Source organism: Schistocerca serialis, chromosome 1 (genome assembly GCF_023864345.2).
Source record: "Schistocerca serialis cubense isolate TAMUIC-IGC-003099 chromosome 1, iqSchSeri2.2, whole genome shotgun sequence".
NCBI lineage: Eukaryota > Metazoa > Arthropoda > Insecta > Orthoptera > Acrididae > Schistocerca > Schistocerca serialis.
The window spans coordinates 151871562-152159919 of NC_064638.1; the positions used below are offsets into that span (position 1 = coordinate 151871562).

The 288358-nt window shown below is 43.5% G+C and overlaps 1 protein-coding gene across 1 annotated transcript; it reads left to right on the forward strand.

Annotated features, from left to right (window-relative positions):
* The first annotated feature begins 6065 nt into the window (after positions 1-6065).
* Positions 6066-170507, forward strand: LOC126457143 (troponin C, isoallergen Bla g 6.0301). The gene is made up of 6 exons (XM_050093215.1): positions 6066-6183; positions 119903-119930; positions 140065-140208; positions 151857-151976; positions 157896-158027; positions 170300-170507. The coding sequence occupies exons 1-6, from the start codon at positions 6181-6183 to the stop codon at positions 170323-170325; spliced, it is 453 nt and encodes a 150-aa protein (XP_049949172.1). The 5' UTR covers positions 6066-6180; the 3' UTR covers positions 170326-170507.
* The last annotated feature ends 117851 nt before the right edge of the window (positions 170508-288358 follow it).

Sequence of the window (288358 nt, forward strand, 5' to 3'; positions counted from 1 at the left end):
GGAACAAGCAGACCACTACTTTTTGGCGAGCCTAGCATGCTGAAAGAATGTGCTCACGAAAACAGCACGACCAGCGCCCGAATTATAGTGAAACAAGACGAAATTGTCTGCAAAATGATGGCGATACGGCCCCACTATCGGTTGCAGAATCTCGTCCTTGTACCATACAGTGGTGCGATTGCCCTCAACAACCACAACAGCTAAGTAACGCCACATCAAAACATCACTCCACCACCACCTTGTTGCACATGTGGGACACATTGTTGGAGACGTTCGATATCAGTGGGTTGTCTCCAAACAGGTTGTCAGCGATTATCAGGGTAGGAACAGATGCGAGTTTCGTTCATAAAACAACTCCCGACGCCAGTCCTGGGGCGCCCATTTCGAATGACTTCCAGACCATCTGTCACGGAATCCGTGGTGATGCGGTGTACTTTCCAGTGCCTGCCATGGTCGTCGGCCACGGATATTCCCATAATGCAATGGTCTCCTAACAGTCTGAAGCGACACGTTACGTCCTGTGGCCTATTCAAACGCCGTATCCAGTTCTGAAGCACTCAGCCCACGGTTCCTTTGACTCATACGTCGTAGATATCGTTCATCTCGTGCACCTATCGACTGTGGACAGCCTGTGTAATGTAAGTCATCAATACTGGCTGTCAATTGCAACCGATTCCTTGCCCATAAACATGTAACTTGGGCTGCAGAGCAGGCGTCGAGAAACTTCCTTGGTTAACGCGATGATGTGAACCAGATCATTGGTAGCGATTGTCCTTTGTGGCATTTTTTATGTTCACTCTACTATTCCATAGACGTCTTTAATGCGCTGCTACTGCTGCATCACTTTCAATAAAAATGCTGCAATCGCAGTCCATTCGAGAGCGTCGTTCTACCCACAGGCAGCAGTCATGGTAACTGTGTGTATACTTACAAACAACAACCGCGGTGACCTTCCGAGACGTACAGGAACAATCACAATAGCAACATACCTGTAGGACATATCGGTGTGGTGAATAATTTTTTGTCTGTATAATTACGATATTTTTTTAATGATGAAAGACAGATTAATGAATTACCTGAACAAATACAATCTTTTAAGCGAATCACAGTTTGGTTTCCGAAGTGGCAAAAATACGGAGTCAGCCATAGTAGAATTCACAAAAGTTGTACTTGATGCTCTTGATAAAGATGAGTGTGCCACAGGGATATTTTTGGATCTTTCTAAGGCGTTTGATACAGTCGACCACAAGATTCTATTAAATAAATTAGAAGCATTAGGAATAAGAGGGGTAGCTAATGACTGGTTTTGATCAAACCTAACAGATAGGGTACAAAGAGTAGAGATAACACATACTTCAAATAGATCTAAACTTTTAGTAAAACACTTATCAGAATCAAAGTACAGTAATATAGGGGTTCCACAAGGTAGAATGTTAGGTCCAATACTGTTCTTGATGTAAATCAATTAGTTTCAGAGTAGTGTTACTAATGGCGAAAAAATTCTCTTCGCTGATGACAGTAATATTATAGTCACTGAGAAAACAAGAGAACTCCTTGCCGAGAAAGCAAATGAAACTCTCAAGGAAGTTTATGATTGGTCAGTAAGCAATAACGTGGCATTGAACATAAAGAAAACTAATGCTATGAATTTCAGTTTGAAGAGGAAAAATGACAACGTTAAATTAAATGTAGATGGCACCTCTATAGACTGTGTAACAAATGCAAAATTTCTCGGAATGAATATTGATTCTCAGTTGAAGTGGCATGTTATGCCCTTAGAATACTGTCATCAGTGCGTAACAAGCAGTATCTTTTAGTTACATATTATTCATACGTACACTCAATTCTTAACTATGGCATTCTTTTTGGGGGAACAAGTGCACAAAATATGAACACAATTTTCAAACTCCAGAAAAGAGCCATAAGAATAATAACCAAAAATAATAGTTGAGGTCATTATAAAGTTCTGTTCAAAACACTGGGGATTTTAACTGCTCCATGTGAATACATTTACCAGTCAGTTGTACACATCAAAAATAACATTGGTAATTACTGCACAAACAGCTCTGTCGATGACCATGCAAGAAGAGATAGACTCAACTTACATTTACCAAGAAAAAATAAAGATAAAACTCAAACCAGCATTTTCTAGAAGGAATAAAACTGTACAGTAAATTACCAAAAGAGATTAAAGAAATTGCAAACATACACTTATTTAAAAAGGCAGCTAAAAAGTACCTGTTATGCAATGCATTTTATACATTGAAGGATTACTTAGCTAAAACAGAGTAGGGGTTCTATAAATAATGTTATACAAATAAATAATAATAATAATGATTATAAAATATACAACACTCCACATAACACCTTCACTTTATATTTTTTTCCTTTCTAGAAATACTTACCCCCAAGCTATGCATAGCACAATACTAACACCTCTTCCTCTTTCTGAGCTCGACACCTCACACATTATGGAGGGATGCTGACTCAGTTTTTCAGGATACCAAATGGGAAGATGCGGTACATAAAATGGTCCAGAGATCACCAGTGTGTGTGTGTGTGTGTGTGTGTGTGTGTGTGTGTGTGTGTGTGTGTGTGTGCGTTTGTGTGTGAGTGTGTGTGTTTGTGTGTGTAGTGAGTGAAGTGTTATCAAACAATGTGTGAATAGTGTGTGCAGTGACTGATAGTGAGATATGAGTGAACAGTGTGGCATTACATAATTTAAAAAGTTATTTGTAAAAAAAGTATTGTATACCAGGAGTAAATCTAATGATTGTCTCTAACTAGAAGTCTGTAAATATATGTGTAAACGAATTAGCTTATTCAAAATTGATCTAAACTTGTGAATACTTCGACATGTCCTTGTAAAAAGAGATCTACGGATGAATAAAGCTACTACTAATACTACTGCTAAATTCGTACTGTGTGACCACAAGTTCTTGTGGTAGGGGGTTGAGAACTGCTGGGTTGACGTGCTGCACCGCATCACCTCACTGCATCCCACATGCTCTCGATGAGGTGTGACCCTCTGCAACGGACAGACCAGTCCATTGACCAAACATCCCCTCCTTCCAAGAATTCCTCCACCAGAGCGGTACGATACGATCGTGAATTATCATCCATAAAAATAAAGTCAGGGTCGAATGGAGCCTTGAAAAGAAGCACAAGGTGAAATACTTGAGTGTTGCGAGAAAGTTAATCGGTGAGTGTACCGTATTCACAGATCTGGAGGTCAGTACGCCGAAGCAACAATATTCTCCCCACACAGTAACACCTAGACCACCAAAAGTACAATCTTCGCCAATGCTGAACGTACCCTCATATGGCGAGAGATGAGAACACCTCACGCGCAGGAACATTGCCAGATAAGGTTGTTCTGGCAGTCCAGGTGTTATGTTAGGGGGGAGGGGGGGGGGGGGAGGAGGCGTAATATCGCACACTTGTATTGAGCTCCAAATCTTTGAGCTGACCGATCAGTGTTATTGTAACATTGCACTCCTTGCCCACGTACGTCTTTCCAGGGGTGCATTGGACTCTGGCTTCAATGACAGTGCGCGACCCCACCAACAGTGCAGGCTGAGGAGCTCTTGGAAGGAGAAGGTATTCGGTGAATGGACTGACCTGCCCGTCGCCCCACCCCGCCACTTGAATCCTATCGAGCAAGTGGTGACACGTATTGCAGCACGTCTACACGCACCATCGACCATCCACTAGTTGTCAACGGCACTGGAGGAGGAACGCCAGCATGGGAGCACATTGCAGAGCGTGCACTGCCGTCCATGGTGGTCACACACCCTATTAAGGACCACGTCCCGACGTTTTTAATGTCCAGACGACCGTCATCATTTGCGGTGACTTCGGTGTAATTTCTATGGATAAGTGTTCTTTTGGACATGTCCGAAAGAACAGACACCATATCCACATAAGTAAATAGTTCTGGCAATACCGGCCATGACCTTCCTCTTCTGTGCAGATGCACACATATTACCTGAACTCTTACGGGACTTGGTAAGAATGTCTTCCACGAGTAATGAGTACGATGGGTAGGGACACTACGAATGTAGTGTGTGGACATATAAGGTGAGAATCTGGGTCCCGCGGGAGGCGTGCGCAGGACAGATCCTGCAGTCGCGCTATCCTCTGTGCCCTTGATGGTTCAGATGGATGTAGCGTCTGCCATATAAGCAGGAGATCCTGGATTCGAGTCCCGGTCGGGGCACACATTTTCACCCGTCCCCGTTGATATATATTAACGCCCGTCAGCAGCTGAAGGTATTGATATATAATTCTAATTTCGGTGTAATTATTGTCTTTGAGTAAAAGTGTTATTTCCTTTCGTGTCGTTGTATATTTCTTTCACTTGCGTTCTGTACTATACTGTAGCAGTTCTTTCTACGTGTGGCGTAATTTTCATCTAACTACGTTACTTGGGAGTTACAGGTAATGCAAATATTATTACTTTCGTCCTTTTCTACACGAGTGTAGTAGAAAATCCAATTATTTTTCCCTGTGTATGAAATTCTCGTAATCAAAACCGTCTGCGTTATTCATGTTTCAAAATATGTCCAATGATATGATGTTGTAGTTGTCATTTTGCTTATATCGTTTGTCGCATGTTCACCACATCAAGCCGCATGCTAGTATAAAAAAATTCTCTCTATCTACATCTACGTGATTACTCTTCTATTCACCTTCAAGCTCTATACCGTTCCAGCCGCGCGGGATTAGCCGAGCGGTCTCAGGCGCTACAGTCATGGACTGTGCGGCTGGTCCCGGCGGAGGTTCGAGTCCTCCCTCGGGCATAGATGTGTGTGTTTGTCCATAGGATAATTTAGGTTAAGTAGTGTGGAACCTTAGGGACTGACGACCTTAGCACTTAAGTCCCATAAGATTTGACACACATTTGAACATTTTTCTACCGTTCCACTCTCGAACGGCGCGCGGGAAAAGCGAGCACTTAAATTTTTCTGTGCGAGTCCTGATCTCTCTTATTTTAGCGAGATCATCATTTCTCCCTAAGTAGGTGGGTGCAAACAGAATTATTTCGCATTCGTAGGAGAAAACCGGTGATTGAAATTTCATGAGAAGATCCCGTCGCAACGAAAAACGCCTTTGTTTTAATGATTGCCACTCCAATTCACGTATCATGTCTGTGACACTATCTCCCATATTTCGCGATAATAAAAACGAGTTGTCCTTCTTTGTACTTTTTCTATGTCATCCGTCAGTCCCACCTGATGCGGATCCCACACCGCACAGAAATACTCCAGAATAGACCGGACAAGCGTGGTGTAAGCAGTCTCTTTAGTAGACCTGTGGCACCTTCTAAGTGTTCTGCCGATGAATCACAGCCTTTGGGTTGCTCTACCCACAATATTATCTATGTGATCGTTCCAATTTAGGTTATTTGTAATTGTGATCCCTAAGTTTTTAGTTGAATTTACAGCCTTCAGATTTGTGTGACTTAGCGCGTAATCGAAATTTAGCGGATTTCTCATGTGAATAGCTTCACACTTTTCTTTATTCAGGGTCAATTGCGACTTTTACGAGATCAAACGAAATATAATTTAGTGTATAACGAGCGCCCAGAGACATCGTGTCTCTTAACCGAAATACTCAGAGAATATCGCTGAACAACTTCCAAAATTTTGTTGGTAGAGATCGAGTTCACCTTGTACATTCTAGAGGCAGGATAAAAGGGGGTCACTGCAACATCAGAAGGATATTCGTACAAAACTGCTTTAACAGCCAACCAAAGCACTCAGATGATTACAGGAAACAAGATGTAAAGTTGTGGAATAACACGCCGTTAAATTCAGGAAACTTGCTGCAGCTTTACAGCCCGAAAACGTCCGAAAAGCACAGGCGCTGCCAACCTAGTTGCGGAACGGCAGCGGTCGTAGACCTTCGGATGCGGGAGGCCCGCTTTGATGGCTCTAGAATTGGAGAAACTGTGGGGAGCAACGAGTGTAAGGGAAGGTCTCCGAGGAGCTGTCGGTGGCGTGACGGCGGCTAAAGTTAGTCCGCGGGCGCAAGCGGCTGCACGCGCCGGCCGCGTATACCGGGGGCGGCGGGGGCGGCGGCGGCAGTGCGTCTCCAGACAGCGCCTCAGCTCACACCGCCGCCACAGGGCCCCACTCGCCAGCGCCGCCGCCACGCTCAACCCTCACCGCGGACGCCATGGTGAGTCTCAGCGCGGCGCGCTGTCCAAATCCACTTGCTGTTGTATTCGGTCCGTTACGCTGGACCTTTCATGATGAATACAGCGACTACAAACGGCTGTAGCTATTTAATGCGTAGAGGTACATTGATACGGTTCACAGAGAATACACACTTTCAGACCATCAGATCGGTAGTATCACGACGCTGCGTTCTCCTCTTGGCCTCCTAGATCTGCGGATTTGAGATCTTAAACTTTCCCGACGATTTAACTGTTCGTATTGCTCTCTGGGTGTCCGGCGGGGTGGAGTCGTCTACGAAACACGATACTTCGACAGCGCAACTTGCCATTATCTTCAGGTGATAACTTTAAAATGAGCATCTTTTATACATCGTACGATGAAGCAACGACAGCCACTCTACAGGTATCACCTGAAGAAGACGGCAAGGTACGCTGCCGAAATATCGCATTTCGTAAATGAGTGCACGCGACTGAACTCCTGAGAGTTTTACAAACCCATGGATTTCTCTTAAAGAGACTATAGCAAAGATCTTGTAAACGTGCTTCTTCTACCGAAACAGTTCTAAGACGGAGAATACACATGTCACGTTTCTAATGCATTCGTCTAGGTAACTGTACATATGCTTCAAATGTACGGCATGAGATAAAATATAGCTTAGATGTTCGTGTGACCAAGAATAGTGACATAGAAAAAGTACAAATTACGTAAAAATGTTGCAATTTCTCTAGCATTCTCTGTAACTGCTATCGATGTACTGCTATTCATTTAATAGTTATAGCCGTCTGTAACCGATAGAGAATTTCACCGACAAACTTTTGAGTGGTTTGAGGATACCGTCTGGGTATACTAGAATAAAGGACCCACAGTCTCCAGCTGCGCTGTCGATGCCCACTTGCTGTTGTATTGAATCCGTTATACAGCGCCGTCAAAAATGAATAAAGCGATTACAAACGGCTATAACTTATAATGCGTTGCGATACATCGATATGATTTACAGAGTATGTTTACTCCTTAACCGTGGGGTCAGGCGTATCACTATGCTGTGTTCTGCTCTTGGCAGCACCGGATTTGTGATCTTAAGCTTTCGCGACAAATCAATTGTTTCTGTCGTCCTTGCCCTCGCGTGACCAACAGTACGCAGTCGTTTACGAAACGTCGTCATCTTCAGGTAACTGCTGTAAAATGAGCGTCTTTGGCACGTCGCCCAATGTAGCAAAGACAATCATTGAACAGGTATCACCTGAAGATGATGGCAAGGTGCGCTGTCGAAATATCATGTTTCGTAAACGATCTCACTCGGTCGGACACCCGAGAGCATTAAAAAACCCATGGATTTCTTTTAGTGGGACTATAGCAAAGCTCTTGTGAATCTGCTTCCTTTTCTGAAAACAATTCAGGGATTCAGATCGCTCATTTCTAACTCGCTCGCGTCGATGAATCCACATATACTTCGGAATGTATGTTGGGAGTGAATTATCGCTTAGGTGTTGTCCATGTGCCCAAGAGAGGTGATATCTAAAACTTACAGTTATCTAAAATAACTTTTGGACTCTCTTTTACATGCTCTGTAATTCTTACCGACGTATTGCTATTCATTAAATAGCTACAGCCGTTTGTAGTCGATACAGAGGCTCTGACGGAACTCCACCTGCAGAGATTGTTTAGGGACACCTGTATATTTTGGTATCTCCAATGGCTCATTACAGATTTAGTGCATTTCGTTTGGTTTCTTATCCTAGTTAGCTTCGTATTTCTATTGCACTGCAAATGGTGCACAACAGTGCACTTGTTGACCATATGCGCTGCGTGTCCTGTTTCCATTCGCTCAAGGTATTAGTCCTCACCTGGATTTGACTATGCTTCGGTCGGCGTATCCTGAGTTTTCATCGTGATTTTGACGAGGAAGTGCTGAACCACTGCACAACAAGTGCGAAACTCTCATGAAAGTATTCACAGTGCGATGAGTCTTCCTTAGACACCACTGTACTTGTTTACAGTAACATTCCCGCGTGTTTCCGGTAACAGCCAGGGGAGGCAAAGTGCAGTAATATCTTGGTCGGGTAGTACCGGCTGTTGACAACAGTAGTGTCCTCCTTATCCCTATGACCTCAATTTTTCATTCAGCACTACTCAATGGTGACGACGGTTTTGTTTACCGGCAGTATTATTTGTGCGTTAACAGTGATACATAGCATTCCTGTCGATAGATTTACTGATGAAGAGGTGGTTAATATGCACCTCGTGTACAGGTTCACTGAATGCAATGGAAAAGCGACACGAAGGCGCTATGCTGAGCTGTTTCCGCAACGACGGCAACCACATTGCAGCAGTTTTGCGTCTGTACGTAGGCGCCAACGGGAAACTAGATGCTTCAGGTTAGAATGGAAGATCCTGGCTGTGTGAAGTATGCCAATAACAAACCGAATAAATCATAATTACAGTACTACTCTGTAACGTGCTTCCAGAGACCGTGAGTGCCTTGTATCAAAATATACAGAGAGTATACCTGAAAAACTCTTGAAAGGATTGTCGGTGAAGTTCTGGTCGATGCGGAATTCAATTTCAATTGCTCCATGCAGTCGTGAGCCAATGGAGAATGTGTGGTCTGTGCATATATTATTTCTCAGTCGCCTAGAAACAAATCTCCAGAAATTGGAAGATTTCGAGAGAAATAGTGTGTCCTCCCCGTTGTTCATTCAATCAGTAATACTGTACAGCTGCACCAGAATCGCCGTTGTCTGGATGGTCTTATGTTGTGCTAGGGCTTCGTCGTCGTTAGAGCAGTGGACTATAAGGATTGTGGTCTTGTTTCATTTACGATCCGGATATTAATCTCAAGCGATTGGAATAAATAACATTGATCCTAAATCACGATGACTGTGCTGGTATTTGAAAATAACTTATAATGAATACGAATCAAGTGTTTTAATGAGTTTGCCACTTCATTTGTTTCAGTTTGTACAATATTTTGTGCGAAAACGAGTTCTGACTACACGAAATGCTAAATCATTTTTTTACCTCTGCACTGTACACGAGTAAAATTTGAAGAGTAGGAATTTTGGAGTTGAAGAAATTGTAAGCACTTCAAGTGAAGGTGAACAAAAGGGTGTCTAACGTTATATAGACAAATGAAGAACGATGAGAGTGTTACAAATAATAAGCTAGGAAGGAAGTCTACGAAAAAAATTTTACCAGAAGAGAAACAGGTCTGTCGGGCCTTTGTTAAACACTAAGTTAATCTGGCACTGAACGTAGAGGGGAAAAAAAGTAGGTACAGATAGGGCCTGGAAAATTAGGAAAAGCTGCTACAGAGATGAAGATATTGACACAAGTGCGAAAGAGATGGAAGGCAGCGCCAGATAATACGAAACGTTAATGACTACGCTACAGTTCGATAAATGAGAGATTAATGTTTTCTCTCTTTGGCCACACTGTCTAGAGGAAGTGGATAGTAAGTCTTTTCACAGCCCGCAAGCCTACTGATTGACGGAGAGCGTGGTTTTTCTGCTCTTCACTCCGTTATTATGTCAGTGACAAATAAAACGTGGACGGACGTATAAGAGTAGTCACGCAATGGGCTAAGTGTCTTTCACTTGCACTGTGTATAATGAAAACTCCTGAAGATGCTGTCTCACTGCTCGTCTCTGACCTGTAGACGAGGAAGGGCGGTTAGGGGTTTTAGCGTCCCGTCGACGACGAGGACATTAGGGTCGTTGCACAAGCTCGGAATGCCGTTCTGAATTCATTGAACCAAGGATAGTCAACACAGAATTCCCACGACGACTTTTGTTACTCCGTTATAAGTTTCTTTTTATTAAACGATATAAACAAACGTCGTGCCGTAACAAGGGAACATCGACAGTCGCGGCTCGCCTTAGATCGAACCCCTGCCCCTGGCCAGCTCGGCTCCTGCGCAACCGCCCGTCTGCGCGTGCGAAGCCGCTGTTATTTTCGGGGCGAAACTCTACACTGCGCTTAAACTGTTCTCCATTAACTTTTTTTCTCTGCTGTGAGATAATCAGTAGTCGGTGAAGTTTACAGCAGTTTATTTTTGAACGGCCGTGCCTCAGAGATAGGACGCGCAGCGCCAATGCGACTTCGCCCTCTTTCACCCGCTAACCAGTTTTATTTCGACTGTAATTGCTTCGTTCTTGTTTCGCGATCACACTTCCCACGCAGAAGAGCGAACTATCGGCCAAAAAAGTATATGATTTATCACGTGTGAAACCTTGTCCGGACTGTTTTATACTGCAGGAGGCCGTTAAATTGTAATAATGCTACCTTATTTACAACGAAACGTCACAGTGTCATCCAATCATCATATTTCTGGTACGTTTGGAAATGAACACTACGTGTCGCAAGCATTGGGGATAAGTGGTCGTCACTACGCAGACTGAAGTACCTTTGTTGTAGGAACAGTTAAAGAGAGCTGGAAAGGAAATGAGCTAAATTTTCTGCCCAGAGATTTTAATTTAATTTTCCTCTGCTGCCCCCAAATAAGCAAATTTCATTCCTCGCTATTTCTTATTACAGATAACGTCTGATGCCTTACCCTGTCTTTATTCTACTGAGTTAGTAATTTGTATATAATGGTTCATGAGCCCAGGCGGATAGTAAACTGTTGTGAAAAAGGCACTTGACTCTTAGCAATAAATAATCCTGAGCTAATATCTAGCTTCAAAACGGATACAGGGTCTTGTGAACACAGGGCTGTCGTAGCGAGATTCAATATTGTGGCCCCTAAATCCTCCAAAAATAAACGAAAAACATACCTATTCAAAAAAGCAGATAAAAATTCACTTGACGCCTTCCTGAGAGACAATCTCCATTCCTTCCAAATTAACAATGTAAGTGTAGACCAGACGTCGCTTGAATTCAAAGAAATAGTATCGGCAGCAGTTGACAGATTTATACCAAATAAATTAACAAACACTGTTGCAGAAACAACGAAAAAAAAAATGCCAAATTCAGACGGACGCAAAATCTCCAAGACTCTAGTTGCAACCCTTGTTCACTCAAGTACGAGCAGCCCTTAGCGGCTCGCCATCTTATTTACAACTATTCAAGACGTCGCCTTTCCGGCTTAGATTTTTTAAAAGGTGACTTGTAAGTACTGCATCTCTTCCCAGTCAGTACAAACTTTAATTTAATTAATATATTATATACCTAATATGTTTTAGAACAGTTATTTTAATTATGAAGACGACGCTCATAGTAGCGTCGAAACCTGGTCAATTTTGACTTAATATCCGTGACCGAGGGTTCTAATATAATTCTGACATCGTCACTGAACCTTAGCAGCTATGTTCAAAGTTTTAAAACAGAAGTGATTTCTGGCGTTCACCAAGGTAGTGTTATAGGCCCTCTACTATTCCTCACTTATATAAACGATTTAGGAGACGATCTGAGGTTGTCTGCAGATGATGCTGTCGTTTATCGACCAATAAAGTCATCTGAAGATCAAAACAAATTGCAAAACGATTTAGAAAAGATGAGGTCATCCAGATGAGTGCTAAAAGGAATCCTTTAAACTTCGGTTACACGATAAATCAGCCTAACCTAAAGGCCGTGAATTCAATTAATACCTAGGAATTATAATTACGAGCCACTTAAATTGGAAGGAACACATAGAAAGTGTTTTAGCGAAGGCTAACCAAAGACTGCGTTTTGTTGGCAGGACACTTAGAAAACGTAACAGATCTACTAAAGAGGCTGCCTACACAACGCTTATCCGCCCTTTTTTAGAATACTGCTGTGCGATGTGGGATCCATACCAGATAGGATTGACGGAGTACATCTACATCTACATCTACATGATTACTCTGCAATTCACATTTAAGTGCTTGGCAGAGGGTTCATCGAACCACAATCATACTATCTCTCTATCATTCCACTCCCGAACAGCGCGCGGGAAAAACGAACACCTAAACCTTTCTGTTCGAGCTCTGATTTCTCTTATTTTATTTTGATGATCATTCCTACCTATGTAGGTTGGGCTCAACAAAATATTTTCGCATTCGGAAGAGAAAGTTGGTAACTGAAATTTCGTAAACAGATCTCGCCGCGTCGAAAAACGTCTTTGCTTTAATGACTTCCATCCCAACTCGCGTATCATATCTGCCACACTCTCTCCCCTATTACGTGATAATACAAAACGAGCTGCCCTTTTTTGCACCCTTTCGATGTCCTCCGTCAATCCCACCTGGTAAGGATCCCACAACGCCCAGCAATATTCTAACAGAGGACGAACGAGTGTAGTGTAAGCTGTCTCTTTAGTGGACTTGTTGCATCTTCTAAGTGTCTTGTCAATGAAACGCAACCTTTGGCTCGCCTTCCCCACAATATTATCTATGTGGTCTTTCCAACTGAAGTTGTTCGTAATTTTAACACCCAGGTACTTAGTTGAATTGACAGCCTTGAGAATTGTACTGTTTATCGAGTAATCGAATTCCAACGGATTTATTTTGGAACTCATGTGGATCACCTCACACTTTTCGTTATTTAGCGTCAACTGCCACCTGCCACACCATACAGCAATCTTTTCTAAGTCGCTTTGCATTTGATACTGGTCTTCGGATGACCTTACTAGACGGTAAATTACAGCATCATCTGCGAACAACCTAAGAGAACTGCTCAGATTGTCACTCAGGTCATTTATATAGATCAGGAACAGCAGAGGTCCCAAGAGGCTTCCCTGGGGAACACCTGATATCACTTCAGTTTTACTCGATGATTTTCCGTCTATTACTACGAACTGCGACCTTCCTGACAGGAAATCACGAATCCAGTCGCACAACTGGGACGATACCCTATAGACCCGCAGCTTGATTAGAAGTCGCTTGTGAGGAACAGTGTCAAAAGCTTTCCGGAAATCTAGAAATACGGAATCAACATTAGATCCCATGTCGATAGGGGCCATTACTTCGTGCGAATAAAGAGCTAGCTGCGTTGCACAAGAACGATGTTTTCTGAAACCATGCTGATTACGTATCAACAGATCGTTCCCTTCGAGGTGATTCATAATGTTTGAATACAGTATATGCTCCAAAACCCTACTGCAAACCGACGTCAATGATATAGGTCTGTAGTTCGATGGATTACTCCTACTACCCTTCTTAAACATTGGTGCGACCTGCGCAATTTTCCAATCTGTAGGTACAGATCTATCGGTGAGCGAGCGGTTGTATATGATTACTAATTAGGGAGCTATTGTATCAGCGTAATCTGAAAGGAACCTAATCGGTATACAATCTGGACCTGAAGACTTGCCCGTATCAAGCGATTTGAGTTGCTTCGCAACCCCTAAGGTATCTACTTCTAAGAAACTCATGCTAGCAGCTGTTCGTGTTTCAAATTCTGGAATATTCCATTCGTCTTCCCTAGTGAAGGAATTTCGGAAAACTGCGTTCAATAACTCCGCTTTAGCGGCACAGTCGTCGGTAACAGTACCATCGGCACTGCGCAGCGAAGGTATTGACTGCGTCTTGCCGCTTGTGTACTTTACATACGATCAGAATTTCTTCGGATTTTCTACCAAATTTCGAGACAATGTTTCGTTGTGGAACCTATTAAAGGCATCTCGCATTGAAGTCCTTGCCAAATTTCGCGCGTTTGTAAATTTTAGCCAATCTTCGGGATTTCGCGTTCTTCTGAACTTTGCATGCTTTTTCCGTTGCCTCTACAACAGCGTTCGGACCTGTTTTGTGTACCATGGGGGATCAATTCCATCTCTTACCAATTCATGAGGTATGAATCTCGCAATTGTTGTTGCTACTATATCTTTGAATTTAGCCACGTCTCGTCTACATTTGCATAGTCAGTTCGGAAGGAATGGAGATTGTCTCTTAGGAAGGCTTCTAGTGACACTTTATCCGCTTTTTTAAATAAATTATTTTGCGTTTGTTTTTGGTGGATTTGGAAGAAACAGTATTGAGCCTAGCTACAACGACATTGTGATCACTAATCCCTGTCTCAGTCATGATGCTCTCTATTAGCTCTGGATTGTTTGTGGCTAAGAGGTCAAGTGTGTTTTCGCAACTATTTACAATTCGCGTGGGTTCGTGGACTAACTGCTCGAAATAATTTTCGGAGAAAGCATTTAGGACAATCTCGGAAGATGTTTTCTGCGTACCACCGTATGAACAAGTATTTTTGCCAACATATCGAGGGAAGGTTGAAGTCCCCACCAACTATAACCGTATGAGTGGGGTATTTATTTGTTACGAGACTCAAATTTTCTCTGAACTGTTCAGCAACTATATCATCGGAGTCTGGGGGTCGGTAGAAGGAGCCAATTATTAACTTAGTTCGGCTGTTAAGTATAACCTCCACCCATACCAATTCGCACGGAGTATCTACTTCGACTTCACTACAAGATAAACCACTACTGACAGACACAAACACTCCACCACCAATTCTGCCTAAACTATCTTTCCTGAACACCGTCTGAGACTTCGTAAAAATTTCTGCAGAACTTATTTCAGGCTTTAGCCAGCTTTCTGTACCTATAACGATTTCAGCTTCTGTGCTTTCTATTAGCGCTTGAAGCTCAGGGACTTTCCCAACACAACCACAACAATTTACAACTACAATTCCGACTGTTCCTTGATCCAAGCACGTCCTGTATTTGCCATGCACCCTTTGAAATTGCAGCCCACCCCATACTTTCCCGAGGCCTTCTAACCTAAAAAAGCGCCTAGTCCACGCCACACAGCCTTCGCTACCCGTGTAGCCCCCAGCTGAGTGTAGTACATCGGGAAAGTTCAAAGAAGGGCAGCACGTTTTGTACTATCGCAAAATGGGGGAGAGAATTGTCAGCAGGAGGGCGATCTATGACATTTGAAAAATACGCTGTGTTTATTAGAGAAGTTTTATTCGCCCAGACAGCAATAAATGTATCTACAGAAAACTAGTTTCGGCAATTTAAAATGCCATCTTCAGTATCGTGTGTCGTCAGCTGTCAATACAGACACAGCATGCAATATCCTGTGAACCAGCTGTATTTTATCGGAAACTTTTGTAAATGTTTACCTCAGGTACGGTTTTGTTATAAGATGTATGAAGTTACATTGGTGCATCTTCCTGAATGAATTGCTCCCAAATATGTACATGACTAGATGACAGGGCATTACATTGAGCGGCACAGTGGTTGATGTATGTCGATAATCTGAAGATCGCAATTTAAATAGCCGAAACAAGTTGTCTGTATGCGTATTTATTCGACCTGGGCAAATAAAACGTCTCTAGTAAGAATATTACATTTTTTAAAACTAAATTATTTCGTGATCATGGGTCGTTATCGATCACTGGCACGCCTTAACTAGCCACAGACTTAATGATATATAACTACAGATGCATGTGCGAATTACACTACCAGCGTGACGTATCAAAAATGATTTTCTGCCAACAGTTTCTGCATTTAAAAAAATCGACAAATTCAGTCCGTATAAGGAAGTTTAAGTTCTGTTTATGTCAGACGAATGCCCTTGAAAAGGACACGTGCATATGCAAAGCTGCGAATCAAATCAGTCGCGATTGTCCCATTGAAATGTTTCCTCTTTTGGCTGGGATCAAATACTTCAGTTGTTGCTGTTGGTGTGGAAAAGGAATAACTTAAAGTCCTGGTATAACAAAGACTGACAGAGTGGGTAATAACGCTCACATTAATTCGTATCACATGTGATTTTAAGTTTCAAAGTCGTTTATTTCTGTGCTGAAGTCATTCCAGTGAAAGTCACGTCACTGTACAACTGTACGAAGTTGGCACAGTGTATGCCCTTAAGAATCGATTACTTAATTACAAATCAGATCGGTACAGAGGCCACATCGAAACTTTGAGCATGAATGTTATATACATTTTTTTACACCGATACGATAGTTAAAAATATAAAATTAACGAAATACAATGAATTTTGACGACTATCAGAACAGTGAATGACACTGTATGCATCACAATGAAAATAGGTGCATATGTAAATATAACAATACATATTACATTTTAGTGGATTATTCGTAATATCGAATATAATTTCTTCGCAACATTTTTCCTGTTTTTAATAAAAAAGTACATCATCTCAATAATGACAGTCTTTCGAAAATGAGCCTGGCAGACAGGATAATGCTTTGCAATTACATAATAAGACTCATATTTTAATCAGATTCTGTTCTTTACTTTCAGATAACATCAGATTTAAAATATGTATCAGAGGCAATGATCGTAACTGTATTTTAGCGATTTTATGAAAATAATACGGTTTCAAACATTCCTACCGATTACAGTGTCTACTTGAAGCCTAATGAATACCTTGTACAGGTTTATAGCATCATAATAGTTCCAAAAGTATGGTATTACTTACCTTTCCCACATTTGGCTATGCTCAGGATTGTTGTTGACGTGTTATTAGCTTTACTACTAATTAATGTGTGAGAGAATCTGTTTCTAACAAACTTTAAAGAAGCGGAAAGGTCCTAGCGTTTCATCATTAGCCTCTGAATCACTATAAACGGAACAGAAATGTGACGCGAATAGATTTCTGTTAGTGTTGGACGGGTTAATAGCTTACAAGCAGAGTTTCTTTAATATAAATTGACTTTTTCTTGTGCTATCGATACATACGAACTGATACGAAGCAAAACTGCTCTCCCTCCCGCACGCTGTGTTAACATTTCAAGGAGGCGATCGCAAAGAGGTTTTACTCTGAGTGAATCAGGTGCTCATGTCTACACAGCTATCCTGGCTATTGCTTCACCGCCTGATCACCGTATGTTGTCGCTTCAATCTCTGCTCCGCCTTTAACACACTTACCTGAACAGCTCAACAGATGTAAGCATTATCATCAGAGCATCATGCTTTTCGTTCCGTGCCATCACACACACGCCACCTGTAAATAATTCTCTGTAACAGGAACCTAACTTTAGAATTACCTGCCTCACAATAACAAGGAAATACGTCACGTCTATAGTTTCGAAAGAAAACTCATGACGGATCTCTTAAGCCGCCTTTAACCGTAACGAAGACAAGTGAACGCAGAACGAGATTTCTCTCTGATGTCAACGCAAGGCGTGCTTAAGCAAGCGGTATTTCGTTGTGTTCCGTTCGCACTCGCATGTGTTCGTTCGTGTTCCACTGGTTGTAGGTCTTATAGCGAACAATCACAGGAATTTCACATCCTCTCTAGCAGTACATAAATCTTTCGTCTGCTGTCTTGTCTACTCTGGTTGGTTGGTTGATTGTTGTCTTACTTATTTGTGGGGAGCGGACCAAACAGCGAAGCTATCGGTCCCATCGAATTAGGAAAGGATGGGGAAGGAAGTCGACCTTGCCCTTTCAAAGGAACCATCCCGGCATTTGCCTGAAGCGATTTAGGGAAATCAGGATGACCGGACGCGGGTTTGAACTGTTGTCCTCCGGAATGCGAGACCAGTGTTCTAACCACTATACCAACTCGCTCGCTGCTTTTGTTGTTGAAATTAGTTGGGTGAGAGTTGAAGCAGTACTAAGAGAATGTAATGTTGCTGATAGAAGAATATCTGAGTAGAATTCTCATGTGTTTCTGGGACCCAAGTGTTACAAATGCCGAAGCGAAATAAGTATGATAGGTAGAAAATTGCGAATGGAGCGGTCTACTGCCTGTCGAACCTCTGGAATAGTTCTGAAGCGAATGCCGCGAAGTGGTTCCTTCATCTTCGGAATCAAATCAAAGTCACAAGGACTTAAGTCCGGGTAGTATGGTGGATGGTACAGTACTTCCCAGTCCCATCGACCGAACAGAGCAGCCTCGGCTTGTGCTGCAAGCACTCGCGCATTGTCGTGCAAAATGATGAGTGGGTTGCGCAGAAAGTGTCGCCGCTTCTTTCGCAAAGCTAGTTGTTTTTGGAGCATCACCTGCGGCCATCTTTGCGAAAGGAACAGCGACACTTTCTGCGCAACCCACCCATCATTATGCACGACAATGCGCGGGTGCATGCAGCGCAAGCTGTGGCTGCTCTGTTCGGTCAATGGGACTAGCAAGTACTGTACCATCCACCATACTACCCGGACTTAAGTCCTTGTGACTTTGATTTGATTCCGAAGGTGAAGGAACCACTTCGCGGCATTCGCTTCAGAACTGTTCCAGAGACTCGACAGGCGGTAGACCGCCCCATTCGCACCATCAGCAGAACAGGCTCTGTTAACGGTATACTACGCCTTCCATTTCGCTGGCAACGGGTTTTACACAGCGCTGACGACTACTTTGAAGGACAGTAACAGGTGCAAAATTGGAACTCTTTTGTATCGGTTCTGAATAAATAGTTGCCACTATCCAAGTTCCAACCGTCGTATAATGAGCGTTTTTGAGATCTTCGTTCAAGCAAATGTACTACTATTTTGTACGTCCACTTTGACACTTCGATAGTCTCCTCGGCAACAATAGGCAATCGTAATATTTGTTTATAAATTATTATTATTTGTATTTGTTTGCATTATTTGGAAAACTTTGTCATATTTTGATCCATTTTTTAATCATGCCACGACAACAGAAAGTTTAGCAAGATGTGCAATAAGATGTGCGTTCTTTATTTCATTGTAAGCACATTAATAGTTCCGGTAATAGAAATAGCGTTATATCCGATGATACCACATGTTTTGAAAATGTGAACTCAACGCAGAAGCTCAATATTATTGATAATAGTGATGAATGACAAAATACCAGTGGATACTTGTTGATTGGCGTTGAGTTGTCCAGTGCAGTGAAGTCTGCACGTGTCTGCAAGAAATGTGGCTCCAACAATCTGCAATTATTCGATGATTATAATAGAGTAGGCATGGTGTGTAATGTCCTCATGCTAGGACTGTGCTGCCCGAAAACAACATTGGAGTTTATGACGAAGTTATTGTATTTAATGGTGGCAACTCAAAATAAAGATCTTGCAGAGAAGGGTTTTCAAGGCTGAACCATTCACTCTAGACATCTTGGAGAGAATTGACAGATACGTACAACTGCAGCCGACAAATCCACTGAGGTCTTGCAAAGAATGCAAAATAAAAGAGAAGAAGACAGACGAGAAATCTTGAAGAAAAGGCAGACACTCTGTGCAGTTCTGGAGGAGCCTTTTCGTGCAGGGAATGGTAAGGAAAAAGAAAGCTCAATTACAAACAGCATTTTCTCAGAGTTACCTTTTTCATTATTCAGCGACATTCTTCTCAGAAACTATAAAAGGTAGAGCCATGATTTTTGGCATACCCTTTGCAGTGTGTATAAGAAACATAGGCACAAGGGAAATTTTAATATCATTCCTGTATGCCAAGATATAGAATACAGAATTTTTATGCATGTCTTTCAAGTTAAAAAATAATTAAACATAAAATTCATTAAACATCAGTGCATTAAAATGCTTTTGTGGATTTGTTTTCACACATATTGAGGTTATACTGTAAAATTTACAAAACAATTTGTTGGAAAATTAGTGAGAAAAAGGTACCTTTGTGAATCATGGGGTCATAAAATTTAAAAATTCCAAAATAATTTCAAATTTTTCAGTTACAATAATGAAAAATAGTCCTCAGAGGCGCTGAACTATTGTCAACGAGCAGATGCACTTAACTATTGTTAACCTTTGCACAAAATTTCAGTCATATGCCTCAAAATTTGTGTATCTGTTGAATGCTTATATTTTGTACACGTATTTCGTTTACGTTTAAGGGCACGGGCTGACGAACAATACTTAAGATTGTACTTGTAAGCGACCTCTCTCTCGCGTGAATTACGTTTTCTCAGAAAGCTTGCAATAGATCCGGGTCTTGTACCCGCCTTCCGCACGAGTAGCTTGATATGTAAGTTGTTCCGCCTTAAATCGCCCCAAACAGGAGATCCCAGTATCTATAGACGTGACAGTCTACCTCAATTTTTCTCCGTTATAGCTCACAGTGCCATGATACGTCAAATTCCTTCCCATACTTGCAATTAGATTGCCGTTTTCTAGTGTTTCTTTATTATTTGTAGTAGTTGTAATAATAATACAGTTTGGCCCACGGGAAACAGCACATGTTCAGCTGGTCACCCACCTAATATGTAGATGTGCTCAAACCATCTGCCACATCTGATCGGAGCCTCATAGTATACTATCCAGTTCAGTACGGAACGTCGGCTAGTGCAGATGCATGTCGAGGCGGTGGATTTCTGTCATGTGCAACTGTGCAACGCGAGGGACCGCCACTTCCGTGTTCCAGACAGAAGCACAAAATACAGGTGGATAAAACAATGGTGGAAGACGGGTTGCGTAACTAATGTGAAGCATAAAGAACCTGAAATGACAGTTTGAACGCTGGAAAATATCGACGAGTTTCTGCAGCTCTGCAATCAAGCCCACAGTGATCTGTCCTTAGTCATTCCAGGACATTACAAATCCCTCGCACATCTTTTCAGAGGACTGTGAAACAGGATTTAAAGTTTCACCCCTACAAGCTGCAATAAGTGGTTCAGCAGCTATGGCCTGAAGATAACATGAGCAGTCGCAATTTATGCACAACATTACAGGACAGAATTGACCACGATGACACATTTCTGTCAAATCTTGTGATGTCCGATGAGGCAAACTTTCGTCTGAGTGGAACTGTCAAAAAGAAAAACGTCCGATTTTACTCGGAAACAAACAGGCATCTCTTTCATGAAAACGTCCAGGGTAGCCTAAAGGACCTCGCCTGTGTTTAATTGGACAGCCCTATGGAATGGTTGGGCCATATTTTTTAAAGACAACAACGGCCCGCCAATGAGTGTCAGCTCCGAGCACCATGCAGTTATGATTAATAATTTCTTTATTCGATAGCTACAGAGTCTCCGCTGTCTAAACGCGATATGATGTCAGCATAGGGCACGTAATTCAGACGCTACACTAGGCCGCCATTTTTCACATCGATTACTCTCACGTATCGGTTCTACCACATGGCCGGTGAGATCACCTGATCTTTCAGCCCGGATTTTTTTCTGTGGGGTCATCTCAACAGCAAAGGTTTTTCAACGCGACTCCACAACAGTTCTGAGTTGAAAGCCGCAATCCGGCAAGAGATAGAGACGATTCCTCAAGAAATAGTCAAAATGGTCATGAGGAGCTTCCGCGAACATCTTCAGCAACGCATGGCCACTGATGAAGTACTTTTTAATAAATAAACTTATGTTTGACCTTTTAATAATGGAAATGGGTGGCAGTGTGACGTAAATATACGCTAAACCTCATAATAATCAAATGTAAATATACAACTACCCGTGGACTACCCTCTAGTAATCGTAATATTAGTATTGCTATTGTTATCAGTTCGTAATCAGTAATGTTCTTCCAAAGCCCTTAGATTCATGCAAATGTTGTTTAATTAAGCATCTCCCTTCTATAGTTACCATTAGTATTGTTTTTGTTATTATTTTTAGTTCTATAACAAAAAGTATTATTTAATTTTTGTGTAATGCAAAAGGTTTTGTGTTCGTGACACTAGAGAGGACCTCAAAGAGGTAATCTGATCAGACGAAATAAGAAAATAAGTCAAGTAAATAAGCAGAATCTTTAAAATTCCCGCGTGAATCTAAACTCGTACAATCCCGTTACGTGCAGAGCAAAAAGCTTACAAATAGCCGTACACAATTTGTGTTTACATAGGCGAATTTGTAAATGTATGGACTGGTTTCTTTTTCATATACTAAGCAGAACAGAAACCCTAACATTTCAACAGTATAACTTCGGAGAAACTGAAGAGGAGTTGTGTTTCGTTACCGCTTACATTATATGCAGAAATAACAAGGAGATGAATGCTCTCAAAATTTTGCCTCATACCTTCTGCTGCAATTAACGTGAAGCTATAGATTATACACTCGTACACAAATACATCCCGAAAAAGAATATACGGAATAAAATAAAATCATGCTTTATAGAAGACACTGTGATTATTACGATAACTTCCAAAATGGCGTAAAACGAAAAAGGAATATAGCAGTGTGTATGACCGTTATGCATCAAATTAGATCAATATCCCAACACTGTGGTTTCGAAGTTCTCAAAATTGCTCGTTGCTGCCACCAAATGGACACTCAGTAAGCCAAATTTCAAACTCTATCGTGGGCTACTCTTATACTTTTTCCATCCTTTCCCAATGTGTTTATTAAGCGTTTAGACGGTGTGTACTACGTACTAATACTATCAGCCAGATAATGTCTCCATATCAATGCACTGGTAAAGCAATGCAGTGATAATTATAGGACTTACAAGTGACGATAATTATTAGTTTTAAGTGGCCTACCCGTCAATAGTAATCCATAATAACAAAAGGATGTTTCAATAGCATGGTTTCTACAGTATGCATTTCTCCACCAGTGAGTCCACTGATATTTTTGGAACAAAGGAAAGATTGAATGCTAGTTTTACGTCGTGAATTATAGTGAGTAAAAGCCTAAAACCCTTCTGCGATTTTATGAAAAATAAATACAGTAGTCGGGAGGAGGAGGATGAGATTAGTGTTTAGCGTCCGGTCGACAACGAAGTAATTAGAGACGGAGCACAAGCTCGGTTTGGGAAAGAGAGAGAACGAAATCGGGGGTGTCCTTTCAGAGGAACCACCTCACCATTTTCCTGAAGCGATTTAGGGAAGTCACGGAAAACATACATCAGCGAGTCCAGTGTACAATATGAAACTTCCCCTTTGTATGTAAAGAATAACAGTGCTGGAAAAACTCTTACGTTATTTGATTTTCAAACAGCTGAGCAAAACTCAACGTACTCATACAGTTTTTTCTTTATTTATTCTAATCATCACTAAACAGACACACAATATTTTAGCGCAACGCAATCTGACTTTCAATAATTCCTACAAAAGAACAGCCCTGAGTAACAATAACCTATACCTTTCATGAATGACTTACCTCACAAAAATCTTCGTTGCTCGAACTACTGCAATACAGCGAGCACCACTACTGCCAGCTAAATAAAAGATTCAAACTACGGAAGGCACTAACTACTGACAAGCATAGTTAGCAAATGAAAGACTTTGATAGAGAACAAACAATGTATTTGCCTTAATAGTGTTCAAAAGTCATTATATATATATATATATATATATATATATATATATATATATATATATATATATATATATATATATATATGTATATGTATATATATATATGTGTGTGTGTGTGTGTGTGTGTGTGTGTGTGTGTGTGTGTGACATTCAATTAAACAAATTTCCTTTTTCTGAAGGAGATACGTCCAGATTGTCGGCTCATAGTAACCTCTCAGAACTCTGGCATCTCTCTCTCCACATCCACCACTGCCGGCTGTTCACATCCAACTGACCAACGCTACACTAGTGAATATTCCAACAATGAGTCCAACCAGCCATAGACTGCAAGCAGCGCAGTCAGCGATTTTCATACAGAGCACTACGTGGTGTTACCAACATAAAAACCTAAACGGCCTACTTACAAATAGTCCAAAAGCACTCCGCTGTGCAAAAAATATAAAAATAGAGTTTCAAGGTATATGCATGCAAAATATTAAAGTGAAAAACTTTAAAATACTTCAAGGAACTTTATAGAATAAAAGGACTGTATTAGAAAGGAGTCTCACAAGGTAGATTAGAAAATCAAGGAATCACTCTCATTTTTCAATCCTGCTGGAACCCTACTGCAAAGTGCAATGCAGTGCACATTTTCCTATACTGTAACGACTGAATAGCGGCCTAGTCCAAATCTGCGAAAAGGCAGCGTCGATCGTACTGACCTCCCTTTTCTGGTCTAAGATAACTCTTTGTCGGAGTACAAACTTACCACTAAGTAATCGTAAGACAGGATAGGATAAAAATAAACACAGGAAACAAGATATCGCGTGGCAACGTTAGACAGAGGACATGGCACCTGCTCTTCGTATATTGCCAGTCTTGCAAGGAAATGAACCAATCTCCTTACATATTTCGCATATTGCCGAACAACGTCTTATGAAATAATTACGTGGGGTATCTCGTAACTAAGAAAGTACTGATTGCAGTAAGAATAATACGTGGCGTTCACCAGAAGTCATCTTGTAGGCCCATCTTCAAGGAGATAGGTATTTAAGTACACCTTCACAATATTCGCAAATGAAATTCGTCAGAAATCTCAATTTGCGGAAATAGCGACGTCCATATTTACAACACTAGAGAAAAAAGACCTTTATTACTCATTACTATAGTTGTAAACTCCCCAGAAAGAAACTTTCTGGCAGATTAAAACTGTGTGCCGGACCGAGACTCGAACTCGGGACTTTTACCTCTCGCGGGCAAGTGCTCTACCAACTGAGCTACCCAAGCACGACTCACGGCCGTCCTCACAGCTTTACTTCTGCCAGTACCTCCTCTCCTACCTTCCAAACTTTACAGAAGCTCTCCTGCGAACCTTGCAGAACTAGCACTCCTGAAAGAAAGGATATTGCGGAGGCATGGCTTAGCTAGAGCCTGGGGGATGTTTCCAGAATGAGATTTTCACTCTGCAGCGGAGTGATGGTTCTGCAAGGTTCGCAGGAGAGCTTCTGTAAAGTTTGGAAGGTAGGAGACGAGGTACTAGCAGAAGTAATACTCTGAGGACGGGGCGTGAGTCGTGCTTGGGTAGCTCAGCCGGCCTTGCCGGCACGGTAGCTCAGCGTGTTCGGTCAGAGGGCTAGCTGCCCTCTGTAATAAAAAAAGTGAGTGAATGGATCAATAACGAACTTCAATGGGCGTCAGGGGACGTCCGCCACGAACAATTGCAACGAACTATAACGAACAAAATGAGATTTAAAAAAAAAAAAAAAAAGCAAAAGTTGGTAGAGCACTTGCCCGCGAAAGGCAAAGGTCCCGAGTTCGAGTCTCGGTCCGGTACACAGTTTTAATCTGCCAGAAAGCTTCATATCAGCGCACACTCCGCTGCAGAGTGAAAATCTCATTCTGGAAAGACCCCAGAAAGAAGTTTAGTATGCATAAACAAAAAGTTTTGATCATTTGTCAAATAATATAAAATGTGTCATACCTTTAAGTCTAACATTAAAGTAGTTCGTCGCACAACCCTTCCGCCCCACAGGCGAATTTCTGTTTAAAAACTGGGAGGCTGTGAAAAAGATGACAACATTTTAAAAGAATCTAAGCGTAGTTGCGTAAGCTGTACTGAAATATAAGCAGTTCGTTAATGTTAACAGTGTGCCATTTAGTGACTTGTGAATGGACAGGGTGTCTACACCCACTGAAACTAATCATGTGTACATATCCTGTAAACTAATTCGTTACACATAATTTCGGCAAAAAAATCGTTCAAATGATCAGTGGCACACATAACTAATTCTCCTGGAGCCGCGTGAGGTATCAGACGCTCGGATCCACGGCATAACGTATAGAATCGCGAAAGAACGGAGAGGGGGAAATCATTCTCAACAACGATTATGTCCGTTCTAACGGAGCACCTCGTGTTGGTAAAGACTTTGAGAGAGCGTACAACAGAGAGATTGAAATGTAAAGCTAGACGCACACATCTCAATCCTTTCGTGGACTGTATCCAGGCGGCGCCCCTCTGGCATTGTTCCAACAGCATGAATCACACAATGTTTCGAAACACCGCTCGAACACAATAGACGCAGATACCAGATGGGCTGTTTAACGTCCTCATTAACACAGTCCAATGTCGTCGTGATGTTTGTGATGGACTACTATCGCATTTTCAGTTAAGGAACAATCCTTTCTGTAAGTCACATACTTTTTTTCTAAAATATGCTATTTAAAGACATTGATCAGAATATATTTTAACTTGAGTCCTCATTTTTATTTAAGTAAACTACATTTATGGGAATTTACTATAGTTTTTATATTTTCATATTTCCTATGGATTTTTACTTGTACATGCTATTATGTATAAGCAGTTGGGAGGATATGAGTTTTATAAAAATAGTGTAAGACAAGAAAGAAGAACTTCTAGTTTAATTTAATGCCGTCAGGAACAGTGTAGAGAAGGAAAGAAAAAAAGTCGGCACTAATTCTCGAGTAGCAACCAACCTGGCATTCGCCTTACACACGTATATGAGAGCGTACTGAAAAGTAAATCTTCCGAATTTCTTATGTAAAAACCCTTAAAGCTTTTTAAATGAATGAAACGGTATTAAGATTCTACGTCTTTATTCTTCATTTCTGCATATTTACAGCTTTCTGGCGCTAAAGGGCTTCGAACTATAGCGAGTAATACGCCAGTGTTGTAGCGTAACTAAGTCGGTGCGTGAAAAACATCTTGCTGTAGTTGAGTTTCGAATTCGTCCACACATGGAGCATCCTTTCCTTCATCATGACAGAGCCTGGCCACACACGAACGCTGCGATGTACGCAACTATCAGACGCCTTCAGTTCTCTTTCATCGATCGTCGTCCATACAGACCCAACTTGGACCCACCCGACTTTCATCTGCTCCCAAAACTTAAAGAACACGTGCGAGGACATGACTTTGAAATAGAGGTGAGGTTGCGGTTCCATCAAGGAAGTCAAACGTTCTACAGTGACGCTAACGATAAACTGGCCTCTCGTTGGGTGAAATGCGTTCGTCGCCAGTGTGAGCATTTTGAGAAATAAATATGTAGACATGAAGAACAAAGACGTAGAATCTTAATAAGGTTTCCAGAATGAGATTTTCACTCTGCAGCGGAGTGTGCGCTGATATGAAACGCCTGGCAGAAGTAAAGCTGTGAGTACCGACCGTGAGTCGTGCTTCGGCAGCTCAGTTGGTAGAGCACTTGCCCGCGAAAGGCAAAGGTCCCGAGTTCGAGTCTCGGTCAGGCACACAGTTTTAATCTGCCAGGAAGTTTCATATCAGCGCACTCTCCGCTGCAGAGTGAAAATCTCATTCTGGAAACATCCCCCAGGCTGTGGCTAAGCCATGTCTCCGCAATATCCTTTCTTTCAGGAGTGCTAGTTCTGCAAGGTTCGCAGGAGAGCTTCTATAAAGTTTGGAAGGTAGGAGACGAGGTACTGGCAGAAGTAAAGCTGTGAGTACCGGCCGTGAGTCGTGCTTCGGTAGCTCAGTTGGTAGAGCACTTGCCCGCGAAAGGCAAAGGTCCCGAGTTCGAGTCTCGGTCGGGCACACAGTTTTAATCTGCCAGGAAGTTTCTTAATAAGGTTTGTTTTATTAAAAAAGCTTTAAGAGTTTTCACAAAAACGTTCACACCTTCGTAGACAAAAACGGAAATCAGAACGACTGAATGGGCGTAGTGGCGCAGTGGTTAGCGTACCCGCCTACTGAGCAAGAGACCCAGGTTCGAATCTAGACCTGTTACAAATTTTTTGTTCGTCATTTCAATCTGCATATATACATCATAGACTGAATAGCGAAGTGAACTCTGTTTCACTCGACCACTCGACAAAAGTAGTAGTGGCGTGAGGTTAATTACGACCACTGTCGGAAAACCATGTCTTTCTCGACTCATACGTGCAAAAAATTGATTGTAAACTGTTGTTCATAAGAACATTGCAAATTCACGAAAAAAATATGAGATACAGAGATAATCTGTGCACCTCATGCCAAACCAACACTCCACATAATGGGATTAGATTGGTCGGTATAGCTTGCAGTATCATTTCCCACCACTTAGAGGTCATCAGTGTTGGTGGCGGTGGTAATACCGTAATCCTTCCATCTAGAGCGTCCAGTGCGTGCTATACTGGTTTTAAGTTGGAGCAATGAGCTGGCTGCAAGAGCCATGCCGTGATGATGCGGGTACACCTCCGCCAACCATACGTTTCGTCCGGAAGATTGAAGCGAGGTTCAAAGGTACCACCTTTACCATTACCATTGCGAGATTTTATCTACACACATTGCAGCCACTTTATTTATATTTCAACCTTAAATTATTGTTATTTTGAAAAGTATCATTCTTTGTAAATGTTGTAGATAAAACAAAAGAAAAGAAAACTGTAAAAAGATAAAAAATGAAAATTGTAAGATGTACGACCTGTTTTAAACATCAGGTAACAGGTCTATAATTGGACAATAAATAATTAAAATAAATTGCAGCCATCGGTAATGCAATCTGTCCCATAAACTCGCCAAATGAACAGAGACACTCTTTGCGATTCGTGCGTGGACAAGACACCAACCTGCAGGCCATTCAAAGTGGACAAAACTGAAGTCTCCATTATGCTCCATTAGAAGGAGCACAGCGGACCGGAAGTGAACAAAACAAAGTATATGATGATAGGGGAGCCTGGCAGGGATAGCGAAAAGGCTTCAATGAACTTAAATGGGACAGAAAAACCAAAGAGTCGAAGCGCTTAAATAGCTAGATTCTACACTCCTGGAAATGGAATAAAGAACACATTGACACCGGTGTGTCAGACCCACCATACTTGCTCCGGACACTGCGAGAGGGCTGTACAAGCAATGATCACACGCACGGCACAGCGGACACACCAGGAACCGCGGTGTTGGCCGTCGAATGGCGCTAGCTGCGCAGCATTTGAGCACCGCCGCCGTTAGTGTCAGCCAGTTTGCCGTGGCATACGGAGCTCCATCGCAGTCTTTAACACTGGTAGCATGCCGCGACAGCGTGGACGTGAACCGTATGTGCAGTTGACGGACTTTGAGCCAGGGCGTATAGTGGGCATGCGGGAGGCCGGGTGGACGTACCGCCGAATTGCTCAACACGTGGGGCGTGAGGTCTCCACAGTACATCGATGTTGTCGCCAGTGGTCGGCGGAAGGTGCACGTGCCCGTCGACCTGGGAGCGGACCGCAGCGACGCACGGATGCACGCCAAGACCGTAGGATCCTACGCAGTACCGTAGGGGACCGCACCGCCACTTCCCAGCAAATTAGGGACACTGTTGCTCCTGGGGTATCGGCGAGGACCATTCGCAACTGTCTCCATGAAGCTGGGCTACGGTCCCGCACACCGTTAGGCCGTCTTCCGCTCACGCCCCAACATCGTGCAGCCCGCCTCCAGTGGTGTCGCGACAAGCATGAATGGAGGGACGAATGGAGACGTGTCGTCTTCAGCGATGAGAGTCGCTTCTGCCTTGGTGCCAGTGATGGTCGTATGCGTGTTTGGCGCCGTGCAGGTGAGCGCCACAATCAGGACTGCATACGACCGAGGCACACAGGGCAACACCCGGCATCATGGTGTGGGGAGCGATCTCCTACACTGGCCGTACACCACTGGTGATCGTCGAGGGGACACTGAATAGTGCACGGTACATCCAAACCGTCATCGAACCCATCGTTCTACCATTCCTAGACCGGCAAGGGAACTTGCTGTTCCAACAGGACAATGCACGTCCGCATGTATCCCGTGCCACCCAACGTGCTCTAGAAGGTGTAAGTCAACTACCCTGGCCAGCAAGATCTCCGGATCTGTCCCCCATTGAGCATGTTTGGGACTGGATGAAGCGTCGTCTCACGCGGTCTGCACGTCCAGCACGAACGCTGGTCCAACTGAGGCGCCAGGTGGAAATGGCATGGCAAGCCGTTCCACAGGACTACATCCAGCATCTCTACGATCGTCTCCATGGGAGAATAGCAGCCTGCATTGCTGCGAAAGGTGGATATACACTGTACTAGTGCCGACATTGTGCATGCTCTGTTGCCTGTGTCTATGTGCCTGTGGTTCTGTCAGTGTGATCATGTGATGTATCTGACCCCAGGAATGTGTCAATAAAGTTTCCCCTTCCTGGGACAATGAATTCACGGTGTTCTTATTTCAATTTCCAGGAGTGTATTATAACAGATGACAGTAGGACATGAGTAGAAATTCAAGGAACGATAGCAACGAAAGCGATGTTACTATCCCTTGCAGAATATATTGAAATCCAGAAATATTAGCGGGAATACAAAATTCAAAATACATCTGATTATACTAAGATCGATAGTAATGCATTGATCAGAAGACTAGGTGATGACTGCAAAGGAAGAAAGCTGGCTATTGAGATGGTAAAGGAAGATTTTGAGAAAGAAATTTTTTGGCAGTCACAGAGGACGAAAGCTCGAGAATAAGGACAAGCGCAGGACTACAGACACTTTTTGGACAGATGAATATTGTAAAGAAAATCATGCAAAGGGGAATGAGATGGGCCGGTCAATCCACAGTATGCCAGGAACTCGGAATGTTAAGGTAGTGTTTATAGGATATCCCGAAGGGAGAAGGAGAAGAGGAAGACGTAAGAAATGGTAGATATTGAAGAGGACCTCAAAGCAGTGCAATAAAGAACTGTAAAAGGAAAGCAATGAAAAGAGAAGAATGGAGGTAGGTGACAGAAGATGCCAAGGTTCCATAAGGTCTGTAGCGCCGAGCAGTAAGTAAGTAGCATGTTCAAAAAACCATTTCAGACTATTCTTCGACATTTCCACTCTCGAAAAATAAACACCTAGATCTTTCCGTGCGGTTTTGATTTCTCTTCTTTTATGACTGTCGTCAAATGTTCCTATGTAGGTGGAAGTCAACAAAATGCATGGTATTTCAAAATGAATATACAGTTTTGAAGGCTTTGTAGCAGTTATAACATTCAAATTACAATACACCAAAAGAAAGAGGACGTCAAACAGTTTTTCTAGTAAGTGTTCAATGTGAGCGCCATTCGTCTCACATCGAGTCGATAGGTGAGTTCTTTCCAAACCTTGATCAGTGTCTCCGGATTAATTGTTCAAAAATACTGTTTCCAAAGTCGGGTAAACCAACTGGTAGCGAAGGCAAACACACATGATCCCCTATGAACCGACAAGTGTGAAAGTCGCATGGCATGTGTGAACGTGAAGGTTATGCATAACGTCGCAACAACGTCATTTAACCAGTCGCTCACTGAGTTACGCCAGTGAGGTGGCGCATCATCTTGCTGAGAAATAAAATTCAGTGGTTCAGCTTTTTTCATTTGAGGAAGGAGCCATAGTTCTAGCGCATCAAGATAAGAAACACTAGTCACAGTTGCTTCACCGAAAAAGAAAGCTCCGTAAACTCTCCGCCGGGATATGGCACAAAAAACTTTCAATTTAGGTGAGCCTTCTTGAAGCTGTACTATCATGTGGGGATTTGCTGACCCCCCAGATGCGTACATTTCCACTTTGGTGAAGCGACGGTTCATCACTGAAGATGACACGATCCAAAAAATCTTCATCCCCATGTAGCAACATTTCGTTTGCAAAGTTGGTACGTAAGATGCAGTCAATAAGCTTTAGAGACTGTAACAACTGCAAACGGTAAGGACGTACTTGTAAGCGTCTGCTTAAAAACCTCCACACAGAGGTTATTGGAACTGCTAATTCACGACTACCATTCCGAACCGATTTGTTTGTGCTTTTCGGGAAAGACCCCAAATCGCTCAACACATTCTTCAGTCACTCTTGATCGTTCTATACTCTTCCCTTTGCGCAAAGTAGTTGCTCTTTCGCTCGATGTATTATTTATAATAGTAGGTTGAATGTAATAAATGCCACAAAGCCTTAAAACCCTTATATTCATTTTGAAACACCCTGTATGTTCACATTCTAAGGAGAATGTTGGTGGTTGAAATTTAGCTCAAAGATCACGTCGCAACGAAAAACAAGTGTTTTTAAAGACTGCGTACCCCTCTACCCTACCGCTTCCCTCGCCTTGCTTACCGTAACTATGAGACCCTCCCCTGTATTTCACGATAACACAAAATGAGCTTCTTTGAAATTTTTCGATGCTCTTCGTCAATCCTATCGGGTAGAAATCCCATGGTATGCAGCAGTATTCCACAAGAGGACGGACAAGCGCGGTATAAGCAGTCAGTTTATTAGATTTGTTGCATTTTCTGAGTGTTTTGCCAATAAAACACGGTATCTGGTTCGCCTTCATCACAACATTTTCTACGTGACAGTTTATATTTAAGCTGTTCGCAGTTGTACTCTCTAGCTATTTATTTAAATCAGTAAATCTGTGTAATTTACAGCAAGGAGCGCATAACTTATGGGCATGGGTGTATTTTTATTGCAAACAATACGGAACCATAAAACATTAAAGAAGGGAAAAATTCAGCGATGAGGAAATTATTTCAAAGAGAACCCAAAAGCTGACACTTATGCGTTCTTTAATACCAGTTAGTAGCATCTCGTCTCCCTCCCCCCCCCCCCCCCCCAATTGTCCGAACACCCGTATATCAAACGGCTTCAAGCCTAAAATTACTTTCCAAATGAGTTAATGCGTTAAATACTTGACGTTATAGTTCAAGACGGAAACCCTAACTGCATTGGCTTTATTAGTTTCGTATTATTGATCCACAGGTCTGTAGAACGAGAAAGTTTGAAATTGTGTTTAAAGTTTGTTCAAAATCCCTAAGAACTGCTATTATGCAACACTGAATGTGTATAGCCTGGTAATTTGCGCTCCGTTCTAAGCAAAAACTAGTTTTCACACATCTCAACGTTCATGACGTCGTATGTCCTGAACAACGTCTCGTGCAATGACGTAATTTTGCAGTTATACTCAGTGGTACAAGAGGGTACTGTGGTATCGATAGCTACGATGCCACAACGTAGGTACGCTCTGCTAAGTTGGCACTACTACGAGACGCCGACGGCAACGCCCTCTAGCAGGCACTGAGCTCTACGGACTCCTCTCCAGATTCGCCCAATTTCATCGAGCAGACGTCCTGGAAATATTGCTTCAACCTCAGCTTGCTATTGAGACTATTTACTACTTACGACGGGAATACGGGTTTGCACCTACGGGCTCTTCAGTTGTAAAGTTACGTACATGTCATTGGTTAATATTCTCTATTAAATGTACTTTTACGTAAAAAGTTGTACCGAGAGTTCTACGTCACCTGCTCCCCCTGGCTTCCTACATTCGTCCTACCCCTCAGTTTTCAGGAGCAGACCCACGCGCCGCCTTCCAGGCGGGACACAAAAAGTACTATCTGCAAATGTGCTCCGGACAAAGTTATTGTTGTTGTTGTTGTGGTCTTCAGTCCTGAGACTGGTTTGATGCAGCTCTCCATGCTACTCTATCCTGTGCAAGCTTCTTCATCTCCCAGTACCTACTGCAACCTACATCCTTCTGAATCTGCTTAGTGTATTCACCTCTTGGTCTCCCTCTACGATTTTTACCCTCCACGCTGCCCTCCAATACTAAATTGGTGATCCCTTGATGCCTCAGAACATGTCCTTCCAACCGATCCCTTCTTCTGGTCAAGTTGTGCCACAAACTTCTCTTCTCCCCAATCCTATTCAATACTTCCTCATTAGTTATGTGATCTACCCATCTAATCTTTAGCATTCTTCTGTAGCACCACATTTCGAAAGCTTCTATTCTCTTCTTGTCCAAACTATTTATTGTCCATGTTTCACTTCCATACATGGCTACACTCCATACAAATACTTTCAGAAACGACTTCCTGACACTTAAATCTATACTCGATGTTAACAAATTTCTCTTCTTCAGAAGTTATTAGCAGATAATTATTGATTTAAAACGTCATGCTTGGTACTGAAGTTCTATGGCATGAACAGTTAAAAAGTAGAAAGTGATAAACTTTTTTACTTCAGTCTTTCGTGTGTGGTATCAATGTGAATGAGTTTCGAAAAGGTTTGAAACCATGTATCAAGCTTGTTGGAAGTCTAAGTGCCCTCATCTCAAATATTAGTTGAATAAAGTGTGGGTAATTTGCGCGCCACGATTTACACTGCCTCAAGGCATATACAGTTTCTAACATTAATGCACGACTAACTGTGTTATACCTTATTATGGCAGCATTTTAAATTTTTGAACTTTGTCAATAATTAAGGTGCTGAGAACTATAAGGGTCTGACGCATGCTGTCATCGATTCTGAGATTTTAGCATGTTTGCATGCTCGCGAGATCTGTTGATCTTATGGTAAGCCAGTTGTATCTGTATCTGTAGGCCAACACTGTATATAGGAACTTCACGAAAAACTGTCTTGCCGATTTCTCAGACACCCGTATGAACGAACTCAAAGCATAAAGCACAATTTTGTGCACTGAGCGAGGTGGTGCAGGGCTAGCACACTGGACTTGCATTCTGGAGGACGACGGTTCAATCCCGCGTCCGGCCATTCTGATTTACATAATAAGATTTTCACTCTGCAGCGGAGTGTGCACTGATAGGAAACTTCCTGGCAGATTGAAATTATGTGCCGGACCGAGACTCGAACTGGCGATGATAGAGCACTTGCCCGCAAAATGCAAAGGTCCCGAGTTCGAGTCTCGGTCCGGCACACAGTTTTAATCAGCCATAAAGTTTCAAAAGACAAGTGTTTCAGTGTTCTTGGCAATTCAACCCCAAAGTGGATGAAATAGAGGATGTAATGTTTTGTGAAATATTTCGTTATGAAAGCATTTTTAAAGCTAAATCTATGAAAATTTGAATTTGGGTTCTCGGTTAGAAATAAAAAATACGTGTTTCACTGTTTTTGGAAATTCAACCCCTATCGGGGTGAAACAGTGGATGAAATTTTTCTTTAAAGTATTTTATTTTGCGGCTAATCCTGAAGCTAAATCTATGAAAATTTGCATTTTACTTCGCTGCCAGAAATAAAAACATAAACATTTCACTGATTTTGGAAATTCAACCCTTCAGAGGTTGGAATAGGGGCCAAAACGTTTTATGAAAATATTTCATTTTGAAGACATTTTTAAAGGTAATCCTATGAAAATTAGTGTTTGGCTTCTTGGTTGGAAATGAAAAATACGTGTTTTTGGAAATTCGCCACCTAAGGGGGTAAAATAAGGCCAGACTGATTCACTGATTCAGCCTAGACCGCTAAGGATAGAAGCTTGAAACTTGGAGAGGGTGTGTGACTCCTACACTGTACGCATCATTTAAGAAAGCATTATTCGAAATTCCACTCCTAATGGGGTGAAATAGGGAATGAAAGGCTTTTTGAAAATATGTCGCTATTAAGGCAGTTTTACATTAGAAGGACGAAAATTTGTATTTGGTTTCTCTGTACATACACATACTTCAGCATTCTTGTTTATTCAACCACTAATGGGATAAAATAATGGGTGAATGTTTTTTGTAAAATAAATCATTAATAAAGAACTGATTAAGTATTTTTAAGCTACATCTATGAAAATTGGTATTTCACTTCTCGATTAGAAATAAAAAAATACTTGTTTCAGTGTTTTCAGAAATTCAACCCCCTAAGAGAGTGAAATAGGGGACGAAAAGTTTTGTGAAATGATTTCATTATAAAAGCATTTTCACAGCTGAATCTATGAAAGTATGTATTTGGGTTCTCTGTTAAAAATTTAAAAAATACATATTTCACTTTTCTTGGAAATTCATCCTGTAAGGGGGTGAAACATGGGATGAAAATTTTAAGAAAATATTTCCTTACAATAAAAAATTTTGAAACCTAAATTTGAGGAAATTGGTATTTCAGTTCTCCGTTAGATGTAAAGAAATGTGTGTTAGGGGATCAAAATTTCTATGGAAATATCACCACAAGAACGCAAAAGGCATGGTTAGCATGGACTCTAGCAACCAGAATCGCTTTTTTGGTCAGAAGTACATTCGGAAAACATTATGCCATATGGCCTTAATTAGCGTGAAAGGTTTATAAGGTGTTGTAATTTGTGAACATTATTAAAATTTTATTCAGACCATACAATCTACGCGAGTGAAGCAGTGGGTGCTAAGCTAGTATGAGATACTGAAAATCAAGTTCTTGTTGCCTCTGCAAGCCTTTAGATAGATAACGTGCAACTGAGACCGTGCATCGTCTTAGCCGCTTAGTGCTGTGGGTACCTTGGCTCTGAGCACTATGGGACTCAACTGCTGTGGTCGTCAGTCCCCTAGAACTTAGATCTACTTAAACCTAACTAACCTAAGGACATCACACACACCCATGCCCGAGGCAGGATTCGAACCTGCGACCGTAGCAGCAGCGCGGCTCCGGACTGGAGCGCCTAGAACCGCACGGCCACCACGGCCGGCTGTAGGTACCTTTCTCCCCTGTGAGGCGTGCTGGAGACCTTCTATAGAGTAAGGAATGCAGGAGGAAAGTACTGGCAGTTCGAAGCTTTGAATACAGCTGGAAACACCTGCTCGGACAGCTCACTATAGGAGGCCATTTCTCGTAAAAGGCGCGTTTGAGTCCTCACCGGACACACGATTTTTTTTTTTTCCGACTACAGGCAACCAGGGCACTCCCATCTCCGCCACTAACGCCCCTGAGGATGCCGTCCCGCTGCGCAGTGCGTCTTTGGCAGAAGGCAATGACAGTTCTGCTGCCCCGTTGCCCAAGCAGTTAATCAGCGCCCGCGACCACAACAGTACACTATGGTTCTTCATTTCGCGCTCCGCCACCGCCGGCGTTGCTGGCACTGCTCTCGCGGTATTTCATTCCGGCCTCGTTCCTCTTGTCGGCCGCCAGCAGCAGGGACGTCCTTAGACAATGTGGCAGGCCCGACTAAAATATCGTGACACTCGAGCAACAGAACAGAGTATAGCATTATAACCACACCGCTCGAGAAATTAACCGCCTCCTCACCGGTAATACCGTGTGACACCGACTCTGGCGTTAACAATGTTCCCAGTTAAGCGAAGAAACAAGTCCATAGACTTGTCATATCAAGCTAAAGTCACTGACTGATGACTAGGTCCTGTGAAGATACCAAACTAAGAGGATGTTGATAGCTACCTTCCACCTGTGGTTCCAGATAACCCCAGTTTTTTTTTTCTGTGGGTTAGAAATGGATAAATTAGTGGACCAGACCAGCTGCGTTTGGGTGCTTCACTGTTCGTGAAACAGGAACGTATGGATGCTTCCTTGTGAGCACTGTTTTTGTCATCTTGGGAGATAAAAGTGGCCACAGCACACGCTCGTGAAGATGCAAGGAAACAAGGCACCACATGGTCACTAAGAGTAATGAATTTTCACCGTAACCTGAACGAGTGAACCCAAGTTATGGTACGAAAAATGCCCCTTAAAACAACAGATATCCACCTCCAGCCTGAACTACATCTTTTACACAGGGCTCTACCGGGTGTTTGCAATTAAAGTACAGCTACTCACGGAAGTCTAGTCAGGGCTGTAATTGTCGTATGGCAGCGAAACTGCGTAGATATTCTAATGCGTTAATGTGAAACCGATTTACGATGGAGAAAAATTAGTTCCAATTTTGGCCACCAGCACTGTACAGCGTCTACGTCTTCGGTGCTTGTATTAAACAAATTGTGTCTTTGGTGGTTAATAATACAATCAACATTATGCCTTCCTCACTTCTTTGACTTTTTCTGCCCCTGTCCCATTCCTAATCCATTCCATATGGAAAAAATTCTGTATGTCTTTCTTGCATTCACAGCGCCAGATTTTCACCTGGTGGCCAAAGTTGGAAATTAACTTTTTTTCCAGCATAGATTGGTTCCGCATTAACATATTTGCGCATCTATCCAGTTTCGTTGTCATACGAAAATTACAGTACACACTGCACCTCTGTGAGTAGCAGCACTTTAGTATAAAAATGGTGCAAATGGCTCTGAGCACTATGGGACTTAACTTCTGAGGCCATCAGTCCCCTAGAACTTAGAACTACTTAAACCTAACTAACCTAAGGACATCACACACATCCATGCCCGAGGCAGGATTCGAACCTGCGACCGTAGCGGTCGCGCGGTTCCAGACTGTAGCGCCTAGAACCGCTAGGCTACTCCGGCCGGCATTTTAGTATAACCATGTGGTATATCTACATCTACGTCCACACTATTTAAACCGTTGTGAAGTGCACAGATGAGGGTACTTTTTATTGTTTCTTCCCTTTCCAAGAGTGTTTGGAATGCAGGAAGACAGACTGCTGAATGCCTCTCTGCGTGCTGATATATCTACAGGAGCAATACGCAGCAGGGTGACGAACATGTTATTCTTTTCTTAGTATAGATTCTTCAAATTTTGTTAACACGCTTTCGCTGGATAATTAGCATCGATTTTCGAGACTGTCAGTTCTGGTTTCTTAATATTTCCGTGATGTTCTCCTGTGTATCAAACAAATCTGTGACAAGTTATGCTGCCCTTCTTTGCATACCTTCGATATGCCTTATTAGTCCTATTTGGTATAGTTTCCACAAAACTGAAGTATATTTTAAGACTGGACTCGCAAGTGATTTGTAAGTAGTTTGCTTGTAGATTGACTACATTTCCCAGAGCTCTGCCGCCTGCCTTACTGTGACAGCCCATGTGATCGTTCCATTTCATATCCTTATAAATCGCTTTACACAGTTATTTGTAAGAGGTGGCTGTTTATAGCTGTGAATCATTGATATTGTAGTCATAAGGCACTACCTTTTCATCTTTTAGTGGCGTGCATAAAATTAAATTTCTATACATTTAAAACAACTTGACAAGTTTTGCACCTCTTTGAAATAACATGAAGGTGATAACAAATATTACAGCCTCAATCTTTCAATAGGACTTATGTACCTGCGTGTACAGATTGTTTGACCATGATACTTGTATCATAATGCTGTAAATCAATCCATCTTTTTTGTTTCTTTTTTTTTCTTTTTCTCTCTCTCCGATAGGTTAAATAAGGAGCACATGCCGATCTCAATTCCTTATTCGTTGTTGTCTTCTTTTCTTTCAGTGCTCTTCCATCTATTCACTATGTTCTTTCTTCCGGTCTTCTGATCACTTCATACCAGGATTCCTTTCATAATTCCACTTTTTTCCCTTAACATTTCTCTGCAAGTTGTTTCTTTAGATTTTATATTATTTTTTTCCTAAATCCTTTGTTACCTTATGGATCCAACTTGTTAACTTCTTAACACACAAATCTGAAGATCTTTTTGGTCAATCTACAGTCTTGCATTCGATATGAGTACCCAAACATACCAGTCCTTTTTTCTCATTACTTCTGATATGTTTTCAATGTTTAGACAGATTTAATCACTACTATTTTATTTCCAATCATCCGTAGTTTTCAGCGGTCTTATTATTTTCCTAATGATTCACCTTTCTAGTGTTTCTAGTTTATCTAAATTACAGTTATCTTTTATACATATTCTTAGATTTTTCTGTATATTTGGCCTTCAGTCAGTTGAACTTATTATAAATGATCTGCCGATTTCAGTAAACCGAAACAGTTCATTGTGAATTGTATGGTATATGTGAATCAAGACGGACATTTGTGAATAAACTGCCAAACGTGAACCCGGACTTATTTACAGACCTTATGTCTCCAAGTCATAGAAAGAGGTTTCTTTACAATAAATGCAGAAGAAAAAGCAGTGTTCATCAGCGGAAAAAAAGTTATTTCATAACAATGACGCCAGTAGCATTAAATCGGAGCAAGTATTATTGGGCATTTGATACAGAACACGCCATTGTTGTTACACAACGAAGTATGTGTCTTCCATCGATTACATGCGTGACACATCCTTAGCAAATCCATGCGGCTGGTGTTGTACGAGTTGCTCCGTACCGGTCCACGTGTGGTGTGGTATCGGTTAGCATCACTTCTCATCATCTCTGACGCAAGACGACTGCTGACAGCGTTTGCACAACAAGCTAACGCCTCTGACGCGCAGACAGGTTGACTGCAAAAGGCTCCTCTAAGCGCCAGTGAGTTACGAGCAGCGCCGTGTAACCATTTTGCCACGTGTCTGTCCTCACAGAGGTTCAACCCCCTCTCACCCTCTCCCCTCTTTCACAGCCTTAATTCCCCTCCTCTCTAAACCGTTGCTTAGCGTTTCACCAGCAGCGCTGCTATGATAGTCGACATGTTCACGAATGAATATCAGCAAAACATTCTTCAGCTGCTGCTTAAGTAAGGAAACACATTAGAATAGTTTAAGAAGGTGATGCCCACATCTCGTAAATTTTTGGAAGACCTCATAATTCATCACCAAGAGTTGCTGATAAAAATTTCTTTTGTACAACCAGATTCGCTGTAGGGACCCTCATCAGGTGTCCTGTATACTAATGAACAGAAAACACGAAAAGCATTACAAATTGAATTGTCAACATACCGATAACAGGTCCACAAGTTAAAAAAAAAAACTCACATAATAAGGTGTCATATAGTCACATGAACTATTTACAGCAGCTTACAAAGAATCAATTACGTCAAATAATATAAAATCCATGATTCGTCAATGAAAATAAAAGTGCCGGCCGGAGTGGCCGAGCGGTTCTAGGCGCTACTGTCTGGAACCGCGCGACCGCTACGGTCGCAGGTTCGAATCCTGCCTCGGGCATGGATGTGTGTGATGTCCTTAGGTTAGTTAGGTTTAAGTAGTTCTAAGTTCTAGGGTACTGATGACCTCAGAAGTTAAGTCCCATAGTGCTCAGAGACTTTTTTTTTTAAGTAAAAGTACGATACCGAAAGTAATGTGACACACTGTGTCACTGCATATTACTAAATACTTAATCAAACAACGGAAAATCCAAGATGGGATAATGACATTATTATTAAAAGGATAAGCTGCTACTCACCATGCAGTGGCAATTCTGAGTCGCTGACAGGCACAGCAAAAAGACTGCTAAACACGCAAGCTTTCGGCCAAAAAGCCTTCTTCTGACTTACACAACACACACACCGACACATTCACGCAAATGTAACTCTAACACAGGACCACTATCTCTTTTGTTGTGCCTGTCTGCGACTCAACGATTTCACTATACGATATACTAGACACTGCTCTCTTTCGTGGTATAACAACAGTTAACTTAATAAGTTACGACAGGAGACACTCTAGATGATGCCGACTGCACAGCTGGTTACTGATTACAAGTCCATCCAAAGAGCCGGCAGCTGTGGCCGAGCGGTTCTAGGCGCTTCAGTCCGGAACCGCGCGACCGCTATGGTCGCAGGTTCGAATCCTGCCTTGGGCATGGATGTGTGTGATGTCCTTAGGTTAGTTAGGTTTAAGCAGCTCTAAGTTCTAGGGGATTGATGACTTCAGATATTAAGTCCCATAGTGGTCAGAGCCATTTGAACCATTTTCCATCGAAATATGATCGAGAGGTCTGCAGACATCGATAGCTACAGTACGATTCCGATGACTGGTATGATAACGATAATATAAGTTGTTTATATTATGCCCATGACTGAATAGTCCGAAACTAATCAAACCAACCATAAAGGTTTTATATGCTTAACGTCAAATATTTAACACGTTAATTCATTTGTAATCAGAAGTTTGACACTGTTTTATGCGTGGGAGTCTGACTGTTTAAGGAATTGGGGGTGGGAGCAGAGTTACGGGTATTAGAACAATGGTTGAAGAGTTAACAGCTTTTAATCATCTTGAAAATTAAGATGGTGGCATTCAGATGAAATAAGGAACAAAATTAATCCGGTAATAGCTGCGAAATAAATTACATTAAACTGCGAAAATAAATTACAGCGGGGAGATTTGGTGTGGAGGTAGTACCAACAGACATTACTATATCGTGGGATAGCGGAAACGGGAGAAGTGTACTGATTCGTGAATGCAACTTTTATTTATGTGTTGTACTAGTTGTTTTTACATGTGACCTGTACCCTAGAAGATATTACAGTCTGTGTTGCACAGTAATACCGCATCTTATTCTTGCATTAAAGCCTTCTAACGATCACGTTCCGGTTTCAATTGTTAATCCTTTGTTGTGCCTTTTCTTCCAGTATTCTTCATTGTTTCAACATATTTCTTTTTCCTGTATTCAGACCACTTTGTGCCAGTTTACTTTTTTCCCCTCCTTCCTTGGAATCCTTCCAGTTTTAAAACTTTCTCCCTAAATAATCAGCCGGCCACAGTGACCGAGCGGTTCTAGGCGCTACAGTCTGGAACCGCGCGACCGCTACGGTCGCAGGTTCGAATCCTGCCTCGGGCATGGATGTGTGTGATGTCCTTAGGTTAGTTCGGTTTAAGTAGTTCTAAGTTCTAGGGGACTGATGACCTCAGAAGTTAAGTCCCATAGTGCTCAGAGCCATTTGAACCATTTTGAACCCTAAACAATCCAAAAAATAGTCATCTCCTCTTCCCCACAGTTTCTGATATGTTACTGTGTTCATCGTTAATTTTTTATTTCCAAAATGCTGAGTTTTTTTGAGGACCTAATATTTTCCGTACAATTCTTCTACCTGATGTTTCTAATTTATCAAGCTTATGACTTAATACTAAACATTCGCTGGTATACAGCTACTTTGGTTTCCCTAATATATTGCAGATTCAGCTATTCTTATCATTATAATACACTCTACATTGATAACACTGGAACACGCCTTGGAGATAGTACCAACAGAAGTCGCTTGATCGCGTTGCGACCATATGCTGATTCCTCTAGCTGTGACGTCAACTGCTCGAGCCGTTCGAGTCGGACTCGAGCAGAGCGCTGGTCCGCGGCGCAGCTGACGGCGACTGGGAACCAGCTGTGCGCCTGGAAGGCGGGCTGCGCGCGCAGCAGCGGCGGCGTTTGTTTTGCGTCGGCTGTTTAGTGCGGCCATTACTCGCGGTCCGCTATTCATAGCGCGGCGAGCGTCACAGCCGGTATACACAACGGCAGTGGCCGGCGGGCAGTGGGGCTTCCGCTACTCCTCCGAGCGTCCACTGCTCACTGCTAGAAGCGCGGAAATGCCCGCTAATGGGAGATCACAGCTGACAACTTGAGAGCAGGACCGAGTCTCCTCTCAGCGTGAATCAGCGTAGTTGTAAACACGGAGCAGTAAGGAACGGCCCTGTAATCACAGCACTCTCAAGTCACTTCCAAGCTGGGTTTCGCCGGTCTAGTGTTTTGGTAACCGAAACCTCAACAAGTTGTACACCGTTGTGCCATGATGTAGTGGCAACATCGGCTGTGCAGTGGCAGTGATCAGGTGTTGTGAAGGCGCAGATGGATCTTGCCATTGACATAATGTGTTAATAACAGGTCTTATAGTCACAATTACCAAACGCATTACATAAAGAAATATTGATTAAAACGAGCACAGTAATTATAAAGACCATAACTAGTTAGTTATAAATCTATTTTTTCGTCAGTGTTGATATTATTTTAATTATGTAACATTTGAGAGATAATATAATGAAAAAAACCACATGTCTTTCCATGAAGTTTCAACTTACGTTTTCCGTGTCTGTACGACAAATACCATCCTGCAACGCGTGATGTCGAGAGCACATCCGACGAGTAACTGTCCATTAATTTTGCGGTCTGGCACAATGTGCCTTATAATATTACTGATTGTGAATAACATCATTCGCATCATTATTTATCGAGGTTTGACTTGCGTTTTCCAAACCTATCCCTCGTCCTTGAAAATTTAATTACAAATACTAAACAGTCAAATAACATATGAAATTCACTACAACTTTATGAAAATGCACGTAGGTATTTTTTCATTATATTACCTTTCAAGTATCATATAAATGACACTGCTTTCCGGGCGGGAAGGAGCGCCGGTCCCCGGCACGAATCCGCCCGGCGGATTTGTGTCGAGGTCCGCTGAGCCGGCCAATCTGTGGATGGTTTTTAGGCGGTTTTCCATCTGCCTCGGCAAATGCGGGCTGGTTCCCCTTATTCCGCCTTATGTCGGCGATTGCTGCACAAACAAGTTCTCCCCGTACGTTTACACCACCACTACTCTACCACGCAAACATAGGCGTTACACTCGTCGGGTGTGAGACGTTCCCTGGGGGGTCCACCGGGGGCCGAAACGCACAATAACCCTGGGCTCGGTGTGGGGCGGCGGAGGGGTGAACTGGACTGCGGTAGTCGTCGTGGGGTTGTGGACCACTGCGGCTACGGCGGGGACGGAGCCTCTCCGTCGTTTCTGGGTCCCCGGTTAACATAACATCATATAAATTAAATAATGTGACCAGTGATGAAAAATATACATTAAAATGTAAGTGGTTTCGAACCGCCGCTTGACCAAAACTTCTTACGAAACGAGTGAATTCGCACTGATACATCAGTTGCATAAAAGACGAGTAAAACTTCTCTTGCGATTTTCTCGGAATTGCCAGAGTAGTGCACCTTACTACTTGCACATTATGTTGTTTTAGTGAGCCACTAAAGGTGTACAAAGTTTGAAGTAAACCCTTCATCCCAACGTCGTGCCCTCACCTTTTAAGTTGCGCCTGCTGGTAGGCAGCCCCCCCCCCCCCCCCCTACCCAGCTCTTCTAACAAGGGAACCTCCCCATCGCACCCCCCTCAGATTTAGTTATAAGTTGGCACAGTGGATAGGCCTTGATAAACTGAACACAGATCAATTGAGAAAACAGGAAGAAGTTGTGTGGAACTGTGAAAAAATAAGCAAAATATACAAACTGAGTAGTCCATGGACCACATAGCCAACATCATGAGAATGTAAGCTCGGGAGCGGCGTGGTCCAGTGGTAGCGTGAGCAGCTGCAGAACGAGAGGTCCTTGGTTTAAGCCTTCCCTCGAGTGAAAATTTTACTTTCTTTATTTTTGCATAGTTATTATCTGTCCGTTCGTTCACTGACGTCTCTGTTCACTATAATAAGTTTAGTGTCTTTGTTTTGCGACCGCATCGCAAAACCGTGCGATTAGTAGACGAAAGGACGTGCCTCTCCAATGGGAACCGAAAACATTTGATCGCAAGGTCATAGGTCAACCGATTCCTCCACAGGAAAACATGTCTGATATATTCTATACGACACTGGTGACGGCATGTGCGTCACATGACAGGAATATGTTGTCGACCCACCTAACTTGTACACTTGGCGAATGGGTAAAAAGATTCTTCTACCTTGCCCGATTTAGGTTTTCTTGTGGATGTGATAATCACTTCCAAAAAAGTGATGAAAACATAAGAGTTTCTCACATAAACTGAAAATAAAAAATTAAAATTTTCACTCGATGGAAGATTTCAAGCAAGGACCTTTCGATCCGCAGCTGCTCACGTTACCACGAGACCACAGCGCTCCTGCGTTCCTAATGTCCTTGATGTTGCATATCTTCCCATGAACTACTCAGTTTGTATATTTTGCTTATTTTTTCACAGTTCCACAAAACTTCTTCCTGTTTTCTCAATTGATCTGTGTTCAGTTTTTCGAGGCCTATCCACTGTGCCAATTTATAATTAAATCTGAGGGGGGTGCGATGGGGAGATTCCCTTGTAAGTAGGTTGTGTCCCATCTCTTCTGCAGGACGCATCACCTAACGCTTTTGTTCGTTCTTCTTCTCTTTAAGCGTAAGCAATGTGCGCTAGGAAACGGAACGCAGCCTTACATTCGCTAAACTGAGTGTTGAAAGCGACGTGCAATGCACCCTCAGACTGGCCGCCGTATGCAAGATTCCACCATTACTGATTACTAATATAAATGTTTGATTCTTTGCCCCATTCATCATCTGATTATTTCCAGTAGACGATGATTACACGCCAGTGTCGCCCAGGCCAGATACCATGCTAGGGGAAAAAATTACTGGAAGGAGTTTCCTCTTTCTTATATTATAGTCAGTGTGAGCAATGGGGCAAACGAATAGAAAACATGGTAGGTAGAGTTGCTTAGGAAATTGACGGCTCTGAGATTCGACTAAATCACGACATTTGGAATAAAAAGAGGGAAGAGAACTGAAATAAAATGACAGATTCAACTATATCATTTGTGGAAAGAAATGAGCAATGTTCCAAGAATACTGTGGAAAGTGTGCCGCATGAGAACGTACTCTTAGACGAGTAATATGGAATAGAATTGCAGAGAGTCAACTCTTTATTCCGTAAACATTGTCAATACAGTATCGTATAAATAAAACGGTACGCACAACTCTTTTAGCATCATCAGCTTCGCAGTAGTCAATATTTCTAACTGCAATACCAGCAATTTTTCTGGACAGACTTATGTCGTAGTAAAGCGAAAGCTTTCTTCACTACCTTGACTCGTAATGGACACTTCCACAGTAAGAGAGAATCGACGCAAATACTCAGATGTTTTCTTCGTACGACCTGAAAGTATCTTTTTCAGATGTTTCACTACTATCTTCTCGTCAACGCATCTACATCCATACTCCGCAAGCCACCTGACGGTGTGTGGCGGAGGGTACTTTGAGTACCTCTATCGGTTCTCCCTTCTATTCCAGTCTCGTATTGTTCGCGGAAAGAAAGATTGTCGGTAAGCCTCTGTGTGGGCTCTAACCTCTCTGACTTTATCCTCATGGTCTCATCGCGAGATATACGTAGGAGGTAGCAATATACTGCTTGACTCCTCGGTGAAGGTATGTTCTCGAAACTTCAACAAAAGCCGGTACCGAGCTACTGAGCGTCTCTCCTGCAAAGTCTTCCACTGGAGTTTATCTATCATCTCCGTAACGCTTTCGCGATTACTAAATAATCCTGTAACGAAGCGCACTACTCTCCGTTGGATCTTCTCTATCTCCTCTATCACCCCTATCTGGTGTGGATCCCACACTGGTGAGCAATATTCAAGCAGTGGGCGAACAAGTGTACTGTAACCTACTTCCTTTGTTTTCGGATTGCATTTCCTGAGGATTCTTCCAATGAATATCAGTCTGGCATCTGCTTCACCGATAGTTAAATTTATATGATCATTCCATTTCAAATCACTCCTAATGCGTACTCCCAGATAATTTATGGAATTAACTGCTTCCATTTGCTGACTTGCTATATTGTAGCTAAATGATAAAGGATCTTTCTTTCTATGTATTCGCAGCACATTACACTTGTCTACATTGGGATTCAACTGCCATTCCTTGCCCCATGCGTCAATTCGTTGCACATCCTCCTGCATTTCAGTACAATTTTACATTGTTACAGCCTCTCGATATACCACATCATCATCCGCAAAAAGCCTCAGTGAACTTCGGATGTTATCCACAAGGTCATTTATTTATATTGTGAATAGCAACGGTCCTACGACACTCCCCTGCGGCACACCTGAAATCACTCTTACTTCGAAAGACTTCTCTCCATTGAGAATGACATGCTGCGTTCTGTTATCTAGGAACTCTTCAATCCAATCACACAATTGATCTGACAGTCCATATGCTCTTACTTTGTTCGTTAAAACGACTGTGGAGAACTGTATCGAACGCCTTGCGGAAGTCAAGAAACACGGCATCTACTTGGGCGCCCATGTCTCGTGGACGAATAGCGCGAGCTGAGTTTCACACGATCGTCTTTTTCGAAACCCATGCTGATTCCTACAGAGTAGATTTCTAGTCTCCAGAAAAGTCTTTATACTCGAACATAATGCGTGTTCCAAAAATCTACAAATGATCAACGTTAGCGATATAGGTCTATAGTTCTGTACATCTGTTCGACGTCCCTTCTTGAAAACGGGGATGACCTGTGCCCTTTTTGCAATCCTTTGGAACGATACGCTCTTCTAGAGAGCTACAGTACACCGCAGCAAGAAGGGGGGCAAGTTCCTTCGCGTACTCTGAGTAAAATCGAACTGGTATCCCATCAGGTCCAGCGGCCTTTCCTCTTTTGGGCGATTTTAATTGTTTCTATATCCCTCTGTCGTCTATTTCGATATCTACCATTTTGTCATCTGTGCGACAATCTAGAGAGGGAACTACAGTGCAGTCTTCCTCTGTGAAACAGCTTTGAAAAAAGACATTTAGTATTTCGGGCTTTAGTCTGTCATCCTCTGTTTCAGAACCATTTTGGTCGCAGAGTGTCTGGACATTTTGTTTTGATCCACCTACCGCTTTGACATAAGACCAAAATTTCTTAGGATTTTCTGCCAAGTCAGTACATAGAACTTTACTTTCGAATTCATTGAACGCCTATCGCATAGCCCTCCTCACACTACATTTCGCTTCGCTTCTTTTCTGAGTATGTGCATTTTTGTGAGTGTGCTTGTGACGGAGGGAGAAAGGGAGCCGGGGGCGTAGATCTGCGCCGGTGCGCGTTTATGTTTGGTGTGTGACTGCGTGCGTAGATGGGAAGTGGTGAGTGGGGAGAGTTAGAGGGGGTCGGGTGGGAGCTACTACTGAGTGAAGGCCCGTTTTCCCCCCGTGTCGAGAGTTTAGGGAACGTGGCGTAAACACTGTCAGCAGTGCACAAAATTGGAATCGCTCCTCGAAATGGTGGCCTATAGAAGTCCTGCAGTAATAGGATCTCAACGACTACAGCGGGCAACCCTACACCGCTACACCGGTTCTTACTGGGCTGCCCATGGCTTCCAGAACATGTTCAACCCTACCGACAATCTATTAGTTTCAAGTAGGCGACAGTCCGTCAAAATTTCGTTCATTATTAAATCGATGGTCCCTGCGCAGAAACGATATCTCAGATAAGATAGTCGCAGAGACGACGCTGCCAATAATTTTGCAGGTACTACTCAGAAATACCAAGGTTCTGCCGCAGCCAACAGTGCTACTGTGGAAGCCATTTGGCACGTTCCGCTCAGCATGAGATATGACGCCGCAGCCTCATCCAGTTTCGTTGGAATGCAGTAACGTACGATTGTTGCTTCTGGCAAGGTGCGAGCGCACGCAAAATGTAGGATTCCTAATGAACTAGGGCGCTGGCGAATAGAGAGTCGTCGTAAACATTAGCGTCCGTCTTGGCCAACGCCAAGGAGCATCGTCCTCCCCTTGGCCGCTCGCAGAGGTGGCTAGGGTTTCATTCGTCGCTCGTTCACTTCTGGAGGGACTGAATTCGTTTCGGAATCTGACACAACCACTGAAACTGAAGCCTCCTGTCGTCTTCTTGAAGGCAGCGCCGTCACACTTACCGCCAAAGCAATTTAGCTCTTCAGAAAAATAACTTTCGTGTCGCTTTTCATTGCGGTTTGTCCTGGAATTAAGCAACAAAAGTACGAACAAAAAAAAGTCTCCTCTGAAGAAATTTCAGCAGGTATTCGTGTATTTGATCCTAGGTAACGTAGTGTCTATACAAAAAGGGACAAAATTTGCTGAGATGTCGACCAATAGAGATTGTCTGACACTAAAAGCAGAAGCAGGTTGCATAATCCTTCATGGAAAATAAAAAAAATGAAGAAAGAAAAGGAAACATAAAAAACGGCTAGGCTGCAGCGTTGTAGTCATATAGCACTACGTGTAGTTACAGCTTTCACTACTTTTTGTTAAATAACAATTAAATGGCTTTTAAGAACAAATTAAACGGGTACCAAACCCCAAATGTCTGTTTCAAAAATGAAAACGGCAAAATTGTTAAATACTAGCAAGATATTTTTATTAGCTTCTGAATTGTCCTAAACCAAGTCATTGGAATTCTCAGGATTTACCACCAATTACAGAAGAAATTGAAGAAGTAATTAAAACTCTCAAAGACAACAAAGCTAGTGGAGAAGATTCTAATACAGCTGAACTTTTGAAGTGGTCCTTGCCAAATGTAGAAAATGAGCTAAATTTCCTCTTTGAAGAAATCTGGAAAAGAGAAGAAGTCTCAGAGGACTGGAAAGTTGCCTTGATACATACACTCCACAAAAAAGGTAATAAAGAGGGTGTAAACAACTACAAAGGAATCTCTTTACTGCCAGTAACGATAAAATGATTTACAAGATTTTATTAAGAAGAACAGAACGGCACTAGATAGTCATTTAGGTGAATATCAAAGCGGTTTTAGCAAGGGAAGATCATGCACAGACAAATAACTAATGTCAGGTCAGTAATTCGCCACAGCTTACTTAATTCAGAGGACATTGTAGTTATGTTTGCGGATTTCAAAAACACTTTTGGTTCTGTTGACAGAGATATTATAAGTAAAATAATTGGAGAATTTGGCGTAAAGTCTAAACTGGCAAATCTAAACCGAGAAACACTTACAGACACAGTCTGTAAAGTAAAATTTATGGGAGAAAAGGTGATGGCCTATCTCCAATTCTTTATAATAGTGTGTTAGAGGAAACTGTGAGAATTTGGAACGAAAAACTTATTGAACTCAACGTCTCGCCTATAAGGTTAGGAAGAGTCAGCAAAGAGATCGAAAACAACTGTCTTCCATTTGCAGATGGTTTTGTTACACGTTCCTAAAATGTGGTATCTGCTATAAAACAAATAAATCTCCTGAAAGATACAGCCAACAGAACTGGCTTAGGAATTTCTGCAGAAAAAAAACAAAATTTGTAACAAACGTTAAGGATGTTCCAAAATTCCTGAAAACAGATATTGGCCAAGTAGTGTAGGCAAACAAATTCAAATATCTATGGGAGATAATCCAAGAAAATGCTTCGAAAAAATCTGCAATAAAGGAAAGGTTGCATTAAATGGGTAGAGCGTATAGTATTACCAAAGACCTCTACAATAAAAAGTGCTTGTCCAAAAACTAAAAAATAAGACAATACAGCACAGAAGTGAAGCTAGAATGCCAATATGCTAGCGAATGCCTGGCATTAAACTATAATTTAGATCAATTAGAAGCACTAGAAAGACTAATTATAAGAAAAATATTAGGACCACAAAACACAGCAGAAGGTTGGATATTACGAAGTAATGCTGAAATTTTCCAAAATATAGAAAATATTTCAAACGTAATAAGAAAAAGAAGACTCGTGTTTTTTCGATATTTATTTCGAATGCAAGACAGTAGATTAACTAATAAGATTTTCAAATATTTGTGGGAGAACAAGTCCACAACAAGCTGAGTCAACGAAGTAAAAAATGATTTAGAAAGAAATAATATAAAAACAGAAGATATAAACAACAGAGAAACCTTTCGGGAAAAAGTATTGAAAATGGGAGGATTCCAATGCAGGATAGCTAAAAATACTGGTTCAAAATGGTCTGAAGACGGAAGGAGGAACATAGTGAACAGATGAAAGCATACTGGAAGAAAAGAAAGGAACAAAGAACGAAGAATTGAAACTGGAACGTGGTCTTCAGATGGCCGATTAGCAATAAAAGAAAGAAATCTTTTGTGAAATGATTTGTCTAAAAGTAAGATATAAAATAGAGTAGACAAACTTTTGGGATGATTTCGAGAATTACTCAAAGGCGTGTCAATTGTTTCTCCAATCTACTTTATTTCTTATCGTTAGGCACATCATTTCACAAAACATTTAACAGATATTTTTTTCAATTTTTTTTTTATTTTCAGGTTTAAGCATGAAATTGTCACCTAATTTGTTTTTCTAGTGTCAACTGTTCACAAAATGTCCTGAATTTATTTTAATTTGAAGGAAACCATTTTGGCACACCATTGTAACGCTTAAAGCGTAAAATAGTTAGACCTTTGAAAGATAAATTTCTTGGCACTTCATTTGTCTTCCCAGCGTTTCCTATTCTCTAAAGGACATAAGTTTAGTATTCGATTTGAAGGAAGTCATTTTAAAAATCAAACATCATAGCAATGCAACTTTTTGTACGCAAAATAGCTACCCCTTGAAGCAATGAACTTCCTGACACTTTAATTATATATATATGAGCAAGAGTTCGTGAAATATTTCAAATTTCCCTTATATCACAAATTAATTTTTAAATACCCTTATTACTTTAGGTTTTCCTTACAGCACATCAGAAGAATTCTGAGGTGATTAACTAACGAATGTCACGTCATCTCGTCCTTGACTTCGATCAAGATCATATCTGGGAGTTTTTTTTTTTTTTTTTTTTGAGGGAACAGCTGCCCCCCCCCCCCCTCCATGTGCCTCTCCTCCCCCGCCCTCCCTCCCGCTCCCACTTTGAACGTTCATGACCTCGATGTTGTCGTGAGAATGAGTCTTCACCTACCTTCTGTTCTACGCATACGACACTAATAAGCGCTGTACAGAACGGAACATCCTGCACGAAAATTCAATTTTCCTTTCGTAACCTACAACAAAACAATCGTTTAATGGTCATAACTTCATTGCTGTCTCTGTTATTTTTTTGTAAGCATATCTTAGACACCTCGGCATCAATGTGGCGTTCAATCCGGTTCAGAATCATTTGAAATCGAAGTTTTTCGCGGCGGCATCCTTGTGTAAAGTCTTCTCGGCATCAAATCGGAATTAAAACTGGAGATTTCGAAGAGTATCACCATGTTCCTCATCAGGAGATGACTGTCTGCCAGGAAAGCAGTCTGCTTCCCTCTCTGCTTTCTCCAACCGGGCCGTTATTGAGGGGGAAAGGGAAACGAACACCACCCTCAACATCAGTTGTCGCTTAAGAGCTACGATTTTTTGTTGCATTTCTTTGAAGACGCTCCGCCTCAGGTGCTCATATCCAGGGATCACACCATCTGTTTGTTACTGCACATGCGAATCTCTGCTGCTTCTTTTATTACGGCATCGCAGAAGGGTTACTTCTTCTCAAAGCTATCCTGTGCCCTTACGTAAGGCTGATTTCTCAGAATTTCTATACGATACGAAATGTGCTGTCCTTAATCAAAGCAGCGTTCGGATACTGTGCAGAGCGTCTGCCTTACGTAATTTTCCCCACATTCACAAATAGCAGATTCAAGACTCTCACAAATGTAGACTGACTTTCATTGGACGCAGGTGGAGGTGGAAAACTGCTCTAATATCATACTTACGTAGTGTGCGCCCAATTTTGCTTGACGTCGCTCCACAGAACGAAAGGAATACTGCTGGTTTTTCTTCTTCCTTTCGCTGCAGGGATTTGCACCTACGTTTACCAGCGAATGCAACTCTAGGTTGATATGGTCTGTATTCGTTTTTCCTAGACGCATTCTTAAAGCGTTCAATTCATGTTTGAAATGGCCCTGGACCGAAACTGTCTGCACTCTGTGTAATAAGCTCAGTATAGTATAGAATGCTTTTCGGCTGGATGTTGGAAACTACGGTCATTTAAATAAAGATCAATATGAGTTGCCTTTCTGAACACAGAATGACCCAATCATCTATCTGTTTCCGACCACTAATGTGTAATATTGCGTGATGTTATGGACGCTTGCACGTTTCCTGATAGGTGATAACAGCCAGTGGTGATTCCAGAAAAAAGTATTATCTAACATCAAATGGCTCTGAGAACTATGCGACTTAACTTCTGAGGTCATCAGTCGCCTAGAAATTAGAACTAATTAAACCTAACTAACCTAAGGACATCACACACATCCATGCTCGAGGCAGGATTCGAACCTGCGACCGTAGGGGTCGCTCGGTTCCAGACTGTAGCGCCCAGAACCGCTCGGCCACTCCGGCCGGCTATCTAACATCGATGAGAAGTTTATTTCAAGGTGCATCTGAAGGTCGGCAGTTCCAAAAATCGATTATGCATGAAATAAAATAAAAATGATCGTTGTAGCTAGAACCTAATTTATTTATAATTGCAAGTCATTATACAGCTGCGTTCCCAGCGTCCACCACGATGTAAAGTTAAGAATTATTCAAATCTTATTCAAATTTACAAAGGAGTATGAAACTTTTTATCATCAGTAACTCTTCACACAATGTTCGGAAAACGAAAATTGCTCTTTAAAAAGTGAGGAAAATAATGTTTCCGAATAGGTATGTCAAAGCTAATGCAAATAATATTCACTTGCACAGAAATTTTAAGTAAAACCTATTTTGTAGGATCGTAATATCATCATATTCTTTTATAAATGAAATATTTTTGATAACACCAATTATCAAGACACTAGCGGCTACATATTGAGTAATACGAAACACCTGTAACAAAATGTCGAAAATTTCTGGAATGTAGTGATAACGCATTATGTGTTTAATAGACGCTAATATCAAGTGTTTTACTTATCCCCTTTTGATTTTAATTATTTACTTTATGTTAAAACAGGGGATTTGATGATGAATCTTTATTACTATAGTCTATACGTCAAACGTACATATTTTGCTTGACTATATCTCAAAAGAAATGCATTTATTAGTCACAGTACAGCCGCTGCGAATTTCTTGAGGGAAATCATTGTCGTACAAAGGTCGGTTTTGTTTTTGAGGTAATCCCTTTCCTTGATGATTTTGCTATTGGCTTATTTCGTCCCCCTGGCCATTTTAAAGCTAACTCTGCTACCTCTGTAATAGTGAAATATTACAGTCACATAATATCTTGCACACATTAGGGTTCAATTTTTTTCCGTTTTGCATACTGGACTCACGTCTGTGACAGTTCATCTCCTTAACACTATGATGATAAAAACCTTTATTAAGGACACCATTAGATGGAGCTTTCTCCTCACAAATGCGTATAACTTAAGGCAATATGTGGTAACAGTTTTTCACTGTCAGGCAAATAACGCTTGAAAAAAGCACAAGGGGGCGAAATTAGTCAGTACCAAAATCATGAAATAATGTGTTTATGTTAAAGTTGAAGACAGATTACACAGGAAAATGACTTCTCTCAAGAGACATGAGATCTCGTGTATCGCATAATTCAGATATAATTGAGAATGGGGAGCTGTTAAAAAACTGGTATCGACTATTGACTACTACACTAACGGAAATTTATCTAACCCTTCCCCACGGCCGGCCGGAGTGGCCGTGCGGTTCTACGCGCTACAGTCTGGAAGTGAGCGACAGCTACGGTCGCAGGTTCGAATCCTGCCTTGGGCATGGACGTGTGTGATGTCCTTAGGTTAGATGGGTTTAAGTAGTTCAAAGTTCTAGGCGACTGATGACCTCAGAAGTTAAGTCGCATAGTGCTCAGAGTCATTTGAACTAGCCTTCCCCTCCAGATGCATTTCGACATTTCCATAGACAACAGCATCACCTGGAAAGAGCCTCATGGAACTTCCGACGTTTTCATTTATGTATGTTGTAAACATCCACCCAGGTTTAGTCTTTCTGTGGTCTCCCGAAATCACTTAAGGTCGATAAGATTCCTTTAAAGAGGTCACGGCTGATTTCCTTCCCCGTCCTTCCACAATCCTCCGTGACTTCATTGTCAACGGGACAATCAATCGTCTTGCTACTGGTGGTACCATTTTGACCGCTAAGATTTCCAATGAAGCGCCAAAGACAGGCAGAATACAGCGCTGCGGCCGGCGACGCCTATATAAGGCAAGAAAGGGTCTGGTGCAGTTGTTAGATCGGTTACTGCTGCTGCAATATCAGGTTTTCAAGGTTTACGTGGGTTTAAACTTGAAGTTACAGACGGCGCACGAGCGATGGGACATAGCATCTCCGAGGTAGCGATGAAGTGGAGATTTTTCCGTGCGACCATTTCACGAGTGACCGAGAATATCAGGAATCCGGTAAAATACCATATCTCCGACATTCCCACGGCCGGAAAAGATGCTGCAAGAACGGGACCAACAACGACCAAAGAGAAGACAGAAGTGCAACCCTTCCGCAAACTGCTGCAGATTTCAGTGTTGGGTCATCAACAAGTGTCAGCGAGCGAACAATTCAACGAAACATCATCGATATGGGCTTTCGGAGCTGAAGGTCTACTCGTGCACCCTTAATGACTACACAGCTTAAAGTTTTACGCCTCGCGTGGGCCCGTGAACACCGACATTGGACTGTTGATGACTGGAAACATGTTCGCTGGTCGTACGAGTCTCCTTTCATATTGTATCTAGCGGATGAACGTGTACGGGTATGGAGACAACCTCACGAATCCATGGATTCTGCATGTCAGTACATCTACATCTACATTTATACTCCGCAAGCCACCCAACGGTGTGTGGCGGAGGGCACTTTACGTGCCACTGTCATTACCTCCCTTTCCTGTTCCAGTCGCGTATGGTTCGCGGGAAGAACGACTGTCTGAAAGCCTCCGTGCGCGCTCTAATCTCTCTAATTTTACATTCGTGATCTCCTCGGGAGGTATAAGTAGGGGGAAGCAATATATTCGATACCTCATCCAGAAACGCACCCTCTCGAAACCTGGACAGCAAGCTACACCGCGATGCAGAGCGCCTCTCTTGCAGAGTCTGCCACTTGAGTTTATTAAACATCTCCGTAACGCTATCACGGTTACCAAATAACCCTGTGACGAAACGCGCCGCTCTTCTTTGGATCTTCTCTATCTCCTCCTTCAGACCGATCTGGTACGGATCCCACACTGATGAGCAATACTCAAGTATAGGTCGAACGAGTGTTTTGTAAGCCACCTCCTTTGTTGATGGACTACATTTTCTAAGCACTCTCCCAATGAATCTCAACCTGGTACCCGCCTTACCAACAATTAATTTTATATGATCATTCCACTTCAAATCGTTCCGCACGCATACTCCCAGATATTTTACAGAAGTAACTGCTACCAGTGTTTGTTCCGCTATCATATAATCATACAATAAAGGATCCTTCTTTCTATGTATTCGCAATACATTACATTTGTCTATGTTAAGGGTCAGTTGCCACTCCCTGCACCAAGTGCCTATCCGCTGCAGATCTTCCTGCATTTCGCTACAATTTTCTAATGCTGCAACTTCTCTGTATACTACAGCATCATCCGCGAAAAGCCGCATGGAACTTCCGACACTATCTACTAGGTCAGTAGGGGACTGTTCAAGCTGGTGGACGCTCTGTAATGGTGTGGGGCGTGTCCAGTTGGTGTGATATGGGACCCTGACACGTATAGTAACGACTCTGACGGGTGACACGTACGTAAGCATCCTGTCTGATCACCTGCATCAATTCATGTCCATTGCGCATTCCGACAGAGTTGCGCAATTCGAGCAGTACAATGCGACACCCCACACGTCCAGAATTACTACATAGTGGCTCCAGGAACACTCGTCTTAAGTTTAAACATTCCAAACTCCTCAGACATGAACATTATTGAGCATATCAAGGATGCCTTGCAACGCGCTGTTCAGAAGAGATCTCCACCACTTCGTACTCTTATGTGTATATGGACAGCCCTGCAAGATTCACGGCGGCAATTCCCTCCAGCACTACTTCAAACGTTAGTCGAGCCCATGCCACGTTGTTTTGCGGCACTCCGGCACTTCCCAGGAAGATTAAACATTTGCTGCGTCCAATGAAAGTCAGTCTAGATTTGCGAGTATCTTGAGTCTACTGTGTGCCATGTGAATGTGGGAAAAATTACGTAAGGTAGACACTCCGCACAGTATCCGAATGCTGCTCTGAATAAGGACAGCACATTTCGTATCGTATAGAAATTCTGAGAAATCATCCTTACGAAAGAGCACAGGACAGCTATGAGAAGAAGTATCCTCACTGCGATGCCGTAATAAAAGAAGCAGCAGAGATTCGCATGTGTAGTAACAAACAGATGGAGTGATCCCTGGAGATGAGCACTTGAAGCGGAACGTCTTCAAAGATATGCAACAAAAAATCGTAACTCTTAAGTGACAGCTGATGCTGAGGGTTGTGTTCGTTTCCCTTTTACTCTCAATCACGGCCCGGTGGGGGAAAGGAGAGAGGGAAGCAGACTGCTTTCCTGACAGACAGCATCTCCTGGTGAGGAACATGGTGTTAATCATCGAAATCTCCGAGGTCTCTGCGAGGGGCCGCATACGTCATTAGGCAGGTGTACCAGTTTGTTTGGCTCTTCAGTGTAGGACTACGTGTAGTCGACCAACTGTGCGGACACTGGGAGTCGCAGCGCAGCGGCCGCCCCTCGGCGTGCGAGGCCCCCGCGGGCCTCCAGAGCCGCCGCCCGCTGCTGCCGCTCGCCGCCTGGCCGGTTGCCTGCAGCTGCTGGCCGCCCACGCGGCGTATCGCGGCGCTATCTTTGCGCGGCGCCGCAGATAAAGCAGTGGCTTTACGCGCCAGCCGCCGAGTTACATCCCCGGCCCGGCCCGCCGGCGCAAGACGTGTTTGTTCCTCCAGAAATACCCGGAGCGCCAGCGGCGGCCGCGGCGCTCTTGCGAAACAGAAACGCGAGCCCCTGCCGCCCTGGTTCCTCTGAAAGGCAGCGCCCGGGTCGGCACACCCGGCAGGTCGGAAGCCGCAGCTGCGTCCGGTTACGCACCACGGAGGACGCAGTCTGACACCGACGGAACGGCTGATGCGCTCCTCCACGTGTCCTGTTTGCGTCTGTTCTCCGCAGGCCACTGTATGTTGTGTCGGTACCTGGAATCTGCCCACTTCATCTATCAGTTTACGAGGGTCGCCACAAAACAAATTTGCAACATGTTTTCATTTCAAAAATCGTACTCTTGTCCTGCACGGTCAAGTCACATTAACGTGATCACCACCAATGGTCCTCCTCAACGTGCAATAATCACTCAGCCGGCCGTGGTGGCCGAGCGGTTCTAGGCGCTTCAGTCTGGACCCACGCGACCGCTACGGTCGCAGGTTCGAATCCTGCCTCGGGCATGGACGTGTGTGATGTCCTTAGGTTAGTTAGGTTTAAGTAGTTCTAAGTTCTAGGGGACTGATGACCTCCGATGTTAAGTCCCATAGTGCTCAGAGCCATTTGAGCCAATTATCACTCACAGACGGCATGTGGCAGCACCAGCAGTGGAGGCGATCTAAAGCGTGCCAGGGGGTCGTGGAAAACAGTGCAATCGTTGTTGAATGCGGAAACCCGGTGATTTATCTGACGTCCAGGACGGTACGGTCATTGTCTTTCGGGCCAAGGGTGGAAGCATTTCCGAAACGGCTAAGTTTGTAAACTACTCATTTACTGCATGGCAAAATGGCGCTATCCAAAAACCGGCGCCGAGGCAGCTGTGGTTCACCATAGGCCAGAAATGACAGGCGTTAACTATTCAAATGGCTCTGAACACTATGGGACTTAACTTCTGAGGTCATCAGTCCCCTAGAACTTAGAAGTACTTAAACCTAACTAACCTAAGGACATCACAAACATCCATGCCCGAGGCAGGATTCGAACCTGCGACCGTAGCGGTCGCGTGGTTCCAAACTGAATCGCCTAGAACCGCTCGGCCACAGCGGCCGGCGGCGTTAACTGTAATGCAGATATGGACTACAATCATCTGTAGAATGGAATGGCGATAATGAAAATTCAATGCCACACAAGGAGTCGAAACCGCATTTCCCGCCTTACTATTTTTTTAAAAAAACCTCGTTTTGTTCGTTATCGTTAGTTGCATTTGATCGGAGTGGATCCATGCCGTCCGTTCAAGTTCACTGTAGATCCGTTCACTCAGTTTTCTTATTACAGAGGGCAGCTAGCCGTCTGACAGAACACGCTGAGTTACCGTGCCGGCTATATTTGGCGACCCGTGCACGATTCCCGGTCAGACCCAAACTTCCATATGTTGTCAACCATGTGTCTAAAACCTATTCTCGTATATGCATTATGTATATTCCAGCACACGTGACACGTTTTGCTTGAAACTCGCTTGCCCGGTGTCGGCGGCTAAATACGATATTGCAGTGCCTGTGTTATCCTGAATTACGATGTAAGGTTGCTTTTAACACGCATGCATGTCCAAAGAAGCTTGGCATCGTAATTCAGAATAACACAGGCACTGCAGTGTCGCACAAATGACAGGGGTCAGCAACTGTTGCGCAGATGTTTACGGGCGAATAGAAGAGCAACTGCTGAGCAGATGACTGCCCAGATGAACCAAGGGGCTACCAACACTGTTTCCTCAACGACCGTTCAGCAAACGTTGCTGTACGTGGGCCTCCACAGGAGGCGCCTGGTTCACGCATCCGTGCCGACTGCTGTCCATCGGCGACGAAGGCTGGAATTTGCACGCCACTGCCGCAACAGCGACAGGTGCCCTTTCGAGAAGAATCACGGTTTATGCACCGTCGGACAGTCGGAGAGACGCCTGTCGGCGTGCACGGCGTGAAACGCCTGGAAGCAAACACCCTGCAACCGGCAGGGAGCGTTATGGTCTGGGGAATGTTTTCGTGGAATTCCCTCGATGATCTCGTCGTTCTGGAAGGCACAGTGGATCATCACACGTGTGCGTCTATCCAGGGTACCATGTCCACCCTTACATGCAGTTTTTTTTCCCACAGCACGATGGCATCTACCAGCAGGGCCATGCAGCATGTCACACAGTGTGTGGTGTACGTGCGTGGTTCGAAGAGCACCAGGGTGAGTTTATCGCACTCTCTTCGCCACCAAACTCCTCGGATTTAAACCCAGTCGAGAATCCGTAGTGCCACCTCGATCGTGTTGTTTGGGCCACGGATCCTCAACCGAATACTCTTGCGCAGTTGGCCACGGCTTCACATCCCTGTCGGTACGTTCCAGAATCTTACTGAATCTCTTCCTGCGCGCCTCGCGCTGCAAAAGGTGGTTATTCAGGCTTTTGACAGGTGGTCACGTTAACGTAACAGCACAGTGTGCATCTTTACTGTTCACTGAAACAATATTCCCGTTTGTACTCGAATTTAATGCAATCTTTTTTCCGCAAGTCGCTCTGTTGTACCACTCTGCCAAGTTTCGTTACAGATTCATCCAGTAGACATGAAAGCATTGCCGCGGTTCCTACCCCTCCCTAACTGATTAACTAATTAGGATTGTATGTGGAATGTTCTGCCGTGAAACCTTACCGCAACAAACATACTGGCAGTGCAAGCTGTTCTTTGAGAATTGTTCCATGTGGGGTGTTACTGTTTCTGTAGCTCAACAGTAGGATTACGTCAGTTCTTGTAAAGCTCTCTCGAGGTTTCCATGTGTTTCCTTCTCCGCTGTTCGTAGCTTCTAACATCCGTACAGTCAGCTGTGAATGACGGAATGGTAAATGAGAAAGGCTCAAAGCAACTACAATGGAAATGGAAATGAGCGTTTGGCGTCATTGGCCGGGAGACCCCTTACAGGGCAGGTCCGGCCGCCTTGGTGCAGATCTTATTACATTCTACGCCACACTGGGCGACCTGCGCGCCGGATGGGGATTAAATGATGATGAAAACAACACAACACCCAGTCGCTGAGCGGAGAAAATCCCCAACCCAGCCGGCAATCGAACCCGGGCCCGCTGGACGGCAATCCGTCACGCTGACCACTCAGCTATCGGGGCGGACAGCAACCACAATGAACGTCTCGAAATAAGAGCATGCCACCGTATTTTAAGGGAAAGAAAAGTGTTTAGAGGCATTCAGACGGCAATACTTGAATCTAAGTTCGTGGAGTCTAATCTTCATTTATTGAGCACCATTTCAAGTTCACAAAATTATCTGCACACTACATCAATAATCATACGAGATCGCATATAAACTTTTTCCGGGCACTTTTAATCACTAAATCACTTTTGCGTGGAAATACATCACATGCGTGTTGCGTCTCCAAAAACCAGCCCAAGACTGGGTCATAAACGTTTCCCGAAGCTGTCTAATACGAGTAGTTTCACTTAATTTGATTAATATAAAATTTAAACCTCAGTCAACTATATGTTGTCAGTGTGGCAGTGACTGAGTGAATGCTAGTCGAAGACTCTGCAGTGAGCTAGCTTCAGTGTTTTGCGCCTGCCTGCACAGGGCACGTTTCTAGTTGGTCGGTTCAATCCGACAATGTTTACAACATTACTTACAAATTCTAATTAACATTTGAGCCTAATATTGGAAATATTGAAATCATGGTTATGAAGCTGTCAGTGTGGAGAATGGCAACAGTTTAGTTCAAAGCGTTTATAAACATTTAAACAATTAATATTAATAAACAGAGTTATACATTTCCCACCAACCGTTGTTTATTATAGGATTGTCCATACTCTCCAGCACGACATAGTTACTACTGATACCTTCGTTCTCGCGCTTCTTGACAATCTGTCGTTTTGGGGGATGGAATGCTACAGAACGTAGCTGCTGTATGGCTCACAGCAGTATTAGCCTTTCTACGCTGTATAAAGAAACGTAATAAAACCTGACTTGGCATGTGGTGTAAGTGCCATAACATCATTACATGCTCATCCACCTCCACTGACAGTTGCTGCAAGAGATGCGTTTTGCATCAAATTTACTGTTAAATTTCTGAGAGTGTATATTCCTAGAAAAGTCAATCAATATATGGCTTCTCTCTACATATATCTCGCTAAAAATTCCGCGAAGGCAAAATTAGAGATCTGAATCCACACAGAAGCCTACCAGCATCAGCAGCTGTAACAGGAAAAGAGGGGCGTGAAAGTAGTGCAGAAAGTACCCTCTGTCACTGTAATGTGGCTTGAGGAGTATAGATGTAGATGCAGATGTAAATATAACTAACTGCTGCAGCTGATGTTCGTCACAAGCAACGTGCCGTTATAAACTTCCTTTGTTGTCAGAACGAGGCAGTGACGAACATTCACAAGAGATTGAAGAAGGTATAAGGGGATGACACTGTTGATCATGGTGTAGTTATTCGTTGAACTAGTAGATTATCTGGTCAAAGGAGACACGGCAGAACTCTGAACCTCCTGCTCAATGGCATAGATTTGTTGTGAGCAGCATGTTAAGCTCTCTCTGGGACTCAGTAAATATGGTAATGGACTCACTGTACTGGTCAGGTTGAGAAGCTAGTTGGTTATGAGCTTACATTTTATGAATGAAAAGATTGTATTGGCGCTCAGTGCATCGTTCTGGGACAAAATAAAACTAAAGTCCTACATTTAAATAATTTATATGATTCACCACAGTTATAGGGCACGTTCAAAGTGAAAGCCACTTATGGCTGAAAATAACTGAAATATGTGCAGTACTCAGAAAACAATATTTAACACCTAAAATCTTGAAAACAGTGCTACTGGAAAGTGAAAGTATAGCTCGTTGGCGAATTTACACCCAGTGCAACATCGAAAAATATATACCGCTGTATTTTTGTAATAAAATAGACAATAACTTATTCGATAGCGTATATTTCCATGGTACAGCATATGCTAAACGCTTCTAGTCCTAAATTGCTAAAAACTAATTCTCTGTGTCATGAATAGTATAAAATTTGGATGTACCATACATGCAACAGAATGACCGAGGAGGTTAAATCAGTTGCATTTACCTAGTAGAAAAATAACGCTTAAGTATAGCATTTCGAAATGATTCAAATAAAAGGACAAGGTGCATCAATTACAGGAACGTAATTAGAGTATGTCAAAAGTGTTTTCATTTCTATGTAATTTATCTTAGTCTTGCTTGGAAGCGTTAGTGCTTGAATGACGTGCTGGCGAGGAGCATTCACGATGGTTGTGAGGTGACGACATTCCTGGATGGCTGCGTGCTTCTTGTGTGAAGGCGATGCCCAGACTAACCAGAACCAGGCATTTGCTAGCAACAACTTGGACTGATAGTCAATGCTTACACTCAGACGCATTCCTGAGCGACCTCTCAGCAACATTTGAAGTGTCTCATAAAACGCTTCACAGTAAAGAATTCCTTGTTGCAGCTCTCCCCTTCCGTTCTCCAAACATCGCTCAGAGTACGTATTCCCTTACATTTCACTAGCCAGTTCAGATGCTACAACTTGAGAGGCAAATTATATGTTAGCACCTTTTTCTGCTGTCGTGTTACGGATTTTAATCGTCTGCTGATCCGTCCTATATGTTTTTGTTTATCAAAAAAATGGCTCTGAACACTATGGGATTTAACAGCTGTGGTCATCAGTCCCCTAGAACTTGTTGTTGTTGTGGTCTTCAGTCCTGAGACTGGTTTGATGCAGCTCTCCATGCTACTCTATCCTGTGCAAGCTTCTTCATCTCCCAGTACCTACTGCAACCTACATCCTTCTGAATCTGCTTAGTGTATTCATCTCTTGGTCTCCCCCTACGATTTTTACCCTCCACACTGCCCTCCAATACTAAATCGGTGATCCCTTGATGCCTCAGAACATGTCCTACCAACCGATCCCTTCTACTGGTCAAGTTGTGCCACAAGCTTCTCTTCTCCCCAATCCTATTCAATACTTCCTCATTAGTTATGTGATCTACCCATCTAATCTTCAGCATTTTTCTGTAGCACCACATTTCGAAAGCTTCTATTCTCTTCTTGTCCAAACTATTTACCGTCCATGTTTCACTTCCATACACGGCTACACTCCATACAAATACTTTCAGAAATGACTTCCTGACACTTAAATCTATACTCGATGTTAACAAATTTCTCTTCTTGAGAAACGCTTTCCTTGCCATTGCCAGTCTACATTTTATATCCTCTCTACTTCGACCATCATCAGTTATTTTGCTCCCAAAATAGCAAAACTCCTTTACTATTTTAAGTGTCTCATTTCCTAATCTAATACCCTCAACATCACCCGACTTAATTCGACTACATTCCATTATACTCATTTTGCTTTTGTTGATGTTCATCCTATATCCTCCCTTCAAGACACTGTCCATTCCGTTCAACTGCTCTTCCAAGTCCTTTGCTGTCTCTGACAGAATTACAATGTCATCGGCGAACCTCAAAGTTTTTATTTCTTCTCCATGGATTTTAATACCTACTCCGAATTTTTCTTTTGTTTCCTTTACTGCTTGCTCAATATACAGATTGAATAACACCGGGGAGAGGCTACAACCCTGTCTTACTCCCTTCCCAACCACTGCTTCCCTTTCATGTCCCTCGACTCTTATAATTGCCATCTGGTTTCTGTACAAATTGTAAATAGCCTTTCGCTCCCTGTATTTTACCCCTGCCACCTTTAGAATTTGAAAGAGAGTATTCCAATCAACATTGTCAAAAGCTTTCTCTAAGTCTACAAATGCTAGAAACGTAGGTTTGCCTTTCCTTAATCTTTCTTCTAAGATAAGTCGTAAGGTCAGTATTGCCTCACGTGTTCCAGTATTTCTACGGAATCCAAACTGATCTTCCCCGAGGTCGGCTTCTACTAGTTTTTCCATTCGTCTGTAAAGAATTCGTGTTAGTATTTTGCAGCTGTGGCTTATTAAACAAATTGTTCGGTAATTTTCACATCTGTCAACACCTGCTTTCTTTGGGATTGGTATTATTATATTCTTCTTGAAGTCTGAGGGTATTTCGCCTGTTTCATACATCTTGCTCACCAGATGGTAGAGTTTTGTCAGGACTGGCTCTCCCAAGACTGTCAGTAGTTCTAATGGCATGTTGTCTACTCCCGGGGCCTTGTTTCGACTCAGGTCTTTCAGTGCTCTGTCAAACTCTTCACGCAGTATCGTATCTCCCATTTCATCTTCATCTACATCCTCTTTCATTTCCATAATATTGTCCTCAAGTACATCGCCCTTGTATAGACGCTCTATATACTCCTTCCACCTTTCTGCTTTCCCTTCTTTGCTTAGAACTGGGTTTCCATCTGAACTCTTGATGTTCATACAAGTGGTTCTCTTATCTCCAAAGGTCTCTTCAATTTTCCTGCAGGCAGTATCTATCTTACCCCTAGTGAGATAAGCCTCTACATCCTTACATTTGTCCTCTAGCCATTCCTGCTTAGCCATTTTGCACTTCCTGTCGATCTCGTTTTTGAGACGTTTGTATTCCTTTTTCCCTGCTTCATTTACTGCATTTTTATATTTTCTCCTTTCATCAATTAAATTCAATATTTCTTCTGTTACCCAAGGATTTCTACTAGCCCACGTCTTTTTACCTACTTGATCCTCTGCTGCCTTCACTATTTCATCCCTCAAAGCTACCCATTCTTCTTCTGTTGTATTTCTTTCCCCCGTTCCTGTCAATTGTTCCCTTATGCTCTCCCTGAAACTCTCTACAACCTCTGGTTCTTTCAGTTTATCCAGGTCCCATCTCCTTAAATTCCCACCTTTTTGCAGTTTCCTCAGTTTTAATCTACAGGTCATAACCAATAGATTGTGGACCGAGTCCACATCTGCCCCTGGAAATGTCTTACAATTTAAAACCTGGTTCCTAAATCTCTGTCTTACCATTATATAATCTATCTGATACCTTTTAGTATCTCCAGGGTTCTTCCATGTATACAACCTTCTATCATGATTCTTAAACCAAGTGTTAGCTATGATTAAGTTGTGCTCTGTGCAAAATTCTACCAGGCGGCTTCCTCTTTCATTTCTTAGCCCCAATCCATATTCACCTACTATGTTTCCTTCTCTCCCTTTTCCTACACTCGAATTCCAGTCACCCATGACTATTAAATTTTCGTCTCCCTTCACTATCTGAATAATTTCTTTTATTTCATCATACATTTCTTCAATTTCTTCGTCATATGCAGAGCTAGTTGGCATATAAACTTGTACTACTGTAGTAGGTGTGGGCTTCGTATCTATCTTGGCCACAATAATGCGTTCACTATGCTGTTTGTAGTAGCTTACCCGCATTCCTATTTTCCTATTCATTATTAAACCTACTCCTGCATTACCCCTATTTGACTTTGTGTTTATAGCCCTGTAGTCATCTGACCAGAAGTCTTGTTCCTCCTGCCACCGAACTTCACTAATTCCCACTATATTTAACTTTAACCTATCCATTTCCCTTTTTAAATTTTCTAACCTACCTGCCCGATTAAGGGATCTGACATTCCACGCTCCGATCCGTAGAACGCCAGTTTTCTTTCTCCTGATAACGACATCCTCTTGAGTAGTCCCCGCCCGGAGATCCGAATGGGGGACTATTTTACCTCCGGAATATTTTACCCAAGAGGACGCCATCATCATTTAATCATACAGTAAAGCTGCATGCCCTCGGGAAAAATTACGGCCGTAGTTTCCCCTTGTATTCGGCCGTTCGCAGTACCAGCACAGCAAGGCCGTTTTGGTTATTGTTACAAGGCCAAATCAGTTAATCATCCAGACTGTTGCCCTTGCAACTACTGAAAAGGCTGCTGCCCCTCTTCGGGAACCACATGTTTGTCTGGCCTCTCAACAGATACCCCTCCGTTGTGGTTGCACCTACAGTACGGGTATCTGTATCGCTGAGGCACGCAAGCCTCCCCACCAACGGCAAGGTCCATGGTTCATGGGGGGCCCTAGAACTTAGAACTACTTAAACCTAACTAACCTAAGGACATCACACACATCCATGCCCGAGTCAGGATTCGAACCTGCGACCGTAGCAGTCGCGCGGTTCCGGACTGCGCGCCTAGAACCGCGAGACCACCGCGGCCGGCTCCAGCTATCCTCACGTAGAACAGGCTGCTGGTAGCAACACAGCTACAAAATTTCTGAGAATATTCAGCATGCAAGATAGTTTTAATAACATTGGTGTGGGTATGTGACCATCTCATCTCATGATAAATTAACAATAATTTGGCTATGGCTGCAGACATCCTTCATCAGACAGCCTTCCACAGTACCCAGCAAATTAGCAGTTTATCTTATACCACGACACATTCAACAGAATGTTGTAGTCGAATCAAATCACGAATAACCTATGCCTACATACAAGACGTTCTAAGATGCATTGCTCCGGAGTTTATTGTGACCATAGCGACTGAGTTTCTGAGTAGCTGTTGTAAATAAACAGTTCAGTAACGTTAGGTATTGCATTACACTATGCGATCAAAAGTATCCGGACACCTGATAGACAAATGACTTACAAGTTCGTGGCGCCCACCATCGATAATCCTGGAATTCAATATGGTGTTGGCCCACCCTTAGCCTTGATGACTGCTTCTACTCTCGTAGGCACACGTTCAGTCAGGTGCTGGTAGGTTTCTTGGGGAATGGTAGCCCATTCTTCACGGAGTGCTGCACTGAGGAGAGATAATGATGTTGGGCGGTGAGGCCTGGCAGCAAGTCATCGTTCCAAAACATCTCAAAGGTTTTCTATAGGATTCAGGTCAGGACTCTGTGCAGGCCAGTCCATTACAGAGATGATATTGTCGTGTAACCACTCCACCACAGGCCGTGCATTATGAACAGGTGCTCGATCGTGTTGAAAGATGCAATCGCCAACTCTGAATTGCTCTACAACAGTGAGAAACAAGAAGGTGCTTAAAACATCAATGTAGGCCTATGCTGTGATAGTGCCACGCAAAACAACAACGGGTGCAAGCCCCCTCCATGAAAATCACCACCACACCGTAACACCACAGCCTCCGAATTTTTCTGTTGGCACTACACACGCTGGCAGATGACGTTCACGGGGCCATTCGCCATACCCACACCCTGTTATCGGATCGCCACATTGTGTACTGCGATTCGTCAGTCCACACAACGTTTTTCCAGTGTTCAAGATGTTTAGGAGTGTGGAAATCTCGCGTACATACGTATGACACCCAATCACCCGACCACGTTCGAAGTCCGTGAGTTCCGCGGAGCGCCCCTTTTTGCTCTCTCATGATGCCCAATCACTACTGTGGTCGCTGGTATGGAGTGCCTGTCAGTAGGCGGTAGCACAATGCGCCTAATATGAAAAACATGTGTTTTTTGGGGTGTCCGGATACTTTTGACCACATTGTGTATATGGTAACTGGGGTGTCACATTGTCTATATGGTAACTGGGGTGTCACATCGTAAGTTTCCATTATTTGTTCTGCTACACGTGACAGATTCCACCCATTGTTAGAATTCAATCCCAGGAGTAAGAGGGAGGATTGAGCAGTGTTGTCAATAGTCATTCACGTGAGGCAATGTGAGCAATTACAGACATTGCACACATTCTGCGTTACATGAGTCTATAGTAGGGTGTAGGTAAGCTCTGTGAAATTCAGTCTCAAAGAAAATTGGGTAACAAATCGAACTGGTCACCAAGCGTTTCACATATAAAAACAGTCAGCAAACATCTCCGATCGATCTGCGAAAGCCTGTTGGTAAATCTGGAGCAAAGGTAATAATAGATTCGTACTTATTTTATTATGTGGATTAGTCTACTAAAATTTGGGGTCTTCTGTCAGAATCATTTGTGAAGAACAATATTCTCTGTCTCTCCGCCTCTCAGTCTCAGACACACTTTCTCTCTAGTGTGTGCGTCAGGGGGTGGTTCAGGGGTAGGCAAAAATATGGAAACACTTTAAATGCGAACATTTTAGGTTAGAGTTTACCGTGACTGTTATTGACATTAAATGAAACAAGTTTACTGTTACCAGTCACTGACTGAAACGCGCCGTGGAAATAAATACACAGTGACTGGTAACAGTAAACTTGTTGTCTCATTTAATATGGACACGCCGAAAACACAAAACATTACCATGCTTATTGCAGTGTGAGAAAACCGTTGGCACTCAAGCGGATTCCAATCATCTCGGAATGGATAATTACAAGTTCTGTATAGTTTTCAAAGGTAATTTGTACCATTCTTCCTGGTAAAAAGTGGTAAGTTGAGGTAATGATGATGGAGGTGGATAGCGATAACGCACCATTATTTCAAAATGGACGCAAAGGCACAATGATATAGAAATCTGGCGATTGTGGTGACCAGGGGAGACGCAACAACTCGTCCCGTGCTCTCAGAACCAGACCTACATGATGTCGTCTTGAAACACAGAATCACCATTGGGGAACAAACACTGTACTACGGGATGGATCTGATTAGGCAAAATAGTCAAATAATCCGCAGCCGCGCGGTCTGGGACGCCTACAACGTGCTGACATGAGGAAAGTTTCCAACCGATTTCCCATGCACAAACAGCAGTTGACCGGCGTTGCCTAGTGAAACGTTGTTGTGATGCCTCGTGTAAGGAGGATAAATGCGTACAATCACGTTTCCGACGTTGATAAAGGTCGGATTTTAGCCTATGGCGATTGCGGTTTATCGTATCGCGACTTTGCTGCTCGCGTTGGTGGAGATCCAATGATTGTTAGCACGATATGGAATCGGTGGGTTCAGGAGGGTAATACGGAACGCCGTGCTGGATCCCAACGGCCTCGTATCACTAGCAGTCGAGATAACAGGCATCTTATCCGCATGGCTGTAACGGATCGTGCAGCCACGTCTCGATCCCTGAGTCAACAGATGGGGACGTTTGCAAGACAACAACCATCTGCACGAACAGTTTGACGACGTTTGCAGCAGCATGGACTATCAGCTCGGAGACCATGGCTGCGGCTACCCTTGACGCTGCATCACAGACAGGAGCGCCTGCGATGGTGTACTCGACGACGAACGTGGGTGCACGAATGGCAAAACGTCATATTTTCGGATGAATCCAGGTTGTGTTTACAGCATCATGAAGGTCGCATCCGTGTTTGGCGACATCGCGGTGAACGCACATTGGAAGCGTGTATTCGTTATCGCCATACTGGCGTATCACCTGGCGTGATGGTATCCCCGTGCCACTGGTTACACGTCTCGGTCTCCTCTTGTTCGTATTGACGGCACTTTGAACAGTGGACCTTACATTTCAGATGTGTTACGACCCGTGGCTCTACCCTTCATTCGATCCCTGCGAAACCCTACATTTCAGCAGGATAATGCACGACCGCATGTTGCATGTCCTGTACGGGCCTTTCTGGATACAGAAAATGTTCGATTGCTGCCCTGGGCAGCACATTCTCCAGATCCTTCACCAACTGAAAACGTCTGGTCAATGGTGGCCGAGCAACTGGCTCGTCACAATACGCCAGTCACTACTGTTGATGAACTGTGGTATCGTGTTGAAGCTGCATGGGCAGCTGTACCTGTACACGCCATCCAAGCTCTGTTTGACTCAATGCCCAGGTGTATGAAGGCCGTTATTACGGCCAGAGGTGGTTGTTCTAGGTACTGATTTATCAGGATCTATGCACCAAAATTGCGTGAAAATGTAGTCACATGTCAGTTCTAGTATAATATATTTGTCCAATGAATACCCGTTTATCATCTGCATTTCTTCTTGGTGTAGCAATTTTAATGGCCAGTACTCTATGTAACGAAATGCTCACAACTTCCACTAAATAGTGAAACTGGTAAAAACAACCGGACGTATTAACTACAGATTTTGTGAAAATATTTAAGCGACATTCGACAGCCGCGAGAGTTCGAGTGATATGGGAAATAACAGAAAATAAGAACCGTTGAAGAAAAGAAGGACTGACTTTAACCACCACACTTCCTTATGAGTGAAGCTGTCGCACAGCGTACGCTGTTACCGAATAAAAGATGGCCCAGTTGATGTGCCCTGATAGACCAGAAATAAAATGAGAAATATGGTAACATCAACGTTACCTATTTTGAAACGTTCTTCTGCATGTATCATAATTCCATATACAAGGTAATTCATCTGCTGCTACCGCTGGGTTTTATACAGCCCACAACGCCTTCAAATACCATTCACAATAGTTTCACATTCTGTTGCTTGCTACATGCAAACTATTAGTCCTACAGCAAAAAATGAACGGAACATTATTGTAGGAAATGCAATGTTGTTAAATTTAGTACTGGTACAGGTTTTTGCTAGAGACCACGATTTTAGAGTTCTTCAAGAAATAGAACGTGTTCAGGGATCACCCGCTTTTCTTGAATAAATCGAAAACTACGGTGAAAAGGCATCCCAGAACAAAATTTAACTACATTAAATTTCCTACAACAAGGTTCTGTTCATTCTTTTGTATGTAGGACTAATAATTTGTATGGAACAAGCGAAAGAATATGAAAATATTGTGCATTGTGTCTGAAGGCGTTGCAGGCTGCATAAAATCCAGTGACAGGGGCAGCTGAATATCCAGAATATGGAATTACGATACAGTGCAGAAGAACGTTTCAAAATAGCTATCGATGATGTTACCATACTTCTCATTTTATAGATTATGTTGCGGGTTGCATAAAGCCCAGCGGCAGGGGCAGCTGACCAGCCTGTATATTGTGTCTATCACAACAATAAGAGAATACCATCAGAATTTCCTTTCATTTATTATAACACAAAGAGAATACCTTAACAACTGTCTTTAACAAGACAAACATAGGCTCGTCAGTTTGTTTTCTCTTTTTATCGCTGGTATCTTCGATTCGCCAGGTTTAAAAACCCTTTCTGGAACAATCTGTAAAGGCAGAAACTGTGTTGTTGTTCGTCGGCTATTTTCGGTTGAAATCGGCAGCGCATACAAAAACTGCTTAAATTTACAGCTCGCAGTTTGACCGAAAAATTAAATTCTATTCGTTTTCCAGAAAGTTATTCAAAGTGATTAATCAACCGAAGCCGGACAACGTACTGAGAACACTCTCAATAGAGTATATGCTCACCGTATACTGTACTCAGCTAAGTTTGTCATTTATCAAGATACTTGTCAGAGCTCGGCATTCATATCACACTGTTCCGTTCACAAAAATTGTGAACTATATTATCGAAATAGTTCTGATGGAAAGAAAGCAAAGCTAGAATTCAACGTCCCGTCGACATCAAGGTCATTAGGGACGAAGCGTGAGGACGGGTAAGAAAATCGACCGTGGCCTGATTTAAGGAACCATCCAATAACTCTTCTCAGTTGCTCATGAAGCTAAATCTGGATGAACAGGTGGCTATTTGAACATTTGTTCCACGTTCCAGTGTCACTGCCTTACTCGACCACAGCAGCGCCCTATACACGTACTCTCGTATGAAGACGACCCACGTGGAGCCTGCGGTACAGAGACCTGCGCACGGACGTACGCCGCAGAGATCGGAACAGGCTGACACTGGCTGAGAGAGAGCTCCGTATTTATAGCCACCGGTGTTCAATAGTCGCTTCCGGTCGTGCTGCTCTCCTGCTCCTGGAAGCAGCTAGGGCTGCTACGACCGCGCGTCTCGATGGATCGGCTCTCTGAAGTGGTCGCACTCAAAGGCGTTCCAGTCACTCACAACATCTAAACGCCCAATCGTGCCATAAGGTGCCACACGGAAGACAAAAAAGAAAAACACTCGAAATATGGCGTCTGAGACATGTTTATGAAAGACGATTGAAGATGATATCATCCAGGCATTTTTCAGTAAGACGATTTTCGACTACGTTATTTGTAAACTGAAAATCTAAAATCTTTGTCTGTGATAAATTTCCAGAAGTCACACACCTTTTTATGGTCACACGCAACTCATATACAGGCTGCGTCAAATGATACATACATTCCTAATGTTTCATTCTCATAAATCTGTTTCCTGCGTAGCACTAAATATTTCTTCATTTCTCGTGGCCACCCATACGTGTTGCGGCGCCTTTTGGAAACTCCTATGGCTATATATTTGTTTCTGGATCTGTACATCAGAGTTATAGATATTTTAGAATATTTTAACTCCTACTAGAAGAGCCGCTTTTACTTTTACTGTCGTTTCTCAGCGTCTTAATTCACATTTAGCGCGTCCTTCGCTCTTTCCAAAAATCCTTTGAAGATCGTACAAGGTAAAAGGTCGAATTTTTTTGTTAAATTTTGTCATCATAACGTTCTTCTGTGATATTTGTTATATTGATCATTTGAATACAAGAGTCACGTACACATCACACAATGGGGCGAAATTACGCTGGATTCGCAGCCATCAAACATGCTATACGCCTCGCCACTTTTTTTTTTAAAAATCTCATTTTAAACTACAAACAACAGCATCAACTTTTAAAAAAACTACAAATTTCGTGAAGATTAAATACGAATGTAGTAGAGCTCTACCGACGAAGCTGACACACGGTCTGTGGCTGACCGCAGATAAGAACTGAAGCTGATACAGTTCCCGGAATCATTGATCAGTCTCCGGAATTACAGTTGTAACTTTTAAATCCGTTCGGCATTAATAGAGGAGTAATTTATTGTGACTGAACAGGCTAATTGTCATTAACATATTTATGACCGAAAACTGACTTTAACGACAGGCCACGACGGCGAAATGTCTGCTTACAATAAAGTTGCGTCAGTGTTTTTGCACGGATTATTCACGTTAACTGCAGAGAAATGTGATATAAATTACAACCCTTTTCAGTGTGCGTTATGCTACGACGCAGTGGAATAAAAAATTCATCTGTACCGTGGTACAGCTGGTTTTAAAAGGGCGTACAACCGCATTTCCCATCACATCCCATGCTTTTAAGTTAAATAACTTCCATTTTCCTTCTCGAAGGACGTTGGTAGTTGCAAATTACATGTTAATATTACTGACTTTTCTTTTCTGAACTGTGGAATAAGGGGCACAGTTATGCACAAATATAAAATAAGGCAAAAGGAAAATACACACATCAAAAAAAGTTTTGCACCACCCTGGTTCGCATAACTCCTGAAGATAGACGTTGACTGTGGATGTTGTATCACACGCACAGTCCTTTTGACTGTTCAGAGATGTCAGTAAACCCGATCAAAGATATAAACAACCATGCATGAGCAGCGCCTATTAGACGGAGGGGGTCCGACAGCCGATCAGTTCCAGTCATTCCATCAGGAACGAGGAACACGGCTCGTTTCACCATGCCTAGACGGTCAGTGCCACGGTTCGATGTCAAGAAGGGCTCTCAACAAGGCAAGTTTCCAGGCGTCTCGGAGTGAACCAAAGCGATATTGTTCGGACATGGAGGAGAAACAGAGAGACAGGAACTGTCCATGACGCCTCGCTTAGGCCATCCAAGGGCTACTACTGCAGTGGATGACCGATACCTACGGATTATGGCTCGGAGGAACCCTGACAGCAATGCCACCATGTTGAATAATGCTTTTCGTGCAACCAGAGGACATCGTGTTACGACTCAAACTGTACGCAATAGGCCGCATGTTGCGCAGATTCACTCCCGACGTCAATGGCAAGGTCCATCTTTGCAACCACGACAGCATGCAGTGCAGTACAGATGGGCCCAACAACATGCCGAATAGACCGCTCAGGATTGGCATCACGTTCTCTTCACCAGTGAGTGTCGCATATCCCTTCAACCAGACAATTGTTGGAGACGTGTTTGGAGGCAACCCGGTCACGCTGAACGTCTTAGACACACTGTCCACCGAGAGCAGCATGGTGGAAGTTCCCAGACGTTTTCAGGTGACAATATGTGGGGCCAACGTACGCTGCTGTTGGTCATGGAATGCGCCGTAATGGCTGTACGATACATGAATGTCATCCTCCGACCGATAGTTCAACCATATCGGCAGCATATTGGCGAGGCATTCGTCTTCATGGACGACAATTCGCACCCCCATCGTGCACATCTTGTGAATAACTTCCTTCAGGATAACAACATCCCTCGACTAGAGTGGCCAGCATGTTCTCCAGACATGAAACGTATCGAACATGCCTGGGACAGATTGAGAAGTGCTGTTTATGGACGACGTGACCCACCAACCACTCTGAGGGATCTACGCCGAATCACCGTTGAGGAGTGGGACCAACTGGACCAACAGTGCCTTGATGAACTTGTGGATAGTATGCCACGATGAATACAGGCATGCATCAATGCAAGAGGACGTGCTTCTGGGTATTAGAGGTACCAGTGTGTCCAGCAATCTGGACCACCACCTCTGACGGTCTCGTTGTATGTGGTACAACATGCAATGTGTGGTTTTCATGAGCAATAAAGAGGGCGGAAATTATGATTATGTTGATCTCTATTCCAATTTTCTGCACAGGTTCCGGAACGAGGTGATGCAAAACTTTTTTTGATGTGTGTATACGAAAGGTAAACCTTCAGGAGTGACTTCAAGTTCTTTTTCTATATATTTTCGACGGATGTAGTGGAGGAGCGATAAACGGGTTCAATGTATGGCCTAAATATCTACATTCCCATCCTAATGTGTCCCTTTCTCTGTCTCGATACTCAACGTGGCAACATCTAATATAAAAAAACTGAGTATAGATATGAAAGGTTGATACACTTACAAGAAGCTCTCCCAGTCCTACATTGTCAGCGAAAATCATGCCAACAAACCTACAGTTTTTTAATTGAGCTATAGTCTGGAAGTGATTTAGAGGACTCACTGATTAGCCGATCAGGCATCTGCATCTACATGCGTACTCGAAAGCCACAGTTTGATGCACGCTAGAGGTACCACTACAAATCATTTCCCATTCCATTAGCAAATGAAACAAGGGAAAAGCTACTGTTTGTATGCCTCTGTACGAACCATAATTTCTCTTGTCTTGTCTTCGTAGCACTTATGCGAAATGTACGTTGGCGGCAACAGATTCATTCTGTAGAGACAGCTGCAAATGCCTGTTCTCTAAATTTTCTCAACATTCGCCTGTTGACTATTGACTAGCGCTCAAAAAAAAAAAAAAAAAAAAAAAAAAAAAAAAACTAGTAGCCAGCCTCTGAACTGCCTCGATACCTTTCTTTAATCCGAAATGGCGGGGATTCTAAACACTAGAGCGGTATTTAAGAATGTGATCTCTCTTCCAAATAAGCTACACTTCCGTAAAATTCTCCCAATAAACCGAACACGACGATTCGCCTTCCCTGCTACCGTCCTTAAGTGCGAAATCCATTCCCCATCGGTTTGCAACGTGACGCCTAGGTATTTAATCGACATGATTGTGTATGTACAGATCAGTGTGGATTCCACAACTGGCTGTGTTCGTTCATGAGATTCGGCAGACCGTGGACAGTGATGCCCAGGTTGATGCCGTGTTCCGGAAGGAACAGCTCTGCACCGTCATTTGTGAACAGAATACGATCTCACTATAGGACCAGATTTCTGACTGGTTTCAGGAGTTCCTAGTAGATGTAGCTCAACATGTCACTTTTAATGGGCGACGAAAGTAAAAATAATATCGGAAGTATCTCAGGAGAGTCTAATAGGGCCGATGATGTTTAGAAAATACTTAAATGATCTATGATGACGTCGGAAGGGCTGTGAGACTATTCACGGATGATACTGTTCTTCATGTGGAAAAGACTGTAGCCAAACGCCGCAAAAAGTGCAGAAATCGACGCTTAGTACAGAGATTGCCAGTCAACCTTGAACATAAATAAATGTAGCGTACTGTGCATAAACGGATATAAAGACCCAGATTAAATTACTGCCAATAAATCACTGGAAACAATAGCAATATATCTTCAACTAACCGATGAGAGCAACATAAAGTGGAATGACCAAGTAAAATCGGAGTTAGGAAAAGCAGATAGGCTACTCATCAGATAATTTAATTCATCAATGAAAGAAGTAGCTTTCAGATCATTCGTTCGACCTATTCTGAAGAATTGGTCAGTCCCTTGATGTATACCAGAGAGGATTAATACAGGACAATTCCAAAAGAAAGAACAGAATACAGTAGTTTATTACACATAAATTGACAAACATAGAAACACATGAATAACAGGTCACTGTTTATTGAATCGACAGCTTTCAACAATTAAATTTTTCAGCTCTTGAAGAATAGCTATCACTGGTAGGACAAAGACTCTGCTTTTTATGTACCCCCCCCCCCCCTCAAAAATTGTAATTTGTCAGGTCTGGTGGCCTTGGAGGCCAAAAACAATAAACAAGATCTTGTTGTCCATCTCTTCCAATGCAACTTTGTGGAATGGCGTTGTTAACATGACAGTGGCGGGCCACTGTCGTATGAAATCAGTTCAAATCGTTCAAATGGCTCTGAGCACTATGGGACTTAACCTCTGAGGTCATCCGTCCCCTAGAACTTAGAACTACTTAAACCCAACTAATCTAAGGATATCACACACATCCAGGCCCGAGGCAGGATTCGAACCTCCGAACGTAGCAGTCGCACGGTTCCAGACTGTAGCGCCTAGCATCGCTCGGTCACCCCGGTCGGCTTATGAAATCAGTGGAATCTTCGCGAAGGTGAGGAGACAACCAATTTTCAGCATGACCAGGTACGACATTCCTGACACACTTTACGGCGCAAGAAGGAAAGGTGAATAGAAAACACATTCAGTTGCGGTAAGTCTCTTTCTTGTTCGACGACGACGCTAGAATTTTGTGACCCCAAATTCTTACATTATGGCGATTTACTTCACCTGGTAGATGAAACGTCGATTCTTTCGAAAAGATGGGTAATTCGGGAAAAGTGTCCTCTGTTATACGTATACTGGAACATTGAAATGCAAACTTCGCACTCTCTGTAATTCTCCCCAGAACGCAATTGCTGCAGTAACTACAACTTGTAAGGGTTCATATGCAGGCGATGTTTCAGACCACTCCACACCATTGTTTGAGGGAGTTGAAGTTCCTGGTCTACCCGTCTTGTGAACTTCCGAGGGCTGCCTCTGAACGTATCTCGGATACGCTCGACATTTTCATCAGACGTGTGTGGGCGACCAGTGATCTTCCCTTTGTATATGCAATCAGCTTCCAAGAGTTTTGTATGCCAGTTGTAAATCTGCTTGCGCAGTGGAGGCTTCTTACTGAATCGACGGCAGAATCCACGGTGGTCTTGAAGAGTGGGTCGCATAAATTCCAGCTCACAAAATGATTTCTCTTGCGGCGTAGTTGCCATGTCGCTACAAACAAACAGTAGCGGAGTTGTGTCAAAACCTGAAAACTTCCTCTACTCTGTGACATTGCGCAATGTGTTTCTTTCATTTATTGTTTGTCCGTAATAAACAAATGAAATCTATTTTTTCTTTTTGAATCACCCGGGAGAACGGATGGAGAAGATCCAAAGATGACCTGCACTTACCGTCATGACTTCATTTAATAAGTACGAAAGCGCTACGGAGATTCTCAGTGGCCGTCCCTCCAAGTGAGACCTTGTGCACTATGGAGAAATTTGTTGTTAGAATACCGACAGCCTATGTTGGAGAAAGGGACGGACAACATGTTACCTGCCCCCAGACACCTCTAGGAAAATGAATATGAGGGGCAAATCAGAATAAATTGACCCCCATAAGGAGGAGGGAGGACGGACAGCACGTTACCTGCCACCATAATCTCTAGCAAAATCAACATGTGGGAAGAATCGGAATAATTTGATCACACACCATTCGCGAATGGAACAAGAAAGGGGAGAAAAAGGCAGTGAGGCAGTGGTATCTGTAGCATCTTTCGTCACTCACCAAAGACGACTTGCGGAATATAGACGTAGACGTAGAAATAATACAATACACGTACATCCTGAGTCATACCCCGTAAACCACTGTGAACGACATAGCAGATTATACCCCCTGTGCGGAGAGAATGTTTAGATGCATCTGCGGGCGCTGCAGTTAGTCTAAACTTGTCTTCGTGATCCACACGCGAGACATACGTGATAGCTTTAGCATATTCCTAAATCCATTAGTTAATATTGATGGTTAGAACTTTGCAACTAGGTATTCGTGAAATATTTGGCATTCGCCACCCAGGGATTTTAGCGTTTTCGTGTCGCTCCAACGCGGTTGAGGCAAACCCGCCGTCATCCACGCTGCCCGTCTACATCTACATCTACATCTACATCCATACTCCGCAAGCCACCTGACGGTGTGTGGCGCAGGGTACTTTGAGTACCTCTATCGGTTCTCCCTTCTATTCCAGTCTCGTATTGTTCGTGGAAAGAAGGATTGTCGGTATGCCTCTGTGTGGGCTCTAATCTCTCTGATTTTATCCTCATGGTCTCTTCGCGAGATATACGTAGGAGGGAGCAATATACTGCTTGACTCCTCGGTGAAGGTATGTTCTCGAAACTTCAACAAAAGCCCGTACCGAGCTACTGAGCGTCTCTCCTGCAGAGTCTTCCACTGGAGTTTATCTGTCATCTCCGTAACGCTTTCGCGATTACTAAATGATCCTGTAACGAAGCGCGCTGCTCTCCGTTGGATCTTCTCTATCTCTTCTATCAACCCTATCTGGTACGGGTCCCACACTGGTGAGCAGTATTCAAGCACTGGGCGAACAAGCGTACTGTAACCTACTTCCTTTGTTTTCGAATTGCATTTCCTTAGGATTTTTGCAATGAATCTCAGTCTGGCATCTGCTTTACCGGCGATCAACTTTATATGATCATTCCATTTTAAATCACTCCTAATGCGTACTCCCAGATAATTTATGGAATTAACTGCTTCCAGTTGCTGACCTGCTATATTGTAGCTAAATGATAAGGGATCTTTCTTTCTATGTATTCGCAGCACATTACACTTGTCTACATTGAGATTCAATTGCCATTCCCTGCACCATGCGTCATTTCGCTGCAGATCCTCCTGCATTTCAGTACAATTTTCCATTGTTACAACCTCTCGATATACCACAGCATCATCCGCAAAAAGCCTCAGTGAACTTTCGATGTCATCCACAAGGTCATTTATGTATATTGTGAATAGCAACGGTCCTACGACACTCCCCTGCGGCACACCTGAAATCACTCTTACTTCGGAAGACTTCTCTCCATTGAGAATGACATGCTGCGTTCTGTTATCTAGTAACTCTTCAATCCAATCACACAATTGGTCTGATAGTCCATATTCTCTTACTTTGTTCATTAAACGACTGTGGGGAACTGTATCGAACGCCTTGCCGAAGTCAAGAAACACGACATCTACCTGGGAACCCATTTCTATGGCCCTCTGAGTCTCGTGGACGAATAGCGCGAGCTGGGTTTCACACGATCGTCTTTTTCGAAATCCATGCTGATTCCTACAGAGCAGTCTCCAGAAAAGTCTCACATAATACGTGTTCCAAAATTCTACAACTGATAGACGTTAGAGTTATAGGTCTATAGTTCTCCACATCAGTTCGACGTCCCTTCTTGAAAATGGGGATGACCTGTGCCATTTTACAATCTTTTGGAACGCTACGCTCTTCTAGAGACCTACGGTACACCGCTGCAAGAAGGGGGGCAAGTTCCTTCGCGTACTCTGTGTAAAGTCGAACTGGTATCCCATCAGGTCCAGCGGCCTTTCCTCTTTTGAGCGATTTTAATTGTTTCTCTATCCCTTTGTCGTCTATTTCAATATCTACCATTTTGTCATCTGTGCGACAATCTGGAGAAGGAACTACAGTGCAGTCTTCCTCTGTGAAACAGATTTGGAAAAAGACATTTCGTATTTCGGCCTTTTGCCTGTCATCCTTTGTTTCAGTACCATTTTGGTCATAGAGTATCTGGACATTTTGTTTTGATCCACCTACCGCTTTGACATAAGACCAAAATTTCTTAGGATTTTTTGCCAAGTCAGTACATAGAACTTTACTTTCTAATTCATTGAACGCCTCTTGCCTTTGTGTAACCTTCTATAACTTCTTAGTATAAGTAATAGGTGTGCTATTTCTATGTCATATGGATGCCACACAGACATGAATAATGCTCTTGCATTGGCCTTACGAGACTTTTGTAAGCAATATCCTTTGCAGACATTATATTTTCCCAGTATTCTGCTAATAAACCGTGATCTGCCATCTGCCTTTCCTGCGAATGAGGCTACATCTACGTCTAAATCTACACGTAGATGTAGTTGAAGATGTAGATTTAGATGTAGTCTCAGTCGCAGGTAAGGCACGTGGCCGATCTCGGTTCATTAGCTGGATACTGGGAAAATATAATGTCTACGAAGCATATTGCTTACAAAAGTCTTCGTGACCATTGCACTTCATATTTTCACAAACTGTCGTGCTTAAGTACTTGTATGTTCAAATGTTCAAATGTGTGTGAAACCTTATGGGACTTAACTGCTAAGGTCATCAGTCCCTAAGCTACTTAACCTAAATTATCCTAAGGACAAACACACACACCCATGCCCGAGGGAGGACTCGAACCTCCGCCGGGACCGGCAGCACAGTCCATGACGGCAGCGCCTTAGAGCGCTCGGCTAATCCCACGCGGCAACTTGTATAAGTTGACCAATTCTAATTGCGAGTCATTGATATTGCAGTCTAGGGTATCACGTTTCTGCATTTTATGTGGTGCAAAATTTTACATTTCTGAACCTTTACAGCAAACTGATAGTCTTTGCACCAATTTGAAACCGCATTAACATCTAACTCAGGAGTGGCCAACCTTTTCGGCAGGCGGGGCAAAGGAGTGTGTTGTCAGTTTTTATTTTGCAAACCAAAACAAGCCAGAAATTTCTTTTTTGATGAAAACAAAAAAGCACTGAGGGAAAAAACACATTTATGATAAGGGACGGAAAAAAGTGTCCTTTTTGAGGGCGTTGCTACGGCGTATATGCAACTTAGTGCCTCTCCTATATACGCACCGACGTGTAGGTAAGGGTTTAGTATGGCATTCGCATCTTCCCGACGTTGCGTGCGGCACATTCGGAAACGTGAACCCTGGCGACGTTATTACCAAATGCGTCCAAACAGAACGAACGTGCTGTTATTCTTTTCTTGGCTGCCAAAGGACAAACACCGGTAAGCATCTATTGGCGAATGAAGAATGTGTACGGGGCGGCATGTCTGTCGGAAACGACCATTGTGGGATGGTGCACCAAGTTCCGTGCTGGTCGCGGTTCGACACAATGTAGAAGGCCAGCTTCATCCATTACGGACCAACTCAAGTGGAAAACACTCGAGCATCCACTCAACAGCCCTTATCTCTCCCCATGAGATTGTTACGCCTGCGGTCCCTAAAAAAAAGGCCCTGAAGCGTCGACCATTGCGTCGGACGAGGATGTGCAGCAACCAGTGACGAACTTCTTCACACAGCAGGACACGGTGTTTCACCAAACGGGTATCTTCATCCTGGTGCGTCGACGCCATGATTGCCTCAATGCTCGCGACGATTTTGCCTGAGTGGCTTATCGATTCTGGATTGTACGGCCTTCGAACTGAAACTTTTTGATCGCCCATTATATAAAACTGGCGTCTTACATGAATTAAAGGGGAACAATCGCAACCAAGGTTTTCAACCGTCGTAACACAACCAATCAGTGCAATCTCCTTGTAGAAGGGGTGAGTGCTATGCAGATATAACTGCACATGGTATGCCCTAAAACCGAACGGCAAGAAAATGGATCAGTGCAGTGTAGTCTTGAAGCCTTTACTGCTGCAGTACATGTCTTGAAGTTCTCTGCCGGTCGCTGTGGCCCAACGGTTCTAAGCGCTTCACTCCGGAACCGCGCTGCTGCTCCGGTCGCAGGTTCGAATCCTGCCTCGGGCATGGATGTGTGTGATGTCCTTACGTTAGTTAGGTTTAAGTAGTTCTGAGTCTAGGGGACTAATGACCTCAGATGTTAAGTCCCATAGTGCTCAGAGCCATTTTGAAGTTCTCTACAACGCGCCCTTGTCTTCTTTGGTTGAAAATTGTACGTAAAACAGGAATATACCGTACCTCCTGCGAAGAGGTTAATGCGTTATTAATTCTACTAAAAGAAATTCTTTTTCAATAAGCCGCACACGCACTTGGCACTAGCATGAACAAAGAGCACATATGGGCATGAGCAGATAATATTTAGTCTAGGACTGAAAAATAACTTTGAGAGGGAAATAATTACTAAGATATTTTAAATTAATTTCAGTTATTATTCAGAAATCAGACACGGAATTCATGAACAGCATACACGAATGTCCTCTGATGGACCAGATTCAGGAAAAACAGAACAATAATCCCATATGCTTTACCGGAACTGAAGAAAATCAAAGCGATTGAGATGTGGTGCTACAGAAGAATGAATAAAATAAGATGGACTGATAAGGAAAGAGGACGTTCTCCGCACAATCGGCCAAGGAACGAAAATAAGGAAAACACTGAGAAGTCGGAGGGACAGGATAATGGGACATATGTTAAAGCATCGTGGTGCTAGAGGGGACTGTATAGGGTAGGAACTGTAGGGGAAAACAGAGATTTGAATACATCCAACAAATAATTGAGGACGTAGGTTGCAAGTGCTGCTCTGAGATGAAAACTAGGCACAGGAGAGGAAACTGTGGCGGGCAACATCAAACCAGACAGTAGAGGGATGACTCAAAAAATAAAGAAAGAAACTGCTTTATAATCCCCTTAATAGTATTTAGAGAGTGGAAAAACTGACATCAACGCGACCTACGGCTTCGGATAACTCACTGAAAAACAGATATTGATGCTCGCATATTCAAAGAAGCGGTCCGAACAAATTCCTGACCTCCTTCACATACATAAACAATTGAGTACCAGCAGCATGTGAGAAATCGCGTAATACGGAATCACGTCATTGCATCTGAATTAAGCAATGTTCCACCAACAACGCTAGGCGCTGCAGCTTAATCATGCTCATGGCAAGTAATCCACAGAATAAAATTCTGGACTGTATAAATTGTTGGCAGACAGTGTACGACATAAGCAACGTACGGCGCAGACCAGACGAAATTAAAAAAGAAGAACATAACGTCTGTCAGAACACACTGCCCAGTGGAACTTGGAAGTCTGCGTCGAGCAGTCTGATTGGCTCAGAAGGCTCTGGCCCCAATGTACTGCCGGAATACACGCTTCTCTCTAGTCAGCCAAAGATCACTCAGAGACGAAAGCATGCACTGTAAGGTGTGTGAGTCATTCTAGTGGTTCGCAACACGCACATAATATCACGGAGGTGAAACTCACGTAGGGCTTCCGGTAACACAACCTTGGTTCGCTGCCAGGCCACTTGGAGCGCTGCAAGTTTATCAGTCCATCATCTGGCTTTCTTATTGGCCGATTTTTAAGTCTTCCACATTTGTTTTTATTTCGTTCAAACCAGAAGCTGGCTTCATAGCATTGTGTTTCTAATTAGTAATTACTATTTCTTGTGTATGTGTTGAACTCTTTGATTTACATTGCGAATATGTTGCTTGTAAACTGCTTGATTTTTGCTTGCATCAATAATATTGTATGGAATAAATGGTTACGTATTTGTTTTTGTTTCATATAACACAGAAACGAGTTTCGTAGCACAGTGTTTTGCGTACATTTGTGTCTGCCTACGAACCTCTGTGTTAATTGCTCGATTGAAATGCGTTGTAAGTATGTTATTGGTATTCTACTTTATTTTAGTTCGCATTCATTTTCCGTACTTTCTCGTACACTCCTGGAAATGGAAAAAAGAACACATTGACACCGGTGTGTCAGACCCACCATACTTGCTCCGGACACTGCGAGAGGGCTGTACAAGCAATGATCACACGCACGGCACAGCGGACACACCACGAACCGCGGTGTTGGCCGTCGAATGGCACTAGCTGCGCAGCATTTGTGCACCGCCGCCGTCAGTGTCAGCCAGTTTGCCGTGGCATACGGAGCTCCATCGCAGTCTTTAACACTGGTAGCATGCCGCGACAGCGTGGACGTGAACCGTGACTTTGAGCGAGGGCGTATAGTGGGCATGCGGGAGGCCGGGTGGACGTACCGCCGAATTGCTCAACACGTGGGGCGTGAGGTCTCCACACTACATCGATGTTGTCGCCAGTGGTCGGCGGAAGGTGCACGTGCCCGTCGACCTGGGACCGGACCGCGGCGACGCACGGATGCACGCCAAGACCGTAGGATCCTACGCAGTGCCGTAGGGGACCGCACCGCCACTTCCCAGCAAATTAGGGACACTGTTGCTCCTGGGGTATAGGCGAGGACCATTCGCAACCGTCTCCATGAAGCTGGGCTACGGTCCCGCACACCGTTAGGCCGTCTTCCGCTAACGCCCCAACATCGTGCAGCCCGCCTCCAGTGGTGTCGCGACAGGCGTGAATGGAGGGACGAATGGAGACGTGTCGTCTTCAGCGATGAGAGTCGCTTCTGCCTTGGTGCCAATGATGGTCGTATGCGTGTTTGGCGCCGTGCAGGTGAGCGCCACAATCAGGATTGCATACGACCGAGGCACACAGGGCCAACACCCGGCATCATGGTGTGGGGAGCGATCTCCAACACTGGCCGTACACCACTGGTGATCGTCGAGGGGACACTGAATAGTGCACGGTACATCCAAACCGTCATCGAACCCATCGTTCTACCATTCCTAGACCGGCAAGGGAACTTGCTGTTCCAACACGACAATGCACGTCCGCATGTATCCCGTGCCACCCAACGCGCTCTAGAAGGTGTAAGTCAACTACCCTGGCCAGCAAGATCTCCGGATCTGTCCCCCATTGAGCATGTTTGGGACTGGATGAAGCGTCGTCTCACGCGGTCTGCACGTCCAGCACGAACGCTGGTCCAACTATGGCGCCAGGTGCAAATGGCATGGCAAGCCGTTCCACAGGACTACATCCAGCATCTCTACGATCGTCTCCATGGGAGAATAGCAGCCTGCATTGCTGCGAAAGGTGGATATACACTGTACTAGTGCCGACATTGTGCATGCTCTGTTGCCTGTGTCTATGTGCCTGTGGTTCTGTCAGTGTGATCATGTGATGTATCTGACCCCAGGAATATGTCAATGAAGTTTCCCCTTCCTGGGACAATGAATTCACGGTGTTCTTATTTCAATTTCCAGGAGTGTATTTAATGGAGAACTCCATGTTAGCAGCCTTTGACAGGACTGGTATTCAACTTTATTACATCTTGCTGCGGAGTGACTATGTATTTCTGCTTTGATTGGTGTTGTCTTTTGCCAGTGTTTTGTACAATTTGCGACTGAGTAAGTAGTTATTGTGCTAGGTATTATCGTGCAGCAAAAATATTCTCCATCGAAGTGCTTATTTGTACATGACACTGTTAGGTATTTAATGATACTGCATTTGGTAAACTGTAGTTGCATATAATTCACTAGCAAAAAAATGGTTCAAATGGCTCTGAGCACTATGGGACTTAACATCTGAGGTCATCAGTCCCCCAGAACTTAGAGCTACTTAAACCGAACTAACCTAAGGACATCACACACATCCATGCCCGAGGCAGGATTCGAACCTGCGTGCGTAGCGGTCGCGCGGTTCCAGACTCAAGCGCCTAGAATCGCTCGGCCACCCCGCCCAGCCAATTCACTAGCAGATCCAATGACGAAAGCATCAGAGTGTTTACTATTTGCTTTTAAATTTTCATAGGAGAGGAAGGATAGCTGTAGTACATTGATTTCTGCTAAAATTTATTGTTTGGAGTATCTGTTAATACGCTTTCAAAACATTTACGTAACTAATGTAGCACTTTTAGCATTTGCAAAGAAAAATGCTTTAGACTTTAAGACTGCGAACAATACTCATTAGCAAGAAGCAACAGCATTTAAAGCAGAAATACATAGCCATTCCGTGCCAATATGTAATAAATAAAATACCAAATCTGTTAAAAGCTGCTAATATTGAGTTGTCCACTAAATGCGAGAACGTAGTACGAAAAATAGATGTGAACTAAAATAAAATAGAATACGGACAACATACTTGCAACGCATTTAAATCGAGCGGTTCACACAGGATTTGTAAGCACGAACAAAAGTTGAAACCAGTTCCCGTTTTACATGAAAGAAAAACAAATACGTAATCATTTACTCCATACACTATTAGAGATGCGTGTAAAAACAAAGCAGAATACAAACAACATATTGCAGTAGTAAGAAGAAGTTGCAAACAGGAACATAAATGAAAGGGAAAACAGCTTCCGTGAAATGTCGTGCCAGATTATTAAATTTTGATATGTGCTAAAGCGCAGTTATTCCTACTTGATAATGGCCGCAGATGGAAAGAGCAATATAATAATTTGACCGTCAAAAGAGGGGCACGATGTCATTTACACAATTTTAATTGAGTGGGAACCCCAGCTATGAGAAGTTAACCTTAGTTATTTCTTGTTGGATTTCTGGAATATATTACCTTACATCACATAAATCTTTCCAGGCACTCATTTTACTGCTAGACTATGAGGCCAACTCACAAAATAGACCTATAAATGTAATGTCTTCTGGATCCCAAATTTCGAACAGGAAGATGCTCCTGATAAATTGATGGTGAGTAAGGGGAGGGGGGGGAATACAATAATGACTTTTCTTTCCTCTCAGCTGAGCTATATTTAACAGCAGTTTTTAAACATCGTTAATTTATATGGAATAAGATTTCTATGATTATAACACATATATTCTGTGCCTTATAAAATTCGAGATTTTAAAACTGAGTAAAATTCACTTTTATTGCTAGGTTAAAAACACAGAATACCCTGAGATTTTATAAAAACATGAAATTCACTGACATTTCCCTCATTTTTCTGGGTAAAATGTAATTTCCTGAGAACTACAGATTTCCATACGAATCACCACCCTGTTCGAATTAAAAATACAGATTTTCGCGCCATATTGTCTCGTATTTAAAGTTGGCTGCCAGGGCACTAGGAGCGCTGCTGTCGTTCTCTGTTTCCCTATCGTAGCACGGGCGTCGCCCTTCTTGTATTTTTTGTTTCCTATGCGCAACACGAAAGACGTTTGTAACAGACGGCTCTCGAGGTGATCGACGATGAGCGCGAGCTTTTTGTTGTTTCCCGCGCGACACGCGACGTCTTCAGAGGCCCGCAGAGCTGCCTCGACGTGTGTCAGCCGCGAGGCGTGGGAGAGGCAGCGGCGCCGCCCCGAAACTCGAGCTGCAGGCCTCGCCGCCGGCCGCCGCCGCCGAAGCCGCCGCGGAGCCCAAATTTAACCTGGCCGCTGCGCGCTCTGCGCTGTGCGCTGTGCAGCGCGGGCTCCCAGCCACGCCCCCGCCGCCCTCCGCAGACGGCGCGGCGCTGCGCGGCAGCACGCCTGTAAACACTCGCCGCCCTGCCCCGCCGCTCCCGCTCGCGCGATCGCCACCTCTACAGTGACAATCTTAACTTGCTGAGAGATCGTATCTCACTATTTTCATTGGAACAAGAGTAGGGTCGAGTTCAATAAAATACGACCTACATCTAAATCAACACAATGTGATCAAAAGTATCCGGACACCAGGTAGAAAATGTCATACAAGTTAGTGGAGCCCTCCATCGGTAATGCTGGACTTCAATTTGGCGTTGGCCACCCTTAGCCTTGATCACAGCTTACACTCTCGCAGGCATACGTTCAATCAGGTTTCTTGGGGAATGGCAGCCCATTCTTCACGGAGTGCTGCACTGAGGAGAGGTATCAATGTCGGTCGGTGAGGCCTGGCACGAAGTCGGCCTTCCAAAACATCTCAAAGGTGTTCTATAGGATTCAGGTCAGGACTCTGTGCAGGTCAGTCCATTACAGGGATATTATTGTCGTGTAACAACACCACCACAGGCCGTGTTTTCTGAACAGGTGCTCGATTGTGTTGAAAGATGCAACCACCATCCCCGAATTGCTGTGCTGTGATAGTGCCACGCAAAACAACAAGGGATGCAAGCCCCCCTCCATGAAAAACACGACCGCACCGTAACGCTATTGCCTCCGATTTTACTGTTGGCACTATAGACGCTGGCAGATGACGTTCGCCGGGCATTCGCCATACCCACACACTGCCATGAGATCACCACATTGTGTACCGTGATTCGTCACTCCACTCAACGCTTTTCCACAGTTCAATCATCCAATGTTTCAAATGTCTCTGAGCGCTATGGGACTTAACATCTGTGGTCATCAGTCCCCTAGAACTTAGAACTACTTTAACCTAACTAACCTAAGGACAGCACACACATCCATGCCCGAGGCAGGATTCGAATCAGTGACCGTAGCGGTCACGCGGTTCAAGACTGAAGCGCCTAGAACCGCACGGCCACACCGGCCGGCTCATCCAATGTTTACGCTCCTTACACCAAGAGAGGTATCGTTTGGCATTTACCGGCGTGATGTGTGGCTTATGAGCAGCCGCTCGACCATGAAATCCAAGTTTTCTCACCTCCCACCTAACTGTCATTGTACTTGCAGTGGATCCTGATGCAGTTTGAAATCCCTGTTTGGTTTTCTGCATAGATGTCTGCCTATTACACATTACCACCCTCTTCAACTGTCCGCAGTCTCTGTCAGTCAACGGACGACGTCGGCCTGTACGCTTTTGTGCTGTACGTATCCCTTCACATTTCCACTATCACATCGGAAACAGTGATCCAAGGGATGTTTAAGAGTGTGGAATCTTGCGTACAGACGTATGGCACAAGTGACACCCAGTCACCTGATCACGTTCAAAGTCTGGGAGTTCTGTGTAGCGCCCCATTCTGCCCTCTCACGATGTCTAATGACTACTGAGGTCGATGATATGGAGTACCTGGCATCAGGTGGCAGCACAATGCACCTAATATGAAAAACCTATGTCTTTGGGTGTCTGGACACTTTTGATCACATAGTGTATACACATACACTATCTGTCCAGAAGTTTCCGGACACCTGATAATAATAGATATGCCCGTCCTTCGCCTTTGCACTAGCGCGAACTCTCCTGAGGACACTTAAAATGAGGTGTCTGAATGAGTGAATGGCAATCAATACCTCCCCAAGAGCCAAAACCAGAGACGATGTGGTGTGTCCACCCTTAACCTGTATACTGGCTTCAGCTCACCTGAGGTCACTTACAATGACGTGTCTGAACATGTGAATGACAGTCAATACTTCCCTGAGAGCCAAAACCAGAGACGATGGGGTGTGTCCACCGTTCACCTGCCTATTGGTTTGAGCTCTCCCAAGGACACTTACAATGAGGTGTCTAAATGTGTGAATGAGAGTCCATTCTTCCCCAAGAGGCAAAACCAGAGATGATAGTGATGTTCAACCTGGAGTATCGAGACAAGTATTCTACCACACCAAGGGACATGGCGCAGTGGTTAGTACCTGGACTTGCGTTCAGGACGAGACGGTTCAAACCCACGTTCGGCCATCCTGATTTAGGTTTTCTGTGATTTCCCTAAATGGCTTCAGGCCAATGCCGGGATGGTTCCTTTGATAGGGCACTGCCAATTTCCTTCCCCATTCTTCACTGATCCAATAGGACCGATTACCTCGCTGTTTGGTTCTCACCCCCGAATCGACCAATCAGTTAACAAACATTCTATCTCATCCCAAAGGCTTTCCATTGGGTTTTGGTCGGGACTTTGGGTAGGCTTGCTTGTTTAAGGTACTTTACTGTCCACAAAGCTTTGGCTCTCAGACGCTGCTAGATGACAGGTAACACTGCCGTGGTGATACAAGCAGTCATTATCTCCGACCTCTTCCTCTACCCGACACAGTACACAATGCTGTAAAATGTATTTGTATCCCTCCGTAAGTAGCGTTTTCTTATAAACAGTTACGAGACCACACCTTAATTACGCAAAACATCCCCAAATTGTAAAACCACCTCGTTTGTACGTCACTGTTGTCGCTACACATGATGGCAAGTTCTTCAGGGATTCACCGAACCCAAACCCTTCCATCGAATTGCCGCAGGGCACAGTGCTACTCATCACTTCAAACAACTCGCTTCCAGACGCCCATTTTCAAGCGTATGCCCCCGTAGCTGAGTGGTCACTGTGTTTGTCTGCCCTGCACTGGGACCAGGTTCGATTCCGGGGGCCGGGTCAGAGATTTTCTCCGCTCGGGGACCGGTTGCTGTGTTGATCTCATCATCACTGATGCGCAAGTCCCCCAAACCTGAAAGTATTTGCAACTCGGCGGCCGAACTTTCCCAGGCTGGGCTTCCCTGACGTCAGTGCCATACAATCATTTCATTCTTTCACTTTCAAATATTAACACCACCCCAAGTATTGCTTAGCACTGACTATAGGGATGTAAGGAGTTGGGCGACGATAGTATTCCGTTCTTTTTAGCTCCATGCGCACAGACATTGGGCCAACTGGACTGTTGGTAGTAGTATTTCGGAAATCACGAGTCATCCATTTATTTATTATACGTGGTTTTCGGCAACCACCCTCCGCAATGCTCGACAGTCCCCGTCCGTCTGTACGTGAGGTCTGCCTGGTCTTGGTTTACCTATGGTTGTTCCCTCGCGTTTATGTTTCACAGTCACTTCACGAACAGTCGACTTGGCAGCTGCAGAACGACTGAAATGTCCCCGATGGGTTTGTTACTCAGGTGACATCCGATGGCTACTCCACATTCGAAGTCACTGAACTCTCGTGACTGACACATTCTGCTGTTACTGCTTCTCCACTCTCAACACAATATTCGACAATATATATGAAAAGCTGAGATACAACTTCACACATATAGCAAAAAGTGTGACAGCGTTTTGAAAATCTTGTTGAATTTAACTACTTTATTACCTTAGCAAAAATGTTTCACATGAATGAGCAGGCTGGTATGTTTTAGGAGCCAATGGACGTGACGTTGTAGTAACACCGGTTACCTTTAGGTCACTGAAGTTAATCACTGTTGGGCCTGGTTAACACTTCGATGGGTGACCGTCCGGGACTGCCAAGCACTGTTGGTGACTGGTGTGCACTCAGCCCTTGTGAGGCAAACTGAGGAACTACTTGATGGAGAACTAGCGACTCCAGTCACGAAAACTGACAACGGCCGGAATAGCAGTGTACTGACCACATGCTCCTCCAAATCCGCATCCACTGACCCCTATCGTCTGAGGAGGACACGGCGGTCGGTCGGCACCGTTAAGACTTCCGAGGCCTCTTCGGACGGAGCTATATTTTAGGACATGGACATTCCTGAATTTTACTATTGCCAATGTGAATGGCTGCTAGTTACTTTTCATGGTAGATAGTAGGTGTAAGAAATGCTGCAGAAATGCTGAATTGGCTAATTCAGTCTCTTCATTAAGAACATGATGTGGTGAAATTCTTTTATGTCTGTATTTTTGTGTATGCTCAAGAGGATCCAAGGGCCTATCTCTTTCAACAGGGTGCAATGTATATTTAGAATAATATAGGCTTTCTTTCTTAGATTTTTTTTCAGTAGAACACTACCACCCTAAGAAACCTTCGCTAAAATCAGCAAACGTCACTTGTACAGGATACTGTAATTTTAAATGTGAACAGCCGTCTGAATATGAATCTGTCGGTTCGAAATGTATGGCGGCACTATTTGTTTCTAATAAATGGCTTCATTGAGAGTAGCTGGTTGCTGTTTTTACTTTATTGTAAAGCTCAACATGTATTTTCAGTCACAGTCTCGCCATGCCAATTTTCGACAAAACAGCATTCCTCGCTACGTCTAATGTTAGAACAACCTCATTCTACCCTCTTTTTTACTTCTTATTGTTCGTCCCATTAACCGCTCATCCAGTGATCCTAAGACATTCTACGCCAACATACAATGTAATAATGTTCCGCACACCATCAGTTGTGGTGGATCTCTACGAATCTTCCTCAGACGATATCATCTGACTTTTATCAGCATTCACTCGCAAATAGAGCGAGGGAAAAACGATTATCTATACGTCTCCGTATGAGCCCTGGTTTCTCGAATCTTATCTTCGTGGTCCTACCGCGCAGTGCATGTTAGCGGTAGTAGATTCATTCGGCAGTCGGCTTCAAATGCTGGTTCTCTAAATTTTCTCAACAGCGTTTCTCGAAAAGAACGTCGCCTTCCCTCCAGCGATTCCCATGCGAGTTCCCGAAGCATCTCCGTAACACTTACGTATTGTTCGAACCTACCGGTAACAAATCTAGCAGCCCGCCTCTGAATTTCTTCAATCCGACCTGGTACGGATCTCAAACTAGAGCAGCACTCAAGAATAGGTCGCATCAACGTTCCATATGCGTCCCCTTTAAAGGTGAACTACTCTTTCCTAAAATTCTCCAATAAACCGAAATCGACCTTTCCCTTCCATACCTGTGTTCTCATATTCTCGTTCCATTTCATATCATTTTGCAACATTACTCCGAGATATTTAAACTACTTCACTGTGTTATGTAGGACACTAGTAATACTGTATCAGAACATTACGCGTTTGTTCTTCCTAGCTGGCCGATGTGGCCGAGCGGTTCTAGGCGCTTCAGTCCGGAACCGCGCGACAGCTACGGTCGCAGGTTCGAATCCTGCCTCGGGCATGGATGTGTATGGTGTCCTTAGGCTAGCTAGGTTTAAGTTGTTATACGTTCTAGGGGACTGATGACCTCAGATATTAAGTCCCATAGTGCTCAGAGCCATTTGAACCATTTGTTCTTCCTACTCATCCGCATTAATTTACATTTTTCCACATTTAGAGCTAACTATCATTCACTATACCAACTAGAAATTTTGTGTAAGTCGTATCTTCCTACAGTCACACAACTTCCATACCTCAGCGTGCACCACAGCATAATCAGCAAACAACTGCAGATTGCGGCTCACCTTGTCCGCCAAATCATTTATGTATACAGAGAACAACAGCGGTCCTATCACACTTCCCTGGGGCACACCTGACGAAACCCTTGCCTCTGATGAACACTCGCCGTCGATGACAACATACTGTGTTCTATTACTTAAGAAGTCCTCAAGCCACTGACATATCTGTGAACTTACTCCATATGCTCCTACCTTCGTTAACAATCTGCAATGGGGCACCGTGCCAAAAGCGTTCCGGGAATCTAGAAATATGGAATATGCCTGTTGCCCTTTATCCATATTTCGCAGTGTATCACGTGAGAAAAGACCAAGCTGAGTTTCGCAAGAGCGGTGCTTTCTAAAACCGTGCTGTTCGTGGACATAAGCTTCTCGGTCTCAGGAAAATTTGTATATTCAAAATGAAAATATGTTCAAGGATTCTACACCAAAAACCGAAGTTAGGGATATTGGTCAGTAATTTTCCGGGTCTGTTCTTTTACCCATCTTATATTCTGGAATCACCTGCGCTTTTTTCCAGTTGCTTGGGACTATATATATAATAAGAACATAAATTTGTAGCCATGAAGCTGCTTTCAAAGTACGCCACAGATGCAGAATACAAGTGAAAGAAAGGAGATCAGACATATTTGAGTAATCACGATGAGCAATAATTAGCCAATGATATTTCCAATGTCTGTTTTCACTCCGAAACAGGGAAGTCCCCTGTGAGCGAGTTTTAAACTAAGCAATGCTTACACTATCTGGCCTTATTTTGCGTTTCATGTAACATATTAAGAAATGAAACTTCCTGGCGGATTAAAACTGTGTGCCCGACCGAGACTCGAACTCGGGAGCTTTGCCTTTCGCGGGCAAGTGCTCTACCATCTGAGCTACCGAAGCACGACTCACGTCCGGTACTCACAGCTTTACTTCTGCCAGTATCTCGTCTCCTACCTTCCAAACTTTACAGAAGCTCTTCTGCGAACCTTGCAGAACTAGCACTCCTGAAAGAAAGGATACAGCGGAGACATAGCTTAGCCACAGCGTGGGGGATGTTTCCAGAATGAGATTTTCACTCTGCAGCGGAGTGTGCGCTGATATGAAACTTCCTGGCAGATTAAAACTGTGTGCCCGACCGAGACTCGAACTCGGGACCTTTGCCTTTCGCGGGCAAGTGCTCTACCATCTGAGCTACCGAAGCACGACTCACGTCCGGTACTCACAGCTTTACTTCATATCAGCGCACACTCCGCTGCAGAGTGAAAATCTCATTCTGGAAACATCCCCCAGGCTGTGGCTAAGCCATGTCTTCGCTATATCCTTTCTTTCAGGAGTCCTAGTTCTGCAAGGTTCGCAGATGAGCTTCTGTAAAGTTTGGAAGGTAGGAGACGAGATACTGGCAGAAGTAAAGCTGTGAGTACCGGACGTGAGTCGTGCTTCGGTAGCTCAGATGGTAGAGCACTTGCCCGCGAAAGGCAAAGGTCCCGAGTTAGAGTCTCGGTCGGGCACACAGTTTTAATCTGCCAGGAAGTTTCATATCAGTGCATACTCCGCTGCAGAGTAAAAATCTCATTCTGGAAACATCACCCAGGCTGTGGCTAAGCCATGTTCCGCTATATCCTTTCTTTCAGGAGTGCTAGTTCTGCAAGGTTCGCAGAAGAGCTTCTGTAAAGTTTGGAAGGTAGGAGACGAGATACTGGCAGAAGTAAAGCTGTGAGTACCGGACGTGAGTCGTGCTTCGGTAGCTCAGATGGTAGAGCACTTGCCCGCGAAAGGCAAAGGTCCCGAGTTCGAGTCTCGGTCGGGCACACAGTTTTAATCTGCCAGGAAGTTTCATATCAGCGCACACTCCGCTGCAGAGTGAAAATCTCATTCTGGAAATATTAAGAAATGCACATCCGTGTCGACTGATTGCTAACACACAGTTTCTACCCTCCCATTTTAAGTGTTAAAAGCCGGCAGGTGTGGCCGTGCGGTTCCAGGCGCGTCAGTCTGGAACAGCGTGACCGCTACGGTCGCAGGTTCGAATCCTGCCTCGGGCATGGATGTGTGTGATGTCCTTAGGTTAGTTAGGTTTAAGTAGTTCTAAGTTCTAGGGGACTAATGGCCACAGATGTTGAGTCCCATAGTGCTCAGAGCCATTTGAACCATTTTTTAAGTGTTAATATACAGTCAGGTGCTACACTAGATACACAGGTACAAAATGTAACAACAATCTTACTCAAATAGCCGCACCTCTTGTAAAAGTATAAGAACCCCAAAATATTATTCTTTCATATTGCATTTTTTGTCAAATGTTATTTTAATTCGTTTGGACCTCTCTGTCAGTAAAATACGAAGTCCCAGAACGAAAATAGTAAATAAGCTAACAGTAACAATACTGAACCACCGAGCGAGGTGGCGCAGTGGTTAGACACTGGACTTGCATTCGGGAGGACGACGGTTCAATCCCGCGTCCGGCCATCCTGATTTAAGTTTTCCGTGATTTCCCTAAATCGCTCCAGGCAAATGCCGGGATGGTTCCTCTCAAAAGGGCAAGGGGGACCTCCTTCCCCGTCCTTCCCTAATCCGATGAGACCGATGACTTCGCTGTCTGGTCTCCTCCCCCAAACAACCAACCAACCAACAATACTGAACTCACAGAAAAATAATTTACTCTCTTTTACACTAATGAATTTCAAGAAAACAGACTGTCTCCACTTAGCAGAAACGATAGCCGCATTCACCTGAAATAATACACTAAAATATGCAAATCAGGGTGGCAGGATTAGGTAAACAAAAACGAATTCTCTTTATATGATCAATTGTCGTACTTTTAAACTTCATTTTAATGATTTACAGTGAACTAATTAAGTTCAAGGTATTCCTGTAGAGAATTTAAATTCCTGACTTCATATCTTCTGGAAGCCCTTCGTAAATATATGGTTCGATGTGCTGCATTTTTTTCAAACAGACTTAAAATGTGCTCATGACGTGAAGATCGTTCCCTAGCTTGTGTAAGGTGGAAGTGTAATGGTGTTGCTTTCAAGCAGGTTGCGAAATAGGCGTGTATTTCGTTTCTCTAGCATCTACTTGTTGTCAGTTTTCATTGTAACAACAAGTCAAAGTTCTCGTCTATCAGTACGTCCAATAGTTCAGCGCGGACTAATTACTGACGTTCCTGGCAATAATATTTCCTATCACTTTAAACTACTTCAGTGGCAAATTTTGCTCTGTCTTTCGCACCCTAGTCATACTTCAGGTAGTGCTTAATAATGAAGATTAAAATAACCCCGTGTCACATCATAGACAACGATTTCACACACAACCCAAAAAGAACAATGTAGCTTCACATTTCTCATCGAAAAGTTCCCCACTATGCAGTGTAAGCTCTACGGCGACCTTCCATCTACTCGCCCGCACTAAAGACACGAAAAAACTATTGCTGCTGCCTTGACTCAGAAATTTTGTACTGATAATTTCAAAGTAGCAGGAGGCAAAGATTCGCACTCCGCCAACGCCATATTAGTTACGTTCAGAGGTTTACCATTAAATCTCATTAACTTGCAGATTCACTGCCATGTCAGTGTATTTCGACAGCTTGGAAATGAAAGCATCCATAACACCCGCAGGGAAATAAATATCATGTTACACTGTACCACGAACGTATCAAAATCATCCACACTAAGAAGGTACGGGCTTGATCCATTACGCAGAACGAGGGAAAGAGACACTACCAGAGTATATTCCAACACGTTAGAAACAACATATGAAAAGTGATTACAGTGTTCCGGTTCGAAGTGATACTAAGCGGAGGAGAGTAAACGGAATAATGAAATAACGTCACCATGGCTTGGATTTCAGAAAAACCACTGTGAGAAAACGAATAGAATACTGTGTTGCTCATTGCGCAAAGTGACTGAGTGTATGTGAATATTATATTTTAACAAATATTATCTATTTCGGAGTCTGTGAGAAATTATTTCGAATTTGTTCACTATCATGATGTACATTTATTTATAAAATGACTCACATCACTCGTCTTTACAATTTGCAAATGTCTTGACAAAGGATAATACAGGTCTTGAATAACATTGGGCCTATTTTATGCCATTCGCCGATGACCATATAACATACTCACAGTGACGAGAACTGGGTGTCCTCTACTATAAATGCTAGTCTCTCATTAGCGAGGGACAGCGAGAATTTCTTTTTCATTTTCTGTCTATGAATAAACGTTCCTAGCTGCATTTCTAGCTGTTATTTTGAAACAGTCAACATTTGCTCTGTTATTTAGATTCCTTCTGGTCTCAGATTATATTATGTGAACAGTGACGCTCCTTTAAGAACACTTATATGACCTGTTGCATGCCTCTGAATTTATATATAAACTCTGCCCTTTTTATGAATTGCATGTCATAAGTTACTTTTCGCTGTATTACACGTTCGGGGTTTCTTAATGCACACCGGAAAAACATTCGCTTGCATGAAACTCAGCGAAGTATTATTAACGTAATTTTATCTTCATGGTACGGCAGTGAGAGCGTTGCGCAGGGGACTCGAGAATATCCACAGATTCTCTGAATTTTCTAATTAGGCTTCATGAGGCATAGGACGCTTTTCTTTGAGGGTCTGCCAGTCCAGCTTTTTCATCATTTGCAGTGATTCCCTCCAGTGAGTCAGACTCACTGGTAATCATCCGCACTGCGTCCTTTGCATAAGCTAGATGCCACCTGTCACCCCAACCGATATCCAGGAGGAGGAAAGACTTTAAAATGCCGTTTCGACATAAATGAGATCGTCTGTCTCGAACCGCCAGAGTATTGTCTCACAGCAATCAGCCACATAACGCTACAATTGGCTAAATGAGAGCCTTAGCACAATCACAGGAAATGACTTATAGAAGTGTGTTAGAATTCTGTAATGAATAAAAACTTCGTACTTCAAATTCTGGGGAGAGATGGAGGAGGGAAAGTGCCTCCTTTTTGACCCCCTTCCTCCAGACACCTCTGATCCCACCACTTTATTTAATCAGTCAGCACATCTCATTGCCAATTACTATCCCATATTTTGCATATTTTTTTAGTATTTCATTTTCAGCATATGTATGGTACGTTTTATGACTTATAGCAGCAGATATGCTTCTTGTAAACATTTCAGTATTGTAGGTATGTATTTAATGTATACTCATTCCTTTAAATCAGTGCCGGCCACGGTGGTCTAGTGGTTCTCGGCGCTCAGTCCGGAGCCGCATGACTGCTACGGTCGCAGGTTCGAATCCTGCCTCGGGCATGGATGTGTGTGATGTCCTTAGGTTAGTTAGGTTTAAGTAGTTCTAAGTTCTAGGGGACTGATGACCACAGATGTTAAGTCCCATAGTGCTCAGAGCCATTTTTAAATCGGTTCCATAAATCTGCTAAAGTTTTACCGACAATACCAATCTTTCATCTGCGTATGAAATGCTTTTTAAGATGCTGCACTCAAGTACTATACTAATATCTGTTAGAATTATAAAGGATAGTGTATGTGTGTATGTCTGGGATGTCCTTCCAAACCCCTCAATCTATTTCAACCAAAGTTACCCCAGAAACAGCAGGTGTCACAAGTATCAGCACTATGGGGTTTAAACGCCCTAGCTCATATGGGAGCAGAGATAAGGGCAAAACGTGTTTATCCCAGTCCCTGGTATATAGGGTGCCCTGCACAGCAGGTATGTTGTACAGGAACAATATCTACCTGCCAGATCAACTTGGTTTGCAAGGGAGCCTACATGTCAGGGGCAAGAAACGGTTTTCTGGGACCTGGTATGCATCCTGCCCTGTACAACAGGCATGTTGTACTGGAGGAGTATGGTCCTGCTTTATTGAACTATATTGCAGCGGCTATCTGTGTCAATCAGCATGGCTGTGGACAGTTTGAGATGGGAAGAGGATATGATGGACAGAGTAAGGTGGAGGAGGAAGTAAACAAAGAGGGGATGAGGGGTGGATGCATAAGCCAGGTGGAAGGTGTAGAGGAGTAGTGGGAAGGTGGAAAAGGAAGAGGTGTGGCAGAGATGGGAAGTAGCAGGGGGAGGAGGATATTGTCAGAGAGAGGAAAATATGGTCTTAGAGAGGGGATGGAGGAAATAGACAAAGAGAGAGGGAGGAGGTGATGAAAGAGAGTGGGGACAAGGAGATAGGCACATAGAGGTGGGAGGATGTGAACAGACACAGGGAGGAATAGGTGGACAGAGAGAGTTTGAGGAGGTGATGTGTTCAATATACAGAAATTATGTGTCAAACCCTTATGCTGGCGAAGCTGCTCGGGAAAGGCTAGTAAACAATAAATGTTGTATTCAATAGACATATAAGTGGGACTCAGCGTGGGGCCTGACTAAATCCGCCACTACATAGCTAGTATTCAGTGTGATGCCTAACTAGCAAAACACATCAAACTGCAGAAACGGTCGTGAACCAAAACATCACGACTACTACTTAACAGAGCTTTGCTACAACTTCAGAAAGCAGCACAGTAGCGACTGTGCGTGAATTGAATTCGACATATCCTTGGTAGGTTTCTTGAGATACGTAACACTAGATGTCTAAGCACAGATTACGAAATTCCTATCAATTTGGGACCTGCTTTTGAGGGCGCTGAGCTGTGGCCATATAGCGTCTTAGATGTGTTCCATCGGATTAAGATCAGGCGAATTTGACGGTCAAGACATCAACGTGACTTCACTATCGGCCCCCTCAAACCGTTGGAGTGCAATTCTGACGTTCAAGTGAAGACATTTATCCTGCTGGAAGATAACATCGCCATCGGGAAATACATCAGTCATGAAGGAATGCAAGTAGTCCGCAATAACTTTCACGTAGGCCACTGGTGTCTTGATGCCTTCGATTACTACCAAAGATCCCAAGGAGAAGCCAGTGTGAATGCTCTCCATAGTATGATACTGCTTACACTGCCCTGCTTCCCTGGCCCAGTGAATGATGTTCCGAGCAGCCGTTCTCCTGGATAAAGGCGTACCCGGACGGCAGGATCACCCTGATGTAACAAGAAACGTGGATCATGTGACCAGGTGACATGTTTGCACTGAACGGCGAGTGGATCTCGATGGACCTCTGCTAAATACAACTGTAATTCACGATGTTGTTGGTTCAAAAAGGGAACATGTCGGCGTCATCTGCTACGGAGCCCACATCTTCAACGGTGTGTACATCTTGTACAGTGTGTTCCGGAACGCTTGTGCCTGTACCATCATTATACAGAGTCGTCAGATCTGCCACACGTCGCCGTCTGTGCCACTTTACGGAGCGGCCAGCATTCAGCCGCATTTTGTGACGAGACACGGGGATCCAACACGCTGTCGCCTATTCATTGTTTCACAGATCTTCAACCACTTTTGATAGATCCCCAGGACAACAGCAGGCGAACAGCCGTTACTGAGATCCTCGTTCCCAGGCGGTGGGTCATAACATTATGTAAACCGGTGGAGGCCGCATTACGCTCTTCAGTTGTTAGAGGACGTATTACGATCTTCAGTTGTTAGAGGGCGTATTACGCTCTTCAGTTGTAGGCAACTGCTGTCCACCAGTGTAGTAGTGCATTGTTCTGTTTACTAATGGAGCGATACACCTGGAGTGAGTACACTGACATGGTGGGTGCGTACTACGTAGCGCACCACAACGGACGAGCTGCACAGCGGGTTTATCAACAACAATATCCTAATCGCCGTATCCCGCATCATACGACCTTTGCTGCTCTGTACCAACGTCTGCGTGAGACCGGGTCATTTAGCAGATTACCTGGACAGGGACGCCGTCGCACGGTAAGAACGCTGCAATTTGAGGAAGCTGTCGTGCAGCATGTGGAGCGGGATCCTTCAATCAGCACTCGTGCAATTGCACGTAACATGGGGACGAATCAGACGAATGTAAGAACAGTCCTTCAAGAACAGTTGTTACGTCCATTTCACTTACAGCGTGTCCACAACCTGGAACCAGTTGATTATCCACCCAGAGCACAGTTTTCGCGGTGGTACCTGGAACAGTGTGAAATGCATCCTACATTTCCATCTTCTGTGTTCTTTACCCATGAAGCAACGTTCGGGCGTGATAGTCTTCAACATGCACAATTCGCATGTTTGGAGTGAGGATAACCCACATGCCACAGTTACTAGCGCTCATCAAGTGCGGTTCTTCGTTAATGTGTTGGTCGGTGTTGTTGAGGACTGTTTAATTGGGCCGTAGCTGCTACTTAGGCCATTAAATGGCAGGCACTATTACAATTTTCTCGTCAGAGTATTGCCAGAATTGCTCGAAGACGTCCCGCTCCCTACAAGACAACGCATGTGGTTCCAACATGACGGGGCGCCGGCACATTTTAGTCGTCGTGTGCGTTGATTCCTGGACCGACGGTTCCCAGAAACGTGGACTGGCAGAGGTGGTCCTGTACCATCCCCAGATATGTCCCCTCTGGACTTTTTTGTGTGGGGAAAGATGCACAACCTTGTTTACGCAACTCCTGTTGCATCAGAAGAGGATCTGGATGCCCGGATAGTAGCAGCAGGATAGTCCTGGGGGTTTTGCCCGTGTCAGACAGAACATGATCCAACGGTGTAACCTTTGTTTACATGTCAATGGAGGCATTTTTGAAAATCTACTGTAACTGAAATTAGGTTGTGCTAATGTGTTGTCTCTTGGTCATAAAAAAAAATGGAATAGTGTTTGTCGGTTTAATTAATTTGTCACCAGAATCTTCCTCTATCGGTTTAAATACTCCTCATAAGAAAAAATGACATTAGGGAAAATATTTGTTTTGATGTCCCCTACAACCTCCCAGAGTTTGTCGGTTTAAATACTTTTCACCCTGTAGAATGATTCAGCAGTCATCTCTTTTCTTGAGGTGAACACTGTTCACAACAAAGTATATGATCAGGTGGACAGCCGCAACTGAGGAACATATTTGGAGAATAAAATCCGCATCAGTTGCTAGTAATTTTTTTTAATTCATTCCAAAACCGATTTCGCAGCTTAAAGCTTCATCTTCAGGTGCCACCAAATGAAAGCATATATGTGTGGTGGTCATTGGGGATCACACCCACGTCAAACAAACCCATGAGAGCGTAGGACCAGCAACCACAGCGTCCAACGGCACAGCACGACACATCAGTGTATATGTAAATAAGGCTTATCTCTGATGGTATTAGATGCAGTAGTTACTCTGGAATGAAGAGAATAGCTCGCAAGCGACAGAAATGGCGAACAGCATCGAGGCCAATCTCAGGGTCGATGACCGGAGCAAAACCGTGCTCTTCAAAACACGGGTTGCGTCACACTCCTGGACCGCGGAAAGATACTTTAACAAGTGACAAAGTCGCGCGACACCTGTTTTCGGTGGCGGGTCGCTCGCGCAGCGGAAGCGGCTATGAATATCCCGTCGCCCCCGCCGCCCGCCCTGCCACGCACGCGCTGCTTCCTGCCTCCACCTGAGCTGTCACGCGAGCGGCGGCGGGATGGCGGAACTAGGACTGGCCACAGTACAACGGTCTCCTATCTGCATTCTTTGCCTAGTGCTCTGCTCTAAACCTCTGATTTGTGCTGGCTTTCTTTTGATCATTTGTTGGTCTATCTTGTCTTTGATATGGTCTTTGTAGGAAAGAATGATGCAAATATTATTGCAACACATTTGGTAGAACGTATAAGCGCCAGAGTAATGCTAGACAAAAGATATCGTGAAGTACACTACAGATACAAAAACTGAACTAATACTGGCGAGCTTTGGAAATTAAATAAGCATGTAATGAGATCACAAAAGAAGGCACTTGATTGACAGCTGACTCTATAACATAAATTCTCATATGTTGGTTGGTAACTGATGACGAATCGTGAGAGGTTCGAACATATCAGCATATTCTGCCACATTTGACATCCCTCTCTTTACTTTTCTGACGTCTTACTGTAGTACCTTTAGAGACTCAAACTAGTCTACAATTCTCAAAGGTGCTCTAATTTGCTTGTTTTCGAGGAAATAGAGCGAATCCGCAAATTAAATTCTTATCTGCCTTAATTTCCAAGAAACTAAAGTACTTGCTGGTTTTCGTTTCGGAGGGGTAGATTTAGAGAAAGGTTTGACAATGTTGACTGGAATACTCTCTTTCAAATTCTAAAGGTGACAGGGGTAAAATACAGGGAGCGAAAGGCTATTTACATATTTGTACAGAAACCAGACGGCAGTTATAAGAGGCGAGGGGCAAGAAAGGGAAGCAGTGGTTGGGAAGGGAGTGAGACATGGTTGTAGCCTCTCCCCGATGTTATTCAATCTGTATATTGAGCAAGCAGTAAAGGAAACAAAACAAAAATTCGGAGTAGGTATTACAATCCATGGAGAAGAAATAAAAACTTTGAGGTTCGTCAATGACATTGTAATTCTGTCAGAGACAGCAAAGGACTTGGAAGAGCAGTTGAACGGAATGGACAGTGTCTTGAAAGGAGGATGTAAGATGAACATCAACAAAAGCAAAATGAGGATAATGGAATGTAGTCGAATTAAGTCGGGTGATGCTGAGGGAATTAGATTAGGAAATGAGACACTTAAAGTAGTAAAGGAGTTTTGCTATTTGGGGAGCAAAATAACTGATGATGGTCGAAGTAGACAAGATATAAAATGTAGAATGGCAATGGCAAGGAAAGCGTTTCTGAAGAAGAGAAATTTATTAACATCGAGTATAGATTTAAGGGTCAAGAAGTCGTTTCTGAAAGTATTTGTATGGAGTGTAGCCATGTATGGAAGTGAAACATGAACGATAAATAGTTTGGATAAGAAGAGAATAGAAGCTTTCGAAATGTGGTGCTACAGAAGAATGCTGAAGATTAGATTGGTAGATCACATAACTAATGATGAAGTATTCAAATGGCTCTGAGCACTGTGGGACTCAACATCTTAGGTCATAAGTCCCCTAGAACTTAGAACTACTTAAACCTAACTAACCTAAGGACATCACACACACCCATGCCCGAGGCAGGATTCGAACCTGCGACCGAAGCAGTCCCGCGGTTCCGGATTGCAGCGCCAGAACCGCTAGACCACCGCGGCCGGCGATGAAGTATTGGATAGAATTGGGGAGAAGAGGAGTTTGTGGCACAACTTGACAAAAAGAAGGGACCATTTAGTGGGACATGTTATGAGGCATCAAGGGATCACAAATTTAGCATTGGAGGGCAGAGTGGCCGGTAAAAATCGTAGAGGGAGACCGAGAGATGAATACACTAAGAAGATTCATAAGGATGTAGGTTGCAATTAGTACTGGAAGATGAAGAAGCTTGCATAGGATAGGGCAGCATGTAGAGCTGCGTCAAACTAGTCTCAGGACTGAAGACCACAACAACAACAACAACAACGGGGTATACCATTATTGTCAGTGAATCTTCTACTGTGTTCATCCTTTGCTATATATACGCTGAAGGAAACTGGTATAGGCATGCGTATTCAAATACAGAGATATGTAAACAGGCGGAATACGGCGCTGCGGTCGGCAACCACTATATAAGACAACAAGTGTCTGGCGCAGTTGTTAGATCGGTTACTGCTGCTACAATGCAGCTTATTAAGATTTATGTGAGTTGGAACATGCTGTTATAGTTGGCGTACGAACGACCGGACACAGCATCTCAGAGGTGGCGATGAAGTGGTGATTTTCCCGTACGAGCATTTCACGAGTGTACCGTGAATATCAGGAGTCCGGCAAAACATCAAATCTCCGACATCGCTGCGGTCGGAAAAAGATCTTGAAAGAACGGGACCAACGACGACTGAAGAGAATCGTTCAACGTGACAGAAGTGCAGCCCTTCCGCAAATTGCTGCAGACGTCAATGCTTGGCCATCAACAGGTGTCAGCGTGCGAAACATTCAACGAAACTTCATCGATATGGGCTTTTGGAGCTGAAGGCCCACTCGTGTTGATGACTGCACGTCACAAAGCTCTACGCCTCGCCTGGGCCCGTCAACACCGAAATTGGACTGTTGATGACTGGAAACATGTTGCCTGGTCGGACGAGTCTCGTTTCAAATTGTATCGAGCGGATGGAAGCGTACGGATGAGAAGACAATCTCATGAATCTATGGACACTGTATGTCAGCTGGGGACTATTCAAACTGGTGGAGGCTCTGTAATGGTGTGAGTCGCGTGGAGTTGGAGTGATATGGGACCCCTGATACGTCTAGATACGACTCTGACAGGTGGCACGTACGTAAGCATACTGTCTGATCACCTCCATCCACTCATGTCCACTGTGCATTCCGACGCACTTGGCGAAATTTCAGCTGGACAATGTTACATCTCACACGTCCAGAATTGCCACGGAGTTGTCCCAGGAACACTCTTCTGAGTTTAAAATACTTCCGCTGCCCATCAAACTGCCCAGGCATGAACATTAAGGGCATATCTGGGATGCCTTGGAACGTGCTGTTCAGAAGAGATCTTCAATTTAAATAATAAATTTAACACAAATATGCTAAATAAACTACCGAATTATGACTTTTATGAAAACAGTCGTCTTTTTATTTCTAATTAAGTATCGCACACAAATATACAGTTTTTATTGCAAATATACACTAACTAGTCATGGGATAGAGGGATGCACACATACAGAGGGCGATAATATCGCGTACACAAGGTATAAAAGAGCAGTACGTTGGCGACCTTGACGTTTGTACTCATATGATTCATATGAAAGCGTTTCCGACGAGGTTAATGGCCGCAAGACGGGATTTAACAGACTTTGAAAATGGAATGGTAGTTCGAGCTAGACGCTTCAGGGTGATTTCGGAAATAGTTAGGGAATTCAGTGTTCCGAGATCCACGAATTCAAGAGAGTGCCGAGACACTAATTTTCAGGCATTACATCTCACCACCGAGAACAAAGACGACGATGGCCATCACTTAACGACCGAGAGCAGCGGTGTTTGCGTAGAGTTGTCAGTGCTGACAGACAAGCAACACTGCGTGAAATAACCGGATAAGTCAGTGCGCGACGTACAACGAAAGTGTCCGTTAGGACAGTGCGACGAAATGTGGCGTAAACGGGCTATGACAGCAGACGAGCGATGTGGCTGCCTTTGCTAGCAGCACGACATGGCCTGCAGCACATCTTGTGGTCTCGTGACCGTATCAGTTGGACCTTAGACGACTGGAAAACCGTGGCCTGGTCAGATGAGTCATGATTTCAGTTGGTGAGAAACGATGGTAGGGCTCGCTTGTAGTGAAGAATCCATGAAGCCTTGGACCCAAGTTGTCAACAAGGAACTGTGCAAGTTAATAGTGGCTCCATAATGGTGTGGGCTATGTTTACATGTAATGGACTGGATCCTCTGGATGTTCGGCTAATTGGAGACCATTTACAGTCATTCATTGACTTCATGTTCCCAAAAAAAAGATTGTTTTGGGTTGGCAGGAGAGCCAACACCGGGTACTAGAGGAAGCCGAAAGGCACGCGTTTTAGCTCACGCAGGCTGGCGTGAGGTCTGGAACAGGACAAGGAATTTAGACTTTAGAAAAACGGACGCAGCTGGTGGAATACTTAACTTTAATCCATTAATGATGAGCGTCGCTCTTGACTGTACATGACTCAGTATCAATAGTAACTGGTAATGGCGCCTTGCTAGGTCGTAGCAAATGACGTAGTTGAAGGCTATGCTAACTATCGTCTCGGCAAAGGAGAGCGTATTTTGTCAGTGAACCATCGCTAGCAAAGTCGGTTGTACAACTGGGCTGAGTGCTAGGAAGTCTCTCTAGACCTGCCGTGTGGCGGGCGGCGCTCGGTCTGCAATCACTGATAGTGGCGACACGCGGGTCCGACGTATACTAACGGACCGCGGCCGATTTATAGGCTACCACCTACAAGTGTGGTGTCTGGCGGTGACACCACAAAGATGTAATTTTTATGGATGACAGTGCGCCAAGTCACCGGGCCACACGTATACGCAAATGGTTTGAAAAACATTCTGCACAGTTCGAGCGGATGATTTGGCCACACTTGTCGCTCGACATGAATCGCATCGGACTTTTGTGGGACGTAATGGAGAGATCAGTTCGTGCACAGAATCCTGCAACGCGAACAGTTTCACAAATATGGACGGCTATTGGGGCAGCATGGTTCAATATTCTAACTACTTGTTGAGTCCATGCCACGTCGTGTTGCTGCAATACGCCGGCAAAAGAAGGTCTGACACGATATTAGGAGGTATTCCACGACTTTTGTCACTTGAGTGTAAATTCTTAATTACCGACGTGTTAAAAAGTTTGTTAATAAAGTTTTTTTCAATTAAAGAAAACATTATAATTTATTTTTGTCATTTTTACGTATCTTATTCTTCACATAAATGCACATAGACCAAGAATCTTTGTTTAAAAATTTGTCACTGCTGGCGGTCGCACCGGGCTGCTCGCGTGGTTGACAAGAACTTGATCAGAGTGCCACTCTGCCCGTCGAGAACTCGATCTTACTTTTGAATGTTACAGATGCTCGGAGAAACTTCAAAGTCCATTTTCTCAACAATTTTTGAGAATTCCATGTAACTGCTTTGTGGGACTGGTATTTGAATTCTGAACCTCACGAACCATAAATATAAAAAAATACGAAAATCCGATTGCTATGTGGTCTCCTTGTAAGATAAAACATTAATATCAGGCTTTTTATACTAATGTTTTGAATCATTTCCGAAGTATCATTTTCAGACTCTGCTAAGAACATACCAAAGCGGACTCTTAGATTTGTCAGTACATTAACAGCACCACATATTGTTACTCTGTAGATGGGACTGATAAATCGTATGGCCGCTTTGTTTTAATGTAAAGGAAATAACTAAAAATGAATACAATTAACAATAAAACAATTATTTAGTAAAGGTTCTATCCTCCTATGTATTTATAAATACAATATCAAATTAAGAACATGATTTTATAAGCTCTATTCTAGTTAAGAAAGGCTCTTTAATTTTAGAGAAAGAAAAGGAAGGAAGGTGATATACTTTCGATATGAAGTCATGGGCTTCAATAATTTCGTAATAGAAACCACCGAACTGTTACAGAAAGATTAAATACGGGGACGTAGAGAAGTTAACATACAGCCTCTACGTCGTTCTCTTCCTCTACAGAAGCACTTTTGTAACTTGTGTTTACTACAGTGATGTAATTGGTTATAATTGAAACTGAAATTAATATTTTCTTTAATTGTGTGAGAACATTAGACTGTAAAGCAGTTTAATATTGGATCTTTCACCAGTTTTAATTGTATGTTGTTGGTTTTTTTTCTTGTTTTGCAAATTTCGACGAATAATGCGTCAAATGTTTCACAGTCATACGAAGTACTAAATCTATGTGCGGATGTTTAGAAATTTCTATTACTTTGAGAGGTTGTGACGAATATTGACTATGTCTAGAAATATACGATTTGACATTTGTGACATTAAAAAATCAGGTCAGTTGTGTAAATTTCGCAACTGCGGCTGAGTCACAAACTGTTACATGCGTGAATCCCGCACTCGTAATAGCACAAGATGGCGGCGCGTGTTCGCACACTGCACGCGCAGGCAGACGTGATCTCGGCCGAAGATTCGGCAGAAGATGAATAGGACGGGGCGGCCCAGCTGTTTGGCCTCCGCGGTCGCCGGATTTAGCTGCGGGCGCTTTTTTCCTTGTGGAACGGCACGAATAGTCTAATTTACAAGAGACCGGCAGAATGAGACGATCTGCTCGCACGAATCCCAGCCGCGGCCGGCGTGCCTCGACTGAGCAGTAGCGGGGGAGTTCAAAACCGAACTTAGTTTTGATTTATTCACTACAAAGAAAGACACGTTTCCTCTACTTGAGTCACGTCTGGACATTACGAGCTTTGTAGCCCTTTCAATAATATAATGGGGAAACTATGCAGTTGTGAAGGAGTTTGCTGCTAATAGTTCATTCAACGAGACAAAACTTTCCTATTGGTCACTACATGGTATTTTATACAGTCTGTTTCGAGTTATCTTGGGCATCAGTCCTTAAATTTGCTGTTCAAAATAAGGAATACTGACAGCGATCCAAGAAGAAAACGTCAGTTGTGTCCATTTGACTGCTTGTGAAGTCGATGGTGCTCATTACATTAAAAGATATATGACAAAAACAATGGGAAGGTGCAGTACATAAATGTCGTGTGACTAGGGCCTTCCGTCGGCTAGACCGTTCGCCGGGTGCAACTCTTTCGATTTGACGCCACTCGACTTGCTCGTCGATGGGGATGAAATGATCATGATTAGGACAACACAACACCCAGTCCCTGAGCGGAGAAAATCTCCGACCCAGCCGGGAACCGAACCCGGTCCCTCAGCATTGACATCTTGTAGCCCTGACCACTCACCTACCGGGGGCGGAGGAGGTGCGGTGCCCAATGTTAAGAGAGGCTACGGAACACCAACCCAATATGGAAGGAGACAAGACTGCTACGTCCTTGAAATTGTCAGTATTAACTTACGCTGTTCACGTTATTAGAATGGTGAACTATTCGTACAAAAACATCCAAGAAAAACTTCATAAACTCGTCGCCTAATTACTTTTGAAAGTTTACATTATGCAAAGGAAGGGTCTTCCTATAGGTGTCCGCAAAGGACGCGTGGAGGACGGGTGAGGGGGTGAGGATGGCAACAGGGGTCACTTGTGCCCATTCCCTCCTGGAATTTAAAAAACAGGGCTTTTTATTCACTACAGAATCCTCATACACCTCCAGAAGTGATTTCCAGTTATTCTGCTACACCTCTCGTTTAGCCAGTTGTAGAATCGGTGGCTGATCGCAGTGAGATAATACTATGGATTTAGCAGCAGCTGTGTAACTTACGTATGAAATTTGTTCGGTCTCGAACGGATTAAAAACAATAGAGATGCCCATGCAACCAGGGACTCATTAATATAAAACAATCACATCAAATTAGTTGTTAATTTATAGTTGTGGCATGTAACTAAACACTGGCTCAAGCGCCAAGAATATGATTTAGAGGTAATCAACAAAATATGTATAGCAGTTATAAAAAAGAAACATAATAAAAGTTGCGGATCCCGACACAAACACAAAAACTATACAGATTTCATGTCATATATATATATATATATATATATATATATATATATATATATATATACACACTCCTGGAAATGGAAAAAAGAACACATTGACACCGGTGTGTCAGACCCACCATACTTGCTCCGGACACTGCGAGAAGGCTGTACAAGCAATGATCACACGCACGGCACAGCGGACACACCAGGAACCGCGGTGTTGGCCGTCGAATGGCGCTAGCTGCGCAGCATTTGTGCACCGCCGCCGTCAGTGTCAGCCAGTTTGCCGTGGCATACGGAGCTCCATCGCAGTCTTTAACACTGGTAGCATGCCGCGACAGCGTGGACGTGAACCGTATGTGCAGTTGACGGACTTTGAGCGAGGGCGTATAGTGGGCATGCGGGAGGCCGGGTGGACGTACCGCCGAATTGGTCAACACGTGGGGCGTGAGGTCTCCACAGTACATCGATGTTGTCGCCAGTGGTCGGCGGAAGGTGCACGTGCCCGTCGACCTGGGACCGGACCGCAGCGACGCACGGATGCACGCCAAGACCGTAGGATCCTACGCAGTGCCGTAGGGGACCGCACCGCCACTTCCCAGCAAATTAGGGACACTGTTGCTCCTGGGGTATCGGCGAGGACCATTCGCAACCGTCTCCATGAAGCTGGGCTACGGTCCCGCACACCGTTAGGCCGTCTTCCGCTCACGCCCCAACATCGTGCAGCCCGCCTCCAGTGGTGTCGCGACAGGCGTGAATGGAGGGACGAATGGAGACGTGTCGTCTTCAGCGATGAGAGTCGCTTCTGCCTTGGTGCCAATGATGGTCGTATGCGTGTTTGGCGCCGTCCAGGTGAGCGCCACAATCAGGACTGCATACGACCGAGGCACACAGGGCCAACACCCGGCAACATGGTGTGGGGAGCGATCTCCTACACTGGCCGTACACCACTGGTGATCGTCGAGGGGACACTGAATAGTGCACGGTACATCCAAACCGTCATCGAACCCATCGTTCTACCATTCCTAGACCGGCAAGGGAACTTGCTGTTCCAACAGGACAATGCACGTCCGCATGTATCCCGTGCCACCCAACGTGCTCTAGAAGGTGTAAGTCAACTACCCTGGCCAGCAAGATCTCCGGATCTGTCCCCCATTGAGCATGTTTGGGACTGCATGAAGCGTCGTCTCACGCGGTCTGCACGTCCAGCACGAACGCTGGTCCAACTAGGGCGCCAGGTGCAAATGGCATGGCAAGCCGTTCCACAGGACTACATCCAGCATCTCTACGATCGTCTCCATGGGAGAATAGCAGCCTGCATTGCTGCGAAAGGTGGATATACACTGTACTAGTGCCGACATTGTGCATGCTCTGTTGCCTGTGTCTATGTGCCTGTGGTTCTGTCAGTGTGATCATGTGATGTATCTGACCCCAGGAATGTGTCAATAAAGTTTCCCCTTCCTGGGACAATGAATTCACGGTGTTCTTATTTCAATTTCCAGGAGTGTATATATATATATATATATATATATATATATATATATATATATATATATGTGTGTGTGTGTGTGTGTGTGTGTGTTAGTGTGTGTGTGTGTGTGTGTGTGTGTGTGTGTTTTCTTCTACGTCATTTGGTTTAAGAATAAAATGATACCTTATTCGAAGAGACTGAAACGTAACATAAATAGCGACACAAGTGCCATCATACCCATATTCATTCATTTTACAAAGTTCTCATAAAACAACTTAGTCTCGTCTTTTGCAAATAGGAACATTTTAGCTAAATCCCTTCTCTTTTTTTCAGACAACCTAGGTTCACAGTGTAGTGTTTCCAGTTGCACCTGTTGAACATCACAAGGCACACCGTTCCTCTTCCTTGAATTCTTCAACTGCATTCAGATTTTAGCAAATTTGTAGTACCCCTATCCATTCAGCACTTAGGTCGATCCACTGTTCGCATGAAATATGCACAGTGGTGAAATTCATATTTTTTCAGTAGCTGACTTATGGTTCGTAAAAATCTCTCTCTTGCGTACCAGTCGATGTGAATGACGTTGCGGGCGTAGCCTCAACGGTGAGGCTAACTAAATCTTTCGAACTCCACACATACTTAGACTCTTTCGGTTCTCAATGGGAGCAAAATCAAGATCGCAAGACAAGAGTCTCCTTTCACCAGAAATATATGTTCTGTTTCCGTAAAGTAACCCTTTTCTGTTAGGTAAGTAAACGATTCCATGCAAATGGTTAATTATAACCTCATAATCAGAACGATGCTTGTTGTCGATACAAAATTCGTTTCAATAATAAATCAAACGCATTAGAAAAATTTACTTTGATTCCAACCCTTACAACAAATGTTAAAGTGTCAGCAAAGGTCTACCTGGTGCTTGAGAGCTTCTTTAGCTGGGACCCCATTATTGTCTTTTCGAGTCTTACCCACGCGGCTCAGTTTCTTTCTTTCATTTTGAGCACTACCTACACCTCTCTTCCTCCGTTTTGGCACAGTTTGCCATTCCTTTTTGCTATACTGTGTATTATTTACAAGTAATGATTACTTCATCAATGCAGTTCCAAACAAGCCACACAGTTACTTCAATAGTCTGCAGCTCACACAAGTGCACACCAAGACACTAACAGAGAGTTGGCACGTGACTCGTTATCTGAACGTCGATGTTGGTCTTAGACACGAATGCCATCACTAGACAGTTGTATACTCTGTTTCCAGCTGTTCTGGCACTTGTGTGAGAATATATGGGTTTGGATTTGTCATTTACAGTGGAATTTCACCAATAACTGAAATTTCCCTTTTTGGTGCTTGATCCGTTATTTACATACATGCCACAATTACTGATAAAGGTAATCACAGACTATATTCTGATACGAAAATATTTTTATTCAGCTAACATGCACATGATCCACGTTGTGGAGATTAATAAATAAGGTTTTTCCTCAATACTCGGCTTATCCTTACCAAGGAAAGTTTCACCCTTGGTGTCACAAGTCAGTACCGTAACGTTCATCTAAAGTATGTATTTCTTAGCATACACGCAATCCCTACTGTACTGGAGACGGTACACAATGTTCGCTAGCGGTAAGCAGGTTAGCCCTCGTTAAGAACACAGACTTCTGACATCTGTAAAAACTATTCAACTGTAAGTTACTTTGTTTAATCACAATTTATTCTTATCCCTTCCGTTTCTAACTAGTTCAACTAAACAGGAAGGAGAAGTATATTTATCTACGGTGATCGCAAATAGAACCGATCGTTACTCCAAACGCTACAGGATCCAGTTCCAGACAGCAGGGGCTAGGTATTTTTTTTTAGGGGTCATCTTGCAACAGTTAAAACAAACGTTCTGCAGCCGTAATGCCGTGTGCGAACAGTGCGTTCATGTCGAGACGAAACAGCTCACCATCAACAGGGAGAAAATAAAAGAAGTCGCGATTCCCGAGAACAATAATAGAACTCTAGAAACATGCCGTTAGCCACTAGCTTCCAAGACAGAGAGGAAATCTTTCAGGCTGCTAATTAACAGTAAAAAGTATAAAGAACAGTGAAGCTGGATTGTGGACTGGTAACATACGTACGAGGACTAGGTATGTCAAGAACCAAAATCTGACATTTTGGATATGATGCTTTCTTAAGTTATGTAATTTGCCACGACTAGAATGACAAATACACCCCGTTCCTTTATCGGAGTAGAGCCTTCCTCTTGCTAGTAATCATTCACTGAGGAGGCAATGCAGGAAGATCTGCAGCGGATAGGTACTTGGTGCAGGGAGTGGCAACTGACCCTTAACAAAGAAAAATGTAATGTATTGCGAATACATAGAAAGAAGGATCCTTTATTGTATGATTATATGATAGCGGAACAAACACTGGTAGCAGTTGCTTCTGTAAAATACCTGGGAGTATGCGTGCGGAACGATTTGAAGTGGAATGATCACATAAAATTAATTGTTGGTAAGGCGGGTGCCAGGTTGAGATTCATTGGGAGAGTCCTTAGAAAATGTAGTCCATCAACAAAGGAGGTGGCTTACAAAACAGTGGTTCGACCTATACTTGAGTATTGCTCATCAGTGTGGGATCCGTATCAGGTCGGGTTGACAGAGAAGATAGAGAACATCCAAAGAAGAACGGCGCGTTTCGTCACAGGGTTATTTGGTAAGCGTGATAGCGTTACGGACATGTTTAGCAAACTCAAGTGGCAGATTCTGCAAGAGAGGCGCTCTGCATCGCGGTGTAGCTTGCTGTCCAGGTTTCGACAGGGTGCGTTTCTGGATGATGTATCGAATATATTGCTTCCCCCTACTTATACCTCCCGAGGAGATCACGAATGTAAAATTAGAGAGATCCCAGCGCGCACGGAGGCTCTCCGGCAGTCGTTCTTCCCGCGAACCATACGCGACTGGAACAGGAAAGGGAGATAATGACAGTGGCACGTAAAGTGCCCTCCGCCACACAACGTTGGGTGGCTTGCGGAGTATAAATGTAGATGTAGTTGTAGAACAGTCATGAGATTCTAACGTCGTGCCGGACCCTCGTTTACCCGGCGTAGCGCCGCAACGCGCCATGGCATGGATTCAACGAGCCGTTGGAAGTCCCTGCAGAAATAATAAGTCATGTTGCTTCTATAGCCGTCCATAATGAATTGTGAACGTGTTGACGGTGCAGGATTTTGTGAACAAACTGAGCTCTCGATTATGTCTCATAAATGTTCAATGGGGTTCATGTCGGGCGATCTGGGTAACCATATCATTCGTTCGAATTGTCCGGAATGTCTTTCAAACCAATCGCGAACAATTGTGGCCTGGTTACATGGCGCATTTTCATGCACAAAAATTCCATCGTCATTTGGGAACATGACTACCATGAATGGCTGCAAACGTTCCCTATGCAGCCGAGCATAACCATTTCCATTCAATTGAATGTCCCATGCGTCTACCTTCAGCCACCATTGCGCGTTCAAAGTCCGTTAAATCTGGTCGTGCGGCTGTAATCACGTCGGGAATCTTTTCACACGAATTACCTGAGTACAGCCACGCCAGTGCACTGCCCTTTCACACCTTGTGTACGCGATACTACCACCATCTGTATATGTGCATATCGCTATACTACGACTTCTGTCATCTCAGTGCGAAATCTAAGCATATGGCACTATTTTCGAAGAATGTAATAGCTTAATCGTAGCTATGAGGGCCACATTTAACTATGAGTAGCTCTTTCCTCCTAATCTCTGTACGTCCATTTTTATACATGTGGGACCTCGGCTGTCCATTATGAAACACCTTCAGCCATCCAGATTTCCAGTTGTTATTTTATTTGAGAAACCAGTTTCAGAGCTACATTAGTTCATCTTACGGCCCCTGATCGACGTGTAGGAAGAATCCCACCTCTGGTCCAGTCAAAGTAGGGACCAGCGTTCAGTGAGTGGTATCACTGAGATCTCTTCTTGTCATAGCAATAACTTCGATCATCACTTGCCATCTATTCGGCAAGTGACGATCGAAGGGATCTCTGTGTCAAAGATCAACGGATACCAGTCACTGGAGTCTGTCACTATTTGGGAGGGACCAGAGGTGTAATTCTTCCTACACGTCGGTCAAGGGGTCTAAAGATTGCGTAATGTGGTGCTGGAACTGGTTGCTCAAATAAAGTAACTGGAAATTTAGATGCCTTATGGATGAAGGTTATTATTATTATCAACAATAATAGCATTGTTATTTATTGAGTAATTCACTTTAACATGATACATGATTTAAACAGCACGTCATTACTATGTCAGTTCTCCAAGAACCTTTTTGCAAACGTTCAGCGCAACTTCTTTCTAGATTTGCCAGCAGAATGAAAGATACAGAATTAAATACGAGGGCTACTTTTTTCCAGCCTCCGATCGATCGCAGGATGGAAATCACAGCGAAAATCAAAAGTGTTTATTGGCACCTATTAGCTATACCTTCCAGCAACTCTCTTCATAGTCGCCCTTCTGAATCGGACATTTGTCGTTGTGTTGTTTCAACTTTCCAATGTCCTCGTCACAGAAGCCAGCCGCCTGTGCTTTTTTTCAGTTCTCTACGCTGTTCTGCAGCTCGTTGTCTGTGCCAAAATGCTGTCCTCATAAACAACTGTTCATATGACCGAAGAAATGTAAATCAAAGAGAGCCTGGCTGTACGGTGGATGATCAGACACTTCCCATCGAAAACGCTACAAGGACGTCGTTGTTCCAGCTGCATTGTGCGGCCGGGCGTTGTCATGAAGAAGGAAACTCGTGACAGTTATTTTATGTGGGCTGCATGAAATTATGAAAAATCAGACGCTATTCTTCTAAGCATCTCTATATGCTCAGTGTGCGCTCAGAACTCAAAAGTACGACGTGAATACGATAGATAGGCATACTAGAGACACACATGTTTATAAGACAAACAATTCAGTCACGACTCTCATTCACGATGAAGCACCAGAAGACATATAGCGGGTACAAAGTAGCAAAATAAAAAAAGATAATAGAATAAATTGGGATGAATAAGAGCCCCTTATGGTTCTGTTTAGCGCTTCATTCACTGTTATCAATGCTCCCTTCAACCGGATATCGATTTGTAGTCAAAAAAGTTTCAACGGACTAAGCTATTAAGTCAGCTGATGTATATGGACCACATTAAACTGTATGCTTCTATAAGTTCACAGGTGAAACATCTTCCACAAATAATAAAAGCATTCTCTAAGAACACATCATTTTCCAGAGACAAATGTCGAAACTGAATACAACGACAGACAAGACCTAAACTACTTGATGTGAGATGGGTGATGGTACCATTACTGAGCTTATGAATACGACGCATGCCATTACTTAAGTGTCATTTAAGCGAGAAGTTTAATGCGTATCAAAACAACCCAATATTAAGTTTTTTAATTTTTTGCCATCGTTTAGTTGTCTAATGTAACAGATCACTTCTTTTGGCTAATGAAGAAATATGGTGGTACATTGTGTGTGTTCTTGCTCGACAAAAGAGTCATTATTCTAGCCATATGCAACGAAAGTTGTAAATCTGATTCTGAAACTGGCATTTAAAGCATATATTGTAGTTAGATTTAGAGGTTTTTGCAAGATCCGAAGTACATTCACAGCGTGTAAAAAATTGTTTCTTTTAACACTGTCAAGCCGTTTTTTGAAGTCGACAAATCGTGAGTGTACTTCCTGATCATGTTACTGTTTCTTTCCTTTGTGTATATATGTCAACCATAAATAGGACTCTTCGGAAATTGCTTGCGCATTATCAAGAATATGTTCAATATGAATTGTGAGCTAAGAGTTTTGTTCGCTGTGTGTAGCAGTGAGGTACTTTTGTACTTGGCAAATACGGTAGGATTGCGTTTTTGTTGATGTATTGGGTATACGAGAACTTCCTTTTAGTCTCCAAGTAGTCATACATTTTAAATATTTCTTGCTACAGATTTTCTATAAAAAGGAAATTCTGTGTTTTATAAACTTGCAACTATATGAAATTTGTGATTGTAGTCTTATTTTTATTATTTTTATCTTGTACTAAGTATCACTTCATCAGTGGGGATGCCTCTACAATTGGATCAGATGTTTTGATTTTCAGTTTGTTACTTTGATTTATTGGCATTATTATACTTGTTATTATTATAAATGTTATAGTAACTACCACTGAAGTACACGCTGTCATTTTGCCATTAGAGTAATGACCCTTTTTAAGGATTACAAGTATGATGTAGTGATTAATTGGTCTCTATCGAGATTCATCTGATCAAAAGACCCTGGACAGCTATTTGTGGACATTAATATGGGTGTGTCGACCCTTTGCACTTATTATTACTTGAACTGAACAAGAGACATTTCTGAATGTCTATGGAGGATTGGCAGCCTATTCTTCCTCAAAAGCCCAAACCAAAGAAGACAGTGATGTTGGACGCTGGGATCTGGAGCGAAGTCAACGTTCTAACTCATCCCAAAAGTTTCCCGTCAGGTTCAGTCGGCGCTCTGGTGAAGCCTATCCATTGCAGGAACATTATTGTCCACAAAACCATTGCCCCACAGATGCTGCTGTGTGGCATGATGCATTCTCATGCTGATATAATCATCGTCTTAGAAATGTTCCTCTGCTTATGTTGTGCACAGTGTTGTAAAATATGTTGATATCCTTCCGTATTCACCGTTCTCGTAAGTGGAATAAAGGGATCATCCCCCAGGAGATACATCCCCTTACCGTAACCCAACCTCCTCCGTAATCCACCGTTGATACTACACATGAAGGCAGGTAGAATTCTCCAGGCGCTGTTCCAGCTGATTGCCACAAGGTACAGCGCGATTCATCACTCCAGATCATTCATTTCCAGTCATCCACTATCCAATGGCGTCTTTTTACGCCACCTGAAGCGTCGCTTAGCACTGAGTACATGAATGCGTGGCTCACGAGGAGCTGCCCGACCAGTGTATCCCATTCTTTTTAACTTCCTGCCCACAGTCATTGAGCTAACTGGACTTCTGCTAGCACTTTTCAACTCACTCCTTCCGCTGAATTCATGGGAATTTTTATTTTACAACCTCACTCCACAATGTTCGACAGTCCCTGTCCATTAGTGCGCGAGGTTTGCAGGTCTACCTGGTCTTGCTTTAACTGTGATTGTTCATTCGCTTTTCCTCTTCATAACCACTTCACCAACAGTCGACTTGGGCAGCTTCAGATGGGTTGAAACGTTTTGTTGCTCAGGTAGACATCCAATGACTAGTCCACGTTCGAAGTCACTGAGCTCGGCTGTCGGACCGATCCTGTGCATACTGCTTCTCTACTGACAACATAATACTCCCACGCCTACTTCTATACTGCGAGGTCCGCCTCTCGTTACATATGGCGGCGAGTTCCGCATTACAGAGGTCGTCCAATTACTTCTGATCAGAAAAGTGTTCGTAGAATCACATCCCGAAAGGTTGCACAAGACCTTAATGCAGCACTCGGTGAAGAATGGGCTGCCGTTCCACAAGTAAACTTCCAGCACCTGACTGAACGTATGTCTGCGAAAGTGGAAGCAGTCATCAAGGCTAAGGGTGGGTCGACGCCGTATTGAATTCCAGCGTTACCGCTGGAGGGCGCCACGAATTTGTAGGTCATTTTCAGGCAGGTGTCAGGATACGTTTGATCACATTGCTTTTATTCCCAAACGGCTGCAGTGAAAACATTCCTTTCGAATTGCTGGTATCGATAAAGAATCAGTGAGCTTTGAGGACAACGTGGATATCCAACACTGTTATGACTCGGCATGAGTGTATGTTGAGCTGGTTGCGACTAAGTCGCAGAGTGTGACACACCACTTTCCTTGTGTTGCAGGAGGACCTCCCGCCAGAGCAGATCGCCGGTGAGTGGCTGTCGCCGCCGGGGTGGAAGCTCAGCGGCGCTCCCTGAGGGCCTGCCCCCTTGGCTACTCGCCTCCCTGTCACGGAGACTGAGGTCCTTGGGCGATTAACACGTCGTGCGCGTCTCTCCAGCAAATATTACAACTGTGACATCTGGTATCGCTCTATCAAAACTACACTGAGGAGACAAAAATCATGGGATAGCGGTATGTACATACACAGATGCCGGTAGTATCGCGTACACAACGTATAAAAGGACAGTGTATTGGCGGAACTGTCACTTGTACTCCGGTGATCCACGTGAAAAGGTTTCCTCCGCCACACACCGTCAGGTGGCTTGCGGAGTGTGGACGTGGATGTAGATGTAGATGCTTATGGCCGCACGACGGGGATTAACAGACTTTGAACGCCGAATGGCAGTTTCAGTTAGCCACGTAAGTCATTCCATTTCGGAAACAGTTAGCGAATACAGTTTTCCGAGATCTACAGTGTCAAGTGTTTGTCGAGAATACCAAATTTCAGGCATTACCCCTCACCAGGCACAACGGATTCCACTTATCGACCGAGAACACCAGTGTTTGCGTAGAGTTGTCACTGCTAACGGACAAGCAATACTGTGTGAAATAACAGTCGAAATCAATGTGGGCCGTACGACGAACGTATTCGTTAGGTCAATGAAGCTAGTGGGCTGTGGCAGTCGAGCGTCGACTGGAGTGCCTTTGCTAAACACACGAAATCGCCTGCAGTGTCTTTCCTGGGCTCCTGATCATGTCTGCTAGACCCTATACTACTGGAAAACCGTGGACTGGTCAGGTGAGTCCCGATTCCAGTTGGTAAAAGCTGATGGTAGGGTTCGAGTGTGCCGCGGACCCTATGAAGCTATCGACCCGATTTGTCAACAAGACACTGTGCAAGCTGGTGGCGGCTTTGCAATGATGTTGGCTGTATTTACGAGCAATGGACTGGTTCCTCTGAGTCAAATGAATCATTAACTGGAAATCTTTATGTTCAGCTGCCTGGAGATCATCTGCAGCCATTCATATACCTCATGTTCCCAAACAACTGTCATATCACCAGCCAACAATTGTTCGCATCTGGTTTGAGGAACATTCTGGACAATTCGACCGAATGATTTGGCCACCCAAATCGCCTGTAGTGCAGCAACTCGACGTGGCATAGAGTCAACAAGTCATTGGAACGATCCTGCAGAAATGTGGAGCCATACTGCCCCTATCGCCCTCAGAACTGCGAAAGTGTTGACGCTGCAGTATTTTGTGCATGAACTGACCGCTCCATTATGTCCCATAAATGTTCGATGGGATTCATGTCGGACGATCTGGTTGGCCAAGTCATTCGCTCGAATTGTTCAGAATGTTCTACAAACCAGTCGCGAACCGCTGTGCTCCAGTGACATGGCGCACTGTCATCTGTAAAAATGAAGTCCGTGAATGGCTTCAGATGGTTTCCAAGTAGCCTAACATCACCATTTCCAGTCAGTTATCAGTTCAGTCGGACCAGAGGACCAAATGTATTCCATGTAAACACAACACAGACCATTATGGAGGCACCACGAGTTTGCACATTGCCTTGTTGACAACTCGTGTCCATGCCCCCGTTTCATCAGCGCCACACTCGAACCCTACCATCAGCTCTTACCAACTGAAATCGGGACACATCTCTCCAGGCCACGGTTTTCCAATCGTCTAGGGTCCAATCGGTATGGTCACGATCCTAGCAAAGGCCCTGCAGATGATGTCGTGCTGTTAGCAAAATCCACTCGCTTTAGTCGTCTGCTGCCACAGCCAAATCTCGCTGCGCTGTCCTAACGGATAGGTTCCCCGTACGTTCCACATTCATTTCTGCGGCTATTTCACGCAATGTTGCCATCTTATAGCACTGACATCTCTACCTAAACGCCGCTGCTCGTCGGCCACTGAATTGACCGCAGTGAGAGGCAATACCGGAAATATGGTATTCATATTTTTACTCTCTTGATATTTTGGATCTCGGAGTATTGAATTTTCTAATGATTTCCGACACGGAATGTCTAGCTCCAACGACGATTCCGCGCCAAAGTCTATTAATTTCTATAGTGCGGCAATAATGTCATGGGACACTTTTTCACGTGAATCACATGACTACAAATGACAGCTCCGCCAATGCACTGCTCTTTTATACCTTGTGTAGGCGATTCTGCTACTATCTGTAAATGTGCATATCGCTATCCCATTACTTCTGTCAGCTGAGTGTACACGCAGGAGATGGAATCAACAGTAAAGTAACATTTCAATAAACATTAAGTTCAACAAAAATATGGATTTGCATGGGATGTAGGCTACAGATTTGAATTTTATAGAGAACAAACGAAGTCAACCGTTTTCATATCTAAATTTTCAGAGCCGTCGGAAAGGAAGCAATGAGTATATTAAGTAATGGGTGTTTTCTAAATGTGAACGTTAGGTAGGAACAAAATAACAGACCAGCACACTAGTAGAGGCAACGGCCTTGCCGCAGTGGATACACCGGTTCCCGTGAGATCACCGAAGTTAAGCGCTGTCGGGCGTGGTCTGCACTTGGAGGGGTGAGTATCCGGGCCGCCATGCGCTGTTGCCATTTTTCGGGGTGCACTCAGCCTCGTGATGCCAGTCGAGGAGCTACTCGACCGAATAGTAGCGCTTCGGTCAAGAATACCATCATAACGACCGGGAGAGCGGTGTGCTGACTCCACGCCCCTCCTATCCGCATCCTCCATTGAGGATGACACGGCGGTCGGATGGTCCCGGTAAGCCACTCATGGCCTGAAGACGGAGTGGAGTGAGCACACTAGTAGAGCTGCAAAACTTTAATTACAGGACGTGGCACACGATATACATTACTGAATAGGACTTGTAATGTACATACAAGGTGGTAATAATAGAGACGTTTAACCTAAATGACTACATAAAATTATAAATACCAAACGAATGAAGTACATTGGATGTACGAATAATGTTAGAAAGCCAGAGACATAGCTGAAATAAACTTCAGCATTGTTTTCAGGTCTCTCGACTTCCGAATAATTCCCCAACGACATGTCTGCAATTCAGATTACGTTGTCACGAAATCCCCGAAAACGTATTACAAGTCATTTTTATTTTGGGTAACCTGTATGTGCATGTGCTACAGTTTACATAAAAGCACTGTGAGACAAAGCGACCAGTGGATGCGCTTAAACATTCTGAGATGTCTTGACCACAGTTTTATTATTCGAATCACAAACTTGTAGTCAAGACATCTCAGAGTGTTTAAGGCACCGGTGGGCAACCGGCGGCCCGCGGGCTGCATCGGGCCCGCGGTTAGTTTTAATCCAGCCCGCGGAAGAAATTTGAACATGACGCTGCAGAATCTTGCAAACTGAAGTTTACAAGACAGCTATTGTAACATGTAAGTAAAGAAACAATGTTCACGACGCGTAGAAAAATGTAAACATCTGAAAATGCGTTGAACATAAAGTGAATGTACTCTCTATGGCGCGTGTTTTGAGGCGTAATTTGTTGGCAAGGCGTATCGGGAGAGAGGTGCCATTCAAGTCGCTGTGTTACCCTATAACAAACTGTCAGGGACGCTATACTTTTGACTTCATGCGCTATGAGCGCTGCTGTAGCATCACGCGACGAGGCGGCCCGCGAGCTGAAGTAAGTACACGCGTCCACCGAAGTTTGCACGTGCCTGGTTTAGGGTATGTGCACGTATTTCTATTTGTTTATGTGAATAACATCCTTGAACATGCACTATGTGATCAAAAGTATCCGGACACTCCCAAAAACATACGTTTTTCATGGTATGTGCATTATGCCGCCACCTAATGCCAGGTACTCCATATCAGCGACCTCAGTAGTCATTAGACATCGTGAGAGAGCAGAATTGGGTGCTCCGCGGAACTCACGGACTTCGAACGTTGTCATCTGATTGGCTGTCACTTGTGTCATACGTCTGTACGCGAAATTTCCACACTCCTAAACATCCCTAGGTCCGCTGTTTCCGATGGGATAGTGAAGCGCAAACGTGAAGAGACACGTGCAGCACAAAAGCGTGCAGGCCGACCTCGTCTGTTGACTGACAGAGACCGCCCACAGTTGAAGAGGGTCGTAATGTGTAATAGGCAGACATCTATCCAGACCATCACACAGGAATTCCAAACTGCATCAGGATCCACTGCAAGTACTGTGACAGTTAGGCGAGAGGTGAGAAAACTTGGATTTCGTGGTCGAGTGACTGCTCTTAAGCCACACATCACGCTGGTAAATGCCAAACGACGCCTCGCTTGGTGTAAGGACCGTAAACATTGAACGATTGAACAGTGGAAAAACGTTATGTGGAGTGACGAATCACGGTGCACAATGTGGCGATCCAATGGCAGGGTGTATGTATGGCCAATGCCCGTGAACGTCATCTGCCAGCTTGTGTAGTGCCAACAGTAACATTGGTGTGGTCGTGTTTTTCATGCAGGGGCTTGCACCCCTTGTTGTTTTGCGTGACACTATCACAGTACAGGCCTATATTGATGTTTTAAGCACCTTCTTGCTTCCCACTGTCGAAGAGCGATTTCGGGGATGGCGATTGCGTCTTTCACCACGATAGAGCACTTGTTCATAATGCACGGCCTGCGGCGGAGTAGTTACACGACAATAACAAACCTGTAATGGACTGGCCTGCTTAGAGTCCTGCCCTTAATCCTATAGAACACCTTTGGCGTGTTTTGGAACGTCGACTTGTGCCAGGCCTCACCGACCGATATAAATACCTCTCCTCAGTGCTGCACTCTGTGAGTAATGGGCTGCCATTTGCCAAGAAACCTTCCAGCACCTGACTGAATGTATGCCTGCGAGAGTGGGACTGTCATCAAGGCTAAGGGTGGGCCAACACCATATTATTCCAGCGTTACCGATAGAGGGCGCCGCGAACTTGTAAGTCATTTTCAGGCACGTGTCCGGATACTTTTGATCACGTAGTGTAGTTCTCAGAATCTCATGTTTGCTTTTATTCCCAAACGGCTGTACTGAAAACATTCCGCCGGCCGAAGTGGCCGTGCGGTTAAAGGCGCTGCAGTCTGGAACCGCAAGACCGCTACGGTCGCAGGTTCGAATCCTGCCTCGGGCATGGATGTTTGTGATGTCCTTAGGTTAGTTAGGTTTAGCTAGTTCTAAGTTCTAGGGGACTAATGACCTCAGCAGTTGAGTCCCATAGTGCTCAGAGCCATTTTTTTTTGAAAACATTCCTTTCGAATTGCTGGTATGGATACAGAATCAGTGAGCGTTGCGCACTACACTGTTATAACTCGGCATTGGCTTCGTACATAGCGCTCGCTATTCGTCCACCGGGCATTTGCGTACAGTAGGCTGATTGACAAATAATTTATAGGTCACGGTGCATTGTGGAAGTATTCTACGGTACCTTGTCGATCAACTCCGGTTCAAACTCTTTTAGCGAGATATGTTTATATATTTGTTTATTTATTCAACCTGATCTGAATAGGGCCATCAGACTCTCCCTTAACGTCGGACCAGGGTTTCACACAAACAGTTTATTACATCACTGTTACCCAAGAAATAAGAATTTTAATATGACAGTGTTAAAATATTTATATTTGGTGTGTCTGAAGTAGCAGTGTGAGTACATTATACTGACTGTGAACTAACAAAGTTAATATTGGCATTACTTGTGCCACTGCAGCTGCAGTCACTAATAGTGATAATAGTAACAATAATAACGACAATAATTGTGACGTCAGTAACAATAATGTTATGTAATGTTATAAAAGAAGAGTTCATAGGTCTACAAAATAGATGTTTGTTGATATAGCGAGTTTTCAGAAAAAGGAAATTTAAGGAGGCTGTCTCGCCCGAGAGTACTGGAAAACGAGGAACATCAGTTTCGAAAGAGGGATGTAGAACGGTAACGTGTACGTACAGGGACAGTGGTAATTTTATTGGTGCTTTAGTAGATATGCCGTTACCTGTCTTCTGAAGCTGGTGATGTTATTTAGTTCTCTGAGGTTATTCCAGGGTCGGGTTTCTGCTACTGAGAAGGACTCCGAGAAGGTGGCTGAACGACGGAGTGGAACATATAGGATTTTGCTCTGATGGGAACGTGTGTTTGGCTCAAATGGCTCTGAGCACTATGGGACTCAACTGCTGAGGTCATTAGTCCCCTAGAACTTAGAACTAGTTAAATCTAACTAACCTAAGGACATCACAAACATCCATGCCCGAGGCAGGATTCGAACCTGCGACCGTAGCGGTCTTGCGGTTCCAGACTGCAGCGCCTTTAACCGCACGGCCACTTCGGCCGGCCCGAACGTGTGTTTCTGTCGTGTTGTTCACACAAGAGCGTTAAGGTCAAACAGAGATATGAGGGACAGTATTCGTTGATAAGACGGTAGAGAAGGTAGAGGGTACGGAAATCTCTGCTCTTGTCTGCATGCAGACAGGATAGCTGTGCATATGATTAATAAAACAAGGATAGCATATGTTGTTGTTGTTGTTGTGGTCTTCAGTCCTGAGACTGGTTTGATGCAGCTCTCCATGCTACTCTATCCTGTGCAAGCTGCTTCATCTCCCAGTACCTACTGCAACCTACATCCTTCTGAATCTGCTTAGTGTATTCATCTCTTGGTCTCCCTCTACGATTTTTACCCTCCACGCTGCCCTCCAATACTAAATTGGTGATCCCTTGATGCCTCAGAACATGTCCTACCAACCGATCCCTTCTTCTGGTCAAGTTGTGCCACAAACTTCTCTTCTCCCCAACCCTATTCAATACTTCCTCATTAGTTATGTGATCTACCCATCTAATCAAATGGTTCAAATGGCTCTGAGCACTATGGGACTTAACAGCTGTGGTCATCAGTCCCCTAGAACTTAGAACTACTTAAACCTAACTAACCTAAGGACATCACACACATCCATGCCCGAGGCAGGATTCGAACCTGCGACCATAGCAGTCTCACGGTTCCGGACTGCGCGCCTAGAACCGCGAGACCACCGCGGCCGGCCTACCCATCTAATCTTCAGCATTCTTCTGTAGCACCACATTTCGAAAGCTTCTATTCTCTTCTTGTCCAAACTATTTATCGTCCATGTTTCACTTCCATACATGGCTACACTCCATACAAATACTTTCAGAAACGACTTCCTGACACTTAAATCTACACTCGATGTTAACAAATTTCTCTTCTTCAGAAACGCTTTCCTTGCCATTGCCAGTCTACATTTTATATCCCCTATACTTCGACCATCATCAGTTATTTTGCTCCCCAAATAGCAAAACTCCTTTACTACTTTAAGTGTCTCATTTCCTAATCTAATTCCCTCAGCATCACCCGACTTAATTCGACTACATTCCATTATCCTCGTTTTGCTTTTGTTGATGTTCATCTTATATCCTCCTTTCCAGACACTGTCCATTCCATTCAACTGCTCTTCCAAGTCCTTTGCTGTCTCAGACAGAATTACAATGTCATCGGCGAACCTCAAAGTTTTTATTTCTTCTCCATGGATTGTAATACCTACTCCAAATTTTTCTTTTGTTTCCTTTACTGCTTGCTCAATATACAGATTGAATAACATCGGGGAGAGGCTACAACCCTGTCTCACTCCCTTCCCAACCACTGCTTCCCTTTCGTGTCCCTCAACTCTTATAACTGCCCAGACTATTTTTCTGATATAATGAGGCCTTTACATAAATGTTCCACTACAATGAAAGGACTGTGCGATACAATTAATACAGTCATACGGAAACTTCGTCTCTTTGAAAGCCATCTTTGTAAAGGGTATCTAATTGTTGCTGATCGTTTTGGATCCTGCAACTGCCTCCAGATAAAGCTTTACTTCGTAACCACCAAAACGATCTGTGTTTTTGCAACAGAAGGTGTCGATATCCGTGTAACATGGAAAACGAAATGTAATTAATTAGCACTGCACTTTCAGTCACAACGGATGTTCTGCCTGTCGAAAAGTATTTAGAGGTAACTGATTTACCAAATTCTGTGTTACCAAAGAACCGGAAATAAAGTGCCACAAATTGATCATGGCAATGTTGTGACTGGCATGCAGGATTATACAGAAGTGCAGCTGCCCTGTGCGTATAGCGTAACACACAGTGTGCCAGCTTGCGAGAAGATGATGGTGTGTCACACCCCTTTCGAATCTGCACGGCGGATCAGCGACGTAGTTGGTGCATCGGCCACCTTGAGCCTGTTTTTTTGGGCTGTTTCCCAGGCTCGTTTAGGCGAATACTGGGCTGGTCCCAATTTTCGCCTCAGAAAATGCAATACGCACCAGTGAAAGTACATTCACAGGCAGAACAGAGTTCAACAATTCAGAGAAGTGACGCACATAACTTCCCTTGGTTTATTTAACGCTAGACCACTTCTTTTTGTTATTTACGGGCCTCCATCCCCTTACAGCCCTTCCTTGCTCTCACGAAACGTTCCTTCATCGGTGATGCTGTAGTGCCACTGTAAGTATATTTGCATTTCCTCATAATAAAAATACTAGTATAAAGTCTTCTGAGCCGAAAGCTTCAATCCCCTGCTCTTGATATTATACTGTTGGTCTTTCGACTTCATAAAGTAACAAAACTCCTTTAATAGAACATGCTGAACTGAAAGTACGCATGTAGGACTCTGGGTAGAATAAAAAGTGTTTCTTCGCTCTTGAAAAGAAAATTAAGTATTTTTGTGGACAAAATACAAGAAAGTAAAATTATTTATTTCCTCTAATTAAACAAAAGCAGCCATCTGTAGCTGATAATCGCGAAATAACTTCCATTAATCTTTTGTTGGTGATATCAATGGAGATATGTGTCCATGTATTTCATAAGGGTAACAGGTGAAAATGAATTTCTTCCTCTGAGCAGGTTGTTGTTGTTGTGGTCTTCAGTCCTGAGACTGGTTTGATGCAGCTCTCCATGCTACTCTATCCTGTGCAGGTAAAATATCTCATATGTGGTACACAGCACTAGAGCACAGAAGCACCAGACCAGAGAACTTCACGAGTCTGTTGGGTAACTGACTACCGACGTGAGTGGCATCCGGTCGCGATTTTGCCAAATCTTGCGTACAGTGATCCCGTACGACACAGGGTTATCGCTAAGAAGAAGAAGATACAGAAATTCCGCTGAAATTCTATTTTCATCTGGTCTGATGTTTTTGTGTAAAACGTTTTTGCGCACAACTCTTTCTATCGCGAAGAGAACAAAAAGCAAGAAGATCCCGCTTTTGTCATATAACACAAAAAGCGTTCTCTTCTTTCGGTAGCCGAGAGTCTGACATCAAGTGGCTAGTCTCTCAGACATGAGCACAGATGTCGCAGTTCACAAATGTATTAAAACGTGTGTCCTTTCGCGCCAGTTTGTTGCATTAACCGATACTTTTGCGTGCACAACAACTACTGCACGTGCACAGACTTTTTGCCTACAATAGCCTGACGGCGCACTCCATCTACAACGTCCTGCCGAATAGATGTGAGCTGCCATCTGACCATTTAATGCACTTGACTGTAAGAACGTTTTGCAAATTGTAACGTTGTTTCTGATTTGAAAATGGCTATAGAGAGGGGAAAACACGTTACTCAAATCAAAACTAGACGTACGAACTTCCAGCATGCTGGAATGATTGCTAGTTAGCGACTTCTGTTAACCAATACAACGAAAAGGCAGCTGAAGTTGCAAAATTCACTTTTTTTTTGTTTACTCGATGACTAGTTTTGGGCCGGGACCCATGTACAAATCACCGTAATAGATAGTCAAAATGATAATTCCGGAAATACAAAAACCATTTGAAAAATATATACATGTTATCAAGTTTAAATGACCAGTTAAAGCGCTGTAGCTGTCCATTTGCACTTCATAATACGTACAGGGTGGTGCAAATAGTAGTGGCCCGGAGAGCAGAGTTCCAGGGTACATAGAAACACAGCAGAGGAAAGGAAATACAGTACTAACCTGACTATAGCAGACACTGGAAGTGACCACCATTCATCTATTGTCACTTTTGGGCCCTGGTCAGCAGGTTGCTGAAGGCGGATCGAAGCTAGACTCCTGTAATTGCTACAATCTCATCCGAAATATTCTGCTACAGTACTTGAAGACTATGAGAGTCGTTGCGATACACCCTAGACTTGAGGACTCCCCACACTAAGTAATCGCACACTGACAGATTAGCTGAGCTGGATGGCCAGCTAGGGCCGCGACCAGACTGGCCTCCGCTAACAACACTGTCACGCGTGAAGACTGTGTAGATGTGCTCCAAGATTCGGGAGGCTATATGGGCAGTTGCTCCGTACTGTTCGAGGTAACTGTAGGCGTGCGCACCACGGGGTGTGGTTAACTGCACACGTCCACGTCCTATCATATCCACTCGTCCAGGCCACTTTTATTTGCCCCACCCACTATCTGTTTTTGATACGGTTTTGTATTTTCGGGAATACAATTTTGACTATCTGTTGCGATGATTTGAAAATGGGTCCCGGCGAGAAACTAGGCTTCGAATAAATAAAAAGATGAAATTTGTAACTGTGGTTGCATTTTTGTTGCACTGAAAACTAGACGTATTCGTCTTGATGCATTTACCGCGACCGTTAGTTATAAAAAAGTGTCCAAATGCAGTCTTAAGATCGCTGTCCTTTATCTCCATATCATCGGTTTCGGGCAGCTGCCCATCTTCAGATCTATTACAAAAAATCATTTTATAATTACAAATGGTCCAAATTACAAATGGTTTAAAATTTAGGTTTAGAGATCAAGATTCTTAAGAAATCAGTTATAATACAAATTTGTGCAACATATCATTTGTCGCAGTTACAGAGTAACGTGTTGAATGTGGAACCTAGAGTTCACTGTCATAACTAACCACGCACTAGCCTACTGCCTCTTTATAAAAAATTTCTTGAGAATCTGATCGGTGCATCGTCTACAGCGCAGTAGTAAATCTACGAGCGCCAAATAAGAGTAAAAGAAAATTTTATTAGTTTCTACATCGCTTTTAAAGTTTAGTGATATTAAAGCCCTGAGCCCGCATCTCGTGGTCGTGCGGTAGCGTTCTCGCTTCCCACGCCCGGGTTCCCGGGTTCGATTCCCGGCGGGGTCAGGGATTTTCTCTGCCTCGTGATGGCTGGGTGTTGTGTGCTGTCCTTAGGTTAGTTAGGTTTAAGTAGTTCTAAGTTCTAGGGGACTGATGACCATAGATGTTAAGTCCCATAGTGCTCAGAGCCATTTGAACCATTAAAGCCCTGATTTTTTGTATGCTATGCTTAGGAACATTTTTATGTATGAATTATTTCTGTCTATCAAGGGTACTCCTGAGCGCCACTTGTTCTATGATCGCCAGATGGAAAAAGCAGAAAATATTTTTGAATATTCTGAAGTTCTTTCAAAGCTTTTAATGATAATGTCCTCATCGACATTTCATTTGTTAAATTTGGGAATATCTTTTATGTATAATACCAGTCCACAGAGGGCACTTTCGGGAGCTACAAACTTTGCACCAGTTATGTTTCCTATAAAATAATTTAATTTCTTTCTTTTGTAAAGTTCTTTAAAAATATTTTAATACTGTTCAATTTCACATCAATGCTTTATGCTGTACTAAGGGACATTTCAGATGATTTAGAGCGATCCTGTAGTGACTTGGCAAGACAGCCAAGCCACTAGGAGGTAGCCGAAAGGCACGCGTTTAAGCTCACGCAGACTGGCGTGAGGTCTGGAACAGGACAATGTCTTGAGAATTGCAAATAAAGTACGAAGATCTTGGAATACTTAACTTTAATCCATAACTGGTGTACATCGCTCTTGACGGTACATTAATTACAATCTCAATATAAACTGGTAATGGCGCCTTGCTAGGTCGTAGCAAATGACGTAGCTGAAGGCTATGCTAACTATCGTCTCGGCAAATGAGAGCGTATTTGTCAGTGTAGCATCGCTAGCAAAGTCTGCTGCACAACTGGGGCGAGTGCTAGGACATCTCTCTAGACCTGCCGTGTGGCGGCGCTCGGTCTGCAATCACTGACAGTGGCGACACGCGGGTCCGACGTATACTAGCGGACCGCGGCCGATTTAAAGGCTACCACCTAGCAAGTGTGGTGTCTGGCGGTGACACCAGAATCCACTCTCTACAAATAGAGGGAGCTTTTCAGCATCCTTGCACTCGTTGCAGGTGATAGAGATAGTAGTCGTTGTCATGCATAATCGTTCTTTGGCTAACACCATGTTGGCAGGCCATTTGCCTGGAGCTTGTACCAGGGTTCGTCTCAATATTTCGTAGAATCCGGTCCTCCAAATCTGGTGTACGCACAGGCCGCCGGCTCCCTGCAAGGACCTATGACCACACAGACGCCCAAAAAGGGCTTGAAATGTTGTGTGATGTGGTTAGCGCCAGTGAGGGTACTTGTTTTGATACAGACATGCTGCCTCTCGACCGTTTCCATCTGCTTATCCACACAGAAACACCAACTCGGTTAGTTCCCGACATCAATACCGGGCCATTCTGTTGCTTACAGTACGCTGCGTCAATCACACAGCCTGCAACACACAAGGATCACACGGCACGTGGTCAGAGGAACTGTCTTTCGTCTGTGTCATCTGCCGTGGCAACGATGCGTTTCTGGACACATGTTCATAGGATCTTTTTGCTTCATTTCCAGTTAGGAATCCGTCTCTTCAGTTTGTCGGTTTTATTAATGTTCACCGAAATCTACTGATCAGGATTGTGCCGATGATATTTTTCCGAAAGTCTGATGATATATCTGTTCACATGGCTCTAGGCACTACGAGACTTAACATCTGAGGTCATCAATGCCCTAGACTTAGCACTACTTAAACCTAACTAACCTAAGGACAACATACACATCCATGCCTGAGGCAGGATTCGAACCTCCGACCGTAGCAGCAGCGCGGTTCCGGACTGAAGGGCCTAGAACCGCTCGGCCACAGCGGCCGGCGATATGTCTGTAATCTCATGTATTCTATACACCAACTGGGATAATCGTTTCGTTGCTATTTTTCCCAAGTGGTTTCAGAAATTTTGGAAGAATGTTATCTATGTCTTCCATCTTATTTGACCACATGTCTTCCAAAGCTCTGTTATACTCTGACTCTAAAACTGGATCACTTGTGTTTTCTACACTGCCTGAAAAAATTGGTACACCTTTTAGAGGTTTCCAGTTCGCTTAAGATTTATTGCTGCAGCAATGCATATGGAGTACATGAAATGATTACATTTACAGATCAACAGTACAAGCGGTTCAGAGGTACCAGGTATCGTTCTATGCTTGAACACCCATATTAGTAAGCGCTCTAGCCCCTACAGGCGGCAATGCAGGAGCTGACTTTGCCGTCCAGTTGATCATACAGACGGCGAATACTGTCCGGGGATACGTTATGCCACGCCTGCTCGACCGACATGTTCACTTAGTTCTGTAAGCGTTGTTGGTTGCACGTGCTCGGTTAGAGACACTGCTAATAATCGGTTCGCAAAAGTTCGTGTTGACACTTCGGGGCTCACGAGCCCTCTATCTGTACCGTGGTAGCTGTACGATCTGCCACTGCTGCCCTTACAATGTGACGATCCTGGGTGTCGTCTGTGCTGCGTAGACGTCGAGAACCTCGTTTACGGGCGTGGGAATGTTCACGTGACCACTGATACCAGCATCGTTGCGCAACTGTCACAGCACGTCAAACTTGTGTATCCATTCGGAAGGCCACAAACTGATCCCTCTCAAGCTTGCTCAGTTGACAGTAGGAAGCGCGAGTGTATATGTGTGGCATAGTTGCCTGCTTCCTTCTCGAGTTTGCACCAACACTGAGGCTTTTGGTTGTGAGCGTTCCCTGTTAAAGGGTAGAGGCAGACGGAGTTCTGATAGCTACGCTACGATGTACCCTCTTGGCAGACGACGTTGAAATCATTGTCATTACATCTACTATCCCCCAGTTGACATTGGAGTCATGGTATCAAAATCGACGTCATCTTTCCAGATGTACTAATTTTTTTCCGGCAGTGTACGAGGGTGAGTCAAATGAAAACCTCAAATATTATTTATTGTGCAGAAATGGTACAAAGCTGTATCACTTTTGAACATAATCTCCCCCACGCTCAATGCAAGTCCCCAGCGCTTACCAACTGCATAAATGCCTTTAGAAAAAAATTCTTTTGGTAGTCCACGCAACCACTCATGCACCGCGTGGCGTACCTCTTCAACAGAACGGAACTTCTTTCCTCCCATTGCGTCTTTGAGTGGTCCAGACATATGGAAATCACTTGGGGCAAGGTGTGGTGAGAATGGTGGATGAGGAGGACACTCAAAATGCAGGTCTGTGATTGTTACAACTGTTGTACGGGCAGTGTGGGGCCTTGCATTGTCATGTTGCAAAAGGACACCTGCTGACAGCAATCCACGTCACTATGATTTGATTGCAGGCCGCAGATGATTTTTTAGGATATCTGTGTATGATGCACTGGTGACAGTGGTTCCTCTAGGCATGTAATGTTCCAAAATGATGCTTTTTTCGTCCCAAAAGAGAGTCAGCATAACCTTCCCTGTTGATGGTTCTGTTCGAAACTTCTTTGGTTTTCGTGTTGAGGAATGGCGCCATTCCTTGCTCGCTCTCTTCGTTTCCGGTTGGTGGAAGTAAACCCAGGTTTCGTCCCCAGTAACGATTCTTGCAAGGAAGCCATCACCTTCTCATTCAAAGCGCCGAAGAAGTTCTTCACAAGCATCAACACGTCGTACTCTCATTTCAGGAGTCAGCTGCCTTAGCACCCATCTTGCAGACACTTTGTGAAACTGGAGCACACCATACACAATGTGGTGTGCTGACCCATGACTAATCTGTAAACATGCTGCAATGTCATTCAGTGTCACTCGGCAGTTTTCCTTCACTATGGCTTCAACTGCTGCAATGTTTTGTGGTGTCACAACTCGTTGTGCCTGACCTGGACGAGGAGCATCTTCCACTGAAGTCACGCCATTTGCGAACTTCCTACTCCATTCGTAGATTTGCTGCTGTGACAAACATGCATCACCGTACTGAACCTCCACTCGTTGATGAATTTCAATAGGTTTCACACCTTCACTACGCAAAAACCGAATAACAGAACGCTGTTCTTCCCTGGTGCAAGTCGAAGTGAGACGGCCATCTTTATACTGCGACAGTATGTGTGCGTCTGCACTATGCTGCCACCTGTAGTCTATTCTGCACGCTGTTTGTGGCACGCTTACCAACTTACAGGATAACGGCGAAAAATTCCGATTTGTTATTACAAATTTAAGGTTTTCATTTGACTCACCGTCGTATATGTATCGAGGAGACACATCAGGTCGTCACGCCTGATCTAGTGTACCTGTGCTAGCCGACTGTCCATTCGTCCGCCCTCATGGGCTGCAAAAAGACAAGTAACCTTCGGCGGTTGGCGAGCCCGCACTCTCGCTGCATCGGTTTTCGCTCACCGAGTTTTACCGTTACGTTTTACTGCAAACCCATGGCAGAATAAAGCGTCTACAGCTCCTCAAACTTCTGTTCTCGGAGACTTGTGTGTACAAACACAGAATCGAAGATACAATGCACAGTTCCTTTGAAAAGTTGTCGGGATAACTAAAGCTCGCTGTGAGAGGAAATCATCTACCATTAACAGTCTGATTTAAGAAGAAGAATGGGGAACATGCGTTCAGGTCCGCCAAATACTATCAATTTCTCCAACTTTATCTCCTTCGCGTTTTATAGTACAGAGGAGCTTACTGGAGCTCAAGTTACGATAAATCGTAATGATGCGGAACAGTAGCGTAGTTCACACTATAGTAGTGCCACGACCAGACATAAGCTTGCAGTCGATACTAGACATTTTAATTAAGTGAAGGAAGTAGTAAGGAGGAAGGAAGATTGGGTTTAACTTCCCGTGGACATTCAGGTCGTTAGAGACGGAGCATAAGCTCTGATTGTGTTAAGGAGGGGGGAAGAAATCGGCCGTGCCCTTTTCAGAGGAACCATTCCGGAATTTGCCTGGAGTGATTTAGGGAAATCAGGGAAAGCCTAAATCTGGATAACCGGATGCGCGTTTGTAGCACTTTCCTCCCGAATGCAAGTCCAGTATGCTAATCACTGGGCTGCCTCACTCGTTTTTTTAAAGTGAAAGATGCATGAGTAGAATCATTTTTAGCATTCATTACGCAGAATGTGTTAAGCTAATGTACAGAGAGTAAAAATAAGCATTTCTGACAGTGGAGTAGATCTTGGGTCCCGAAGTCTTCATCTCGGCCCCTACCCAATGAAAGAATATCGACACTTACACGTCGACACAGTTTCTGCTTTTAGCCGTTAGCAACTTGGAGGATGGGAAATTCATGAAAACCTATAGTTTGAAGCGCAGCTGAATAACAGTTTTGTGGTGATGAAAATTTTTGTTGGAACTACACTCATGCTCGTAAATTAAGGATAATTGCAGAATGTAGTGCCACACAACGTGGCACTACACAAAACTGGCGCTAATAGCATACGCACATACGGAACACACACGACACAGATCTGTAAGTCCACGGTATTGGTGACAAGTTGGGAAAACCGTGCAGATACACATGTGCTACAAAACGCCACTGTTTCCTGCGCATGTATCCCGACATCAATATGGGATATGATCACCATGCACACGTACACATGCCACACAACGGGTTGGCATACTCTGCATCAGGTGGTCGAGCAGCTGCTGGGGTATAGCCTCCCATTCTTGCACCAGTGCCTGACGGAGCTCCTCAAGTGCCCTAGGGTTTTGAAGACGTGCAGCGATACCTCGACCGAAAGCATCCCAGACGTGCTCGGTGGGGTTTAGGTCTGGAGAAAAGGCAGGCCACTCCATTCGCTTGATATCTTCTGTTTCAAGGTACTCCTCCACGATAGCAGCTCGATGGGGCCGTGCATTTTCATCCATCAGGAGGAAGATGGGACCACTGCACCCCTGAAAAGGCTGACATACTGGTGCAAAATGACATCCCGATACACCTGACCTGTTACAGTTCCTCTGTTAAAGATATGCAGGGGTGTACGTGCACCAATCATAAATCACCTCACACCATCAAACTACGACCTCCATACTGGTCCCTTTCAAGAACATTAAGGGGTTGGCATCTGGTTCCTGGGTCACGCCAGATGAAACCCGGGCGAGAATCACTGTTCAGACTATACCTGGACTCGTCCGTAAACATAACCTGGGACCATTGTTCCAATGAACATGTACTGTGTTATTGACACCAAGCTCTACGGGCTCTCCTGTGACCAGGGGTCAGTGGAATGCACCTTGCAGGTCCCCGGGCGAATAAACCATGTCTGTTCAGTCGTCTGTAGACTGTGTGTCTGGAGACAACTGTTGCAGTGGCTGCGTTAAGGTCCCGACCAAGGCTACCTGCAGTGCTCCGTGAACGCCTGCGGGCACTGATGGTGAGATGTCGGTCTTCTTGTGGTGTTGTACACTGTGGACGTCCCGTACTGTAGCGCCTGGACACGTTTCCTGTCGGCTGGAATCGTTGCCATAATCTTGAGATCACACTTTGTGGCACACGGAGGTCCCTTGCTACGACTTGCCGTGTTTGACCAGCCTCCGGTCGCCTTAGTACTCTACCCCTCATAACGTCATCAATATGTGTTCTTTGAGCCATTTTCAACACATAGTCACCAATAGCACGTCTGAAAACGTCTGCACACTTACTCGCTGCACCGTACTCTGACATGCACCTACATACCTCTGCGTATGTGGACAGCTGCCAGCGCCACCGTGCGACGACCGCAGGTCAAAAGCACCGCATGGTCATACCCCGAGGTGATTTCAGCCCGCAAACCGCCCACCAGAGCGTTGTTTCACCATGTATCAGCATTATCCTTAATTTATGAGCATGAGTGTATATTCGTCGCCAGGAAATCCTGAAGTCGAAGATTCGTGGCGGGGAGCTAAACAAAATCCATGGGCTTCTTTTCCCTCATGTATGTATCCGTTTCAACCGTAAGGGCTTTGTAAAAGGTGACTGCAACTAAATTATTTAAAAGAATTAAAATTCCTATTGATGGTCTCTGCCACTAATCTTCTTCCTCACGGCAACTGTTTTTACGATTACCTACAAGTTCTTAGAGCTCCGCTGTCGTTCTCTCGGCAATAAGTATTCGCGATCCTTCCAAGATCTGATGACCAGTGTGAGTTAATTATAATTTTTGCGATATTATAATTGATCTGTCATTTTTAGATTACTTGGAATTATGATGGTATGCATTACGTTCTATATGTTATATTTACATGTCATACTTATCGATGCTGTTGTTAATATTGTGGTAATTCATAATTTCTGATTGAAATGTACTATTCTACAACACATGCTAACGAGGAAAACACTTGGAATTAATTGTGTACTCGGGACAGATGCTAAGTGACACACAAAGTATAATTCTTCATAAAATCTGCATTATTCTCCTCTTGAGACAGTAGGGATCTACATCTACATCTGCATGGATACTCTACAAATCACACTGAAGTGATTGGTGGAGGATTCATAGAACCACCTTCACAATTCTCTATTATTCCTATCTCGTATAGCGCGCGGAAAGAACGAACACCTATATCTTTCCGTACGAGCTCTGATTTCCCTTATTTTATCGTGGTGATCGTTTCTCCCTATGCAGGTCGGTGTCAACAAAATATTTTCGCATTCAGAGGAAAAAATTGGTGATTGGAACTTCGTGAGAAGATTCCGTCGCAATGAAAAGCGCCTTTTTTTAATGTTGTCCAACCCAAATCCTGTATCATTTCAGTGACACTCTCTCCCATATTTCGCGATAATCCAAAACCTGCTGCCCTTCTTTGAACTTCTTCGATGTACTCCGTCAGTCCTATCTGGTAAGGATCCCACACCGTGCAGCAGTATTCTAAAAGGGGATGGACAAGCGCATGTAGGCAGTCTCCTTAGTAGGTCTGCTACATTTTCTAAGTGTCCTGTCAATAAAACGCAGCCTTTGGTTAGCCTTCCCCACAACATTTTCTATGTGTTTCTTCCAATTTAAGTTGTTTGTAATTGTAATTCTTAGGTATTTAGTTGAAATCACGGCCTTTAGATTTGACTGATTTATCGTGTAACCGAAGTTTAACGAATTCCTTTTAGCACTCATGTGGATGACCTCACACTTTTCGTTATTTAGCGTCAATTGCCAATTTTCGCACCATTCAGATATCTTTTATAATAGTTTTGCATAATGTCTTGACTTTTTCTGAGGACTTATTAGTCGATAAACGACAGCGATATCTGCAAACAGCCAAAGATGTCTCCTCAGATTTTCTCCCATATCGTTCATATTGGTAAGGAACAGCAAAGGGCCTATAACACTACCTTGGGGAACGCCAGAAATCACTTCTGTTCTGCTCGATGACTTTCCGTCAAATAATACGAACTGCGACCTCTGACAGGAAATCATAAATCCAGTCACGTAACTGAGACGATATTCCATAAGCTCGCAATTTCACTACAAGCCTCTTGTGTGGTACTGTGTAAAAAGCCTTCTGGAAATCCAGAAATACGGAATCTATCTGAAATCCCTTGTCAATAGCACTCAACACTTCATGCGAATAAATAGCTAGTTGTATTTCACAAGGACGATGTCTTCTAAACCCATGCAAGGGATACAACAAAATTAACAACAAAGGCGCCCTATGCAATCTGCTCGGCAAACAGAACCAAACGCAGTGCAGTCCTTCTAGACATTCGTTTCCGTGATCGTGCTACATGCTTGGTGGCTGAGCCCGTTTCTCTCAAACATCCATTCACAAACTGTTGACATTGCTTCAGCAGACAATATGCACCTCGCATGCAGCTTTTGTAAATTTAGTCACATCTGTCTGCTAGACAGAAATCTACGGCGGTTTTTTGTTGTATACTACTCCTGCATGTAGTCTCCTACGTCATATCCTGCAGGGACGCAACGAGGCAGTCATGGGAATACTTGCGTGTGATTGTTCGTGCTCGAATCCATTATTGCCTCCTTGCGTCCACGCTACCTTGCTTTGCTGCCGTCGTCCGGTGCCTAACGCATGACAAACCACATTACTTGTACCACTTCCTCTTTTGCTTGCAGTGCTGAAGAAGTGCTTTGACGCCTTCGACCGTGAGAAGAATGGCAGCATCTCGACCAACATGGTGGAGGAGATCCTGCGCCTTATGGGGCAGCCCTTCAACAAGAAGATCCTGGCCGAGATGATAGAGGAAGTCGACGCAGACAGTAAGTGCCACATCTTCAGTTTCACCGACGGCTCCTAAACGGCTGTTGGCACGTTTCACAAACAACGTTCATGATTTTTTAAATTTTATTGCAAGTAGTTTTCATGAAGTTGATCACTAGATTGTGTTGCTGCTTTGCACACTTCAAGTTCGACAACAGAGAAATTTTTGTTAAGAGCCGTATGATTAAACAAGTAAAGTATATCAACTCCAACTGATTTGAAAATACGAAGAGTGTCCCTAAAATACTAATTGTGGAATTACACAACTTCGGTTGGGAATATCGAAGAAAAACCTGTTATCCATGAGCAGAATCTTAGAAAATGCTTCATAACGACGCACTACTCATTCGTTTCGCAGAGATTTCATTTCAGTTGACTGAAACTAAGTTATTCACTTCTCAGGTGAGTTGTTGGTAATCAAAACGTCACGAGTTGGAATAGCCATGTGAAGGGCGAAGTACTGAGCGTCTACACTCGTCGTCTATGGGGTTCGCAGTGTACCCTCATCCCGCGGCAACTATCGGCTTTAATGACAATAATATCATGCACGTCTGTCAGAAATTCCACATCAACGTTTGGTTCAATCTTTTATCATTGTAACACATCCAGTCAAAGACGTTCTGGCTTTTTCTCTATAGGGTTTTTTTTAAAAAAAAAACGTCACTCTGAAGATCTATAATTCGCATTCCTCCATTGTATTTATAGATAAGGCACGATTCACAAGAAATTATGTTGTTAATTACCACAATACGGACGTGTGGGGAGATGCAAATCCTCGGACAATCATGGACGTGGCGCATCGAGATCGCTTCAGAATCAACGTATGGGCAGGAATTCTCGGTGACAGGCACACAGGGCCATACACTTTACCAGATTGATTAACAGATTTCTGCTCGGTGAATTATTAGCACTGCTGGAGAGCGTTACCCTCGCGGAAAGACAACGAGTGTTGTTTATGCATGATGGGGCACCATCCTATTTCCCACGGGTCGTGTGGCAGTACCACGCCGCAACGTTTCATGGGCGATGGATTGGGCGAGGAAGTCCTGTAGCATGACCTCGCCGTTCACCGGTCCTGAATCCGTTGGATTTCTGGCTATGGAACATTATAAAGAACTGGAAACTCGTCGACGGAGCGGGTGAGCAGTGCATGTGACGCAACCCAAATGGAGCCAGATGTATCTGAAGGTTCACTACGAAGAAGGGCTGCAGGATAATTCAGGATGTGTGGTAATCACATGCAGCACTCCCTATAGTGTCTACTTCTACGTAACAGACAGACGGAAATGAGACGACAAATTGGTTCATGTCTCAATAGGAATTAGTTTCCAGACAGATCATTATAGAAACTTTTCTTCTACATTGAAGCGCAAAAGAAATTGGTATAGACATGCGTATTCAAATAAAGAGATATGTAAGCAGGCAGAATATGGCGATGCGGTCGGAAAGGCATATATAAAACAAGTGTCTGGCGCAGTTATTAGATCGGTTACTGCTGCTACAATCGTAGGTTATCAAGATTTAAGTGAGTTTGAACGTGGTGTTATTATTGGCGCAAGAGAGATGGCACGCATCATCTCCGAGGTAGCGATGAAATAGGGATTTTTCCTGTACGACCATTTCACGAGTGTACCGTGAACATCGGGAATCCGATAAAACATCAAATCTCCGACGTCGCTGCGGCCGGAAAAAGATCCTGAAAGAACGGGACCAACGACGACTAAAGAGAATCGTTCAACGTGACAGAAGTGCAACTCATCCGCAAATTGCTGCAGATTTCAATGCTGTGCCATCAGCAAGTGGCAGTGTATGAACGATTCAGCGAGACATCATCGATATGAGCTTTCGGAGCCGAAGACCGACTCGTATGCCCTTGATGACTGGACGACACAAAGATTTACGCCTCGCCTGTGCCCGTCAACGCTGACATTGGACTGTTGATGACTGGAAACTTGTTGCCTGGTCGGACGAGTCTCGTTTCAAATTGTATCGAGCGGATGGACGTGTACGGGTATGGAGACAACTTCATGAATCCATGGACCCTGCATGTCAGCAGGGGACTTGGAAGCTGGTGAAGGCTCCGTAATTGTGTGGAGCGTGTGCAGTTGGAGTGATATGGTACCCTTGATACGTCTAGATACGACTGTGACAGGTGACACATACGTAAGCATCCTGTCTGATCACGTCCATCCATTCATGGGCATTGTGCATTCCGACGGACTGGGCAATTCCAGCCGGACAATGCGACACCCCACACGTCAATAATTGCTACATAGTGGCTACAGGAACGCTCTTCCGGGGTTTAACACTTTCGCTGGCCACCAAACTCCTCAGACATGAACATTATTGAGTATATCTGGGATGCCTTACAACGTGCTGTTCATATCTCCACTCCCTCGTACTCTTACGGGTTTATGGACAGATCTGCAGGATTCATGGTGTCAGTTCCCTCCATCACCACTTCAGACATTAGTCGAGTCCATGCCACGTCACGTTTCGACACTTCTGCGTGCTCGCGGGGGACCTATACAACATAAGCGGGTGCAGCAGTTTGTTTGGCTCTTGAGTACAGTTTTACTAATACTACCTCCTATAGGAATATGTGGCACTTTTATTAAACGCCCCTGTGTATGCACTAAATTCTCTTATGAGTAATTCCTCAATTGTCACTATAATATCAAGAAACTCTGCTCGGATTTGTGCAGGAAACGTTTGGCCCAATCCTTTGTTACTGTACCATAACGAATCAGAGATTACTGCCAATTTAAATGCTTCCGTCTGCAAACATGACAGAAGTTATAACACTTATGTGGACAGTTTTTTAAGTCTTTTGTAAATTCGTTGAAACAAGTTGAGCAGAAGCTCTGTAACGTTATTGTTTCCAGACTTCTGTCAAGACAAATTTTACGTGCCCTCAGAGGAGACAGCTAACAAATGGCTCACGCAAGTAAAATATAGTCTGTCATTTTTCTGAGCGGCACGTCTGTCTCAGAAGAAACGGAGAACACGCAGTTCACTACCGAGGAGAAGGGCGTTTCTTCTGTGACTGGTAATCAACAACAGTAAATGAAATAGAGCGGTCCATTATTTTCATTTTGTGCAAGTAATTAACTGAACTGGACGAAAAAATTGCCAATGGGGTAGCAGATGCTTCTTTGTCTTTGAAAAGATAACAAAAGAACTAGCTACAAGAGGTGAGACAGCGGCCGTCATACTTAAGTGTCGTCTTTTAGCAAAAGTGATAAGAAGTAGCCAGAGCGCGTGTTTCGCTGCGCTCAGCCAAGACAAAGGACATAGCGAGGTGGAATGAAAGCATTCTTTACTGCCGGAAGTGTTCCCACTGGAGTCTCCGACCCGTCACCACCACCGCTCACCCCTCCTAGTATACTCATCAATACGCTGCAAAACCGCCACGCTGTCTGCACCAACAAGACTATGGATGCGAATAAGATGTATAGCATCTCGAGAACTCTCTACCGGAAAATTTTCGGTGCACCTTGAAAGAGCGCTCCCGCTATATATTATGCAAATCACTGAGAAGCGCGTGGTACTGGGTATTTTCAATGGATAACATGGATCTTCTCGATCCTATCGTGTATGTAACGCGGGAACAATTGCTGTTTAAATTCCTTTGTGTGTGTGTGTGTGTGTGTGTGTGTGTGTGTGTGTGTGTGTGTGTTGTAATTAACCTGATTTTGTTCTCGCGGTCTCTACGGGAGCGATTCGCTGGAGGATGAAGATTGTCTCTGCGTTCTTCACTTAATTCTAGTTCTTGGATTTATGTAAGCAAGCTTTTACGGGATAATTTGCGTCTATTGTCAACTGTCGGTCGATTCACATTTTTCAACATTTCTGAGAGTCTCTCCTGTGAATCAAAGAAACCTGAAAGTATCCGTGACGCCCTTCTTTGCGTACGTTCAGTAACCCCTGTTAGTTCTATTTGGTATGGGTACCATATATAAGGAGCAATCTAAAAGTTTCCGTACAGTCCACAATCAGACAAAATCTCCGCCAGCATTGAGGCAATCATCATACCGACTCCTCAAGTTAAAGGTACCCCTTTGCTAAGACACTGTGTCCTGCTGCGTGAAGAAGTCCGTAAGTGTCTGATGCACATCCTCGTCCGACAGGAGTCTTCGACACTTCAAGGATTTTTTAGAATCGAAGGCTTGATAATTGCATGCAGAGAGACCAAGACTATAGGGCGTGTTCTCGAAAGTCTCCCTCTAGCGTTGGCGTAAATTCTACGTTACGATATTTGCGATATGGGGACGTGCGTTATCATGAAGCAAGCAGCACGCCTTGTCTCCATCAGGCATGCTGCCCCATACACATTCATTATTCTCCGATGGATGCCTGCCGTTGTTTGTCCTTTGGCAGCCAAGAAAAGAATAACAGCACGTTGGTCATGTTCGAACGCGTCTGGTAATAACATTACCATAGTGTCCGCCCCGATAGCTGAATGGTCAGAGTGACGGATTGCCGTCCTAAGGAGCCCGCGTTCGATTCCCGGCTGGGTCGGAGATTTTCTCCGCTCAGGGACTGGGTGTTGTGTTGTCTTCATCAGCATTTCATTCCCATCCGGCTCTCAGGTCGCCCAATGTGGCGTCGAATTTAATAAGACCTGCACCAAGGCGGCCGGACCCGCCCCGTAAGGGGCCTCCCGATGAATGACACCAAACGCTCATTTCCATTACCATAGTTCACGTTTCTGCATTTACCGCACGCACGTCGGAAAGTCACTAATGTCGTACTTATCCCTTTCCAACATGTCAGTGCCTATATAGCCACACAAGAGTCGCCCTACGTTGCATGTAAGCTGCAGAAACGCCTTGAAACGGAGCTTTTTTATCGCCCTTTATACTTAGGCAGTATCCTAAGACGGCATGCACAAGTGATTTGTAAGCATTCCCCTTTGTAGAATGAATGCATTTTCTCAGTGCTCTGTCAGTTAACCGAATTCTGCCACCTGCCCTACCGACGACTGACCCTATGTAATCATTCCATTTCAGATCACTACAAATTGTTATTCCCAGGTATTTGTATAAGTGGACTTATTCTAGCTGTGTATCATTGATATTGCACTAATATGATACTATGTTTTTTAGTTTTGTGTAGTGCATAATCTTGTATTTCTGCACATTTAAAGCAAGCTGCCAAACCTTGAACCAATTTGAAATCTCATCAAGATCTCATTGATTATTTCTGCCTCTTTCTTCAGACTACTTCATTATAGATAACCGCATCATCTGCGGAAAGTCAGAGATTGCTATTAATATTGACTGCAAAGACATTATTGTACAACAATAACGATCACACCACACTTCCATGGACGACTCCTGACATTGTTTCTACTTCTGTAGATTAATCTGTATCCAAGGTAACATGTTGCGTCCTGCCTACCAATAAACCCTCGACTGAGTCACATAATTTATCTGATATCCCTTATAATCGCACTTTGCTTAATAAACATTGGTGTGGCATCGTGTTAAATGCTTTTCGAAAGTCAAGAAATATTCCATGTACCTCACTTCCTTTATCCACGGATTTTATTATATCATGTAACGAAAGCACCAGTTGGGTTTCACATAATCCAGGCTGGTTGTAACGGAGGACCTCATTACGTTCGAGATACTTCATTATGTCTATGTCTATGTCTATGATTCTACAACAGATGGATGTCAATAAGACTGGACGATAGTTCTGTGGACCACTTCTGTCACAGTTCTTGTAGGTATGTGTGACCTGTGCTTTTTTCTCTATCAGTGGACAGTGTTTTTTGTCCAAAGGATCTACGGTATATTAGGGTTAAAATGGGAGCCAACCCAACAGCAATTTCTGTACAGAGTCTGACAGGGATCCCATGACGCCTTGTAGGTTTGTTTAATTTAAGCACATTTAGGTGTTTCTCAACGTCATTGACACTAAATTCGCTATCACTTATCTTTTTAGTGGTGCGAGAAGTAAAACTTGGAAATACATCTGTATCTTCTGTAGTAAAGCTACATCACAGTTGCTAAATACACTGCACATCAGAATTAAGGATCACCTTTTCGAAACCCCGTATTTCCCATCCATTGCGACGTTTAAGTTTGAAACTTGGTTCAAAGGTGCGTAAGACCTTCTTCTGTAATGATGCAAAAGCATGGTGCCTTGCGACGTCACCCTTTGGTCTCGACAACGCTTCAAACACTCGAAAAAAAAATCACGGTTAAGAAGATCATGTGACGTATAAGGTGGGTTCATTGGCATCAAATTTCACCACAATTCTGCCGACTGCGACCTTTCTCGTGTCACTCGCTTGGAAGGTCGTCACATCTCCTCTTACCCAAATTTCACCCCTTTTTTTGACGCTTCTGCAAAGGAGGCCAAGACCGCGACGCCCAGCGTTTAAATCACACGGTTTTCTTGTCAAGTGGCCGAAGAAAACGTTACAGACACACTGCAGAGAGTAACGGTGCCTGGCATAAATGGTGTCTGTAAAACCATTCCTTTCCCTGTGACGTTGCTTACACACGTTCCGCGGTAGAAAACGATTATTCGCAGTACTACGAGCGATAGGAAGACGTTCTTCACAGCCTTTGACTTTCAACCCTCCTCTAAGGACATTTCGGACCTGCATCGCCACCGGACGTGATCGCACCCATTTGGAGGAGCACAGTGAACAAGCAGATTTTTCTGTCGCGTACTAGGTGGAACTACTAGGGACAGTTAAAAACCATTCGACGAAATTTGAATGTGATCCGAAACAGCGAAAGTGTTTATACTTTTTCAGCCCTCCGATTTTGTGTCCTTCTGTGGCGTGATCACAGAGAGAGGCTACATTGACTCATGCGTAAATAAACACCCCATGTCGGCAAAACCCAAAACCCTCGGTGGCACCGTCCTCCCTTCATTGAGAATTTTAAAAATATACCTGTACAGACGGAACCGTGACAGAGTCCTGGGCAGTTACAGACCGGCAGTCCCTTCGACATTCTCCGATTCAGGACGGCTCACTAACAGGTCTAAGTGCAAAAGCGCAGCGGCGAAAGAGCAGCAGTGTAGCCTAGCTGCAGGCGCTTGATACTGTCGCCACGGGTTCTGTCTGTACAGGTGCGATTTCAAGCTGCTCGACAAAGGCGGGTGGATGGCACAGAGAGTTTTGCCGAACTGGGGGATTTTAGGAGGACACTTTGCCGTTTTATTCACCTATGAGTCAGTGTCATCACATTTCCCCCTCCCTACCCCTGCCAGTGATCACGCCACAGGAGGACGCGAAATAGAAGAGTTGAAAAACAATAAGCACCCTTTTCTGCTTCGGATCACGTTCAAATTCCGTCGAATGGCGTTGACTTGTGCATGTTGGTTCCAACCTGTACCAGAGAGACAAAAAATTGCGTTTGCACTGTCCTCCAAAGAGGTCAGATCACGTTTACAAGGTCTACAACTTTGCATCTGCCGTATGCCGATAGCTGGCGATAACGGTAAGTAGCGGTCGAAAGAAACAGATCGCAGATGTCAGGCAGTTAGCTTAGACCTCGGTCAACATAATCTCATTCAAACATTAGTCGATTTGTGCTTGCATCATAAAGTTGTTCTTGATTGAAAATGTCAGTTTATGAGCCTAATTCTCGTCATTTGCGGGACGTGTTGGTATTTTGTTTCAGTATGAAGAAAAGAGCGGCTGAGTCTCATCGAATGCACTCAAGTACGTATGGTAAGGACACTATTAGTCCGAGAACGTGTCGTGAGTGGTTTCAACGCTTCAAGAACGGTGATTTTAACGTTGTAGACCGGCATAGTGGTGGAAGAGAGAATGTTTTGGAAGATACATAATTGGAAACATTGCTGAGTGAAGACTCACATCAAAGTCAAGAAGAATTGGCATGATTAGTGGGACTGACACAGCAAGCCATTTTAAAACGTCTCAAGGCTATAGGCATGAGTCAGAAAGAAGGAACTTGGATCCCGTGTGAGCTAAAACAAAGAGACATTGAACGATGTTTGTGCGATTGTGTATAGTTGCTTTAGAGGCAAAAACGGAAGGGATTTATGCATCGCTTTGTGACCAGGGACGAAAAACGTGTTCATTACGATAACCCTAAACGCAAAAAATCATGGGGATATCCCGGCCATGCTTCCACATAGACGGCCAAACCGAATATTCACGGCTCCAAGATAATGCTCTGCATTTGGTGGGACCAGCTTGGCGTCGTGTACTTGACGTCTTAAAACCAAGTGAAACAATCATTGGTGCTCCTTATGTAACGCAATTAATGCGTTTGAGCTGAGCATTAAAAAACAAACGGCCGCAATACAGCGAGAGGCACGATAAAGTGATTTTGCAGCACGACAACGCTCGACCCCACTTTGCAAAAGAGGTCAAAGCGTACTTGGAAACGTTAAAATGGGAAATCCTACCTCACTCGCCGTATTCTCCAGACATTGCTCCCTTTGACTATGGTTCAAATGGCTCTATGGGACTTAACTTCTGAGGTCATCAGTCCCCTAGAACTTAGAACTACTTAAACCTAACTAATCTAAGGACACCACACACATCCATACCCGAGGCAGGATTCGAACCTGCGATCGTGGCGGTCGCGCGGTTCCACACTGTAGCGCCTACAACCGCTCGGCTACAACGGCCGGCTCCCTCTGACTATCACCTGTTTAGATCAATGGTGCATGGCCTGGCTGACCAGCACTTCCGATCTCATGAAGAAGTCACAAATTGGATCGATTCGTGGATCGCTTCAAAAGATAAACAATTTTTTGACTAGGGATTCGTACACTGCCCGAAAGATGGGAGAAAGTAGTCGCCAGCGATGGAAAATACTTTGAATGATACATGTGTAACCAGTTTGGTTCATTAAAGCCTTAAATGTTTGGGAAGAAACGGTGGAAGCAAAGTTGTACACCCTGTAGTTGAGATGCAGCCACACAATGTCGTTAGAGAAGGGTATCAGCAGTGTCAAAGTTTGTGAAGAACGTCTTCCTAGTGGTCACTGCACTGCGACCTGCCCTTTTTGACCGCAAAATTTGCGGGAACCGAGGCCCCAGGGGAAGGGATGGTTTTACTGAGATCCTTTATGGCGCCCTCTAAGGCCTTTCCGTATCGATTCTGAGCGGTGAGGTGTCTGAAATCTTTTCCTCTGCCAATCATAAGAAAAACCATGTGATTTCAAAGCTGTGTGCCGCGGTACTGACTATCGCAGACGCATCAAAAGAAGGGGTGAAATTTGGGCAAGAGGGGCTGAAAATACGTTTCCATCGTGTGCCACGTCCTCAAAGACTTGGAGAGTTTTGGTACCAATGTGACATCATTAACCCATTGCACACGTCACATGAACGTCTAGGCTTCGGCCGTTTTTTAGCATATGTCGATACCTTGGAGTTTCGTTGAGCCCTAGGGTGACGTCGCACAGCGCCACGCTTTTGCACCATTACAAACGAACGTTGTACGTTAAAGCCAAATTTCAAAATTAAGCCTCGCAATGGGTGGGAAGAAATGAGTTTCGATAAAGTGGTTCTTTAATTATGTTGCGCCGTCTAAATGTCACTGTGATGTCTGGGACGTCGTCGAATTCGTTTTCACGCCGTTTGGTGCTCGAACTGCAAGTTGGAGCATTATGATGGACTACGCCTACAATATATTGCTTAGAAATTGCTTTAAATTGGATTCGTGTTGCTGAATTTTCCTGGTTTGTTCTGGAGTTATTCTGAACTGCAAATATGTCAAATACGTAATTAATAATTGGACATATCTACAGTGAGCATGCTGCAGAGTACCAGCGATACAAGAGGCTTTCTTATCTGCCTTCATTCCGGGTTTTTAATTTGCTGTTTAGCATACAAAGTGTTTTGGATCATTCAGATTCAGAAAACTAGTCACAAAATGGATATGTGAAATCAAAAGTTGTGGAGCTGATAACACGAGGGTTACTGGGAAAGAAAGATCCGATTGGTCGCGAAACAGAAACCACAGTGAAAATGAAAAATGTTGTATTTGCGACAGTCAGCTACACCTTCCAGCTACTTCTCTGCAAAGTCGCCGCTCCGACTGAATCATATATCGTGGCACTGTACCAGCTTTCCAATACCCTCGTCATACAAAGCAGCCACGTGTGCTTTCTGCAAATTCTTTACGTTGATCTGCAGCTTGTTGTCTGTGCCAAAATGTTGTCTTCGTATCCAGGGGTTCCTATGAGCAGAGATGAAAATCAAAGGAGTCAAGTTCGGGGTATATGGTAGACGGCCAAACACTTCCCACTGAAAACGCTGTACGGCCGTCCTCATTGTCCTTGCTGTGTGCAGTCAGGAATTGTCATGAAGAGGAATGTATGACAGTTACATTATGCGGGTTGCATAAAAGCAGGCGAAAGCTCTCACAGGCACTCATACTTGGTAGACGACACTATTTTCTAGGCATGTTTGCATGCTCACTATGCATTCTGATCTGAAAAGAGCGACTTGACGCGATCTACGAGGCATACTAGAGACGCTGTCCAACATATCCATGCAAAGCTTCATTAAATTTTCAGTGTGGTTTCCATTTCTCGATCGACCGGACCGTACTTCCCAAATAGCCCTCGCATTTCTCAGGGGGTTAACCTGACATTTGTTGCAATATTTGCTCTAAAAATGTTCCGAATGTCTCAAGAAACAAGACGCATATGATTCGCCACCTAAAAATCGACAATTTATGGAGCGTGTTGTTGAATCATACGTACACACGTATGCACGAGAAAAAGCCATCCATCTCACGCTCCACCCGCGAATGGATGTGAATGCAACTTGAATATGCGATGTGAAGCACCAAGACCAACCCTCTTAAGGTGATGTATAATGTGTCCCAAGGCCTTAGAATCAAAATTATATAGACCGTAGACGATTCTCAGCAGAGTAGACTGTGATATAGAGATAAATAGTTTAAGCGGTTCAATATCTTGAGTGAGCAAAGCGTTTTAGGCACTAGTTTCAAACTGCTTTGTGGTCCATAGCAAAGAACTGCCCGACGTATCGACATTATTATCTCCTCCTTTAAAAACGATGTGTATATGGCGGCAAAATATCATGTGTCGTAAAGCATGCGTGAGTGGCAGCCAGTACATTCTGCTACGAGCTTATGTCATTCCTGTCAAGTGTAAATAAAAAAAACTACATGTTTATTTTTATCATTAGTTTCTTATTCGCAAGTTCTCAGTTTCTGATCCTCTACGATGTGTACATTTTTGACACTATGAGTTTGAGGCACCCTGTAAAATGATGCGTCGTGTACAATTTTGTTATATTTCAAATGTTGTTATGTAAAATGTAATAAGGAGAAACGACAGAATTCTTGCATTAGCATTGATATATTTGTGACAAAAAAAAACCACTAAGTTGTAAATTCTCTGTTTGATTCTGAGATTTTCTTAAACTGTAGTAACAAGCAAATTATCTCACCTATGTTGCTCTGTCTATCTCAATAAAGAGAATTTGTTTCATAAACAGTACAATGAATTCTGCTGTCACTGTAACCTACGCAAAAGACGGGTCTGTTTGTTTGCGGTGTATATGGCCAATTTTCTCATTTGCCGTGTTTGGTCAAGGATATATGCCAACAACCGTTACATGACGTGTTCGAAATCACCAGGTTGTTTACAAAGTGTGTGTCCCTCCGCAGAGTCCGGCCGCCTTGAGTTCGACGAGTTCGTGACGCTGGCGGCCAGGTTCATCATAGAGGAGGACGACGAGGTCATGGAGAAGGAGCTCCGCGAAGCCTTCCGTCTCTACGACAAGCAAGGTAAGCTGCGCACGCTCCTCCTCCTTCACTGTAACATCGCAATCATCAAAACACTGTGCAGGCTCACCGTCAACATCCACATTGGTGCGGATCCCACTGGGGATCGTCTCACATGAAACCTAGAGATTATATTGTGGCATTCTACTAACAGAAGCTTGTCCAAATTCTTAGAGATATTCTGCGGGAGGGTTAAGAATTAATAATTGGTTATAGAGCATGCACAACAATGATTGTGCACTTTTCAAATCCAATCACCTTTCAAATCCAATCATTGTGTGGAGAAGAGAATACGTTGTATGTCATCCTCGTGCTAAGTAAACAGGTTTTGGACATTTATATTACTTTTAATGGGATGATTATCACTTTGGAAGACCTAGTTTCCTCTTGCTGACAACGAACGGACTACGGATCGAAGATCTTCACTTTAAAATGATTCCATACATCTTACCAGTTATCTGTTCTTTCAGTGTGACCGTAGGAATCGTGTGATAACCATCCAAACTACTACCAAAACAACCACTTGATGTTACAGTTGAAAGAGAGAACAGGAGATTTCAGGTTTTTCATTTTATCTGGTGTTCTCCATACCCAATAACGTCCTGCGGTAGAGAATAGTATAAATACAGACCATCTTCTAGATTTCCATAGGTCTGGAGTCTCTCCTTTGAATTCAGTTAGATTATAAGAACTTTGATAATGTCTGCTCTACGAATAATGAATTTTTGAAGTTCCCGACATGTTGTGTTCTCTGAACAATGTGTTCTCTACACTTACATTAAGCTCAGTAATCACTTCTTCCCGACGGTCGTCTGCTTACTAGTGGTAACATACCTATTTCATTTTTTCGTATCTCTCTCGGTAAGATCACTGATTGCATGACTAGTGTGTTTAGCATTTGAAGTTTTCCCTTGTATTATAAATTAGCCCACCGCTATGTACCTCTAGAAGACTTACGATTGTTATGGAGCATTGGGCAGATTGACCTCACTGGATGTCCACGAGGACTGACATGGCAACAGAACACCACAGCACCACCACGACCACTGACGAACCTCTAGAGATGTTACGTACAGTATTCCAGATAGCAAAATGCAGCGAATCATGAGTCCAGACGTGGAACCTCTGTCTTGCGCTTTTCTTCATAGCAGTATCCGTTAGTTGGTATCTTCTTCTCACTCTCACTGTCTCTCCTTTTACCAACTATTCAGTTCGTTTCTGGATAAAATACTACCACCTCAAGATGTAACCTGGCCAATTTTCTTTCCTTTCCTTATGGCGTGTGAGAGGTTTCTGTTCTCCCCAGATATCTTTTTCTTTCCTTTCCCTCTCAATATCACTTTGCACTCTTTTTCTCATTTATTTTCATTCCTAATTTATCGCATTTTGTATTTAAGTCTTCCACCATTTATTAAGCACTTTGTTGAATACCGCCAACACCACCAGGACGCCAGAAAAACGTGAACATTCCAGCATTTTGCCTTCTCCACCCGCTCGCTCGTCTCGTGTAGTGCCACCCTTTCCCTCTACACAGATCTCTTCCAGAGAGGCGTTAACAAGCGTAGGTTAACGGCAACACACCAGCCTGACTCCTCTTCCTATTTCTGTTCCCTTCGTTACTTCTCCACCAGTTTTGACTGGGCTTTGCTGAAGATATAGCTCCTTAATCAATTTTATTTCTCTCCAGTCGATGGCTTGTTTTCTTAGGATAAGCATGAACCCATCCCACCTCAGCTAATAGAAAAACTTCTTCCACATAACCAAACACAATATAAAATTTCCCTACTCTTTTCGATGTACCCCTCTCCTGGGACTAGTAGTAAGCCTACAGCATCTCTCGTGCCTATCCCCTTGTCTGAAACCATAATCCTCTTCTCCGATGATGCTATTCAGTTTCTAGACATCCCTCTAGTAATCAGTCTAAATAAAACCTTTCTCACTTGCCGTATCGGACTTAAAGTCCCTCATATTTTCTTGTGCTGCTTTTCTTTTTGATTGGTGTTTCCTTTCATCTTCTGAATCGCGTATTCCCACAGCGTACGTGCGCTAGAAATAAGTTAGAAAACAAGCTCCAGAAACGAACGAGGTGTCTATACTGTTTTTCACGCCCTGCACATTGAATAGTTTGTGGCACAACTTGACAAAAAGAAGGGACCGGTCAGTAGGACATGTTCTGAGGCATCAAGGGATCACCAATTTAGCATTGGAGGGCAGCGTGGAGGGCAAAAATCGTAGAGGGAGACCAAGAGATGAATACACTAAGCAGATTCACAGGATGTAGGGTGCAGTAAGTACTGGGAGATGAAGAACTTGCACAGGATAGGGTAGCATGGAGAGCTGCATCAAACCAGTCTCAGGACTGAAGACCACAACAACAACAACAACAAACATTGAATAAGAATGAAACATAACAACGAAAATATATGTTAAACCGGCATATGTAAAAAAATAATTATTCCAAAATGACACGCTTTACTCTTTCTGCAGTGCACCCTGTGCTTAATATTCGTGATTATTAAAACTGTGTTCTAGAACGCAGAGGAATGGAAATGAACTGGTTGCAAACAGTCGCTTTTTTTGTCTGTCAGAGAGGCCTGTTTGGATATCTTGAGTCATGGTACATCACGAAGTTTTAACTTTCCGCAAATATGCCAAACCCAAACTGGTCTTTCCGCCCACTATTCAAGAGCGTAGATAAAGAGGGTGTTAGGGTAAAGTGCAGATTTTGTGGTTACTGGTATCTTAATATACGCCAAGTTCAGTGTGTTAGTTATTTTTTCTTTGTGTCGAACAGTCTTCCCACAAACTCGTCATAAATTTTTCGACCTGATGTTTTGTGCACGGGTGTTAAGTGTACTACTAAATGGGCAACACCTGTCAGTATAGACTACCCACTTTGCGTCCACACATTCACGCTTCAATATCTGACCAGCTGCCCAGGGGAAAATAAGCATTAATGGCTTGTTCTTGCTACATGTACCTGAAGGTACTAATCAACCTAAAGATAATATTCCTAATAGCTATAATTATTCGTTTGCAAATGAAACAAATACTGGTGCAATGTTGTTCAGTCCACTATTAAGCTCCATATACTGCTCAGGAGCGTACAACTGGCTACAGCTAATGCTAAGTGCTAATTTTCGTCGCCACCTGAGCAACAAATGTTTTGGGTTGGCCATGTGTCCCTGGCGAAACGATTCGTGCTAGATGTTGCCCGCGTCTGCAGGTCTGCTGCAGACATTTGCGCCACACTCCAAAAGCTAACTGGACTGCCAAGCCAACCACTCGACCCAGTTCGTCGCTCTTGTGCCCCCTATTCTCAAAATGGAACAAGAGCTACGTCTTTCTGTCTCTCCACTCCTGCCCCCTTCCTCTTCCCACGCTCTCTCTTGTGACTGTTCGCTACGGGGCGTAGCTATACTTGTCTTCGCCTCCGTCACTGGGTCTCTCTTCCATTGCCGGTCAGAGTCTGTTGAGAACTGACATTGTCGTCTACAAAACAAACGGCCTAGCAGGCTTAACCCTTAAGATGATTGATCGTAAATCAATGAAGAGAAACCAATCGAAAGACTATTTCGCTACCTACTGATAACATGACGAGAAATGCTTCCTCTCTCGCCTGATAATTTTGTTGAGCTCATGAAGATTAACGCTACTTCCGGCAGTCGTAACTAAGACAGAGATCTCAGAATCAGGGAGGTGCCGGAAATTGTGGAAGTAATACACAGAGTAACAATTATCGAACTGTATGAAAAAAACGTAAATTAGTTACAAAATACGGCGTGCACACATTCTATTCAACATATAAACGTCACTACAAATATTTGGGTTTAGGTTATGACATGTTCGATATGCCTGCCATCATTGGCGATGATGTGGCGCAGACGAATAGCGAAATTCTGCATGACCCGCTGAAGTGTCGGAACATCGATGCTGTCGAGACCTACTGAATGGCTGTTTTCAGCTCAGAAATGATTCTGGTGCTATTGCTGTACACTTTGTCTTTAATATAGCTCCAAAAAAAGGAGGCGCATGTGTTCAGATCCAGAGAATATGGCGTAAAATTGCGGCCCATGCCAGTGGCCTCTGGATACCCCAGAGACAGAACGCGGTTCCCAAAGTGCTCCTCCAGGACTTCAAATACTCTCCTGTTTCGATGGGGTCGAGCTCCGTCTTGCATGAACTACTATCGAAATCAGTGTCACTTTGAATAATGGACATGAAAACATCTTCCAAAACATTCACGTACCGTTCGATAGTCACCGTGCCATCAAGAAATATCGCACCGATCATTCCGTGACTGGACACTGCACACCACACAGTCACCCGTTGAGGGTGAGCAGATTTCTCTATCGCGAAATGCGGGTTCTCAGTCCCCTAAATGCGACAATTTTGCTTATTGACGGACCCATCCAAATGAAAGTGAGTTTCATCGTTACACCAAACCATACTGCGCATACTTAATTCTAATCATGCCTCGAGGCCAACCGTGCAGTTTGAACGTCCTAACGCAAGACGTTCAGAAGTTATGACGATTTTATTTCACATGGTTCAATAATTGTCGCCCTGTACGTCACATATTCTGTTACTCGCAAACTCACTCACTGAAACCTATATGGTAGTTCCAGTTAACCTAGAATCACTAAATTTGGCAAGAAGTAAAGTTTCGCAGTACAACTAAAGAGAATAATCCGAAACTTTTTAATTTGTTATTATATCACACGAAAAAAAGTATTTGTGATTTTTTATCCGACATCAAAATGGAAATTAAAGCATTCTTGAATGTCTTAGAATTCCTGGGACTAATATCTCGTCAGTATCAATGTTAGTAACAGGCAAAAATGAAGAAACAGATGGAAGTCCGAGGGAGCCAGATCTGGGCTGTAGGGTGGTGAAATAACGATGTCCAACCTAATTTGGCGATAGGTTCCCACGTTCTGAAACTTGTGTGTCGGAGTGATTGTCGTGTTGGAGCGTTGTCAGACCGAACACGGGGCATAGCTATACTTGAAAAATGATCTTGAGTTTGTTCGTAGTCTTCATCTATGCCTCTGTATTAAACGTTGACCCTTTTGTCAACGAATACAAGATATGATCATATCGCTATCCCAAAAGACTGTCAGCACTAGTTGGTGAGCAGAAGGAGCTGTGTTGAATATTGGCATCCGCACGACTCATCGCGTCGGGAGCGGTGGCTGTGACAAGACGTTCGGATCGTAACCGATCATGGAGCTCAGTTCCTGTGTTTCCTGAGATGCTTTAACCTCTTTTACTCATCACTCTACGCACTCCTAACAACTGCTTGATTACCTAACGTTGCACACAAACGTTTGAGGACTGTAGTTACGGTTTCTCTTTCCGAAATCAAGAATTCAATTACAACAGGTCATTTCTAATGAATATTTAGCGTAGATGCCATTTTGATGGTTTGCTTTTGCTCTGCCGTCTGTCGGAATGTTTCAGCTACGCGCACGTGCAGAAGAAGCATCTAATTTGAAGCACTTGAATGGACGGTTTGCTATATTTAGCAACACCTATGAAAAAGGAGCATTATCTCTGACCCGAGTATTTCGTATTTGCTTACTGGAGTTTCGGCCCCTTTTTCCGGATGAGCTGCCACAACAATATCGATTTGAGTTTCTCAGACCCAAAAGACATATGCTAGTTTATTTCTTTTGAAGTGGTAAACGTGTTTTGAACATTTAGTATAGGAATCTCTGGAGACTTTCACCAGTCAAGATGTATCTTACGGCAAATAGAATCTGTCCAGAGATTGTGAAGATTTTCAGTGCAAATGTAATTTAAACAATTTCTGCCTAATGGAGAAGGTCCATTCCTGAACCTCCAGCTGTTCTTTTAACGCTGTGTCCAGTTCTACAGACTACCCTACAACCACTAAAGTTATCTGGTGATCTGTTGCAGGCAACGGCTACATACCAACCACCTGCTTGCGGGAAATCCTGCACGAGCTGGACGAGCAGCTGACGTCGGAGGAACTGGACATCATGATCGAGGAGATCGACTCCGACGGCTCCGGCACCGTCGACTTTGATGGTAAAATCCATTTGCGACTTATTGTCTTACGTCCCGCAGCAACAGTCTCAAACATTTAGGAACTGGGTTCTCTTAATCACTGTGGAAGATTTAGTGATTCCCACACACGTTGACAACCGTAGCCAGACAATTCTTTTCATCTCCAAAACACAACGTACCAGAAAAATAATTATAAAGACTTACCACGGTGTTATTGGGAAAAAGTGATGAAGAAATGTCTACGTAAACGAGTGATTCAAAAAATATTTATTTCATGAAAACAGTGATATGATGTTAACATGCATGACGAAAATACTGTCCAGAAGCGTGATAAAAATAAGACCAAGAACAGAAGTTACTTGGGAAAATGTTCCGATGTGTATAGTTTGACAGCTACCACAGCACCACGTTGACTCTGAGACAGGTCGTATACTATTGGCGGGAACACAGCTAACATGGTCGACAGGAGTTTATAGCGTATACCGTAACATTACAGCCGCGATCGTCCCACAGAAACCTACTATACGTTTCCTTAGGAAGCATTAGGAAATAACAGGTGTTTGGTTTAAGCTAGAACAGTGAAAAGTGTGGATGATTTGCCAAATCCATCTACCCGTACAGAACACGTACGAATGTTACTGAGAGGAAACAGTCAACGGAGCGCCGTTGTGAAGATCATACCTAAATGGATGTAATGCTTTTAAACCAGATGTTTTCAAATAGTGCAGATAGTGAATGTGAAAGATATAGAATGTTTCAATCACGTTCGATTTAAAGGATTTAGATCAGCAGTTTGTATAGATTTATCTTCTAGTCTTGGTCACAAATATTTCCTCCATTCGCATCCACCGATATTTGTTTTATAGCTTCTATACCTGCACCTCCTTTTGCATATTCTTTAATTTTCTATTCCTATATTATCTAGAGAAACACTTGATCCCCCGCTAGTCGAAACGTTCTTTGACTCCTAAGACGTTATAAGTCATTGAACATGAAGCTTCCAATCATAATAATATGGCAGATAAATAAATTAAATAACAATATAAACGCGAAAGCTCTTTTATTCTGATTCAAGATGCCTAATGTGAGAGTCCAAGCGACCAAAGAAACACAGCATAAAGACAGGTAAGTAATTAATGAACATGTTAGAATTAAAGTGAACACATAAATTTCATCTGGTTACGAAACATCGAAATTTCAACCTAGTTAGGGAAATAGAACTGCGGCTCTGCGATTGATTATGTCATATAATGGAAGTATTGTGATATTAAGCACCAAGTTAAATTAATTTTTGAAGAAGATAATAACCGCGTTAATTTTATTGCCGCAAAGTAAGGCTTTCAAAAGTCTCCTTCTTTTCACTGCCCACGTCCACTGAAAAGACGTCTATCTCTTCTGCTGTTTAACACATAGACCCATGACCAGCCCATGAAACAGGACAGCCGTTTCTTTATGTAATCTGAGGATACAGATATCTGCATTCAGGACAAAATTTTCGGAGAGCTAGAAAAGAAACTAACGGGAGTGCCTGAAATAATTAGCCGTTTGTTGATATAATAATCACCTAAAGCCCAACACTAAAAGAAAAACAAATCTGTGCTTTCCTTTTGCGTAGCAGACAGGCAAAGAGAGTAGTTAATATAACGTGGAATGGATATCGCCTCTCACATTGCGTTAACCAGAAATATCTAGGAGTCAAACATGATCACATCCTTACCTGTAACGAACACAGTATGTATCCGGAACAACATATTACGGAAGCTGATAAACAGTAGATTGGAAGCACATTCCTCTGTCCTTCGTACTTCTGCTTTGTCTTTTTTGTTTTTCCGCTGCGGAGTATGTGGCCCCCGTCTGGCGAAACTCTACCCACGCAAAACAAGTAGATGTGCCCTGGAACGAGACAGGACGTATCATTACAGGTTGTCTTCGCCTTATCCCTGTAATTCAGTTCTATCAGCTTCTGGGTTTATGGGCTCCCCCAGAACAATGGAGAAGAACAACTGCAGAGATTGAAAAACGAAAACAAACCCAAAGTATGGACATATGCCTCAGTCGCTGAGACTGAAATCAATAGAGAGCTTTTTGCAAGCAACCAAAGCAAGTTCATTACCACCCAATAAACGTCGTGTAGAACCGTGGAGGAACTTCACCTAATAGGCCCACGGAATAATCCGAATTTTATGAAGGTTTCTAACATCCTTATACTACTTTGAATGTCCTGAAAAACCTAAGGACGGGCGTAGCCAGCTGTAGAGATCATACAAAGAAACGGGGCTACATTAGTGCTAATAAACGCTGTGAATGTGACGAACTACAAGATCTATCCCACCCGTAAATGTGCAGAAAGTTGGATGTACCGTGGTCCTAAGACGACTTGGATGCAGCAAGCAACAAATCTATTCCGGCTGATATTTTCTGAACTAATTTTGGAATTTGAACACCTGAGACCTTGGTGTACACCATTTTGGTTATTACATGACATATAATAGTATTACGTAATATATTTTCATGTGGTGGCTCTGTTATGTTAACTATGTTTGTTTTAATTTTGTTTAATAATTTGATTGTTTCTATTCTATGATGTCTTGGGCAACAATAAATAAATAAAATGGAATGGGGATAAGAAATAAAAGAGGTAGCCGCCTGGTAGAATTTTGTACAGAGAGTAACTTAATCATAGCTAACACTTGGTTTAAGAGTCATGAAAGAAGGTTGTTCACGTGGAAGAGGCCTGGAGACACTGGGTGGTTTCAGATAGATTATATAATGGTAAGACGGAGATTTCGAGACCAGGTTTCAAACTATAAGACATTTCCAGGAGCAGATGTGAACTGTGACTACAATTTATTGGTTATGAACTGTAGGTTGAAACTGAAGAAGCTGCAAAAAGGTGGGAATTTAAGGAGATGGGACTTGGATAAATTGAAAGCACCAGAGTCTGTAGAGAGTTTTAGAGAGAGCATTAGGGAACGATTGACAAGAACGGGGGAAAGAAATACAGTAGAAGAAGAATGGGTAGCTTTGAGAGATGAAATAGTGAAGGCAGCAGAGGATCAAGTAGGTAAAAAGACTAGTAGAAATCCTTGGGTAACAGAAGAGATATTGAATTTAATTTATGAAAGGATAAAATATAAAAATGCAGTAAATGAAGCAGGTAAAAGGGAATACAAACATCTCAAAAATGAGATCGACAGGAAATGCAAAATGGCTAAGCCGGAATGCCTAGAGGACAAATATAACGACGTAGAGGTATATATCACTAGAGGTACGATAGATACTGCCTACAGGAAAACTAAAGAGACCTTTGGAGGAAAGAGAACCACTTGTATGAATATCAAGAGCTCAGACGGAAAACCAGTTCTAAGCAAAGAAGGGAAGGCAGAAAGGTGGAAGGAGTATATAGAGGGTCTATAAAGGGCCATGTACTTGTGGGCAATATTATGCGAATGGAAGAGGACGTAGATGAAGATGAAATGGGAGATATGATACTGCGTGAAAAGTTTGACAGAGCACTGAAAGACCTAAGCTGAAACAAGGCCCCGGGAGTAGACAACATTCCATAAGGTTGTACATGTGGAAGAGGCCTGGAGACACTGGAAGGTTTCAGACAGATTATATAATAGTAAGACAACATTGGGAGAGCCAGCCCTGACAAAACTCTACCATCTTCTGAGCAAGATTCATGACACAGGCGAAGTACCCTCAGACTTCAAGATGAATATAATAACTCCAATCCCAAAGAAAGCAGGTGTCAACACGTGTGAAATTTACCGAACTATCAGTTTAATAAGTGACGGCTACAAAATATTAACACGAATGCTTTACAGACGAATGGAAAAACTGGTAGAAGCCAACCTCGGGGAAGATCAATTTGGATTCCGTAGAAATATTGGAACACATGAGGCAATACTGACCCTACGACCTATCTTAGAAAATAGATTAAGGAAAACCAACGTTTCTGAAATTTGTAAGCTTAGAGAAAGTTTTTGACAATGTTGACTGGAATACTCTCTTTCAAATTCTGAAGGTGGCAGGGGGCAAATACAGAGAGCAAAAGGCTATCTATAATTTGTACAGAAATCATATGGCAGTTACAAAAGTCGAGGGACAGGAAAGAAAATTAGTAGTTGCGAAGGGTGTGAGACAGTGTTGTAGCCTATCCCCGATGTTATTCAATCTATATATTGAGCAAGCAGTAAAGGAAACAAAAGAAAAATTTGGAGCAGGAATTAAAATCCATGGAGAAGAAATACTTTGAGATTTGTCGACGACATTGTAATTCTGTAAGAGACAGAAAAGGACCTTGAAGAGCAGTTGAACGGAATGGACAGTGTCTTGAAATGAGAATATAAGATGAACATCAACAAAAGCAAAACTAGGATAATGGAATGTAGTCAAATTAAATCAGGTGATACTGAGGGAATTAGATTAGGAAATGTGACACTTAAAGTAGTAGATGAGTTGTGCTATTTGGGGAGCAAAATAACTGATGGTGGTCGAGGTAGAGAGGATATAAAATGTAGACTGGCTATGACAGGGAAAGCGTTTTTGAAGAAGACAAATTTGTTAACATCGAGTACAGATTTGAGTGTCAGGAAGTCTTTTCTGGAAGTATGGAGGTTAGCTATGTATGGAAGTGAAACGGACGATAAATAGTAACGACAAGAAGAGAATAGAAGCTTTCGAAATGTGGTGCTACAGAAGAATGCTGAAAATTAGATGGCTAGATCACATAACTAATGAGGAGGTGTTGAAGAGGATTGGGGAGAAGAGAAATTTGTGGCACAACTTGACTAGAAGAAGGGACCGGTGGGTAGGACATGTTCTGAGGCATCAAGGGATCACAAATTTAGCATTGGAGGGCAGCGTGGAGGGTAAAAATCGTAGAGGGAGACCAAGAGATGAATACACTAAGCAGATTCAGAAGGATGTAGGTTGCAGTAGGTACTTGGAAATGAAGAAGCTTGCACAGGATAGAGTAGCATGGCGAGCTGCATCAAACCAATCTCTAAACTGAAGACCACGACAACAACAACATTTATTTGCACCGTATAGAGCTAGCGCTCAGTTTCTTCTTGTTAATATACTCCTTGAAATAACATCACAATTTCTGTTAACAGACTAGTTATCCTGATGGTCACTCTTGTTTGGCAACTTCAAATGCTACGGCAATGCCTTGATGGAATAATCAATCGCCGATTCATCACTTTTCATCGTTGTCATCCCAAATTAACGGGCATCAAAATTAGTCTGCCTTTGTATTGATTCACTGATCAAATCAAGACCCAACAGTATTATGAACGAGTATGTCCAGTAGCTAGGAAATATTATCAGTAGCATCAGGGCGATACACGAAACAGCAAATTGCAGAAATGTTGTTAATCGTTTCTTTCAGAATATTTCTCAGAAATATTCAAGCACTCGAGTGTCAGAAACTTTGTCGTTATAAGATCTCAAACCATATAACACAGTATAATGAGTTGTCTTTTGCGAAGCTTATATGTGGAAAGACGAACTGATTTCGGTGCAGCATCTCTCAACGCTTCCGAAATCCTCTTCCGTATGACGCTGGTATTACTTTGAATCCTTCGAGGGCTTTTTCTGACGTTTCCTCTTTGTAAGAAGCCATTTCCAAAATTTTCATCTTACCTTTTTGTCGTATGTTGCACTACTCATAACTATTTGGCATCTAATACACAATCTGTACATGAAGCATACCTTCCCGCTGCGTCTCCCTAATGACTTAGGAGAGAAAAATGATAAAAATGCCATATCAGGTTCAGCACAGCATTTATTGTCCGCTGCCAGAATGCCTTGTGGCACACTGCGTCAGATAGGCTCTTTATAATCACTCATACTGGAGAGTCAAAAGATAACTTCGTTTCATTGACCTGAAAAGATTGAGACCATACATTATAGGTAATGATAGATCACAACGAAGAAGCTCATAATTTTATCGAACATAAGACAGTACTTTAAACACGCATCTGAAACCAGCATTTTGAAAGAATGCTGCAAAAAACTGGAAGCACCTAGAGCATCTACATAGTATTATTTTTGCGTCATATATTATACTGAGGCGTTCCTGGATTACAACCAAAATAGTCGAATTACATATCGGTGAAATTCACATTTGACGACGTTTTTGGTAAAGAAATAAATGATTGTCACTTCTCATTTCAGCTATTTTAAGCTCAGTCATTACTTTTTTATTACGACTGAAATATTTTCACACTTTTTTCATTAAAATGTTTCACTGATAAAAGGAAAACTCACTTTACATTTCCTTCCTTTCGCATAAATCGGTAACTGAAAAAAAACCTCCATCTGTACGTTTAAAAAATTGGAAACACCAGTGTATTCTTCTAGGTGACGTTGCTCTCAAGTATCGTTACCTGCGGTTTTCGTAATGTCAACAATTTACCAGGAGTTTCAAGTGCATGGGGTGACTATCAAAACATCCTTGATTTTCATAACACTTGCTCGAAAACTAGTAGTTACTTTCATGTCATTGAAACCATACGAGGCATCCTGCTTATGACACCTAGCGAGGTGGCGCAGTGGTTAGCACACAGGACTCGCATTCGGGAGCACGACAGTTCAAACCCGCGTCCGGCCATCCTGATTTAGGTTTACCGTGATATTCCTAAATCGCCTCGGACATGGCCGACTTCCTTCCCCATCCTTTCCTAAACCATTGGGACGGACAACCTCATGGTTGGGGCACTCCCGCAACCCAACAAACCAACTAACCAATCCTGCTTGTGACACTCTACTGTGCTGCGATAGTGAACCGATTCCTTTCAATTCGTTCGCAGCTCTAGTTATCAGAGACACAAAATACGGACTGTGTGAAAGAGATTTATCGTTACAGGGCTTCTGTTTAGTTAATAGAGATGTAAGAAAATGACATAATCCCTGTAACAAAGAACGTCCTTCTCCTAGTTTGCATAGAGAACCCCTGGGTCGACTTACCCCCTTTGGGCCCATGTAGCAACACGTCATTCACTTAAGGATACGAAAATGTCATGAAACCTGTATACAGGAATCCTTAGACGACACACATTCCCATGTAAGCGACTTGTCATTACTCTCTCTCTCCTCGCCCCTTTTCCCTTGTACAGTTTCACACGAATTAGTTTTCACAATTAATTGTTTTAAACATACAAATCCTGCACTTTGGTAGCCATCTCACTCTTGCGCATCAAGCGGCGGTTACTACTTCTGACACATCCTGTGTAGAAACCTTTACAGTTATGGCGCCCCTGTTCGCTTGGTGCCCCAAGTGGGGCTTGTATCGCTTAAGCCATAAATCGGCCTTAGCTGTATATTGCTTTATAGTCTGTGAACATTCCTGATATCTATGTGTTATATCAGCAACAAAGAATAAACTGTTGTATGGATAGAAACACTTGCTAAGAGTTTTACCATACGAGTTCAAATTATATCATTGATTTTACGAGGGTCAGTCAAAAAGTAATGCCTCCTATTTTTTTTTCTACGTTTAATTGTCAGGAAATTTAAATGCAATTACATAGGTTGAAAACCACAACATTGAGGATCATTTTGTCATTTTTCAATGTAATCTCCGCCCATCTCTACAGTTTTGGTCCATCTTTGAACAAGGGCATGTATCCCAGCACGGTAAAAATCACAGCTCTGCTTCCTAAGCCATTGACGCACGGATGTTTTGACGGCCTCCTCATCTTCAAAATGAATCCCACGATGAGCTTCTTTTAGTGGCCCGAACAGATGGAAGTCTGATGGTGCCAGGTCAGGGCTGTATGGGGGATGAGGCAAAACTTCCCATCCAATTTTGACAATCTCGTCAGAGGTGTGACGACTGGTGTGTGGTCTTGCATTGTCATGCAAAAGAAGAACATCTGCCATTGATTTTGTTGGGCGAACTCGCTGAAGACGTGCTTTAAGTTTGTTGAGGGTTGTGACGTATTGAACAGAATTTATTGTGCATCCCTGCTCCAAAAAATCAACCAGAATCACACCCTCTGTATCCCAGAAAACTGTTGCCATAACTTTCCCTGCCGATCGCACAGTTTTGAATTTTTTCTTCCTCGGCGAGCTTGTGTGACGCCACTCCATTGACTGCCTCTTTGATTCGGGTTCAAAAAAATGCACCCATGTTTCGTCCCCGGTCACAATTTTTTTCAGAAACTCATCTCCCTCCAAACGGAAGCGCTGCAAGTGTTGGGAGGCTATTGTTTTCCTTGCCTCTTTATTCTGATCGGTTAACATTCTTGGAACCCACCGTGCACAAACTTTTGAGTACCCCAATTGTTTAATAATCGTGATCACACTGCCTTTACTAAGAGAAATAATGCGACACACTTCATCTGCAGTCACCCAACGGTCACCACGAATGATGTCATCAACTTGCTGAATGTTGTGTGGAGTCACTGCACTCACCGGCCTGCCGCTCCGCTTTTCGTCAGTCAACGGTGTTTGCCCTTCAGCTTCCTTACAACGACGAACCCATCGTCTAACAGTGCTGACATACACTGTCACAACACCATACACCTTCTTCAGTCTTTCATGAATGCGTATGGGCGTTTCACCTTCTGCATTCAAGAATTCAATCACACAACGCTGTCTCAAACGAACATCGATGTCGGCCATCTTACAAACTTCTGCTGTGCTGCCACCTGTTGACACAGAAAGTTACTACTGCAGTGGATTGCAGAAGAAGGTTTGAGAAATGGCGCCAAATTCAAATTTTTCACTTAACTTAATTTCTTTAAGTAGAAAAAAAATGGGAGGCATTACTTTTTGACCGACCCTCGTATTTTTCTCGCTGTGAAGCGGGAATGGATCGAACTTTCAGGAGGAATCAACGAGGGACAAAAGTGGCCATTAACAGCATTTGCCTGCCCTATTTTTATACGTAATTCCAATGTACGATTAACATTGGCAGCAAAAAACAACACAATTTTTCTCACAGTATCCTAAGATATATAGGGTGGGCCAGGTAGGTGATCTGCACATTAACCTACGTCCGTAGACGAATCGTTGTGGTGTTTCATGAATAAAACAAGGAACACAATGTGCTCCAGAACGCTTGACAGTTAGGTAGAGCGGCGATAGCATTTGTAATCAGCTATCTATTGTTGTAACAATGCTCAGTGCTAAGGCACGAGTCCAGAAGTCATCTGACAACTACAATCACAGTTAGTGTTGGTTAGAATTCCGCTAGCTGCAAATGTAATAATTACGAGAGTCGCAGTTGATTACCACCGATCTTTAACTCATTACACACTAAGTTTTGTAGATATGGGCTCTTATTCAAAATAATATCTGCTCCATCATCCGCTACATGTCGAAAGAGTTAGTAAGTGGGATTTCAAGCGGCGTTGTGTATCTACAGCAGTTGGAGAAAAAAATTGGAAACACCGTGAAAAATGCATCCTTTAACATAAATGCAGATGGTAGCCAAGCCTCCTTGTTGCGCTGTTGTACTGGACCACGAACGGCACCAATGCGATGTCGTCAGTACGTTATAGGTGTCAGTCGCGGTCAGAACAGTGTCCTGTATAGTTGTGAGAGCAGCCTGTCACAACACGGACGAAAGTGTATTGAATGATCGTGACAGGCAGTTGCTGAACAGGCTTATGACCAAAAATAACAGCATGAGTGCTGCAAAAGTCACTGTAGAACTTAGTGTCACGCTCACGATCTTTGTCAGCACCAAAACAATACGTGGGAAACTCCACGAGCAGGGAACTGCAGGGCGAGGTGGAATTCCAAAACCACTCACAAGTGATACAAATGCCCGCAACACGAAAACGTGATGCCGACGCCATAAAACCTGATCTATGGAGCTATGGAAGAAAGGCATTTGGTCGCCTGAGTCTTGTTTCACACTGTTTCCAACTTCTCCCCGAGTTTACGTCCCAAGAGTGAAATATGGCGGAGTTTGCCGATGATTTGGGTAGCCACATCATGGTATTCCATGAGCCCCATGGTTACACTGCGAGGTCGCATTAGTGCCAAGGATTCCGTGACCATTTTGGCTGATCACTTCCATCCCATGAGTCAATGTTTCTTGCGCAATGGTGAAGCTGTGTTCCAAGAAGGCAGGACCCTGTTCACACAGCTCACATCGTCCAGGACTTGTTTTTTGATCAGCAGGATCAACTGTCGCATCTGCCGTTGCACCACAGTCACCATACCTCAGAGTTATTGAGACTTCGTGGTCCACTTTGCAGAGAAGGGTGTGATCGCTATCCACCTCCATCATCGTTAGCTGAATTTGTCATTGTCTCGCGGGAAGAACGCTATAATATACCGTTGAAAACCATACATGGCCTGTATTTACCCATTGTGAAATGACTGGGGGTTGAACTTTGAACATAGCTGCTAAGGTTCAGTGACCGTGTCAGAATTATATTAGAACAAATAAGTCCTCGGACACAAATATTAAGTCAAAATTGACCAGGTTTCGACGCTACTATGAGCGTCGTCTTCAGAATTAAACTAACTGTTCTAAAACATATTAGGTATATAATACATTAATAAAATTAAAGTTTGTACTGACTGGAAAGAGATTCAGTATTTACAAGTCACATTTTAAAAAATCTAAGCCGGAAAGGCGACGTCATGAATAGTTGTAAATAAGATGGCGAGCCGCTAAGGGCTGCTCGTACTTGAGTGAACAACGCCTTAGATTTTTTAAGATGTGACTTGTAAGTACTGCATCTCTTTCCAGTCAGTACTAACTTTAATTTTAGTAATGTATTATATACCTAATATGTTTTAGAACAGTTAGTTTAATTTTGAAAACGACGCTCATAGTAGCGTCGAAACCTGGTCAATTTTGACTTAATATTTGTCACAGAGGGTTTATTCGTTCTAATATGACTGGGGGTTGCTTTGAATGCCTACCGTTTTCCTGCAGCGCTTTAGGCATGGTAATGTGTTCCGTTTTTGGTGTTTCTGTATTTTTATCCACCCACTTCATATGTACAATCCGACAGAGCTTTCTTACCACATGTCAGTAAAGTGCAAAAGTTAAATATTATCTGCTCGACATATGTGAATGCTCGAGGTATCCATCTTGTAGCGATTTAGTATTTGAAGAGTTTTAAAACGTTACTATTGAATTAATTTTGATTAAAGTTAAAGTACTCATTGTAGCCGACGATCTGTCGCAGCGGAAGTCCTGGAAAACAGCGGCAGAGGGTTTTTACTATAAAGTTAAAACAATATTTAATCCAGTATAGTGTTTCAGCTGAATATTTATTACAGTCTCAAAGTAAATAAAAGCATCTTGACAAATCTGAAATAAGATGTATCATACTTACAATAATGAAATGAATTGTGCTCAACAAGCTACATGCTTATTGTCCAAATACACACAAAGTACTGACTCCCTATGCCAATATGGCTGTAACTATTTATACTTTATTAACAATCCCGAACAATCCTCAGCATTGTTTAAAATGATTTTCTAGGTAAGTAACAATTAAAATTAACATATAAAAACTGAAAATACATTTATAAACTTATATTTGCTCCAGAACACAAGTACAATTCTATATTAGTTTATGTCCGTTATTTTATTCAAGTATAACTTCTCGAATAGGAAATTACAATAATACATTTTCATATTTTATTAATTACTAGAGGGTCCCTTCATGGAAAATGTTCCCTTCATTTACAGAGCTTCTATACTTTAACATAATTTGGGTGCAATAATTAGTTTAGTAACAACAATTTTTTAGACAAATTACATATTTTGTTTACATGCGTGTTCCTGAATTAGACTGGAAAATGTTCGTTTTAAGTGGGTCTTAATGGGCTGTTACGTTTCAGTTTCCAGTGTAGTTCATGGGGAAATTCCATTTTCATTTTTAATAGGTGCGTGTAACGCTCACAGTGCTATGATATGTCCCTATTGGATTTTCAACATCCAATACACTCACAGATTGCTTCAAAAGCTGAATGTCTTTTATTCAGTTTCCTTCGTCAGCAATCTACAGTTCGTCTTGTGACAGTCCCGCACGGTCGGGCATTACCTCCCACAAAATTATAGCTACCCACTGTGGCATAAACGACATTTAAGAACAGCTATTATCATATAAAATTCTGTACACAAATGACAGCTCCAGTTTGAGTAGTAGTTGTCCGACTCTACGCAACGCCTACAAGCTATTTCGGAAGTGTCAGTGTGATGTTTAAGCGAGAACTAAATAATTCTGCTTGGTTTTCTTTCCCACAGGACTCCTGTTGTGTTGCCGGTTAACCATATCATTACAACGCAGCTTTCTCTGTTTCAGAATTCATGGAGATGATGACCGGTTAAATCTGCCACCGCTGTCCTGCCGAATGCGTCCTGCTAAAAGACATTCTTCCACTTTCATGTTCAGTGCACTCAGTGAAACACTTAACAGTTTTTTACTCGCATCACTCTATGTCTGGACTTTATTCTGTCAAATAATTGTATCAATATTTCACTACTCACAATAAAACGTTGTCAAAATTAAATGTATTTCATTTAGTTTTAAAGGCCACAGGGAATGGTGCGTGTTGTAGTGATAGTTTCTTTTTAAACCTTATCATAATAAAGTCACTGAAAGTCTTTAGAGACTAAAGCATAGTTGGAGTAAGAGCGCTGTTCACGTGAGAAGTTAACACGGTGATCTCATAGTCTTACAAGAGTAAACCACACGACTATACTAACGTGCAAATGAAATATTGAACACTCTTTACGTCACTGAACTCTTAACAGTAATGTGCAGACGTTAGTATTCTGTGTCATACGTTCCTCGCAATGTTCTCTACTACTTTATTTGTTCTTAGACTGAAAAACGAGTGAGAAAGGGACAACCATGACATGGAGGTTCTAAGGAGTGTGAACTATAAAAACTCACGAATCTCTACATTTAAAGTATGTAGAAGAATACAGACAATAAAACTGTGCCTAAAAAGAGAAAACTACAATGGGCACTACTGACCTGCAAAGAAAAGCTCGTAATAAATCTGAAGCGAAAACTATCTACTGTTGAATTTCGCAGGCGATATCATGCACTGTGGCCCGCATGTCTTTCCAGCTTAATAATTACAGCCACAGAAAATAAAGAATATACCGTAAGGATAAATGGAACACCTGCTAATCATGCTATATCAATGTTGAAACATGTTTGGGTTCTAAATAACAAAGAGAATGAGACTGTAAGAATGAGACTCATCGCAACATGAATAAATAATTGTTGGACGTAATGGAAACATCGAAATTATGCCAGTTTTGATTATTGTCCGAATCAGTTCCCTCTCTATACAAGCAAACACAAAGAAAAAGGAAAGGTAAGGCATCCTTTTTATACACTACAGTGAATTATTTTCGTTTCTTTCGGTAATACAGAATTTATATTTGAAAGGAAGGGGCATTTTCTACCACCAGTTTTGCCATACTCTTGGCAGACGGAAAACAGAATCCTGAAGTACACGCACACTGTTTGCTGGGCTAAGCCCTGAATACTGACTGGCTCTTTTTCCAAAATTCTAAGAGCCCTATCAGAAGATGTGGAGGCTGCAGTTAAACCGACACGAAGATGGCCAACCTGATGGCGCTAACCAGGTATTTTTCGGTAACACTTTCTGACCCCACCTGCTTTAGAAGTGGTATATTATAGAGATCACCGAAGACGTCCCCATCCAACATTCAACAAAATTGTTGGCTAGTACAAATAAATTCCAAAATGAGATTGAAATTAAACATGTAAAACACACCCTTTGGAATTTTTCAGTCATAGATTCTCCCTATCCTACTCACAGCTACAAGGAATATAAACATTGTTGTAAAAACAACACTTTATTGCACATATATTAATCAAATCACTAAAACCAGAGACAAAACCGGACCCCACAGTTGACTACTGTTCCTTGATTTCCCTTTCTCCATCATTACAACACAGTTTCTCAACCCTGACACGTATGGATGGCAGTGCTTTGTTTCCATTCACTAACAGAGTAACACTGGAATGTTTTTGTTGTACGTCAGCGACTGTGAGACAGAATCTCCTCATTTTGTTGTGTGACCGTCACTACTCCCTATTTCTAAACTCAGACCTTCGTTTCGGCCTTTTGAATTCGTTTAAACACCTCTGAGTTGGCTATTTCTCCAACCATTCTAATGTTGCATATTTTCACCAACATTCGCCCAGTTCTATTAACAATATCGTTACCTCTATGTCTCGTCTATGAAATCGACCGCGTTTTTGATAACCCTCCCAAATATCGTCTACTGTACCTTTTCGAAAAATTAAGAATACATATACTTACAAAGTAACGCTGGAATATTCTTGCTGTAAATTAGAGACTGCCAGTCATAAACTACTTTCCACTCTTAACCTGAAACCCACTCCGTGGATACAGATACTCTCAGAGGTAAGTCATCCTATAAAAAAAAATATTTTGTTCATCCAGCTTATTATCTAAGTAATTGATCTTGTTCATACTCTCCAGTTCAGCTACTGGCCAACAGAAATCTGTTACGTCAAGAGACCATCTGTATGCGTCTTCTACCACATATTCTTTAAGAAATTAATTATTTTCTCTACTAGTCCAGAGCACAGACAAAACAACTTTGAAGTCTCTCATAAAATCTACTAGATGCATATTTTCTCTAGGGTCAAATTTACAAAAGTAAGTCCAAAGTGTTTCAACGCTGGATTAATAAGAACTGAGAAACATTAAGATGCCTCAGGTGTTCTACACAGTCTCCCCCGTGGAGTTCATACAACCATGTGAAACTGTCAGAAAACTCCTTCTTTGGGATGTTGTTCACCATGGGCATCACACCGTCTTGAATGCCAGTTATATCATCAGAGCGTTAATCCTTCATGGAAGTTTCTGCACTTTCTCGTTTGCAGTAGGTTCATATTGATAACACAATGGCTCATCATTCTGAAGAATGTCTTGAACACTTGATTTAGAGATATTGCTCCACTGCGATTTGTGGTACTACATTGATACACTATAGCTGCACGTTCACTGCTTAACACTATCTGCTCACAACTGACAAGTCTAATGCACACTTGTTGTATACAGCTCTTAGTTCAAGATGCTACCGTAGTTACTACGCTGACGTCGCATACACATCATGAACAAAATCAGTCTCAGAACGTTTTGTTACGGGGTACTATTAGCATACACACTACTATTAATTACAGGCACATCCCACCTGTAGTTGACGTGACTTTGTATTCTACATATCTGCCTTGCAGTGTTGATTTATAGTTTTGCGTCAGGTTCCGCCGCAATGCAGTATCGTAAAGTAACAAAAAGCAGCGGGTTTGAATGCAGGCCCTAGTTATGTTCGTTACACTAGTTCAGAGTCGGGCAGTACTTAGAGATATTTCCAGTAACCATTCTGCGTCAGCTATATTTGTTGCTCAGATGCTTGAGTGGAGCGAAAACAAGACTTCTTATAAATTACACAATGCGTTTTTGTCAGAATTTTTATAGACAAATGAAGAGTGGGACATGGACAAATGAGGTATCAAATTGACCAGCGAGAAGTTTAGTATTGCAAAACATTGTTTACTTGCTTGAAAGGAATCAAGAAAATAAAGAAAAAATTAATAATTGATTTGGGTAAAATTTTTGTTTGAATGTTCGTAGCCTAACGAAGAGTTGGCAATAGACAAACGAGGTATCAAATTGACTACCGTATGGTGTATATAGCGTCCCTTTAAATGAACTTAGAAATTATTCTAGTAATATAGTTCAATATAGTGATGATGTCACATCATGCTAATGCTAAGTTTCTTGAAAAGAGCGAAGAATCAAAAAGATTTAAATCTTATAGCAACTACTAATTTCGGCGAAGATTTCATTCTAGGCTCCCTCCAATTATGACAATAAAAGATTTATTTTTTCACACTATACTTTTCTATATGTCTACACTCAATTTCAGTAGTTACAGACGAGCAGCCACAGCGTGTACAAGGGACTGTTTTGTGAACTGGCAAGAAAGCCAATCCACTAGGACGGGAGGCCGAAGAGCACGCGTTTAAGCTCACGCAGGATGGCGTGAGGTCTGGAACAGGACAAGGTCTTGATAGTAGCAAAAATAGTACGCAGCTTCTGGAATACTTACCTTTAATCCATAATTGGTGAACATCGGTCTGACGGTACATGCATCACAAGATAAATAGCAATTGATAATGGCGCCTTGCTAGGTCGTAGCAAATGACGTAGCTGAAAGCTATGCTAACTATCGTCTCGGCAAATGAGAGCGTAATTTGTCAGTGAACCATCGCTAGCAAAGTCGGCTGTACAACTGGGGCGAGTGCTAGGACGTCTCTCTAAATCTGCCGTGTGGCGGCCCTCGGTCTGCAATCACTGATAGTGGCGACACGCGGGTCCGACGTATACTAACGGACCGCGGCCGATTTAAAGGCTACCACCTAGCAAGTGTGGTGTCTGGCGGTGACACCACATTCCTCCCCCGCAAATCGGCGTACGGTTGTGGCATAAGGCTTCCGCCCGCCGTGGGGAGGACCCCATGTTGACGTATGCGACGAGGTGGGGAGCCTAACAACAGGCGAGGCTGTGCCACCCGCACCCTGCCCGAGGGGAGCTAGGAAACGCCTAAAAACCTACTCCAGGGTGCTCGCCAACATGCGGTGTACGCGCCCGTAGAGAGACAGGAGGGGCCGAAGGGTCGACCTCCATCGGGTCGGGGCACCCGACGGGCGAAGACGTCCTATGGTCCGGACCGGGCAAGAAGTCCAAGGTGGAGGACAACGGGTCACGGGAAGAGATCGGCGGCGCGTGACCCAGGGAGGCACCCGGCTGTTGCAGCGACGCGTCCACTGCGGGCATCGCCGGCGGGAGAACAGGCGGCGGCGGCGGCGGCGCGTCGCCATGGGGCAAAATGGAAGGCAGCGTCGGTAACATCTGGGGCTGAGTCGAGCCAGTAGATGGGTCCCCAGGGCGCTGACCGGACGGCACCGTCGCTGAAAGCAGACGGGGGGCGGCAGAACCCGTGCGACGACAGAGGAGCAGCTGATTGAGATGCCGACGCACCTCACCAGAGGCCCCCAAAACCAGATACATAGCGCGGCCGAAGCAGCGAAGAATGCGCCCTGCGAGCCAACGCCGTGAACCTCGATAGTTGCGATAGTATACAACGTCGCCTGGGGCAAAAGCAGGTGTCTGCCGCTGCACAGGAACCTGATGCGGCGGATGCAGCAAAGACATCAAGGTGCGATGAGGGCGACCGTGCAGCAACTCAGCCGGCGAGCGACCATCTCGGGGCTGAGAGCGATACGAGGACAAAAAGAGCAATAACGCGTCCTCCCGAGAATGCGACTCTTTCAACTTCAACATCTGTGACTTGAAAGTCCTGACCAAACGTTCAGCGGCGCCATTGGACTGTGGCGAAAACGGCGCGGACGTCAGATGTTGAATACCATTGGCCTTGCAGAACGACTGAAATTCTGCGGACATGAATTGTGGGCCATTGTCGGAAACAATAGTCTGTGGCAGACCTTCAATGCAAAAGATAGCAGATAACGCTTGGATGGTGGCAGATGACGTCGTGGAAGACATCCGGACAACAAAAGGAAAATTACTGAATGAATCTACCACAACCAACCATCGAGCATTCCAGAATGGACCAGCAAAATCGATGTGTAAGCGTTGCCAAGGGGAAGTGGCTTTTGGCCATGCAAAGAATTTCTGCGGTGGTGCGGATTGTTGTTCGGCACACGCCATGCAAGAAGAGCACATATTCGTAATCGCAGCATCGATTCCGAACCAAGTACAGTGTTGACGACCAAGTTGTTTCGTTCTCACTATACCCCAATGTCCTTGGTGGAGAAGCCGTAAGACAGAGGACTGTAACGAACGTGGGACCACGGCCCTGGACTGATCATTATCAGAACGCAACACCAAAACACCACGTCGAACAAAAAGTCTCTCCTTGTGAGCAAAAAATCGGCGAACCAACGGATCCCCGATCCGTGACTTAGACAAGGGCCATTGCGTAGCAACAAAACGCAGAACGGTAGTAAGGACAGGGTCGCAGCTGTGGCTGTAGCTACACGACGAAAATCAATCGGAAACGATTCGACCACGTCATCGGTTTCCGAATCAATGAACATGCAAGCAAGTTCGGAGGAATCAAATGCTCTATCCTCAGCAACAGGCAAACGGGACAACGCATCGGCGTTTCCGTGCTTAGCAGTGGACCGATACAAGATATCGTAGCGGTACTGCGAGAGGGAAATAGACCAGCGAATGAATTTCTGCGCTGTATGTGGAGGTACAGGCTTGTTCGGATGAAATAGGGATGTCAAAGGTTTGTGATCTGTGATCATGTTAAAGTGACGACCATACAAGAAATCGTCAAACTTATTAACACCAAATACGAGAGCCAAAGCTTCTCTCTCGATCTGTGAATAATTTCTTTGCGCAGACGAGAGCAATTTGGACGCAAAGGCAATAGGGCGATCGTGCGATCCATCTTCGTGCGCAAGCACAGCACCGATCCCGAAATCCGATGCATCCACCATCAACAAAAGGGGCTTCCGAGGATCGAATGGCGTAAGGCAAGTATTGGAAAGCAACGCCGATTTCAACTGGCGAAAGGCGCGTTCGCATTCCGTCGTCCAGACGAACGGAACACCTTTAAGGCGTAAGCGATGAAGCGGAGCTGAAATGGAAGAGGCGTGGCACACATAGCGATGATAATAATTGATTTTTCCCAGCACACACTGTAGCTCCTTCAAATTCTGCGGCGAAGGCAAGTCTTGTATGGCACGGAGGTGCTCGGGACTGGGATGTATGCCTTGGGCATTGAGTACATGACCCGGGTAGGGTAAGTCACAAGCAAAAAACACACATTTGTCCTTCCGCAAGCGAAGACCATTTTGGCGCAAGACCTGAAATAATGTTCTGAGATTGGCTAAATGTTCTTCTTCCGACTTTCCGGAAATCACAATATCGTACAGATAGTTTGCTGCAGTAGGGACCGACGCACAAACAGTTTGTAGATATTGCTGAAACAATGCAGGGGCGGATGCACACCCGATTGGCAGTCGTTTGAATCGATACAAACCAAGATGCGTGTTAACCACCAAAACGCGCTGGGATTCTTCATCCACCGGTAGTTGCAAGTACGCATCTGCTAGGTCCAACTTCGAAAAATATTTACCCGGGCACAGTTTGTCAAAAAGAGCTTCCGGGCAGGGTAAAGGAAAAGTTGCAATCACTAGTTGTGGATTCACTGTTGCCTTGAAGTCCACACAAAGTCTCAATTTTCCGGAAGGTTTTGGCAAAATTACTAAGGGTGACGCCCAGAGACAAGCCTGCACACGTTCAATCACACCTTGTGATTCCAAATCATGTAATGTTCTTGCGACCTTATCACGCAATGCGTGGGGAACATCGCGCGCTCTGAAAAATTTCGGTTGCGCGTTTACTTTCAGTTCCAAATGTGCTTTATAGTTCTTAGCGCAACCAAGGACCGGTGCAAAAATGTCTGCAAACTCTTCACATAGACGAGAAACACTGTCTGAAGGCACAGTTTGGTTCACTGATAGGACCTGATTGACTATAGACAAGTTATACAACTGAAATAAATTTAAACCAAACAAGTTCACTGCAGAAGAAGAACGAAGAACGTACAATGACACAAGTTTTGTTTGTCCTTTGCATGTTGCAAGAAGACTGCACTGTCCTAACACAGGGATTGCTTGTCCTGAATAACTACTGAGCTTAACATTTGCAGCACGCAACGGAGGTGTGCCCAGCTGTTTGTACGTGTCGTGATTGATCAGTGAAACTGTAGCTCCGGTATCGAGCTGGAATGGGATCACTTTGCCGTTAATGTCCAAATCTATGGGGACTGATGACCTTCGTTGTTTAGTCCCCTTAAACATCCCAACAACCACCACCACCACCATCCAAATCTACAAAAAGTTTATTGTCCTGCTGACGACAAGAGCGACTGTCTCGTGCAACGTGAACTGACACTGGTACAGAATCACTTGCGACTTGACGGGATTTCCGGCGATGTCGACGCACACTATTTGTGGGACAAACACAGTCACTGTTAGAGAAAGTGGCACTGCGCGGAGTGGAATGAACTACATGAATTTCCATGGGCGAAGGTTCACGAGCCTGAGTATTCTGGGTTAGATTCCGATTCTGGCGCGAAGCAAAGGGCCTGGAATGGTTGTGAGTGTCTGTTCTGAGCTTTTTCTGGCAAACACTTTGAACATGTCCTATTTTATTACAGAAAAAGCAAATAGCCTGGCGTGACGGGCAATTCTCACGTGAATGTCTAGTAGCACACCGCGGGCATGATTTTAGCACTGCATTTGCTTGCTTGCGCGGCAGCTGCGCGGACGGGCGTGAGGGCTTTTTACTGTTCCGTGCAGCGCACCTGGCGGGCCGGTGAATGCGACACACGGCTGGTAAGGTTTCAAATGATTCCTGAGCAAAGTCAAGTGTGTCCTGCTGATCCAATATGTCTATCACTTGTTGAAGGGAGGGCTTGACTAGTTTCAAAATCTGTTCCCGTATACGAACATCAGAACGTTCTGTGCAATTGCATCACGTACCATAGTATCTGAATAAGGAAGTCCACATTGACACTCAAAAGCACAATCCCTAGTAAGGCCTTGCAAAGTTGCAACCCACTCCCGATTAGTTTGACCGGCCGTACGTTTTGTACGAAAGAAGGTATACCTTTTCGCAACTACATTGACTGATTCTTTGAAATAGGCGTCTAATGCAGACAAAATTTCTTCGTAGGACAGAGTTGCTACGTCGCATCGGGGAAACAATTTCACTATCACACGGTACGTTTGGACGCCTATGGATGCTAACAAAAAAGGCTGCCGCTCATTACCTTGAATTCTGTAGGCGGCGAGATGGAATCCAAATTGGCGTGACCACTCCGTCCAGCTTTCCAGTGCAGCATCAAAAGGACGAAAAGTTGGTGCAACATTGTGTTGTGGCTGCGGTAGCGGTGGAGCGGCGGCTGCCGCATCGTTTTGCATTGCACGTTCATCCTGGACGAGCTGTCCAAGGGCATCCAATAAGGCCTGCGTCTGCTGATGCTGCAAGCGATAAAATTCGGACAGTACACCTGGAGATTGTGGCGAAGCCATGACACAAGTAAATCAGGGCAATATCAATACGAACGCAAAATCCTCGTCGTCAACTTTTGTGAACTGGCAAGAAAGCCAATCCAGTAGGAGGGGAGGCCGAAGGGCACGCGTTTAAGCTCACGCAGGATGGCGTGCGGTCTGGAACAGGACAAGGTCTTGATAGCAGCAAAAATAGTACGCAGCTTCTGGAATACTTAACTTTAATCCATAATTGGTGAACATCGGTCTGACGGTACATGCATCAGAAGATAAATAGCAATTGATAATGGCGCCTTGCTAGGTCGTAGCAAATGACGTAGCTGAAATCTATGCTAACTATCGGCAAATGAGAGCATAATTTGTCAGTGAACCATCGCTAGCAAAGTCGGCTGTACAACTGGGGCGAGTGCTAGGACGTCTCTCTAGACCTGCCGTGTGGCGGCGCTCGGTCTGCAATCACTGATAGTGGCGACACGCGGGTCCGACGTATACTAACGGACCGCGGCCGATTTAAAGGCTACCACCTAGCAAGTGTGGTGTCTGGCGGTGACACCACAGACTGAATCTTAAACATTCAGTCAGATGCAAATATGGTGAGTGTATTCATGTATTAAATAGCTACAAATCAATTACATAAGAAATATAGTTTACATTATTTTTTAATCTTGCTTCTCAGGACATGGCGTGCTGTACGACAGATTAATTTACATTACCCGTGCTCCTGACGTAACTACATAGCGACTCGAATCAGTTTACTGTACAATTAAATAGTCGCATAGACCAATGACGGAATCTGTACAGCTCGCTACGTTGCCAATCCAAGAAGAAGCTTAAGAAGAGAGTGGGAAGTGAACATCGAATAAAAACAAATGAGGAGCGAAATTCCTGCAGCAATTACATAAAAATTATCTATTTATCCTCTATCTTTCAAAATGAGTCTTTGGACTTCAAAAAGTTTAATTAATTTAGTGTTGATGTTACTATGCCCCTAAGGGATACATGAATCACATTTGTTGTCCATGCAGAACTTCAATCTAAACTTAACACAGAGAGTTCTGTATTAAATGTTAACAGCTTTTGGTTAATGATTGAAAGTAGTAAAAGTCAGACTAATCATACTCATTCTGAATTACAGTGTTCAAACACATTCGTTTGTCCTACAGGGAAATGGAAGACGTTCCACATCGAAGCTAGCAATGTAGCAAGTGTTTTAATTTGTAGTGCATCTATGTATCTAGGCAGAAAAACAATCATACATGTTCAATACTTAATATCATAAATAACAAAACTGTAACAAGCAGTGTAATTACCTTGATTACCTACCCCAATAGCTAAACACACATGAAAAAACATAAGTATAATAAACAGGAAACATTTACGTTTTCTCTTTTTATAACACAAAAATATTTTGAATAGGGTGCAATCATTACCAACAGACTGGGTATATTTACAAATTTGCCTTTCGTCATTTAAAATACTTTGATTTTTTTTAATGAAGGTCTGAAACGTCTCTCAAAACGTCCCAGGAGACACAGGCAAAAATTTTTGTTATTCTTTTTTTTTTGTACTATACCTAAACATAAGCAACCTGGATGCTACAAAATCGCTTTTTCTCATGCCGCCCAAATGGTGGGAATGTCCTGAAATGGTGGTTTAGCTACACCCCGGTATTTACCCGAGTCTCACAGGAAACCAACCGAAACTTGCGGAAAATGACGCTGGTCAGAAGATAAAGCAACTGTCGTCATTGCCAGAGTAGCAGAAGTGACATCAGACAGGTGAAGCAGAGCGAGTGAGCCGGATGTGGACAGTGGTTCGAGTGTGACCCAGACGTAAAACGTACCAACAACCCTACAAGAAACATTAGACGTATGAAATCAAGTGTTCTTTTTGAAAAGAGAGTTCATTTGGTTAAGACACAGTCCCTCATAATTACAGGCGCTCAGAGAACATTGAACAATACGGTGCGTCTGTCTTAATTGGTGCACCATTACCCACACTATATTCAAAAAAATGTACATATATCAAATAAAGTTTTGCATCACCTCAGTTCCGAGAGTTCCGCAACCTGTACAGAAAATTGGAATAGGAATTAACATAAACATCATTTCCGCCCTTTTTATTGCTCGTGAAAACCACACATTGCATGTTGTACCTTCAGAGGTGGTCCAGATTGCCGTGCACACCGGTACCTCTAATACCCAGTAGCACGTCCTCTTGCAATGATGCATGTCTGTCATCGTCGTTTCATACTATCCACAAGTTCATCAAGCCACTGTTGGTCCAGATTGTCCCATTCCTCAACGGCGATTCGGGGTAAATCGCTCAGAGTGGTTAGTGAGTCACGTCGTCCATAAACAGCCCTTTTCAATCTACCCCAGGCATGTGCGATAGGGTTCATGTCTGAAGAATGTACTGGCCACTCTAGTCCAGCGATGTCGTTATCCTGAAGGAAGTCGTTCACAAGATGTGCACAATGGGGGAGCGAATTGTCGTCTGTGAAGACGAATGCTGTTGAGTCTAGACAAGACAGCCTAGACACAATGAGAGGAAGCCGAAAGGCACGCGCTAAGTTAAAGCTGGATGGCGTTAGGTCTGAAACAGGATACGTAATGAATGCTATAAAGAAAAGTACGTAGCTTCTGGAATACTTAACTTTAATCCATCCTTTTGGTACATCTGGAGATTGTGGCGATACAAGTGAGACTCTTTAGATACATGCAATGTTACTAATGGCGCCTTGCTAGGTCGTAGCCATTGACTTAGCTGAAGGCTATTCTAACTATCTGCTCTGCAAATGAGCGAGGCTTCGTCAGCGTGCATCGCTAGCTACGTCGTCCGTACAACTGGGGCGAGTGCTATTCCGTATCTCGAGGCCTGCCTTGTGGTGGCGCTCGGTCTGCGATCACACAGTGGCGACACGCGGGTCCGACATGTGCTAATGGACTGCGGCCTTTTTAAAACTACCACCTAGCAAGTGTGGTGTGCTGCCGATATGGTTGCACTGTCGGTCGGAGGACGGCATTCACGTATCGTACAGCCGTTACGGCGCCTTGCATGACCACCAGCGACGTACGTCGCGCCCACATAACGCCACCCCAAAACTGAAAGAAAATTTACTATTGGATCATTTGAATGATGTAAAAAAACAATCCATAATAGAGGTGTGTTCTGCATACAATGATATTTTCCATCTGCCAGGGGACAAGTTGATACATACAGAGACGCTTCGACATAAGATACAACTGATTCCTGAGGCACAGCGGCGAATTATTTGTTCCCGCCCGTACCGAATCCCGGAAGCACAGAAAGAAGCGTTAGAACTTTCTTTTAACTGTGATTCCAAAAAAGATGGATGTATCAGGTAAAAAGAAATGGCGAGTAGTTTCGGACTTCAGGAAGCTAAACACAGTCTTCCCACTTCAGCGTATCGATGACATTCTGGAAGGCTTAGGCAAAGCAAAATATTTTTCAACGCTTGATTTGGCAACAGGACATTATCAGGTGTTATCAGAAGAAAAAGATAAATAACTTACAGCTTTTAGTACATCATATGCTCATTATAAAAGGATGCCCATGGGAGTTCGTTCCGCACCTTCCACCTTCCAAAAATTGATGAATGCCGTATTAACGGGGTTGCAGGGTGACAAAATGTTTATTTATTTAGATGACATAGTAGTCTTTGGTCCATATCTGGAAGAGCACAATTCCCAATTGGGTGAAGCCTTCGAGAGACTAAGACAACATAATCTGAAGTTGCAGGTTGCTAAATGTGAATTCTTAAGGCAGGAAGTCACATATTTTGGGGCATGTTTTGACTGCAGATGGGTTAAAAACGGACTCAAACAAGTTGAAAGCAGTGGCGGAGTTTCCGCAGCAACAAACAACAAAAGAATTGAAATCTTTTATTATATTAATAGGGTATAATCGGCGTTTCTTGAGTGACTTCAGCAAAGTGGTAAAACCACTCCATGAATTATTAAAAATGGTCTTCAGTTTTAATGGAGCACAGAGCAAGAAAATGCGTTTCGAATGCTAAAAGAGAAGCTACTTAATCCCCCGATATTACAATATTAAGATTTTTCAAAAATTATGTTATCATTACAACTGACGTGAGTACATTCGTGATAGCGTCCGTTCTATCACAAGGAGAAATAGGCAAAGACCTCCCCGTGGCCTTTGCATCCAGAACCCTAAGCAATGCAGATCGAAATTATAGTACAATTGAACGGGAATTATTGGCCATGGTTTGGGCTGTCAAACATTTCAGACCGTATGTGTTTGGTCGCAAGTTCACCGTCTGTACTGATCATAAGCCATTACAGTGGATCAGAAATGTTAGCGATCCGTCCTCACATTTAATGAAGATGAGACTGAAATTAGAAGAATAAGATTACGAAATTGTGTATAAAAAGGGGGAAAACAATCAGGTTGCTGACGCACTCTAGAGAGTGAGAGAGCTCAGGGCGTCTGATATCCACCCGGAAGGCGACAGTAGCATAGGTCACGGCACGGCCGAAGAGGCAGCCATAGAGCAGGTCCCGGACTCACAAGGAGACCGTGCACCAGCGGAGCCAATTACGGCGGAAGATATAAACAAAAGTGAGGAAACACCGGTAGATGAGGCAGACGAACAACAGGAAATAACTGATGCAGAAAAGGCGAAAACTTTGCTAGAATTCCATGACGCACCCATAGGTGGTCATCAAGGGATCGTGAGAACCTACGATAGTATACGGAAATATGGAACGTGGCCCCATATGAAGAAGGACATTGAGGACTATATTAGAAAATGCCCAGTTGTCAGAAAAACAAAATAACACAGAAAACATATTCAAATGTGTGTGAAATCTTATGGGACTTAACTGCTAAGGTCATCAGTCCCTAAGCTTACACACTACTTAACCTAAATTATCCTAAGGACAAAGATGCACACCCATGCCCGAGGGAGGACTCGAACCTCCGCCGGGACTAGCCGCACAGTCCATGACTGCAGCGCCTTAGACCGCTTTTTTTAAATTGTGTTCGCTTTTGTTTGTTGCATCTGCTCGGGGCGGACGTCGTAAGACATCCGTTTTAAGTTCGGTGTTAATCGATTAACTCAGTTTTTTTTATTACAGAGGGCAGTTAAACCCTCTGACCGAACACGCTGAGCTACCGTGCCGGTAACCGCTCGGCTAATCCAGCGCGGCAATAACACAGAATAACACAAAAATGCCTTTGGTTATAACACCAACGCCGCAAGGCGTATTTGAGCGGTGTGATATTGACATTGTCGGCCCATTAACGGGAACCGAGAAAAAAACACATAAATACTGACATTTCAAGACGCGCTAACGAAGTTCATTGTGGCCGAACCCATAGTAAAACAGGAAGCAGACACTGTGGCTCGCGTCCTCATGGAAAAAAATAATTTTTGAAGTTTGGAATGCCTTCGGTAATACTCAGTGATAACGGCAGCAACTTCTTGAGTGACACGCTAAAGAGAGTGTGCAAAATGTTAAGGATTGACAGAGTGCAAACTTCTTGTTACCACCCGCAGTCGAAAGGCGCATTGAAAAGGTCGCACCGCACCATAACAGAATTCCTAAGACACTATATCAACAGACATCAAACAGACTGGGACGACTGACTTCAATTCGCTGAATTCGTGTTCAATACCACGGCCCATAGTGCAACCAATTATATACCGTACCCCATGAGTTGTTTTTCGGTATAGAATGCAAAATACCTGGAACATTGCAAAGAGATCAGACATGTGTTAAAAAATGGTTCAAATGGCTCTGAGCACTATGGGACTTAACTTTTGAGGTCATCAGTCCCCTAGAACGTAGAACTACTTAAACCAAACTAACCTAAGGACATCACACACATCCATGCCCGAGGCAGGATTCGAACCCTCGACCGTAGCGGTCGCGCGCTTAGACAGGCGTTAAGTCTAATTACGATGATTATGTTCATGAATTAAAAGGAAAAATGAGGCAAATGCACCAGTGCGCAAGGGATCATAACAAATAGTGTAAACATAAAAATAAGGAATACTATGATAGAACGAAAACGCAAAAGACTTAAAAACAGGTGATCAGGTTCTGTTGTATTATGGAAGTGTCAGAAGAGGTAGAAGTCGTAAGTTTGGCACCCAGTGGCGTGGCCCCTTCACTGTACTAAGGACAAAAGGCCCGAATGTAGTTTTCTGTCTAAGAAGAAGCAAATTTTTAACAGTACATGCAGACAGACACCGCCCCCCCTCCCCCCCCCCCTCCCGCCCCCACCCCATGAACCACAGACCTCGCCGTTGATGGGGAGGCTTGCGTGCCTCAGCGATAGAGATAGCCGTACCGTAGGTGCCAGATAGCCGTACCGTAGGTGCAGCCACAACGGAGGTGTATTTGTTGAGAGGCCAGACAAACATGTGGTTCCTGAAGAGGGGCAGCAGCCTTTTCAGTAGTTTCAGGGGCAACAGTCTGGATGATTGACTGACCTGGCCTTGTAACATTAACCGAAACGGACTTGCTATGCTGGTACTGCGAACGGCTGAAAGCAAGGGGAAACTACAGGCGTAATTTTCCCGAGGGCATAGAGCTTTACTGTATGATTAAATGATGATGGCGTCCTCTTGGGTAAAATATTCCGGAGGTAAAATAGTCTCCCATTCGGATCTCCGGGCGGGGACAGCTCAAGAGGACGTCGTCATCAGGAGGAAGAAAACTGGCGTTCTACGGATCGGAGCGTGGAATGTCAGATCCCTTAATCGGGCAGGTAGGTTAGAAAATTTAAAAATGGAAATGGATAGGTTAAAGTTAGATATAGTGGGAATTAGCGAAGTTCGGTAGCAGTAGGAACAAGATTTTTGGTCAGGTGAATACAGGGTTATAAATACAAAATCAAATAGGGGTAATGCAGGAGTAGGTTTAATAATGAATAAAAAAATAGGAGTGCGGGTAAGCTACTACGAACAGCATAGTGAACGCCTTATTGTGTCCAAGATAGACACGAAGCACACGCCTAGTACAGTAGTTCAAGTTTATATGCCAACTAGATCTGCAGTTCAAGAAGAATATAATAGTTCCAATACCAAAGAAAGCAGGTGTTGACAGATGTGAAAATCACCGAACTATCAGTTTAATAAGTCACGGCTCCAAAATACTAACGCGAATTCTTTACAGACGAATGGAACAACTGGTAGAAGCCGACCTCGGGGAAGATCAGTTTGGATTCCGTAGAAATATTGGACCACGTGAGACAATACCGACCCTACGGCTTATCTTAGAAGCTAGATTAAGAAATGGCAAACCTAAGTTTCTAGCATTCGTAGACTTAGAGAAATCTTTTGACAATGTTGACTAGAATACCCACTTTCAAATTCTGAAAGTGGCAGGGGTAAAATATAGGGAGCGAAAGGCTATTTTCAATTTGTACAGAAACCAGATGGCAGTTATAAGAGTCGAGGGACATGAAAGGGAAGCAGTGGTTGGGAAGGGAGTGAGACAGGGTTGTAGCCTCTCCTCGATGTTATTCAATCTGTATATCGAGCAAGCAATAAAGGAAACAAAAGAAAAATTCGGAGTAGGTATTAAAATCCATGGAGAAGAAATTAAAAGTTTAAGGTTCGCCGATGATATTGTAATTCTGTCAGAGACAACAAAGGACTTGGAAGAGCTGTTGAACGGAATTGACAGTAAGTTGAAAGGAGGATATAAGATGAACATCAACAAAAGCAAAATGAGGATAATGGAATGTAGTCAACTCGGGTGATGCTGAGGGAATTAGATTAGGAAATGAGACACTTAAAGTAGTAAAGTAGTTTTGCTATTTGGGGAGCAAAATAACTGATGATGGTCTAAGTAGAGAGGATATAAAATGTAGATTGGCAATGGCAAGGAAAGCGTTTCTGAAGAAGAGAAATTTGTTAACATCGAGTATAGATTTAAATACCAGGAAGTCGTTTCTGAAAGTATTTGTATGGAGTGTAGCCATGTATGGAAGTGAAACGTGGACGATAAGTAGTTTGGACAAGAAGAGAATAGAAGCTTTCGAAATGTGGTGCTACAGAAGAATGCTGAAGATAGAAGGGTAGATCATATAACTAATGAGGAAGTATTGAATAGGATTGGGGAGAAGAGGAGTTTGTGGCACAACTTGACTAGAAGAAGAGATCGGTTCGCAGGACATGTTCTGAGGCATCAAGTGATCACCAGTTTAGTATTGGAGGGCAGCGTGGAGGGTAAAACTCGTAGAGGGAGACCAAGAGATGAATACACGAAGCAGATTCAGAAGGATGTAGGTTGCAGTTTGTACTGGGACATGAAGCAGCTTGCATAGGATAGAGTAGCATGGACAGCTGCATCAAACCAGTCTCAGGACTGAAGACCACAACAACAACAACAACATGCCAACAGATTAAAGGAATTCTATTAAAACCGGGTTTTCTTGAAATTACAGATGAGGAAACTGACGGGAGTGTTGTACATGGTGAGCTGTATCGCCGCCGTGTACGCCCTCAGACAGTAGCAAGATTTTAGTGTGGAAAAATTCCCTTCGTCCCCAGGCTTGTATTATGACAGCAATGGCAAGGTACAGATCTACAGTGTGACGTGGAAAATCGTGAGTTATATTCATTTAGGAGAACTCCAGGCTAAAGCTGATGGAACAGAGAGATTTGCACATTTGTCTATTAGAAATTAACCAGTCTGGGAATTGGTGATCGGGATGCACAGCAGTGGAACAGGCTTTGGAATGGCATGTCCGAAAGATACGAACTGCAGAAGGTCTAATTGGGCAATTAACAAGGCATGAGACACGTAGAAAAAGAAGTGTCTTGAATTTTGTGGGAGAAATCAGTAATATTCTGTTTGGAACCTTAGACGAACAGGATGCCTTGTCTTTTAAATCAAAGATTGATTTAATTGAAAGCGAACAGAGGCAGTTGCTTAAGCTGACAAAAGAGCAAGTTACCGTAGTCAAAGCCACTTTGACAAGTTTCAATCACACAATATCTAGTCCTGCATGTAACGAAGAAATTACTGTCAAGAACACGGAGAAACTTCATAGATACATGAATGAATATGCTATTAGCACAGGTCAAAAAATACAACACTTAGCTGTTCTTAATACTGTTAATGAACAACTGATAGAGTTGGTATCAACATTTATGGAATCATAACGGGAATACGAGTTGCTAATTGCTGCAATTGTAAACGCACAAAAGGAATACTGGAACCTCATTTAATTAATCCAGTTCAAATAGCTAAATACTTACAATTAATACGGGATGGCATTTAAGATAAGAAGTTTCCAGATGCACTCACAGAACATAGTGGGTACCAGTTGCTAGGCATATTTGATGTTGATGCTTTCTTGTCAGGCAATATACTAAGTTACGTACTAAATGTTCCATTAGTGGAAAATGAGTGGTTCAGTTGATACAAAGTGTTATCTTTACCTTCAGAAGTTGATGGAAATCGGAATTTATTCATGTACATACAGCTCGAGAAAGATTATTTGTTAATTGGTTCAAAATGGTTCAAATGGCTCTGAGCACTATGGGACTTAACATTGGAGGTCATCAGTCCCCTAGAACTTAGAACTACTTAAGCCTAACCAACCTAAGGACATCACACACCTCCATGCCCGAAGCAGGATTCGAACCTACGACCGTAGCGTTCGCGCGGTTCCAGCCTGAAGCGCCTAGAACCGCTCAGCCACACCGGCCGGCATTTGTTAATTGACGAAACTAAGCTGCACTATGTCAAACTGAGTAGCGAACAACTATTGCGTAAGGAAATAGATCGTGTTCGAAAAATTTGTAAACAAAAGTTTGTTCTAATGTCCACGTACGAACATGAAACGTGTGAAGCTAGAATGTTGCAACCCTTAAGGGAAATTCCTAGCGATTGCATTAAAAAGTTTGTGAAACTGAATGATAGTATAAGGACTCTCTTGAGTCAAGATCAGTGGTTGTTAGTTGCCCCGAAAGAGGAAGGATTGACAGTTTTGTGTAACGATAACAAGCTCACAGATGTACTTGTAAAAGGTACAGGAAAACTGACCATTTATGGAAGGTGCAAGGGATACGGACACAAGTGTTCATACAGTCTGAACAAATCATAAGAACTAAGGTGACCAGTGAGGATATAGTGCCCTCTATAAACATGCAGATTGATTGTTGTATAATTAACAAAGAACAAAGAAAAATATCGGAGCTGAAGTTAGACTTGCCGTTAGAGCATGTAGTACAGCATTTAAACGACCTCAAGGTCGCTGGTCATAAAATAGCCGAAGTAGAGGAAACAGCACAGTTTCTCGGAAATCTCTTGGTATCGTTATATGTTCTGGTCTTACCTAAGAGTTGTAATACTGACTATTTTGTTTATATGTTGTTCGTACCGATATTGCAAATGTTTCCGAGATTGTTTCAAATACGTGTGGAAAGGCACTGGAGATGATTGTTGCGGCCGAATATGTTTGCGAACAATAGTAAATACGTGCGAAGGGTCAGAAATGACACGCATCCGGAGTAGACGATCCCTCCGAAACAGCGGGCGAAGTAGTGACGAGCGAAATGAGGACTCTGCTACTTCAGCACGCAATGAAGAAAGTATCCCGCTACCGATGCCAGTTCCGCGTAGGGATCAAAGATAAAAAACCCCTTAGTACGTAAGAAACCAACATGGTAATTCATGTCACTCTATGTAAACTGAATAATGTAAAGACGTATACTCTTTTGATATTGCTTATATTAAATGTAACATACAACTTCTGTATTGTTGTGTATCTGCCAGCCTGAGTGGCCAAGCGGTTCTAGGCGCTACAGTCTGGAACCGCGCGACCGCTGCGGTCGCAGGTTCGAATCCTGCCTCGGGCATGGATGTGCGTGATGTCCTTAGGTTAGTTAGGTTTAAGTAGTTCTAAGTTCTAGGGGACCTCAGAAATTAAGTCCCATAGTGTTCAGAGCCATCTGAACCATTTTTTGTTGTGTATCTGTGATGAAAAAAAAATGTTATGGAATAAACGAAAACAATTAACCAAGAATAGCAATTACGTAAGTAATACGTGATGTATTTGTAAATTGAACATTTTGTACAAGAATGTATGACAGCGATGTTTTCATGTAAAGTGTATTGGACAAAAGAGAACCATTTTATAGTGATGATCTATGTGAGCAGTGAAAAGTGTTTTATGTTGTAACAAGACACTAAAGGACTGTTCATAGACTGAAGTGTTAAGCAAAAAGTGAATATAATTAATATCATTTCTAGAGATAAGATGTTTTAAGCACAACAGAAGCCAGTTTACAAATTTGTTGACAAGTGATTGTCAACAAATTTCTTCCACGAGGGGAGGTGGAATGTATTGATTATTCCTTGCTACTGTAGTGTTATCTTGAAGCTGTGAGAAAGGAGGACAGGCGCTCCAAGGCGCGGAAGCATAGACGATGCTGAGGGCAGACGAAACTAGGAGAGATATTGTTACATGCAGTAAACCGTAAGGGGAGAGCCTTGCGAAAATGCAGACGCCCCCAGACACGGTCTCAGGGCATTAGTGACTCTTCAAGGAATTAACATGCAACTTCATATGACGTCTAGACGCTGTGGTAGGTTGCCACCGTAGAACTTTGTAACCAACAGGCACGTATTAGCGATAAAGCCAGCTTGATACCAGCCCTGAGAACAGCAACGTCAGTAGGCTCACAAGGATTAGAAATAGAGCTAAAACGCCAAAAAACTGTTGACCTAGCAGTCCCTACTCCGGGGAGCCCGAGGGGCGGGGCTAAATGGCGTATAACAATAATGTTGCAAGCCTTATTTGCCAGAGCAGTTACGTTTAGCTTTCAGCTGAACAATGTTGATACCAAATACGGACTTTGTTAGTGCAACTGCATTAACATCCCCGCCTTAGGAGCAGTAGAGGTGACCTAACTAAACTGATTGGCAGGCGCCTGCAAGAAACCTGCAGGATTGGCTGGGTGGCTTTAAGTGGGAAAAACAGTGGCCCCACGCGACTCTTTAAAACCCTTAGATTCCGCATTTTGGCGGAGTTCTCAGTCAGACGACCTGCGCGCCGAATCCGCCTCCGTCGACTCCAGTCTCGGTCCAGTTCCGTGTAAGTCTGCTCTCTCACTTGGAGTGCCTCAGTGAACAGTGTCTCATTCAGTATGTATTGTTTTGCAACTAAGTTGTTGCCTTAAGATGCTGCTGGTGTTTGCTACTGTGGTTAGCGTCCACTCCTGGGACTTCTGCACTGGCTTCTGTTGTAACAGTGTTATTCATGCTTCTTCTAACCCTAGAACTATCCACCAGTGCCAGAATGAGATTTTCACTCTGGAGCGGAGTGTGCGCTGATATGAAACTTCCCGGCAGATTAAAACTGTGTGCCCGACCGAGACTCGAACTCGGGACCTTTGCCTTTCGCTGGCAAGTGCTCTACCGTCTGAGCTACCGAAGCACGACTCACGGCCGGTACTCACAGCTTTGCTTCTGCCAGTATCTCGTCTCCTACCTTCCAAACTTTACAGAAGCTCTTCTGCGAACCTTGCAGAAGTAGCACTCCTGAAAGAAAGGATATAGCAGAGACATGGCTCAGCCACAGCCTTGGGGATGTTTCCAGAATGAGATTCTCACTCTGCAGCGGAGTGTGCGCTGATATGAAACTTCCTGGCAGATTAAAACTGTGTGCCCGACCGAGACTCGAACTCGGGACCTTTGCCTTTCGCGGGCAAGTCCTCCAGTGTATTAGTTAGTCCTGTCTGGAATATACAATTATTTCAAAACCCTGATTGCCCAAGAGTCTCCACAACGAGTTACCTACCAAGTCTCACGACCTGCATTTCTAGTCAATTCCTGTACCAGTGTTGGATCAGATAGAAGAAAAGAATCAAATGTGAATTGTCCTTCTGCCTTCTGCTCTATACCGCTCGGGAGCGCAGACTGACCGACATACCCTTTTCTCCCTCTCCCACCTATGTCAGGACACGACAACCAACACAACAACTTACGCTTATTATACACTTCTTCGTTACATGTTGCTTGAAGGCTCGCTTTTTTGGTTTCATCACCTTCTGAGGCAACGAATCTGATCTGGGAGGCCTTAGTTCAAATGGTTCAAATGCCTCTTCGCACTATGGGACTTAACATCTGAGGTCATCAGTCCCCTAGACTTAGAACTACTTAAACCTAACTAACCTAAGGACATCACACACATCCAGGCAAGAGTCGAACCTGCGACCGTAGCAGCAGCGCGGTTCCAGACGGAAGCGCCTAGAACCGCTCGGCCACAGCGGCCGGCGGAGGCCTTACTTCCTTACCCTCGTAGTTTTTCTTTTCCGTTAGCACATACAGATTCAACAGAGTCCGTGTTGACACTACACACAAAAGCCGATTCCAGTACAATAAACAACTAACTCCAAGCTGCCCGTTGTGGGAGTGATTAAACTCAGGTAGTAATCTCTGCCAACATGTTCACTTCACTAGAATACAAATGAGGTGCTGAGGAACATAAGGACCAAAAGCTCAACGTCGTCGATCCCACATTTATGTGAATATCAGAAAAACCAATGAGACACATTTTCGTGAATGTTTATATAATAGTGGGACTACAGCACAGATAAACCTGATCCACCATAAAGTCAACAGGTGTCAGAAGGATGAACAGATGCCACAATCTCAGACTCGACGATGATGTACTTTATGGTTCTCAGCGCCTCAAATGGATAACTGCATGATAAAATTCAGAAATCCACAAAATAGGTTTTTCTGTCAGTATAACTGAAACATATGCTAACATCCGATCTAATTTTACTATATAGTGAGTGAATTGACATATCTGAGGTGTGTGATACCGTCTAGCGGGATTTATGCCAAGTGGATAGGGGTAAAAGTCTGCTGCAGTGGGCTACCACCTGCTGGCATTGATGTAAACTTGCAGCTAAGTTGTAAGGGCTAGCTGTGGACGCCGTGAATGTGCACATTGTTTATCAAATCCGTATGTATTTGGCTTGTAAGGCAATTACGTCACTCCAGTTGCGTATGCGCAAAAGTTCCTAAAAATATGCACAACTGAAGGTGTGCTCGTGACACTGATGCCAAGTTCACGAAGTCTAGAGTAGCAATGTAGCATGGTGCAGTAGGTTTATGGCCATTTATTTCGGATTACCGCATCTACGTTACGTTTAACAATATTTTAAAAAATCTGCACACGTGCTCTTGTGCTCTTACACAGCAGCCACCACTGTTTATTAATTCTGACTTAGTCTGTTGTTGCGTTTGTAGAACAGTATTCATCGCTATTATGAGCGTTTTGAGCTTTCTTAGAATCTCGTAAATTTAACGGAAGTTTTAACTTGCTGCTGATGTTGATAATCAGAATCCATTATGAATGATAACTGAATAATAAAAATTACAAAAAATTGCACAGAATAATAATTAATTTTTACCTACACAAGCAACCGAATCTATGGTACTTGGAGTTCCATGCGAGGAATCTTCTCGCTCTAGCCATACATCATGTAATGGTGCCCAGATACTAAATGAAACAAACCAGTGACACTTCTTTCCTTACAGCTTGACGCACAGGAACGCCACCACTACGTGGACTACTGCTACAATCAAACAACAATTCTGAGATTGTCATCTTTAAGAAACTTCCAGCGCACTGAAAAAAATTATTACTACTGTTTTGCGCATAAAAGAGACTAGATAGAAAAGGAAAATTTTGAGCTTTTACAAATCCAGCGATGGAAGTTTTCATCTAGCTCGTCTGGAACTTTTTTCCTTCCTTCTGCACTGCTATATCTCCGACCACTCAAAATAGTTGGAATCAGGATTTTATGCATGAAACAGGAAGCAACGCATGGGTTAGTGGACAACAATAGAGTCCTTTTGTATAGTCGCCAATAAGGTATCCACGTAAATGAACATATAAAATATTCCAGTAATGCAGTTCAATTTAAAAATGGTGTCACGGTAAGTTAATGATAAGTTATTTGCGGAGAATGGATAACTAAAACGATTTAAATCTAATAGCAAATACTAACTTCACTGAAGTTTGCATACTAGGCTATCTAGAATTACAGCAATGAAAGATGACTTCGTGAACATTGATAATTCTTGACACTATGCCTACATCCCACCTCAGTAGTTAGACATGGACAGTCACAACATACACAAAGCACTGCATCTTAAACATTCGGTCAAATACATAACTCAGGTATTAAATAGCCACAAATCAATCACACAGGATATATTTTTTTTAAGTAAGTGGTTGTAGCTCCGTCATTAAGTTGCATAGAGAAACATCTTTTTCGTCCATTTTCAAACCATCCGTAAGTGTGACAAATACAGGCGATAGCCTATGTACAAAAACGTCTCCTGCAGTGATAAGAGTAGTACTATGGCCGACTGAACAGCAGTAAAATACATCACATAGGACGTACACAATAATAAAGTCCCTCTTGATTGTGCTGTGTTTTGATTTTGTTGAGTACTGCGTTTTTCACTGCTGGGGCAGTTTTTGTACATAGGCTATCGCCCGCATTTGTCACATTTAAAGATAGTTTGAAAATGGACATAGGTGTCCGAAACTAGTAATCAAAAAATAAAAAAGATGCTTCTTACTGAAACTTATGACGGACCTACAAACTTTTATTTCAATTCCAATGCAAGTTGCGGGCCCGCTTTTTTCCTGCAGAGTGCTGCAAGTTCATAAATATTTTTTATCTTATTTTTAATCGTGCTTCTCAGGATGCAGTTCTTTTACATCGGTACTCAGATTCCTGTACAGTCAAATAGTCGTACAGACACAGACAGAATGTGTGCATTTCGCTCCGATGGCAACTAAAGAAGAAGATCAAGGCGACAGAGAGAAGTGAACATTGAATAAAAGTAAATGAGGAACGAAATTCCGGTGCCGGCCGCGGTGGCCAAGCGGTTCTAGGCGCTTCAGTCCGGAACCGCGCGACTGCTACGGTCGCAGGTTCGAATCCTGCCTCGGGAATGGATGTGTGTGATGTCCTTAGGTTAGTTAGGTTTAAGTAGTTCTAAGTTCTAGGGGACTGGTGACCTCAGATGTTAAGTCCCATACTGCTCAGAGCCATTTGAACCATTTTTTTTTAAATTCCGGCAGTCATCACATACAAAATTTGTAGTAGTGTTCTATCATTGGAAATGAGTATCCCAACTATCGCGTAACTTTTTGAAAATGCTGTTAAGTCATATAACGATAAATGTGCCGTTATTCCTATTCCATGAAATGGTTTTGAAATACTCTTTTACGTTTTTTAAAAGCCACGGCTAAATTTTCTCAGGGCGCTATCGCCACAGATGATACACGTATCCAAAGGTAAGATATCTGTCTTACTCACGATGGATTAAAAATCTTTCTTTAATATTACGCGGTAATCCATTAAACAGAATGCTTTTTTTTCTGTGAGGCTTGATGCTCCATGATAGCTGCCTATATGCAATGGCAGCGTAAGCATTTGTAGAAATTCCTGCTAATAACAAAACTGTACCTCTAGCCTAATATGAATTAGAAAATATTACAACAGGTCGTTTTCCATTTATTGAGATTATTCTTTTTAATACTTTTAACATGAAATGACTATTAAAAGAGTTTATATCGTTTTTTTTTTTCATTAATGGCGTCACTACAACAATGAGCCTACACAAAACTGGCCAGGGCAACATTTAATTATTACGTAATTAAATCACATTCAGGAAAGGTGCTCACTACTGACAAAAATACATTTTATAACCATTAGTTTCATATATATTCAAACAAATTCTAATATTGCTACAGATAATTGTATGAATTACAGACCGTGGACAGTAAGCGTCCGTCAGTTAGTACATCAGAATCGGGAAGACAATGAAACAAAAAACGCTCATTCTTTTTATACAAATGTATAAAGATCGTAATTATTTCGCTTCTTTATTGTTGCGTTTCGATAACCTATTTATACTTCATTTTTACCGAAGGCTATGGTATACAACTTAAAAAAGTTTAATTAATTTTAGTGTTGATTTAGATCTAATTTTAAAAACGTGTGAATGAATTCCTAAGGGACCAAACTGCTGAGGTCATCGGTCCCTAGGCTTACACACTACTCAAACTAACTTATACTACGAACAACACACACACACACACACACCCATGCCTGAGGATGGACTCGAACCTCCAGAGGGAGGGGATGCGCAATCCGTGACATGGCGCCTCAAAATACGCGGCCACTCCGCGCGGCATCTAATTTTACCAGAAAATATTTAAATACTTGAAAGCAAGCAGGATGATCATAAAAAACGTGATTAGTGATTTGAATGGAAATCGAAATAATTCATGAACGTCCGCAGCTCGTGGTCGTGCGGTAGCGTTCTCGCTTCCCACGCCCGGGTTCCCGGGTTCGATTCCCGGCGGGGTCAGGGATTTTCTCTGCCTCGTGATGACTGGGTGTTGTGTGATGTCCTTAGGTTAGTTAGGTTTAAGTAGTTCTAAGTTCTAGGGGACTGATGACCATAGATGTTAAGTCCCATAGTGCTCAGAGCCAATTAATGAACAGCTGCTGCTAGCTGTATAAATGAAGTATCGAAAAGTTCATCTTCAAGGCCCAGCTATTTTGCGCGATTTCCTTCTTAAAAAGTACTAAATTTAGGATGCTTTGCAAACATAAGATGCTAGGAAAGTAGCTGCAGTGTCAAAACGTTCATCTATTGAAGGCCTAGCTATTTGGCGTGACATTTGATTTTTAAAACGGCCTCCTTCGTAACAGGTACTATGTTAACGTCATTTCGAGAACAGCAGGCACTAGGAAGACAAATGAGGTGACAAAAAATTTATTTTTTCAAAGTCTAGCTATTTGGCGCGTAAAAAGTTTAAAAAGTTACATTATTGTTATGTTAACTGTCAAAATGGGTTTATCCGAATCAAGTGCTAAATTCAGGACATTAGGTGAACAAGATATTCTAGGAAAGAAAATGAGGTGTCAATAAGATACTTTCCGTACAAAATTTGAAAAATTAAAAAACAATTGAAAAGATTGGTCAAATGTTTATGAAACGGTTTTTCTAAATGTAATAAATAAAATAGATTGGAGAAACATTTGACGTGCCTTTTCATAATGTTCGAAATCATGTACACCAAATGAGGTCCCTGAAATAATTCTCTAATCTGTTTCGTTTCTTACCTTTAGAGACATCATTTCACAACATGTTTGACCGAAATTTATTTTCAAAGATTTTTTTGTTCTTGTAGTGAGCTCGAGAAATTATTTTGTGACATCAGATACAAAGAAAATTACCAATGATGTCGCCTCACGTTGGGCTCCAAAGATTTATTGAACTGTGAATTCTTCTCTCTGCTGTCGGAGGCGAAATGACGAGCAGATGACAGACGAGATTGCCCCACGTTAGGAGTCAACAATTAATTGATAACACTAATGATACGAAATTAAGGTGTTCATGTATGAATGTAAAAGATTGTTTGTGTGATTAAACCAAGAAATGTTTGTATTTATTTTCGTGCTGTTCACAGAAACCAAAACAAAATTACAAATTACACCACTCAGTTATTAAGGGAATGGAGGAGGGAACGAATCGTCTCACCATTCTTCGTTATTGTTCATCGTACACTGCTGTCAGTGGCAGGCGCTTTGTCGGTACGGCGCGTCGCCTCGGAGCTGTGCTGCGCGAGTCGGCTGCCCTCGTCAGCAATCGCGGCTTTGCGGCGGGTCCCAGGTACGATCTCCGCGTTGACTGCACGTTGCCTCTTGCGTGGCCGAAGCTGTGCTCTCACGGTGTCGTAAGGCGAATGTAGGTGATGGGTGGAAGAGCGCCCATGTCCTCTCGCTTCGGCGGTGTCTCCACGACTCCCCTCTCGCTTCTCCACCATCTCTCAGCTCAACTGATCTTCGAAACATTCTTCCTTCCGACGTTGTCATTGGCGGACAAAATTTTCAGTACAGCACAATGACAGATCGCCGTTTCATAGCCACGCCCCTCCGTGCAGGGTAGAAATTTCCTATGTGGCTTGGGCTGGTGTGTGGCTTGTGAATCGGCATCTTTCTCACGATTTCACATTCTTAAGATGTTTTCCTGCATTCCGAGGCTGTTGGGAGACCAGCTACATAACACTTCTTTAAAACGGCTCTCTCTGCGTGAAGCCATGACAGGCTCATGTTTGGGCTCTGTCTCAAAATAAGCTAGCGTCCATTATTTATAAGGAATGTACTCACTGTTGAGAAAAACATCATCTTAAGAACGCTGACTTCTTTCACACGCCTCCCTGTGCCAATTCCCCGCGCTTTGTGTTCGCTTCTCGCTGTGCCCATGAGGTGCTGGAAATGTCGGCACATTCCTGCTTTCTAAGGCAGGTAAAATGACTGGCGCCAGGCCAGAAGAACTCAGATGCTTTCGCGCTTTCATGCTTAGCGTTCCGTCCGAATGGCTGCAGTGTCCATCAGTTCTCCGCACGCTTATCACTGTCAGACGGGCCCTTTGCAACGTGTCCCTCCTTGAGTGAGGTGAGGGAGTCCGCTCGGCTTCCCATGCGTCTTTGCAGAATGACTGCAGTGTCCTCTCTTCGGAGACACGCCCCAAGATGTCCGGCTCCCTCCTCCTCCTCCTCCTCCTCCTCCTCCTCCTCCTCCTCCTCGGCTGCTCGCTGCGAGTTTGCGAAAGGGGCCGTGGTCGGACGTATTACAACCTGTTCTCTCCACGATCACCACAGGTTTTTCTGAGGGTCTCGGAGAATTAAGGTAATGGGAACAGAAAAGATCTTGTTATCATTTCTTTTGCTGTCGTATTGAGGTTTTTGTAGCTATAGAAATGTACAGTGATTCTTGTCGTCGTATTGAGTTTCTTGTAGCTGTAAAAACGTACAGCGATTTTCTCACTTTGTAGTCTGAACGTATTCCAGAGATTATACGTTTTTAGCCGAGGTGTTACGTGTTATCGCTGAATTTAAGCTTATACAGATTTTGCTATTGATTGTAGAATTTTCCTGTATCTTCTTAAAAGTAAATGGGTAAGAAAGCGTATATTGGACTATTCACGTCCTCTCTTTTGTTTAAATTGTTTGTTCACTGGTCATGTAAAGTTTAAGTGAAATCAATTATCCCGAGATGGTGATTAATAGATTTCCACTGAAATGTTACAAATCAGTTACTTCAAGCATAGCTCCGAGCTAGGTGCCCTGTAGTGTACATTCCATGGACGCCGAATCACTGCCGTTTACAACTTCAATGGTGTCAAGCGAGCGCTCACTGGAGGGCAGAGTGCAGATCTGATGTGTTTACCGATGCAATCTGGTTCTGCCTCCATGACAGAGGGAAGTGTGTTGGTTAGAAGGAGGCCAGGTGACGGCCTGCAACCAACTTGTCTGTGTGCTAGACACACTGTACCTACAGCTAGAGCTATGGCTTAGAGTGTGGTTTCATACGACAGCAGGAGCAGTCTCGCGGTCATCCCCCTACACTGACTGCAAATTTATACATCAGTCTGGTGATTTGACCTACTGAGCTGCTATTCATGAACAGCATCCCAACAGGATAACGATCGCCCACATACCGCTGTTGTAACCCAACATATCCTACAGAGTGTCGACGTGTTGACTTGGCATGCTCGATCACCAGATCTACCTCCAGTCACGCGGACATGGGCCATCATCGGACTACAACTCCAGTGTTACTGTTAGTCGTTACTGTATTGGTCGACCAAGTGCAACAGGGAAACTGACATCCGGCACTTGTACAACAAAATGCATGCACGTTTTCATGTTTTCATTCAACATTCTGGCGGTTACTGCGTTTATCGATGTACCATCATTTCACATTTGCAGTGGCTTGTCTCGTCCGTACATTAATCTGTGTCCTTGTAATGTTTATCACTTCAGTATGTTACCAAATAAATGTATTCCCGGAAGTTCATTACTCTGCATTAACTATTTTTTACTTTTTGCGATTTTTTTCTGTCAGTGTAACTAGACTCACCTAACGTTACTTAGATCACCAGGAACGTTGTGCACCGAAACGTTTGACAGACTACAGGATTTATTAACTTCTGCCAATTTTTTGAAGGTGCCTTTATCTGCACTGATTTCCTGCATGTCGCTCCTGAGGCAGCTGTTTTATGCTCCACTATGTACAGTCAGTTGCGCTATTCATTCTCACTAACAGCATTTGAAAAATCAATGTTGGTGCTCAGTGTCAAAGCAGCAACTATTGTTGCAAAATGGTTCAAATGGCTCGGAGCACTATGCGACTTAACATCTGAGGTCATCAGTCCCCTAGAACTTAGAACTACTTAAATCTAACTAACCTAAGGACGTCACACACATCCATGCCCGAGGCAGGATTCGAACCTGCGACCTTAGCGATCGCGCGGTTCCAGACTGTAGCGCCTAGAACCGCTCGGCCACTCCAGCCGGCCTATTGTTGCAGCCCACATCACACTACCCACTTCTAAGTTTCTGTTCTCCCAAGTACCAAGTCGCATATCTCGTTGTTTACGGATTATGACGCACCTATCATCCACTGTGTTTGTAGTGTCGGCAGACTTGCCAACACTACGTACACTAATAGAAAGAGGCGGCCAAGATGCACGCGCTAACTCACGCAGGGTGGCGTGAGGTCTGAAACAGGATACGTAATGAATGCTATAAAGAAAAGTACGTAGCTGCTGGAATACTTAACTTTAATCCATCATTTGTATACAGCGTTCTTGATGATACAAGTGAGACTCTCTCTAGATAAATGCAATATACTGCTAATGGCGCCTTGCTAGGTCGTAGCCATTGACTTAGCAGAAGGCTATGCTAACTAGCTGCTCGGCTAATGAGCGATGCATCGTCCGTGTAGTCGCTAGCAAAGTCGTCCGTACAACTGGGGCGAGTGCTAGTCCGTATCTCGAGACCTGCCTTGTGGTGGCACTCGGTCTGCGATCACTGACAGTGGCGACACACGGGTCCGACATGTACTAATGGACCGCGGCCGATTTAAAACTACCACCTAGCAAGTGTGGTGTCTGGCGGTGACACCACAGTGTTGGCTCACTGTAGCATATTATCATCACAAGCCCCCTCCACAGCAGTAGAAAACTCCTCTCACTTATGTAGCCGAACGTGGGATGTACTGAGCCGCCGGTTTGTAATGCGTAATTCAGGGCCACCCCAAATCCCAATCACTGAAGCTGCTACTCTCATGGTGCCAGGATTCCCTGCAATCATCGCACGTGAAGACACACTGAGGTGCCAAAAGTCATGTAATACCTCCAGACATTGTGTCGGACCTCCTTTTGCCCAGCGTAGTACAGCTGCTCGACGTGGCATGGGATCAACAAGTCTCTGGGAGCCCCTTGCAGAAATACTGAGCCATCCTGCTTCTATAGCCGTCGACAAGTGCTAAAGTGCTGCCGGTGCAGGATTTTGTGCACGAACTGACCTCTCGATTATGTTCCACAAATGTTCGGTGGGATTCGCATCTCGGTGGCCAAATCATTCACTTGAATTAACGAGAATGTTCTTAAAACCAATCACGAACAGCTGTGGACCGGTGACATAGTGCATTGTAATCAATCAAAATTATATCGTTGTTTGAGAACATAAAATCCATGAATGGCTGCAAATTGTCTGCATTTAGCTGAACAGAACCATTTCCAGTCAATGATCGGCTCAACTGGACCAGAGGACCCAATCCATTTTATGTAAAGGCAGCCCACACCGTGATGGAGCCACCATCATGTTGTATGGTGCCCTGTTGACAACTTGGGTCCATGGATTCGTAGAGTCTACGCCACACTCTAACCACACAATCAGCTCATACCAACTGAAATCTAGAGTTATATGGCCAAGCCACGATTTTCCAGTGGTTTATGGTGACGAGCCCAGGAGAGGCGCTGCAGGACATGCCGTGCTATTATCAAACGCACTCGCATCGATCATCTCGTGCCATAGCCCATTAACGCCTAATTTCGCCACACTGCCGTAATGGATATGTTCGTCGTACGCCCTACATTGATTTCTGTGGTTATTTCACGCAGTATTGCTTGTCTGTTAGCACTGACAACTCCACGCAAACAGTGCTTTATTCGGTCACTTCGTTATCCGTGGTGAGAAGTGATGCCTAAAATTTTGTATTCTCGGCACATGCTTGACGCTGTGGATCTCGGAATATTGAATTCCGACGATTTGCGAAATGGAATGTGCAATGCGTCTAGTTTCAACAGCCATTCTTGGCTCGAAGTCTGTTAATTCCCGTCTGTATATGTGCGTATCGGTATCCCATTACTTTTTGCCATCTCAGTGTAGTATAATGCAAGCGCCTCCACCGTCTCTTGCTGCAGTTGATCTTCCAACATTATGCACACTGAACTTACAGCTACGATATTACACTTTTTTCAGCTATTATGCACATTTCGGTCCCTTTCCTCTGGGCGACTGATATAACTGAACGAATTCTTACCCTATGCTTCACATCTAATATCTCCCTTTTTTGCACAACAATACACTGTTTTCACCTGTTTCGACAAGAAGCGTTGCATGTACATTCACGAACGACTTTCTAACGCTATGTTATTGTCTTTTAGCTGGATGCTCTTCGCTAGATCACGTGCGACCTCTTATGGTAAGTTCTGAACATTGACTCACTCCTATTACAATCTGAGTCACCGAAATGTTGGATGGATTAGTAACCCATACCAGAACACCCGACTGAAGGCTGCTAACCTCATATGTTTCAAAAATAACCCAATGGCTGCTGAACGTGCAACGCAGATAAACCATTAATACGATTATTGCATTAATCACAACATTCTCCTAAAGGACAGGTACGTCGCATTTCACAAAAACGTTAATTTGTCATTTTATCATTCTACGGCAACATCAGTAAATAAAAGACAAGTTTTCACTAGAGATGTTGAGCACTATGCAGTACTTCATAGTGTACTATACAGGGTATTACAAAAAGGTACGGCCAAACTTTCAGGAAATATTCCTCACACACAAAGAAAGAAAATATGTTATGTGTTCATGTGTCCGGAAACGCTTACTTTCCATGTTAGAGCTCATTTTATTACTTCTCTTCAAATCACATTAATCAAGGAATGGAAACATACAGCAACAGAACGTACCAGTGTGACTTCAAACACTTTGTTACAGGAAATGTTCAAAATGTCCACCGTTAGCGAGGATACATGCATCCACCCTCCGTCGCATGGAATCCCTGATGCGCTGATGCAGCCCTGGAGAATGGCGTACTGTATCACAGCCGTCCACAATAAGAGCACGAAGAGTCTCTACATTTGGTACCGGGGTTGCGCAGACAAGAGCTTTCAAATGCCCCAATAAATGAAAGTCAAGAGGGTTGAGGTCAGGAGAGCGTGGAGGCCATGGAATTGATCCACCTCTACCAATCCATCGGTCACCGAATCTGTTGTTGAGAAGCGTACGAACAATTCGACTGAAATGTGCAGGAGCTCCATCGTGCATGAACCACATGTTGTGTCGTACTTGTAAAGGCACATGTTCTAGCAGCACAGGTAGAGTATCCCGTATGAAATCATGATAACGTGCTCCATTGAGCGTAGATGGAAGAACATGGGACCCAATCAAGACATCACCAACAATGCCTGCCCAAACGTTCACAGATAATCTGTGTTGATGACGTGATTGCACAATTGCGTGCGGATTCTCGTCAGCCCACACATGTTGATTGCGAAAATTTACAATTTGATCACGTTGGAATGAAGCCTCATCCGTAAAGAGAACATTTGTTGTGGTGTCACCGCCAGACACCACACTTGCTAGGTGGTAGCCTTTAAATCGGCCGCGGTCCGTTAGTATACGTCGGACCCGCGTATCGCCACTATCAGTGATTGCAGACCGAGCGCCGCCACACGGCAGGTCTAGAGAGACTTCCTAGCACTCTCCCCAGTTGTACAACCGACTTTGCTAGCGATGGTTCACCGACAAAATACGCTCTCATTTGCCGAGACGATAGTTAGCATAGCCTTTAGCTACGTCATTTGCTACGACCTAGCAAGGCGCCAGTACCAGTTACTATTGATACTGTAATCATGTACCGTCAAGAGCGACGCTCATCATTAATGGATTAAAGTTAAGTATTCCACCAGCTACGTCCGTTTCTCTAAAGTCTAATTTCCTTGTCCTGTTCCAGACCTCACGCCAGCCTGCGTGAGCTAAAACGCGTGCCTTTCGGCTTCCTCTAGTACCCGGTGTTGGCTCTCCTGCCAACCCACAACATTTGCACTGAAATGAGGATTGACACATTGTTGGATGAACCATTCGCAGAAGTGTACCCGTGGAGGCCAGTCAGCTGCTGATAGTGCCTGCACACGCTGTACATGGTACGGAAACAACTGGTTCTCCCGTAGCACTCTCTATACAGTGACGTGGTCTACGTTACCTTGTACAGCAGCAACTTCTCTGACGCTGACATTGGGGTTATCGTCAACTGCACGAAGAATTGCCTCGTCCATTGCAGGTATCCTCGTCGTTCTAGGTCTTCCCCAGTCGCGAGTCATAGGCTGGAATGTTCCGTGCTCCCTAAGACGCCGATCAATTGCTTCGAACGTCTTCCTGTCGGGACACCTTCGTTCTGGAAATCTGTCTCGATACAAACGTACCGCGCCTCGGCTATTGCCCCGTGCTAATCCATACATCAAATGGGCATCTGCCAACTCCGCATTTGTAAACATTGCACTGACTGCAAAACCACGTTCGTGATGAACACTAACCTGTTGATGCTACGTACTGATGTGCTTGATGCTAGTACTGTAGAGCAATGAGTCGCATGTCAACACAAGCACCGAAGTCAACATTACCTTCCTTCAATTGGGCCAACTGGCGGTGAATCGAGGAAGTACAGTACATACTGACGAAACTAAAATGAGCTCTAACATGGAAATTAAGCGTTTCCGGACACATGTTCACATAACGTCTTTTCTTTATTTGTGTGTGAGGAATGTTTCCTGAAAGTTTGGCCGTACCTTTTTGTAACACCCTGTATAATATCCTTATTTTTTAAAGTGAGAACGAGCGAGGGCTCTGATGCTGGAACGACGAGTTCGACAAAAGTTTGTTAAATTGAGGAGAGAATAATAACATAGAGAAATATAAAACTAAAAAATAGGACAAGAATTGGCTGAATATCGTTTTGGCTTCAAGATAAATGCTGGAAGAGTAGTTCTAATCTAATTTCAGTTACAGACTGGAAATAAAGACAAATCACGATACGTTCATGACATTTCGGAAGTTACAGAATGACTTTTACGAAAAATGGTGGAATAAGGCGTTGTACTGCTGAGAAGGATAAGGACTAAAAGCAGATTGGAATAACAGCTCACAAAAATGAACAATAAAGTTAGAGTCGCTTGTGCGAGAAAAGGCGTAAAGAAGAATTTCTGCTTTCCGCCACTGTTGCGTAAGTGGCATGTGAAACTAATAGTGACAAAGTGTTGAAGACTAGATAAGATATATAATCATACCGCGTAAAACAAAGGAAAACTCAAAATAAATGTTACATTCAATAGTGAGGCTACGTAGCTTAGAACCTGGGTTAAGGATAAGTAACGCTGAGGCGAAAGTGATGAGAAGCTGAACATTAGAAGAAAGGAGAAAAAACTAATTGATTATAATCAAAAAGGTTCAAAAAATGGTTCAAATGGCTCTGAGCACTATGGGACTCAACTGCTGAGGTCATTAGTCCCCTAGATCTTAGAACTAGTTAAACCTAACTAACCTAAGGACATTACAAACATCCATGCCCGAGGCAGGAGTCGAACCTGCGACCGTAGCGGTCTTGCGGTTCCAGACTGCAGCGCCTTTAACCGCACGGCCACTTCGGCCGGCATAATATAAAAGGTACAATACAAATAATGAAACAATATTACTATCTGGAAAGCATTATTATTCGAAATAGCCGATGCAAGGGAGACATCAGAAGTAGATTGCCTGATGTTAAGAAAGTTTTCCGCAAGAAAAGATATTAGTATTAAGTACTGAGAGGGAACGTATAGAGGTATTTCTGGAACTGCTTATGTGGAGCACGTTACTGTACTGAAGTGAGCGTGTGAAAATAGAAAAGATGAAACGTGAAAAAAAAACAGTAAGGATGTTAAAAGTCAAAAGAGCTACTAAAATAAGAAATGCGAAGGCTCTGAATAGAATATGTGAGGAAAGACATCTGCGGCAAATCCCTCCTAGAATAAGGGAAAGATTCCAGAATGAGATTTTCACTCTGCAGCGGAGTATGCACTGATATGAAACTTCCTGGTAGATTAAAACTGTGTAGCGGACCGAGACTCGTACTCAGGACCTTTTCCCTTTCGCGGGCAAGTACTCTACCAACTGAGCTACCCAAGCACGGCTCACGCCTTGTCCTCACAGCCTTTTTCCGCCAATACCTCGTCTCTAGGTAGAGTTCGAGTCTCCGTCTGGCACACAGTTTTAATCTGCCAGGAAGTTTAAAGGAAAAGATTATTTGCACATCTATTATCTATAAATAGTAGTTAATTTGATGTTAGAAGGAGTACTACGGAGATAAAAGTGGGGGATGCAAACAAAACTTACCGTATAGAACAAAGAACGGATGAATGTCTGTGAAGTAACTACGTAGAGATGGAAAAGTCAGTGGAAGACAGGAAGGCATGGAGAACGGTATCAAATCCCATGGAAGACTGATGGATACCTACAAAAACTGGTTCAATTAATCTTAAGTAATCAACCGTTGATCCGGTTTATGAAGCGCTTCAACGTATGCACTGGGGACGAACAACCGTTTCTCGTTTCTTGCTTCATTATGTGGTAGGATTTTCTGTTTCGAGATTTATCTGAAGGACGTCACGAGAACTCCAACGTCTGGGTAGCTGGATTATTTTCTGAGCAAAAAAACGTTTCTCTCAGTATGAAACTCCCTCCCTCGCTTCCCCCTTCTCTCTCTCTCTCTCTCCCTATCTCTCTCTCTCTCTCTCTCTCTCTCTCTCTCTCTCTCTCTCTCTGTGTGTGTGTGTGTGTGTATGTCTGTGTGTGTGTGTGTGTCTGTGTGTGTGCAAACCGAAGTGTAGCTCACCAACTTGCTCGACATTTAGCCAAGTCTTGCGTAACCTAATGTTACAACTTTAGGTGTGTTGTTTGTCATTGGTGAGATGGGTGGGAAGCTTCTATTGCAACTTTGTCTTTGGCCTGGAAAAGCAAAACCAAGGAGAGGGGCGATGCTTCTTCCGGCGAACTAAATCAAGAATTTTAGGGCTAATAGCAAGTGACGAAGCAGCGACAGTAAGGGAAAGACTTTCTTGCCACCTAAGGTCTGCAAACGTTTAAAATTCCAGTGCAAGGTATCCTGGGCAGAGATACGAATAGAAAAAAAGGTAATGACATTTACGAGTGGGGCATGTTAACTCAGTTTAAATATCACTGAAAGAACCTCTGACGGAAATATGACAGCCATGTTTTGCAACTGTTAACAGAAGGCAAAAGTGTGGCAAACAAATTGTTGCATACCGTTCTGAGCAGTGCGGGCTCGGGTTTCTATCGATTTCGCCCCTTGTTGACGATCTTTGTCTGGATAAATCTGGAGGTACGCCGTTGGCGCCATCGATGGGGACAAAAGTAGTGAAGTAGGAAACCTTCGTCAGTGGTGTGCAGAGCGAGTCAGATTGGAGCCGTTAACATTTGGAGTTCTGGTTGGTACACGTGAGAACGAATAGGCTTTTGTGAAGGCGCCTTGCTTGGGTTCGACTATCAGTTATTGATTTTGGAAAACACATCTGTGACTTGCAGGTTGTTTGGCCGGTTCGACGCTAGTGAAGGCGGTCCTGGCTCTTGCAGGCTTAAGAAGTGGCCTTTGAGTACGTGCCCAATTGCTGCGCCATTTCACTCGTACCCTGCGATGCATCTGTTAACCGTACCGTAGCAGACCTGTGTATGCAGGACACCTAGTACACGTACGAAGTCTATACAAAAAATTCCAGAACATTCGTAATTTCGGACCAGTGGTTTGTTGGAGCGACTCAGGGAGTCACACCTAGTGATACGTGGCTGGCGACCACGGGGCCCCGAGCTGAGTCCTGGCATTGCTTCCACTTACTTATGCCAGGCTCCTCACTTTTATCTTTCCTATCTGGCCACCCTCGGCCAGCTCTTGTTCTTTTCCGACCGTGACGCTATTAGCTTTCGAGGGCTAGGGGTCTTTCATTTTCCAACCTATACTTCTCATGCAGCGTCTGACCCGGAGCGGGCGGCTGCAAAAGGCGTCTGTTTCCCATGTTAGCGGCGGCCTCCAGAACTGCGGAAGGCAACGGAATACCACCGCAGATTATCTTCCCTGCATAATACAGTCTCCATTTTATGCACAAAAAATGGCTTCCTCTCATGTTAAATCAGTGTCCGGAGGTAAAATAGTCCCCCATTCGGATCTCCGGTGAGGACAACTTGAAAGGAGGCAAAAAATCAAAACTAGAATTGGTACCTGTAATGCCAGAACTCTGCTACAAGCAGGAAAACTAGAAAACCTTAAAAGAGAGATGGAAAAGAATCATATGGACCTCGTAGGAGTTGCTGAGGTAAGATGGAATGGACATGGAGAGTTGCAGTCAGATGAATATGTATTCTGCTACTCAGGAGGAGAAGTAAAAGGAATTAATGGAGTAGGAATGATTATGACAAAGGAATTGGCTAAATGTGTGGAATATGTAGACTACGCAAATGACCGAGTTATTGGTGTAAGGCTGAAACGAGCACAAAAAGATTTACAGATTGTCCAGGTGTATATGCCAACTTCAGAACACGATGACCAAATTGTAGAGGAAACGTACAATGTAATAGAGAGAATAATGGACGAAAATAAAAAATGCTGCAAAATAGTAATGGGAGACTGGAACGCCATTGTGGGAGAAGGAAAAGAGGGAAACATAGTAGGCATTCATGGTCTTGGAAAGAGAAATGACAGAGGTGAATGGTTAATTGACTTCTGCAGGGAAAGGCAGCTGATAGCGGCAAACACATGGTTCAAGAACCATAAGAGGAGGCTCTACACTTGGAAATCACCAGGGGATAAATACAGAAACCAAATCGATTTTATACTGGTAGAAGAAAGATACAGGAATGGAATCAAGAAGGTGCACACATTACCAGGTGCAGATATTAATAGTGACCACAACCTACTTATGGCAGAAATAGACATAAGAATGAAAAAACTGAAAAAGGCGACAATGGTGAAGAAGTGGGATCTAGAGAAGATAAGGTCCAACAAAGAACAAATTACAGAAATGCTGTCTCGGGACTTTCTAAACACATTACGACACAAAGAAGCACCTGATAATGCCAACGAGTACTGGAATATGCTGAAAGAAGGAATCATTAAAGCAGGACAGCAAAATATAGGATATGTAAAAGGGAAAAGGTCAAAAAAAAAATCATGAGTCACACAAGAAATGATTTCCAAGATGGAGGAGAGAAGCAAATTGAAAAACAAGAACACTGAAGATGCAAGAAATATATACCGAACGTTAAATAACGAACTGCGAAGAGAAATAGAACAGGCTAGGAAAAAATGGCTAAAAGAGGAATGTGATGAAATTGAAGAACTGGACAGGAAGGGAAGATACGACTTACTATACAACAGAGTAAAGACTATGACATGGGAACAAAACAGAGCAGGAAGTGCTACTACGGAAATTTTGAGTAAAGACGAAGAGGTAGTGTACAAAGATCGTGACGATGTCCTCCAGAGATGGGAAGAATATATAAAAGAGCTATATGACACAAATAGCAAACCAGAAACTCTGGAAATTGAATCACACAACAGTGTAAGTGATGAAGAGAAAGGACCGACCATCATAATGGAAGAAGTAAAGTCTGCCATTGCTGCAATGAAAAATGGCAAAGCAGTAGGTACAGATACAATACCGGGAGAAATACTAAAATGCTTGAACCACAATGGAATAAGAGAAATATTGAGGTTATGTAATAAAATATATGACAGTGGTGAATGGCCTGAGGACTTTTTGACAACAGTAATGATTCCATTGCCGAAAAAACAAGGAACCAAGAAATGCAGCGAGCACAGGACAATCAGCCTCATTTCACATGCAGCCAAAGTGATGTTAAGAATAATTAATAAAAGACTTGAAAAAGTAATAGAGGAGAATCTCGGCGAGGAGCAGTTTGGCTTTAGACGGAATACGGGCACCAGAGATGCTCCTACGAATCTTGGGAGAAAGGTTTATTGAAAAAGGAAGAGACCTATATATGTGCTTCATCGATTTAGAAAAGGCATTTGACAATGTGGTTTGGGACAAGCTGGCGACTATTATGAGGGAAAAGAGAGTGGACTGGAAAACCAGAAGACTTATAAACTCATTACACCTTAATCAAAAAGTTTCAGTTAAAGTGAGAGGAGAAAGTACAAACTGGATCAGACTAGGGAAAGGAGTAAGACAAGGATGCTGTTTATCACCTACTCTTTTCAACCTGTTCTTGGAAAATATGATTGACCAATGCTCATTAGATGACAAAGGAGTAGAAATTGGAGGAAGAAGAGTAGGGTGCTTGAGATTTTCTGATGACATGGTCCTTCTAGCCACAGGGGAAAAAGAATTACAGGATTTGGTGGGCACCATTGCAACTAACGGAAAAAAATATGGAATGAAAATTAACACAAATAAAACAAAAGTATTGGCCATAGGAGGAAATAAGGAAATAAAATTGTGCTGAATGGAGAAACACTAGAACAGGTGCAAAATTTTAAGTATCTTGGAAGCAGGATAGACACCGACTGGAAGTGCACCACAGAAATTAAAACAAGGATAGCAATGGCAAAAGAGGCGTTTTATAAGAAAAGGAGAAGCTTCTGCAGCGGTCTGGACAGAGAACTCAGAAAGAGACTCATAAAATGTCTTGTATGGAGTGTTCTTCTATATGGCGCTGAAACATGGACTATGAGGAAAAAAGACAGAGAAAGGCTGGAGGCTTTTGAGATCTGGACATGGCGGAAGATGAAAAGAATAAGTTGGATGGACAGAGTAAAAAATGAAGAGGTACTGAGAAGAGTGGGAGAGAAAAGACAGTTACTAGATGTAATAAAGAGAAGAAAAAGAAATTGGATTGGGCATATATTAAGAAAGAATGACGGACTGATAAAAACAGTTTTAGAAGGTTATGTAGAAGGGAAAAGGAAGCGAGGAAGGAAGAGATTCCAGATACTGGATGACATGATGGACGGTACAACATACAGCAGCCTTAAGAAGGAAGCAATGGATCGCAGAAAATGGAGAGGCAAAGGACCTGCTAATATAGCAGATAACTGATGATGATGATGATGATGGTTTGTTGGAGCGAAATACAGTTGGCATCCCTGCACACGCCTGTGTTTAATGTGTAACTGTCGGAAGTTTCATTGTTGTATATCTGTTAGTTCTTGTTCAGTGCCGTATTGAATAGTTGTCTCGCACAGTTTGCGAATTTCGTGATGGCGGAGCTAGAGAAGCAACGTGTTTGTTTTCAATTTTGCGTGAAACTCACGAGGCCTTTATAGAGATACACTAAATGATGCAGGAAGCGTAAGGTGATAAGTGCTTAAGCTGCGCTCGGTGTTACGAATGGTTCACGCGCTTTAAAAATGGCCGGATTGAAGTTAAAAATGACCTTCGTTCAGGTCGCTCTTCGACGTCTACCGACGACGCTCACGTCAGGAAACGTCAACAAAATTGTACGTGCCAATCGAAGACTGACTGTCCGAGAGATTGTAGAAGAAGGTAACATTTCAGTTGCATCATGTCACGAAATACTGACACAGTTATGATTCTCTTAAGGAACATCTCGTTCTCACTTGCCCGTTCGATAAAGCTGTTCACGGATTGCGAGGTGAAGGTTTTCCTGGTCTTGGGTCATGAGCTATGGGACGAACTTGGCGGCAACACGATGCGTAAGGAATGAAAAGGTTCTTCGCAGAATCGGCGAAGAAACGAGAATATGAAAAACTCCGACAAAGTGAAGTAACAGGATGACAGGACACGTGTTGAGACACAAGGGAATAACTCCCATTGTACTAAAGGGAGTTGTACAGGGTGAAAGACGAAGAATAGAATACATCCAACAAATAATTGAGGACGTAGTGTTCAAGTTCTACTCTGAGATGAAGAGAATTCATGGCGGATCACCTCAAACCAGTCAGAAGATTAAAAAATAAATAAATAGATAAACAGTTTACATTTCCTTCGTCGAATTGTTTGAGCATTTCTTTGCACCACTCGACACGAATCTGTTTTTGAGATTTGGTAAAATTAAGCAAAATTAGTGGAAATATCTCTAGCTCATGGCTAAAACAAATGAATGCATCCAGAACTGAATATTGTCGGTGTGCCGAAGGATTGCTCTGTCTCGCGGTAAGTCACAATCCACATTGCATTGGTGTTTTTTGTTAACAACAGCCAGTTTTGGTAGACCTATACGAAATTTCGTTGGTGGCAGAAGCACGACTATAATGAATGTGCGCAAACCAGATGTAAACACCTTTGTTAGAATATTCCAGAAACCCACCGCCCACTCTCTGCAGTCTATAGTATGCCCTCTGTATACATCATTCGCATGGAATATACATAATAGCAAACTCCATCCGCCCTATCTGCTGTTAAACGTTTTTTTAAATCTGAATTTTTATGACGGTAAAAATCATCTTAGCTATAGGACTCGTATACATGGTGCAGGTTCTAACTAGTGTCGCTGAACAAACAGAGAATTAAACTTCATTGTGTAAAAACACACCAGATGGGATTATGATGCACGACGTACTTCAACAGGACTTTCTCAGTAAAACTCATGGCTCTTTAAGTAACGTTGCACATTACCTGATGTTCTATATTTTTAAAAACACTATAGGCCAAGGTTTTACTGTACAGTATTTAAGGACAATAAATGGACTAAATGATTGTTTTTATTATATCGTAATCAATAACTGATGTATAGTGCACGCAAAATGCCATGACCACTAGGAAAGTAGTCGGCTGGGAAAGTGTGGGGAGAGCGGCTGTGGTGAAGCCTGCATATACATTTTTGGTAAATAATAAGTGGGGCCCCTCTAGTCCCACACATGCATGGTAACCATTCAAAAAGATCTGTCATCTCTTATTTCGTTAGCACTTAAAACGAATTCCACCGAAAATGCAGCAATATATTTTCGCCTGGTTTGTTAACCATTTGTAGCTTTCAAAGAAGAGTCACGAATGGCGAATTTTGAGTAAAACATACGCATTTCTCTTATTGCCATATTAAAATTTGCTTCTTCTGCCGAAAATCAGCGGAGTTTAGACAGTCTCATTTTGTTAACATGTTGTGCAGATGCAGTTGCAGGGGAGTTATGAAACAGTGGTTTATTAAGTTTATTAAGTGAGGAACTGAGGAAAATTAAGGTCAGCACCTTATGAAAAAGCACATCCTTGGTACAAAATAAATATGTTCATCAGGCTACCCTCCATTCAGAGGCTGTTGCACGCAGCGGCCGTTATTTTGATTTGTAAATAATAGATTTCAGCTATCAACCGCCCTTTGGAATTTTTATTGGAAGATCTAGATTTCAGCTAGCAACTAGCCATTCTCAATGCACTATACTTTTTTGGTCAAGGCATGTAATGCCTGTTGGTAAATAAATATGTAATGACTTCACTTATATTGCTCCGAAACCCATAGTATTTCTCGTTTCACCAGCTATTGATGGCCCTTAAAAATTAGATTCTTTCATCAGAAACGTCTGTAGTTAGTGGAACAACACGGTAGATAATGAAGTTTTCTACAGTAACCATATGGCAAAATACCCTCCTCTTTGTGTGCTCTCATTATCCAAAATCTCATTTCTATATTTCAAACCGTTCATTAAATATGAGGAATGTTGTGGATATTTCACATCGGCGGGATGCGATCAATTTTCTCGAGATTGGTGACAGGTAGAGACCTACAACTAAGTCTAGAGAAAAATTCAATATGTTAGCTAAATTTCATATGCAGCAAGATATTATGTAGTATGTACCAGACACAAAATGATAGCGACCCCTATTTTTTCATTGCAAACTTTTCCGAATTTCACGCAGTGTCTTACTTCCAAGTAATATGACAATAGCTAAGACCTTTAACGAAATGTTGGTTACATCGTAATGAACGTGGCATGTAAAGCTACAAGAAAAGCAAAAATGAAATTTTTTACTGAATAGTTTCTTTAAAATCGTTTGAAAATGTCTGCAAGGCGTGAGCGTCGATTCTGTCATCGCCGACCGGCCCAAAGGTGGGAAACGCTTCTCGGCTTCCCCTTCTGAACAAAAGAACGAAGTCTCCCAGCTCTTTGGTCGAAAACTTGTCACTGCGCATCTGCCACCGTATCCTGCGCGGCCTGTACCCGCTACCTCCATCTACACTCCTGGAAATGGAAAAAAGAACACATTGACACCGGTGTGTCAGACCCACCATACTTGCTCCGGACACTGCGAGAGGGCTGTACAAGCAATGATCACACGCACGGCACAGCGGACACACCAGGAACCGCGGTGTTGGCCGTCGAATGGCGCTAGCTGCGCAGCATTTGTGCACCGCCGCCATCAGTGTCAGCCAGTTTGCCGTGGCATACGGAGCTCCATCGCAGTCTTTAACACTGGTAGCATGCCGCGACAGCGTGGACGTGAACCGTATGTGCAGTTGACGGACTTTGAGCGAGGGCGTATAGTGGGCATGCGGGAGGCCGGGTGGACGTACCGCCGAATTGCTCAACACGTGGGGCGTGAGGTCTCCACAGTACATCGATGTTGTCGCCAGTGGTCGGCGGAAGGTGAACGTGCCCGTCGACCTGGGACCGGACCGCAGCGACGCACGGATGCACGCCAAGACCGTAGGATCCTACGCAGTGCCGTAGGGGACCGCACCGCCACTTCCCAGCAAATTAGGGACACTGTTGCTCCTGGGATATCGGCGAGGACCATTCGCAACCGTCTCCATGAAGCTGGGCTACGGTCCCGCACACCGTTAGGCCGTCTTCCGCTCACGCCCCAACATCGTGCAGCCCGCCTCCAGTGGTGTCGCGACAGGCGTGAATGGAGGGACGAATGGAGACGTGTCGTCTTCAGCGATGAGAGTCGCTTCTGCCTTGGTGCCAATGATGGTCGTATGCGTGTTTGGCGCCGTGCAGGTGAGCGCCACAATCAGGACTGCATACGACCGAAGCACACAGGGCCAACACCCGGCATCATGGTGTGGGGAGCGATCTCCTACACTGGCCGTACACCACTGGTGATCGTCGAGGGGACACTGAATAGTGCACGGTACATCCAAACCGTCATCGAACCCATCGTTCTACCATTCCTAGACCGGCAAGGGAACTTGCTGTTCCAACAGGACAATGCACGTCCGCATGTATCCCGTGCCACCCAACGTGCTCTAGAAGGTGTAAGTCAACTACCCTGGCCAGTAAGATCTCCGGATCTGTCCCCCATTGAGCATGTTTGGGACTGGATGAAGCGTCGTCTCACGCGGTCTGCACGTCCAGCACGAACGCTGGTCCAACTGAGGCGCCAGGTGGAAATGGCATGGCAAGCCGTTCCACAGGACTACATCCAGCATCTCTACGATCGTCTCCATGGGAGAATAGCAGCCTGCATTGCTGCGAAAGGTGGATATACACTGTACTAGTGCCGACATTGTGCATGCTCTGTTGCCTGTGTCTATGTGCCTGTGGTTCTGTCAGTGTTATCATGTGATGTATCTGACCCCAGGAATGTGTCAATAAAATTTCCCCTTCCTGGGTCAATGAATTCACGGTGTTCTTATTTCAATTTCCAGGAGTGTATTTCAGTACAAGATCATCGACCGAAAAAATGGTTTACAATAGTACTGAGTTAAATTTTATTAAGTAACAAATACGAATCAGCAAGTACAATAGCATTATAATATGGCGTCTGTGGATGGCTGAATGTTCAAGTAGAAAACTCCGTCCGAACAGGCCAGGAAGGCCCAACGGTACTGATCGGCCGCCTCGCCATCCCACTGGATGGGGATGTGGAGAGGCATGAGGTCAACACACCGCTCTCCCGACCGTATGTGAGTTTACGAGACCGGAGCCGCTACTTCTCAATAGAGTAGCTCCTCAGTTTGATTCACAGGGGCTAAGTGCACCTAATTAGCAACAGCGCTCGGCAGACCGGATGGTCACCCATCGAAGTGCTAGCCCAGCCCGACAGCGCTTCGGTGATCTGACGGGAACCGGTGTTACCACTGTGGCAAGATCGCTGGTGACTGTTCAAGTATAGATATACACTATTCGGTCATATTAATGTGACCACATGTCAATGGCCTGAATAACCACCCTTGAAGCGCAGGAAGAGCGAGACGTTCAGGAAAAGAATCAGTGAGGTCCTGGTTGTGGAGCCACGCTGACTCCAATGCCGTGACCACCTGCGCTAGATTTCCCGATTGAGGATCCGTGGTGCGAATAGTCCGATCGAGATACTCCCACAGATTCTCTGGATTTAAATTTTGAGAGTAAACTCGTCCTGGCGCTCTTCGAACCACGCACGTACAGTGCGATCTGTATGACATATTGTTCTTCGTGCCGAGGAAAACAAACTACATGTGGGGGTGGACATGGTCCCCGAGGACAGATGCGTACTTGTGTTGATTCACTATGCCTTCCAAGATGACGAGAGCACCCCGGTAGCTGAGTGGTCAGCGCGACACACTGTCAATCCTAAGGGCCCGGGTTCGATTCCCGGCTGGGTCGGAGATTTTCTCTCCTCAGGGACGCGTGCGTCCCCGAAGTGTCAAATCGAAAGACTTGTACCCGGCGAACGGTCTACCCGACGGGAGGCCCTAGTCACACGACATTTACATTCTTTTACCCAGGGAATGCCATGAAAACATTCCCCAGATCACAACGCTCCCTCCTACGGCCTGGACCCTTTGCTTTGTGACGTTTCATGCCCTACACACCAATGTGATTCATCTAAAAATACGAGACCACCTACCACCACGCCTTGGATGCCCATTTGTGGAACAGGCGTGCAAATACCAACCATCGTTGCCTATGAACAGCAGGCGGAGGCCAATACGCTGAAGAGTCGTTGAGGAGACACTGATGGTAGCCGTTTCGTTCATCTGAGCGGTTAACTGCTCAACACTTGCACGCCTCTTCGGCGTGCACATCCCCGCAGCCGCCGCTCACCTCTGTCATCTATGGCCCCTGGAGCACCAAAGTTGTCTCGGCTCCGGTTTTGGATAACGCCATTTTGCCATGCGCCATATACTTGAACCACATCGGCACGCGAACAGTTTACAAACTTAGGTGTTTCCGAAAAGCTTCCGAGACAGAAAAAAATGGTTCAAATGGCTCTAAGCACTATGGGACTTAACATCTGTGGTCATCAGTTTTCCTAGACTTAGAACTACTTAAACCTAACTAACTTTAGGACATCCATGCCCGAGACAGGATTCGAACCTGCGACCGTAGCAGCAGCGCGCTTCCGGACTGAAGCGCCCAGAACGCCTTGGCCAGAAAGTCTCTGACATGCTCTTTTGGACGTCAGATAAAACGCTCTATTTCCGCATTACGACAAGGAGTGCATTGTTTTTCGAGACGCCCCGACATGCTTTATATGTCCTCCACTGCTAGTGCTGGAATTCAATACGGTGTTGGCACACCCTTAGCCTTGATGACAGCTTCCATTCTCACAGGCATACGTTCAATCAGGTGCCCGAAGGTTTCTTGGGAAATGGCAGCCCATTCTTCACGGAGTGCTGCCCTGAGGAGAGGTATCGATGTCGGTCGGTGAGGCCTGGCACGAAGTCGGTGTTCCAAAACATTCGAAATATGTTCTATAGGAATCAGGTCAGAGCTCTGTGCAAGCCAGTCCATTACAAGGATGTTATTGTCGTGTAACCACTCCGCCACAGGCCGTGCATTATGAACAGGTGCTCGATCGTGTTGAAAGAAACAATCGCCATCCCCGAAGTGCTCTTTAACAGTGAGAAGCAAGAAGGTCCTTAAAACATCAATGTAGGCCTGTGCTGTGGTAGTGCCACGCAAAACAACGAGGTGCAAGCCCCATCCATGAAAAACATGACCACACCATAACACCATCGCCTCCGAATTTTACTGTTGGCACTACACACGCTCCCAGATGACGTTCACCGGATATTCGCCAAACCCACACCCTGCCATTCGCTCGCCACATTGTGTACCGTGATTCGTCATTCCACATAACATTTCTCCGCTGTTCAACCGTCCAATGTTTACGCTCCTTACACCAAGCGAGGAGTCGTTTGGGATTTACCGGCGTGATGTGTGGCTTATCAGCAGCCGCTCGACCATGAAATCCAAGTTTTCTCACCTCCCGCCTAACTGGCATGGTACTTGCAATGGATCCTGATGCAGTATGGAATTCCTGTGTGATGGTCTGGATAGATGTCTGCCTATTACACACCTATTCAACCATCGGCAGTCTCTGTTAGTCAACAGACGAGGTCGGCCTGTACGCTTTTGTGCTCTATGTGTCCCTCACGTTTCCACTTCACTATCACATCGGAACCAGTGACCTAGGGATGTTTAGGAGTGTGGAAATCTCGCGAACAGAGGTATGACACAAGTGACACCCAATCACCGCACTACGTTCGAAGTCCGGGAGTTACGCGGAGCGCCCCATTCTGCTCTCTCAAGATGTTTAATGACTACTGAGGACACTAATAGGGAGTACCTGGCAGCAGGTGGCAGCACAGTGCACCTAATATGAAAAACGTATGTTTCTGGGGGTGTCAGGATACTTTTCGTCACATAGTGTAGGTGGTTCTTGCCCCCACAGCGATGACTTCCTGACAGCAAGTGATTTGTGTACCAAGATTGGTTGAAATCCGCGCAGGGGTTTAGAAGGAGATGTAGAACAAACATATGTGCGTATACTCGAGAACGACATCCATTTTTATAATATGTTTTGATACTGAAATCAGACTGTCGTTGCCTCAGGAAGCCGTTTGATGGGTCCAAGTAATACGGTGACAGTTTTAGCCATTTATTAAATTCGATTCTGTTAGTTCAATTTCTGTTGGTAAACTACTATTCGCTACTGACTACTATTCGCTATTGACTATCGTGGAACTGCGGTTGTAATTTTCCAACTACGTTGCTGGAGCGATGCGATTTGCCTACTATGAGGAACTGCAGTCTTAGGCTAACATCGTAGTAGAGGATGAATCACGCGTTACGTGCGACTTCTCTATCATTTGAGCCAAGCTGCAGTGTACACTGAAGCCAATATAAGACACTGAAAGAAGCCGTATGGAAAGCGGTTTTTTTTTCCTTGAGAGTCTGGCGTGTTTGCAGTCAAACACGCGTAAAGAGGCCAGTTTATTTCTGCGAGCAGTCAGCCAGTCTGTTCTCGGAGAGAAGCGAAAACACGCCGCCCGTCAAAGACGAAGAGGGACGTGCCAACCTCTTTGCCAGGTCTCTGGATACAGCGGTCGTTGTTCCAGCACGGGCGTTTCGGGAATTCGGAGGCGTTTGTTTAGCACAGCAGGAGTTCACACGCGCTCTGCCTCCCACCATTTAATCCCAGCAGCAGGAGATGTTGTCACGTAACAGATAGCTACGCGGCACTTGAAAGTGTGTTTGTCGGCAGCCAAAGATAACAGAGGAACACTGTGAGCACAATTACCCATGAGAACAAAGGTAAAAGCTGAAACTTGATACAGACATATGGATATGGGTTCTACCTTGTTCTTAACGTACTCCAATGTTTGCAAAGCAATCGTTTACGAGAATCTACGAGGATAGCCTAAAGTAATTTTACAGCAGGAATCTGTTATCCAGTATTGCATGGGGCCAATGACATATATGGGCCCTGTGGCATACGTCACAGCGTATGACTCTATAGGTCTTACACGCTGTAGTGACTGTCTCCAGCGGATTTTTTTTTTTTTTTGTCATTAGTCTACTGACTGGTTTGATGCGGCCCGCCACGAATTCCTTTCCTGTGCTAACCTCTTCATCTCAGAGTAGCACTTGCAACCTACGTCCTCAATTATTTGCATGACGTATTCCAATCTCTGTCTTCCTCTACAGTTTTTGCCCTCTACAGCTCCCTCTAGTACCATGGAAGTCATTCCCTCATGTCTCAGCAGATGTGCTATCATCCTGTCCCTTCTCCTTATCAGTGTTTTCCACATATTCCTTTCCTCTCTGATTCTGCGTAGAACCTCCTCATTCCTTACCTTATCAGTCCACCTAATTTTCAATATTCGTCAATAGCACCACATCTCAAATGCTTCGATTCTCTTCTGTTCCGGTTTTCCCACAGTCCATGTTTCACTACCATACAATGCCGTACTCCAGACGTACATCCTCAGAAATTTCTTCCTCAAATTAAGGCCGGTATTTGATATTAGTAGACTTCTCTTGGCCAGAAATGCCTTTTTTGCCATAGCGAGTCTACTTTTGATGTCCTCCTTGCTCCGTCCGTCATTGGTTATTTCACTGCCTAGGTAGCAGAATTCCTTAACTTCATTGACTTCGTGACCATCAATCCTGATGTTAAGTTTCTCGCTGTTCTCATTTCCACTACTTCTCATTACCTTCGTCTTTCTCCGATTTACTCTCAAACCATACTGTGTACTCATTAGACCGTTCATTCCGTCCAGCAGATCATTTAATTCTTCTTCACTTTCACTCAGGATAGCAATGTCATCAGCGAATCGTATCATTGATATCCTTTCACCTTGTATTTTAATTCCACTCCTGAACCTTTCTTTTATTTCCATCATTGCTTCCTCGATGTATAGATTGAAGAGTAGGGGCGAAAGGCTACAGACTTGTCTTACACCCTTCTTAATACGAGCACTTCGTTCTTGATCGTCCACTCTTATTATCCCCTCTAGGTTGTTGTACATATTGTATATGACCCGTCTCTCCCCATAGCTTACCCCTACTTTTTTCAGAATCTCGAACAGCTTGCACCATTTTATATTGTCGAACGCTTTTTCCAGGTCGACAAATCCCATGAAAGTGTCTTGATTTTTCTTTAGCCTTGCTTCCATTATTAGCCGTAACGTCAGAATTGCCTCTCTCGTCCCCATACTTTTCCTAAAGCCAAACTGATCGTCACCTAGCGTATTCTCAATTTTCTTTTCCATTCTTCTGTATATTATTCTTGTAAGCAGTTTCGATGCATGAGCTGTTAAGCTGATTGTGCGATAATTCTCGCACTTGTCGGCTCTTGCCGTCTTCTGTATATTATTCTTGTAAGCAGCTTCGATGCATGAGCTGTTAAGCTGATGGTGCGATAATTCTCGCACTTGTCAGCTCTTGCCGTCTTCGGAATTGTGTGGATGATGCTTTTCCGAAAGTCAGATGGTATATCGCCAGACTCATATATTCTACACACCAACCTGAATAGTCGTTTTGTTGCCACTTCCCCCAATGATTTTAGAAATTCTGATGGAATGTTATCTATCCCTTCTGCCATATTTGACCGTAAGTCCTCCAAAGCTCTTTTAAATTCCGATTCTAATACTGGATCCCCTATCTCTTCTAAATCGACTCCTGTTTCTTCTTCTATCATATCAGACAAATCTTCACCCTCATAGAGGCTTTCAATGAATTCTTTCCACCTATCTGCTCTCTCCTCTGCATTTAACAGTGAAATTCCAGTTGCACTCTTAATGTTACCACCGTTGCTTTTAATGTCACCAAAGGTTGTTTTGACTTTCCTGTATGCCGAGTCTGTCCTTCCGATAATCATATATTTTTCGATGTCTTCACATTTTCCTGCAGCCATTTCGTCTTAGCTTCTCTGCACTTCCTATTTATTTCATTCCTCAGCGACTTGTCTTTCTGTATTCCTGATTTTCCCGGAACATGTTTGTACTTCCTCCTTTCATCAATCAACTGAAGTATTTCTTCTGTCACCCATGGTTTCTTCGCAGCTACCTTCTTTGTACCTATGTTTCCCTTCCCAACTTCTGTTATGGCCCTTTTTAGAGATGTCCATTCCTCTTCAACTGTACTGCCTACTGCGCTATTCCTTCTTGCTGTATCTATAGCGTTAGAGAACTTCAAACGTATCTCGTCATTCCTTAGTACTTCCGTATCCCACTTCTTTGCGTATTGATTCTTCCTGACTAATGTCTTCAACTTCAGCCTACTCTTCATCACTACTATATTGTGATCTGAGTCTATATCTGCTCCTGGGTACGCCTTACAATCCAGTATCTGAATTCGGAATCTCTGTCTGACCATGATGTAATCTAATTGAAATCTTCCCGTATCTCCCGACCTTTTCCAAGTATACCTACTCCTCTTGTGATTCTTGAACAGGGTATTCGCTATTACTAGCTGAAATTTGTTACAGAACTCAATTAGTCTTTCTCCTCTTTCATTCCTTGTCCCAAGCCCATATTCTCCTGTAACCTTTTCTTCTACTCCTTCCCCTACAACTGCATTCCAGTCGCCCATGACTATTAGATTTTCGTCCCCCTTTACATACTGCATTACCCTTTCAATATTCTCGTACACTTTCTCTATCTGTTCATCTTCAGCTTGCGACGTCGGCATGTATACCTGAACTTTCGTTGTCGGTGTTGGTCTGCTGTCGATTCTGATTAGAACAACCCGGTCACTGAACTGTTCACAGTAACACACCCTCTGCCCTACCTTCCTATTCATAACGAATCCTACACCTGTTATACCATTTTCTGTTGCTGTTGATATTACCCGATACTCATCTGACCAGAAATCCTTGTCTTCCTTCCACTTCACTTCACTGACCCCTACTATATCTAGATTGAGCCTTTGCATTTCCCTTTTCAGATTTTCTAGTTTCCCTACCACGTTCAAGCTTCTGACATTCCACGCCCCGACTCGTAGAACGTTATCCTTTCGTTGATTATTCAATCTTTTTCTCATGGTAACCTCCACTTTGGCAGTCCCCTCCCAGAGATCCGAATGGGGGACTATTCCGGAATCTTTTGCGAATGGAGAGATCATCATGACACATCTTCAATTACAGGCCACATGTCCTGTGGATACACGTTACGTGTCTTTAATGCAGTGGTTTCCATTGCCTTCTGCATCCTCATGTCGTTCATCATTGCTGATTCTTCCGCCTTTAGGGGCAATTTCCCACCCCTAGAACAAGAGAGTGCCCTGAACCTCTATCCGCTCCTCCGCCCTCTTTGACAAGGCCGTTGGCAGAATGAGGCTGACTTCTTATGCCGGAAGTCTTCGGCCGCCAATGCTTATTATTTCTCCAGCGGATACCGAGTTGCTATTTGAAACCAGTTTAATAACTCGTAGCTTCACTTTTAAGTAAACACACGCTCTCGATAACATATGACAAAGTTAACGACTTCAGTGGGTAACTTCTCATTGGCGTATTGGTTTCCTACCTGGCCCTGCAGATAGCTGAGTGTCCGGGATGTATCCTGGATAAGGCAACAAGTGTGACGTGAGAAGTTTGTTGTGGGGCCCGTATTTCCCGTCAGTCCCGGTTTTGCAGCGTGCTCTGTGCGCGTCTGTCATGGTGCAGCCGTTACAGACACTGGATGTCGATGTACTGGTCTCTGGTTCGATATCAGCCTGCTGGAATTATTGGGTTGGTGCATAAGTTCGAAGCGATAATCCATAAATTTAATAAACACAACGATACACATTATAATTTAGTAATATACAGAGGGGTCCAAAAAATGTATCCACTGTTTAAAAGTCCACAACTGGCAAACTAATTGACTGAGTTGTCTCATTTTTGGTGAAAGTGTAGTTTAAAGTCCAACTTAAGGATATCACTGCAGGTGCTCGAAATGGCCACCATTAACATCCACACACATCCGATGCCGCCGAACTGCAGCACGAACTACTGACAGTAACATGTTCAGTTGGATATTTGCACATGAATGTACGATGGATTCTCGAAGTTCATCCAATGTGCGTGGCTTCTGTCGATAAACGACGTCCTTTAGTGTTCCCCACAGGTAAAAGTCAAGAGGAGTTAGGTCTGGGGAACGTGGTGGATACTCCACAGCACCTCTATGGCCTATCCATCTTCCACCGGCACAGTTACCGGTGAGATGTACCTTCAGAAGCTTCAGACATCCATTTTACCTGCCATCCGAGACTTGTATGGAGACGGGAGAGTTTACTTACAACAAGATGGTGCCCCAGCCCACTACCAAAATCGTACCTATACACACGACTTTTGAACCTTCCCCATTGTATGCAAATGTCTCCCAATGACATAATGATCACCGTTCATCACATTTGCCAGTCTTCGTATACAATGACGCGAATCATTGTGTATTAATGCGTTTAAACAAGATACTTCAAACCCTGAAGGTCTTCCTGAATGTGGGGAGTCGTAATGTCAAAACCATCCTCCTTAAAACGAGAAAACCATTTTCTTGCCGTGCTCCAAAACTATTCTCCTTAAAACGAGAAAACAATTTTCTTGCCGTGTTCTGTCCAACGGCGTTATCTCCACACACGGTGCTAATATTTCTGCCCGCATCCGCTGCTGTCACCTCTCTGTTAATCTTAACATGTCGGAAATGTTCCGATTACTCCACTTGGCACTCCATTTTCTAGCGTCCACAGCTCCGCTCACTATCTCAAAACGACAATATGTAAACTTAAATAGGAACAGTGAACTACTAATAAAAATGACAATCGATAAATAAACCCATAGCAACCGGAATACAACATGCAAATCAAAAACACTACGAACTTATGCACCACCTAATATTTAACATACTGCCCTTGCGATTTCTGGAACGTTCTGGAAGCCATTTATTTGTAGAACACTGTAATTCAGTAGAACATTGTACACCGGCCACCGAAAAAGTTCTGACACTGATTTCATCGCTGCAGTGCAAGCGGCGTCAGGCCATAGCGTGTCACTGTTGTTGTGTCACAAATCGCAATGGCGCAACATCTCCAAATCAAGTGCTCAAGACATTCTCAGAAACGTCTTGAAGAAGAGGGAAGTGTGTGCAGAGGTTGTACCCACAAACCTTGAGTTCCGAACAAAAACAACGACGGGTGGACACTTGCAGCGACTTCATTGAAATGCAAAACACGGACAATTCTTTTTGTGGAAAACATCGTCACGCTTGACGAGACGTTGACGAGACTTGGTGTTGTCAGTACAGGCATACCACCCAACGACAAACTGCAGAAATAGACAGGAAGTGTCGTCGCTTTGACAACATAACAATAATTCATGTCAATGTGACGCGCTAGCTGAGCAATGCCTTAAGGAACGACGTTTCTGAGAATTCAGATGGTTGTATGAACGTTCTGTGCGCTATAATTGAGTGGGTTGCGGGGACTGTGAACACCTGAAACATTAAAACCACATTCTGAACTTTCCTGCACTTTGTATTAAGCCAGTCTCGAAACTTTAAGGACTTCAAAAAATGGCTCTGAGCACTATGGGACTCAACTGCTGTGGTCATAAGTCCCCTAGAACTTAGAACTACTTAAACCTAACTAACCTAAGGACATCACACACATCCATGCCCGAGGCAGGATTCGAACCTGCGACCGTAGCGGTCGTGCGGTTCCAGACTGTAGCGCCTTTAACCTCTCGGCCACTCCGGCCGGCCTTTAAGGACTGGCTGGATATACATGTATACAGGGTGTTACAAAAAGGTACGGCCCAACTTTCGGGAAATATTCCTCACACACAAATAAAGAAAAGATGTTATGTGGACATGTGTCCGGAAACGCTTAATTTCTATGTTAGAGCTCATTTTAGTTTCGTCAGTATGTACTGTACTTCCTCGATTCACCGCCATGATTTCATACGGGAAACTCTACCTGTGCTGCTAGAACATGTGCCTTTACAAGTACGAACACAACATGTGGTTCATGCACGATGGAGCTCCTGCATATTTCAGTCGAAGTTTTTGTACGCTTCTCAACAACAGATTCGGTGACCGATGGATTGATAGAGGCGGACCAATTCCATGGCCTCTACGCTCTCCTGACCTCAACCCTCCTGACTTTCATTTATTGGGGCTTTTGAAAGCTCTTGTCTACGCAACCCCGGTACCAAATGTAGAGACTCTTCGTGCTCGTACTGTGGACTCCAGGGCTGCATCAGCGCATCAGGGATTCCATGCGACGGAGGGTGGATGCATGTATCCTCGCTAACGAAGGACATTTTGAACATTTCCTGTAACAAAGAGTTTGAAGTCACGCTGGTACGTTCTGTTGCTGTGTGTTTCTATTCCATGATTAATGTGATTTGAAGAGAAGTAATAAAATGAGCCCTAACATGGAAAGTAAGCGTTTCCGGACACATGTCCACATAACATATTTTCTTTCTTTGTGTGTGAGGAATGTTTCCTGAAAGTTCAGCCGTACCTTTTTGTAACACTCTGTAGAGGAGACTACTCTTTGCGAAGGCAGCTAGCTCATCTTCGTCTGTAATTCCGTATGTTCTCAATAGTGGTCTCCGTCTGTAATTCCGCATGATTTCAATGGAAGCGTCCTCAGTACGAAATGATAGTGCTTGTTGACGACTCTTCTTCTGCAACTATTGTGTGATTCGGATATCTGCGTCATAATAACATTATCGGATACACTCAATCATCTCTAAACAAAACTTGATTTTATGAGAGAGAACGAAATGACTGTAATATAAACTGCAACCTAGTAGGAAAATGCAGGGGAATATAATAGCAATGGATCCTCAGCCAATATCTCCTCCTTTGTCCCGCCGGCCGGAGTGGCCGTGCGGTTCTAGGCGCTACAGTCTGGAACCGATCGACCGCTACGGTCGCAGGTTCGAATCCTGCCTCGGGCATAGATGTATGTGATGTCCTTAGGTTAGTTAGGTTTAATTAGTTCTAAGTTCTAGGCGACTGATGACCTCAGACGTTAAGTCGCATAGTGCTCAGAGCCATTTGAACCAATTTCCTTTGTCCCTCCTGTCTCAAAATAATAAACTCTTCGAGGAATCCTGATGCAAAATCTGCTCTCCGCTCCATAACCAATTAAGATTCGTCGGTGATTTGACGTCATCAGAGGGTTTTTCTGTTCTGAAGCATTAGCTTCAATATGTAATTTGTGGTTCAGAGGAGATTAATATAGGGTTTTAAAAATCAAAAGCTTATCCCCAAAGAGAGATCTTCAGCAACCTTGTTATTTATTAATTTATTTTATTTAGCATTAGGTCTTTTATTTGCGTAATTAGCTGTGTGCCCACCGTTGCCCAAGTATGCATTTATTCCAGTTTTCTATTACTCCATCTACTATTTCCACCTCCCTCTGCCCAGCTCCTTCTCCCCCTCTCTATTTCCTTTTCCCTACCTCTCTGTCCTTCTGTTCATTCCCCCTCTGTCATCTCCTCCTTCCCATCTATCTCTTCCCATCCCTCTATCTCCTCTTCACCCCCTCCTTAACTCCACCTCCACCTGCCTCCTCAGTCTCCTTCTCACCCCTCTCTCTGTCCATCTCCTTCTCTCCCCTCTCTCTTCTATCTCCTACTCTTCCCTTTCTCTGTACATTTCCTCCTCCCCCTTCATCTTCTGCTCCTCCCTCTCTCTGTCCATCTTGTCCTCTTCCCTTTCTCCGTTCATCTGCACCCTCACCTCTGTCCATCTGTTGCTTTCCCCCTCTAAGTCCATCTCTTCCTCTCCCTCTATCTCCTCCTCACTCCTCTAAGCACAGCTCCTCCGTACCCCTATCTCTGTCCATCTGTTCTCTTACCTTCTGTTCATTTCCTTCATCCTCTCTCTCTCTCTCTGTCCATCTCTTCCCTCTCTCTGGCAATCACTTCCTCTTTCCTTTTTCCTTTCTCTGTCAATCTCTTCCTCTCCCCTTTCTCTTTACATCTCTTCGACTTCCCATTCTCTGTCAATTTCCCCCTCCCCTCTCTTTGTCCACCTCCTCCTGTCCCTATCTGTGTCCATCTCCTCCTCTGTCCCTCTCTGCCTGTCCATCTCCTCTTGTCCTCCTTTCTCCACGTGATCACCCTACCGCAATATGAGGATGCTGATTCTTACTGCCACAGCATTTCTTTCCAGATAATAGGTGCTATGTCTACAAAGTTTGCTTGAAATCGAACCATGGGGTTTAGGAGGAGCTTTTTACTGTGACTTCACCTGCATACGCGCGTCATATATCTTTCACATGTATTTAACGTATTTCAACATATTTGTACACACATAATTCCCCTGTATCTCTAGCGTATTTCACCCTGCAGTTTCGTTTTCACGCACCTCAATGTTTATGACGTCATGTCTCCTGACCTATTTGTATTACAACGACATAATTTTGTGGATACATTCAGCGGTATATGTGGATATTGTCCGAGAAATATCTTGTGAATAGTATTGATAGCATGGAAATAATAAATTTAAACGCCATTATGTGGTTTCTATTTTTTCGCATCTCAACGCTTACGACATCATATTTCCAGAATTATTTGTTGTACAATGGTATTATTTTGTAGGTACATTCAGCGGTATGTGTGAATAATGTCGCAAAATGTGTCGCGAATGCAGTTAGTAGTAGAGAAGCAATCATTTAAAACGTCACGCCTGATGCAGCCGTTTTACTGCATGAACAGCGGAAATGTAGTAAGCGATAAACTTTCTTCCTTTTATCATTTCGTCGTGGTTGTCAGCCAGAGAAAGATTCTCGTACGTACAGAATACATTTAATAATATCTATGGCTTACATTACAAGGTATTCCTTTTAGAATAAATATATTACATTTACAGAAGTATTCTATACAGTGTCATATCATATGTCGACAGATGATGAAAAGCCTTTGGTAACATTTTTTAGTGTGAAAAACGCCGATTTGCACCTTGGTTTGAAGCCGACATTGAACTGTATTTTCCCCTGTAACTGGTTGTGTAAGTCAGTTCAAAGGTCTGAGAAATCCAAAGGCGTACCACTTTCAACAGGACCATGCCCAGTAAAGCACTGTGGTGTTGGAAACAACCTTAGTGTCGATGACAGCTTTACCTTCTTACGTAAAAGTACTGACAGCCGTTACCAGGACTTAAGGAAAAGGTTCAGTTTTTCCTTTTTTAGTGGCTGTCGTACCGCCTCAAGAACAAAAATCGCTATCCGACTTCCTATCACATAATGAATTGTTTCAGGTCTCGAAATATCAAGTCTGTGACTATACTACGCACGCAGCGAGGAAAATCACCATAGATCTTCTGAGCGTATCCTTGTATCCCGCAACACTGTCTGCTTCTTTGTGCAGAATTAAATTGTCCACAAAGGACAGAAATTACTAACATTAATGCAGTGTTGTAAAATAATATGAAAGACAGTGTTGCAACACATGCCAGCCCTTCTCTATCGGTTGCATAGTTTATGAAGAAATTTTCCGCTACGCCTGTAGAAAAGAAAGCATAAAAGTAAATCATAGCAGCCAAAGAACGCTCTATTCAGTAAACACTACTGGTCTCAAACACTCATCTGCAACTAACGAAGTACCTCTTCAGTTCCTCTAGTCTTCCAGCAGTGTATAAGGTGGTCATGAAAAATGTGGTTTTTGTATGTCCTCGAGAAGCACGTGAGAGAGAGATCAAATTACGTTACTGTTAAACAATCTTTGGTCTTGTCGTGACACAATCTTTGCGCAGTCTGAAACATTCTTAGTCGAAGTGTCGTAGATGCAGAACGTTGTTAGTAGTGCTGGATAGACTTGTGATTGTATCTGTTACATGAAGAAAGGACAACAAAGTTGAGTATGAGGGGTACCTTGAATAATGAAAGGACTATAAATTTTGAATAATGTCATTATTTGTTGAAGGGAAGAAGTTTGAGGTACGACTGCAGCATTGCGCAGCTAGGAATGATTATTGTCAGCTAGTTAACTTGCACAGAGCTGAGAGAAAGACCCTACTTCCCCGAGTCATGGATTTGCATATAAATTGATTAAGCAGTTTGATTTTTATAGAAATTCTCTATTAACTCTCTAACTTTTTAAATCATTGTTCACGTAGTAGTCTTCAGACCAATGTTGTGTGTATAGATCACGCGACCTATTACTCAGTCTTTTTGAATGAATATATTTCATTCAAATATCATTGTCTTGGCGTATTAGGTACTCTCCCCACCCCACTATTTATCATTACGCATTACCATATGCAACAGTTTGGATATGTATTTAGAAACAGAAATTAGCGTAACCGCTGCCTGCTTTCGAGAAATCTAAAATAATTTTGTCAATACGCAAGGTAAGTGGAAATTTTAATTAGGGTCAGATAATTGTTGAACTTCCTTTGCGCATTTAATATAAAGTCAAGCTGCATTCAGAATCAGTTACTGTTCATTTCATATATAGGTTCTGTAAAATTGGGCTAAATTTCAGACAGAAACAAATACAGAGGGTAACTTGCAAGTAAAAATTCCTTTGTACAACCAGGGATAGAATTAAAACATCGCATCATTTAATGAGATGTCTATTTCACATACGTGGCTACTCCAACTTATACGCAGTTAGCTATTAAAATTGCAATACCAGTTAGAATAGCAAACAACGGAATTTTACTTTTTGTAGATGATGTGGAAATATACAGTGTCTGAAGTTTAGTATCCAGAGCTGAGACCTTTGGCAGTAACAATGATTCTTGTCCGTCTAGAAACTGTTTCAAAACAGTGCCGTTTCTACTATTAGGCAAGACTAGGCGGCCGCCTAGGGTGGCAAAATTTTAGGTGTGGCAAAGGGCGGAAAAAATTAATTTCAAGTCAAACAGCGAAAGAGTGAGCAAATGAGAAAAAACATAGTTGAGGACAACGTCTAGCGTATTACAGTATAGCTGAAGATTAGCAAAGAATATGTGAACTGTTTGATAATCGTCCAGTAAATAGTCCAAAAATAGTTCCGCATTTTTATAAGTCCATTTCCTTGCAGTTTAATAAAAAAAGTAATTAAGGCCAAATTTGGATACAGTGGTAGCGCAGATAAAAGAAGCCCGTGTAAGTATACTGGAAATGCAGTGAAATCACAGAAACAAAAAGCTGAAATGGACTTACCATTTATATACAGGTGTTGGAAGTGACCCCCTGCTACATCAGTAGACATCTGTGCATGTCTAAGTACGAGGGGCATTCAGAAAGTAAGCTCCGATCGGTCGCGAAATGGAAACGACTATGAAAATCCGATAAAGCTTTGCACAGATGTGTTGGGTAGTGTCTCTAGTATAACCCCAGTTAGCATCACGTCGCTCTTCTCATTTCTGAGCTCGCAGTGAGTGCGTAAAGATGTCTAGAAAATAGTGTCTGCCGCCAAGTACGAGGGCCTGGTGAGAAATTTCGCCTGAAGCTATGCAGCTAACATTACATAACTGTCGTGCTGTTTCGTCTTCACGACAATTCTCAGCCGCATTCTGCAGGGGCAATGAAGATGCTCCTGCATCGTTTTCAAATGGAAATGTTAGATTACCCACTATACAGTCCGCAATTGTCTCCCCCTGAGTTTCATCTCTGGTCACATGAACCGCTGTCTTTGAAGACAACATTTTGACACAGACAACGAGGTGTAGGCCAGCGTGGAGAATTGGCGGAAAGCACTGGCGGCTGCCTTCTATGATGAGGCTATTGAAAAGTTGGTACAACGCTATGACAAAAGTCTAAGTCAGAACGGCGACTACGTAGAGAAGTAGCTGAAAGGTGTAGCTAATTTTTACAAGTAAAACATTTCTGATGTTCACTGTGGTTTCAATTTGGCAATCAATCGGAGCTTACTTTCTGAACAGGCCTCGTATATTCAGATATACCTGACAACAACTCCATGGCTGATGTCTCACAGTTCCTGTGTTGTCTATGGATTTGTTTCATAGACCTTGTTTTTTCAACTGTCCCCACAGGAAAAAATCGCATCTTGTTAGATCCGGCGAACGTGGTGGCCATAAATGTTTGCTGACAGTTCGTTCTTCAATGTAGACGTCACGAATCCGTTCCAGGGATACCTTAGACTTGTGGCCTGTTGCCCCATATTGCTGTAAAAAAGCAGTATTGCCTTCCATATCCTGTGAGTATCAAAAATTTCCATATATGCAACCGTGCTGAGGATAGGGCAAAAAATATCGGTCCAATGATGCGCGTCCTGTTACGCCGCACCAACACCAATTTTTTCATCAAGGTTGCTGACACACAATGTTAGGATTCTCTGTTGCCCAGTACCTCGTGTTCTGTGAATTCACATAACTGGGAAGACGACACATGCTTCATCACTCATGATGTAATGGAAACGGCTTAACAAAACCCACGTGCAGTAATCCACACATTTCCGTCATTCTCCCGTAACTGGTGCACAACCGTCGCAAGATACGGCTTCAAACTAAGACTTTTCAATACCCGCTGGCAACTCCTCCTACTTACATGCGACTGTTGGGTCAATTTACGTGTAGACTTCTTTCGGCTCTGAATAATTATTCACAATTATAAATCTTCGGCGACTGTCTGCAATAACTTCTTGTGTTCGAACTGAAGGAAGTCTTTATCGTCTTACGTTTTGCACAGATCCGTATGTGCTCCAGTTTTTATACAGACTCTGCATTGCTTTCTTTGCTGGTAGTCTTCTATCCGGGTACTTGAACCCGAAAATTTCGCGTTTTCTTAATCGAAGCTGCTTCCACATATGCTTACACAACTTCAATTCTTTCTTCCACCGAGAAAGTTCGCAGACAGCGAAGTGAAACGTCTAACTTCACTGATGAAATACACTCAAATGCTGACAGAAGAATGCTAACAATCGATGACTGCTTAGAACTGTCCATTGTTTAGCTGTTTGCTCTATTTCAGAAGTCGAATTATTGCATTCGCATTCAAGAAGGAGGGGGACTACTTTCAACTGCGCCATCCTGTATATTCAGTTGACTTCTAGTTTAAAATGTACAGCACATTCTTCCTGTTTCAATTATTTTGGGAAATTTCAAAAATTGAAGATAAGAAATAAAAAAATGAGGACATTTCTTGTCCTTCATCAGTTTTAAAGGACCCAAGGCCAAAGTGTGAAAATTGAGGACCTCGCCCAGAAAATAAGGAGGTCTGGTCACATTAGTTTAACGATTGAAAGTGTATTAGGAGCTATGCATTATTATATCTCCTTCCAAATTAATAATATAAGTGTAGACCATATGTGACTTGAATTCAAAGAAATAATATCGGTAGCAATTGTAGGATTCATATCCTCCTTGGTACACAAAACGGGTGAGAACACAGTTGCAGAAACAACGCCTTAAACATGCCAAATTTAAATAGACGCAAAATTCCCAAGACTGGCGATCTTTTGCAGAAGCTCGAAATTTTGCGTGGTCTTCAATGCGAGATGCTTATAACAGTTTCCACAACGAAACTTTGTCTCGAAACCTGGCAGAAAATCCATCGAGATTCTGGTCTTACGTAAAGTACGCTAGCGGCAAGACACAATCAATGCTATCTCTGCGTGATGGCACTGAAAATACTATCGATGACAATGCTACTAAGGCAGAGTTACTAAACACAGCCTTTCGAATTTCCTTCACCAAATAAAACTAAGTAAATATTCCAGAATTTTAATCAAGAACAGCTGCCAACATGAGTAACTTAGAAGCAGATATCCTCGGAGTAGTGAAGCAACTTAAATCACTTAATAAAAGCGAGTCTTCTGGTGCAGACTGTATACCAATTATGTTCCTTTCAGAATATGCTAATGTATTAGCTCCACACCTAACAATAATATACAACCGGTCGCTCGACGAAAGATCCGTACCCAAAGACATGAAAGTTGCACAGGTCACACCAATACTCAAGAAAGATAGTAGGAGTAATCCACTTAAATACAGGGGCATATTATTACTGTCGATATGGAGCAGGATTCTGAAACATATATTGTGTTCGAACATTATGAATTACCTCGAAGAAAACGGTCTATTGGCACACAGCCAACATGGGTTTAGAAAACATCGTTCTTGTGAATCACAACTAGCTCTTTATTCGCATGAACTGTTGTGTGCTGTTGACAAGGGATTTCTGATCGATTCCGATTTCTGGATTTCCGGAAAGCTTTTGAAACTGTACCACACAAGCGGCTTGTAGTGAAATTGCGTGCTTATGGAATACCTCATGTGACTGGATTTCCGACTTCCTGTCAGAGAGGTCACAGTTCGTAGTAATTGACGGAAAGTCATCGAGTAAAACAGAAGTGATTTCTGGTTTTCGTCAATGTAGTGTTAGAAGCCCTTTGCTGTTCCTTATCTATATAAACGATTTGGGAGGCAATCTGAGCAGCCGTCTTAGGTTGTTTGTAGATGTAGCTGTCGTTTATCGACTAATAAAGTCATCAGGCGATCAAAACAAACTGCAAAACGATTTAGAAAAGATATCTGAATAGTGCGAAAATTGGCAGTTGACCCTAAATAAAGAAAAGTGTGAGGTTATCCTCATGAGTGCTAAAAGGAATCCGTTAACCTTCGGTTACAGAATAAATCAATCAAATATAAACGCCATAAATTCAGTTAAATACCTAGAAAATACGATTACGAACAACTTAAATTGGAAGGAACACACAGAAAATGTTATGGGGAAGGCTAACCAAAGCCTGCGTTTGCTGGCAGGATACTTAGAAAATGTAACAGATCTGCCATGGAGACGGCCTACACTAAGCTTGTCCATCCTCTTTTAGAATACTGATGCTCGGTGTGGGATCCTTTTCAGATAGTTCTGACAGAGTACATCGAAAAAGTTCAAAGAAGAGCAGCACGTTTTGTATTATCGCGAAATATGGGAGAGAGTTTCACTGAAATGATACAGGATTTGGGCTGGACATAATTAAAAGAAAGGCGTCTTTCGTTCCGACGGAATCTTCTCACGAAATTCCAATCACCAACTTTCTCCTCCGATTGCGAAAATATTATGTTGACACCGACCTACATAGGGAGAAACGATCATCACTATAAAATAAGGGAAATCAGAGCTCGTACGGAAAGATATAGGTGTTCGTACTTTCCGCACGGTATACGAGATAGTAATAATAGAAAATTGTGAAGGCGGTTCGATGAACCCTCTGCTACACACTAAAATATGATTTGCAGAGTACCCGTGTAGATGTAGATGGTGGTGTGGTTGTGGAGGGGAGGGGGGGGGGGGGGAGGGAAGTGCTCATCAGTTGTAGTAGCTGGCGTGTCAATCTTCCGGCAACCCACGATCAAATGTTTTTAATGGTTGAGAGATCTGGAGAATATCCTGGCCAGGGCAGCCGTCCATCACCCTCTGTATCGACGATGGTCAGGACTGCACAACCAATTTGCGGTCTTGCGTTATCTTATTGACAGGCATCTTCATGGAGATCTCGACGATAGGGCACACCACCGGCGTTCATACGCCAGAAATGGAAGGACAGCTGTCCAAAGTACCGGCTAAACGAAACGAAGGTGACCATATCGTATGAGGCGTCTTCAGAAAGTAGACGTGCCAGATATTTATATTTCTTTAGAAAAAAATTTTTTGAAAAGAAAATCATAGAATATTTTTGGCACACGTGTTAACTATTTCTCCACATAACCGCCATACCGTTCAATGTATGTTGTGAGCCATGGTAGAAGCTTCTATGTACTCTCCTCGAAGGACTCTCCCCACTTCAGAACCTCTTCCTCAACTTGCTCTTGTTTTGATTGCTCCTTTTGAATTTTTTAGGAACTCACAATATCGTGGTGCATTGATGGCCTCCTTCTGAGGCAGAAATTCGACCAATATGATGCCTTTTCGGTCCCAAAACACTGAGGCCATGAGATTCTTCACCGTAAATTGTGGTTTTGAATTTCTTAGCAGGTGGAGAATCGGTGTGACGCTAGTGTGACGACTGTATTTTGTCTTAGGCGTGTAATGAGCCATCCGCGTTTCATCTCCAGTCACAACAGTGCTCAGAAAAGTCTCCCCTTCCAATACAAGTCGCTCAAAAAACTCGCAGGAGCTGTTGACCGGAATTTCTTGTGTAGCCGTGTTTGCTGTTTAAGGACCCATACTGCGCACAGTTTGTGGTATCCCAGAATTTTTGTGAGAGTCTCATATAACAGAGTCCTGGAAAGTTGTGGAATCATAACAGATATTTCATCGGTTTATAATCGTGGGTCTTCACGAACAGTTTTTTTCGATTTTTTGCGCTAGCTCATCAGTCAGAATGGAAGATCTCCCACTCCACTGCTCGTCATGAGCATTTGTTCTGTTTCCAGTAAACTCCTTACACTATTTAGAAACAATCATCTTCTTGACACCTCCGCCGTAAACCGTTTTGAATCGTGAAAAAAATTCGGTGGAGTTATTCCTTACGCGAGTAGGACGAGGATCATAACACGGGGCTCGCACTTGGCGGGATTTCTTACCAAATATTTTACCCGACTGAACACTACAACGTGGATGTACGTACTACCGTGCTCATGCGATGCTAGCTGTGGTCAGGGGATCCCCCTCCTGCCCTCAGTATTGTCAATTCTCAAAGAACAAAAAAACAAAGCCCGTTATCGTTACTTTCTAAACATGGGTCGCATATCGAATGGCAATCCGTACCTTCATGCCAGGTGTTATGCCCGTATGACGACAACTCATGTAATCTGGGAACATTTGTTCTCACCTGAACGTACACAAATGGATGTCCATTGCGGTTCCATACGCTGGTCCAGAGTTCGTCCGAAAATACGACACTGTGCCACTCTTGTCTTCAATGTTGCCATTGGGCGCGCTCTTTCCTACCGCGTTAGTGGAAACTGCAACAATGGTCACCGTGCTGACAGTTCGTTGTTCTCCACATGTCATCGTACTGTCCCTACAGATTTAGGTAAAGCGACTGTACGATCCTGCATGGCCGAGTGTACGATTTGTCTATGTTCTCGGGCGCGAGTCTTGTGGGGTCGTTGAAATTGTGCATGGTGTCGTGTAGGATTGTTGGAATTTTTAAAAACATCGGGAATCCGATATATTGATATTTAAAAAATACTATTAAGGGCTTTCGATATATAGAGAAGAAATATCGATACATCGACGGAAAGAATAACGACATACCTGTCTATAAAAATATCGTCTGCACATTGTAAATATACTGCCGTTTTTAGACCTTTATATTTACGTATTGATTAATTATTATTCTGCAGATCAACAAGCTAGCAGCTTGTCTCTCCCCCTTAGAGCAAGATTTGAAAGGGAAATGATGCAATTTCACGGTTGGAGACACCCACTTTGCTAACAATCGTAACTGCATCTAAGTGGCACAATAAAAGGTGTCCGATGGGTTCGTCGATCAGTTTCGTCACATACTGCGTTTGTTCGGAACTCTTCACGTCGACTTTACTGTTTTTTTTTTTTTAATTTCTGCGAACACCAGCGACTTAGCAGCTGTTGTGTAAAAATTGCGTGCTGAAGCTAATCGTTGCAGTTTCTGTTGGTAGCGCCGAGAGGCAATTACGTCAGCATTCCCCTCACACGTCTCATCGTTTTCAGCATGTGTTTCTGAAGAATGCCGGTGTGAAGAAATAGCACACTAGTTGCGTTAAAAATTGTTTTTTATCGCAACTGGTGTTGCTGTTTATTCACATTGGAAACCTTGTTATTCCATTTTCACCGCCACCTCCCAGTGGAATCGGATTTCTTTTTTTGCGCAACATATAGTTGCTTCACACAGTCAAAGACAAAGATTGGACGTGATGAAAGTGCAAAAAGTAGTAGGACTCCTTCACACAGTGAAACGAAAATTATGTTTTACTACAATTTCAAAAGAACGACTTCATATATTTACCGAAAATTGTGAAAAAATATAATATAAAATAAAAATATAGGCACTCAGTATTAGCATTTTGATATCAATATATCGGTATAGGTATTGATATCGATATTTAAATCGATATGGTTTGGGAAAAGTATCGATACATCGACATTTTATTAACAGCCCTAGTGTCGTGAATGGCCCTCCTGGACCCAACGATTCTGTATTCGCACGACAGTCGTCGGATAATGCCGGTAAGCTACGATCCTGCCACTGCGAATTTCGATCGTGTTGCTAGACTTTTTCGTTTCCGTAGAAGGAGTGGTAGAATTTCAAAAACAACCAAATTGAAATGCGATCACTGACTGAGAAACCTGATGAGTATTCTTTCCGTATATACGGAATGTACAGAGTGATTACAATTAAAGTTCCAGTTTCAAAACACTGTAAAAAAAAAAAAATAAAAAAGAACCACTGCTCAGAATGACGTCAAATTCGAACGGAATATTAGCGAGGAAACAAAGATGGAAAGATGAACATAAGTATCACCATTACATGGCACTGCAAGCGGTAGAATATGCCAAATGAAAGACGCATCGTGCACGGCTGTTCCGCAGTTTGCGTCTGAGGCGCTGGGTGTGCCTGCCGGTAACGGTCTGTTACAAAAACGGCCTCAGTGCGCCACAAGATCTGCAGAAGTTCCGGACACTGAACGATATGAAAAAAAGGCGTTGGTTCAATGTCTGCCAAGGGTCTGGAGAAAACGATTACGAAATTCCGAAAGATAGGTTATTTTGAAGTGCAATGTGGGAGAGGGAGGAAAGCAATGGTTCCGACGACAGTAGATGATGTGGCCACAGCATTGGAGGAGAGGTCGAGCGATAGTGTGCAAACATGCAGTGCACGGGGAACTGCCCGGACTTCGAACGTGCATGCTATCGTGGTGTGTAAAATTCTGCGAAACATTCTGCATTGCTATCCATATGAAATTACCCACGTCCAGTAGTTGCTTCATGCTGACATGCCAGTAAGACAAACTTTTGCTCATCATCACTGGGTTGCCTGCCTTGCGGCAGGTTTTGACTGCATAGCCCTCCATGCTTGCTTGCATGAAAGTGGGCAATGAATGCCCATGTAACATTCCGTTGACAGAGACGTGCTTTTCCATCTCCAAGGACATGTCAATACGTAGAATTGCAGTATATAGACAACGGAAAATCTGCATACACATCAATGGGTACCACTTCATTTTGCAAAGGTGGCTGTACGGTGCTTGTTGATGGCATCGTGTATCGTACGGCCGTATTTTTTCGAGGAGATGGGTTACCTGTACCGCTATTAGAGCTTTTTGCGAAGCGACATCATTTCTACCCTTCAACAACGTTTTTATGTAAGATGGCGCTCCTCCGCACATTGCACAGCGAGTAAAGCATCTACTGCAGAGGCATTTTGGAAATGCTAGACTTACCAGCCATCGTTTCTCTACCACCTGCCCGTCCAGATCACCTGATCTTATTCCGTGTGACTTTGAGCTGTGGGGTTATCTGGAAGGTGCTGTGCTCGGCAATCCGATTACAAACGTAGCTAAACTGAAGCGCAAAGCATTCTGAACGTGACCCTGGGATACACCGATCTGTTGTGGAACATGCTGTTCTTCGATTACATCTTGTAGCAGAAAACGCTGGACAGCAAACTGAACATGCCTTGCTCCAGTCTCAAGACATTTAAAAACCGATTTCATTGTTGCTTTTAATGCTGATTTTGTCCTCAGGGCAAATACGACCTTGACGTGTTGTCTGGGCTTATCTAACTAACAGTGCCATAAGTGTTGTATGCCAAACTTGTGTGTTCATGCACATAGCACACTATGGTTAGTTTAGTGTCCAGCTTCATAAGTCATTTGTAGCCTAACCTAGTTACGTTTTGACGCTTACAGCGCCATCTAGTGGGAAAATTTTCGTTATTTTTTTCCCTTCTCGGTTCCCTCTTCTTCGATAATATTCCGTTAAAATTTGACGTCATTCTGAGAAGTGGATCTTTTGTTTACAGCGTTTTGAAACTGGAACTTTAATTACGGACACCCTGTATGTGGTGTTACTGCCACCTACGTTGTACGGTTGAGCTGTAATGCTGATTATTTGCATGTTCAAACATGTGCTACACCTCGTGCCGATTTGACGTTTGTTGCACCCCGCCTTCATTGTGCTCGAATTTTAGTCGCTGGCAGTGTACAGGGGTTGGGCAAAAGTACGGGAATACCGCGAGAAACGAATACAATAATGGAAATCGGTATAAAGGCAGAGTTCCACGAAAGTAATAGTACCGTGGCTGCAGGATACATGTACCGAATTTACTATGATAGTAATAGATACATATAAGACATTAACAGTCCTGACGGAATTTCGAAGTTCCTTTGATAACAGGAGTAACAATATAAGGCGTTTCATTACCTGGATTGAAATTGATATAAAGGCGCTCACCGTGTTATTGCACTGTTAAGTACTTTATACAACCACCGTCCTTCCCAATTACCTCAAAAATTGTCCTCGGCAATGATTTTATTAGGGTTGGTAGTTTTGAAATGAAATTGTCGCCCACTCCTCTCGTATAGCTCTTTTAAGCTCACATACGGCGTCAAATTGACTTCCACTGAGATACACACGCATTGCAAGTATTTCACAAAGATTTTCCACGGGGTTCAAATCGGGCTATGTGCCAGCCAGGGCAAGACAGCGATATCTTTATCTTTAAACCACTTTTTGGTTCTAGTTCAACCAAACAGTGGTGCATTATCTTCTTGAAACATTAGACTTTCGTCGCCTGGGTCCTTATCTGATCAACATTGTTTCTGGCATCTCAGTGTACCACTTCAACCATAAAAATTTCTTCTCATTCTTACTTGTCGCTCTGTTCTCAGATTATGCCAATAATATTGAAATCCATGGTGCACGTCTAAATTAAGCATCTCCTCACTGAAGATCTCTTGATCCCTTTCTGAAGTCCATGACGTACGTTTTCCCGCAAAACGCCAATCTAGCCTGTTTATGTTTGGGTGTTTATGCGGATTTCAGAAGTCGCTTCTTGCATGCAAGATGTTTGTAATGCGGCAAAATTTGTCGTACGTGTCTGGCAGTAAATGGAAACTGTAAATTAGCAACAAGACGAGAGGAATAACGGATTGCGGCCCTTGTTTTGGCAGAAGTAGCCCTTTCTATGCCTCAGATAATTTTCTGCTTTGTCCATATTTTCCGTTCTGTCCACATCGTGGGCCCAATCTAACGAAATTATCAACCACTGTACTTGAAAGTAACTTTTTTCTTGGCAAATTGACTATCAGAGAGTCGCATTTCCTTGTACGTACCGATTTTTTGCTCTTTTGTCGCATGATAACTGTGGTATAGTCGCTTATGTACACAACATTGACTGTCACTAATGATGTATGTTCCCTACCTGCAGTAAACGCGCGTACACACTAACAATAACAACCTTCAGCGTCGACTGCCTTTATACCGAGTTCCACCCTCTATCACGTCAATCGTTGATGTGCTGTTATACACTGATCAGCCAGAACGTTATGACGATCTACCTAATAGCCGGTATGTCCACCTTTGGCACGGATAACAGCTGCGACGAGTTGTCACATGGAAGCAGTGAGGCCTCGGTAGGTCGCTGGAGGGAGATGACACCACATCTGCACCCACAAGTCACCTGATTCCCGTAAATTTCGGGGAGGGGGGCGATGAGGTCTGCCGCCACGTTCAATCACATCCCAGATGTGTTTCATCGGGTTCACATTTGGCGAGTTCGGGGACCAGCACATCAACTGGAACTCGTCACTGTGCTCCTCGAACCATACCATCGTATTCCTGGCCTTGTGACATGGCACATTATCTTGCTGAAAAATGCTGCTGCCATCGGGAAACATGGTCGTCATGAAGGGGTGTATGTGGCCTGCAACTAGTGTACAATACTCCTTGGCCGTCATGGTGCTTTGCACGAGCTCCACTGAACCCATGGAGGACAACTGGAAATTTGTGGTAAGTTCTTATGGGACCAAACTGCTGAGGTCATCGGTCCCTAAGCTTATACACTACTTAATCTAACTTAAGGACGACACACACACCCATGCCCGAAGGAGGAATCCAATCTCTGGCGGAAGGAGCAGCGCGGACCGTGACAAGACGGCCTAGACCGTGCGGCTACCCCGCGCGGCCGAACGCGTAGAGACCCACTTGAATCTTCCCCAGAGCATAATGGGGCCGCCGGCAGTTTGTCTCCGTCCCGCAGTACAGATGTCAAGGAAGACGACGGATTCGCAACCTCCCATCGGTATGATGAAGAAGGTATCAGGATTCATCAGACAATGCAACTGTCTGCCAATGGTCACGAGCCAATTTCAGTCGTAGTTGCCGATGTCTTGGTGTTAACAGTGGCACATGAATGGGTCGTCGGCTGCGGAGACCCATCGTTATTACTGTTCAGTGTACTGTGTATTCAGCCGGGCTGGTGTGGCCGAGCGGTTCTAGGCGCTTCAGTTTGGAACCGCGCGACCGCTACGGTCGCGGGTTCGAATCCTGCCTCGGGCATGGATGTGTGTGATGTCCTTGGGTTAGTTAAGTTTAAGTAGTGCTAAGTTCTAGGGGACTGATGACCTCAAATGTTAAGTCCCATAGTGCTCAGAGCCACTGTGTATTCACACACATTTCTACTCTGCCCAGCATTAAAGTCTGATGTTAGTTCCACCACAGTTCATCGCCTGTCCTGTTTTACCAGCCTGCCCAGCCTGCGAAGTCCGATATCTGTAATTAGAGGTGAATGTCCTGCCCCACAACGTCTGGACGTGGATTCACCTTGCTTCCGCCTCGTGTTGAAGCACTCCTCGAACTCCTGGCAAGTCGTGCAGTTTCTGAAATACTCGTGCCGAGCCTCCTGGCCACCACAATCTCAGTGAGACTGAGATGGATCGTGAGCCTTCCCCATTCTACACTGGGACAGCACGCTCATTAATACTACCTGCACCGTGCGTATGTCTGACCAGCACTCATTCCTCACCAGGTGCCACTGCTATCACGTGGACGGGTTTATATTGATAGTAGGTCGGATGTCGCAATGTTCTGACTCATCAGTGTATATTGTGCTGCTGACATTAAATGCGATACCATTTGACTCCATATGCCGGTGTAATAGATTTCATACTATTGCATATACATTGTGCACAACTGTTCCAATCGCCAATGCTAATCTTCCTGCAAATATTCATGCCTTGATACTGATTTCCACTATTGTAATTGAAAATAAATGCAGATGTTACCCTACTCTGCATGTTGCTCTGTTCTATTTGACCACGATCAGCAGTGTCCTTAATACGTTGCAAGCGTCAGTTGCTGTCAGCACAGCATTCTGTGTAGCTGAGAGCGCATTGTGTCGTAGTTACGTGAATTCGAACGTACGCAAATGGTTGGAGCTCGTATGGTGGGTGCTTCTGTAATAAAGGCAGCGTAAGTGTTTGGGGTTTCAAGAGGCAAGATACCGAAAATTTATACCATACACAGGGAGAGCGGAAAAATGTCACGCACTAAGTCACAACGCGCACGAAAACGTGTGTTGAGTGATGGTGACGAACTGTCATTGAACAGGACGGTCCCGAGAAATGAGAGGACGACAGCTGCCAAAGTCCCTGCAGAACTGAACGTTGCACTCGCGAACCCTGTCACCACCAAAACAACACGAAGGGAGCTCCAGGAACAGTGAATTGCAAGGCGAGCTAGAACTTCCAAGCCATAAATCAGTGATGGAGATGCCCATAACAGGAGAACGTAGTGCCGAAGCCATTAACCTGGGCTGCGGAGTAATGGAAGAAATTCATTTGGTCAGACGAGTCTTGTTTCACACTGTTTAGAAATTCTGGCCGAGTTTATGTCCTAGGAGTGAAACATAGAGGGCTTCCGGTGATGACATGGTTACTCTTGCAAGGTTGCACTACTGCCAAAAATTATGTCACCATTTTGACTCATCAGGTCCATCCTAGGGTGTAATGTTTCTTCCCCAATGGTGATGCTGTGTTGCAAGAGGACAATGTCCCTATTCTCACAGCCGTCCAGGACTGGTTTGTGAAGGCGAGGATGGATTGTCCCATCTCCCGTCGCCACCACAGTTACCAGATCTCTATATTATTGAGCCCTTGGAGAGACGGGAGTGTGATCGCTATCCACCTAGATCATAGCTACATGAACGTGCCATTATTTTGAAAGAAGAATGGTATAAGATTCCATTTAGAACCACACAGGACCCGTATTTATTCATCCCGAGACGACTGGGAGCTGTCCTACACCGTATTAGGCCTGGCAATGTGTTGTGATTTTGGTGTTTCCGTATTTTTGTGCACCCGCTGTATATAATACTGACGACCTTCGTCAAAAAGTTGTGGGTCGCGTAAGAGAGTGCTGAGCGCTACCTATATCAAGCGATCAGGCCGGCGTCTTGCTGCCTCCAGAACTGGGCATTGTCTCCTCGTCGGTAGCAGACCAGTATTCTGGATAAATACGACTAAAGTACACTTTCGGCGCGTTCAAAATTACGTGCTCAAATTTACACATTGTCGTGGCACTTTCCCAGCATTCGTCTCCACCAAATGTACCAAATGGCCGCCAGCCAACCAGTTAATCCTCTAAACACTCCGTAATGCAGAAGGGCGTCTCTGTGCATTCTAATTTAAATCGCTGTCGCTTGGGCGGCGAGCTCGCCACCGGGAATTACTCGACTCTCTTAGTGGAAACAATGAGACCACTCAGTGGTGGATAAAGGGAAGGGGGCCACTTGCCCCCCCCCTCCCCAGACAGCCGAGAGAGAGAGAGAGAAAGAAAAAGAGTGATATAAATGAGAGAGACACTGAATCATGGCATCATCACAATGTTTACTTACGGGCAGCATGTAATTGTGAGTTAAAAAAATGCAGAAAGCCTGCAACTAAAGGAACATAAATGTGACTTGTTCTGTTATGCTTTTTGTTTCTTTTTTTGTCAGAATTTACGATAAAAGTGCAATAAAACATGACGTCGTTTATCGTTTCATGACAGCGTAGCAAACAAATGAACTATCGTACAGGTTTTACTCGTTATGTAAGTAAAGTTAAATATTTCACTTTGTGGAAAATTTTTAAATTTCTAGAGCTGCGTCCAACGTCACACATTCAGATATTTTCGGTAAATATTAGCTCTTTCTTGATCCTTTTCCTAGTTCCTAAGAAATAGTGCTGCCACGTTTCGATTTCCCACCATCGTCAGGCTTTTTATAGTCAGTACATCTACATCTGCATCTACTTCTATACTCTACAAACTACCGTGAGGTGCATGGCAGAGGGTACGTCCCATTACATCAGTTATTAGCGTTCCGGTTCCATTCAGGTATGGAAAGGGGGAAGAATGATTGTTTGACGCCTCTGTGCATGCAGTAATTATTCTAATGGTATCCTCAGATCCCCATGTGAGTAATATATAGGGTATTGTAATATATTCCTAGCCGTCATTTAAAGTCGGTTCCTGATACTAATAATTTACGTCTATTTTCAAGAGTCTTCCAGTTCAGTTCCTTCAGTATCCCCGTGACAATCTCTCCCACTGATCAAACAAACTTCTGACAATTCGTGCCGTCCTCTGTTTACGTTCAATGTCCCCTGTTAGTCCTATCTAGTAGGGGTCCCACACACTTGAGCAACAATGTAGAACCTGTCGCATGAGTGATTTGCTTCACGAGTGATTCGGAAGCAATCTTCTTTGTAAACTGACTGGACTTCCCCTGTATTCTATCAATAAACCGAAGTCTACCACCTGCTTTACCGACAACTGAGTCTATGTGATCATTCCATTTAATATCCTATCAAGCGTATTTCAGTCACGATAAAGCACTTCATTTCTTGTTGAAAGGCGCAGTGAGTAATCCGTAAGGTACCAATATTATAAATGTGAAAGTAACTGTCTATCACCTTTTCACGGCAGAATCATTTATCTGAATTTGATGAAGTTTGGTGTAGAGACAGCCTGCACCCTGAGAGAGAACATAATTTGGTATCAACGTTCAACACCACACTTTTTGTTAGGGGTTTCAGTTATTGGCCGCGGTAGGTATTATTATCGCTGGACCCGCGAGTCTAGACTAGCGCCGCTCCGCGGCTTGTAACAAGTCTCTAAAAGTCTATTCACCGAGGGCTGGGACGCAACATAAACAGTGAGATGTGAGCGACTACGATCGATTCCAGAGAAAGCATTCGGTGTTCACGTGATACGTAGGGGTGTGGAAAATCCTTGGCGCACGCTTTGCAGCTGGCGGCGTTCGGCTGGCTGCCGAGCTGTCACGACGGACCGTGAGAAACCTGGCCAACAATGTACGAAATAAATTTAACAATAATGTTAAACTGAGTTCATTCTGTCGAAGCAGATTTATTTTCATTCAGGTTGCTAACAAAACGCTCCATTCAAACACAATTAATTGTTAATTTTAATAACAACACCAGTAATAATAATGATAAAGGACGAAACAAGGTTCATTCTGTCGAACTTGAACTGTTTTCATTGAGGTTTATCACAAACAGCTCCTCTCTCTCATCTGTAATGCAGTCTAATTTCCACATTTGAGTTTCCACTTTTTCTACGACATGGAGGACGCACTTGTTCCTATCCTCTGCAGTCACTGTTCTTACTGCTTCTTGTAGCAGTATTTTAACTTCCGACATTTTGTATGTTTTGTTTTTCGCTGCAACATAGCCTTTGATTCTGGCCCACGCTAACTCGATGGCGTTTAATTAACAATTTTGCCTGCATTCTTCGCCATTTCATCTATTGCGTATTCGTTGTGCGCTGTTCTGTGATTTTTAACTAAATCTAAAAGTTCTTTCTTCAACATACCGTCTTCGAAATATATGTTTTTCGATTTTAGCCACTCTGATATTTCGTACTTATTGGAATTCACGTTGGGAACTTTATCTTTTCTCCGAGAATGGTACGGCGCGTTATCAAAAACAACAACTGCATTTTCCTGAAGCCGAGGAAGAACATATTGAAACCACTTCTCGAAGGTTTCAGCGCACAGCTCCTCGTGATAATCTCCACTTTTCTTGGATTCGAAAGTCCACAAACATCCTTCAACGAATGAGATTTTCACTCTGCAGCGGAGTGTGCACTGATATGAAACTTCGTGGCAGATTAAAACTGTATACCGGACCGAGACTCGAACTCGGGACCTTTGCCTTTCGCGGGCAAGTGCTCTACCAACTGAGCTACCGAAGCACGACTCACGCCCCGTCCTCACAGCTGTACTTCTGCCAGTGCCTCGTCTCCTACCTTCCAAGACGAAGTACTTGCAGAAGTAAAGCTGTGAGGACGGGGCGTGAATCGTGCTTGGGTAGCTCAGTTGGTAGAGCACTTGCCGGCAAAAGGCAAAGGTCCCGAGTTTGAGTCTCGGTCCGGCACACAGTTATTAATCTGCCAGGAAGTTTCATCCTTCAACGAACTCTGCTTTGCTGCCAATGTGTGCGATAATCCCTGCATTCTTCGCCATTTCATCTATTGCGTATTCGTTGTGCGCTGTTCTGTGATTTTTAACTATATCTAAAAGTTCTTTCTTCAACATACCGTCTTCGAAATACATGTTTCTAGATTTTAGCCACTCTGATATTTCGTACTTTACCTGATGGGCCCTTGCTTCCGGTGGATAATACGGACAGAAACGCTTGTTATGAGGAATTTATAGTGTCATCTACCTAGACGTAACTTCGGGTATGTCCTGCGTTCAAATTCGGGAGGACGATGGTTCAATCCCGTCTCCGGCAATCCTGATTTAGGTTTTCCGTGATTTCCCTAAATCGCTTGAGGCAAATGCCGAGATGGTTCCCTTGAAAGGGCACGGCCGATTTCCTTCCCCACCCTTCTCTCACCCGAGCTTGCGCTCCGTCTCTAATGACGTCGTTGTCGACGGGACGTTAAACACTCTCCTCCTGCGTTCACCCACGTCTCGTCCAAATAGTAAATGGGTCTGCCTTCATCTCTCAGCCGTTTAATGGTTCGAAGATAACGCTGCCTCCATAAAATGATGTCATCCCTGTCTATTAGCGTGCTATCGCGCCCACGCCGAACATATTTGAAATTCATTTTTCTCAATAACTTATAAAATGTAGTTCTCCGATAATTGCCCAGATCTGCATCTTCGTTCACGACTGTAAGCACTTTGTCAATTGTTGGCAATTCGTTGTCGAAGTCATCAACACTCTCAGAAAGTTTCTGTCGTAATTTTCCTTTCTTGGGAGACTTCAAAGAGTGTGTGGCCTTGTACTCACTTATCACACGATGCACTGAAGAACGTCCAACACCTGTAGCTGCAGCTGTTTTCGAAAAAATGCCACTCATCGACTGCTCTGGATGTAACAGCTCTCCGGCCGTTGCGGCCGTGCGGTTCTAGGCGCTTCAGTCTGGAAGCGCGTGAGCGCTACGGTCGCAGGTTCGAATCCTGCCTGGGGCATGGATGTGTGTGATGTCCTTAGGTAAGTTAGGTTTAAGTAATTCTAAGTTCTAGGGGACTGATGACCTCAGATGTTAAGTCCCATAGTGCTCAGAGCCATTTTTTTTTTTTTTTTTTTGTAACAGTTCTGTTTTATACACATTAAGCACCATGTGCTTCTCAGAAGAACTTAATGGTTTCTTCTTTGCTCGCTTCTTTGGTGGACTCAGAACTGACACGTCGTCCTCGCTCGCTGAATCCGTGGATGACATAATGAGGACAGCCGTATGTGATGCTAATGAAATAAGTGAATATATAAAATAAGAAACCATGCGATACTATTGGATGCGCACATAAACTGTGAGTGCTCAGCGTGACTCAAACACATATACTTACTCTAATAATCAACACCTAGTCTTTCAAGCGTCTTTACAGATGAACTTAAGATATCCTGAAATCCCCGCTGTACAACACCCACTAACGAGCTCATACCTGCAACTGAGACGGCCACACTGACAGCGCCGCACCTGCCAACCGCACAATGCATCGCTCATAAAGGACAAACGGTTGCACCCATCGCATTCAAACAAACTACAAAATTAAATTCAAACCTTTCTGAAACTTTTCACGCTTACACCCCACAAAAAAATTTAAAGGGGAAAAGTGTGTCGCCTACTATATTTCGGATGATGATTTGGTAAAAGTTCTGCATCAGACGTGAAATTTTAATTTATTACTTCACTATTACTGACTCTATTGGGCAGAAAATTTGCAGACGTCATCAACATGTAGTACTGAAGGCAATTATAAAATTATTTTGCTATGCGACACACAGTTTAGGAGATATGGCGTGATAAATATAGAGTAACGCGAAAAAACTACTTTTCCTGAAAGCTTAAATATTTCTCTTTTTCAGTGACAATAAATTTTAATGTAATGTAAAAAAAGGTGTCAGAAGGTAGTTTATCATGTTCAGGAGCCAAATTATAAAAAACACGACTTTCATTTTTTAATTTCTGACGCCCTGCCTTGCATACCCCTCGATGGCAGCGCTGTGTTCACGCGCCTTGCCGTGTTTACAGTACGGATCTTGTTTCGGTGAATGGACTGTAGCGTGCGCTCGGCGACTCTTGCTCGGGACGTCACCTAGGAAAAGTGTATAGCCTTCAGCTGATAGGAAGAAACCTCTAATAAGGTGCTTAGTTAAAGTATGGCCTATGTGATGACTCTTTAGCTCTCTGTTTGTAATTATATTCCTCCTGACTATGAAGACTCCTGTACCACCAGTTAAGTACAATATTCGTCGTCATCATAACACATAGAATACTTAAAACAAATTAAATCAATAGACAGAGGTGATAATAGTCGATAATACTTAATCAAGACAGCAAAATCTTTGTCGACAATGCACTCTTTTTCAATACGTTGCGCAGACGATAAGAGCTACGTCAGATTGGAAAGTACGAAACAGTAGATCGCAAAAGATCTGCACAAAAGTCCATGAGAGCAAATCCTTAGCTATTACTGTTCACTCATAATAATTTTTGACTTTTGATTTGCACTTGGGGCAGCGAATCCGAAAGACATCTCAAAAATGGTGATTGTGGGTGAACCAGAAAACTTAACGTCTGTTCTTGCGCAATTTTTTGTTGAGATTTTTTGAGATCTGTATACTAATATGACATCAAATTAAGTACCTACCACATACTGATTAGGCAGCATGTTGCTGCTGGCAGACTTGTCTTTATATGACAGGTTACTTTTAAATGTCTGAACAAACTATCATCAAATATCTGTCACGACAATTCTGATTAATCTAGCCTTCAAATAAATAATCTATATTTAATTCGATACATTCGTGTCGGTGCTGGACTTCTTCGATACTTATCGTAATATACTGATAGGCGGGTAAAAGCTATCCGAATACATAAATAAATAGAGACTATTATTAATCGATGGGGAACTTTCGCAAATGCTTACAGGTGGCACTATGTAGCAGTGTACAGCTATGCTCGCAGTAGACTAACAGACCCAATTTTCGGACAGTCTGTAGAAGAATATTACCACCTGTCACTGTTCATACCTTTTCTCTATCATTTCTGAAATGAAACGTTATTAATACTCCCTACAGTTCAGATACAAAGAATAGGACGTCTACAAAAATATGAAGTATGAAATGGTAATTAAATCAAGACCCTAAGCTGTCGACAGGCATTGATATACATCAACGGGGACAGTTGAAAATGTGTGCCACGACCGGGACTCGAACTCGGGATCTCCTGTTCACAGGGCAGACGCTCTATCCACCCTTTTTTTCTCTCTGTTTTATTACACGGGGTAGCTAAACCCTCTGACCGAACACGCTGAGCTACCGTGCCGGCATCCATCTGAGCCACCGAGGGCACAGAGGATAGTGTGACTGCAGGGATTTATCCCTTGCACGCTCCCCGTGAGACCCACATTCCCAACTTAATGTCGACACATGTCCTCGAACATGTCCGAAAGAACAGATACCATCTTCATATAGTTAAGGCTAACCGCCCGTTGACCTTCTTCTTCTGTGCTGGATGCACACTCATTGCTCGAACTCTTACGGGATTCGGTAAGACCGTCTGCCCTCGCTGGCTCAGATGGATAGAGCGTCTGCCATGTAAGCAGGAGATCCCGGGTTCGGGTCCCGGTTGGGACACACATTTTCAACTGTCCCCGCTGATGTATATCAACGCCTGTCGCCAGCTTAGGGTCTTGATTTAATTTTCATTTCGATCTACAAAAATTGCTGTCGCAGAATTTTAGCGATAAAGATACAGAGTATGTTTTGGAAAGTGTTGAAGCGAGCAAAGACGATCTCCCATGTTTTTTAGCTTTGAAGGGAGAGCTACAGATATTGGCAACAAATGAACGAAAATATGGACAAGTCTCCAGTAGAAGCCAGAGCAACGGCTCTGCCAAACACACACATCAAAAATTGTTTTGCATCACCTCGATTCCGAGAGTTCCGGAACCTGTACAGAAAATTGGAACAGAGATCAACATAAAAATCATTTCCGACTTTTTTATTGCTCATGAAAACCACACATTGCATGTAGCGCCACCTTATAGCGAGACCTTCAGAGATGGTGGTCCAGATTGCTGTACACACCTGTGCCCTAATACCCAGTAGCACGTCCTCTTGCACTGATGCACGCTTGTATTCATCGTGGCATACTCTCCATAAGTTCATCAAGGCACTGTTGGTCCAGATTGTCCTACATCTTAACGTCGATTCCGAGTAGATCCCTCGGAGTGGTTGGTGGGTCACGTCGTCCATAAATAGCGCTTTTCAATCTGTCCTGGGTATGTTCGATAGGGTTGATGTCTCAAGAGCGTGCTGGCCACTCAAGTCGAGAGATGTCGTTATCCTGAAGGAAGTCATTCACAAGATCTGCATGTCGAAAGCGTGAACTGTCGTCCATGAAGACGAATGCCTCGCCAACATGCTGCTGATATGGTTGCACTATCGGTTGGAGAATGGCATTCACGTATCGTACAGCCGTTACGGCGCCTTCCTTGAGCACCAGCGGCGTACGTCGGCCCCACATAATGCCACCCCAAACCAGCTTGTTGCACTCGGTGGACAGTGTGTCTAAGCGGTTCAGCCTGACCGGGTTGCCCCCAAACACATCTCCGACGATTGTCTGATTGAAGGCATACACGACACCCATCGGTGAAGAGAACGTAATGCCAATCCTGAGCGGTCCATTCGGCATGTTGTTGGGACCATCTGTACCGCGCTGCATTGTGTCGTAGTTTCAAAGATGGACCACGCCATGGACGTCGGGAGTGAAGTTGCGCATCATGCAGCCTAGTGCGCACAGTTTCAGTAGAAACACGACGTCCTGTGGCTGAGCCAAAATCCTTATTCAACATGGTGGCGTTGCTGGCAGGATTCATCGGAGCGATAATCCGTAGGTAGCGGTCATCCATTGGAGTAGTAGCCCTTGGGCAGAGTGAGGGAGGCATGTCATTTACAGTTCCTGTATCTCCTCCATGTCCGAACAACATCGCTTTGGTTCACTCGGAGACGCCTGGACACTTCGCTTGTTGAAAACCCTTCCTGGCGCAAAGTAACAATGTGGGCGCGATCGAACCGCGGTATTGACCGTCTAGGCATGGTTGAACTACAGACAACACGAGCCGTGTACGTCCTTCCTGGTTGAATGACTGGAACTGATCGGCTGTTGGACCCTCCTTCCGTCTAACAGATGTTACTCATGCATGGTTGTTTACATCTTTGGAAGGGTTTAATGACATATCTGGACAAAATGGCTCTGAGCACTATGGGACTTAACACCTGAGGTCATCAGTCCCCTAGAACTTAGAACTACTTAAACCTAACTAACCTAAGGACATCACACACATCCATGCCCGAGGCAGGATTCGAACCTACGACCGTAGCGGTCACGCGGTTCCAGACTGTGGCGCCTAGAACCGCTCGGCCTCTTCGGCCGGCCATCTCTGGACAGTCAAAGGGACTGCCTTCAGGAGTTCTGGGAACTGGCGTGATGCAGATCTTTTTTTGACGTATGTATTAGTCTTAAGTCAGTTCAACACAATCCCTGTAACAACCAGCACTACTGAGAGGTCTTTCTCAACCTTACGCCGTCTGAAAAGTGGGATGGCAGAAGATCGTTTAAATGGACTCCCACTGACGCGTACCCATGATGGTATTGCATCAACGATGAACGCCAAGTGTTGGATATCTTTTGTAGGGAACGCGAAAAGGAAACTGTCATTGCATGATATGTAATGAAGAGTGTGATAAAGCTATGATTGTAATAATATTATTTTTCTAAGAGGTGTGTCGTATGTGACAATGACTGCAATAAAACTTTTATATGTATATTCTGTATCCCCTCCTGAGACCACTGACCAACAATTAGGGTATACGTTAAAACAAAAAAAAAACAAAAAAATGCGCTTTCATTCACCAACATTGCCATAAAAAACTTTTCAATGTGTTATATTTTTTGAAACAGTTTCAGGCTTGCCAACTTTCTTTTTTCTGTGTGGGCGCACTTCACAGTCTTTATGCTCGTTCCCAGGAAGCTTGTTGATAATGTGCAATTTTCCATCTAAGCGTCCCACGCCACCAAGAGCTGAACGAAATCCTCGTTTCAGTCCTCGTCTTCTTTTGTCACCAGCTAAGTATCTTATAACACTTAGTTTGTTTTAGTGATTCTTGCATAGCAAATACGCTAGCTGCTTACGAGTCCTACCTACTACAATCGGAAGTACAGTTTTCGCCACGACTTGAGACTTTTCATTAAAAAATCGTAACTGGAAATAAAATGGTCAGATCGTTCAATTCCGCCCATCTTCGACGCATAATCAGTAACTACATCTGATTTCATTACTTCTTCCCTAGCCTTTCTGTTTCTCCTTTCTATTAGTGACATTTAGTTATTTGCTTTTGTAGAGAACATGAGAACAGTTCGTTTATCCTGCCTTGCCAGAACCTTTATTTTATTATTGTCAAGGCATTTTATTTCATGATTCTTCAGACGCAGAACTCCTTTTCTGATTGTACATCGAAAGGTCTTGCGCTTGGTTTGGGTCGTTCCTGTGAGATGCATATTCTACGTCAACGGTTCCTCAGCTGTAAGGAAACGGCCAGTGTACAAATGATACCGTGATTGCACTGTAGCTTTTCTGATATTAGACAGCAATGGAAGAACCCTCAGAAAAATTCAGTGACAGCTGAAAACCTGTTCGTGTAACAAAAAATTAATATTGTAGAATATTACACCAGTATTGTGTGTGTTTCATTCATAATGCATAAAATATCCTACCAGGAACGGAAGGAACAGCCAGTTAATGTAAGTTAATTAAGTTCTAACAGACTAAAGGTTCACAATACAACTTTTCTAAATTTCATCAGTTAATTAGAGTACTAAAATATTTAGCAGAAATAACTACGAAGTCGATTTACTTGCCTGTTTCAATATTAATTTCGTTTTGGATAATACTGATTCTTCCCCACGGGTAATAAACCTCATTAAAAAAGGACATAGCGCAACAGTGATTGATAATTTATTTTAATTTCAGCTTTCTGTCGTGAAATAGCTGTTTTCATGAAGCTCTACAGTAGATGGTTTACCTCATTAGGATGGTCATAAGGCAGTAATAAAGCATCTTTGTCAATCATGATCACTCCAAAAAGAGGGAAAGTAGATTTACTCAGACTTATAAATGCCGAATTAGCTACATGATTCAGAGACAATTTACTATATGAACAATGGGACGAAGTTTACTGAGGACTCACATGAGATGAGAGTCAAATATTTCTCAAAAATATTCTTGCAATGCTATGAAATCATTTTTCCTCTAAAACATTCCAAGAGTACTTTACCAGCCAAATCTTTGGACTTAGGTATGTAATTTCCAGTTTACATTGCTGCTCATATTAACCAGTGTTTAACTATTCCAGAGTTTAGACATGATGATATTCTCCAAAATGAGTAACGTTACATAATTGCTTAGGGTACAGTAGTAAGTAAAAACAACAGCTGAATACTACAAAATGAGTGCAGTGATCTTTTTTTCAGACCAACTGCTTTTCTCCTGTCATGATTTGTTATTTGCATAGTTTACAAGTACAGTACCTCCTTTTGGTTGTTAGCATACATCTTGACTTGTACAACAGAATGAGATGTATGGAATGATTTTTCAATGAATTAATAAAAACAATAGCAAAATGTGTAGAGAAAATAACTTAAAACACAGCAATACAAGAAAACCAATCAGGAAAACAACCATTCCTTCCCCAGTCTCTCCTCACCACAGTGAGATTTGTGGCAGCTGTAGTTGACCCAGTGACCTCTGACTAGTTACGGAATTTCACAAAAAATAGTTAATAGTCAACCAGCTGTTTTACATAAAGCCATAAATAAAGAAACATCAAGCACTTTTAAAACAGCACTATCTGCAGTCAAGTGACAGCGTGGATAACAGGAATGGCAGGAACTGATGCATTTCAACAATTCTTCCAAAGCATCAAAACAAAATTTGACTATATCCTCAGAAGATCAGAAACATCCCACAAGCATGACACAGCATAGTTAAAACTACTGTAAGACAAATGCGGTACACTAGTGAACAGAAAAAATTGAAATGCATTGTATGGCTACTACAGGATCACTTCAAAGCTGCAACAGGTCCCAGCTCAAAAGAAATGTTTTACACAAAATATTTTAAAATGGATGTAGAAGAAGTCAGGGAGAAAAAGTAATGCTGGCTTCATTGAGGGAGCTCACAAACCGTACAAGGCAGGTATTTCTGTAGCAGCATTACTGAAAGAGTCAGATGAAAGGGAATTGTGCTTGGCTGGGTCATTAACAAGTTTCCATATTACCTCACGAACCAGTAGGCACCTGTAGAACTAATTTTCACAAGAGTGAAAAGCAAGTTCTCTGATTTTTATCTTAGTCTGTGCCTGCTACTCACAAGATGTATTTGAGTCTATATAAACTGAAAAAAGCCTTATCATCAAAGTCTTCGACAATCATATCAGAAATACATTGCCATGTTTCTAATAAGTGCTGTTTATCTTCAACATCTGGACGTCCAAGATTTTCAACAGACTTCAGTATACTTTCGATATCACGAAATAATTTATTCTTATAGGAAATTTATATATGTCTGACAAGTTCTTTACTAAAATTTCTGTACAAAAACCTGAAACTCTCAACTTTCCATTGAAATGAAATGAGTGTTTGGCAGAGTGACCAACTTTTCTAAACGAAAATAAGGGAGATTCTTATATCCTTGACAAAAAATACCGGAGATTAATAGCATGGCAAAATTTCGGCAAAAATCAAAGCATCATTTGTAAAAGTTGACTATTTAGTTACACATCCCAATTACTTATACATATTTTGCAACAGATTCTGCCTCAGTCAGTAGTTTTACATCATTTTTAGCAAATTAAAGAATTCACTACACGAATAAGGAAAATACATGGCAGCTTGTAGTTCAGATTTGATTAAGTTTGTGCTACTTCTGTTCTTACATATTATTCATAAGAGAAAATACTCTCTCAGTGTGAGCATTACTTCCTGGTATACTCATAACAAAACAAACCAGCTTACCCAAGTTTTCAAAATTAACATTATTTGATTTCAAAGTTGTAAAAACCTGTATCCATTTCTGGCTAACATTACCATCTAAAGAGTCAGCAAATTTAATTGCATCATTAGAACTACAAAACTCCTCATATAATTCATCTTCATTAATTCAACCCAGCTTAAGATATTCTACAACTTCATGCATGTCACTGAATATCAATTCCCTTTTTACACATAGTGGGATTAAACTCTTTAAACTATTATCTAATTTACTACCTAAGTAAGAATATAAAAAATGATAGAATTCAATGAAGTTGTTCTCACTATTAGATCTCAAATTTAAATCAAGAACAGAGACTAATAATTTATGAGTACCGCTACCAAAAAACCTATCTTCCTTTCTCTGTCTAATTTTACTAATTAGTAAGTTAACAGCTTCATGAGATTCCAAAATACTAAGGTCAGAATTCTCCAAACACTTTGCTTTTTGAAAACATTTCCAATATTCACAAAAAACTAATATAAGCTTGACCAATTGTTTCTACTTCTGTATTTTCATTGCAAAAATACTTTTTCAGAACTTTAGGACAGTCTGATTCCTCTATGCTTTTAAAATAACTTTTTATAGCCCCCCTCCAATTTTTTAAAAGCTTTTCTACAGCAGGAGTGAGAGATAACCATCTAATATTCACATGTCGCAAGATTTCAGCCCATTCCACATCAACAAATTTAAAAAAATGATTTTAACATTTCCCTTTGTTTTAACACCAACACTTCAACATCTACATATTGTAAACAGTTGTAAGTGCGTTTCATTGCATTACGAAGTACATAGTTAAAACAACTTGTTTTAAGGATTTTTTCATTTTCGCTAGTTAATAGTTTTGTGACTGAATTATGCTTGCCATAATTTATATTGGCACCATCAGCACAGTATGACGATATATTACTGATATTCAAATTACTTGATTTCATTGAGTTTTTTAACTTATAGACATCAGTTTCACTTTCATCTGCCTGTTCTACGAAATCCAGGAATTTGTTTTGAATTCCACTAAAGGGGCAAAATATCGTACGACAATTCCTGTTTACGTGATTGGAGGCATCTGTTGCTAAAGAGAAAACACGAAACACTTCTTGGGGTCATTTAAAACTTCCAGAAAATCGTTCACACTTCTTGGGGCCAATACAGTCATTATCATCATTTCAGCTTTAGTTCCTATGCAAGGTATTTTCTTTGACACATTAGATTCACTGAACACGTTTTTCGAAAGTTTGATAGCACAGTCCAAGCTCCTATAGCTTAGACTGTGTTGCACTGTGTCGTAGACTAATGAAAGTTCACCAGCAATGGTTTTCACATCTTCATTTGTTAAGCCTTTGCTCAGGTGAGGAGAGATGAAGAACATAGTTATTTTGGATAAAGTAGTTACATCATTTGCCTTGTTTTTGTGACCTACACGCAAATACAAGATGTTAACTTGCTCAGTTCTTTCAATTTGACATCTGTCATTAATTTTCCTACTCGGGTAGTAAAGGACAGCAGCTCATTGATAGATAACACTTTTATAGACCAAGATAGGTTTAAAAATATAAATTCTTGTCCTGTTGAGAATGGGCTTTCTGATCATGATGCTCAGCTAGGTACAGTATATGACATAGCTCCATTCAGTAATTCAAAACTACCGTCCAAAGTTGTGTGTTCAATTAATGACTCAACAATTAGAAATTTCAGAGAAAATCTTCAGCAGCTAGACTGGGATGAGGTGTACAAGGAACCTGATGCTAATTTAAAATATAACTTATTTCATGATACACTTGTAAAAGAATTTGAAAAGAAACCATGCAAAAAACCTGGGCTTACTAAAGGAATAAAAATATCTTGTAACCACAAAAGGGAACTGTATCTAACAACAAGAAAGAGTAATGAACCATAAACAGCCAATATTATAAAAACTGCTTTGCTACATTAAGAAAGGTTATTAAAAAGTCCAGAAGCATGTGCATCATGTCTGAGATTAATACCTCTGATAACAAAATCAAAACAATTTGGAATATTATTAAAATGGAGACAGGACAACCAACAGTACAGGATGACGGTATCACCATCAAAGAGAATGGAAACTTGATAAACAACAAGCTGCAAGTCGAAAACATTTTGAATAATAATTTTTTAAATGTTGTAGAGAAAATAGGATCTAAATGTTCATTAGAAGAAGCAAGGCAAATAATGGAAGAGGCCTTACCCACACCATTTGATATGATTGAAATTCCAGCCACCTCTCCTTCTGAAATTAGGAAGATAATAAACTCTCTCAAGAATAAAAGCTCACATGGAATTGATGGCATTTCCAGCATGATAATAAAAGCTTGTTCCCAATAAATAAGTAGGATTCTTAGCCACATATGTAATAGCTCTCTGAAGCAGGGTATTTTCCCAGATAGACTGAAGTATGCCATTGTTAAACCACTGCATAAAAAAGGGGATACGTCTGATGTCAACAACTACTGCCCAATCTCTCTTCTGACTGCCTTATCCAAAATTCTTGAAAAACTAATGTATTGTAGAGTAGCTTCACACCTTTGTACAAATAAAGTTTCAACAAAGTGTCAATTTGGTTTCCAGAAGCGTTTTTCAACGGAAAATGCTATATATACTTTTACTAATGAAATATTAAATGCTCTTAGTAACCGGAAGTCACCCATTGGGATTTTTTGTGATCTATCAAAGGCTTTTGATTGTGTAAATCATGGAATACTTCTTGATAAGCTCAAGTACTGCGGTATGAATGGGACAGTGCTCAAATGTTTTAAATCATACCTAACTGGAAGAGTGCAGAAAGTTGAAATAAACAGTTCACATAATATTCAAAAAACTGGTGATTTCTCAAACTGGGGAACAATCAAGAATGGGGTGCCGTAAGGTTCAGTCTTGGGTCCTCTGCTGTTCTTAATATATATTAATGACTTGTCATTCTATATTCACGAAGATGCAAAGCTGGAACTTTGTGCCGATGATACAAGTATAGCTATCACACGCAACAGACAAGAATTTACTGGTGAAATTGTAAACGATGTTTTTCAGAAACTCATTAAATGGTTCTCTGCAAATGGGCTCTCATTAAACTTTGACAAAACACAGTATATACAGTTCCACACAGTAAATGGAATGACACAATTAATAAATATACACTTCGTTCAGAAATCAGTAGCTAAGGTAGAATATTCAAAATTGGATTGATGAGGGGTTGAACAGGAAAAAACACACTGAGGATCTGCTGAAACTTTTGAGTATAGCCACTTATGCTACTTATGCTATTAGGGTCATTGCAAATTTTGGCGATATACATCTGAGTAAATTAGCTTACCACGCTTTCGTATGGCATCATTTTCTGGGGTAACTCATGATTGAGTAAAGAAGTGTTCATTGCACAAAAGCATGTAATCAGAATAATTGCTGGAGCTCATCCAAGATCATCCTGCAGACACTTATTTAAAGAGCTAGAAATCGTCAATGTAGCCTCACAACATATATATTCACTTATGAAATTTGTTATTAACAATCTGAACAAATTCAAAAGTAATAGCAGTGTACATAGACGTCGACATTATATCTATCGAATATCTTTGGAATGATCGACCGACGCTTGGCGGTTGGATGTGACTTTGTTTCTGTGCCAGTGCTTACTGTGAACCGTCGTTAACTTGTTCAAGATTTTATGATGGGCAGGGAAGACGAAACTAAAACGCCACCAAAAAAGAAAACAAAGTATATGGGTACATATCTTACGAAATGGGAAGCTTTATATTCCTGGATTGGATCAGCACGGTCATATGTTTATAAGGCAAATTGCTCAATTTGCAGATGGGAGTTTAGCATCCGCGCATGGCGGCAAGAACAATTGTTTACAGAACATGAATACCTCAGGTACAGTAATAAATTTTATATATATATATATATATATATATATATATATATATATATATACAGGGTGAGTCACCTAACATTACCGCTGGATATATTTCGTAAACCACATCAAATAATGACGAATCGATTCTACAGACCGAGCGTGAGGAGAGGGGCTAGTGTAATCGGTTAATACAAACCATAAAAAAATGCACGGAAGTATGTTTTTAACACAAACCTATGTTTTTTTAAATGGAACCCCGTTAGTTTTGTTAGCACATCTGAATATATAAACAAATACGTAATCAGTGCCGTTTGTTACATTGTAAAATGTTAATTACATCCGGAGATATTGTAACCTAAAGTTGACGCTTGAGTACCACTCCTCCGCTGTTCGATCGTGTGTATCGGAGAGCACCGAATTACATAGGGATCCAAAGGGAACGGCGATGGACCTTAGATACAGAAGAGACTGGAACAGCACATTACGTCCACATGCTAGCACCTTTTTATTGGTCTTTTTCACTGACGCACATGTACATTACCATGAGGGGTGAGGTACACGTACACACGTGGTTTCCGTTTTCAATTACGGAGTGGAATAGAGTGTGTCCCGACATGTCAGGCCAATAGATGTTCAATGTGGTGGCCATCATTTGCTACACACAATTGCAATCTCTGGCGTAATGAATGTCGTACACGCCGCAGTACATCTGGCGTAATGTCGCCGCAGGCTGCCACAATACGTTGTTTCGTATCCTCTGGGGTTGTAGGCACATCACGGTACTCATTCTCCTTTAACGTACCCCACAGAAAGAAATCCAGAGGTGTAAGATCAGGAGAACGGGCTGGCCAATTTATGCGTCCTCCACGTCCTATGAAACGACCGTCGAACATCCTGTCAAGGGTCAGCCTAGTGTTAATTGCGGAATGTGCAGGTGCACCATCATGCTGATACCACATACGTCGACGCGTTTCCAGTGGGACATTTTCGAGCAACGTTGGCAGATCATTCTGTAGAAACGCGATGTATGTTGCAGCTGTTTGGGCCCCTGCAATGAAGTGAGGACCAATGAGATGGTCGCCAATGATTCCGCACCATACATTTACAGTCCACGGTCGCTGTCGCTCTGCCTGTCTGAGCCAGCGAGGATTGTCTACGGACCAGTAATGCATGTTCCGTAGATTCACTGCCCCTTGGTTTGTGAAACCCGCTTCATCGGTAAACAGGTAGAACTGCAACGCATTCTCTGTTAATGCCCATTGACAGAATTGCACTCGATGATTAAAGTCATCACCATGTAATTGCTGATATAGCGACACATGAAACGGGTGAAAGCGGTGACGATGCACTATGTGCATGACACTACTTTGACTCAGTCCACCGGCTCTCGCAATGTCCCGTGTACTCATGTGTGGGTTCATGGCAACATCAGCTAACACACCAACTCCACCCGCTTCTCCTGTGACGGGCCTGTTACGGACCCGTTTGCGTGCTACGACCATACCTGTTGCATAGAGTTGGCGGTAGATGTTTTGCAATGTGCGGCACGTTGGATGCTCTCTATCCGGGTACCGTTCTGCATACACCCTGCAGGCTTCAGCTGCATTTCGTCGACACTCGCCATTGATGAGTATCATCTCCGCCTTTTCACAGTTCGAATACACCATGGTCACAGTTCCTACAACACTACACTATCACAGGCGTCTGGTAACACGGTGTACTACAGTTGGTCTGCGTGCGGAGATGAATGCAGAATAACAATAGCAGCAAGCGCTACATGCGGACACTGCGACAGCTAGACCAAACCACAACAGTGCACTACAGCCACACTCGTAAACACGGTCGTCATCGTAAACATGTCCCTGCAGACGCTGCTCGCCGACCGTGGCCTGTGTTTGTTAACGACACGCAACTGAACGTCGGAGGATTCTAGCGTCAACTTTAGGTTACAATACCTCCGGATGTAATTAACATTTTACAATGCAACAAACGGCACTGATTACGTATTTGTTTATATGTTCAGATGTGCTAACAAAACTAACGTGGTTCCATTAAAAAAAACAGGTTTGTGTTAAAAAAACATACTTCCGTGCATTTTTGTGTGGTTTGTATTAAACAATTACACTAGCCCCTCTCCTCACGTTCGGTCTGTGGAATCGGTTCGTCAGTATTTGATGTGGTTTACGAAATACATCCAGCGGTAACGTTAGGTGACTCACCCTGTATATATACACTCCTGGAAATGGAAAAAAGAACACATTGACACCGGTGTGTCAGACCCACCATACTTGCTCCGGACACTGCGAGAGGGCTGTACAAGCAATGATCACACGCACGGCACAGCAGACAGACCAGGAACCGCGGTGTTGGCCGTCGAATGGCGCTAGCTGCGCAGCATTTGTGCACCGCCGCCGTCAGTGTCAGCCAGTTTGCCGTCGCATACGGAGCTCCATCGCAGTCTTTAACACTGGTATCATGCCGCGACAACGTGGACGTGAACCGTATGTGCAGTTGACGGACTTTGAGCGAGGGCGTATAGTGGGCATGCGGGAGGCCGGGTGGACGTACCGCCGAATTGCTCAACACGTGGGGCGTGAGGTCTCCACAGTACATCGATGTTGTCGCCAGTGGTCGGCGGAAGGTGCACGTGCCCGTCGATCTGGGACCGGACCGCAGCGATGCACGGATGCACGCCAAGACCGTAGGATCCTACGCAGTGCCGTAGGGGACCGCACCGCCACTTCCCAGCAAATTAGGGACACTGTTGCTCCTGGGGTATCGGCGAGGACCATTCGCAACCGTCTCCATGAAGCTGGGCTACGGTCCCGCACACCGTTAGGCCGTCTTCCGCTCACGCCCCAACATCGTGCAGCCCGCCTCCAGTGGTGTCGCGACAGGCGTGAATGGAGGGACGAATGGAGACGTGTCGTCTTCAGCGATGAGAGTCGCTTCTGCCTTGGTGCCAATGATGGTCGTATGAGTGTTTGGCGCCGTGCAGGTGAGCGCCACAATCAGGACTGCATACGACCGAGGCACACAGGGCCAACACCCGGCATCATGGTGTGGGGAGCGATCTCCTACACTGGCCGTACACCACTGGTGATCGTCGAGGGGACACTGAATAGTGCACGGTACATCCAAACCGTCATCGAACCCATCGTTCTACCATTCCTAGACCGGCAAGGGAACTTGCTGTTCCAACAGGACAATGCACGTCCGCATGTATCCCGTGCCACCCAACGTGCTCTAGAAGGTGTAAGTCAACTACCCTGGCCAGCAAGATCTCCGGATCTGTCCCCCATTGAGCATGTTTGGGACTGGATGAAGCGTCGTCTCACGCGGTCTGCACGTCCAGCACGAACGCTGGTCCAACTGAGGCGCCAGGTGGAAATGGCATGGCAAGCCGTTCCACAGGACTACATCCAGCATCTCTACGATCGTCTCCATGGGAGAATAGCAGCCTGCATTGCTGCGAAAGGTGGATATACACTGTACTAGTGCCGACATTGTGCATGCTCTGTTGCCTGTGTCTATGTGCCTGTGGTTCTGTCAGTGTGATCATGTGATGTATCTGACCCCAGGAATGTGTCAATAAAGTTTCCCCTTCCTGGGACAATGAATTCACGGTGTTCTTATTTCAATTTCCAGGAGTGTAAAAGATACATATTAATAATTTATCACCGTACCTGAAGTACTCATGTGCTGTAAACAATCGTTCTTGCCGCCATGTGCGATGCTAAACTTCCGTTTGCAAATTGAGCAATTGGCCTTATAAACATTTGACCGTGCTGGTCCAATCCAGGAATATAAAGCTTCCCATTTCGTAAGATATCTACACATATACTTTGTTTTCTTTTTTTGGTGGCGTTTTAGCTTCGTCTTCGCTGCCCATAATAAATTCTTGAACAAGTTAACGACGATTCACAGTAAGTACTGGCACAGAAACAAAGTCACATCTAACCGCCAAGCGTCGGTCGATCATTCCAAAGATATTCGATAGACATAATGTCGACATCTATGGTCGAAGGTCGATATAGAATCAGTTGTCTCTGCTGTCTACGAACGAATCCTGGCAGTGCGTGCAAAATTTAAATGATCGAAAAATATTTTTACATACCGGTACGTCATAAGAAAAATAAAGTTAAAAACAGGAGATAAACGGCCACTGTGCATGAAACTACGGGATCCGGGAGATTATGGAAAAATGTCTCTAAATACTGGAGATCGCGGGAAATACGGGAAAGTTGGTCACCCTAGCGTATGGCGTCATTGGCGAGAGGCCCCTTGCGGGGTAGGTCCGGCCGCCTTGGTGCAGGTCTTATTACATTCGACGCCACATGGGGCGACCTGAGCGCCGGATGGGGATGAAATGATGATGAAGACAACAGCACACCCAGTCCTTGAGCGGAGAAAATCTCCGACCCAGCCGGGAATCGAACCGGGCCCGTAGGAGGGCAATCCGTCACGCTGACCACTCAGCTGTCGGGGCGGACAACTTTCCATTAATAACTGCAAAATAACACTTCTGAGATAGAGATCCTCGTGTGCTTATTGTGGTGTCACCGCCAGACACCACACTTGCTAGGTGGTAGATTAAATCGGCCGCGGTCCATTTAGTACATGTCGGACCCGCGTGTCGCCACTGTGTAATCGCAGACCTAGCGCCACCACAAGGCAGGTCGCGTGATACGAACAAGCACTCGCCCCAGTTGTACGGACGACCTAGCTAGCGACTAGATGTACGAAGCCTTTCTCTCTCATTAGCCGAGAGACAGAATAGCCTTTAGCTAAGTTAATGGCTACGAACTAGCAAGGCGCCATTAGCCTTACAGTGATTGTAATTAAAGTCTCCTGTGTATAGTCAAGAGCGATGTACCACAATGATTGATTAAAGATAAGTATTAATCCAGCTACGTACTTTTCTTGCTACCATTCAATAGTTATCCTGTTCCAGAATTGACGCCAGTCGGCGTGTGTGTACGCGTGCCTTTCTATCGACTACCGTGTGGCATAACAGTCTTGTTACGTCACTACACTTATGATAACAAAAATTACGTAGTTTGTATTGCTAATGACGATTCAGTATGAAGTAAAAAGCTGATTTTATACCTCCCATATTAGCTGAAATATACTTGAAATTTAATTTTCACTTTCAGATTGCTCTGCTAGCTCCAATTTTCGTTCATGGGTTTCCAGACGCATTCGCTTATCGTCAAGCGATTCCTGGAAAGCCAGTTGTGATGACAAGCGGGATCCACAACCAGAAAATATTGCTCGTTCGAGATTTAGGATTACAATTCGTCCTGTTTTCTCGTCAAAGTAGCTTGCTACCATAACAGTATTTTACAGATGAAAATGTCTTTGACAAATCTGTAACAGCACAACAACAATCAGTGTTACTATCCTTTGTCAAAACAATTACTTTAATGACAAACATTCTACAGCCAGATAGGCACTAATCTCGTCAACTATGGTGTTGAATTAAGAAACAAATGATCTCGGCTCTTTCCTGATTTTAAAAGCAATTCACAAATGTGATACAGTGGGAACAAATAACACGTTATAAATATTTTCGTCATTTACTTACTCCTGAATGGTGTGCAGGCACAAAATCGTTTATTGTTATTGAGGCGAGCCAGCGACTTCTCAGCTTCTCGCAGCTGGGGAACCGGAACATGTGCACTTTCATTTTTTCTTGTGATTTATAAATTTACCTGCCAATAGTTAACACAGATCTTGTATCTAACACTTTCAACAAGAACTACAGGCATATACTGTATGAAATATATCTTTAAAGTGGCACACACTTTCAACACAACACACTCGCCAACTGCAACTTCGTATAGCAAAAGGTCAACAGTGAATAACGTCATGTTCCAATACGGCCGCCGTACATAGGCCTGGGTATCTAGGCGTTGCAACAATGCAAACCCCGTCCGTGCGTCGAATTGCGCAAACTGTCATTGTCCGTGAATCAGACTATAGGCACAGAAGGCATTTTAAAACCCAAAATTGAGAGTAGTTATACTTTTGGCGAATATTTAAGTATATTTTGAAAGGATAGACTAAGGGGAACTCGAAGTGGTGTATTTGTCACACTGGGCAGTAAACTCAAATCCACCAAGATAGAAATTGAAGCTGCAAGCTAAACTACGCAGCATTCATTTTCAAGAGCATAGACTTATAACTGGATCCTTCTATCGACGGTCAGACTCATCCCCACTCATAACCGAAAAGGTGGATTAGGCTTTAATGTTCCATCGACATCGAAGTCATTAGAGAAGGATATGTAACTGAAAACTTCAGAGCAAACCTCAGTTTGTTAGTACTTACGTTCCCAGTAATCAATGCTCAACTATTTCTGTCTGTGGAAGTTGTAATGCTCCACACATCTTTCCTCACAGCATCAGAAATCGATTGTTATTATTTTTAGTATTATTATTATCATTTTGGTAGAATTTCATTAGTTGTCGTGACAGTTAGGTCCGATCAGTTACTTATCTGCATAAATTTAATTCAGAGAAATTGTTGTCACAGGAGTTCGCTGGCGAAACAAATAATAAAAACCTGAATGTATCTTTTCTTTCTTTGTCACTAAGCGAAGCAGACGTTACCAAGCATATGATAATGATGAAACAATTAATAACTGATGAGTTCAAAAAGCCGAAATCATTCACTACTAATCCATATTTTTTGTGTTTAGAAGGTAGCTGGTCCACCTGCCTACAATCGATGATGTAACACGTTTTGAGAAGGAAGACGGGCTCCAATAGGGTGCTCAGAAACAGTTTGAAAAGCTTCTAGGAGTGTTGCAGGGGAGGCTGTGAGAAATAACTGTTAAGAAAAAATTCGATACGTTGTGCCGTTACCCAGTTACTTAGCATTGACGTTAGCCAATCAGGTCGTAACGTCCGCAAATTCAACGACGTACACACGCTAAAATGGGATAATGCGCAGACATCCTTGAGTCCGTGAGTTAGCACTTGTTCAGATGCTTTTTACCAGTTAGAATGTGCGTTTTTCTGAAGTAATATATTTAGAGTAGGTGAGCAAAAGCTACGTCTGTTAGGTTTGAGGAAACCAACGAACAAGTTCGGCGACACTGTTTCTGGCAGGCTTAAACAGCGGTCGACCTGATAGGCTAACTTCAGCACTAAATAACCCGGAAACGGCTCAACATATCGAATTTCTTTCTTAACAATTATTTCTCATCACAACCTACTCTGCAGCACCTTTACAAGCTTTTCAGATTGTTTCTGACCACCCTGTTGTTGGAAAAATTGCCAGTACAGCTATCTTCGGATGCGAACTGTTTTGTGAGTAATTTCTCTTTCGCATTTAACCACCACAAACGCACCTATTCTGAAGATGACTGAAAAACTGTAAAAAGCCGAAAGATATAAGGCAGGAACACCAATAAATGCGCTCACGTGACGATTACGCCTCTGTCATAATGTAGGCTTTCACAAGGCATTAGCTTATTAGTAGTTTAGATTTTCCTTTTTTTTCCTTTGAGTAATATTGGTGCTAGGGAAGCGCGACTTAAATTTTTGTTATTTTGTGTGAATGCGTAATGGAGGATCTTGTACAGTAGTGGGCCAGTGTGGCTGAAAACCCCTGCATCGTTTGGTAATGAATAGCTTTGGATTGATCGAGCGAGCACGTAAGCATAGGTTGCGATAGGCTAGTATAGATCTTTATGTGAAGTAGTTGTGTATGTGTGTGTGCGTGTGTGTGTGTGTGTTGTGTGTGTGTGTGTGTGTGTGTGTGTAAGAATTGTCCAATCTTTTTACAATTATAGTCATGGCAGAATAATTTGCTAACGGTACAGTTGCAGAACTTTGCAGAGGGAATTACATGAAATGATCATGTGGCATGTTTGGCCGGGAGACCCCATCTGGGGTTGTTCGGCCGCCTGGTGCATGGCCTCCTGTTTGACGCCTCTTCGGCGACTTGCACGACGATAATGATAGAAATTTCGAAATTTGTGGTCAGTTCCTATGGGACCGAACTGCCGAGATAATCGGTCCCTAGCCTTACACACTACTTAATGTAACTTAAACCAACTTACGCTAAGGACAACACACACACCCGTGCCTGAGCGAGGACTCAAACCTCCGACGGGGAAAGCCGCACGAACCGTGCAAGGCGCCGTAGACCGCGCCGCGCGGCTAACCCCCACTCTCCGGCACGATAGTGATGAAAAGAAGATGCAACTCAACACTCAGTCCCAGAGTGGGAGCGCGGGGAAGACACGGTCAGGAATCCAGCCTAGACGCCCTTGTCTAGAGACAGCAACGCTGGCACAAGAAGATGAGATGCAAAGTTTGTAACGAAGTTAAAAGACACTTAGCACCTCGCAGGAAACCATGTTTGAGTCGCAGAAAGCTGGAAAGATTGCTACTATAGGAGAAACTGCAACTTCTCAAAAAGTTCTTTCCATAAGCTAAGAGCAACTAAACAAAATGTAGAAGCCTGGCTGTCAATCCAGTTAGAAATACTTACGCAGAAACTCAAGGAACAGTGACAAAAGATCGGTCAAGATTTAGTAAAATGAACCGAGTTGGAAGGTAAAAGTTCCTCAGAAATTTTGATGATAAGTTATGATATCCGGTGCAAGAGCAAAGTCGTAGCCTTAATGAATGGTGTCAGTGTCAACAAGAAAATCTAAAAAAAATTCCTTCACAAAGTCATTTTCGTAACAAAAAGAGGAAATAGAAACCTTTGTTGTCGGAAGATTAAATGGAAAGTTGGGAAACAACGTCAAGGTTCTGGTTAACAAAGTGTCTAAAGCTCAGTGCCAGGTTCAAAGTGAACAGCACACTGTGTATGAGGAAGTCAGCAAAATAAAATTATGAGTGCAAGGAATTGAGGGAGATAATGCACACAGAACTGTATACAGATCTTTGCGCACCGAGATCGGCACGCCATAATGAATAAATAAGCCGGTGGAATCAACTGGACACGTCCATGTTGAGGAAGATAGCATATTACGCCTCCGGCAATTACCTACTTCCCTATCTTCATGGCTTGGGGAAAGGATGACCACCAGTGGTTTTTATCAAACCGTTTTGTGACGTTGTGCGTAACTGATACAGCGATGAGCAATGAATACAGTTTGTTGTGTCAGTTGCAAGGCGAACCCGTCCTGTAGGCATCAGAGATAGTGGAAAGATGCCAGAATTCAGCAAGCTTTGGAAAAGGTGTTTGTAAAAATACTGGTCAGCATGAATACAGATTTGTCTCTGCAATGAATTCTTAATGCCTTAAATGTACACTAATCAGAGTGGCAGTTTCTGGAGGTACTTCGAGAAATATCTGAATAAAGCTGAGCCATGATCAACTCGGCTCGATTCCGTTGTATCAAAGTAATCGATCTTGTCGTACCAAAGATCACTGCGAATCGTGCCTCGTGAGCTTCGTCTCTGACCACAGGAGGGCAGTTCGACCGAGCCTGTGGGAGAAGTGTGTGTCTTCCCCCACCAGGAGGCTCTGACAGTCAGTACCGCTAGATGTAGCAACGCTTGCGCAAACAGTGGCGATGGCAGTGGGGCACTACATGGATGTCCAGTCTTGAGAAGAAATTTTGTTTTCTACAGTACATGTCCCTGATCGTTTTGAAGTTGATTCGTTGCTGGCATAAGGACCATGCTATACGTCACGACTACACCTGCAGCAGAACGTCTGCACGCCGGCCGTTGTCACTGGTGAGGATTTGCGTTTTAAACCATTAAACACTGTGTCCCCCGATATCTAGTTGCTCTCTGTCGCTCTCCGATTACAGCCACACGACAGTTGTTGTTACATCTGATTGATCTGCGCCGTCTCTGTGAGCTGTCGGTATTACTATTTAATCTGAAACACACTCAAGCTATGCTTACGTACGCTGAATTATGTTTTCTGGCTGTCCGTTGTGAGCTGTGGTAAAATCTGCTGTTTTGAAGAGCGCGCCGCAGCGTGTAGTGTAAAGCAGTCGCCCTCCGTTTCTAGCGGTGACGCCGCTGTGGCTATCGCAACTTTGGTGTCTCCCTCTGGTGGGAAAGCGGAAAGGTTGCCTGTTCACGTGCATTTAAGGGGCACTATCAGCTCGGCAGTAGCCTTCTCCTCAGGGATCCCTCTCCTCCCCCTCCCTCCTCCTCAGCGGCTTCCCCCTCCTATTCCCCCTCCCTCTCTTGTGCCCCCTTTCAGTGTCTCTGCACTTCCTCCTGCCTTGTCTTCCCTCTTCATCTCCTGCCCCACGTGTCTTTTGCCTCTTAGTGTACCCGCTGACGCCCTTACTCTCTTCATACCGCCGCTTCCCCTGCTGCCCCTTGCTCTCCCCTCCTTTTCCATCCTCTCTGACCTCTCCCTCGGCAGGTCTCACCTGGCAGTTTTATTTTTCGTCGTGTGTGCTCCAAGTGGGTTTTCAGTGTGTTGTTCTGGAGTGTTTTTAATACTGTGGCCGACTCTTAACCTGTGCATGCGCAATCAGTGTCTTCTCTGTGTTTTCAGAATTGCCAACTGTGTTTTTTAACTTTCTGGTGACTTTTTTAACTGTTCCCCATGAACGTCTCCATGTCGGTGTATTTTTACCTCCATTTTCTCCCCTTACTCTGTTTTATGTTCCCCTTTTTTATTGCCTTATGTATGTTCATTTTATTCTTGCTTTAGTTGTCGTGTCACTCAGCTGAAGAGCGGCGGATTGTGCCACTGACAGCCATCCCCTGCCCATATGGGGGGAAAAAAACTCAGCAGTTGGTGAGTCGGAGTGAGGCTAGGTCAGTCTCGCGTCACCAGTTGCTGGTCTGTCTCTCATTCGCATTTGTGCGGCAGTTAGTGTCTGTCTGTCATCGGAGTGTGAGTATGTCTGTCGTTTGGATCAAACTTCAAGCCTGAAGATGAGTCTTGCCACTCCACCAGTAACAGAATTCAGCTAGTGGTCGCCCAGTCGGGGCTGAGTTCCTGCATCTGAGTGTGCGCGTTAGGCCGCCAGTCTGCTCGAGTTGCTCGGGCAACGGTCATTGGCAGTTGGATCAGTCGGTTGGTCGGTCGTGCACTGAGACATGAGATGACTTCTCCACCTTGAGTGTCGGCGCATGTGAGGTCCCCACATGAGTCCAATGGGCCGTGCCGTATAGAAAGGGATAGTGGCTTTGCGGTTGACATGAGAGCAACAGGAGTGAAACCACGACATTGGGCTGGGCGGAGCAAGCTGCGATGCCGTGAGACGGGAGATCGGCGCGCCTTCCTGCGCTCGTTGAAGCAGCTGGCAGCGGATGGTTCGGGAGAGTGTTGGGGGTGCTGCGCCAGGTCTTCACCAGAAACCGCATTTTATTAGAAGTTAAGTGATTGGAGATATGTTGTTTCATTTACTTGTTAAATTCTACTTGTTTTCTTGGTGAGGTCACCAGCAGCTTTGTTTTGGGGTCGTCCCACCATTCTTCTCCGTTTGCCCACCCACAGAAAGGTGGTTATTTGTGAATTTGGTGGTCTGTTTTTCCCTTGTTGAGTTGGGGAGGGTTAGAGCAATTTGCAGTTCGGGTTGTTCAGTAATCCCCCTGTCAATCTGCCATACGTTAATAGCTGCCTCTGTCATGTTTGTCGGATTCAGTGTTAACGAATTTATAGAATTAAGGTGTAAAGGCCGAATTCCTGAAATTGCACTTTAGGTGGCAAATAATTTCTTGTGTGAGTGTTTGTACCATTTCCATCCCTTTTACGGGGTGCATAATTAATGTGTTTGTATGAATTGTTAAAATTTTTAAAGTAATCTGGTGTGTTGCAGATTTGCACCAGTGTAGTTTTTCAGAGGTTGTTGTGAGCGGCCGTGACTATGGCCATGTTGAAAGGGAGCGGCAAGCTTCTCAGCCCGAAGACCCATACTGTCAATATTGTTCTTTCTGCTTCTAAATAAAATTGTAACTTGATATTTTGAGGGTACTTTTCTGCTTATAAATTTTAAATCTGTTTTTGAAAAGGCATTTATGAATAAAATTCCCATTTGTTAAAGGTAATTTCATTTTCATCAGTTACTCTCTGGCAACTACTTGCACGCTTAAATGTGTTAATGTTCTTGATGAATAGCTAGTAAATAAATTAAATTCTTTAAGAAAAGGTTTTTGAAAGTAAATCCACAGTTCACGTTGCAGCGTTTTTTTCTTTTTTTTAATTTCACTCTGGAGCAGGGAATTCTACTAATTGCAGTGATTTAGCTAAAGTTGTTACTAATTGTTCTCAATTGCCATGTCACAGAGGACTTGACTACATATTTATTACCGTAACTAGTGTGTTCTAGTGTCGAAAACGGTTCTCACTATCGTTTATAAGTGTCACCTTGCTATTTCTTGTTCTGTGTTTCGCCGGTTCGTGGGAATCAATTTTTATCCATTCTATCGAGAGTGATTTGCTGACAATTATTTTCACTTGAAAAGATATGTCATTCGCAGAATTTCCATGTTGTAAAATAGGTATCTTAAATTAGTCACATGTTAGTTTGTTAGCTGTAATCCTTGTCAAAAAAACAGGAAAGAAACATTTTTTTATCTTCACGTTACGTGACTCTTTCAATTCAGAAAAACTATTTTTTGTCTTTAATTCAATCATTATGCATTTGTATTCATTTAAGATTTAATATAAGTTACACGAAGTTAGGCATTTTTCCTTTAAGCTTATTTATGCTATCAGATCAGATTTGGTGTAAATAAAAGTAAACTTATTATTATCCTTTTTTAACATGGCAAGAGACACATAATTTTATCTGTTGCACTATTTGGTTGTTGTAGTACGTCAAATTTCCTTGCAAGGCGTCTATAGGTTAAAATAAATATCTTAAGAGAATTTTAAATTTGTTTTCTGGGTTTACCAGACCTTACCACTCCCGAGCTCTTACTTACCTTGTCCAACAATTAACCGGGTTCAAAAGTTTAGTACTGGGAACACGAGTTGCCAGCAGAAGGTGTCTTACAGATATTACAACACAAATTGCCAATTGGATACTGTGAGAAGCACAACATTGCAGTGCCTGTATTATTTTGAATACGATGCGAAGTTCTTGGACAGTATGCACGACCAAAGGAACAGACACTGCAGCGACTACAGGCGTTATGAAGTACATCAATGTATTCACAATTGTAAATATGGACAACCTGTGCTGTCACCGCCAGACACCACACTTGCTAGGTGGTAGCCTTTAAATCGGCCGTGGTCCGTTAGTATACGTCGGACCCACGTGTCGCCACTATCAGTTATTGCAGACCAAGTGTCGCCACACGGAAGGTCTAGAGAGACTTCCTAGCACTCGCCCCAGTTGTACAACCGACTTTGCTAGCGATGGTTTACTGACAAAATACGCTCTCATTTGCCGAGACGATAGTTAGCATAGCCTTCAGCTAGGTCATTTGCTACGACCTAGCAAGGTGCCATTACCAGTTGCTATTGATACTGTGAATAACGCACCGTCCAGAGCGACGTTCACCATTAATGGATTAAAGTTAAGTATTCCACCAGCTACGTCCGTTTTTTCTAAAGTCTAATTTCCTTGTCCTGTTCCAGACCTCACGCCAGCCTGCGTGAGCTAAAACGCATGGCTTTTGGCTTCCTCTAGTAACACGGTGTTGGCTCTCCTGCCAACCACAACATTGGCGACGAGGCAATACCGCGTTCTTAACTATACTGCCCTGATTTACTTGTGTAATGGCTTCGCCACCATCTCCAGGTGTGCTGTCCGAATTTTATCACTTACAGAATCAGCAGACGCAGGCCTTACTGGATGCCCTTGGACAGCTCGTCCAGGGTCAACGTGCAATGCAAAAGGACGCGGCAGCCGCTGCTACACCGCTAACGCAGCCACAACACGCAGTTGCACCAACTTTTCGTCCTTTTGATGCTACACTGGAAATCTGGACGGAGTGGTCACGCCAATTTGGATTCCATCTCGCCGCCTGCAGAATTCAAGGTAACGAGCAGCAGCCGTTTTTGTTGTCTTCGGTCGGCGTACAAACGTACCGTGCGATAGTCAAATTATTTCCCCGACACGACGTAGCAACTCTGTCCTACGACGAAATTTTGTCTGCATTAGATGCATATTTCAAAGAATCAGTCAATGTAGTTGCCAAACAGTATACCTTCTTTCGTACAAAACGTACGGCAGGGCAGACTAATCGGGAGTGGGTTGCAACCTTGCAAGGCCTTAATAGGGATTGTGCTTTCGAGTGTCAATGTGGACTCCCTTATTCAGATACTATGGTATATGATGCAATTGCACAGAACGTTTCTGATGTTCGTATAAGGGAACAGATTTTGAAACTAGTCAATCCCTCCCTTCAAAAGTGATGGACATATTGGATCGGTAGGACACACTTGACTTTGCTCAGGAATCATTTGAAACTTCACCAGCCGTGTGTCAGGTTAACCGGCCCGCCAGGCGAGCTGCACGGAACAATCAACAGCCCTCACGTCCGGCCGCGCCGCTGCCGCCAGGCTCTCAGCCACGTGTACCGCGCCGGCAAGCAAATGCAGTGCTAAAATCATGCCCGCGGTATGCTACTGGACATTCGCGTGAGAACTGCCCATCACGCCAAGCTATTTGCCTTTACTGTAATAAAAAAGGACATGTTCAAAGTGTTTGCCAGAAAAAGCTCAGACCGGAAACTCAAAATCATTCCAGGCCCTTTGCTTCGAGCCGGAATCGGAATCGAACCAAGGATACTCAGGTTCGCGAAACTTCGCCCATGGAAATTCATATAGTTCATTCCACTCCGCCCAGTGCCACTCTCTCTAACAGCGACTGTGTTCGTCCCACAAATAGTGTGCATTGACATCGCCGGAACTCCTATCAAGTCGCAAGTGATTTTGTACCAGTGTCAGTTCATGTTGAACGAGACAGTCGCTCTTGTCGTCAGCAGGGCAATAAACTTTTTGTGGACTTGGACATTAACGGCAAAGTGATACCATTCAAGCTCGATACTGGGGCTGCAGTTTCACTGATCAATCAAGACACTTACAAATTGCTGGGCACACCTCCATTGCGTGCCGCAACTGTTAAGTTAACTAGCTATTCAGGTCAAGTGGTCCCTGTGTTAGTACAGTACAGCCTTCTTGCAACATACAAAGGACAAACAAAACTTGTGTCATTTTATGTCCTTCGTTCTTCTTCTGCAGTGAACTTGTTTGGTTTCGATTTATTTCAGTGAACCAGACTGTGCCTTCTGACAGTGTTTCTCGTCTATGTGACGAATTTGCAGACATTTTTGCACCGGGCCTCGGTTGCGCTAAGAACTATAAAACACATTTGGAACTGAACGTAAACGCGCAACCGAAATTTTTCAGAGCGCGCAATGTTCCCCACGCATTGCGTGATGAGGTCACTAAAACATTACACGATTTGGAATCACAAGGTGTAATTGAACGTGTTCAGGCTTCTCTCTGGGCATCACCCTTAGTAATTTTGCCAAAACCTTCGGGAAAATTGAGACTTTGTGTGGACTTCAAGGCAACAGTGAATCCACAACTAGTGATTGCAACTTTTCCTTTACCCCGCCCGGAAGATCTTTTTGACAAACTGTGCCCGGGTAAATATTTTTCGAAGTTGGACCTAGCAGATGCGTACTTGCAAATACCGGTGGACGAAGAATCCCAGCGCGTTTTGGTGGTTAACACGCATCTTGGTTTGTATCGATTCAAACGACTGCCATTCGGATGTGCATCTGCCCCTGCATTGTTTCAGCAATATCTACAAACTGTTTGTGCGTCGGTCCCTACTGCAGCAAACTATCTGGACAATATTGTGATCTCAGGAAAGAGGGAAGAAGAACATTTAGCCAATCTCAGAACATTATTTCAGGTCTTGCGACAAAATGGTCTTCGCTTGCGGAAGGACAAATCTGTGTTTTTTGCTCGTGACTTGCCCTACCTGGGACATGTACTCAATGCCCAAGGCATACATCCCAGTCCCGAGCACCTCCGTGCCGTACAAGACTTGCCTCTCCGCAGAATTTGAAGCAGCTACAGAGTGTGTAAGTAGGCTGTTTATGTTTTCTTATTGGCAACGTTGCGTAGCGCTCTGTATGAAAATCACTGGCTGTGCGGTGTGCAGTCTGTGGCTAGTTTGCATTGTTGTCTGCCATTGTAGTGTTGGGCAGCGGCAGCTGGATGTGAACAGCGCGTAGCGTTGCGCAGTTGGAGGTGAGCCGCCAGCAGTGGTGGATGTGGGGAGAGAGATGGCGGAGTTTTGAAATTTGTAAGACTGGATATATATTATGAGTTTTCAACGCTATTAAGGTAAATACATTGTTTGTTCTCTATTAAAATCTTTCATTTGCTAACTATGCCTATCAGTAGTTAGTGCCTTCCGTAGTTTGAATCTTTTATTTAGCTGGCAGTAGTGGCGCTTGCTGTATTGCAGTAGTTCGAGTAACCAAGATTTTTGTGAGGTAAGTGATTTGTGAAACGCATAGGTTAATGTTAGTCAGAGCCATTCTTTTGTAGGGATTATTGAAAGTCAGATTGCGTTGCGCTAAAAATATAGTGTGTCAGTTTAAGCCCAGTCATGTATATAATTTTTCAAAAGGGGACGTTGCAAGTGTGCTGGGTAAAATTAACTATTATCACAGATATGTGCCGCATGCCTCTTCCATTTCAGCTCCGCTTCATCGCTTACGCCGTAAAGGTGTTCCGTTCGTCTGGACAACGGAATGCTAACGCGCCTTTCGTGAGTTGAAATCGGCGTTGCTTTCCAATACTTGCCTTACGCCATTCGATCCCGGGAAGCCCCTTTTGTTGATGGTGTATGCATCGGATTTCGGGATCGGTGCTGTGCTTGCGCACAAAGATGGTTCGCACGGTCGCCCTATTGCCTTTGCGTCCAAATTGCTCTCGTCTGCGCAAAGAACTTATTCACAGATCGAGAAAGAAGCATTGGCTCTCGTATTTGGTGTTACAAAGTTTCATGATTTCTTATATGGTCGCCACTTTACCATCATCACAGACCACAAACCTTTGACATCGCTCTTTCATCCGACCAAGCCTGTACCACCACGTACAGCGCAGAAATTCATTTGCTGGTCTATTTTCCTCTCGCAGTACCGCTACGATATCTTGTATCGGTCCACTGCTAAGCACGGAAACGCCGCGATGCGTTGTCCCAGTTGCCTGTTGCTGAGGATGGGGCATTCGATTCCTCCGAACTTGCTTGCATGTTCATTGATTCGGAAACCGATGACGTGGTCCAATCGTTTCCGATTGATTGTCGTCGTGTAGCTACAGCCATAGCTGCCGACCCTGTTCTTGCTACCGTTCAGCGTTTTGTTGCTACGCAATGGCTCTTGTCAAAGTCACGGATCGGGGATCCGTTGGTTCGCCGATTTTTTGCTCACCAGGAGAGACTTTTTGTACGACGTGGTGTTTTGCTGTTGAGTTCTGATAATGATCAGTCCAGGATCGTGGTCCCACGTTCGTTACAGTCCTCTGTCTTACAGCTTCTCCACCAAGGACATTGGGGTATAGTGAGAACGAAACAACTTGCTCGTCAGCACTGTACATGGTTCGGAATCGATGCCGCGATTACGAATATGTGCTCTTCTTGCATGGTGTGCGCCAAACAACAATCAGCACCACCGCGGAAATTCTTTGCATGGCCAAAAGCCACTTCCCCTTGGCAACGCTTACACATCGATTTTGCTGGTCCATTCGGGAATGCTCGATGGTTGGTTGTGGTAGATTCATTCAGTAATTTTCCTTTTGTTGTTCGGGTGTCTTCCACGACGTTATCTGCCACCATCCAAGCGTTATCCGCTATCTTTTGCATTGAAGGTCTTCCACAGACTATTGTTTCCAACAATGGCCCACAATTCATGTCTGCAGAATTTCAGTCATTCTGCAAGGCCAATGGTATTCAACATCTGACGTCCGCGCCGTTTTCGCCACAGTCAAACGGTGCCGCTGAACGATTGGTCAGGACTTTCCAGTCACAGATGTTGAAGTTGAAAGAGTCGCATTCTCGGGAGGACGCGTTATTGCTCTTTTTGTCCTCGTATCGCTCTCAGCCACGAGATGGTCGCTCGCCGGCTGAGTTGCTCCACGGTCGCCCTCATCGAACCTTGATGTCTTTGCTACATCCGCCGCATCAGGTTCCTGTGCAGCGGCAGACACCTACATTTGCCCCAGGCGACGTTGTCTACTACCGCCACTATCGAGGTTCACGGTGTTGGCTCAAAGGGCGCATTCTTCGCTGCCTCGGCCGCGCTATGTATCTGGTTTTGGGGGCCTCTGGTGAGGTGCGTTGGCATCTCAATCAGCTGCGCCTCTGTCGTCGCACGGGATCTGCCGCTCCCCGTCTGCTTTCAGCGACGGTGCCGTCCGGTCAGCGCCCTGGGGACCCATCTACTGGCTCGCCTAGGCCCCAGGTGTTACCGACGCTGCCTTCCATTTTGCCCCATGGCGACGCGCCGCCGCCGCCTGTTCTCCCGCCGGCGACGCCAGCAGTGGACACGTCGCTGCAACCGCCGGGCGCCTCCCTGGGTCACGCGCCGCCGATCGCTTCCCGTGACCAGTTGTCCTCCGACATGGAACTCTTGCCCGCTCCGGACCGTATGTCGTCTTCGCCCGTCGGGTGCCCTGGCCTGATGGAGGTCGACCCTTCGGCCCCTCCTGTCTCTCTGCGGGCGCATAAACCGCATGTTGGCGTGCACCCTGGAGCAGGTTTTCAGACGTTTCCTAGCTCCCCGCGGTCCGAATGGCAGGGTGCGGGTGGCACAGCCTCGCCTGTTGTTAGGCTCCCCACCTCGTCGCATACGTCAACATGGGGTCCTCCCCACGGCGGGCGGAAGCTTTATGCCACAACCGTACGCCGATTTGCGGGGGAGGAATGTGGTGTCACCGCCAAACACCACACTTGCTAGGTGGTAGCGTTTAAATCGGCCGCAGTCCGTTAGTATACGTCGGACCCGCGTGTCGCCACTATCAATGGTTGCAGACCGAGCGCCGCCACACGGCAGGTCTAGAGAGACTTCCTAGCACTCGCCCCAGTTGTACAACTGGGCCGGCCGCGGTGGCCGTGCGGTTCTAGGCGCTTCAGTCCGGAACCGCGTGACTGCTACGGTTGCAGGTTCGAATCCTGCCTCGGGCATGGATGTGTGTGATGTTCTTAGGTTAGTTAGGTTTAAGTAGTTCTAAGTTCTAGGGGACTGATGACCTAAGATGTTAAGTCCCATAGTGCTCTGAGCCATTTGAACCATTTGTACAACTGACTTCGCTAGCGAAGGTTCACTGACAAAATACGCTCTCATTTGCCGAGATGATAGTTAGCCTAGCCTTCAGCTACGTCATTTGCTACAACCTAGCAAGGCGCCATTACCAGTTACTATTGATACTGTGAATAATGTACCGTCCAGAGCGACGTTCACCATTAATAATTTAATGTTACGTATTTCACCAGCTACGTCCGTTTTTTCTAAAGTCTAATTTCCTTGTCCTGTTCCAGACCTCACGCCAGCCTGCGTGAGCTAAAACTCGTGCCTTTCGGCTTCCTCTAGTAACACGGTGTTGGCTCTCCTGCCAACCACAACACAACCATCAGCTGTAAAATAGAATGACGACAATGAAACTTTGTGACGCAATGGGACTCCAATCCGGAGTTCCAGCTTTTGTGAGCGGTCGCATTACCATTTGCCTATCCATGCACGACTTAAGACCAACCCCAAACTTCCATATGTCGTCAACCATGTCTCTATAATGTGTACTCGTACATCTATTATGTATATTACCGTATAGGCGAGACATTTTACTTGAAAGTCGCTTGCCTTATATCAGCGGATATATACAATATTCCAGTGCCCTAGCGACTTTCAGGTAAAAGGGCTCACGTGTATGGAAATATACATAATGGATGTACGAGTAGAGGTTGTAGATGCATGGATGACGACATATGGAAATTTTGGTCTAGCCGTGAGTCGTGTACAGATAACCTAATGATAGGCGACCGCCCACGATAAGCGTGAAATCCCGGTTTGAGTTCCGGTCAGGCACTACTTTTCACTGTCGTCAGTCCATTCTACAACAGATGGTTGTCAATAATCGCAATTGCGAATACAGATAATGTACTGTGAGAAGTTGTTCATGGTAACTGACAATGGCGTCTTACATTTTCCGTGATGGTAATCAACCTCTGTTTGCTACAAGACAGGCAGCTGCCACAAACTATGCGAACGGCCGACAGAAACAGTGACGATTTGCGAATACAATAACAGTACAAGATATGTGAATGATAATTCGTACATCGGGCACAAGAACAGACGACGAGAGCAGGGGCGTAACAAACGCTTTGATCTGGTCAGTCGAGATGATAGCTGCGAAAAAAGCAATTATAACTTCGGTTTACTGAGGGCAAAAAATGAACATGCAGCTGACAGATATAGCGCCATTCGGCGAGTAGGGGTGCCTCCAGACAAATTCAATTCATTCGATACCATCATGGGGATAAGCTAGATGAACAACTAGTCGATAAGTCTGAATGAATACAAAGACAGTGATGAATAAATCATCTGTCACTCTACATCTTTACTGAGCAGTGAAAGACTTGATAATTCTGGTAAGGGAAGTTGGCGGCGAAGGTATTAGATGCAGTTGGATGGAATATAAAGCGTGTGAAGTTATAGGATTACTTAAAAATGGTGGTAGGCGATGCTGTAGTGGAGAAGGTCTTTATTGTGATGCCAGGTCTGGTGGAAGACTGTACCTTAGAGACTGATTTTTTATTGGAGAAAGATAGAACAGCCGAATTCCTCAGAGCTATATTTGTGATTTAGGAACAGAGCACTAAGGTTGTGGTGCCGGCCGAAGTGGCCGTGCGGTTAAAGGCGCTGCAGTCTGGAACCGCAAGACCGCTACGGTCGCAGGTTCGAATCCTGCCTCGGGCATGGATGTTTGTGATGTCCTTAGGTTAGTTAGGTTTAACTAGTTCTAAGTTCTAGGGGACTAATGACCTCAGCAGTTGAGTCCCATAGTGCTCAGAGCCATTTGAACCATTTGAACCACTAAGGTTGTGGTAAACTTAATTAAGTCACCACGAAGGAATGATAAATTTTGTTGGCATGTACAAGTCTGAATGGTAGGTATCGAGTATGAACTATCACAAGAAATAGATGGCCTATGTTCCACTAATTTGATGCAATCAAGTAACGACAACACAGAGAAGATGACAGTTTAAGCCCTCAGAACCGTGCAGAGTTAGGATCCCTCTTGCTGCAATGTACCAATGTGTTCAAAGAAAACCTCGAAATCATTAAAAAATTCGCTGTCTGGTTGCAAGTGGAGCCTCATGAACCATTTCATTTACTCACTTATGCCATTGCACTCGTTAGACTGTCATCAGTCGATGAAGTAATTAATCAAATGCTTGACTGGGGTATAATCGAGTCAGGCAAGAACTCAGTCAAACTGGAGGTGGCGTACAGTAGGGGCTCAATGAACGTACTATGAATAAGATAATAGTTCTGGGGAGCACTCCCACAGAAAAAACCGGATTAACAACTGTAGATCTTCTACGGTATACACTATCTTTCAAGTACAGACTTGAAAGCATTGTGAGGGAAAATTCCCTTGGATGTAGAGTCACGCCCTTACATAGCATTTGTTTATGTGGGACACAGTTAACGGTTTACATTGTTACCATTCGTATTATATGTTAGGATAGGAATTTTTACCACTGCCCTTGACCGAATCTTAGGACCTAACATGCTTATGAGGACAAAACTCTATCTAGATGTCTTCTTACTTAGAGCGAGCACTTGGAAAACATAAAACTGGTAGAGATGGTATTGGAACCCTTTAGGTGAGCAGGTGTTACAGGCAACCTTAACGAATCGAAATTCAGTCGAAATGAGATCGTGTTTTAGGGACAAATTATTATGTCAAAAAGCATCTTGCCATGCGAAAATCAGATTAGCGTGGTGTGGTCAGCTTACCTAGACCCAGTAATTAGAAGCAGTTATGGTCATTCTTAAGATTGTGCAGTTTTTATAGGTGTTTCGTGCCTAATTAGATTTGAAATGACCCATCATTAAATGGACTGCTAGGGAAATACATTCATTGGGAGCGGAGGAGCAAGCATTGGCGAGTATTCAGTGCCATCAAGCTGGAACTAGGAATAGCACAGATGCTTTACTATCCTGATTTTGCAGAGGGGATTTTGCTTAACTAGTGACTAATGAACTTGAGACATTAGTATAATGTGGACATTTAACAGCTTTATAGAGTATCTGCTGCAGCTTCAAACTAATGTCTACACAGACCATTAGTCATTGAGCTTTTTGCTCAGTTGTAGATTATTGCATGCTCAAATTGCCAGGTGGGCCCTCTTCTTACAAAAATAGAGCTTCGAGTATCGACTGAAACTCAGTAGGGGCTCTCTTTAACTTTAAACAGCAGTTGGTTTATTTGGCCTGTGTACACAATGAAAACACCGTCACAGTGAGAACAACTTAGGTACACATCAGGTTACGTTTATTATTTGTGGGTCATATAAACATGAAAAAGTTGTAGTTCAATTAAGGGATCTTGAAATCTAAATCAAGTCTGAGTGCAACAAATTTTTAGTTGCTCTTTATGATGTACACAAGTCATATAAAATCGACAGAGAGAAAAGTTCTCTAAAGTCTCAAAAGAAATTACTGATGGAACAAGTAAAAACTGGTGAGTTCAAAAAAGCCTAAATCATTCACCATTAATTCACATCTTTTCTACGGCTCCATCCGCCTAGTATCTGTAATATGGCTTATTTTGAAGAGGACGTCATGTTACAATTACAATACGTAGTTAAATGAACAGAATTTATTGACGCTAGTTTGCACTTGTATATACTATGAGGGATTCTTAGCGACAAGTTCAATTTTTTTTCATTGAATGGATTGGAAATAACAGCCAACCAGTTGAAAATACAGGTTTATTTAACCTTGACCATGGTCTCGATAGTTTCAAAATGTCTTCTTCAGAAGATATTGTACGTAGAATCACAAATTACCTAAATCGCATGTGGGAGTCCTTCACAATGTCTAGTAAGTGCGTGTCATCCACTCTATCACTATTAAAACACATGATTTAAAAGTAGTATCTCTCTACTGTAGGGCTTTGTCTTAAAGCTTTTAGACACAGCACATTTCACAATGAATGGAACAAGAATTGTAGTGTAATACCTGAAAGACATGTACATATACGACATTTGAATATAAAACTTGGCAACGGATCCTGCAGAGCGATTAGTATACCACGTACGGAGCTACTGACATGCGCCTACTCAACTTTTTATATTTAAATGTCATAGACATACTAATCTTTGAAGCGGCACACTACACGGTGATGGATCCATTGTCAAATGTGTGGTTTTTAAGAAGTTTTAAGGCAAAGCCCTACAGTAGAGAGCTACTACTTTTAAATTATTTATTTTAATGGTGATTAAGTAGATGACACGCACATATACTAGACAGAGTCAACGACCCCCATATCGGATATAAATCATACGTGATCCTGTTTACAGTACCTTATAAGAAGACAGTTTTAAAACTGTTGGTCAATGTTTAATAAATGTGTATTTTGCAACTGGTTAGCTGTTGTTTGCAATATACTGAAGCTCTTGCAAGCCCAGTGGCTGAAGCGCAGCCATATTTAAAAACTTTTATTATTCTTAATTTTTGGGACATGTAGTTGGCAAAGCGATTAACCACCAACGAACGTTCTTCTCCTCAGTTAGCACGCCAGATGAATTCGACCAGCTGACCATTATCGCTTTGCTCCTGAACACCGACACATTCAACGCTAGTGAAAAATTTTGAGGAGGAGGCTCATACAAAACAGAACTGCCGCTGATGAGAACTTGCCATCTGCCTCATCGACAAACGCCTGCTTTCGACACCGGGAACAATGCCTTAGTTTGAACACTACAATGACGGCCTTTCAGTATCGCTTTCGGTGTATATCACTGGCACAGATTCAAAGGAGACAAGGCAACCAGTCAGTAGCCGTGTTTACCTCATCTACTCCATGACAGTTGGCACAATATCTTCTGCCTCTAAACAGCTACCTCCAATTACATGGGTTGTATAGGTCTCCCTTGTTTCTCAGCAAAGTACAGGTTTATTACAAATGATTGAAGCGATTTCACAGCTCTACAATAACTTTATTATTTGAGATATTTTCACAATGCTTTGCACACACATACAAAAACCCAAAAAGTTTTTTTAGGCATTCACAAATGTTCGATATGTGCCCCTTTAGTGATTCGGCAGACATCAAGCCGATAATCAAGTTCCTCCCACACTCGGCGCAGCATGTCCCCATCAATGAGTTCGAAAGCATCGTTGATGCGAGCTCGCAGTTCTGGCACGTTTCTTGGTAGAGGAGGTTTAAACACTGAATCTTTCACATAACCCCACAGAAAGAAATCGCATGGGGGTAAGTCGGGAGAGCGTGGAGGCCATGACATGAATTGTTGATCATGATCTCCACCACGACCGATCCATCGGTTTTCCAATCTCCTGTTTAAGAAATGCTTCTGCTTTAGCCTTTTCCGTAAGATTTTCCAAACCGTCGGCTGTGGTACGTTTAGCTCCCTGCTTGCTTTATTCGTCGACTTCCGCGGCTACGCGTGAAACTTGCCCGCACGCGTTCAACCGTTTCTTCGCTCACTGCACGCCGACCCGTTGATTTCCCCTTACAGAGGCATCCAGAAGCTTTAAACTGTGCATACCATCGCCGAATAGAGTTAGCAGTTGGTGGATCTTTGTTGAACTTCGTCCTGAAGTGTCGTTGCACTGTTATGACTGACTGATGTGAGTGCATTTCAAGCACGACATACGCTTTCTCGGCTCCTGTCGCCATTTTGTCTCACTGCGCTCTCGAGCGCTCTGGCGGCAAAATCTGAAGTGCGGCTTCAGCTGAACAAAACTTTATGAGTTTTTCTACGTATCTGTAGTGTGTCGTGACCATATGTCAATGAATGGAGCTACAGTGAATTTATGAAATCGCTTCAATCATTTGTAATAGCCCTGTATATTGCTAGGACCTTAATGACAGTCCTCTATGGCTGAAAATACCAATATTTTGACTGAGAATTCTTGTGGTAAAGTTCGTTAACTAACTAATGTAACTATCAATATTCTTCATAAATCACGTGGTTAGTAGTTCCCGCAAACAATTAACGCTTGGAGGACTAATATTCCGCTTAAGATATTGTTATCGGATTCTAACAAGCAATTAATACGGAGTTACGACCAAACCCCTGCCACAGACGTATATGAACGGAACTGATACGAGTAAATGAATAAAATTAAACAAAAAATTAATCCAAAGTTCTGGCACAAACGTTGCTGGAACCGAAACAAGACGTCACCAGAAATGAACCTTCATCCGTCACATTTATACTTTATACACTGATGAACGTTGTAATACTAATTAACTATTGCGCTTACCACATCCATTGAAGAAAATAAACAATTGTTTTGCTTATTCTTCCTTTAAGTATAGCTCAGAATGAAGATTATGTATACCGGATGTTTTTTCCAAGAGTAATACGGTATCCTTCCTCTGAAGTTTGGGGAGATAACTTAAATATCATTGTTGTAGTGTCCAGGTAGTGTCAGCCCAAACAGGGGTGTTGGAGTGTTTGCCCAGCTTCAGCGACAGTGTTGTTAAATGTATAATTTTTGTGCTGTGTCGTCAGACGGGACCAAAATTAGCTACATATCATTTCCTTTACAACTATATTCAATGATGGTGATAGAAAAACACGGATATTAAACGGTATTTTCAGCAATGGCTGAGAATTATCTAGGCAGAACTACAATAATTACTTGCAGACTAATATCGAGGCAGTATGCAGTAGACATAAACTCAGAAACGTATCATGCTTATGATTAATAATTTTAAGCTTCAGAATTTCCTATTTCAGCTCATGAATTTTGGCAATGATTTCCTTTGCTTCGTTGAAAGTTTAATGTTTCTTCTTCTTACCTACTTCTGTTCTTACTTTCATTCTCTCTCCTCTTATACATTACTTCTACTCTTCTTCACCTTTCCTTATCTACAGTTAATAATGAATAAATTGTGGTCAGAGTCCACATCTCGCAATTTAAAATCTGGTTCCGACATCTCTGCCTTATAATTATACACTGAAGCGCTAGAGGAACTGGTATAGTCATTCGTATTCAAATACATATTTACACAGGCAGAATACGGCGCTGCGGTCGGCAACGCCTATATAAGACAACAAGTGTCTGGCACAGTTGTTAGATCGGTTTTGCTGCTACAATGGCAAGTTATCAGGATTTATGTTAGTTTGAACGTGGTGTTATAGTCGGCGCACGAGCGATGGGACACAGCATCTCCGAGGTAGCGATGAAGTGGGTATTTTCCTGTACGACCATTTCGCGCGTGTACGTGAATATCAGGAATCCGGTAAAACATCAAATCTCCGATATCGCTACGGCCGGAAAAAGATCCTGCAAGAAGTGAACCAACGACGACTAAAGAGAATCGTTCAACGTGACATAAGTGCAACCCTTCCGCAAAGTGCTACAGATTTCAATGCTGGGCCATACACAAGTGTCAGCTTACGAACCATTCAACGAAACATCATCGATATGGCCTTTCGGAGACCCACTCGTGTACCCTTAATGACTGCAGGACACAAAGCTTTACGCCTCGCCTGGGCCCGTCAACACCGACATTAGACTGTTGACGACTGGAAACATGTTGCCTGGTCGGACGAGTCTCGTTTCAAATTACACTCCTGGAAATTGAAATAAGAACACCGTGAATTCATTGTCCCAGGAAGGGGAAACTTTATTGACACATTCCTGGGGTCAGATACATCACATGATCACACTGACAGAACCACAGGCACATAGACACAGGCAACAGAGCATGCACAATGTCGGCACTAGTACAGTGTATATCCACCTTTCGCAGCAATGCAGGCTGCTATTCTCCCATGGAGACGATCGTAGAGATGCTGGATGTAGCCCTGTGGAACGGCTTGCCATGCCATTTCCACCTGGCGCCTCAGTTGGACCAGCGTTCGTGCTGGACGTGCAGACCGCGTGAGACGACGCTTCATCCAGTCCCAAACATGCTCAATGGGGGACAGATCCGGAGATCTTGCTGGCCAGGGTAGTTGACTTACACCTTCTAGAGCACGTTGGGTGGCACGGGATACATGCGGACGTGCATTGTCCTGTTGGAACAGCAAGTTCCCTTGCTGGTCTAGGAATGGTAGAACGATGGGTTCGATGACGGTTTGGATGTACCGTGCACTATTCAGTGTCCCCTCGACGATCACCAGTGGTGTACGGCCAGTGTAGGAGATCGCTCCCCACACCATGATGCCGGGTGTTGGCCCTGTGTGTCTCGGTCGTATGCAGTCCTGATTGTGGCGCTCACCTGCACGGCGCCAAACACGCATACGACCATCATTGGCACCAAGGCAGAAGCGACTCTCATCGCTGAAGACGACACGTCTCCATTCGTCCCTCCATTCACGCCTGTCGCGACACCACTGGAGGCGGGCTGCACGATGTTGGGGCGTGAGCGGAAGACGGCCTAACGGTGTGCGGGACCGTAGCCCAGCTTCATGGAGACGGTTGCGAATGGTCCTCGCCGATACCCCAGGAGCAACAGTGTCCCTAATTTGCTGGGAAGTGGCGGTGCGGTCCCCTACGGCACTGCGTAGGATCCTACGGTCTTGGCGTGCATCCGTGCGTCGCTGCGGTCCGGTCCCAGGTCGACGGGCACGTGCACCTTCCGCCGACCACTGGCGACAACATCGATGTACTGTGGAGACCTCACGCCCCACGTGTTGAGCAATTCGGCGGTACGTCCACCCGGCCTCCCGCATGCCCACTATACGCCCTCGCTCAAAGTCCGTCAACTGCACATACGGTTCACGTCCACGCTGTCGCGGCGTGCTACCAGTGTTAAATACTGCGATGGAGCTCCGTATGCCACGGCAAACTGGCTGACACTGACGGCGGCGCTGCACAA

Coding starts and splice junctions, on each gene's coding strand:
- LOC126457143 (XM_050093215.1), top strand. Junction 151,977..157,895: donor CCGTCTCTACGACAAGCAAG/GTAAGCTGCGCA, acceptor GATCTGTTGCAG/GCAACGGCTACATACCAACC. Junction 158,028..170,299: donor CGGCACCGTCGACTTTGATG/GTAAAATCCATT, acceptor TCTCTGTTTCAG/AATTCATGGAGATGATGACC.